Raw genomic sequence first — 288,358 nt, forward strand, 5'->3', positions numbered from 1 at the left:
TCTTGCTGATTATTTATGGTAATTACACAGGAGGTGAACAAACAGTGCAAGCTGGAAAAATAAAGAGAGACTGTCAGAGTTGAGGGGAGGGGAGGAAAGGAGCAGGGAGAGAAAGGAGTCGTGAATAAAAAGGGTGTGGTGTATGTTCTGGTTCTGAAATCTTAAATGTCTGTCAACCATGCAGACGATATAAAGATCTTCGCAGTATTAAAACTGCTAAGAATCCCTTCTAAGCTTTGCTTCCTAACTTTTGCTTTTGAAATTCAGCCCCCTTCGATACACATTAGAATTGTAAAGGGGCTGTTTTTCAACTTAAAGCAAAAGAAATGAATTTACCATTTCTCTTATCCGACTCTTTATGTGCTAATCAGAATGTCATAAAAATCATTGTAGTAGCTGACATTTCTGACATTATTTATCCTTCTGCTATCCTGCTGAGTAGTTTTTGCCATAAGCATCTGACATTTTTAAAAACATACATTTCAAAAAAGTTTCTTGTCTTAAAGGTTTCTAAACTGTTCATTTACAATATTCTGATATTATAAAAAAATGAACCTGGGTATGTTTTATATTCTTTTTTCTTAATTATCTGTACTAGTATTATACTTTAGCTTCAGCATGTATCTGAAAAATTTGTTAGGCTGTCTGAGCTTCAGTTTTCCCAGCAGTAAAATGAGATGTGAACACTTTCTGAAGATTGCTCAGAAAATTAAATGAGAAAATGTAGACAAATCATCTAGCACAAACTCTGACAGTGTTAGTTTACTTAATTAATATGTTTATTATTAGCCTGACAAACACGTTTAAGTCTTCAAAATGTTTATGACATGGGTATCAAATAGTCCAAAGGATAACTTACTGATATGAATTCAGAGCTCTTGAGAGTTTAGTTATGTAAAATTCTGCATTTATTCCCATTGCCTATTTGTTGTGATTAAGAAAGTCTTCCCAGTATATATGGGCTATAAGACGAGTAGGATGAACTGGAGAAGCTAAAGCTTGCAGAAGGGGGCAAGAATAAACAAAGTGGGATGGAATTGGGTCAGGGAGACAAACTGATGATACACGAAGATTTTCAGTTTCCCTAATTCAGCTGCACGTTGGAATACCTAGGGAGATTTAATGTTGAAAAACATTATATCTGGCCCCACCTCAGAGGCCTGATTTAATTGGTCTGGGACGACATGGGTGGTAAGATTTTTTGAAAGCTTTCCAGGTGATTGCAATGTGCAGTCAAAGATCAGAGCCATTTCTCTAGAGGCAAGAAATTAGGAAGCTAGGAGGAAATAGAAAGAGTAATAAAGAAGGAGAATAGAAAGGCTAGGATGGAAGGAGTTGACAATTTATGAAAAGGGTTGCAGCCTGTGCAAAGCTATCCTATGCCGAGCTATGCTAAGGACTTTAGGCTTTACACTGAAGAAAATATAGTTGCAAGAAAGTTTTGCTCTCACAGGCTGCAGGGTTGGGAACTAATTTTAGGCACCAAGACTAGAGGTGGGTGAGTTGGATGAGTTAGAGATTGCAGTTGATCAGACTAGAGAAGATGGTAGCCTAAGCTAGGGCAGTGGCAGTGGACTGGATAAAAATGGAGTGATCTGAGAAACCTTAAAGGAAGACCTGACCGGAGTTGGTCACAGATTAGATAGCAAGGGTCAGGAAGGAGTTGGCTGAATATGCTGTTAATTGAGTCAACCCAGAACAAGTAGAGAAGTCTGGGAGAAGAGGATAAACTTAGTGTCAGAAATGCTGATTTGAAGTGCCCATTGGATGTTTAGATGGAGGTATTGGTAAGGAGTCAAACATGTAGGTCTGGAGCTAGAAAAACAAGGAAGAGTGAGTGTATTGGATACAGAAAGCAGTGATCTGTGACTCAGGTCTGATACAGACTTCCTTCCCCTCCCTTATTGCAGCTCCATGGGGTTGGCGTGCTCTGGACCAGCACTTAAGGGCCTATCACACAAATAACTTTAAATTTAGCACATAGTATCAATAAAACACTGAAGTAAAGGGGGAAAACTAGAGGAGAAATTACTACAGAGATGACTTTGTCCCAACTCTGTTTATGGAGATGGTAAGACACTGCGTAAGCACTAGAAAGACAAAATTAAGTAAGATATGGGCTCTGCATCCCACCTCAGGTGTTGGTTCTTAACAGCCATATTTTTATCTATGTGGCTCTGGCTCCTTGGTCAAAGGTAATTGGACCAAGTGTAGCCACTGAGTCCAGTTGGAACAATCTGATACCCTCCAGAGAATGTGAACTGAGAGACGTACTAATCACAGAGCTCTGGAAGGACAAAGGATTTCCACTTTGAAGTTTCTCTTGGTTCCTCCATTCTTGCTGACAGTTGACTTTTCCTTGAATTCTGCATGAGAGACTATACTGATAGTTCCAATATAATACCTAAAAATTCTCATTTAAAACGGAAAATATCCTAAATGCCCATCCATCAACATAATGCAGTCATTACAAAATGAGAAAGCTCTTTAACTCTTGAGTACTGCCTTGGACAGTTTTCCATTAAATACAAAGAAACAATGAGCCCTGACTGGTGCGGCTGGGTTGGCTGGGCGTCATCCTGTCAGGCAAAAGGTAACCGGTATGATTCCTGGTCAGGTCACATGCCTGGGTTGCGGGTTCTTCCCTGGTCAAGGTGCAAATGAGAGACAAGTGATTGATGTTTCTCTCTCACATAGATGTTTCTTTCTCTCTCTCTCCCTCCCTTCCCCTCGCTCGAAAAATAAAGAAATACAATCTGTTTTTATAAAAGAAACATTGAACTGAGCACTGTTGATGGTATAAGCCTATGTGAAGAAAAATTTGTCTCTATGTGTAAAATCTGCAATGATCCACAGCCAGGTTTTCATAATAGTTACTCCTTCTGGATTTGGAATTGTACAATAAGTATTTAGTATATTTTTGAAGAGTTTAAAAATTTCTCTTTCTCTTAACCTCCTTTACATTGATGTTTCTAACTTGTAACCAAGAGCCATCACACCGTAGATGAAGGCATGGAGACACAAAAGGTCATGCAGCTTAATATTCATCAGTTCTGCAGTGGGGCAGAGAGAGGAGCAGGGCACTGAGTTGGAAGGGCATTCGTTAGGGAGGGTAGTCAGTCTCCAGATCATGGTGGGTCTGCCGCCTATCCAGGCTCACCTCCCCATGAATAACAACCTCAGGTTCTAGGAATAATGGAGCACAAATCATTCTTCTTGCTGTACAAGTATCTGATGATAAAACCTCAAAGCATTCCAATTTACAATAGTGCAGAGGACTGTTTTGAATATTTGAAGCATTTTCAACTGAAATGTTTGAGCCTAGTCTGGATTTCGTGGTAGTACAAGACTGTGCTAACTTGTCCTTAGCAAATGCTGCCAACTGATCAGTATCAACTTCTAAATCTACAAACACTTCAATTAATCTTTTATTTTACATGACATCTAGAAGAAAATGATAGCAACTCAGCAAAGATATTTAAAATATCTAGTCACCTATAGAATAAAAATATGCCATTTAGTTTATGTAAGCCCCCAGGGAATAAGAAAGAGATCTTATTTTTGTATAAGTATGTCTACCATAATATACTGCCAACATTTTTTTTTCAAACTGTCAACATTTTCAAATCAAGGATTTCCTCTCATCACTAGAAGGTAAACACTCCAACTTGCACACTGAAATCTGTACAGTCACATCTCGAGTCCATGCAGTGAGGAATAATCCCTCAGTTGTATCAGTTTTAAATGGACTTGGTATTTTCAAAGTAGGCAATTTTAATTAATTGTGACTGATTTTTTTTTAGCCTGTTTTTAATTGCAAATATATAACACATTTGGGAGGGTTTATTTAAAAAATGCAGATGTAACCATTACACAGGTTAAGAAATAGAACATTTATTCTCTCTGCTTATGTATGCCTGCTAGAGTGGGTCCTCCTCCACCCCCCCCCCAGCAAAACCATTATTATAATTTTATAATATTCATGTCCTTGATTTTGTTACAGTTTCTTTTTACTGACCTATATATGTATTACTTTTCCTGAACTTTATATAAATGTGTGTATACTAATAGTTTTCTTTTATATCAAGTATTTTTATGAGGCATATCCATATTTGTGCATATCTGTAAATTGTTCATTTTCATTGCTGAGTAATATTCCAGGGTACAAATATACCATTTTTTTTGTTCTACTTTTGATACACAAAAAACATAAAAACTCTTTAAGACCTAAGGTAAAATATAACTTGGTGTGAACTTAATAATTGTACTCAAAACTTAATTTAAAACTATTTTTATAAAATAGGAACCTTTAGAGCAACATTGTCCAATAGAACTTTCCATGATGATGGAAATGGCTCAAAAATCACTTTCTATCTACCTTTTCCTCTCAGTTTCTCCCTGTAAAGTTTTTTCATTATATATTTCCACCTTTGGAAAACAGCTATTCTTTGTTACTTTCCACAAATTAGAGAGAAACGCCAGGATAGACTCTCTCGCAGAAAAACTCATTAAGAGTATTGTTAGGTCTGCTGTTATCCATGGAAATTCTTGACACAGCAAAGCATTTACACCTCAAGTGAGAGACATAACTGCTGAGGACACTCCCTTCACTCTTTGTCCCTATTAGGCTGACACTGCGGCTGTGCAGCAGGCGCACAGAATTTTTTTCCTTTTTAAAATTATTGTAAATAGCCTCCCTGCCTTCCCCTACTCAGCAGGTGGTCCTGGCCCTTAAAGAATACCAGGCAGCGAAGAAATGGTCCTGTCACTGAATTCTGCTCATCAGAAATGAACAATTTGAAGAATTAATTCAGCAAAAACAATTGCCATTTTCTATCATTACTGAGTTGAAGCACACGATAATGCTTGGCAAAAGTAAATCAACTAATGCTCACAACTTAAAAAAGAATTTGTGGGATGTACTATGGAGAGCATTAATCAAACACTGGAGCAAAGAAACTTTACAAATTTAGTGGCAATAGAATAAAATATGTTGCTACCTAAAAATGTTAAATTACATGTTAATATAATGGGCAGATATATCAACAGTTTACTCTCTTTTTGTTATACAAAGAGGAATTTTTTAAACACTTTATAAAACACTAAATAATAAATGATCACAGACAATTCCCAAATTAGTTAATGTGTCTAATAATCAGATACCTCCCTTCACATGGTCCCTTCCTTGCTTTAATTAATAATATCTTGGGGGATAACTGCTATTAGCCTGGCTTGATCCAACTGCTGGAACTGCACGTGATTGGGTAGTACCATTGGCAGCTCCAGCTCAAAACAGGTAGTCAGAGGGAGAGTTCTAAAAACAAAGAGTATGATATGTTTACTAAAGGAAGAGAGGTTAGAATGTTGAGTATACAAAGCAATTAATATGGTAAAAATTGAGAATCGTATAAAATTTAAGTCAATTAGTTTCCTTTTTAATAGCAGGTTATATAGAAAATGTGATTGGGAAAATGGAGTTGCTGGCTAAAATGTGATTTCCAAAACTGTGTGCCTTTACTACTATGAATTTACAATAATTTCCTGTAACTGTAAAATTACATGTCATCTTTCTAGAGGGATTTCCTAAGATTGATAACATAAATGGAAATTTAAATTCAAATTCCAAGTTCAGTTGGTGTAAAGGTACAAGGTATGAAAAAAGTAATAAAAAAAAACCCCCAAAAACTCAAACCCACAGCATATAGAAATAAACACTTTAAATTTATCTGGTATTCGGTGAGTCTTACAACCTGGGCCTTAATTCCACTGAAATATTTGGAAGTCTTTCTCACTGAGCTGGCCAATTCCACATGTAGAAGATGAATAGAACCATCTCAGCTCTAACTGAGCACAAAGATTTCCAAAACAGGAAACAATCTGCCTGGCACATTCTAACACCTGACACAGCAGTTTCCTTTTCTGAATGCATGTATTTGTATTAAACTGGGAAACATTTCTGAACCTGGTTTACTAGCTAGAAAATCATGCTCTTGGATTATGTTTTCACTATTTGCTAGAATTAAATGAGAACAAACATGTGCTAGAAAGAACTCTATTTTAACTTGATTCATCTTCTTTCACCCTCAACATTTATGAGTAATCAAAAAAAATGTTTATGGTATCTTTAATTTTATCGCAAAGGATAAACAATCACAAGAATTCTGTAGGTTTTTTATTAAATATACACCAATATTATGAACTGACATTGATTGTATATTAGGATAGATAATGCTAAACCTCCAAATCACTAAGCATGAACTATCATTTTTAGATTAAACCCTTTTTATTCCAACACTGAAGATAAGCACCAGTGTGAAGGATTTTGTAAAGCCAATGTGCTCACCAACATAAAGATTTAAGGTAATAAATAATGATGGTTAACCAGTTACAATCTGGGTTTTAGTTTTGTTTATCTGCCCTGTTTTTAGAATACATCCTTAACAACAACTGAGCTTATACTGGGAGGAAAATATTTTTAATTATTAAATAACCCAAATTCAAAATGCCAAGAAAATGGTATGTAAACCCACATAGATGTGGTGTCTTTGTAATCAGTCTATATTACAGGATTAAATTTTGCTTTAGTTCAAAATTATATCAGGGTATTTTACATACATACATACTCCTTAACTAATAATTACATATAGGGTCTATCCAGAAAGTATCCAGCCATGTACTATGAAAAATAGAGCCATTTATTGAAGAAGATACAAGATAAAAGAAATATTGTACATAGGGCAATGATGCCTCAAGTTCCCTTCAAATAGGCATCTTGGGAGTTCACACAGTTCTCCCAGTTGCCATCAGTTGCCCTGCCATATTTTCTTGAATCTCATTGATGGTCTGAATTCTCGCCTCTTTCAAAGGTGTTATTAGTTTTGGGAAAAGACAGAAGTCACAGGGCACAAAATCTGGGCTGTAGGTGTGGCAGAGTCATTCACCTGTGTGATTGATGTTTCACCAAAAAACTCTACATGGGATATGATGCATAAGAAGGCATGTTGTTGTGATGAAGCTGCCAATCACCAGCTGCCCATAGCTGCAGCCTTCTAAATCACCTGAATAGTTTATGCAGAGGAATGTTCAAGCTTAATGCAAAATCTGATGCAGATTCATAGCTCTACTCACTCAGTCATTTTGAATGTGATGGCCACGTAGTACATATGCTAACTCAATGGCATTTACCACCCCCACTGACAAGTACAGAGAAGTCTTCATTGCTCACTCATGGGAATTCCAGTCCACTCTCTTTGGTTGCCAGGTTACATTGATGTCCCACAAACTGTTCTTATTATATTAACAAAGGCTGTATATTTTCTGGACAGATCTCATATAATATGTTATATATATTACACTTGATAGTTTTCAGAATTTTTCTTTATTTAAATTTCTTCTTACTATGATAATAAGATTCAACTGTTATGACATTAAATTCATAATTTCAGAGATTGGTTTATAAAGGATAATTCATTCTGGGCTTTGGCACAAAACTCTTATTAAAGTACAAAATCATTGATCAAAAAAATGTTATATTTTCTTTTTCTTTTAACATGCCTGAGATAACAAAAAAATAAATCATTGTGTACTGAAGAATGTAGAGATATTTTCATTTATGTGCCAAAGAGCAATATATTGAAATTTGAGCCAGATTATGTATAATGCTAATGATCTGGAAAAATAGATGAAATTCAGTAATCTGATAAAACTAAATTAAATTAGATGAAAATTAGCTAGTTTTTTCTCAGGAGGAAACCCACACCATAAGTACTCAATGATTAAGCAATATAGACAAAGAGCTATTGCTGTAGGAAAGCTAGGAACAAGTGCAATTGTTAATTGGGCTGACTTGTCCTTCTTAAGCAGTGAGCTAGCCTTCCCTTCTCTACAGTTGAAGTCAATGGGGAATTGTCTGTGAGTGCGCGGATGCATCATATTCCACTGCAGGAAGGTGCTTCTGTCTCTAGGCAGGTTCTCACTAAGGTATTGTTGAAGTTCCACAGAAGATCAATGGAAGTGTTCTTTCAGTGTCACAAAGAGCTGGTAATCTAGCTTGTTGGCTTCCACATCCAGATTTTCTAGTGGTTTGTTCTGTGATAAAACATTTACCCTTAAGTTCAGTTGTCTAAAATAAAGGCAACTTTGCAGCAGGAATGGTAACAGGTTTAATTATTCTTCCTAAGGAGCTCTGAAATCTCTGGCTATTGGGCTCAGGAAAAAGTACATAATTAAGGGGCTGGTCTTCCAGAAGGAAAACAGTAGGCTGGAAAGTCTTACTATAATGAAGAACTGTGATAACTAAGGGTTATATTCGTTAGTTAAAAAAGGAGATAAATTAGCCTTGAAAATAACGCTGAGAAAATATGACCCCCTAATAATCAGCATTAGTTTGGGTCAGTGGAAATGTGAGGATCTGTAAGTACTCAAAGAATTGGAAGGCAGAAGTAACTTCTTGTTTGAAGGGTAATACCATGGTTAGTGCCATTTATTGAGAACCTACTATGTTTTAGGCTCTGGAGGCAGGTTATAAATATAACTTTTTATAATCATTGTACACCCTTGAAAGGTAGGCATTATTTTCTTAATATATGAGCAAACTGTGGCACTGCAGGATTCCTTAATTTGCCCAAGGTGACACATCTAATAAGTGACAGGATTAGCATTTAAACCCAAGTGTATTTTGACTCCAAATGGTATTGTTGTCACTCAGCATTGCAGGAGGATGAGGTAGTCTGGGTCTTGATGCTATTCCAAGAGGAGGACTTGCTTGATAATGGCTATGTACAAAGAACGCAATTCTCTGGAAGTTTTAGCCAATGAGATTTTGTCTCTTGGGTTAAGTGGCCAAATGCTGTTCATATGTGAAGAACTCTGGAGAATTCCAAGAGAAACAGAGTCATTTCAGAGGCTCTGCTCCCTAAATCAGTGAAGGGCATGTGATCTTCACAAATTCGATGCCATGACAATCACATGCAAAATATTGGACTCTACACAAACAATCTTAAGATGTAATATAGTAACTCATTTAACAGTTAAGACTGCACAAACTGTTTAAGAGGAATGAAATTATAATTTCAAATTATATTTGCATTATCAGTATAGTTATTGGAAGAGAATAAGTTTGGTAGTTTGCTGCACAACAAAACAGTTTTCCATGATGTTTAACACCTGTAGGTATTTGTTAGTGTATGTATGTTGTGTTATTTTGAATTTTTTTAAATTTAATTTTTAGTGAGCGGGAAGGGAGAAAGGGAGGAAGACAAACATGGATGTGTGAGAGAAACAGATTGGTAGAGAAACATAGATTGGTGGAGAAACATAGATTGGTTGCCTCTTGCATGCTCCCACCTGGGGACCTGGCCCACAATGCAGCTATATGCCCTAGCTGGGAACCGAACTGGAGACCCTTTGGTTTGCAGGCTTATACTCAATCCACTGAGTCACACCAGCCATGGGAATGTCCATATGTTTTATGCCCAGGTCTTAACTTTAAAATATGGGTCTAAAGCTACGTTCCCAAAATGAAGTAATTGACATTTCACTGAGTGGCACTAACGTCACTTAGTTTTAGTATTTTTAAAAACTTAAATGTAATAACTTTTACCAAATGACAATTTCTTTGAAAGAGATAAATTTTAAATGTTTTATTAACATATTTATTAAAAAAACTGGATACTGTAATGTCAAAAACATAAACAATTAGTTTTCTGTTATGAGAAAGTTGCCTGGAAAATACATCCTTAATTATACTACAGAAGGAGCAGAAGAGTGATCTTAAATACAATTACTTATTTTTACCTTAAATAATTAGGAATCGGTATCAGGTAGCAAAAAGAATAGAACACCTGGGTTTTAGTTCCAATTGTTCCACCTACTAGATCTTGGATAAGTTTCGAAAACAAGAAGGTTGGATTGGTGATCTCAAATGTTTTGAGCAGCTCAAAGACTCCATATGGCTAAATTTCCTAAGAGCAAGATGAGTAGCTTACAAAATATTTTCTCAAGCAATGGTAGAATCGTTGCCATTTGAGTCATTGAAATGTTCTCTGGACGAGTTGCTCGTGGAGTTCCTATGTGAGATCCCTCCGTTGTTCGGTGTGTACAGGGTGATGTAATGTTTTCATAAGCCCCACCTTAGTCTGGTGCAATCACTTTATCAGTTGAGTTCTAAACTGACAGCCAAGAGGAGTACTAAAAGTGGACCGCATATGAAATTCAAAGTCTTTTTATTATACTGCATGAGGAATTCAGAAAAATCAACATTCCAGTGTACTGAGAACTAAAACTATCACTATCTATGCCCACTTACGGCACATACTATGGCAAGGTCTGTGTTGTGTAAATCATGCGGTTGTGCAGATAAAGGTTACTTAGAAAAGAATTCACAATCAATGAGGGGGAACACCAGTGATCTTACAGCTCTTATCATCATACCATTTACATTGTGAATTTCTTTAAGGAGACCTTCTTGAATCTTTTTTTAAGTAATGTGGAAAGATGGGCATTTAGCCATGGTTGAAGAATTACCGAAGTTGTCTGTGTGGGTGGGGAAAATTGCTTTACTACAAAATCAACTGGAATATTCCCTCAACATAAAAAAATAAGGTGAAATAAAGTAAATAAACTTCATGTTTCTCTGGCATTAACCACTCTCTCTTCCTGTATTGCTTTTAAAACCAATAAACATATGCAAGGAAAAACATATTATACATATGCAAGTATTCATGCTTAGCTATTGCTCATTTCAATTTTATCACTTTTAAGTTGTAATCCAATTTCTCCCACATTTAAAAAGTTCAGCATTTAATTTTTAGTTTAGAAATATAGATCAGGCAATCAGCCTTTGGGATTCATAGGCCACATATGCTATTTCTTCCCTACGCATCTCCAAGAAATTAGGAAAAATATAGAACATTTATCCTTTACATTTCTCTCTGTAGGTGATAAACATAGTTCAGTTCGACAAACATTTACCAAATATTATGGTAGGCACTGAAGGTACAAAGCTTAACAAATAATGATTACTGCCCTCATGGAGCTTAGAGTTAAGTAGGAATGCAATTATAATAGCAGTAATAATGGTAGTTCATCATGTGACTCCTTTGGTGCCAAGCAGCACTAAATGTTCTAGATGAATTGTTTTATTTAATCAACTCTATAGCCTTCTGGAATACGATCATTATTATCCTCATTTTACAGCTGACGAATTTGAACTTTGGGAGAGGTTCATTACAAGATCACACTTGTAATGAATGACAAAGCTGGGTTCAAACTCTGGTTTATCAACTCTAGAATCAGTACCCCAAATCCATCTAGGAGCACATCTTACAAGGAAAGGGGAGGACCCTGCAGTAATCTGTGGCTCTAGAGATGGCCTGTTAATTGTATAGAAGAGGTAGCAAAAGAAGGTAGGTATAGTTTGTGAGTTCTAGGCCTTCATACAGAATCAGGACAAGCTTTGATCAAGAAATAATATTCTCTTTCTCTTCGTTGCATTCTCTAATTCAGGTGTTTACAGAGCTCTGGTTGAGGATGCTGAGAGTTCATGGGATGCAAGGAAGAAAATGCCCTTGTTCTTATAGAGCTTAAATCTAACAATTCATACAGAATTCAGAAACTTCAGATTTTAAGCAAGTGGTAAAAGCAAAAAAAATAAAACACAAAACAAACCAAAAACAAATATAATCCAACAAAATCCTGAAATATCTAGGCAAAATTTTCCTGGCATACCAATTCTTGTTGCTATCTTTATAATACATTTTTAATTGGAGTCTTTGAGGTATTTGGAGAAAAGATACAGAGAATATAACTGCAGAGCAAAATAAAGAGGTGGACTTAAAATTTTTTAAAAAAGGAAAGAAATCCTACTTTAAAAAAGGTAGATTGAGGTACATCTCAATACATTTTATCAGTTTTTACAGCATTAAGAAATACATAATTAAGAAAGACTCATTAGAATTTAGCCAGAGTGTTTTTAAAATTTCCAGAGATTAAAATTAAGAAGATATTCCTGTCTGCTAAAGATTTTTAAAGCATCTCAAGACTACTTAAAAGAATCTATTTTATGGGAAAAGCTTGACAATGAAAATTTTATTTTTTTGAGGGGAGATACTAAGAGGCTTGATAATTTATAGAAGAATATTGAGAATCAAGGACCAAAAACAAAGATAGTAAAGAAGAATTATGGAACCAATTTTTTTTTATTGCTTCCAGGAAAGTAGATACTGGTTTTATTTTTATGATTACTCCAAGTTAATGACTGATTATAAAGAATAAAGGAGAAAATTCAAGTTCATTCAAGTAGTATTTAATATTTGGCCTGAACACAATTTGCTTTTCATTATTTTTTGTTACATTCATAAGCAAGCCTAACAGATGAACTGTTGTTTATTGCACACAGACGACCTCTGGGATATATCGAAAGACTATGTATTCTTTCTAAATCAGTGAGTAATGAGGTATGCTTATCAGGCTGATTTTTCTTAAATCACCCTATCAGAATATAAACATTCAAATACACATTTTTCCCTTTCTCAAAATCACTGATATCATCAAGTTCAATTACGTGATTTATTGAGACCACTGCTGAAGATAATTTTAGAAAAAATCATTTGAGAACAGCTTTCCAATTATAAATTGCATTTTTAAGGAACATGTATAAAGGACATGGACAACATGGTGGGAATTGACTATGGGAGTCGGGGGTGGGGTGAGGGGAGGTCAACAGGGGAAAATTGGGACAACTGTAATTGAACAGCAATAAAATTAAAAAATAAAATAAAATAAAAGTATACTATTTGTCAAACTTTACCCTTTGAAGGTAGGTTTAATTTTTGTAGTTAAAGCTAAAATATTTGAACCAAGTCTTATAAACAAGGATTATTTGTAATCCAAAATGAGCTATATCTCTAAAGCAATAAGACTAATTCTGATATGAGGCTTTTGGAAAGTGAAGAAGTGATGATAGGAGAGACATGTTGCAACAATGATTTGCTTGGTTAACAATGTTAGATGATCGATCAACCAGATTACCAAGTGAGGGAAGAAGAGATTTGAGTAACTTGTTCATGGTAAACTCAGCAGAGTAAATAGTAGAACCCATAGCTGAGCTTTTATTTGAGGACATACTCACCTACTAGAGCATTCACTGCTTGTCTGGGCTGCACTAAACAAAATGGCAAATTGTACAGTAGACAAAAAGCAAAGAACAAGGGATTTGGTAGTTAAAGGGAAGGCTCTGTGTATTTTTAGATTAAATAAGTAATGTAAGTAAAGATTTCTGTTAAAAATCAAAATAGACAATTTACTCACTTCTACTGAATGCTGAAGAGAAATAAAGAATGGCACTGTTTTCCCGCTGCTTTACATCTTTCTTATTAAATTAAGATTCACAGGATAAGTAATTAAAAGAAGTGTATATAATCATCATTCAAATCTTCTGAGTCTTCCCTTTTGAAAACTGGCATTTCTATTCAAACTATTATTTACAGTGTTCTTTGACAAGGAAGATTTTACAGAAATATAATACATTCATTACTCATCAATTTGAGTTACATTTGAGATGATAGATAATACCTTTAATTGGTATAGCACTTTGAGGTTTTCAAATTACTTTCCTATTTCTATGGCATAGAAACAGGGAAGGTCTATCAGTCAGGATTCTCCAGAGAATCAAACTAATAGGAGATAGACCATCGATAGACAGATAGGATAGATAGGTAGATAGATAGATAGATAGATAGATAGATAGATAGATAGATAGATAGATTTTAAGAAATTGCACACTTATGCGAACTGGCACATTTGTAATTTGTAGAGCAGACCAAAAGGCTAGAAATTCAAGCAGGATTTTTCTGTCCTGAGGTAGAATTCTTTCTTTTCAAGGAAACCTTTGTTTTCAATATTAAGGCCTTCGACTGATTGGATGAGGCCTACACACACAACCAAGGCTAATATTCTTAAAGTCAACTGATTGTAATGTTAATTACATCTACAAAATACCTTCTTAGGTTTTTTTCTCACTTCTGAGAAAACCAAGCATCAGCAAAGTTAAGCAACCCAACTAAATCGTCTAGGAATTGACAGAGGCCAGATTATAGTTCTGATTCTGCCTCCTAGTTTAGGTTTTCACCAACTCCACTCTAACACCTCTTGCTTGAATATTTTCAGTGAGGATCATAGCTCTTAGTATTTAACAGGGAAATTTTTTCCTCAATCACAACTTTTATTTTAAATGTTTTATGATTATTTAGCTAGCATAAATGCTTTGTTCCTGATTGAAAAGGTCATCTTCTTGGCTTATATCATTTAATCTTTCATTTATTCACTTTACCTGAGGTATGTGATTTCAAAGACTGCGACAAAGCCTAGTTATATTTGTTGCACGGGGAACTACTTTGATGCAATGATAGCTTCCAAGTATCCTACCAGGGCGACTCCCTCAGGGGTCCGAAAAGACCGTTTCTCATGGAGCAGAAAGATTCATAGACAAAATTAGGATGTTCAAATTAAAGTTAACTAAATCATTTTAAAACTGTGAAACCAGGGAAAAGAGATGAATTAAGTTAGCACACTTAGAAAAGATTACAAGTAGGAATACCACATTACCATACTTTCTATTAATTCCTTCTATTTTTGGAATGCCTTAAAGATTTATTTATTTACTCATTCTTGAAGTTTTGTATGTATAATGAGTTCACATATATCTTACACGTTACTTCTTTATTCATTATATATTCTTAATATATCCTATATCACACTACCTAAATTCTTTATGCAATCCCTTAAGCTCATATCCTGTGAGCTTCAACTATATATTATAAAATAATAGTCTACTTACCATCTATGATTTAGACCTTTAATAACTTTCACCATTTTCCTGTATTTAATGGCATAATTCAATACTCTTAAACAATTTTCACGTTACAATATTAGAAAAAATAATCACAACTTTTGTAAACCTTTCAAAGATCAATCTTTTAAAAAGTCGTTATGAGAGTAGAGCTTTAATGTTCTCACTACAACAACACTATCAAAATGATAATTATGTGAAGTAATACCTGTGTTAACTAACTTTATGTATATGATGAGGTCCCTCAGTTTGAGAAGCTCAAGCAAAGGGAAAGAAAGAGTTATAATAACTAATTCTTACCAGAATAAAAATGTCACAGAATAATGGAAGAGAAAATGCTCTCTAGGAGAATAGCAAAAACCTTGCAAGAGAAGCCATTAAGGTTTTACTTGGTGAATACAAGTTTGCAAGATGGTTAGTTGAGAATAAAGACAAGCCAACCATACAGGAAAGATATGGAGAAATAAAAGAACATAGCATGGGATAAATTTGGAATGGCTGGGGTACAGACTTTCTTTGGATTGGAATATGAGTAGAATAGTAAGGTATCTTGTGTCCATGATATAAAAGGCCTGATCAGCCTTTGTTATGAGTTTTGGACTTTATTTTTAGACAGTGAGGAATTATAAAAGAAGTTTAAACATGAGTGTGACAAAATTGGATTTGTCTTCCCAGCCATCACTCAGTATGGGTCAGACAGTTCAGATTCTGCTCCTGTTTTCAGCCTTGAGTAACCATTGTTTCCCACCAGCCTCGACAGCTCTGCCCAACAAGCATTCTTTATGTACCAATATCTTTTTATAATCCCCAGTCAACACTCCTCTCTTCCAAACACACACAGAAAAGCACACTTTGTATTTGTGGATTGTATTATGCGCTAAAGTTTTCCCTTGTATTTTTCTCTATGTACATATCTCAAGTATCCCTTTACATACCCTGCATCTTATTTTTTTCCATAAAGTCTTTTTTGAATTAAAAAACATTGTAAAGCATCAGCTTAGAAGTCATCCAGTTCAACTTCCTCATTCCATTTTATACTGATTTTCATAACAGTTTTGAAAATTTTTATATTATTTAGTTCTTAATTGTATATTCTTATTCACAGTGTCCCTGTAGTTTCATTTATATTTTATTACCATAAAATTTTTTATAACTGTATGCCTTCAGTATATTTATTTACTTTTAAATGCAAAACTCTGAGAAGTAATCGCTAACTTTCTAGGCACTTCAAAATGTCATTATAAATCATCAAAATTCAAACTGTATATTTGTATGTAACTCTAGGAGTTTGGATTATGATCAAGAATATAGAAAAATGGCTGACTAATTATTCTTGTCACAGTTGTTGCAGATACAGCTTGGAACAGAGAACAAGAAAGAGTTTTAGAGTTCTGGTAACAGGTGAAATTGAACTCAAAATTGCAGGCATGTCTGTTCATTTCTGAAAAGACTATTTCATCTCCTGCCTGAACACAGTAAAAGTCTTCTGTTGTGAATGACATGAATTCAGGTGTCACTCAGAGTTAGGAAACGCCCCTTTTAACTGGTGCCTGGGAACCTTCAGGGCTTCTGGACTGAACAAAAGTGCTCTCTCTAAACACAAAGGCTCCTCTCCAAACACAAAGGCCCCTCTCCAAACACAAAGGCCCCTCTCCAAACACAAAGGCTCAAATGTCTGTTGTTACCTCTGGGCTCCGCGGGAAGCCACTGCTGTCCTACCAATAATTTTTTTTAAACAAAAAATTTCAAACTTGTTAGTAAAATGGCATAAGTTATACAGAATTTGTTATGCTTAAAAATTTATTTTGCAATGACTATATTTACTAATGAGATATGTCAAATCAATTTTGATTTTAAACTTTGAATTAAAAAAAGAATTATTTAGACAACTTGAGATGGAAGAGTATAAAATTTGACTACAAATCTATTCAATGGGCTTAAGGACATGGCATGCTTCTAGGCAATATATGTAAATAAGTTTTTCAAGAATTTTGTGTGGTAGTTTTTATAATTAAATCAAGAAAAAGAACAGCCAATAATGTCAGACCTTTCAAAATTTGAGGTATAGGAAAAAATGTTTAGAGAAAAAATTTTAGAAAAGACCTTACCAAACTTCATAAGAAAAAAGATTGATAAATTCAACTACAAAATCATCTTAAACTTCTGCAGAACAAAAAAAATCATAAGAAAATTAATAAGAAAATGTAAAAAAATATTTCCAACATAAACAACAGAAAAACTAACTCTCTTAACATGCAAAGGACACTTAAAATTCAATAAAAGGACAAATAATCCACTAAAAATGGACAAAGGTTATGAATAAACACTATACAGAAAGAATGGTGTTAAATAGTGTACAATGTTTCCTTTACATCTTATTGTAATAATAGCTATGGGACCTTGGTATAAAGATAAGTCACTAAAACATGTCCTGTAGTTCAACTGTAAAATTCAATTGATAATATAGTACCTACCCACAGGGTTATTATGAGGATTAAGTAAGTTAATACATGTAAAGCACTGAGAAGAGTTCTTGGCACATCACAAGAAATATACAAGAGCACCAAACCTTTGCTGGCACTGAGATACTATCAGAATGTTGTTATTACGATTAACAACCTGAAGGATAAACAATGCTATTGATTTGCTTTAGCTTGCACTTCCTTAATTATTAGTACAATGTAAAATTGAGCATTTTCCTGTTTGTTTTCTTTTCTCTTTTTTTCTTTTTCTTTGTTTTGTTTTGGTATTATCTCTTCTCAATGATAAATATAAATCCTTTGCTCATTTTATAAAATTTGTTTTGGTGTTTTCAAATTGAATGTTAGGAGCTTCACATATAGCCTGACTAACAATCCTTGTAGTAAATATAGAAGGACTTTTCTTCAGTTGTTACTTATCTTTTTATGTTCAATTTTTCTTTTTTTTGCAGTTTTCAATTTTTATGTATTCAAATATATCAAGCATTCCTTAACAGTTTTTGATTTATGTAATATATTTTACATTTTTTCTAATATTTACATAGTTTTTTTCTTATATGTAGGTATTTAACACCCAAGAAATTTTTTGTGTGTGTATGAAGTAATGAAGGGTTTTCCTGTTCTTTTTTTTCCCTAAATGGGTATGCATCTCCACATGAATAATTTAGAATTTGATTATTGTCCAGTTGAGCACTTGTACTCTCATTGCCCCAAATCTGCTTTATTGCCTAGATAATGTCTTTTTAAAAAAAGGGGGAGTGGGGGTGGGAATAGAGTGATAACCTAATCAAGTCTTTCCGGGCCTTAGTTTTCAGCCTGCTGCAGAACTTGACCTTGGGGAGTGAGGGGGAGTGTCTTGGGCCTCCTGCTGAGCACCATTGAGAAGTAGCTTGAGAGGGGAGGGTGGCAGTTCAGCTGGTAAGAAGATCTTGAAGATCACTCTCTTAGCTTGGCTGACAAAACAAAAATGCCATAGACTAGGAGGGTTAAACAACAGAAATTTATTTCTCGTATTTCTGGTAGTTGGTTAAGTCTAAGATCAAGGTACCAGCCAATTCGGGCGCATGGTGAACTCTCTTCCTTGTTCGCAGATGGTTACCTTTCTCATTGCGTGTGCTCACCCGACCTCTTCTTTGTGCACGTTGGGAGAAAGAGAAGCTCCCTGGTGTTTCTCCCTACGAGAGCAGTAATCCCATCATGCAGGGCCCACTACCATGATCTCACCTAAACTTCGTTATATTCCAAAGGCCCTATCTCTGCATATTATCACATTGGGTGTCAGGGTTTCAACATATGAATGTCAGGGAAATGCAAACATTCAGTCTTTAACAGCCACTATTACAGGGCAGTAGGTCACCCGTTGGTCTTGCTTTCCACCCTAGACGGCCTTCAGGGTTGGATTTCAAAGGAGGGAGTGAAAGTCCTCTTGACACTTCATGGGGACCTTGACCTCAGGCAGATTGGGGATGCCGTCGTCACCTGCCACTCTGAGATTAGCCCACAAGAAAGCAGAGGCTGTGAAACTTCAGGGTGCTCACAGCAATTGGCCCAGTGCAGGCAGTAACATCCCATTGGGTTTGGGCAGACCACCTGGCTCTGTTTTCCAGCAGAATGGTGTACAGTGCTCACTACGGCCGGGATAGAAAGGAGCATTGTAGCCATTGTCATTGAGTTACCAACTGGATTCCTCTCTCAAAGTCTATTTCTCTAGCATGTGCTGCATATACCACACTTGGGTGATAGCAATAGGGGCTTCATGCATACGGTCTGGGCACTGCCACCCTGGCCTTGGCCTTTACCTTGGGCTTGGGATCCCACTTGGAAGATGGTGGTGGAGGGGCAGCCTGTAAAGACATGGCATTTTTTTAAAGCACTTCACCCGTCAGTAAATACAAAACAAAACAATTTAGTACTTAGATTAATTAAGAAATTAAAAGAATTAGAAGATATTATTAGTGTATGATGTTGCCAAATAAAACATCAGATATACATAAATGAGGGTTCTAAGAAAGTGTGAGAAGGAACAAAAAATAATAATGTATTATAGTTCCATGTTAGTACTCTTTCCTGTGCAAATGCATAAAATTTTATTTACATTCACCATTTGATTCTAAGCCTGAACCCTTTATCCAGCATATGATAGATATTTGGTGTGATGAAACATCCCGTCTCTCCTTCGCATGTTATCCTGAGTTTTCCCCCAAATTTAAAAACAGCAGTATCACAATAAAACCCATGATCCCATTTATATACCCTGTATGTGCAGTAAGAGGACCTGTGGCTTAATTGATTAATCCATGTTCCATAACGAGCAGCTAGTGTTTCTTTAACTAAAGTTCATGTTAGTTAACATTTGGACTTGAGGAAATTACTATCCATTCATCCTTTCATTCAGTCAATATTTACTGAGCATCTACTTTGTGCCATTGTACCATGGTAGACACTGAGCACAAAGTAGTGAGCAGGACATATGATTCATGCCTTCTTGGAGGTTACAATCAGATGATTGAAGTTTTCTGCCAAATAGGAAAGAAAAAACAATATATTATGACACGGATTTGATAAAGAACAAAGATTATGTATGTGATCTAAGTTGAAATAAGTTTGAACAGGAGGTTGAACAGGAGGCTTAAAATATTATGAGGGTAAAAAAATATTAAAAAGGACATGGAAATCTTCAGGTATGGAGAAGGCAAATAGGGTGTCTCAGAAACATGGATATCAAACTATTATTATTAGAATTTAATTTCACAGCCAAACTATTCTATGGAATCCTTAACAGGTTAAAAAAATATAACAAACTATTTTTGGAAGCTTTTCTCTTAGAAAATGCACATGACACTATTAACATTTTAATTTTATATATTCACTGAATAGCTTTTTTTTAAAACAAATCTCAGATGTTTCCAAAATCTTTTTTTAATTGTATTTTTTCCATTATATTTAGTCCCCTTATACCCCCCTCCACTCGGTAACCCCTACACCCTTAGCTGTCATCTGCTCTCTATGTGTTTGTCTCTCTTTTGTTTGTTAGTTCACTTTGTTCATTAGATTCAACATATGAATGAAATGATATGGTATTTGTCGTTCTCTGACTGGCTTATTTTACTTAACATACTATTCTCCAGGTCCATCCATACTGTGGCAAAGGGTAAAGTTTTTTTTGTTGTTGATGTTTTTTTAACAGCCGAGTAATATTCCATTGTGTAAATGTCCCATAGCTGTTTATCCATTCATCTACTGATGGACACTTGGGCTGTTTCCATATTTTGGCCACTGTAAATACTGCTGCAATAAACATAGCGGTGCTTATGTTCTTTGGAATTAGTGTTATGGGTGTCTTCAGATATATTCCCAGAAGTGGGATCACTGGGTCAAAATGTAGAAATTTTAATTATATAGAAAGACATTACGGGTAACTTGACAGCTGTTCTGGTGCTCAGACACTGATGTGTAAGGTAAATTGAAGAGAGGATATAGGCTGGAGTCAGAGGTGCTATTTGAGGAGAAAATGTAATAGTTTTGACAATTTCTTAAAGTTTGAATTAACAGTTTTGATTTATGTTTTACAAGTATATAATTTCTATCTTAATATTTTAATATTAAATAACCAAAATACATAAGCACTTCAAAAATTTTACAAGTTTTATGTTGTTTTATTAATTCAAATTAATTTTTAATAGAATACTTCTAATAGGTAATTTTTTATAGTTTACAATGCATGAGATATTAGTAACAGTGACTTTCGGTGCCAGTCAGTAATATTCTGAGGAAAAGCCAGCATTGCCTTTCTTCCTTTCCTTCCTCCCTCCATCTTTTAAATCTTTTTTCTAGAGAATAAAATTTAAATCTTTTCTTTTTTAAATTTAAATTTAAATTTATTCACAGGAATAAAATAAATATCCACGAGTCCATTCTGATGTAAACAAATAATGGAAGAAATAAGTAAATCGGGGAGAAAGGACAACTGTTACTTATGAAGAATTCCAATGAATAAATATAGAAGAAATGATGGAAATAGAAAATCAATATGAGGCAAAAACCCCAGTAATAATTATTGTAGGCAAAAAGCCATTGACAGACACTAAAATTAGTGGATAAAAGTATAAGAAGGAACAAGATTATACTGTCAACACATCTTCCAATAAGATAATTTATTAATTACAAAGACAAAATAATACTTTTGGAGAGATCTAGCAGATGTCACCTCAATCACACACCATCAAAGTTAACATCATTGGTGCTACGAATTGAATTTTGTCCCACCCAAATTCATATGTTGAATCCTAACAACAAAGTGACTGTATTTGGAGATAAGGTCTTAAAGTAATTAAGATTAAATGAGGTTATAAGGGCCTTGATCTGATAGAATTAGTGTCCTTATAAAAAGAAACACAGAATTTACTCTCTACCATGTGAGGACACAGAAGGTAGTCAGTCATCTCCAAGGTAGGAAGAGAGCTTGCACCAGAAACCAACCGTGCCAGACCTTCTACCTCCAGACTCATAAAAACATAAATGTCTGCTGGTTAAGATCCCTAGTCTCTGGAATTTTGTTTAACCCAAGCTGACTAACAGATCTGATAATAAGAGACGCTGGCATCCTGTGCCCCCTGACATGATGTGCTGAGATGGGCACATCACTTTGCTGGGATTCTTGCCGTAAATTCATAACCTCAGTCAACTCCTGAGAAAACATCAGACATACCTCGTTGAGGGACATTCTATAAAATAAATGGCCAATAGACTTCAAAGTTATCAAGGTCTTGATAGACAAAGGTGTTCTTGGTCTAATATAAGTGTGAGAGCATAAAGAAAAGAGTCTAAGAACATTTTCAAGGTTGGGTAGTTTGGCCAAAGAAACAAGATGTAGCATGGAGATAAGCTGATGAAAGTAGCTTTGAATATGGTGTCATTTAGGCACTAAAACACTTGTTGAACTGATCTAATGACCCTTTTTGTCTCTTCATTAAGAACTCCTCAAGGAGTAAATGGTCCACTTGCCTTGCTACCATCAAGTGTTCACTGGACATGTAGCTTTCTCCCCACCCCGTCCTATTAAAACTAATCTCTATGGTTAAAATTACCTATGTTGATCTGATAGATCCATTGATTATTCCTCTGTGTTCATTCCCTTTGGTTCTTTCAGTGCCTTGATGGTCATGATCTAACCACCTCTTGACAGTCTCTACTTATATTTTTTCACATTGTTTCAACCCAAGTTCTTGTTCTACTGTTCAATTTTCTTCTACAAAATGAGCTCTCCTTCCTTTCACCCGACTTGCCTGTTTCAACTAGTAACATTAGTCTCTCAGTTACTTGGATTTAAGAATATTTTTAAAAACCACTTTATAAATTTATAATCTCTTATAGGAAAAACTCTCTGCAACTCTTTAGTTCACATCTCCTCCTGGTTCTTCTCCCCAGTTGTTGCTTGCATCTTTTTAATGGTACCTTGTCCAGTGGTTTTCTTGCCTCTGCCTGAACATCTTCAATGAAAGAAATATTAATGCCTTAATGCACTATTATTCTTCTCCCACATTGCCAAATCTTGTTAATTCATTCTTAAGACTGTCTTTCTTTTGTATGTTCCACTTCTCCAGTTTCACCAGTCTATTGAGATGCCTACTTTAGGCCCTTACCATGTTATAACTAAATTAGTATAATATGTCTGCCTAACTGAGTCTCTCCAAATTATTTCAGACTTGATTGGATCAGACTCATAATCCTTGAAAAAATAATTTTACTTTACATACTTTAAATATACTGCCATTGGCTTATTACTCTTTCTTTCACAAAGTTTAAATGATTTCCTTTATTCTACTAGATCAATCTAAACTCCTCTGCTTTCAAGACTCTATGGATGGCCTTAGCTAATATAGCTCACTGAGTTGGGCGTCTTCCCACAAATTGAAATGTCACCAGTGTGATTCCTGGTCAGAGCACATGCATGGGTTGTGGGCCAGGCCCTTGGTTGGGGGCGTGCAAGAGGCAACTGATCAATATTTCTCTCTCTCTCTCCTTCTCCTTCCCTTCACCTGTCTTTAAAAAAAAATAAATAACATCTTTAAAAATTTTTTTTAAAGACTCTATGTACCATATTTCTTATTAGTATCAAAATACACCTTCTCTTTTGTGGTATATGCATAAGAAAGTGTGTTAAGGTGTTGCTATTATTCTCTTGCTTGTAATTCACTACACATGGACATCTTATTGTGTCCATATCTCTGCTTTTACCTTTGCTGTCAAAATTAGAGTGGAAAAAAAGTAATTTAAATAGTCGTTTTGAGCCATGGCTAGTGTGGCTCAGTAGATTGAGTGCTGGCCTGTGAACGAAAGGTTGCTGGTTTGATTCCTTGTCAGGGCATATGCCTCAGTTGTGGGCTAAGAGGCGATAGACAAGGAGCAACTAACTGGTCAATGTTTCCCTTTCTTTCTCTCTCCCTTCCTCTCTCTCTGAAAAATAAAGAAGTAAAATCTTTTTTAAAAAGTCATTTTGAGAGCTACTTGTACTAAAAAAGGAATTTAATGATAATTTTTCTATCAGAAATGGTTTTTCCCTTTGCACGTCTGCAAAAATTGGAGGAAAGACTTGGGATCATCAAATAAAAACAAATATCACTAGTTTCTCCTTTTCAAGAAGCTTTTCTTAATGGAACGTACTGTGAAATAAGTGTTTTCAGATCAGATCAAGTTAATGAGTGATAAATTGTATACTGATTTAGGTAAAGTATCATAGAAGCATAAGCTGTGTGTTTTGCTTAAAAAGCACTGATATCACAACATGGGTGTCTATAAGGAAAATTAGGGATCCAGATGTTAGAGCTTTGTAACTTCTTTTTTACTGTAGCTTTTTTTTTGTGTGGGGGGAGGTAAATCTAAGCACATGTACCTTGCAGAAGTTGGTGAAATATTTATCATATTATTATAAATTATAGTTAACTTCATATTTTTATTATTTATTGAATTTATTGGGATGACACTGGTTAACAAAATTAACTTCATATTTTAAGTGCTATAGATTTTATGAAATAAAAATGAAAAATCCAGAGCTTCATTAATTTTTTGTTTTCAGAGTATCAATAGCCATCAGAATTTGACAAATAAGCATATGGAGGAACAAGAAAAGAAAAAGGTTAGAAACTGAAAATGAAGGCAAGAACTTCAATCAACAGATATGATTAAAGAATGGTGGTACTGATGAATAGTAAATAAAAGAGGAGGGGATAGTAAATGGTGAATTGTTCTCAATTAAAATAATGAATAAAATAATTTTTTGGCAATTCAGTTCTCTAACATTCCAGCTTCAAAAACAAAAAAACAAACAAAAAGACACCACACACACACACACACTGAAGTTCTAATGAATGACTATCCCAAACTGCTTATCAAGTTCAGTCCTGCACAGTTAGGAAAAAAACACACTCCTCTTACAAACTTGGCTGAAGCCTTTGGCACAAGACCGGCTTGACTTAATAGCTGTAATTTGCATTTGAATGCAATTAACTGGGCCAGTACTTTGGGGTAATCAAGCTGTGAGCAATACACATATGCTACAAACTCAACTGGAGAGAAAGTCTTTATTCTTTGAATTTCCCTTAGGTTTGGAACTCAGGTCTAAAACCTTATATGCAATTTTTTATCTCCTACTCATAAGTATGAACAATGAAATTTAACTTTTATTTGTTTATTCTTAATAAAGAGGAGTATAGCTACTTGTCATTTTTCTCTTAGAAGAATTTCATTGTTTTTATAAAGGTGATTTATATTATTTAAAAATTTTCAAGCAATATAAAAAGATACAAAGAAGAAAAAATTCCTCAAATTCTAAATTTCCACCCAGAAATAATCCTCATCTATATTCAAATAATCATGAATGAGAATATGTGAAGAAATTGTATATATAGTTAAGTTTTTTTCTAGTAATTTTCTCAGTCATTAAAAAATCTACAAGAATTAACAAATTGCTTTTAGCAGAAGGTAAACTGCTACTATAAGTATTTAAGATTGTTTACCTTCTGTTATTTTTCAGTATATATTCTTCGAACACAAACACTTGCAGTGTAGGCTGAGATTTTCAAAAATCCAAAGAATAATATGTTTTGTGAAATTAACAGTGAAGGACAGAGTCCAGAATAGGGGGTCAAAATACATAGATTTTAATTTAGCAGTGCCACTAATTGACTGTGGATGTAAATATGTATGTATGTGTGTGCTGAGGGGATAGTAGGTGGTGGTGGTCAATTCTCCTCTTAAGAACTCTGTTTCCTTATCTCCAAAATGAAAAGGATGTACTAGAATTACAAAACACCTTCCATCTCCAGAATTTTAGGAGCCTTACTTACATTTATTGGTTTACAGAATCTCAGGTGCTCTGGTTTACTTCCGGATAGTTAGAAAGCCACCCTTTACAGAACTTTGATCTAGAAACAGTCTCTCTGGGAGCTACAACTAGTGGGAAGCAGATTATCTACAATGAAAATTTGCTTTGTGTTGAAATCTAAGCATAGCATGCCCTTCTGCTGGGAGTCTCTGATTTTTGTCAACAAATAAGTATTGAATGCACTCCTGAATTTTCCACAAGTTCTTCTTTTTAGGAATTTATAATCTCTTTGAGGAATTAAATTGATAATTGCAACAATAACAAAGACAAACTAAGTGCAATAGAGATTTGGCAGAAAAATAATTACACAACTGAAATCAGGAAAAGTTTCAAGAAAGAGGTAATTTTTAAGTTGGGTGTAAAACACAGAAATGATTTTAACAAATAGAGGTTGTTGGAAAGGCTTCTGTTTCTTCATATGTAAAAGGGACAATAGTAATTGTTTCCACCTTCTACAGACATTAAGAGAAAGAGTGGAGTGAAATAATGCATGTTAGCTAGAATATTGCACTGGCATGGGTGGAAGAAACCTAAACATGCTTTCCATTATTATTAATGAGGGAAATGTATAAAACAAAAAGAATTACTGAAGGAAAATTGATATTTCTAGACTGAGGTATTAAAGGTTAGTTTCCTAATGATTTTTTTTTTCAAAAAGATTTCTGAGAAGGTGTTTGTCCAGGCATGCTCTTCCAGAGTCAGTTGTTCACACATGGAGTTATAATCAGAACTTTTTCTTTTAATCTTTCTGCTAGCAGCAAAAAGAAAGAGTTCAATAACTTTTTAATGACTGATTAGAATGTGGAGAGCAGAAAGACACAGGGTAGATGGCCTAGAGGGAAAAACTGGTGACGTAGCTTTTTTTTTTGGCTGCCTGCCAGGGTGTGCTCAAATATATCTTTTATTCCAAATGTACCTTAGACAGGTGCAGCTATGGCATGAATAACTGTTTTTTATTTACAAAGATGTTTATAATAAAATCAGCTCATTTTATTGTGCACTTATTGTGAGTTAGTGCTGTGATTAACATCTGATAAGCAAAGCTCTTTCAACCTCCCAAACAAGTCTGTAACGTAGAAAATACATTACTTACATGTAAGAACTGAGATTTAGTTCTCATATCTTGCCCAAAGTAACATAGTCATTCAGGTAATATTTAATGATCCATAGTATGTGTCAGATACTGTTGTGGAATCTACAGATGCATTAGTGAAAAAAACAAAAAGGATCCCTGCAGTCTTGGAATGCACATTGAGGTGAAGGAAGGCAAACAATAAACAAAATACGAGAGAATATCAGCTAGTGATAGGGCTATGGAGAAATAAAATAGTGATGGGATAGCAAGTAACTGGCATTATAGTGCATTGGTTAGTACAGTCACACAAGGCTCTGTGCATAGAGGGCCTTACTCTTGATTTAATACTCCTACCACTGTCTTGAAATTCTCAATATTTTTACTTTTAGATTTGTGTTTTGTAAGGCAGGTCTGATAAGACACTGGAGCATGTGAGTAAGCAGACGACATATTTGCGACAGGCACGTCCTCTGTTCTTTGTCACACTATTCTCACGTAGCTTTCTTGATGTCCCGTGAGCATAGAATTCAGGTTGACCCACAACGTGTAAGAGTTAAGTGAGCTTCAAAAACAGTACAAGTACTGGGTAAAAGGGTTATGTCTACAACTGACTAAGCAGGGATGCCAACAACTTGGGAAGCCATATTTCCCTCAACCGAGGGCTTGCCTCAAATGCAAAAAGAAGGCAATGGAATTTTAAGAAACACAGGGACCAAAGAGGCCTATCTTATTCTTTCTTACTCATTACTTCTCTGTGGCTGCCAACTACTGACTCTGAAAATGATGATGTAAAAAGAAAAACAAAGACAGGGAAAGGTAGTTCCTCTTCCTTTCAGTTCTTCCTGACGCATCTGTAAGACAAAGGTAGAAAGTGTTAGTAGAATACAGGTGTATCAAGAAGTGAAACAAAAACAATTGAGTTAGTTTTGCACAATGTTACTGTGGTTCAGTTAAAAATGAAATTCCCATGTGTGTATGAATTGCATAATAGGAATTATATAATTTTGATAATTCCACATATGAATTAAATGCTCTTCTATACATCTTAAAACTGACATTGCACAATATAAAGATGAATGGTAAAGTCATGCTAATAATTAAAAATTTTAATTTTCTTTATGGAAAATGACATTAAGTGGCAAATTAAGAAAACACCCGTGCCAAATTGAGATCTCAGAAGAAAAAAAAAAAGCTTTATAGATCAGTATCTTTAACTGCATTTTTATACTGCTTTTCTAACAAGACACTTCATTTTCAGTTTTTCACTGGGCCATGCAAATCATGTGGGGTTGTTCATTTAGATTAGGAGAGGTCTCTCCAAGAAGATAACATTTAAGCTGATTCCCAACAAATCAAAAGGCGCTAACCAGGTAGAGGGAATAGCTAGTTGAAAGCTCGCAAGACAAAAAATAACTTTATATGTTCAAGGAATAGAAAGAAGGAGAGTTTCACCAAAAAGAATGATTAAGACTTAGAGTGGCAGCAGATAAGATTAGAGCTTGGACAGCCCAGAATTTATTCTATTTCTGTTAGGTAGCCTTTAGAAGGTTTCAGACAGGAGAATGACATAAATGACTTATGTTTTAAAAGGTCACCTTTACTGCAGTGTAGAGGCAAGTGTAGACTCAGGGAGACTATCCTGAATGGTCTATACCAGAAGAATTCCTCATCCTTCCAGATGGAATTCATCATACTCTTGTCATAAATTCTGATACTGCAATCATAGATTTTCATATTTGTCTCCCTGAACTAGACTGCAGGCATCTTGTAGACACCAACAATCTTAATCCTCCTATTTAGTGTCCAGCACTGTCTGTATATAGCACTCATTTACTAAATACTTATTGTGTGAATAATTGGAATAGGATTTAAACCACTCTTGTGGTAAAGAGCTCTTCCCTAGGAGTTTCCTTCAACTTAAGATAATTATTCGGTGAGCCCTGGCTGGTGTGTCTCAGTTGAGCATTCTCCTGCAAAGCGAAAGGTTACTAGTTTGATTCCTAGTCAGGGCATGTGCCTGGGTTGTGGTTCAGGGCATAAGAAAGGCAACTGATCCATGTTTCTCTCTCACATCGATGTTTCTCTCCCTCTCTTCCCCTCTCTCTAAAATCCTCTCTCCCTCTATCTCTAAAAACCAATGGAAAAAAAAAAGTCCTTGGGTGCGTATACAAAAGAGAATTATTAGGTGATTCATAAGGAAGGGGACTATAGCAGCTCTAAAGGAATCTTAAATAAATACAAAATAGATCATTAATTTACAAATTTTGAAATTTGGAAGAAAATTACTGACTCAGTCATCAATGAGTTTGAATTTTTACACTACCTGTTCCTGAACCCATGTGCAACATGTACTCAAAGACATAGTTATATTGGTGCTAATGTTTTGATCAGAAGTTTCAGCCTGATGCTTTTGACTGAAGTTAGCCCAAGACAGATTTTAATTGTTTTGCATGATATGTAAGTGTAGTGCTGAATTAGTTGCTGATGTTTAAAAAACTAAGGAGTTTTCACATAAAGGTCAGGTTTTGCTCTATCTCTGGAGAACATACAAGCAAATAAAAAAACTTTGCAGCAGTGGGTCTGCATTCCAGCAGTCCAAAGCTGGGGATGGCCACTGCCTCTGTAAGGGGCCTGCGTTCTCTCTTCTACAACAGTCCTCCACCTGCCTGCTCCACGCACTAAGGTTACCTGCCTGGCTCCTGGTGGCATTTTTGTTTACTCCTACTGAGACATTTATGTACTAATGCTGCTGGAAATGAAACTTTAAAAAAAAAAAAAAAAGGCCTAAGTTACATACATCTCTTTAGTTTTCTTGCTAAATTTGCTTGGCTTTACTTGCCTTTGTTGTAGCTTTTATCATTCCCAGAAGCGAGGTGTCCAGTTCAGAGCCATCCAGATGTGGGGCTGTGAGGGCAGAAGGAACCAGCGCTCAGGTTTGTTGATAAATACTGAGAGGAGGGGGTGCTCTCCAGAAAGACAGCCAGAGAAGAGCTTTGCTGCCAATTCATTCTACGGAAGAATCTTCACCGTCACTGGTCTCTTTACTTCCCAGTGATGAATATGTTAAGACTCCGAGGTATCAAGGTTAAGAGACAGAGTAAGATTAAGCCTATCTATAATTATATATCACATGGGTATTTACTGAGATCATTATACACTTCTTGTTGGTTCCAAAATGTGCTGCCTCTTCTGGTGTTGCTGCTGTACCTCTTCTGGGTATTAGGCGTGGGATTTTCGATTGTAGGTATTTGGGGCAGCGCCTTTATATGGAAGGTGCCATTTAATCTATAACACTGCTTTGTGCATGCCCACATGTTTATTTAGAGAAACTGTATGGCCAGTCAACAAAAGATACTCTGTGGTAAAGCTAATAAAGGCTGTTTCCACAGCGCTATCTCAAGGCATGTGGAAACACAATAGTCACAAGAAGAAACCACAATGGGTCAATGTTGATAGAATCCCAAGATTGAGAAGTGCTTTTTGAAGGTCAGAAGGGAAAGAAAGTCAGTTTGGATTTACTACACAGCAGGTCTTGGTGGATATTCAGTTCTGGGAACACGTAGCAGTACGAGGGTACAGTTCATTTACCAGTGTACAAGTGATTTAACAGAAACGCATTCAGGAGTCTCAAGAGTAAATCATTTCCATATCCCACGCGGGCTGGTAAATGGGCGATGGGCTGCAGAACAGAGACAGCGGCCAAAGCGGGGAACCAGTTTAGCAAGAGTGGCTGATTCTCCGGAGGGCGAGCGTTCAGCGGGGGACTGGGGAAGGGGGTCAAAGTCCAGGCCAGAGAGAGGGCAATGAAGGTAAGAGTGGAAACAAGGCCGAATCCGAGTGGCAGCTGGCCGGTTCCTGGCGCTGCGCTGGTCAACAAGCTTTGATTTAGAAGAGACACAGGCAACAGATCAAGCGTCCGCTGCTGCGTTCTCCCTGGAGAGCCTGGAAGGGCGCGCATGCTGGTGGCCCCTGGGCGTGGGCAGCCTGTGGCCGGCAGCCCTCCCCCGCGCGCCTCTCTGCCCAGCAGCGCCAGGCAGTGCCCCGCCGAGGGCAGGGCGGGCCGCCGGCCGGGGGGAGGGCGAGGTGGGCCGGGCTGAGCGGCTGCCGCTGACGCAGTGCAGGGCCAGTAGCCCCGAGAGCCCAGGAGGACGTGGAGTTTCAGCCCGGCCGCGGGCCGGCGGCGTCCCCACAGGAGGGGGCAGGGCGCACTGACACTGCCGGCTGGAGGCCGCCGGGGGCCTGCTGGCTCCTCCGCCGCCGCCCTCGCCATTCAAGCGCGCCGTGTCCCCGCCCCAGATCCTGGGGGGTGAGAGGGGAAAAAGGGGCGGTGCCGCCAGCCGGGAATCACCTCCTCCTCAGCTCCTGCCTCAGCGCCGCCGCCTCAACCCTGCCGCCACCTTTCCATTCAGTCGCCTAACATGGCTGGAGCGCGGTGGAGGTGAGCCGGCTGCCCCCTGCCGCTCCAGCCTGCTGCGCCCAAGCGTCGCGGCTCCGGCTGCGCCTCAGCTCTGCGGTGCAGAGGCCCAAGAGCTCGGCTGTCCCCCGCCACCAGCATGTGGGGCGCCCCGGATGAGAGTTCGGTGCGGGTGGCTGTCAGGTGAGGACGGACGCGGCGGCGGCGGCGGCGGGCGGGCTGCGGGCTGCGGGCGCGGCCGGGACCTGCTCTGGCCCGGGGCACCGGCCGCCGCGGTGCAGATACCTGAGGGGTGGCCCGGAGGGTGGGTGGTGGGTGTGGAAACTGAGGCAGCGGGTCCCAGCCGGCCTGGCGCGCGCGGCCGAGCTCTCGCGGGGAGACCCCAGCCGTCCGCACGCCATCAGCGTTTGCAGGTGGCCAGCGGCTTCGCGGCGCCAGGTCCCCCAGGCGCCCTGCCTCCTCCGAGTCCCGCACCCGACCACAGCCATCTCAGCTTTGGCTGCCTTGGGCGATTGCCTGTCCGGCTTTGCCTGGAGGAGCACCCTCTCTGCTGGACTGGGGTGCTCTTTTTATTTAGAGAATGTCATACGTGTACAAGCAACCCCGGCCTTCTGAGGCAGGAGACAAAAGCATCAGCCTGACAGCGCTTCCACCCGCAGGTTCTAGATAGATGTCTGTGCAAATACAAGTCTCCTTATTAAGCATCACTGCGGAGCGGACAATAGCACCAGCCTGTGGGTATAGGAGACACATCTGGCCTCTAAGGCTTTGGAATGGGAGTTGTATTTAAGAAGAAATCACTGGTGATGTGTCCATAGAAGGATGGAAATCCTTCAGCAAGTGAAAGGGTTAAAATGCGTGCAGGGTGGATACAATATGAAATAATACCTGCCTGGAGCTGAGTTTGGGAATACTGGATACCTCAGAATTGCATTTTGGTCAATGGCAGATACACAAGTACTCAATGTGGTTTAGACCGTTTTGATACATGTGAAGAAGCAGTGCGCTGACAGTTGCTCATGGAAAATTGCAACATCATCCCTGAAATATTAATGAAGCATTCATGGTGGAATAAGTGCGTTGCTTTCACAGCTCGGATAGACTACGACTGTGAATTCACTTCTCTTTATGTATACTTTAAGAATTATAAAAATAATCTGTTTCTCAAGAAATTATTTTTTAAAATCCTCCACTCTTGTCTTTCTGGGAAGTTATTTTGCAAATCCTTTCATGCCAGCATTTCTGTTATTTTAGTGACAAGTCTTGGTTAGGCATAGAAATGGCAGTTTTATATATACTTCATATTTTTATCAATTTAAAGAATAAAATTAATTTTAAAGATTTTTTACATGCTCCTTACACACCAAAGAAATGACCGCCCATGGAAGTGACAGTTTTATGACTGTTTCGAATCACCTGTTACAAAGCATTTGGAGCTTTAATTTGGCCTTGGTTATTCTGGGGCTACTTATCTAATTGTTGGATTAGTTTGTGTCTCCTATTTACTGCTACTAGGTCTCCTTTGGTCTTTTAATACTTATTAGTGACGGTACCAAGGCAGAAGAATGAAAAGGAAATAGGAAGCCCAGTAAGAAGCAATTTTGTTCGTTAACTAATCTGATCAAGGAACGTAATCAAGGAACATAAAATAGTAATGCAAACAGAAAATTCGGCTGTGAGAAAAACCATTTATAGAGATTTGAGATTTTTATCTGAGAATACTCTTACAGGGTGTCCAACCAACGGCCTGTGGGCCACGTGTGGCGCTGGATGGCTATAAATGCGGCCCAACACAAAATTGTAAATTTACTTAAAACACTTTTTTTTGCTCATCAGTTTTCGTCAGTGTTTGTGTATTTAATGCGTGGCCCAAGACAACTCTTCTTCCAGTGTGGCCCAGAGATGCCAAAAGTTTGGACACCCCTGGAACATCATAGGGCAATCTATTGGCCATACTGTTAAACCTGATGCTTCTTTGAAGTAGAGGAGAGCAGAGCCATGGATCACCCTAAAGTGAGGTTGACAGATAGACAACTTATACTTGGTTTTGGTATGCATATGAGCACTATTTAAATGAATAGTGTGGGTTTGATTGTTGGGTAAAAGCTTTGTAAAAATTTAACGATTTAGTAAGCCACATTATGAAGATCTGTTTTTTTCCTTCATCAAATACATTGTGTGAATAGGTCCACTTTCTAAACTTATTTTACATAGGACAAAAATAGCTTATATAGCACTTTGGTATTTATAAAGTGCTTGGACATATTTTTATTTACAACAAATATTTATTAAGCATGTATCCCCATCTCCATTATCCAGATTTCTGAGTTAAAAATAGCAATAATTGTTGGGTACATACCATGTACCAGGATCAGTGCTGTGTGTTAAGATGTTTTATATCCTGTGAAATCTCATTTATTCCTCATAACAATCTTTGACTTAGATCTTGTCCTATTATTGTTATGGCCATTTTACAGATGAGGCGCAGAAAGATTAAGTAACCTGCTCAAAGCTAAACTGATAGCAAGTGGCAGAACAAGAGCTCCAACCTGGACTGCTTGCCTCTAACCTAAACTGTTAACCATTAAGCCTGCAGAGGTGAGAGGCAAAAACATGCTTTGCAGAGCTTTACTGAGTATTAAGGTCAGTTGCTTCTTCCTGGTTCTGTACCAGAGCAACTACAAATGAAAGGCTTTGACACGTTATTCATACCTAGATTTTGGTGGAAAAGATGGATCTCAAAAAGAGAAGACCTGAACTTAATGCTAAAGTATTTTCTTAGAGTCTTTACCTTTCCAGTGACCTCTGGTCCTACCCTCCAGTTTGTGATAACTTCATCAGCAGGGTAAATAAATCAACAAATAGACACAAATCAGCAGGGCATTTGACCTGCTTTTGTCCTTCAATGTATAATGTAATAATAGGTAATAAATAGAGAGTTGACTTTACTTGTGTAAATGCACAAAAATGTCCTCAAGGTTCTTGTGTTTTATTAGATGTAGAGACTTACTAATTATGTCAAAGCTGATGACTCTATTTTAGGGTTATTTTTGAAATAAGTGGATGGGTCGTATAAAGCTTTATGGAAAAGAAGTTAAACAAAAACTTCCTCATTTAAGGAGAACATTATTTATTCAATTTTTGAAAATGCCTTTTGACAGAGTATATATCTGAGGTGTGGTAGATAAGAATTCAGGTGATAGGCGCATTACTTGACCCCACTTGAATTATGATTAATGCTACTAAATTTTAAAGGATTATAAAAATTGGTCTTTGATTTAGTTTTTGGAACAACTTGGCATGTGGATCTACTTTTTAACTGTTAAGTTTATGAAATCTAAATACCGATAAAGTATTTCTGATGAATAGTGACCTATTTGACATGTCTGTTAAGTGTAATGTATGCATTGTATTTCAAAGACTTATGAAAAAGTATGAAAAAAGACTGTAAATATATCAATAACCTTTGTATTGATTATACATTAAAATGATACTTTAACATATTGAATTAAATACAATATTATTAAAATTAACTTAATCTATTTAATTTTCCTTTTTAAAAATGTGGTTACCAGAAATTAAAAAAAAATTTATTTACTTATTTTCAAAGAGTGGAGAAGGGAGGGAGAAAGAGAGGGCGAAACATCGATGTGAGAGAGGTAGCCTCTTGTTTGCGGCCGTACTGGGGATAGAACCCATAACCGAGGCATGTGCCCTGACTGGGAATGGAACTGGCGGCCTTTTGTTTTGCGGTCAGGGCGCTACTAAAAATTTTAAAATTAAATATAATGTTGCTTGCATTATATTTCTATTGGATAGTGTTGCTCTGTAACTTAAAAAATGTGAAGAAGAAATATAAAATAAAGCTGTTCAAGCCATTTTTATTACAGACTAACCTCACCCTCGGATCAAGACAATACAAAAATACTAGCTGTCTGTATTTAGAGTGGTTACGCACCCCCCCACACACACACACTCACGTGTATATATAAGATTTGATTTAGTAGGAACAATTTTTTTCCTCCCAGTGCATAGGTATAGAAAGTTACAAATTATGGGCTCCATATGGTAGCTGATTCTGAATCTAAGACATTATGAGATTGGTGTCTTTCCTTTCCCTGCTGAAATAATATTTGGGATTTTTTTTTTTCCTTTACAGGAACTTTAGCTTGCAAAACATTTCAAAGAGCTGAATGAAAATGGAGATACAAGAATAACCATTGGTTTTAATGTCATTATCTATGTCAGTGATTTTTCAGCTGGTGTGCCACGGCAGGCACTCTGTTGTGGCCACAAGAATTTTTAAAACATGCAGTACCTGACTATTTAGTCAGGGGCACTGACCTCTTTTACCTTAGATTGTTAAATAAAAAAATGACAACAGCCAATACAATAATAGCCATCCAGGGTGAATGAATCAAAATTATACCTATATTTTTGTCAGATTGGCAAAAAATAAAATGTATTTTTTGGTGTGCCACAGCTTTTTAGTAATTATTTTATGTGTACTGTGAGAAAAAAAGGTTAAAAATCTCTGGTATATGTGGTTGTGACCTAAAATTTTTTTTACTTGGCATCAGCAGAGAATAGTACATGGTTTTTGACAGTGAATTTGGATTAGTGTGTAATGTCTAATTTGCTATGTTTTCAATTTACTGAAGCACTTTTAAGAAGTAGCATTGCTCAGCAGTCTTAAGAGCTGATTGGACAGTCAAAAGCTCTGTTATAGGTCTGTCACTAGCACTGATTTGCAATGTGACCTCCCTGAACTTTTCGCTTTCTTCATGCTGTGGTGGCAATATCATGGTATTAAGGGTTGTAAGAACTTTCCGTATTTAGTCTATTAAAAATGTGATTATTTTGTTGTTGTTAGTCAAGCTGTTGGCACAAATGGTACCTCCATATTGACATGAAGAAATTATTTTGCCATTCCAAACTTGACTTTTCCAACACGTTTACTCTGCTTGCTCTTGTGACTGAAGAGGAAACATTCAGGCTTTTGTGGTCTCTTTGTTCCATTCTGGTTATAATACAAATATATGATACTTTATTCAATCTACATAAAGACCCTAAGAAGTAGGCTGCAAGTAGGCTATCCCTGTTATACTGATGAAAAAATGACTCTCAAAGACACTAGTGACCTGTTCAAGATTTCTCAGCGATTAAACACAAAAATTGGAACTCAAACTCAGGTTTTTCATTCCTGTTTCTGTGTTCTTAAACATATTTCCAAATGTTTTCAAACATTTTAGGTACTAATTTCAATGTAATAATGATCTTTCAAGCTGAAACACGAATACAGGTGTTAAATTATTTGAAACAATGTAACATTTAGAAAATATAGGAGTAGATAAGCAAAGCTCTTAAATATTAAAAAATAAATATTCTATAAATATTTACTTTATAGAAATAGATGGTTATCTAGTGTTTGGTCATTTGTTTATTCCTTCCTTAATGCAACAAATATTTATTTAATGCCTATTATGTGTTGGGTGCTTCCTACAACTGGATATACAACATGTGACAGACATGATGCTTTCATGGATCTTAGATCTAGCAATATGAGGTTCTTCAAATGCATCAACATGCATTTGAACATGCATTTTGCGCTGGAACCAATGCAAAATATAGACAGCAGCACAAATTAGACATGAAAGACAATTGTTTTAGTTTTTATTTCCCCCTATTTTTAATAGCATTTTTAGTTCATACATTTCTCAGGAACAGTGATTTAAAAATGAAAATTGTGCTCTGTTTCCAAACATATATCATACACAAATTGAACTCCAAAGTCTATGCATTAGAAGGATTTAATTTATATCATGCACTACTTGATAGAATGTACATGACCTACTTGTATGTCTTTATATTTGGATCAGAAAGTAAGGGAAAGGAAAGAGAGGAGTAAAAACTAGCAGATGATGGGAATTGAAAGCCAATGAAATTATTTTATTTACAAAATATGATACATTTTCTTCAGGCTTATTAAATTTATAAAGTGTGTTAGACCTGCTTGTTTGAAAAGCCATGGAAGTTCAGATTTCATGTCTAATTATCACTGCGTCTTGAGCTCTTATTATCTTACGTGCTAATTGGTTAATATTTTGATGCATAATTATGGGATAGTAAAGGATGCACTAGAAATTCCAGTTTAGTGAAGCCATGAAAGAAGAAATTATCTTGGCAGTAAATTCCATAATCTGCCCAGTCTCCCAATTCACATCAATTTCTCCTCAAAGAAGTAAACTTGGAATTTTCATTATTATGGATGTTTTCCCCCAAGACAAGTTTCAACTCACCTATGTGACTCTGACTTATAAATGGTCGTTTTCTGTCAACATTAGACATTATCTTTATCTGTGTTTTAGATCAGGAGGAAAACCACATCAATGAAAATGCATGCCAAATAATAGAAAGTATTTGTATACAGTGTATTATTGAATAACTTTATTCAAAATATGACAAATATATTTGCTGTTTTCAATGCTTCTCTCTGGGATGTGGATTTGTGAATTCTGTTTTTCAACATGGTTTCCCAGTGGATTAACTATTTAATCTTCTCAGAGTGTTAAAATAGTTTTCCTGTGGCTCAGGCTTTATTTGAAGCAAATGACAGCCAGGCCAAAAGGGCACTTTTCATGACACCTCACAGTTATTATGAGGCCTTTCTTAATGCTTAGGAATTATGTTCGAGGTTCCCTTGTCTTTCGTTATTTTGAAATCATTAGACATTTTATATATTGAATATAATTTTTAGTACTTCTATAATTGGCTTTAAAACTTGAAAGGGACCTTGAAGGGACTAGCTGGTTGAGATCTCCCCCAACCTCTGCTCCCCTGCCCAATTTTTTAAGACGGTTGTGGCCATTTAGACCCAGCCAAGTTGCGGAAATTGCTTGAGGAGCTACGACTAGCAGCTCAAGTCTTCTTTGTGCTGTGGATTTTCAAGGATTTCACGTTTTGCTGGCAGACATCCCAGAAATAGAATAATTTTAAAAACTGCAGTTTTAATCCCTTAAGCACTCCTTATAAAAGTTTAATTTGACATTTAGATGAGTTCTCTCATTCTCAGTGCCCATTATTTAGGCTTTATGATTGGCTCAATTCTAGAAGCTAGACCAGAGATTCTAGTGAGAGTGGGGCCCTGCAGTGGATATCCAAGCTTATATTCCCGGTATATTCAGATGTGAAGAAATGCCAAAACTGGGCTATAAATGTAATATAGGTAGTTTTCGACACTTACATGTAACGCATTAATACTTGAACAGCAGCTGGAAAAGAACAATGTGTATGTAGTCTGCATGTGAAATAATGTTAAACATGTAAATAACATGATTTGGTAAATGGTAGGCCTGGAACATGGGGACTCTTCCTTCCCTCACCTTGGATCTTACAATTTTTTTCCCCTGCTCCTATACTTAAGGATTATACCACATTTCAGTAATAATGGCAGTCTCTTTACAAAGAAGGTGGCCGGAGTGTGGGATTGGGTTGGAGGTCAAGTGGGGTGAGGTGAGTTGTATTTTGGGGTATGGAATTGGAGATGGATATAGAAATCTGAGTGGTTTAAAACGACCCTTTTTGAGTATTACTTTACTAGACAGGTGATTCTAAACTTTTGAATAATGAAATAAAGAATACAATACAATTTGACCATAGTGGAGACACATCATCCAAAAAGTACCCTAAATCCCACCTCTACACAAAGTCTTTTTGGACTGCTCCCATGCAGAGAAATTTCTGCCTTTTGATGCTTCTTTCTATGATTCTTCTTTCACTCTCCCTAAAATCCCAGTTGGAGAGATATAAACATTGTGATGATTTTCACTGTTTGGCTTGAAATGTTCCCAAACCAAAACTCAGAGAACATTTAATTTTTTTTAAAGTAGGTGCTAACAGTATTAACAGCATTATTACAATAGAATATTTGAAGGACATTGGGGTTATTGAATTGAAACAAGCTGATACAAATCTAGGTTGGAATGAAGGTCATTCAGGATTTAACCCCAGGGTCAATTAATTTGGATAATCCTCTTCCTTCTGTTTCTTCAGTAAGAGCAAGAAACAGAAAATTGTTCAGACTTGGTTGTGGAGAAGTGGGCTGCAGGAGCCCACCCAGGGACTAAAAGCAAGGTCAGCTCAGGTTTATTCCCTACTCTTTGGAACTCTTAGTGTATAGTAAAATTTTATTTTTTGAAATTATTCTCAACTTTGGGAAGTTGTGTCTGTCAGTTATGCATAACAATATCAGTTCTCTAAATATGATCAATTATATTTTTTCAGAGTAGATATTCACATTCTTTGACACAGCTACACAGTTAGTTTGGAGTGCTAAATAAGAGACTTTTCTTGAAGCAAGCAGCTACAAGAAACCTTGGAGAGGGTCAAGCTGTAGTTAATTATTATGATGTGGTATGTTGATCACATGGTATACTAATGAGGCACAGGGCATTCCTACCCTCAATTGTAGTCCTTCTAATTTTATTTATTTTGTTATATCAAAATTCATTTATTACATAATTATTGAATGTCCACTGTGCACTGGAATCATAGAAGTTAGAGGCATTAAAGCAATTAGGGGCAAGTGATGAATGAATATTTGATAATTTGAAAACTATTTTGGCCTGGACTCTTAACAATGATAAACTTGGCTTTGAGTAGGTAGTTATCCACTTACTTCAGTGGACTTGGGAAAGGAGTAAAATAAATAACCATGTGAAAGCATTTGGAAAATGGTTTTTACACAAACACAGGCAGTAATACTATTAGAAATGAGTTAGATATAACCAACAATGGGTGTGTTTGTTATATTCCATAATCTAGCAATTGATTAGTCATTCTGTAATATGTAAACCATAACTTGAATTTGCAGAGTGCTTATAGGTGTCTGTATTTATTTATTTATTTGTTTATTGCTTTTTGAGTGTCTATTACTTGCACCACTATTAGTTAAACAAAAATTTGTATAAATACTTCCAAAAACCTTACCTTACCTAGTTTTTAGTTTTTTTGTTTTTAATATGTAAATCACATACCATCTTGCTCTATGTAACCAAATTCCTTTTATAGTTTAGTAAAATCCACTATTTTTATTCTTTCCTTTCTCTTTATACAAAGATGTTCAGTTAGTATTGTTTTTAGCATTTTGTAAAGGTACTACCATATACTTTGTGGGATTAACAATAGTATTAAATTATAACTTTTGTCAGTTGCTTACCCTCTTGTAAGAGGACGGTTGTTAAGTTGGTTAGTAAAAATGTGAACTTCCCTTCTGAATTGGCTTGCACCAGGTTTTTGAAAATGTTGCTAATGCTTTCCTTGCTTTCTGTTATCAAGCATAGCCACAAGACACTATACCAGGGTATAGATTAAAGAGAACTTTAAGAAGTAAACTAAGTAAAAAACAAACCAGAAGTAATAACAACACAGGTTTTAAAAAATAAATCTATATTTTTTTACAAAAACATTTTTTCTGGCATCTGAAGCTGATTGGGACATATGTCTGTAGTGCTGAATGTTTAGAGCTAAGGGAAGATTTAGCTGAAAGCATTTTAAGAGAAGATTGATACTTAGAATCAGGAAATAGATCTTTCAGGCCTAGTCTATCTCAAAATCAGTTTTTAATATTTTATTTTTATTTATTATCAAAATAACATAATCACATTAGTAAAAGTATCGGAGAAAAGATGAGAAAAATAATCAATCATATAACTTACCATCCTGACATAATTACTATTAGCATTTTAGGATACACACGCACACACACACATACACGCATATCTGTTTTCATATGTATATCTACATTTTAACAAAATTGTTGTAATCTGGATACACTTTTATAGCCTGATATTTACCACTTTAAAGTATAATGTATGAATTTTTCTATTTCTTTATATTAAAGAAGAGTGTTTTGCATATATTAAATATACATCATCTACTCTAATAATCCCATTCAATATATATTCAATTCCATATATCAAATAATAATTTGACAAGCCTTTATGATCTAATAAGGACATTAATTTTTCTAAGAGTTGTGCTGTATCTTACGATTCTTGGTAATATTTTCATTTGCACTTTTGAGCACAGACTCTACCAGTAACCATTTTCTGGTATTGAAGTTTCTAAATACGAGATTTTTTCTTTCAGCAAGCTGGAACAAGGAATCTGGGAGAGGGTCAAACTGTAGTTAATTATTATGATGTAGTATGTTGATCACTAGTTGTTGAAGGGGGAAGATAGTTCCTTTCACCCAGAATATATGATTAAATATTATGATACTGAGGATGCTTTTTAGAAGAAGATATATCAATATATAATTTTATCTTTTAAGCTATATGTAAAGCAAGATATGGTGTATTAAAATAACACAGGTATTGGCTCAACACACTAGTCTAAGCTATGATGGTAAACCAAGCACAGGTTTATCCATGCCATGTTCCTTGGAAATCAGTGCATTTCTAAGGCATTTATTGTGCTTGTATTCACCTCAGTTCAACACAAAACACCTTTGTTTGAGTGGCCTATTGGTCATGTGCTGCATCTGTTCTGACCTAAAATGGAAGTTGTCAACTGCTGATTGATTAAATATGAGATTAGAGATTTCATCCCTCATTATTTGGCCTGCCATTTAAGATTCCTTAAACCAGATGTGACATCTGTGACATTTTCACATCTCCATTTAGGCAATACACTATGATGCTTTTGAATTTTAGTTTGCTAACTTGGCCTTAAATTGGCAACAAATTCTATCTGCCCTTGATTATGTTCTTATCTATTTTGTTATATAAGTGTAACTGGACCTTCTGTTACTTTTGTAGCAGATTTGGTTCTTGTGTTTGTGTATAGGGTTTCTTTAGTTATCTTTGAGTCTAAATTTTGTATTAACTTGGTATAACTGTCCATAACTTTTCATTTATCTTGTTTAGGTGTTCTGTGACTGCAGCTCTCAACATAGAGTAACTCAAAGACTTGATGATTTCACAATTTTAAATTTGAGTATGTTTTGACGTACATTTTGTGATCTCAATTTTATATGTTTCAATATTAGGATTCTACCTCATTCTATTTAAAAATAGGCATAAAAACTTATGTGTCATTGAGTGCTGTGGGTATTGGTGATTTGTAAGTCCAGTGATTTTAGTGTGAATGATAAAGCCAAGATTATGAGTTTAATCCCTGGACGGACTTGGTACTTTGCTGCTTTTTAATGTAACCTTTACAGTCACAGCATATGCTGCTGTTTGAAGCAGCTACTGGATATTAGTGGGGATGAATCAGAACAAATTGTTTAACACTGATGAAAAACATCTCCAACCATATTCCAGAACTCTCATACCCTTTATTAGATATTATGAATGAAGATATTTTTATATTCAAAGTCTACAGGGGGCTCACTTAGAGAAAATATACCTATATATGTTTGTTGTGAGAATTAAATAAGGTAATATATATAAACCCTTGCCATAGTACTGGTATTAGCAAATGTTTTATAAAGAAAGTTGCTACTATCATTTCGTTGTCATTATTCTTCTCTATTTAGTACTTCTGAATTTCTGGGTGCGTCCTCAATGAGCCAGTAGTAAATCAGAACACTGTTGTTGTCCTCACCAGTCCATTGGTCTGAATTTGTCTTGCTGCTTCAAAATTATATGCCTTTGCTTTTAAGGATCATGGCTTTTCCTGTTGCTTCCTATTTATGTGTCCACAGTTGGGTATTGTCTTGGTTTCCTGATAAATATTTTCCCCCTTGATCAGGGTTGTCCAACCCATGGCCTATGGGCCACATGCAGCCCAGGATGGCTATGAATGTTGCCCAACACAAAATCCTAAATTTACTTTAAACCTTTTTTTGCTCCTCAGTTTTTGTTAGTGTTTGTGTATTTAATGTGTGGCCCAAAACAGTTCTTCCAGTGTGGCTTAGAGATGCCAAAAGGGTGGACACCCCTTGATCTTGAATACAAATCTATTGGATTAAGTAAAATTATTGAAAGCCCCCTTTCTGTGGAGGGGGAGATGTGTCCCCTTTTTTCCCCAACTGGGATCTCCTTCAACTCCTGTGGGCCACTCAGAACTGGAAGCTGCCATCAGATTGAATCCACGTGTGCACGTCTGCTGGCACTGATCAAGTCTGGGTCACTTCTGGACCTCACTTCACTTCCCTGTCTCCCAGGCCTCTTGCCAGGCTTGTTGTCCAGCTTTTTCCTTAACCTGTGCCAGCTGGGAGGCCCCAGTATGTTTTGAGAAAGATTTTAGCTGAGATCAAGAAGCTGTGACTTTGGTATTAAATTGACATGAAGTATGCAAACATACGAGTACACACACACACACACACACACACACACACAAAGGAGTTGGTGAATCTGGCCAATATGGTATAAAATATATTAATGTTAATAAACAAAATGAACTGATATGGGTTTCCTTTATTTTCAATTACAGTTTATATACAATATAATTTTGTATTAATTTTGTGTGTGATACTTGTTTCTTAATATCAGTTAATGAAAAAGATTCTCATCTTGTCCCTATGACATTTTGGTTGAATATGATATATTGGGTTTGTCAAGAAACTTGAGGCTTTGAGTCCTCATCTCAGCTCTCTTGTTTGTCATTTTGAAATGGAAGATTTTAGTCACAACTGAATTGTATCTACCATTGCATTAATATGAAAATGGTTCTTTTGGCTTCTGCTTAGGCCATGCAGTATACGCACAGTGATGGATTCACATTTCAGTTTTGAAAAGCATCTCATGACTGTGTGTTGGGCTAGGCCAGGCTGCTGATATACTCTCTGCAATTGCTTGGTAAGGGACTGGCACATGCAGATGAGTTGGCCATTGTATATTCTCAAGACAGCTTCACTGACCTGAGATGTGATAGCGAAGGACACGAATGCATGAAGGGGCCGGGGGTACTGATCCTTAAAATCAAGTAGCCATGTTAGTTCCTGGTAGCTAGATTAAAAGCATACTCTGTGTGGCAGCAGTGTGTTGTCTTATCACAGTATCCATCAAGGTATTGCTAAAAGCTGGTTCATCTCTCTTTCCTAGCTTCACAATCATCAGTTTTCTTTTCCCTTCACCACTATCTCTGCCTTACTTTTCTTTACCTTGGCTACATGACATATTGCAAAAAGCATGGATTTTAGAGTCACATAGATTTGAGTTCAGAATTTAGGAGAGCCTCTTAAACTTTATGTACCTTAGATTTTTCATCTGTAAAATGGAGTTAACACCTGCATTTACATACACACACATTTTATATATAAGCTTAAGAGAACATCTCACTATTTCTATGACTAACATGAAGAGATTTGATTGAGGTGACAGTTTTTTTTTTTGTTTTTGTTTTTGCTAACTCAGAAAAAGAATCTGATTGATTTTGTCCTTCCTTTATGTAGTTCACATTATGTCATTTTGCATATTTTAAAATTTAATTACCATGATTATAATAAATAAAAATAAAAAATAAATCTGTGACTTTTTCCCCATAAAACCTTACTCAATAATCAGGTCTTCCTTTTCTATACAATGTCAACTGCTGACATCTTTGACTAGGTGACTAGTTTTATTTGCATTGAAAAACAAAGTCTGAAACTTAAATAATCCTGGAAAAAAACTACTTTTTAAAACAAACCTGTTAAAAAAAACTTGATTGAATTGGCGAAGTGAATGATCTTCTATGACCTTCACAAATTGGTTTACTGTGAAATGAAACACTGTGAAGACAGATGAACTTAGAAAATATGTGGTAGAAAGTGAAGTAGACTGTCGAAGATGACTAAGACAGCACTGCTTGCTGTCTTTGACAAGCAGGAGAATCCTACCAATATTAGCTTTTAAAATAATAAACAGAGTGGTGGACATAAAGTAATGTAACTGAGTATGAATATCCTTCAAACTCATCTGATTCTCTACCCTCATACCGAAAAAATAGATGCTTATTTATTCAAGTCATTTTTTGTACATTTTAATGAAAACCATGCTATCTATTTACTTGAAGAATGCAATAACAGGAACTTGTGCTTCCAAAAACAGTCATCTTTGTGCCTTTGGCCATCAAATATTTATTTGCACAACACATAATTTTCCTTGTATGATTGAATCTTTTAAAAATGAACTTTGGTGGTAAAAGTAATGCTTTTGGATGATGAGCGCAGATCTCTTCTCTTTCACTGACTCACTTTGAGGTGGCAGTGGTGTAAAAGTAACCCTGTGGAAAAAAACATGACACCTTCTCTATGACTCAAGTCCCTCTACATGTCAAGTGAGTTACACTTCTGCTGAGTACATTATAGCCTCTTTGTAAAGGGCTATAAAAGTGTAAAAAGAATGCTATTGCTCCAAGCTCAGTGTAAGTACAGCAGAAGTTCATTAAGTAACGTTAGGTATTTTATATCTTAAATGGGAGAATAAAAATGAATTTGTGAAGATAATAAGTATCTCTTATCCCTGACCATTCAAATTCATTTTAACTCAGATCAATTCAATATATTTCAATTTAGTTCAATTCCATTCATTAGTTATTGAGGCCCACTAAAATCAAGTGCACTCTGAACACTTTACTTGGCTTTGGGAAATGCAGGGTGAATAGATACGGGTTTTGTCCTTAAGGAACTCAGTCCAGTTGGGAGAGTTTTCCAATGTCCTTATGAGACCAGATCACTCTTCCATGAGACAAGCCATAAATGTAAAATGAACGTGTATGTGCAAATTATTGGAATAGTCCACCTCTATAGACATTGTACTCACATGAGCCCACTTTCTAAGAAAATGACCCCTTATTTTCCAAAATAGTAATGTAAACTGTTTTTTAAATAATTTAAGTCTCGTGACATGTACTCTTTCTAACCTCTTAATCTTTAACATAGCCCTGTTGGTTTATTTGCTTTCTATTCTTTTCCTTTGTACTTATTCTATTTTTCATGCCAATTTCATTAAAAAAATAATCCTTCTCCATAAACTTCATTCATTTTCATCAGATGTTACTTGCAAAGATTTACTGACAATTACTTATCCCCACATTTAAGGACATGAGCATGCACACATACCTGCACATGTGTGTGCAATTAAATGCATATCCTTTTCCCACATTGTTAATAACTCATTCCTTCTGAGTGGTCAGCTTGGATCTGAGTGATGCAGGGAGCTTCCATGGAAAGTTCTCTAAAATACTCCATTTTTAAGAATAGTTTGAATAAAATATAAAATCCCTTTGTTAACTGCCTATTTCTTATGTATCTGCTTCATCAGTCGCAGTGTTCTGTAGGTAAGAGGCTGTGTTTTTTCTCAGGAGACTGACGATCTGTTATGTCTTTCAAGACCCAAAGACCCAAAGACCCACTTTGAACATGTGATATTTGTGGAGTTATGGGCTTCCAGAGATTCTTGACAGCCTTGTTTGTGATTATTCAAACTTTTGTTAGATGTACCTTTCAAAGTAATCAGCTCTGGTTATAAGGAAGTGCTAAAAATAATTTCTTAAGAGGAAAATGAGATTTGACATCATGAAACTAATTTGAACCTGACTCCTGGTTTTTAACGTTGAGTGAATTGTTTAAGTTGACTGAGTCTCAATTTCCTCATCTGTAAAGTATTGATAATATATAAGGTCTATCCGTAAAGTATCCAGCCGCATGCTATGAAAAATAGAGACATTTATTGAAGAAGATACAAAATACAAGAAACATGGTACATCAGAAAATGACACCTCAGTCCGCTTCAAAGTAGGCACCTTGGGACCTCACGCAGTTCTCCCCGTGTCTCTTCCACTGTTTAAAACACTGCAAAATCCTTTGTTGGAATTGCCATCAGCTGCCCTGTTGTATTTTCCTAAATCTTATCGATGATACAAAATCTCTTCCCTTTCAAAGGTGATTTTAGTTTTAGGAAAAGTCAAACCTGGGCTCTAGGGGGCCTGAATCACCTGGGTGATTTGATGTGTTGCCTAAAAATTCTGCATGAGAGGTGATGCGTGAATGGGCATGTTGCTGTGATGAAGCTGCCAATCACCAGTTGCCCACAGCTGCAACTGTTTATGTTGTATATGTCAACTTATGAAGAACATTGAGGTAGTACTCCTTATTAATTGTTTGGCCTGGAGGGGTGTATTAATGATGGACAACACCTTCCCAATCAAAAAACACAGTTAATATGGTCTTAATCTTGCTGGAACTTTGCTGTACCTTCGCTGCACCTTCTTCAGGCATGGAGAACCAGGTGACTTCCATTGAGACGACTGGACCTTCATTTCCAGATTATAACCGTAGACCCAACATTCATCTCCAGTTATGACCTTCTTAAGGAAATCTGATTCATTTGGAAATCTGGTAGCCATTTGAATCAAGTCATTATCAACTGTAGCATGATGTTTTTGCTCTGGTGGCAGAAGCTGTGGAACGAATTTTGTCACAACACATTTCATGCCAAGATCCTGCATCAAAATCCCAGAAACAGCAGTTTTTGGAATCTCCGCATCAGCTTCAGCTTATCTCACTGTCAGTTACTGATCTTTGTTGATTACAGCTTGTACATGTTCAACATTCTCAGGTGTTCTGTTTGTTGCAGGCCTTCCAGAACATGAATCGCTTTCAGCAGATTCTTGACTATCTTTGAAGTATTTGTGCCATACTTTTATTTGCATTGCTCTTATTGCATCATCCCTGAAAGCCTTCTGAATCATCTGAGTAGTTTCCATGGAGGAATGTTCAAGCCTAATGCAAAATTTGATGTAGATTTGTTGCTCTACTCACTCATTTTGAATGTGATGGCCACATGATACACATGCTTAATCAATGGCGTATGGTGGCCCCACTGACTAGTGTAGTGAGGCTGTCATTGTTCACACATGCACATTCCAGTCCACTCTCCTTGGCTGCCAGGTTACATCTACATTGCGCAAACTTTACATTCTTGTTACATTAACCATGGCTGGACTTTTTCTGGACAGACCTTGTATACTTTGTAGAATTATCCTTTCCTAAGGGTGTCTTTCCTGACTAATTCTGTTATATTCACATATGTAAGTATAATTTATAGTATATGATAGATTGCTTTGTAACTAGTTGTCTTTAATGTCTTGGGTTTATGTTGTTTTTTTTCCTCCTCAGTGAATTTTTAATTATTTAAGAGTGTGAGCAGACTTTTATTACTTCTTTGTCCTTCTCTGTGAAGTGTTTAATACATCAATAAGCATGTCAGATCTGGTTTTCAACACCAGGAGAGGAAATATAGTAAACTCCTGATAATTCTTATGAAAACTTCAGTCAGTCTGTCAGAAGTATTTGACTGCTGTTGATGTTGCAGGAAGAGATTGGAGGATATAGATGTGAACAATATAAGAATTTTTACTTTCAAAGTGCTACGATTGGGTAAGGGTGGAGACCATAAACATAAAAAAATAAAATAATGTCAGGTGTCAGTAAGTACTATGGAGAAGATGAAGTGAGCCATGAGAAGATACGAGAGGAGAATTTCAAACAAAAGCACATGCAAAAGCTGTGAAAAATAACCTGGCTTGTTAGTGGAATGTTTTAAAGAGCAATATAGCTGAATATAGCAAATAAAAAAGAGGATGGAGATAATAACAGAGATAGGCCGGAGCCAGATCACTTAGGGCCTTGTAGTCTAGAATGGGAAGTGTGGACTTCATTATTTTTTTGGTAGAAATTATTATTTTATTTCATTTTTTAGATCTAAGGGCCTTTTACTTCTTTTTTTTCCTTTTTATTGAATTTATTGGAGTGACACTGGTAAAATTATATAGGTTTCAGGTGTATAATTCTACAACACATCATCTATACACTGCATTGTGTGTTCGCCGCCCGTAGTCAAGTCTCCATCCATCACCATTTATCCCCCTATATCATTCTCTACCTTTCTTCCCTTCTCCCCTGGCAATAACTTCAGTGGGGAGGCTTTTAGTGAGCTTTAAGTGGAGATGACATGCTCTAATTTATATCTTAGATAACTGGTCACTATATAGAAGATGGACTGTGTATTAAGAATTAAAAATGGAGGTGGGAGACCAGCGAGAAATCTGCTGTTGTGTTCCAGAAGAGAGATGGAGGAGGCTTGGACTAAACAATGGCAGTGCTGATGGTGAACAGTAGATTTGGGGTACATTTTGGGATAGAGTTCTTAGGACTTGCTAATAAAGCATGTGATGACAAGAGAAGAACCAAGTAGATTATCAGATTTGAGGCATTGAGAAGAAATTGATTTTTTGGGAAAGGGGATTAATAGTTCTATTTTGGCTGTGTTGTGATTGCTATGCTTATTGGGCATCCTAATAAAGATATCAAGTTGGCTATTGAATATATGACTTTGGATCACAGGGAGTATGTCTGGGCTGAAGATAATCTTTGGAGAAAAAGCATCATTTATGTGGTTGAAGCATGGGACTATATGAGGTCATCTATGTGTGATGGAAAAACATTTAAAGAAGACTTGTGAGGAGAAAGCCCTGGGACAACCTAAAATTTAGAGGCCAATAAAAGAAAAAGATCTAGCCAATGAGAATGGAGAAGAACATCCAGCAAGGTTAGGAAAAAGTAGGGGTATTATGTTGTCCTAGAAGCTGGTCAGCTGTTTCAAATGTTGCTGGAAAGTCAAGCGAGATATGAGAAAAAATTGGCCATTAGCTTTGGTAAGACTTTATTGGTGACTCAGATATCAGCTCTTTCAGTGCAGTGGTCACTTGGAGTAGATTAAGGAAAGAATGAGAGATGAGAATGCAGAGATAGTGAGATCAATAATGCGTTTTGGAAAATTTTGCTGTGGACAGGTGCAGAGAAATGAGACAAAGGAGAACAAGGTTAAGGGGAATTTGTTTTAATGGATGATAATGAGCAATGCTTATGCCTGACTGGAATGATCCAAGAGAGGGAGAAATTGATGGTGTGATAAACAGGGGAGATATTTGTAGGACGGAACTTTGAGATGAGTCTAGGGATGAGTGAGGAGAGAAAGTGGAGAGAGTGGCTTAAGGAATAAGTGGGGAAACTTCCATTTTGACAAGATAAAAAGAAGTTTTGGAGGTGTAGATGGATGTGGTTTGGAACTGGGAATATAAAAGTGAAGTAGCTCTCTTCTGACTATATCTTTTTTTTTTTTTTTAAAAGAATATTTCTTAAGGAGGTCACTGTGAGATAATGGTGTTGGTGTATCACCTAAGGGATTTGAAGTTCCCAAGAATGATAATAGAAGTATTGGTGAAGGGGCTACTGTAGACTATAAATGAGATCATTGAATGAGACTGTGTGACAAGGACAGCAACAAAGGATGCTGAGGAGTGGTAAGGTATGATGACATGTGCTTCAAAGAAGGTAGAATCTTTGGAAGGAGAATGAGGAGAAGAATGAGGAGTGGTAAGGTATGATGACATGTGCTTCAAAGAAGATAGAATCTTTGGAAGAAGAATGAGGAGAGAATGAGGAGAAGAATAGAATCTTTGGAAACTGCGCAAGGGAGTGAGGAGAAAACCTACCTCCAGGCAATGACTTTTATGTAATGGGAAAGAAAAAAATAGCCTTATTTGAGACCACTTTAGTAAAAGCCATGTCCTCAAGCATGGGCAAGCGACATTATCGGTTGAGGGTATAGATGAGTTCTAATCAGAAGAAATGAGCTATCAAGGGCTCATTCTATGGCAGAAGCAAATGTTCTAAACTCTAAACCACATATTGCATGATCCTCACAGTAACCCTATAGTATAGGTATAGTCATGTGCTACATAATTCTGGTCAATGGACCACATTTATGACCATGGTCCCATATATTAAAATGGAGCTGAAAAATTCCTACCACCTAGCAGTGCCATAATATCATAGCACAATGCATTTACTCACATATTTTTGGTGATGCTAGTGTTGCTGATGTAGGTTGTAAACATCAACCTACATCATATAAGGCAGCACATCATGTGCTGCCTGTTACATAAATGTATAGCATATACAACTATGCGCAGCATATAATACTTGGTAATGATAATAAATGACTGTGTTGCTGGTGAATGTATTTACTATACTATGAATTCTTACTTTAGAGTGTACTCTTCCTACTTATTTAAACAAAATTTGTTATAAAACAGTATGCCATGTTAGGTTGGCAGCAGTCTCATATACCTCGTATTTACTGCATCTTCTCATTGCATAATTTTCTCTTGTGCTTGATTTAATCTCATGTGTTTTGGTGCAGTAACATGCTGTACAGGCTGTAACCTAGAATCTATAGGCTATACCGTATAGACTCAGTGTGTATAGGCTAGACTGCCTATATTTGTGTAAGTACCCCTACTGACACATTACTCAGAATGTAATCCTGTTGTTAGATGATATGACTGTACTGTTATTGGTCCCATTTTTATGAATGAGGAAAATTGAGAAGTTTAGCAATTTGCCTGGGATCACATGCACAGCTGTAAGTGAAAGGGCTGGATTTGAATTCTGGCACGTTTGGCTCCAGCCAGTGTTCCAGGTTTAACCACTTGTCTCTGCTGCTGCTTTTGGACTATGATTTCCAACACAGAGTGGAAAAGTTTAGGAAGGAAGTAAGAAATAGAAGATGGCGTAAAATTAGAGTAGTATTAAATGAATACTTTTATATTAGGTGACCTGGGAAGTTTGGCTTCTGATGGTGAATGTAGTGCACAGGAGTTTGTTGAACTGTTTCCATATTTTAGACCAAAGATCAGCTTGAAGATCTTAGATGGCTGGTTTTGCTGGGTGCTGGAGATGTTTTGCTAACTGGGAGAAAGTGGGTAATGAAAATTTTGAGTTGGCGGTTGACACTACTGAGAGGGGTTGGGAGGGCAAATGATTATCTAAATTCTGCTAGCAGTGGCTTGCCATGTCATCATTTTGTAGAGAACTCACCTGACAGTTTTTGGTGAACATTTTATTGACAAGTTTATTTTTCTGGCTCTGAAACTCAAGCATGTTGTAGTTTTTATCATCTGATGTTATTATGCAAATTGCTTTTGGCTGAAAGATTTGGAACAATATTAATGACTCTAAAAAGTAGATAGAAGTTGATTTGATGTAAGAGTAAACATTTCATAGTTTCTCACAAGACTACTTTTGACAGTTAGCCCAGTTGTCAATGCGAAGGAAAAATTTTAGTAGTATATTTTTTCTGATTATAAAAATGTTATCTATTCATTTTAGAAAATTTATAAGAACTTTACCCCAGCTAAATAACAACATTTTATTTCTTCCTAGTATATTTTAACATAATTTCACTTATGTAAATTAAATCCTATTGCATATACAGTTTTTCACTATATTTTTTTTTATTTTACATTTCTTACTTCATGAGTGTCTCCCTAGGCTATTAACTTGTCTTCACAAATGTGATTCCTAAAGATGGTATAAGTGGTTTGTTCAGTGGGCTGAATTTGGTATCTTTCATCTAGGTAAGCATTATGCTTCAATCAAAATTTGGCTGGTAGTTCCTTCCAAACTCTTGGTTAGGTCTCCTTACTTTCAGGTTATTTTCAGCTGTAAGAATGGTCTCCTTTTCAGGAATTAAAGTACAGTCCAATCTAAACCAAAAACATTCAATTCATTATTCTTCTTTTTCCATCCAGCTCAGTCCTGACCTCGTCCATTTCCCCTTCCATGCTTCCGCTACCTCTTCTGGGTCTTTCAAGGAGGGAGTGGGGAGACATTTAAGGAAGAAGAGCAAAATTTCTTTTACTTAGTGTTCTTTGTAGTTCTTTACTTGGTGCCCTTTTGTAGTTCTCTCTTGGTTCTTACTAGTTGGCTGTTAGGTCTTTGGATTCTTTCAGAGAGCCTCCTGAGGCTTGCTACAGCTATACTGAGAGTGGCACTCTCTGCCTGACCTCTTGAGAATGCTCTAGCTCCTTTTCCCTCCTTACACCCCTCATAACTCCTACAGTCTCTTACAGTGAATGTCCGTTTGCTCTGATGGTAGTCAATTTTCCTTGCCAAAACTCCTATCAAATGACTTATTGTCTGGCCACTCTTGTCTTGATCATTTGGACAATGAAAAATATTATATATATATATATGTATATATATATATATATGACTTGTCTAACAGTAAAATGCAGCTTGCTTGCTTAGTTGCTGCCCTCTAACTTTTTTTTTTTGACCTACTATCTCCAGACTGTTCCAGTCTGAACTCCAGAGGGCACATCATATTTTCCCAGGGAGTCTCACTCCTTCTGAATGGGCACTCTGAGCTGGGCCTGTATCCTGGGAGATGGATATTTTGCGATGGGAACACTGTTTATGGAAGTGAAAGGCCACAATCCCCTTCTTAAGGCCCTTCAATCTTTAAAGTAAAGAAAACCTTGGACTACCCCCTCACTTGGCTTGACAAGAGGAGAGATGTTTTACTTTCCTATGCTTTGGAGAGGAAAAGAGGAAAAGAAAAAGTATGCTCTTTACCTATGAATTGTTTTCAAAGTATCCCCACCATGCATTTTTTAGCCTTATCTTCTAGAGCCTGAAGATGAGTGATAAGGATTGATAGTTGAACAGCCAGTTTGGCCAACTCTTGGTAAATGCTGTGGGGATGTGTCTAGAAACTTTTCCTGAGGCTTGTAGTTGAAATTAAGAGGCAGCAAGAAAAGTCCCATTCAACATCTTGTTATAATTGCTAGTATTTTATTATATGAATCATTAGTTCAAATGATTTCACAGTAAATATTGCTAGTCATTATGGCTCCTTCACAAAGGAGCTCCAGTCAGCCTCCACGGTAGTGGCAAAAAAGAGGAACTTTTAGAATAGAGCCAGTAAGTACCTTCATTCTATGCTGTTTCATTCTTTTCCATGTCACACCATTCCTTTCATTTCTTTTTTTATCAGTATATTTATTTGACAAATACAACTGTATTTAATCTCATGCATCTAGTCATTGCACCAATTTCATATACTAGGTAGATAATGTACCTTTTTCTCTAAAGAGAGGAGGAATAACCACATTTTGAGAAACTGTAGTTGAGAAAATAATAAAATAATAGAGGTAGATTCTAAGTATGGTTGCTGGAACATAGTAGTTGCTTAACAAATATAATGGGCAATTAAGCCAGTTGAACATATTCCTGGAGGCTCCAGTAATTGTGTGATGTTATTGCTAAATTCTTGGTGATTTATGGGTACTCTAAGTACTTTATTAATAAACATAATTATGTTACATCATCAACATGACAGGCATTTAGCAAGTTGCTCTTGTTGCAAAACCAAATCTTCTTTTTGCTGGCATACCTCATTTTGTTGAGCTCTGCTTTATTGTGCTTTGCAGATATTGTATTTTTCACAAATTGAAGGTTTGTGGCAACTCTGCGTGGTACAAGTTATCAGCACCATATTCCAACAGCATTTGCTCACTTTTTATTTCTATGCTATATTTTAGTAATTCTTGCAATATTTCAAACTTTTTATTATTATACTTATTATGATAATCCGCTAGCAGTCTTCTTTGATATTACTATTGTAAATATTTTTGAGGGGGTGCCATGAGCCATATAAGGTGCCCATATACAATGGTGAATTTATTTGATAAATTTTGTGTGTGTTCTGATTGTCTCACTGGCCAGCTGTTTCCCCATCTCTTCTCTTCTTCTAGGACCTCCTAGTCCCTCAGGCCCAATAATATTGAAATTATGGCAGTTAATAACCTTAAAATGGCCTGTAAGTGTTCAAGTGAAAGGAAGAGTTGCATGTTTCTCACTTTAAATAAAAAGCTAGAAATGGTTAAGCTTAGTGAGGAAGGCATGTCGAAAGCCGAGATAGGCTAAATGCTAGGCCTTTTGTGGCAGCCAAGTTGTGGATGCAAAGTAAAAAGTTGAAGGCCATTAAAAATGCTACTCCAGTGAACATACAAATGATAAAAAGTTGAAACAGCCTTATTGCTGAAATGGAAAAAGCTTTAGTGGTCTGAAGAAAAGACGACCTAAGCTTTTCCTTAAGCCAAAGCCTAAGCCATAGCAAGGACCTAACTCTTTTTCATTCTGTGAGGGCTGAGAGAGGTGAGGAAGCTAGAGAAGAAAAGTTTGATGCTAACAGAGGTTTAGGGAAATAATCCATCTCCATAACATAAAAATGCAAGGTGAAGCATCAGGTGCTGATATAGAAACTGCAGAAAGTTACCCAGATGATCTAGCTCAGATAATTAACGAAGGTGACTACACTAAACAACAGATTTTTCAATGTAGACACAACAGCCTTCTACTGAAATAAGATGCCATCTTGGGTTTCTATGGCTAGAGAGGAGAAGGCAGTTCTTGGCTGCAAAGCTTCAAAGGACAGGCTGACTCTTAATAGGAGGTAATTTGTCTGGTAACTTTTAAATTGAAGCCATTGCTCATTTATTTAGTGTGCCAAAAGTCCAGGGGCCCTTAAAAATTATGCTAAATTTATTTTGCCTGTGCTTTATAATTGGAAGAATGAAGCTTGAATGGCAGCACACCTGCTTACAAAATTGTTTACTGAATATTTTAAGCCCACTGTTGATATTTATTGCTCAGGAAAAAAAAATCCTTTAAAAATATTTCTGCGCATTGACAATGCATCTTGTCACCCAAGAGCTCTGCTGGATATGTACATTGAGATTAATGTTATTTGCATGCCTGCTAACACAACATCCATTCTGCAGCCCATGGATTGAGGAGTAATTTTGACTTTCAGGTCTTATTTAAGAAACACGTATCATAAGGCCATAGCTGCCATAGGTAGTGAATTCTCTGATGGATCTACGTAAAGTAAATTGAAACTCTTTTGGAAAGATTTTTGCCATTCTGGATGCCATGAAGAACATTTGTGATTCCTGGGAGGAGGTAAAAATTTTAACATTAACAGGAATTTGGAAGAAGCTGATTCCAACTCTTATGGATGACTTTAAGGGGTTCGTGACTTTGGTAGAGGAAGTAACTGCAGATTTGGTAGAAATAACCAGAGAACAGAATTAAAAGTGGAACCTGAAGATGTGACTGAATTGTTGTGATTTCACAGTAAACGTTAATGGATGAGGAGTTGCTTCTTATAGATGAGCAAAGATGAGCATCGTATAGATGAGATGGAATCTACTCCTAGTAAAGATGCTGTGAGGATTGTTTCAGTGACAAAAAAGGATTTAGAATACTACATAAACTTAGTTGATAAAGCAGCTGCAGGATTTGAGAGAATTCACTCTGATTTTTAAAGAAATTCTACTGTAGGTAAAACGCCATACTATTGCATGCTATGGAGAAATTGTTCATAAAAGGAAAGAGTCAATTGATGCAGCAAACTTCATTGTTGTCTTATAGTAAGAAGTTGCCGCAGCCACCTCAGCCTTCAGCAACCACCAGCCCTGATCAGTCAGCAGCCACCAACATCCAGGCAAAACCCTTCACTGACAAAAGGGTTACTACTCACTCAAGGCTCAGATGATATAGTTTTTTATGAAAAAAGTTTTTTTTTAAAATTAAGGAATGTACATTTTTTTAGACATAATGCTTTTGCATACTTAGTATAGTACAGTGTGAACATAACCTTTATATGCACTGGGAAATAAAAAGAACCGTGTAACAGTTGCTGTACTGAGACATGTGCTTCATTGAGGTGGTCTAGAACAATGTCTTTGAGGTACACCTGTACATATTAATGGGTAATTCTCACTGATGCTAATATAGGTGCTTGAGTATTTACCACTCATTGGAGGACATTCTGAATTAGATGGCTTTAGTTTGTAAATTTTGTTGCTTCTGTAGTTTTACAGTATTCACAAGCAGTGATATTTCTATATTCAGGTGAGATATAATATAAGGTATTATGACCAACAGACAATGAACTCATAAAGAACTTCAGGAAACCCTATATTGAGTTCCTGTATCAGGTGTCCAAGTTAAGAAGCATTTGCATTGTTGGAGGAGACTGATCAACAACATAAACTATGCTTTTCCTCATTCCATACATTACTTTATGTGTGGACCATTCCTACTAAATAACTAACTAGGCAGGCCTCAAGACTGTCACTAATAATCTTTGTCTAGATAGAGACCAGACCATACTGAACCAATGTTTTCTGGATACTATTCTGTCTACAGCTTATCCTTTGTTTATTTAAATGACAGAATTTGACATCTCTAGGAAGAGGGACCAAATTGGATTCCAATCAATATAATTGAGGTGGTGGAGCCCTGATCATTGCATATTCATGTACAGATGTGTTGTTGCTGTCTTTTGTGTCCACATCCTTTTTTTCCATTTCCTTTGTCACTGCCCTAGTTCAGGTTTTAAATTATTCAATGCTTGAACAATTACAACAGTGTTTTAATTAATGATGTGGACCAGTATGATATGACACTTGTAAATCCTTCCTTCCAGGATGATCAAACCTAGAGTCACTAAGAATTGGTTTTGTTGGCTACAGCTTTACAGAACTCCACAGGTGATGTGTTGAAGGAAGCGATACCTTTTCCTTGTCTATTACATTTGAGAAGTAATACAAAGAAGCACTTTTCCTTTATAAGTTAAAATGTATCAGCTGATACATTTTTTATTCTTTGTATCATAATATAAGTAGAGGAAATTTTATTAAAATCTGAAAAGCAATATACAATACAATTGGCAGTATTGTTCATATTAGAAGTTCAATCATGATTGAACAAAGTTGTACCCACTTAAGCATTCTATACTTTCTTTACCTGGATTTAATACTATTAGAAGTTATGCTTAACATTTTTTTCACAATTCAATACTCTATTTTTTTTATATCACTCTATTAACTTTATCTCTGGTACTTATATTTTAAAAATTTCTCTTTTTTTACTTACCCCTAGTTGTTGACAAATACTGCTGCTTTCTCCTCCTTAATGTCTCTTATATTATGCTTTTCCCCTTATTCTAACCTTAATAATTCACACTGCCTTCACTCTAGTTCTGGAGTTTACTATTTAATGACTGCTGTTGTCTATTTTCTAATGATAGTGGTAACTAATATTTGTATGGCTCCTAGCAGGTCAGAGAGCGAATCCTCATGTTTTCATACTTGAGCTTCCTAATCACACTTTTGTTATTCCTCTTGTAAAGATGACATAGACTCTGAAAGTATCAGAAAATGTTAAGTAAAAGGGTAAGGACTTGAACTAAATTTTCTGACTTCCAACCACATGCTTTTTTCTGCCTTACTTTATGCCTCATTTTGTATCCATCTCCAATCTTTCTCTTTCATTGCTATCAGATTATTTTTCCCTAAAGCATTGCTTTGAACTAATCTGTACTGATCTCTTTGTCTTCTTGCCACTGTATATCTCTACTCTTTGAAGTTAGGCTATTTAAGGCTTGCAGATTTATCATTAACCCAGACTCCAGGACAGATCCTGTTCTTAAATACCAGGCTATCCTGAGCTCCAGTGGCTCAGAGGTTGGTTTTGTCTTGCCTTTTTTATTTTTCATTTCTAATACTCAGACATGACTTCTTCTTCTTTTTACTCTTTTTTTTTTTTTTGCTAAATGAATTAAACCTTTATTACTGGGCCTTCAATAGCTTAATTCCAGGAATTGAACTTTTGGCTCTGTCTTGTATCACTATTCCAATAATTTGTACTGTCTTCTTGCTCCATCTGCCTTAGTAACTGCTTTTGTTTACTACTTAGTTCATCATTTAACTTTCCCTAGAACTAACATCAACAAAAACAACACTTGTATTCACAGAATGTTTAGCACAGGCCCTTGTGTATAGTAAGTTAACTTTGTTTTATTCATAACTGGGCTGCTGGAATCTAGAACAGCGATTAATTCAGAAGAGACTGAATAAATATTTGTTGATAGACTATACATTTTTGTTATAAAGCAAATAATTGTTATTGAGTCTCTGATACCTGCCAACATACTCTCCCTGATGCCTACTATATCTGCTTAAACATCTGCCTCCTGCTCGACTCACTCCTGTTGTTGTTTTCTGCCTACCTATTGCCACCTGCCTACATGCATGGATTTCTTCCTATGGCATGATACCCCTGGTTGTCAAGACCCCATGCATCTATTTAGTCTTTGACCTTATGTTTAGCTGGATCCGATGTTTAAAAGCCTGTATAGAATTCTCTAAAAGCTGCTTAAAGCTTTTTAAGTATTTAAAAAAAATGATTTTCTGACTATGTTTGCCTTCATAGTTGTCAGTAAATATCAACAAGATCTTTTGATAATAAAGTACCAGAGACAGTGATGGAACTGCAGTTGCTGTCCTCATTGTGACCATGTATGGTTTGCTTTCTTCACAGCTACCCTTCTGTCATTGAGTGAGCTGTGGGGGAGGAGAGAGAAAAGGACAATTGGGTGAAACAATCTTTCTATTACTGTATAGCAATGGAAGAAAAATTATCTCTAAATTTTTGAGTGAAATGTATTAAGTATATAAAATGATTTAGAATGGTTTTATTAATATGTAAAGAAAAAGAAAATATCAAGTCAGTTTGTTATATATACGTTAGTTTTCTTTTAAGTTTATTATAGGGTAGAGATTTATTTAAATTAGAGTATGTCTTTGTGATATCAAAGCATATTCTACATTCATACCCATTTTGTGGGTGTTAGTGCAGTACTTTTATTAGCTTCAATAAATACATTTGTTAATTAGCTTCAAAAATAGTCTTTTTATTTTAGTTTTATAGTGTATTGTTGATCTTATCTGCCAGAATTGTCCATTATTACTATGGGAAAATAATTTTACTAAATACTTACAGTATAATACAGCTTTCATTCCATAGGTTACATTTAATGGTTTTATTTATCATTATGGCAAAAAAAAAGACATGACCTGAATAAATATATTTTTATATCTTATGTCATGTATATGCTATTTGTAGTTCCTATTTCACAACCAGTTTTAAAGTAATTGAAATTATTGATTTCTGTGGGACTTCAAAATTATCCATCAGAACTGCTTTTATTATCTTAAAACAAAGAAGTGAGGTGTGACAATGGGCATGTCTGTACACATTTTCTTCTTGTCCCTGAGGAACCCCTTTTAAGTATTCTGCCTGGCCAAAGGGACTCAAGGATTAGCTGTTGATGTTTTGTTTAAGTGGAATAACATTAGATAGGTAGGAGCAGGAAAGAAGAATTGACCAATTGTTTTCAAATAGGGGTAAGAAACTGGGCATGCAATATAAGCCACTAATTTATCTGTATAAATTAGAAACAAAGATTTTTAGGTACTACAGTGTCAATGAAAATTGTACTTTCTTTATGGTATCCTTTCAGGTGCCATATTATTATTTTTTTTTTAGAAGTTCAGGTAGATCAAGATTGATGTTTGCCCTGAAAAATACAGGGGACATCTCTTAAAGATTTTCCGTATTAACAAAGGACTACACTATAAGAGTGCTTTCCATTTTAAATTTCAAAATCATTATGTAGATCCTTCAGAAAGATGAATTCCTATTTGTTTGTTTTACATGATATTAATTTTTCTTGTCTTGTAAATGTATTAGCATTTTCAGCATTTTGGTAAACTATATAAAATTGATTAAAATCTAGAAGTAGTTTTAGGGTAGTATTTTAAAACACAATTAAACATCATATCCTTGAAGGCTTGAGATGGGACTGAGGCAGTTCAGACATAGGTATTTGTAAAGTGGGGTTTGAATTATTGCCCTACTTATAGCAGATGCACTAGTCATAGTAGATATATCTCTAGTTGATGATTGACATGACTTTTTTTTTCTTTTCATCTTGGTTTTCTTTTTCATCATGGGCATTCTTAGTGACTAGTTAAAGATTTAAGTTCCTTCTGCAGAATATGTAAACAACAAGCAGGAGAAACACAACCCTTGATTTTTATGGGCATGTTATGTTGCAGTGTGCCTAGATTTTAGATGTGTGTCTACCAGCATACAATCATCATTTCCTCTGAAAATATTTTTTTTCTGACCTTAAATTTATTGTATGCTCTTTGGATGTTAAAAATGTAACAGCATGCATGCTATATTTTCACATCGATTTGAATGATATTTATTGAATTGCCACTATGAAAAGAAACACTGTAAGGTATAATATCATTAAATAGCCAACATTCTAATTGAAGAATTAATGTTTATGCACATGGAATACTTAAATAATACTTTGAGACAGGTGATTGAGACATGGGTGATACATGGTTTAAAAGTTGAGGGGAAGTTGAAATCATTATGGAGTGCTTCATGGCAAAGATGAGGTTTAAGTTGGGCCTTACAGGGAGGCAGGAATTGATGGAAAGGCTTTACAGAGAAAGGGAGCAGTGTCAGAGACAGAGAAGAGCCCGAATGAGGGCCGTGATTTTTCAGGGCTGGGAGACTCATTCCCTCTTTATTCCCCCCCACCCACAAGGCTTCCAAGGTATGAGAATTTGGGGACAGAGGAGGGACAGAGAGGGAGCTCTGTAATTTGCTTAATTTTCCAATATTTAAGAGTTATAAAGTTATTTCTAGTTTAATTCCACTGTGGTCAGAGAATATACTTAGTATGTTTTCAGTTTCTCTAAAATTTGTAGAGACTTACTTTATTGCCTAGCACCTTGTGGAAAATGGTGCAGTGCACTTAAAGAATGTATATTCTACAATGGCTGTGCTTAGTGTTATATAAATATCAGCTAGGTCAAGATAGTTAATAGTATAACTTAAATCTTCCATATCTGCTAATTTAAAAAATCTGCTTGTTTTATTAATTACTGAGGTATCACATTTTTCAACTGTGATAATGAATTTATTAATTTTCCTTGTGTTCTGTCACTTTTTGCTTTTTATATTTGAAGCCATAGTATTGAGTAGAGAGTTTCAAAGTCGTTGTATTTTTTGTTTTATTCATCCTTGTATTAGTTTTCTACTGCTGCTGTAACAAGTTGTGACAATTTAAAAGAACACAAATTTATTTTCTCCCTGTTATATAGGTCAGAAGTCCAAAGGGTTTCACTGAGCTGAAACCAAGGTCCTCCAAGGCCCTGCGGGAAAATCCCTTACCTTGCCTTTTCTAGCTTCTAACACTGTAGTCCTTTATTCCTCATGGTCCTTCCTTCATGTTCAAAGCCATCAGGGTAGCATCTTTAATCTCTCTGTTTTCACCTTCACATTGCCTTTTCTCTCCTAGGGACTCTTGTGATTAGATTGAATCAGACATCTAATATGGTACCTGATAACTGATAAGGCAGGATAACCCTCCAACTCAAGATCCTCAATGTATTCACACCTGCAAAGTCCTTTTTGCCATGTAAGATAACATTTCACACGTTTCAGGAATTAGGACAGGGACATCTTGGGGTAGGTATTACTCTGTCTCTCACAATCCTGTTACCATTATGAAATGTTCCTCTATATCTTTAGTAATGTTTCTGGCCATAAACTCAACTTTATTTGCTTATAGGGTTCGCTGAGTTTCTGGAATCTCCAAGCTTATGTCTTCCAGCATTTTGGAAATTTCTTGCTCATTTCCTTTTCAAATATTGTTTCTACCTTGTTTTCTTGCTCTTCTCCTAGAGCTCCAATTACAGGTACATCGTATGTCGAGTATCCCACATCTCCCTTCTGCTATTTCTCTTCTCATTATTTTTTCTTTTTGTATTTCATATTGAATATTTTTACTGCTCTCTTTTTGAGCCAAACATGTCTTCTTTGTCCAAGCTGTTGTCAAACCTATTCAATTAGTTCTTAATTCAGATACGTATTTTGCAGTTCTAGAATGTCAATCTATTTTTCTAGATTCAAATTGAAATGATCTTTTCATCTATTTGTTCATCTTTTCTTTAATATACTTATAATAATTATTTTAAAATCCTCATTGGCTAACTCCAATATCTTGATCATTTGTGGGTTCATTTCTATTATTTGTTTTTATTTTTTCTCTTGATAACTGGTCACATTTTCCTTCTATTATATATGTCTTGACCTTACTGGTTTTTTGCCAGATATAATGTGTAAAAGACCAATAGAGGGAGATTTTTGTTTGTTTTTGGAATGAAGCATGGGTTAAAAGAGATTGGGAATTGCTGTGTATAGTATAGTAGGGACATAAAGACATCTGCTTTGTTGCTTGTGAAGGAATTGGGGGTCATATTTGTTAAAATGATTGCTAGAGTAGAGCCAAATTATGGGATTTTATCTAGAACTTGCTCTGAGATTGAGAAAGCTCTGTGACTTTTAAAAAATGTTTAAACTTAGAAAATTATTGAGATCATTTTCTCTGATATTTTCTTATTTATTTTTATTTTAAAAATTATTTATTTATTTTTAATGACAATATTTATAGCCCAGACAGAATTTACCTTATTTTTTAATTTTATTTTTCAATCACAACTGATACTCAATATTATTTTATGTTAGTTTCAAGTGTACAACATAGTGGTTAGATAATCATTAAGCTGTGTGATCTTGAGCAAATTATTTAACCTCTTGTTATTTAACTTTCTTCTTTAAAATGTGATAATTATAGTATCTCACAAAGTTATCATTAGGATTAAGTGACTATGTCTGGCAGCATAGTAAGTGTTCAATATGTGTTGGCTATTATTTGAGGACTGAGAATAGGCAATTGGTTTTGGTTACATGGAGCCATTAATGTTGTCAGATGGGTTTTCAGAGTTTGGTGGTGACAAACCTGGGTGGAGGAGGCTTAGGGGAGAATGAGGAATTAGAGATAGGAAAAATAGGCCACTATTTTGAGAGAGCTCTAACGGGGATTAGAAAATGTGTAGCTGGAGGGGACTATGAGGTTAAGTGATGGATTTAAAACATGAAAATAAAAATAATTATAATTATAGTAATCATCACAGCAGCTCCATAAAGTAGGTACTATTTTTACCCCCATTGTAAAAATGAGGAATCTGAGGCATAAAGAGAGGAATGCAATTATAAAATGGTTGTACGCTGAGAATGATCAGTAGGGAGGGAAAAATGCAGGAGCTGAAAGAATAATTCCAGAAGTAAAGTTTTCAAGTAGGTGAGAAATGATGGAATGCAGCCTGCAGTTGGAGACACTGACCTTTGATAGGAGCAGGCAATGTGCATTCACTTTAACAGCATTGAAAGCAAAGTATAAGAGTAGATTCGAAGTGGAGAAAAAAGTTCTACTTTGATAGTTTGCCTTTTGCATTGAAATAAGAAAAAAGGGGATTAGCTGGGAGTGGGATTGGAGATGTTGGAGAAGAAGCAGTGAAATAGTTATTTTGGAGAGTGAGTAAAACAACTTTGGATATGGATGAGCTTTTTGGTAGTCCTAAGGGATCGTTTGAAGATTGTGATCATAAAGGTAAAGTGGGGGTTGAGGAAGCAGGAGAGAAAAGGGATAGAGGGAGTTCATCTTTGAGAAGGAGTAAAAGGTGAGTTAACATCTAGAAGTCAGGAAAGGTATGAAACAGTCTTTGCCCTTGAAAAACTTCTACATGCTAAGTGGGCACACCTAAAGGGACAATTAGTAAGCAAACAATAGGTGCCAAATAGAACACCTGGACTGCAGGCTTTGTTTCTTCAAAGGAAGGAGTGAACACTTCAGGCAACATGGGTGGCTTAAGTAAAGTGTGAGCATTGATTGGGCAATAAAGTGTTTAAAGATATCAACAGGATAATCATTTAGCATTTCAGAATATATGTATTTAATATATTTTACAATATATAATTATATATTTTCTATATAATATTTGCCATTATATAATTATATATTACATATGTACTTTTTTATAAGCTATAGTCTGTAACCTCAAATTTCTGTTAGAATTTACAGTAGGTTTTTTTTTTTTTTTTTTTTAGTATTGTAAGCTTTTTTTGACTTGAACATGAAGGGTGGTCAGGAAAGAAAGAAACGTGTTTTAAATACGAGCTAAAGTAGAGATTATTTTTGTATACAAAGTAAAATGTTAGTCATATAGTTGATATAATGATGTATTTGTAACTGTTTTGTAACTATTTTGCCCACTATTGAGTGAATTTATTATTTTTTCTTATTACATTTTTTTTCTTATGGCCTAGTTAAGTATGACCAACTCTATGTTTTCAGTCATTTCAGTGAACAGGCAGCCTTCTGTTTCAAACAGAGAAACGTCTGTTAGTAAGAAACATGCAACAATAATGTGAGACTTTTCTTCGTAGTTTGTTTTGGAACTTTATAGACACTTTTATAAAGCAGCTGCAAGGAAAAATGTGTGTAGGTTTTTGTTTCTTAAATGTTAATGTAAGGATTATTTAAAGAACTGTATGAAGCTTTTCAACAGTCCTTTATTTGACTATTACTATTTAATTTTTTTTACATTTCAGTTTTATTAGATGGCTTCAATTTTACATAAGATCCTAGATATTTTTATTATATAAACAGATAATTTTTACAAAATATTTTTAAAAATGTTGCAGTTATTTTGGATAGTAATTTCTTTACATTTTTAAATTATTTTTTTTTACTTTTTAAAATAGCATTGAATGTTAAAAACAATTTAAAAAAGAAAATTCTTAGCTATAATTTTATCACATAAATAGCTTTAGATTTTTATTATATATTTTAATGACTCACTATATATTTTTTAATTTGAGGAAAAAAGGTCTTATAAAAATTTAATTTACATTGGCAAAATTTAACACTGTGCATTTGAAATTTGTGTTAGCTCAGTAAGGAATGTATAATATTTGGAATAATATAGATATTGCTGAAATAGTATGTAGGTATCACTAATTTTATACTTAATTTGCTAAGAAGAACTCTTAAAGTTTTATTATTCTCTTTGTGATGTATTTATCTAACATTCAATTAGGAACAAGTAAGAAGCCTCTATAATTGAAACTATAGAAATATAGTTTCAGAACTCTTGACTATGTATTTTCATATTTCTATATTATTAAATGATGGTAGTATTACAATGCAAGGGGTAGGTGACATTTATGCTAAATTGTGTTATCTCAAGGAAAAAGGGAATCAAAAGGAAAAAGGGCTCAAAATGCTTATTGCACATTTCTCAACTCCTTTTGGGTGTGTTGTCTAGTTACCAAAAAGAATAACAACTTTTATTATTTTTAATACTACATAAGGTAGTGAAACTAATACGTTGAACATATTATCCTTTCTTAATTTAAAAATATTTTTAAAGTAGCTGGAAAATACAGTAAATATTTTATAAGATCTTTTGTTTTCTGGTCAAGACATTTTTTTCCCTAATCTTATTTGCTAGTAAGTTCAGAAGAAGCAGGTAATCTTTTGCCATAGGTTAGTGGCTCTTAGATTTTAATATGTGTAAAAATCTCCTGGGTGCTTGACAAATTTGTGGATACCCACTCTCAGCCCTCTCGAAATTCAGATTTATAAGTCAGCATGTTTAACAGGCTCCTAGGTTATTCCAATGTATCTGATCCATTTAGAAACTAACCAGGTAGCTGTTCTTCAACATTAACTTAATTCTCCCTAATATTAACTCAGTGTGAATTTCAACATTAACTCAATTTTTATTAAATTATCAACACTAGTCTTAAAAGGAGTAAGACTTGGCAGTTGAGCTGAGCTTCTTTTAAAAACTTACATGAAAGTATTTTAGCTATGCTAATAGCTTTGGAAGTTAAAATAAGTGCTCATGTTTTGGATTGTAATAACACTGTACATTTGTAGAGTTCTACAAATTAATAAACACCATTACATCTTTTTGTAATTTCATCTCTATAATAAGCCTGTGCAGTAGGTAAAACAGGAATTACTATCTTCCTTGTATGTACTGGGAAGTAGGCTAATGAAAGTGAAGCGACGTGCCCTAGGTCATGCAGCTAACAAGCAGTCACTAGAATGGAAGTCTTCACTCCTAGCTCGGTGCTTTTTCCATGATGTCACATCATATAAGCTATCTGAAATGGAAGGGTTAAAAAAGTATGTGTATGTGTATGTATATTTATGTATATACATATTACGCTTCTATGTATATTTCTAAACATATACATCATCAGACACAATTAAAGTTTACAATGAGAGAAGTTAGCATGCTGATTAGATTTTAGTATTTTTTAGAAAGTTAATATGCTTTATCTTATAAACTCTGGACTGTGAGTTGTGTAAGGGCGTGGCTTGTGTGTTATATATCTGTATTTTAATCACCAGGCCTGCTTTTCTGAACGGAGCACCCAGGTGTTCCACAACTGTTTGATGAATGAACAAATGGATAAATGAATGACCTTGAGGCTTTTGTATCAAGAGGGAGCATTTGAAGTTTTTGGTGTGTATTCTAGTTTTAAAATGGAAAAGGCTCATTACTGGGCTGTTGATATTTAAATGAGGATGATGCAGTCCTGAATCATGAATACAGATGTAGTGCCAGTTCTCACAAGCAGATGCCAAATAATGCTTTGTAAAGAAGTACAACAATGATAAGGAGGTAGTTATTTTTTTTGTAATGCATTGTAGAATATTTTATAGTTTTTAGGTCCTATACACACTTTTTTTTCCTCAGTAATATAGTGTATGGTTACCAGGGTAGAACTTAAATTCTCAGTAGAGAGGAAAGGAGTTCCTTACATTTTAGAAATATATCAGAAAGCCTGGAGAACATCTAAAGAAAACAGTTCCAAACCCAATAAACCTTTAAACTACCATTATAACTTTCTTCTTGACTTTCTAAAAAGAATTTGACCCACCTTCTGTTCTAACCAAATGGTTTTCATAGTTCAGGAAGATTTCCAATATTCTGGTCTTTGTCTTGGAGAGCTCTTTTTGTGTTAAACAAAATAAAATGTCTTTAGTCTTTCTTCCTAAGTGTGTAAAATCTCCTAAAAGGCACAGTCACCTTTCTTTTTCTAGAACAAGATTATTCCTTATGCCAATTATTTAGAATGTCCAAATAGATAGTTTTTGTGGGCCAGTAGTTTTGATTTTGTTTTATCAATGTATGTAAGTTTTTGTTTGAAAGAGTGGTAGGAAGAATTAGTGAATCAAATATACGCAGGGTATTTCTCTGCATAGTTGCATATTTGCAATTCATAACTAACTTGGCAAGGAAGTATACTAAATCAATGGTTCAAAAGACACTTTGGATAAACTATGGTTTATTGTGTTTCCACAGTTCCTCCTTTTAAATGTTATATACAATTGATAAGTGCATTTATTACTAATCCTGAAATCCCATTTCCAAAAGGTAAATGTCCACAAAAATACCTTTTCTTGAAAAAAATATTTGAGAATTTAAGAAGAGAAAACACTTTAAACATTTCTTATGAAGACATGCCTTTGATTGATATATTCTGGGCACTGGTTTTGATTCAGTGTTTGGCGCTTAGCCAAGTGTTCCTCCCATGCACTCTCGAGTTCTTTGAGTTGCCTCACTAAGATTATGTAGAATCATGGGAACTTGGCCTTTACAATTGTTGATAACATTTTACTGTGAACACTCTTTAAAATCCTTGTTATACTGAACTTTATCTAAAATATTTTTTCATTATTGTTTTTCAAAAATTGTCTTTATAAATAGGGCAATTGGGCAAAGGATTTGCTTTGAAAATTTTGCTTTTTAACACTTTGCTTTCCCATCTATTATTGTTTCTTTTGACCTAGAAAGTAGTTTATTATCCAATATAATTCTCTCATCTTTTAGCTCTTCCTAGAAATAGCTTCTTGCTATAGCAACTATTCCTTAAAAGTGTTTTTCCTTCCATACTATACTTTCTGACATTTTCTTCATTTCCTTTTGACAATGATTCCCATTGGGTTCTCAGAGCATTTTTTTGTATTTGCTTTTGCAATACTTATTTTATCTTGTATTTTTTAACATGTCTGAATTCTCTGAAATTCAAGTTCTGTGAGGGTAAGCCCTTATCTTATTCATCTTTGTTACCTGTGCCAAGCGTAGGGATTTTCAAAAAATACATGCTCAGTAAATAGTTATTCTTTTAAATTAAACTAATATTTTAGTCTGGTTTCCATGAATGTAATTCTATTAAAACTGCATGTCTCCAGGAGCCTTTGTAAAACTTAGACAGAAGATGGGTTTCTCTTTTGGTATAATTAGCAGTTTTCCTTTAGATTTGTTAGTTCTAATTTCAGAGGTATCATCAGAACTGTGTATCTTTGGTGATACCTTATTTTCCTTTAGGGATAAATTAGTCTTCAGAGCTTCATTCTAAATCATCCTCTCTCTATTCATGTACCTAGTTAATACTGCTTGATACTGTTGACAAACCGCCACGATTACTAAGAAAGTAGCAGCAGGCAAAGACACTCCCCTTCTAGAATTAAAAAGATCCTGGACTCTGCTGTCCTTGTACACCACCGAAAGTAAGGCTGAGTGCTCAGCCATAGGGGAAGAAAGTTGTGAACAGTGGAAAATAGCTTTTAAAGCCTTGAGCTGGGGCTTTTCACTGTAACGAGTAAAAGCACTTTTTTTTTTTTTTGTATCATGTTAACTCTCTTTGTTTCTATATTGCTGTTTTCACTTATTAGCAAAAGAGCTTTATGTCTCTACTGTACATGGGAAGCACAGATATTACATGCTATATACTTGTATACAGAAGTGATGAGGAATGCTGTTCATTGCTATTCTTTGCTTTGAAATAAGTATGATATGAAATATATTAATGGGGACAGGGTCACATAAGAACATGTTAAAATCCTTTAACTTCCACTAAATAAATGTTTTGTTTTGTTCTTTTTCACTTTTGGTTGTCAGAAATGTGAAATCCATCTTTCCGAAGAGCCAGTTAGTGACTTATAGATGATTGTTAAGAAAAATAGTGTGATTCCCCTTCCCTTTTATATGTCATCTCAGCCTAATTCTGTCCTAATAGAAAATGTGGCTTTCATTGCTGAAGTTATCACAATTTTCATGAAGCGTATTTCCACATCACAGATCAGATACTGGCTGGCCATATAACTTGGAATAAGTTATGTCTCAGAGTTCCTCATTAGTAAGTGGGGGGTATCCGGCTCAGGGTCCTTATAGGACCTGCCTTTTTTTCCTAGCCTAATTTAATTTCCTTCTTGCTTGGCTCCAGTGATGCCTCCAGATTTTCTATTTATTTTGTCCTGTTTCCCTCCTGTCAAGAGCGGGTTGGGATTAAATTGTTTTATGATTGCTAAGCTCCTCTGGAAATCTCTGGTGGAGTCTTTGCCCTTTATTAGACCCAGAATAAGGACTGAGCCTGGCTGCTTTTGCAGTAGAGAGTCTCAATATTCCTTATTTCCCTCTCCTGCTTTATGCATGGCCTTAGGATGCTCCTGATTCAGGACCCTGAATCTAAACCTTCTTAATTGTAAACATGCACAAGTAACTAATCCTCTTCACAAACAAAGAAGGTAAGTACCTTTATCCTTTTATCAGGATAAGAAAACTGAGACATAGGCTGATTCAGTGACTTGCCCAAGTGCATTGAACTATGGAGTAGCAGAGCCAAATTTCAAATTCTGATCCTTTAATCTGATACGAGGGTCCACGTTCTTTACCACCTCACTATATCAATGTTTTCTGTACACAGAGCTCATGTCTTCTTTGGTGCAGGCAAGTCTCTATGTGGATTTTCTGTGACTTTTCCTCATCTCCTGATTACATAACCTAGTGCATATCAATATCTGAATTTTGATTGCGTTTCTAGTATTTCTTGAGGGACTACCTGAAGGACCTAATTCCATTCAGAGAGCACAGTCTCCATAATTGTAGGGTTTCCTCCTGTCCTGACTCTCAGGTCCTTATCTTTGCTGTGTTCATTGAGGCACATCATCTGGAGTTTGAGGCCAAGATGTCCATCAATTTTTTGTTTTAAAGAATATAGAGTATATACAGCAATGTATAATTCTATTAATTTTTTAAAACTTTTGTCACTATATATTTAGAATCTTAAGAAAAATATAAGAAATTAAAAAGGAAGGTAAGAAGTGTCTATATACCAGCCCAGAGACTATTACTTGTTAACGTACTTTCTTCATACCTTAGACAAATACACACACATATATGACATGTATATAATTTTTATTCTATATTTTTACTTTGATGAAGGTAATTGTTATTCTATATTATACAGTTATTTTAAGAAGAAGTTTATTTCCATTTGCATAGACAATATCAAAAATGGATTTCATAGCTTCTTATTTGGTAGTGTTCATGACTGTGACCAAATTTCCTTAATTTAGTCTTTAGAACATATCTTTCCATTTCTTATACTCACCAGGTGCACAGGCCAGTAATTTTGGATTTTCATTTGTCACATTTCACTTGTAATACATCAACAAATCATGTTGGCTCTGCCTTCTAAAATAAGCAATATTTGAATAATTTTTCTTCAAGGGTAGACAGTTTGTTTTATTCAATGTTCATATTCTAGTGCTTGACACATAGTAGTTGTTCAGTAAGTATTTGTTTAATAAATAAATGAATGGGGAGCCAAATTATTCCTTGGGAATTCACTTAGCACAGTGGGATTCCTTTTCTTCATGAAAAAATTAGTGTAAGCATAAGGAAAATTTGGTTGTAAAGGTCATGAAACTACTAACTTGGCTGTTGAGGAACATTTTGCAATGTGAGATAGTTAAGAATATAATAAATATTAACTTTTAAAATAATACATAATAACTTAAAATTTATCTGATTGCATAAGGATGATTAACTTTAGTTACCATTTTTGAACCTTTGGTTCCATGATAAATCAACCAAAAATAATTTTTACAATAATTAGCATGTATTTCAACAAGTATGGAATACACGTTCTTTCCAAACAAGTACAAAGAATGGATTTTGCAATTAAAGATTTTACCTTCTATATGGGAAAACAGATACATTCAAGAAATAGGAAAGGAAAATGTATGGAAAGGTAAGGTTCAGCATAAAATGAGTCAGAGCTAATAAATCACGTAGGAATTCAGAGAATGAAAAGGCCAATATTGGCTAGAATGCTAGAGAGGCCACTGTTTGAACCTTGGACGATGGACTGGATTTATAGAAAGGGGTAGTGGATATCTAATGGAGGTAAGGAAAAAGATGCTGAAGGCTTACATAACAGAATAAAGAGTTAGAATAGAAAATTTTAAAATTAGGAGATAACATAATCAGATAAGTATTTTAGAAATACAGTAAGTGGTGGTGTATGGAGGATGTGCGGGGAGAGATGGCGGCTCCAGCATGAGTACAATAAAGGAAAATAGAAAAGGCTGTTGTAGTAATTTAAGAGAGATGATGGTGTTCTGAACTCAAGTACAGTCAAGTGGGGTTTTTTTTGTTACCCTTTATTAATATTGTTTGTACAATTTATTACTGTCCCCCTTTTACCAGGTTTATGATGACCTTCATAGAGGTTTCTGTTATTGCACGTAGTGCACAGCATTGCAATTTTTTTCATGCTTCTGTCCTCTACTAGTTCATAGTCGTCTTGTGTCCTAGGCATGTAGCTCAGTGCTCAGAAAATGTAGGACGAATTAAGTGAGTTTAATGAACTCCTAAGCTGTTTGGTTAGCATGAGATAACTTCTTAAATTTAGCTTCTATTAAATTTTAATGGAAGTTAAAATAAATTCTTAAACTGGGGGATAGTCAACGTATGTTCACATAAATATGTTAAAGTAGTTCAGGTGATTGGCACAAAATTTAAAAATTCGCATCTTGACAGTGTCTGTAAAAAGCATATTCCCCGCATTTCAACTCACTCAGACATGTCTGTTCCTTTTTTCTCTTAATAGTTTATTTGTGCTTGATTTTATTGCTTTCATCTTGGTTATCAAGTGAAATGAAAACATTCATATAGGGTGTTAAAAAAGAGCAAAACATTAAATTTAATATTTAAATATAATGGAGTAAAGGTAAGCATCCTGCAGAGAAAAAAAACTTTTTAGCATTTTGTCTTGGAATTCTTAGTCTATCAAAAACTTTTTTTTTATGGCTTTTATATGGAGAACACCTAGGCATGGCAGTTTGGTAAACCCTTTCAGAGCAATTTCAGAGCAAAGATTAGAAAGAGTCACTGTCTACAAGAAATGAGAGAGGATGGACAAGAGAAACATGTCTACAGGTACAAAATACGTATATATTACTTCGGGGTCTTTAAGTATTTTTTATGATTTTTTTAGCCCCATTACAACCTGAGTAGACAAGCAGATTGGAAACTGTTTATTTCTGTTTGACAAATGAGAAAATGTGGTGTTACCTCTCATCAGCAGCTTGTTTTTCTTTATTTCCTTATACCTCTGTTCATGAATCATCGTTTAATATTAGACATGGCCACTTTAAACCAAAATTCATGACCTCTCCTTATGATGTTTTTTAAATGTAGAGTGTAAATTTCCCCAAAGAGACTGAAGTGCATATTTTGAATAGTGTGTACAGCATTGTTGGCACCAGAGATAAGATTATGTCAGTTATTTTGAGCTTTCAGCGAAACTTTCAGTTAGAAGAATCCTTTTTGGTTGTCAGTTTGACTGGTGGTTACATAAAAGCCCCTCGGGACACAGTTTGACAGTCTGAGAGTACTGGGTTAGATTTGTGTGGGTGACTGTGGTTGAGGCAGAACTGTTATGGAATACTTAAAATCTGAGGAATTTGATCCTCACTTCATCTAACATTGTGTTAAGTCTGTAAGCTCAGCAAACAGCTATTTATAGCTTTGTGGACAGTGCTTGCCACAAGACTATTTTTGCCACCAGTCAAGTTGCTTTGGCCGTATGTGAAGGGCTGTGGGCCAGTAGATCCCAAATATTAATTTGCCATTATTTGGGTTAACTGGTTAATATGTAGATTCCAGGGCCCCAGTCCAAAGGTCTATTTAGTAGCCCTGTGATGAGGCCCAGGAGAATTTCACTCACACAGTAAATATTTGAGTAATGACAATGTGTGCCAGGAACTGTGCTAGGTTGGGGGGATATCTCAGTACGCTCTCTCTCGGGGGCTTCTTGCTATATTGTGTGTGTGTGTGTGTGTGTGTGTGTGTGTGTGTGTGTGTGTGTGGATCACTGCTGGGAAAAAGGCAGTGACATATTAAGTTAATTATATAGTGTGTTAGAGGGTGATAAAACACTGTGGAAAAAATAGAGTTGTTTAAGGTGGAGTAGCGATGTAGGGAGTGGTGGTTGTGCAAAAAATTAGCAAACTGTGTGGGGGTTGGAGGTTGGAGGTGGAAGTGGGAGTGCAGTTTTATCAGTTCTCAATATTATTTTGATATATGTTTGATATGTTTTTGATATACGTTTGATGATATGTCTGAGAAACACTACTGTGGACATTAAAATTTAAAATGGTAATTTAATATGATTTGCCATCAATGTGGTTCTTAAAATTAAAAAATATCTTAATATTAAGTCCAGCCATTGTGAATTACAAAGAACTGAAGAGTTACAGTTTTACTGGGATAACATTTATAGGCCATAAAATTTACCCCATATGAATGTTTAGTTCAATAAATTTTGATAAATTTATTCAGTTGTGCAGCTGTCACCGCAACAGAGTTTTGAAAGAGTTCCGTTTCCCCAAGATGTTTTTGTACTTGTTTGCTGTCAGTCCCGCTTTCCATTCCCAGCCCCAGGCAATCACTTATTCTGCTTTCTGTCTCTGTAGCTTGCCTTTTCTAGAAATTTTTTAAATAACTGGAATCATATAATATTAAGTCTATTGAATCTGATGTCTTTCACTTAGTATTTTTTTTTGAGGTTCATCCAAGTTGTTGCATGTATTAGTAGTTGATTTCTTTTCATTGCAGAGTAGTATTGCATTGTGTGGCCATACTGCACCTTATTTGGGTTGTTCTTGGTTTTGACTATTTTAAATAATGCTGCTGTGAAGTTTTGCACACATTTCTTTGTGCGCACATTGCTTTTATTTCTGTTGGGCAGATATTTGGAGTGGAATTACTAGGTTTATGGTAAGGGATGTTTAACTTTTTAAGATATTTTCAGTTTTCCAGGGTAGTTGTACTATTTAATATTTTTACCTGGGAGGTTCCAGTTACTCCCCATCCTTGCCAACACTTGGTAATGTTAGTGTTTTTGATTATAGCCCATGCTGTTTGCTATGTAATGGCACCGTGGTTTTAATTTGGGTTCCTCTAATGACCAAGGATGTCGAGCATCTTTTCATGTGCTTATTGACTATCTGTATTTCTTTGGAGAAATATGTATTCAGATTCTTTGCTCATTTTTAAATTGAGTTATTTGTTAATAATTAAGTTGTCATTGTTCTTTATATATTCTGGATATTAGACCTTTATCTGATATATGATTTACAAATATTTTATCACATGCTGTAGGTTTTCTTTTCACCTTCTTTATAATGCCATTTGATGCACAAAGGTTTTAAATTTTGGTCAATTCCAAGTTATCTTTTTTTCCTTTTGTTGCTTGTGCTTTTTGGTGTTCTGTTTAAGGTTCCTTGCTAAATCTGAGGTTACGAAGATTGACCTCTTTGTGTTTATTATCAGGACTGGCTTCCTAAAGGAAATGATGCTGGTCAAGAAAGGAGTGAGCAGGATGGGTGGGCCAAAGATGGACATTGCAGGCAGTGGACGGAACATCTCCAAAGCAGTGGATGGAGAGAGTGCCTGGAGTGTTGGAGGGTAGAAACCAGTCAGCCTAGCTTTGAAGGTGATGCGGGACTATTAAGAGATTTGAAATAGAAAAATTAGCATTTTTGCACTGATGATTTTAAAAGACAGGCACATGGAATAGAGTTTAAATTGGGTTAAGTAGAGGTCAGAAAGGAGAGCAGACTGGAATTGGTGAGAACAGTGAAAAGATTTTTGCTATTGACCAGGAGAGAAATGACATTGACCTGAACTAAGGCAGGAGCAGTTAGAATGAAGAAGATCTTTTTTTGCATTTCAGTTGTGTTTTTACCTTTCTTGAAATAATAAAGCAAAGTATGCTGAAAATGTTGCTTATTTTATTCCATCTTCAGTATTAAAATGGCTACACAAAAATTCACCAATTTGGATAATTTTTTTAATGCACGCTGATATGACAGCTGTCACGATATGACCTAACAAAAATTGTTCCAAATGAAGTTAAAGACAACTAAACACTTTTAGAGCCATGTTACAGAAAAAAGCAAATGAACTTTTTGGCCAACCCTATATATATATATACATATATATATATATAGGCCAACCCTATATCATTGTAAATATCAAAGAAAATGACACCTGAAAGTACCATACTAATCAGTTACCTGATGAATAAGTGGTAGACCAAGCTCTCCTGAACTTGAACATGTGAGCTCTTCTTCCCAATGAAGTATATTCCCATGACAAAATTATGGAGGATATTTAAGTGGTAGTTGGGCTTGAACTTTCATGATCTTTAAAGTCTTTTCTGAGTTTCCTAAGTTCTGAGGTTGAATGAGTTCATAAATGGAAAGCCCATAAACAGTGCCTGGCACATAATGTGTATTGCATAAGTGTTTGTGACTTTTCTGTAAATCTGTAGAATCTTTGTGGTCTCTGTTAATTTGGATACCAGTATTGTTTAGGTATATCAATACTGTTTGATTGTAAAATGTGAACAGAAATAGCAAAATTAACTAAAATGCAATCCGGTGTTTTATTTCTAATTATTTGTAAATAGATTTGCCAAAAGCAGTAAGGGCTATTGCTTGGCTAGAATCACATGTAGTTTCTGGAAGGACCTGGAAAATGAAAGAAAATTAAATTTGAATTAGCTGAAATTTAATAGGTTTTCTGTTTTAAAAAGGCAAATAGGCTCTGGCTGCATGGCTCAGGTTGGTTGGAGTATTGTCTCATACACCAAAAGGTTGCAGGTTTGATCCTGGTCGGGGCACATACCTAGGTCGCGGGTTCGATCTGGTTGGGGCCAGTTCTGGAGGCAAGGAATAGATGTTTCTCTCTCACATCTATGTTCCTTTCTCTCTCTCTCTCTCTCACCCCCCCCCCACCCCCGCCACCTCTCCCTACCTCTCTCCTTTCCTCTCTCTAAAATCAATATCCTCGGGTAAGGATTAAATTTTAAAAAAAGGCAAATAGACAAACACTGTGACATTTGACATGAAGATGGCATCTGTATTGCATACTTTGCCCAATTTACAGAAGCTTTGGCTTAGGAAAAGTGCTTTCTGGCTGCCCCAGGGCTTGATTAGCATCTGAATGGAGCAATGAAAAAGTTGAAACAAAGAATGAGGAGGAAAGGACTATAGGATTCCTGCACTTGGGTGTAGTGTTGTAGGTACTCAAACTCTGGAGTCTGCCTGCGCTGATCTGGTTGACTGCCATACCTAATCCCAGCCATTGTGCTTCTACTGCTGTGCTGAGCTCAGTATTACACAAGTTAAAAGCTTAACCTCTTTTCTAATATTTCCTTGTTTTTTAATGATAAATTTGGATGGTTTAATGTGAGGATTAAATGAGATTAAATGAAATAACATGAAAATCCAGTACAGTGCCAAGCACACTGTAAATGTTAAACCTATGTTAGTTCTCTTTCTCCTTACTCCAATGCAAGCACAGTGATGGTTAAAAATATTCTTTCTTTCTTATTCCTTTGTGGAAATTATCAAGCTGTTGCCTCAGTTAGTTTAATGCTGTCTGTATTAGCCTGGGCTTCCTAGACAGCAGAGACTGAGTCAAAGCCTAGGAGCAATGCTCATCAGGAGTACAATCCTAGGGTCGCAAAGGAGGGGAAAAATGAAGCAAGGCAGAGAAGATGGGATAGCAAACACAAAGTGCACATTACTAAGCCATGAACTCAGCAGTGTCACCCAGGGATGTCTCTGGATAAGCCATATAGAAACTCTCATTTCAGAACAGTCTGTTGGAGGCAGGAAAGGGGAATAATCAATTTTTTCTTTTCATCTCTTGTCTTTCTTTGGTCAGTGTGTGCCCCCTGGCCTACTGGGTTCTGCTACTGAGCCTTCTGGGCAGCTGCTGGGAAGCAAGATCTTGCCATCTATGGAGCAGCCCTTCCTTTGAGTCTGAAAGCACTGGGAGGTGCCAGGGCCTCTGTGGGTCTAGTCACACCAGGTCTGGTGCCAAGATGCTGCAAGCAGTTCCAGTGCAGCACCAGGAGCCCAGCCCTCTGTGCAAGTAAGGCTGAGCCAGCTGACAGTGTCAGGAGGTGATGCAGGTGGGGCTGAGGTATCTGTAAAGGATCAAAAACGGTTCAGTACACAGCAGGTCCTGCATCATGGTATTGTGTTGAAAACATTTCTTTTTATTTATTGTAATTTTAAAAAAGATTATATTATTTATTTTTAAAGAGAGGAGAAGGGAGGGGGAAAGAGAGAGAGAGAGAAACATGAATGTGTGAGAGAAACATTTCTTGGTTGCCTCTTGCACTCACCCCCACTGTGGACCTGGCCCACAACCTGGGCGTGTGCCCTGACTGAGAATCGAACCAATGCCCTTTCATTTTGTGGGACGACGCTCAACCAACTGAGCCACACTGGTCAGGGAGGAATCATTTCTTTTTAAAATGTTAATCCTTTTATATATATCATCTAGTATAGTTCCCTTATAGCATATCTTTTTCCGATGACCTGAATTTTATTTTACACTCTTACTTGTATGAACCAGCACTGCAGAGGAGAATGGTGCTGAATTTTCCTTTGCATGTGAGTGCGCAGTACTGCAAATGCTGTCAGCTAGGGAGAGCACCAACTGCTTCCTTGAGCTGAGAGCATGCTACCAAGCATAATGCACTTCGCGTTGACCTTTCCACTGACATTTATTTTCACTTCCTGGCAAACCTAGGTGATTGACAAAAGGTGCTGGGTTTGCCACAAAGAAACAAAGGACTACCCATTGGGTTGTAAAGCAAGTGATCAGTGAGAGATTCTTCAAGGAAATACTAAGTAAACTGAAGGTCACCTCCTTTCTGCACAACAGAAAACATCATACATATCTGCCACCTGAGAGGACTGGCCAGCAGTTGTGTGAACAGGAGCTGAGAGGATGATGGTAGATGTAGCATGAAAAGCCAGGCATGTATAACTTGTCAGACTGTTCTCATTCTTCCATGAATACACTCTGTTAATTCCCATCTTCTTATTCATGTTTCTTCCTCTTGGCTGAAAATAGCCTTTTTATTTTTTGGCCTAGGTTTTGCGAATTCTGTCTTTCCTCCTACAGTAAGAGCTATTTTATCTTACCCCCTGACTTGTGCTTTTGTGATTATCTTTATCAATCTTTGTATTTAAAAATTATTGCTGTTTATACTGCTTAACTTTTACTTTTGTATATTATGATAGACTTAACATATATTTACATACACACAAGTGTGACAGACTTGTTTTTTCCAAGTAGATGGTAATGCCTTGTGAATCAAAATGCACATTTTAAATCTCTTCTGTTTTCTCCACTGAATTTAGTACAGGACCCATCTTAGCATTACTGGAAAACCTATTCAGGTGGTTTTCCTGTGAACTGACCTCCAGCTCTCTGAACTCAGGAACTGAAAAAAATTCTGAAAATTTGTGTTTGAATCCTTTAGTATTCACCTTGTTGCTGTTTGCCATCCCAAGCTTAAGAACCAAATAGATATATAATTTCTTGCTATCAGAGTTTGCAATCAGAACTCTCTATCCAAGCTTAGGAACCAAAAAGTTTTCGATAGCATAGGGCACCCGTACTTCGAGATTCGTGTTGTGTTTCAGTGATGGGGTCAGCAGTTATACTGAGACTCTAGCTACAGCTCCTTCTTTCCTCACTACAGTACACAAGTATAATAATCATATTGTTATCGTTGTTACCAGGGCTGCCGCCAAGGATATGTTGTCTGCTATTGTCTGATTAAACCAGAATTTTCTCAGCTATTACGAATACTTGTTTGGATCATTCATTCCTATGAAAATGTAGTTGGAATGATCCGAATGCCCATAATGTGTAAAAGTTGTACCATGAGTGGAGTGTATGGCTGAGAGAGAGAGCGCAGGTGATTTTTTTTTTTTTTTTTTTTTTGCCATTTTGAATTGTTTCCATAGTCTTCTGTCTCCCACCATCCTAAGAACCTGCCAGGTGGAAGGCAGTGTTATATGGGAGAACAGATACAAAGAGATGAATCAGAGATGTTTTCACAGTCCCCGCAAACACGATTTGAGTGGAAATGTGCGTGGGGGAGAGACGGATAGCCCACAGGAAGGGGAGGTGTGCAGTGCGAGCAGATGTGGCAGAGAAGAGAAAGGTGGTGAGCCTTTAAAGCCAAATTGCATGACATCCCAGCAGATCTGGGGACAGGTAGGCTGTGTGGTGGAAACTACTTAAAAATCTCTACAGCATATGTAGTTACTAATGGGAATTATGGGTATCGAAATAACTTATTTAAACAGCTGTAAATTGAAAATTTAAAGGATTTTCATCTCCATAACAATAGATACCTCAGGAAAAGTGCCTTGCACTCCGAGAGAGTAATAGGTAAGGACGTGCTGGGAAGGATCTGCTTCTCGGCGAGGGCGGGCATTCTCCCAGCAGCCCTGAATCTTGGTGTGCCCTGAAGACTAATGGAAGACACCTGATGATGGGAACTCTGTCTCCTCTAAGACTCTTTCATGGCTTAAATATTTACAAATGTCATTTGGCTTATGGGGATTCTGCCCTGTGGCAGTGGCAAGCAGACCCCAGTGAAAAGAATTCTGTGGGGAGTTAATATTTTTCATTGCCAGTTAGGGCATCCAGCTCGTGTGCCATGGAATGCATTATTTATCAATTTATGTCACAATAGCTCCTTTGAAAGCTGTGCTGTGGATGATCCAATACTATATCTTATTCATATCTAACTCTTGAGTGAACAAATTTTTATATGTGAAAGATAAATGAAAAGCATTATGTGAACTCTGAAACAGTAAATGTATGTTATTAACTATTTTTTTGTTCTTGGACTTTCAGGAGGCATTAGTATGTATATGTTTTCACTGAATAAATGTTAAGGAACTAAATATTGAGTTAATATTAATCTGTATGATAGATTTTTCATTTGATCTTTTTTTAAAATTGAGGAAAATGAACTGACTTCCTTCATTCTAACCAACTCTATAACATATATGTGCTATTAAAATTTACATTTTAAGAAATGCCACCTACACAAATGAGTTTAAAATTTCCAAATTTTGTAATTCAAGGCATTCTTACTGTGTTTATAAAACCCTTTTACAAGAACGCATTTCATTTCAGTGAGGTTTCAGTGAGTTTAGTGTTCTCCTAATATTTTTAATAAGTGGTAATGTAACACCGTATTTTGACTACTATTATTGTCTTGTAACAAATGGTTTTATCAAACAGAATCATCATAATGAGTCGCAATCTAAAATAGCTAGCAGTTTACCTGGAATCAGGTTTTGAAGCCTTGTGCTGTGTCTTTACACCTATCTATACATTAGATTAAAAAGTTCTTTGGCATATTTTTGTAAGCATGTGTATGTTATGATCTAGGATTGGCTGCTATAACAGAGATCTAAAACATCAGTAGCTTAAATAAGATTATTATGCTAATCCAGGGTTAATAAGGAATCTGCACAGTGTTGAGGACCCAGGCTCTTGTTACCTTTTCGCTTTGCTGTCTGGATATCGATCTCATCTAGGAATGGAGACCACCATGTTTATATCCCAGCAAGAAGCACTCCCTTTCTTTTAAGGGATTGACCTAAAAGTAGCACACATCACTTTTCTTGCATATTTTTATTCAGAACTCAGCCATATCTCTATACATAGTAACAAAGAAGGCTAAGAAAGGTAGGATGCCATGTACTTGACTAAAATTTCTGTTACTATGAAAGAAAGAGAACATGGTTTGGGGGAGACATTTAACAGTGTCTGCCAGGTGCACTCCATCACCCAACCATGAAACATACCTATGCCGGCTCCAGGTCCCACCCATCTCAGTTTATTATACCTGTGTGATGCAAAGTCGATTCTTTTTCTCAAGCCCTGATATTACTTCTTATGTTTGACACATTTGATCTCAATTTATCTGCAATCTGCTTAGCCTTCAACGCCCTAAATGCACATCCTGTATATAATGGTAAGGTTGAGGCAGGGTAACACATCCAAAAGACAGAGGTAGAGGAGAAGCACGATAAGACACTCCCATTTGGAAAAGGGGACGATAGGAAACCCAATAGTCACTCAGCATTGGCCAAATCCTGTGTGTAGGAATCATGAAGATTTTTATCCAGGAAGTAGAAAAAGGTCTTTGTTATCCCTCCTGGCAAGCTTGCCCTCTTGCTCTTGGGAAGGAAATCACTTGTTCTCCTTGGTTCCTGGCTTTGTCCTTTGGGAAGGTTCTTTATTGTCTATTATTCGCTTTGGCCAGATCTAAAGTGGGCTTTGGAAAGTATACCCTTTTCTTGTGGATAGATAACTTTCAAAGCTGGCTTCCTGCTGGTGCAGGGAAAGGAGCCTGAGGGGTTGTCTTTGAGTTGAGCATTTATAGGCTTTTACAGTGTGTGTGTGTAACACAAGAGCTTAGTGGATTTTCTGCGTATTTGTGCTGATTAGTTCCAAGTGCAAGTAAACATAGACAAACATTAATTGAGACATAGTTTTGTGGGTTTCCCCCCAGCTAAAAATAGTGGATTTTAATTGTTGGACTTCGTGTTTGGCAAATCCCTCAGTTTCTAAATCAAGGACAGTTACGTTGATGGGAATGGGCGTTTACATTTGTATAAAGCATTTATGTTCTGTGAAATCAGAGTTGCTGTCTGATTTCATAAGAGTTCTGAGTATTCAAATATTTTGAGAAAGAATATTAAGGATATCTTTGACCTGTGCTGATTTTCCAAATGAATCTTTTGAATCTTAAAGGGAAAAAAAAGGACAGATACCTTGAGGCTTTGGTGAAAAGGTAGACCCCTTAATATCTTGTTGATTGCTCTGCTGGTCCCCACTGTCTGGCTGTGAACTCTTGGAGCCTCTGCTTATATCAGCTTAGGCCGTGTCTTTGAATCTCCCATTTTAACTGTGTTTATTTGGGATACAGAAGAATTTGGCTTTTAAACCATATGAAACCCCATTTTACCACTCAGTCAACCTAGATTTCAAGCTATAGGGTGGGGTGAGATTTCTTTATTAGAGCTGAATTCTCTTCCCCATCTGCTCACACTGCTTTATTTAGGTTGAGTTTTTATCTCTTAAAAGATCTTTTGAAAGCAGCAAGAAGTAGCTGATACATACTAACATTCTTCCTTTCTCCAAACACTTCCCTTCAAGCCAGAGGCTTAGTTGATACCTTTTTAAAGGTGCTAACTTTGAAGGTGATAGTTTGACTTAACATTTTGCCATGGAATAGCATGAGTCAGCAGCTTTTCCTCTTACTGTTTCCTTACCACTTTCTGCTCAACTTTTCCAAGTCAGTATCACAAATAATAGATTCTGTTAGGGCAGCTATCAAATTTTGTATTCCTTTGGACATGTGTTCAGCTGCTCTAACGAAGACCCCAAATTGTAAGGACTTGTTCAAAATAGAGGTTTGCCCCCCGATTTCGAAAAAATGGAAACCCCACCGATTCCATTTAAGACTCTACTGTTCACATCAACAAAAACTTAGCCAGATGCCACATATAGCTGCATGGAGGCTTAAAATATGCCCGATAGCTACATATGATTTTTTGTTAATTGTAAAAAAAAAAAGTATTAAGGAAAAATAGGAGAATAGATTTTGGACTACTCTTAGATATTTATACCACAAAACATAAGATACACATTTGGATCCTAAAGAACAAAACCAAAAACCAACCAACCAACCAACCAAAAAACCTTTATTACCACAGCAAAAATTAATAGTTGTTAGGATAATTGTAAAATACAATACCCTAGGCATCAAAACCTGAGTATACAATATATACATTTAACTTTCTTTATAACAGTTTAGTCTGCAGTTTGCCTTCCAGAGTCCTCAGTGGACATGCCCATGTGCATTATATTACATTAAGGCTATGTGCTTAAAAATTTATTTCTTCCTCTGTGATTTCTTTTCCCCCTCATTGACACTTACTGAAGCATGAATTACAGAGTAGACCCAAAATAGCATTCAGTGTCAAGTGTTTCCACCAAAGTTCCCCGCATGGCCAAGAGAGAAAATGCGTAATGTACACTCAAACTGGAAATTTTTTTGAGGGAGGGACTCAAGTTTTATCTACAAAATTCAGTGCAAATTTTGTGTTGCACTTCATTTCACATGCCCATTCGATAAATATGTTTGTTTTTAATATAAAATGTTTAAATCACTTGTTAATTTTACCAAATATAAAGTCCAGGAAGAAGTGCAGTGTTTTTTCCTTTGTCTTTTCACATTGATGCGTATCTCTTGGGTAGGCAAAAAGTGGTTGAGAAGTTCAGTAGTTGGATTTATAAAACTCACCTTATATACTTTATTTACATTTATTAGCCACCAGTGATGCACTTCAGAGATAACTGATACAGCAACTGGCGGCAGTCATTTTCAGGGCTACCTTCTGCCTCCTTATTTCATCTCCCTCCCCCTCTATTCCCCGTGGTTGCCTCCTCAGCTCACTTCTTTCACACAGCAGATTCCTCATTCTTCAAGTCTAATCAAATGCCACATTTTCTGAGAAAGAAGTTTTTTGACTGTGGCAGAAAGCTCTCAGGTGACACCTGATCCTGTCCTCCTGGTGGTCATGTCTTTCCGTAATCCCCTCTGCTTGTACCTGTGACTTGCTTCTATTGCAGTAGAATTTTGGCAAAAAGGATGACGGCATGTCACTCCCGTGGCTTCTTTGTGTAATATGAGACTTGGATTTAAAGACTAGAGCAAGAAATTCTCTTGGTGGTTTTGGAGTAATCAGCTGCCATGTGCCATGTATGGCTGGGACCTGAGGGTGGAATGTAGGAGCTCAGAGCTGGTCCCCTGCCAGCAAGAACACAAGAACCCAAGTCCTACAACTGTAAGTAACTGAGTTCGGCCAACAACTTGAATGAGCTTGGAAGAGGACCCTGAACTGCAGCGGAGAACGCTGCCCACCTCATGTCTTGTTTTCAACCTGGTGAGACTTTGAGAAGAGGGCTGAACTATGAATGCCGTGCCTGAACTTCAGACGTACAGAAACTGTGAAAAAAATCAATGGGTATTGTCTTAGGCTCCTAAGTTCATAATATTTTGTTACATAGCAATAGTAAATGAAGAGATGCCAAGATTCCTGTGTTACTTGAGGAAAAAAAATTCACATTCTCTATCCTACATCCTTCCACATGGGTGTGGCGGTCAGCATTTGGGACAGCCTCATCTAAGGTGGTGGAGTTGGGGATACAGTCCAGAATCAACTTTACAGGCTGCACCTTTTGTTGAACTTTCTTGTTTGAGCTTATCCCGTGAACTTCCAATTATATTAGTGCAGGGTGAAGCTGCTTGACTTTGAAATGTCTAGAGACCTTAGTTTTTAGGAATGGCATTTTAACAGAATTCTGTTTAGTATATATCGATAGGTAATATAAGAGAGCTTTTTTCAAATATTAGATATAATAATTACTATTAGAATTGAACTTAAGCGAAAATACTCTATTAGTAAAAGAGCACATGTTTCTTTGATTTATTTTTTATTTTATTTCTTTTTCCACAAAATCCCACTTTTTCAAGAGCCCTCTGAAATATCTTCTCCCTTCCTGTCCTGACTATACTTTCTTTCCTTTTCTAATGTAGTGTGAGGTCTTCTACCTGTTTTACCTTAAGGCAGCAGTGCTACATCAGCATCACCTGTAAGCTTATAGAAATGCAGATTCTCAGCTCTCAGTCAGACCCTCAACATTTGAACCTGCATTTTTATAAACTCCCATATAATTCATATAGAAAGTTTGAAAATTCATGCTCTGAACCTTTTTAATGGTACTTACTACTATATCTTGTTGAATTTCAGTTATTTTTGTGTTTGCCTTATGTCTTGCATTAAATGATAAGTTTCCAGGTGTCAGAAAATTAAAATTTGCTCATCTTTATTTCTCTGGCTGTGTCTAGTATTGTTTCTTACATATAGAGGTGTAATTTACACAGTGTTATTTGTTAAAGTGAATTGTCTGTAGGACAGTTTCTATTTTCTTTAATTCTTATAGTTAATCCTAAAATGTCTGTTACTTAGGACATCATTTTGTTGATAAAGCAGGAAGCTTCATAATCTACTTCTAGATATTAGACATTTGCCAGAAAGGGAAAGCAAATGGCCTGGAGAGCTCATTGTGGTTCAAAAATCTCGAATGACATTTTTATTCAATTCCTAACACTCAGCTTATTTTCTCAGAATGTACAAATGTGCTTCCTAACTGTTTTAGTATCCACACTAATGGATGAGACTTATCTATTTCCTCTGACCTTCAATTCAAGAAGAGGATCAAAGTGCATCCTGTGTATTTGTGAAAGATACTTTGTTCTCTAATGTTTCTCTATTACATTTATGGGCTAAAACCTCTGAGAGAAAGCCAGCTTTCCTTGATAACCGCTCATGTCCACTTGTAAGGGATCTTTTCACTTCCTTCCCATCTTGTTCTTTTTCAATCACTCATTTTTTTCCTCTCAATTTTTTCAAACTGGGGAGAATTTTGGGGGGAATGCTATTTTTCATACTCCAATCCTGATTCTTCTTGAAATAATATAAAGCTGCATGGATGATAATTGGCTGACTTTCTAAAATGTAAACAAACTGTAAAAAGTGAAGCAAATGTGGGTGGAATTTTATGAGAAAGATAATTTCAGTGATAGGTCATTTCATCCCACACGCTCTATGGGGTGTTTGTGTGTTAAAAAGATATGGTGTGTTACTTGTTTATTTGGGGAGGCTTCCCCAAATATGTTTGTTGATGTATTTTTATGAGGAGTCCCGCTGAGGCTCTTTCGTGGTCAGTCCTGCCTCATAGCACTTGGCAAGCGTGATTGTAGGACAGCAGAGTTGTTTCACAGTGTACACCCTCGAAACAGTGTTTTAGTCAGCTTGGCTGCTAGAATGAAATACCATAGACCGGGTGGCTTAAACAGTAGGCATTTATATCTCACAGTTCTTGATACTGGAAAGGCAAAGATCCAGTTGCAGGAGACTTGGTTTGTGGTGGGGGCCCACTTCCTGGCTTGCAGATGGATGGCTGCCTTCTCTCTGTGTTAATCACATCACAGGAGAAAGAGAGGGAGCTCTGGTCTCTCCCCCTTTTAGGAGGACACTAATCACATCGTGGAAGCCCCACCCTCATGACCTTATCTAAATCTAATCACTTCCTGAGGGCTTTACCTCAAAATACCATCACAATGAGAGATAGGGCTTCTCCGTGAATTTTGGAAGAATACATAGAGTCCATAGATACAGCAGGAAAGTAATTTTTAAAAAAATCTAGGTCTGCCGAATCTGTTCCATACCCCAGTGGAGTGAAATCTTTTTTATTAAAGGCAAATTGACCTGGGAAATAAAGAGACATAGGCAGCTCTGCCCTCCCAAACATGACTCATGTTTTTATTTCATTGACAATCATGTTACCTGTAATTGTTTTTAGAATCATCACAATGTGAAGTTTTTAGAATTTTATAGCTGATGCTTAAGGGAATTTTAGGATTATTTGGTTCATCTTTTACAATATGCAAGAATCTACTGTACAACAATAGTTTTCAAACTTTTATGACCTCCAAATTATCTCCTTTTAAAAATAAAATCCTACAAGTAAATAAGAGGCTGAATCTGCCATGCTTTAAAGGGAACGGTGACACACCAAAAGATTCTTCCCCCTTCACCTATACCTCACCCTGAAGTATCCTCAGGCAGAAGACTGAAAACAAAAGAAAGGTCATTTATTACAAAGTTGGATGACACGGCCCAACTTATTGTATTAGTTGAGATAAACTCCAAACACATACTTTTTAAAGACAGTTCCTTCTCTGAGTAGTTGCAGTGACCATGGACATTCTGCAGCTGCCTACTTGCAATGATGTGGAGGCTTGGTTTTAGAGGCCTGTTCTCTGAGGAGCCCTGGCTTTCACAGAGGAGCCTCGGGGGCTGTCGCTGGCAGATCTAGTGGCGAGGACCCCCTTGGTTACCTCCAGGAGGAGTGACTTGGTTTTTACATTTTCTGCATATTGGGCTCCAGAACTAAGATTGTGTTTGGGAGAAAAGCAGGTTGTGGAAGTAATGGCGTTATTATGTGGATGTGTGTGAAGACCAAGGGCGGTCAGGTCCACTACCAAAACAAAGGGCAAATATCACTGCTCACCACTGCTTTCAAAGTTTGGTGCTGAGCTGGCACTGTGTTAGAGAATTACTTAGAGAGCTAATTAACAATATATATTCTGCCTTTCCCTCTCTAGAAATTGTGATTCAAATGTGTCTGGAGTAGGCCCCGGGAATGTAAATTAAAAGCATAACAAAGCAGAATAAATAAATACATTGAAACATATTAGGTGATTCTTCTGTGCAGCCAGGTTTGAGGTTCAGTATTATGTTATCTGTTGTCAGTAGCCATTGTAGGTACTCCCTAACTCCTAAAGTAATCCTTCTGTTTTTTTGATGGATTAATTGTTAAAAAAATTTTCCTCACTTTGAACTGAAATATACATGTCTATAATTTGGTTGAATTCTCAGCTATGCATGCACCATGAGTAGGTTGATCTAGTTTTCCTGGGACAGTTGTAATTATGATGTTGGGCCACCTGGATAATGCCGGATAATCTCAAAATCCCTCATTTACTCACATCTGCAGAGTCTCTCTTATCATGTAAGGTTCTGGGAATTTGGGACCATTACTTTTACTATATATAGTCATAAAATCAGTTTTTCTCATGAAATAGTTTAATAATCATATAGTATTATAAAGCATAGAAAGAGACCTCTTTCTTACCTCCAGGAAGACATGTGGTTTTATTTAGAAGGGGCATTATATGAATATTTTTGAAAATTTTTTATATAATTGTGATGGAGTATAGTAAGAAAAATAAAAAGTATTAAAAACTTATGAATCTCAGAATGAGAGCCGAAATATCAGCTAATTATGACAACTCTCATTCTGAGATTACTTTTACTCTCTTTACTTCTTTTCTCTTGAATCTTCTTCCACCTTTCCTTCCAGTTTGAAAAACAAAAATGAAGTGTTATTTTTTTATTGAATTTAGAAAACAAATTCTCTTGACCAAGAAAGAGAATGCTTAACAAACTTTGTGTTATTACATATTTAACAATAAAATCCATTACATGGCTCTTCTCACGAAATAGCATGGGTCAATGACTTGCCTGTGAAGGGCTGGAGAATCGTAGGGACATTGGTGGCTCTGTATTCCGGTCAATATTGGTATTAGGAATGGGAAGGCGGCACAGGCAGTGAAAAAAAAAAAAGAAGGTTGTTGCCATTTTTTTGAGACTAAGCCTGATTTGGTCAGGATCTTGGCAGGCAACACATGATACACTCAGACAGGATGACTGGAGAGCGTGTGGTAGTGGATGGGCAGCCTTAAGGGAAACTCCAAGGGATGAGTTAGTTCTCTGGCGTTAGCAGTAGAAGGGCTAACTAACTACTATTGTAAATGCCCCGAGAGAGCTGTGACCTTTTCAAAAAGTGCACAGCCTCCCAAAAGGACTCGGTGGGGAAGAAACCAGTAAAATCATTCCACGCCTATCTTACAATATCCTACTGAAGCCGGAGGACAAGAGAACCCCACTGGAAGCCCAAGGGCAAGAAAGCCCATCGTCATAGCTCATGAAGATCAGTCTCCTAGGACACAGGATAAGGTGAAGATGGGTGAGGAATTGATCTAGAGGACAAAACAAAAATATATTTGGCAGAGATCTCTAGTATGGCTTTGGTGTGCCTTTTGGCTGCATCTTTCATTTTGTGGAGATCAGGGAGTTTATTTTAGAGAATAATGTCTTAGGTAGGATGCCTACTTAAGTGGTGTCATGGCATCCATAGAATGTTCCTAAATTCTAACATCTCATATTACCTTGGTGCTTTTGCCCCAAAGGACTATGTTGCAATCAGGAACAAATATACTTCAAGTATCTTTGCCTGTCTTTTGCCTGAACCTACCTTTTCTTCCTTCTCAGCCTGGAAAATTCTAATCACCTCTTGAAATCTAGGTTAAATATAATTTCCTGTTGGAGGATTTTCTGTAACTATCCTCATCTCCTCTGGCTAATCATTAATCAGTTTCTTCTTTGCATATAATATTTCTTTGAGTACATGCTTAATATTCTTCTAGGTTTATTTTTTGGTTTTTTTTTTTTTTACCTCTTCCATGGCTACCCCCTTCAAGTTTTTTTGTTTTGGCTCTTCAAGTCCTACACTGACATTTAGTAGATGTGCCACAGGGATTTATTGACTCAAGTTTTCTGATGGCGTTGAGTTATAGATATGCCACCAGAAACAACAGAAATACCATGAGCACTTTGGACAATAGGCGAGTGGGCTATACTGTCCCTTAAAGTACCCTGTTTTCTTCCTAATCTGTCTTTTATTATTATTTTTGGAATGGAAACTCTTGTATTTCTGGGAGAGAGGCTAACGAAGAAAACCCCAGTTTCCAAAAGGATTAATTACAGTGATGCAGAAAATTAGTTTTCTGAACATCTGGTATTCAAAAGAGAGAGTAGCACAACACTGCCCTCTATGAGAGAGATTAGTTTCCCCACCTAAGAGCGAGCTTCTCTCAATGTTCTGTACCTTAGTTGAATCATGGGAGTAAAAAGGTATGAGACATGAGAGTAGACGTCAGACGAAGATGGCACAATGTCTCTTCATCTTATTTCCCCCACTTTGTTTCCCTAATAGGCAGTATTTGTTTTTGAGAGTGGGGTTGTAAACCAGAGACCAAGTAGCTTAGGGTAGGAATCACAGCACCAAATATTAACAGTATATACTGTGAATCAAATACTTTAATTAAAAATAGATATGGCTATAAATATCTTTTGGTGTTACTGAGTAAGAATAAACTTGAGTCAGGTGGACCACACAGAGATGAGGCATTTAGGGACATAACTAGTTATACAGATTATTATAAGATTTTTGGTTAATTTAAAAAAGTGATTCATTATTAATGGATTAAAACATGAAGTTCTCCTTTCCATCTCTGTAATTCATAGACATGTATATTTCCTGGTCTCCAGTACACACTGCTGTGCTTTATTGTTCTTAGGATTTTCACAGACTTAATGCCTTTAATGGAATTACAGAGATGCTTTTTCTTGAGTGTCTTGAAGAAATAACAATACATTTCTTTACGTCAATCATCATTGTAATTAAAGATCCATTTCTGGGAGGGGAGTTTCTTTTTGTAGACCTGTGTTACTTGTGTATGCAGTGCCTGATCTCTTAGGAAAACAATTCAACAAGGTGGAGAGGGTAGAAGTAGGGCAGATCCTTTCTTAATGTGTCTACTAACTAGAATGAACTAGGGGAGGATCAAAAAAAGGACCTGAAACCCTAGTGGCTCAGTTGCGGTGAAAAAATGATAGCTGTCCTATTTTTTTTTTTTAAACTGTAAGGGATGAAATTGGTAAGATATAATTAACGTTAAGATATCAAATTGAACACCAGTAAGTAAAATCCAATATAGTGATCACCCAAAACACTGACAAATGAGATAAAGGCAAAGGATCATTACAGGGGACAGATTTATTGGTGTCCCTGTAGGAAGAACAAAGATGTTAACAGGGTGCCAAGTGGGCTAGTTACAGATAGCTGTAAGTAAAAGAGCTACACAAAGTGGGAATCAGGTCAGATTATTGAGTAAACTGGAGAACTACCACAATCGCGTGGGGATGAGATCAGAATAACTCAAGCAAAAAAAGAAGGGACAGTTTACAAAGACATTGAGGTAATGGAAAAATTTGTCACATTTATGAAACCATAGATTAAGGACAACAATGTTTTCTAAGAGGACAAGAAATTAGCAATGGCCAGTAGCAAAATGGAAGATATTTTGTGTGTTATTTGTCTTCTATTTGTGGGGAAAAATAAAAATAACTTAACCAATCAATTAGCAAAGAGGCTTATCCCTTGTGATGTTTTAATAAAATGGGGAACAGAGATAAGAGAGGCGAGAGTATATGGAAAAGTCTGGAAGGTACTACAAAAGTACATGTTTAAAAATATAGGTTTGGCTATCAGCATCCTTGGACTTAGGTTCATAGTGATTTTAGTGCTACTCTTCTAATTCAGGGTGAAAAAAAAAGGTGTACATGTTCTGGGAGGTTATAAATTATAATGCATGCAATTATTTATTTTCCTTAAGTCAGCATCTTTTAAATGGTCACAAATCATTGATTAGTCACTTGTCAACATTCTAACCACTAACATTTAATCAAATTTAATTCAGTATAAGGACAAATTGTACTAAAACAATTTAATTCCTCATTTTAAAATAACCTGTTACTCAGAAACTTGGTTCTCTTCCATTCTGAATGAAATTTTTTTTCTTTTAAAAGATTTTATTTATTTATTTTTAGAGAGAGGGGAGGGGAGGGAGAGTGAGAGGGAGAGAAACAGCGATATGTGAGATACATGGATCGATTGCCTCTAGCATGCCCCCAACTCGGAACCTGGACCATAACCCAGGCATGTGCCCTGACTAGGAATCGAACCGGTGACCTTTTGGTTCACAGGCCGGCACTCAATCCACTGAGCCACATCAGCCAGAGCTGAATGAAATTTCTTTACTGGCTGTATGGAGGTAGTGAAAATGATAATATTATGAAAGAATAGAAATCCCCATTTTGGCTTTAATAATACTCTATTCTGATATGAACAGCGTGATGAATGAGGGTTTGTTATTTATTACTATGAAAAGTTTAACTTTTGGATTACGATATTCCATTGCAAGTGGAGGTATAATATTCAGCTTGATTATCTTTGCACAGCAATATATCTATGTATATTTGTATGTATATGTACACATATATCCAAGCAACAGTGTTCACTATTATACTTCTATTCCTGACATAGTAGTTTTACATTTAATTGTTCTAAATACTCAGAGCATCCAAAGGGCATTTTGAAAAATATGGCTCTAGTTTGGGGAGGCAAAGAGTAAATTATGTATTCTTTAACATGCTGGAGAACCCCAATGGATTTGAGATGTTAAGGTGTCTGATGAAGGAATAGACTTGGAGAATTTTCAAGTAGTGCTGTAACAACAATACTCTATACCTCCATGGGCTTTTATTGCCATGTATTTTCTCATTTGGTCAAGATTCTGTGATGTGGACATGGCAGTAATGACATTACCATTTTACAGATGGGAAACTGAGGCTGAGAGGCACTTGCCTAAGGTCACAGTTAGTATCTGTTAAGTAAGACCTATGAGGGGCCTGAGATTTTACGCAAGCCAGCTTGTTTCTGTTTTATGTATAGTGGCCAAAGACAGAAGACTTCTTAGTAAGAAGAGGTAAAAGACTTTTATTACTAATAGTACCATAAGCATTATGAACTTGATGTTAATTTGAACTGCTTCTCCATCTTGCCCTTGTCCCTAATCCAATGGACGCAGTGCAGATAGAAACACTGAGCCTGGGAAATTTACTGTTTTTGTAGAAAGCAGAAGCAAGCCAGCTCTTTGTCAGGTGGGAGACATTACCCCTAAAGTTTGCTGCAAATGTACCTTGAGAAATGATCCACGAAGAGAGCAGTCAGGGTCTTGCATTCTTGGGATGCTCAGCAAGAATGTGCAGGAATGCTCATGTCTCTTCCAACAATTAAAACTTAAATGCAGTTTTGCTGACTTTAGTGTCTAAAACTTTACCTACAAAGGCATCAGCTATAAGCTACTTTTCCCCCAACTATGTTTAGCTTCATATTTCTCTGACCTACCCAGGACATAGTGAAACTAGTTCTTTGGCTTATTTGATATTCTTGATTACTAAAACCAGTTGTGGTTATTATGAAGGCAGAGAACAGAAACGAGGGTCCAATTTAAGGAAACTTAGTGGTCTCAGCCTCACTCCTCTAATCTTTATAGATACTGCCACTGCGCGAAGCCATGAGAGTATTTTCATCAGGGAAGTTCCTTGTCTCTATGGCCACAGTAACATTTGCTACAGAAATTGGAGAGCATAATAAGAACTATAAAGAAATAAAGAACAAGTGGTACCACAAATAGTGAATATAGGATGTGATAGGGGAAAAAAAAGTCATTTATTGATGCCTCTTTTAACTCAAGATTTTGCTGTTCTGAAAAGAATAATTACAATATAATTTTAAGGTAGTAGGAAGAACTTTAGGAATATTAAATCCATGCTTCTCATCTTATAGATTAGAAAATTGAGACAAAGAATGGTTAAATGATTCTTCAAGATCAAGTTTCTAGTAACAGAGTGAAGTGATAGAATGAAAGTTACATTATGTGATAAGCAGGTACTTGGAATTGGAATTCACTCCCTCCCCCTTAACTAGAGCAGTTTATAAGATTCAGTCAATAAAAATTTCTTGAATTACTTTGTCTTATGAATGAATAAATATATTCTCTGCCTTCAAGGAATTTATTAACTAGGGAAACAGCAAGAATTCAAATTGATATCTACTATTCTAAAATCATATTCTAAAATTACATGAGATAATTCAAGTTTGGGCAAAAACTTTATAAAAGTATGTATAGATGTTTCAGCTAAGTCTTGAATAATTACAAAGAGGTTTCTAGGCAGAGAAATGGAGGGCCAGCATTCCAAGCAGAGAGAAAACCGTATACACTGGCATGATGAATAAAAACATACAAGTTGATCAAGAAATGGTCAGTGATTTGATGTAGCTGGGTGTAACTAGATTTGAGAATGCAACAACAGGAAGAATACGGCATTTCTGTGGGGAAACACTGACATTTTAAGGCAAGTTGGTATATGAGGTGTAAGGGGAAAAGATAGGCTCATAAATCTGAATCAGAACAAAAAGGGATGTTACAAAAGCCAACTGCAGATAAAACACTGAGAAGTACGATGTTTGAAGGGTAGCAGTGTATGCCATTCCCAAATATGCCACTTTGACATAAGGATTATTTTTAGTGGAAGACAATTAAAAAGCAGTGACAAGAAAATATCTCTGCCCTTGCACTATTTGCCTAAAAGCAGGACGTGAATTTGTAAAGGTGTTAGCCTTCTCCTCTCTACCTGGAAGGACAGAAGTTAATCACTGGATATGGCGCCAGAGGAACCTACCTAACAAACTTTGCTAACTAGCCCTTGTCTTCTATTAGTTTCTCCCTATGTTCATTTATTTTCCCACAATTTGCTGTCCTAGAAACTCAAAGTCCTGTTTTCTTTTGTTAAGGTGTTGTATAAGTCCAGGTTCTAACTAATCTCTTGAGTTACTCATCACTCATTCTAATGTGTACGTGTGTTAAGAAACTTTGTTAATAAACTGCAATTTGTTTTTCTTTTGTTAATCTTTTGTCAGTCTAATTTACAGGGCATCAGCCAGGATTACCTAGGAGGGTAGAGGGGAAAAAATCTTTCCTCCTCTTCAAGTTGTAAATAGGATCAAATGCCTAAGAGGGATCAGGTAGGATGAAGGAGACTAAAAAGGGGCCGCTTTATTTGGAGATGAAAAGGTCGTTGTTGACTTTTTCTGAGAATTTTGAACAGGGTGTGAGGACAGAAGTAAAATGAGTGCTATATGTTAAGGGAAACATTCAGCTGTGGGAAAACGGAGATATTTGTTCAACTCCTTTTGTCTCAGAACTGAGTAACTTGACAGCTTGTGTCATACTCTGTTTCAAACCTTCAACCTTCACAGACTGATAGAACAAACGAGATTTTTTTTTCCTGTATGGCTCTCCATGGCTTTTCCCTTTCCGATCTCACCCCATTGGTCAATGGCCCACAAAAGATAAAGGTCCCATACCTCATGCTGACAAAACAACATCGTTTCTAGCTCAACTGTCACTATTTCCATAAGAGCCTCTCTCTGCCGGCATTCCTTTCCGGTGTAGCATTAAAAACAAACAAACAAACCCATCTCCATTATCAAGTTATTATTATAGACAGAACCCCCACTGTTGTCTTTTCTAATATTATTTAGCTGTATAATTTAAAATATGTTATTCTAAATATCTGTGACATGTTTTACCCATAATTGTTTTTCTTTAAGGAGAAGTTTCCACTATATCTGGTTGTATGCTTGCACATTTTAAAAAGCCTGCAAGGCTTTTCTTCTTCCTTTTATTATTATTTTTTATTGTGGATACTAACTAAAATATGAACACTGAATATTCTTAGTGTTGGGATTAGATGAGTGTGTTTAATGTTCTTATTCTTTATATAGGAATACTAAGAGTAATTTCAAAACACTTATAGGAATAAATGTCATATTCTATTTTTAGTGTTGTGTTTTTGAGAAGGGTTGGTGTATTTTGTGTATAATCTGAAATTATAGTTTTGAAATTGAGGTTTGTAGCTGGGCAAATTTCAAAGTCTTTACATTATTAAAGCAGGTGATTTGGCTTGGATTAGAACTTCATCTGAGAATTCTTGACTTGACTGTAAATTTAGGAATTTGGAGAGTTTAAAATGCTTATTTTTGAAAGGGAATGAAAAAAGTGAATATATCCCTAACCTTTGAAGTATAGTCCAATCACATACATGTAGGAGAGACCATCTCCTTCTCGGTGGGAGTTTCTCAGATCTGCTGGGGCACTGTTATTGCCTGGATGTGGTAGAAAAGGACTCTGCACATCTTGTTGGTTTAAAGCCATTCTCTTGCCCTGTCCATGCGAATGGATGGAAATGCACATCATCCCTGCTTCAAACACAGTCCTCCTCACCGTTGGCAAGGATTGTAATCAGATGAATAGAGGTTAGGAGATTAAGTTCTGAATGACATTGGCATTCAAAAGTTGGCTGTCTTATCTGCAGTTCACATGGTAACTATTTGATTTTAGAGGGAGGGAGGGAGGGTCGGGGGGGGGAGAGAGAGAGGTGTATCAATTTTTGTTCGACTTATTTATGCACTCATTGGTTGCCTCCTGTATGTACCCCACCTGGGGATCGACTCCGCAACCCTGGGACATTGGGATGATGCTCTAGTCCACTGAGCCATCCAGCTAGGGCATGACAACTATTCTTTGTTCTGTTGAAATGATATTGAAACTATCTTAAGAGCCAAATAAGTTAGCCTATAGTTACTTAAAATTAATGTGGAATGGATTTCAAACTTTTCATTTAGACCATGTATTTATTTTTATCAGTCTTATTACATGAGATTTATTAAGCTTCACAGCTCCACAGTATAACTATCTGTCCAGCAGGGAGAAATCAGAATCCTGGGGTAAATGTGGTAGCTTTCTGGAAATAGAACAGCCTGGGCTCAGATATGACTTTATGTTTGAATGCCAACTGTTAGTGGGCCCTTCTCAAATAAGTGAAGTCTAAACAGAGATTGAAAACATGAGATGTTCAGGCTGGAAAAGGAGTTAGAAATTAAGAGGCTGGAGAAGAGTAATCCAGGAGAAGAGAAGAGCATATTTTAAGACAAGGCTAGAGAGGGCATAACTTGTTACTGAAACTGGTTTACAATAAACCGTCACCACCAAAAACTCACTAATGAAAAGATGAAGCATGGCAAGAGGAGAGGCTACAGAGAGGTTTAGGGATATATTGAAGGGTTTCAAGCAAGATAGTGACCTGATCAACTTCATATTTTATAAATATCACTAATTTGCAGGGTGTGGAACAGATTAGGGGACAAGATTAGATATGGGCTGACTAGTGAGGAGACTTCTGCAATCATCCAGGTAGAGATAATGGTAGCGTTGGTAAGAGTGGCATTGGTGAGAAAGGAAAGAAATTTGTGGGTTCAAGAGCTATTTTAGAGATAATTAATAGCTCTTGGAGACAGATTAGATAGATGGAATAGGGAGGAGGGAGTCATTGAGGTCGACTCTCCTGTTTCTGGTTTGGCAACATTTGGAATAGTGATTTCCTCAAGGGTAAGGGATTTTGTTATGGTTTCCTCCCTGTGACTGGATGAAGTGAGATAAGAGAAGAGGAGTTTGGAAAGAAGAGAATATTAATTTTAAGAAAGACCACTCATCAAGGAATTGTGCAACCATACAACCCAAGTTCCTATCTACCATTACATAGATCCTTATAAGCAACCCTTTGTTTTATTTATTTATTTAGTCTGTATAAAAGTATGTAAATATTATTTTTTCTTCCTCACTTCTATAATAAACTATCCTGCAGCCAGATAGTGTTAAATCTAAAAGGAACCTTGGAAATGATAGTTTCCGTTCATAGGTGAAGGAATTGGAGCTCTGAGAAAAGACCACATGGTATCGATAGAGTGACAGAAGTAACAGAACCCAGGTCTCCTAATGACCACTCCATCGCTCTTTCCACTGTACCTAGCCAGCTCCACAATGATTATTGTAGCCCATTAAAACAAAGTTAGAGACTATAAAAGGACACCATTTTCACAAAGGAAAAAAGTTTCATAAGTAAGTGTATTTTTTACTTAACACATTTTTTGATAGTGTACAAGGTCTGTCTGGAAAAATGTCCAGCCATTACTAATATAACAAGAATGGTTTGCATGACATTGATGTAACCTGGCAGCCAAGGAGGGTGGGCTGGAATGTGCACACGTGAACAATTACAACTTCACTGTACTAGTCAGTGGGGGTGGTAAACACCATTGAGTGAGCTTGTGCACTGTGTGGCCGTCACATTCAATATGACTGAATGAGTAGAGCAACAAATCTACATCAAATTTTGTGTTAAGCTTGAACATTACTCCATGGAAACTATTCGCATGATTCAGAAGCCTTTTGGGGATGATGCAATGAGTGCAGGCAAATAAAAATGTAGTACAAATGCTTCAAAGATGGTCGAGAATCTGATGGAAATGATCCGTGTTCTGGAAGGCCTGCAACAAGCAGAACACCTGAGTGTTGAATGTGTATGGGCTGCAATCAACGAAGATCTGCAGCTGACAGTGTGAGAACTAGAAGCTGATCTGGGGATTCCAAAAAGTACTGTGTCTGAGATTTTGACACAGGATCGTGGCATGAAATGTGTTGCAGCAAAGGTTTAGTCCCTTCTTAGTATTATCTTTCCTATTCTTCCATTGAACTTCCATCCTGATGAACTGGAAAGGGCTGAAACTCAGGAGACCCGTACTTAGGCTTGGTTTTCTCTCTAATAAATAGGTGAACCTGGTTCTACTTCCAAAAAGTAAAAATGTGGGGCCAGAATCTTTTAAAAATCCTTTCTTTACTCTGTCTTTATCATTTTACATTTTCCACTACTGGTTTTCATTACTTTCTTCCTTAAACTGCTTCTCCTTCTCCATGGCATATAAGAACTTCTTAAAAAAAAAAAACAACCCACCAACCCAGGTAGAGTACGTCAGTGATGTGTATGTCCAGGATGGTCCTGTTTACAGCGTGAATAGAATAGGGCCAGATTTTTGGTTTGTTCTGTTAGCATATCGTCATATTTACTTTCCTTCTTTGAAAATAAAAATAGGCCTTGAAATCAGGAAGAGAGGCAGGAGAGGAAGAATCTGGGGTAGATTTGGGTGGGTGTAGGGTAAGTCTAATGCTGTGGTCTTCCAGTGAAGAGAGGACACCCCAGGAGCTGTACATGATGATCCACTGGGTTTTGGAAAGAAAATACTGGAACTTCTATTTGTATTTATTTTTAATTTCTTTATAAAATTGTGCTTTTGTGTATATCATAATATATGACAAATCAGTATCATACATGAACATCATTTAGAAATAAATGCATGTACACATATATACTGGGAATATGCTTAAACATGTTCAGCTGACAGAAGGATATGTTTAAGTTTGGAAACCATTGGTGAAGAGTTTGCAAAAAAAGGTGAATACAGGGCATCGAGATACCCTTCTTGGAAATAAAGAGAACAGTATTTCTTCTGTCAAGCAAGGAGAAAGCAGAATCCTGGGGTAAATAACAACAAATAGCACTTTGGTAGCAGAATTATTTAACTGAGTCTTCTTACAGAGTTGAAGAAAAATATTCACCCACAAAAGTATTTAATTACTCTTGTTCATGATTTTTTTTTTGGTATTGTCAAGTATACTGAAATTCAGTCAGTTTAATTTATTTAAACTTCAACTGAAGGAGCAGAAGTGGATTAAATGTCTTTAAAAGATTTGTCTAGGAATTTTTAAGTCCTATTTCTTAAGTTTTTCTACATTTCCTTTATCTTAATTTTTTTTCTTGATTATTTCTCACAGAATAAGACCACAACTTGCCAAAGAAAAGATTGAAGGATGCCATATCTGTACATCTGTCACACCAGGAGAACCTCAGGTCTTCCTAGGGAAAGACAAAGCTTTTACTTTTGATTATGTGTTTGACATTGACTCCCAGCAAGAACAGATCTATACTCAATGTATAGAAAAACTAATTGAAGGTTGTTTTGAAGGATACAATGCAACAGTTTTTGCTTATGGGCAAGTAAGTACCAAATTATTTTTATAGAAGTTGTAACCTTTCCTAAGTGTCAATTCAGTTGCATTTTCATTTTTGTTATCTGAGGTTACATTATTAAGATCAAGGATACACAGTTTTCTCTGTTGCTTTACTCAGACTGGAGCTGGCAAAACATACACAATGGGAACAGGATTTGATGTTAACATCATTGAGGAAGAACAAGGTATTATTTCTCGTGCTGTTAAACACCTTTTCAAGAGTATTGAAGAAAAAAAACACACGGCAATGAAAAATGGGCTTCCTCCTCCGGATTTTAAAGTGAATGCACAATTCTTAGAGGTAAAAGACTAACTGTATCATTAGTTCCTTGTAAATCTCACCCTTAACACCGTAGACTTTATGATTTTATGCTTCTAGCTTCTAGTACAGTATTTTGTACATAATGCTCAGATTACTATTAGGTCATAGATATTAGAATAGATAATATGTAATAAGTATTCTTTACTTGTTGGCATTTAAGATTATAAACATTTGACCAGTGTCCACAGAGTAAAACAATTAATAATGTTTATTTTAGAATCTCTCTGTATCCTATAATTACTATTTAACGTAGGCAGGCTCACAAAGTGCTGGGAACTCAGTGATTAAGACCAAAAGGGCGGGGAGAACTTGAGGATTAATAGGATTGAGGCTGTTGCACTACCCTGGCAGTAGAGACTGGTATTCCTGCAAGGATAGGCAGATGTTTTGATGCAATACCCAAAGGTTGGGGCAGGTTTGGATTCATTTAGGGCAGTCTAGTCTGGTGGGAGGGACCTGAAGAGGACATGTTGGATATGAGCAACATAGCAGGTAGATGAACGGTAACAATGTAGCTGCAGGTGCTTGGTGCAAAGAGTGTTCTAGTCTAGTTCTAGTCTGGATTACCTGAGCTAATCATTTTGGTCATTGATGAAACATTTTCTACTTTATATAACACAAAATAGAAAACAACTCAAATTAACATCAGTTATCTTACCACTGGTTTTAATAGACTTCCCAATTTAGTAAAAACTAAAGCAAGGAAACTAAATGATGGAAAAAGAAAGAATAAAAAAACCAACGACATTTCCCTGGCTTGGTGTGACTCAGTGGATTGAGTGCTGGCCTGTGAACCAGGGGGCTGCTGGTTTCATTCCCAGCCAGGACGCATGCCTGGGTTGTGGGCCAAATCCCCAGTAGAGGGTACACAAGCAGCAACCACACGTTGATGTTTCTTTTCCTCTCGTTCTTCCTCCCTTCCTCTCTCTCTAAAAATTAAAAAAAAACTTTAAAAAGAAAAAAGAAAAAAAGTGTTCTATCTTTCCTTTTACCCTCCCAAGTATTATTACGCATTGTGACTTTATTTATATTGATAGAAAAATGGTTTGTGCGTCCTCTTCTAAGGAGGTAGCTCAATCTTGTCTTCCACTATTGACATAGAAACACTGATATCATTGCCCACCCTGCGAAATATTAATACTAAGTATTAATTTTTAAATATATTAAGAAAGGGTGTAGGACAATAGGAAATACATTTTTAGCTCAAGTAGTACAAATTCTTAAAATCTTCTCTTAGCTTAATTAGGACTTGTCTGCATTTGGTACATATTTCTTAGAGTTTGATTGTATTTATAAATATTCCTTTATTTCTTGCAAAAGTTTAGTAGATCATTTTATCTAGCCCTCAGCTTATTAGTCATGATTACATCATTACTGTTCTTATAAAGAAACCTGGCATTCATTTGAATTTGTAATAACAATTGCCTCACTCATTTTTATGTGTTATTTTGAAGAATTTTATGTTGCTGTATTTTGAAGTACATGTAAGATATGTTTGAAAGATAACATTACGCAATGTGTGTTATTGCAGCCAGAGGCAATTTCTTCTAAATGTAAACTGATCAAATTTCTTTTTGATAGCTGTATAATGAAGAGGTCCTTGACTTATTTGATACCACGCGTGATATTGATGCGAAAAATAAAAAGTCAAATATAAGAATTCATGAAGATTCAACCGGAGGAATTTATACTGTGGGCGTCACAACACGTACTGTGAATACAGAATCAGAGGTGACATCAATATTATAGTTAAAATAGAGCTTTGTTTAATATTCAGCTTTGTTTATAGTTTGCTTAAGATCAAGATATGAAATTTGTATTTTAAGTGTAACGTCTTGTAAAAATTGTCTTTTTCCTTATATTTTTATATCAGGATTTTATTATTAAAAATGTCATAGTTATGATAAAGTCAGTTCATTTATTTTAGCTTCGAAAGAATCCAAGGCAATGTATGTATGGTTGTCTTCACAGCTAGAAAAACAGGGTTAGATCATTGAAGATGAAAGATGGGGCCACAGTCCCTTTGCACCTTTGCCATCATATACGTGGGACTGTATCATGGCTCCTAAAGGGAGACTGTTAAGAAAAGTTACAAAAAATATTTTGATGAAAGATACAGAATAGCCTGAGTAACTCAAGCTATTGCTCAGTTTGTTCCAAAGTGTTCTGTAACAGTTTGGAATGGACGCTGCAAATGTCAGCAAAAGACAAACAATGGAATCTCAGTGTTTTCTCCTATTTAAAAAATAATACGCTATTATACTGAGAAGTTCAGCTCAAAAAGTGCATGTAATTAAAATAAGAGGAAATTCCACATCCTTTCCATCCCTTAATATGGTGGATTTTAGCTGTTAGCTCAGACTTCTGATTATATGGTATCTTGCATAAATACTGTTCATGTAAAACCCTTCTTTCCTCTGCTTTTCCAGATGATGCAGTGCTTGAAGCTGGGTGCCTTATCCCGGACCACTGCTAGTACCCAGATGAATGTTCAGAGCTCTCGTTCACATGCCATTTTTACCATTCACTTGTGTCAAACTAGAATGTGTCCCCAAATAGATGCTGTGAGTTATTAGTTCTAATCTCTTAAACTTTCACTTCCCTCAACACATAAATCCCAGGAAAAGTGTACATTTGAACCAAATTCAGTTTGTTTACTTATTCCTTTTCCTAATGAGAGATCGCTGATCCTGTTTAAGCTGAAGCTGGCTAACTGTAAGATTTTGAAATAAAAAATGCATATGTGCCTGCAGCAACCAGAAAGCAAGCTGTGGCCATATGGTGATGGATGTAGTCACCTGAGATGCTTTCCTCTGAGGACTGCGTGCTACAGGTGTTCCTTTATCAACATAAGCAAAGCCTCAGTTCATAACATTTGGGCTCTGACCATCAGGCTTCTTTCTAACTCTGTCTAAGCTTCTAATTGTCCGCAGGCATTTTTGCATGTATAGTTATTTGACTACACACAAACACACATACACACTCTCTCTCTCTCTCTCTCTCTCTCTCTCACACACACACACACACACACACACACACACGGGGAAGATGGGATTTAAGGATATTTAGTGTCACATTAGTAAAAATATTTTCAATTATTTTCCTCGATTGCAGGAAAATGCTACAGATAACAAAGTGATTTCTGAATCATCACAGATGAATGAATTTGAAACCCTGACTGCGAAGTTCCATTTTGTTGATCTGGCAGGGTCAGAAAGACTGAAGCGTACTGGAGCCACTGGCGAGAGGGCAAAAGAAGGCATTTCCATCAACTGTGGACTTGTAAGACAATAATACTAAGGCTTTGTACTAAGAATATATCAGAGATTTCCTATTGTTCTCCTTCTATTTTGTAATACTGAATACTCAAGTGGAAATCCTTCATGCACTGAGCTGAGAAGGAAGAGTTTTAGTAAACTTGTAAACTTAGGCATAATGCATTGAATTTTGATGTCCTCACATTACGGGACTTTTTTAGTTATTCACATTGCAAATTTTCTTTATGTGTGTCTGTTTATTTGGATTAAATTTTATGATACATCTAGAAAATAGTATATATTGTAGACAAAATTTAAAAATGACACATTTAAAAATATTTTGTCAAAATCAACATTTAATTTTAACTATTGAATGAGGTGACTTGAAACTAACCTTTTTTTGCTACTATATTGAGAATTATAATCAATGTTTTTTAGTAGATTGTTTCAAAATGAAAACTTTTCTAAATTATATTAGAAATTAACTTTAATACCATGCCACCTAGTGGTATTTTTTATTGGATAGCACCTTGTGTTAGCATAAAGCTTCTGCTATACAAAAGGAATTTTTTAGACTGTTTGTTTAACAAATATTTTATTCTCATTGACTTCATTATTAAATTGGACATTTGTTCCTACATAAAACTAATGACATCCCTATACTTCTGTGATGCTCTCAGGATCAAGGCATGTGCTTTCTACTTGCTTCCCTTTGTCCCATCCTCCAGCTGGGGGCTCCAGTCATAGGCTCCTATTTTGCCATTGCCCAGTAGTTGCTCCTGTATGATTATAACCCTTCTGTGGGGGAATTAACAACCAAGGCTGATGAGAAACAAACATCTCAATTTCATGTTGATACCCATCCTGATGCTCCCTCCATATGGGTGAATTTTGTGTGAAAGGAAGTGACCAGGATCCTGGACTTTGTGTGTTGTTCTGAATTTCTTAGGAGATAAAATCATGGTGGTATTTATATTTGTGCTATCAGGAAAAGACAACAGCATTGGTCTGTTTTCCTGTTTGAGCTACTGAAACAAGGTCAGATACATCTGGGGACGTTTCAGTGTAGCCTCTCTGAAAGAGGGGTCAAACGCTCAATGTGATGCTAATGCCACCCTCTGCAGATCCATCGGCCCTAACAAAGCCATGGCTGTAGATGCTTGCATCACTGAATGGAGCTGTGACCAACATTTAGGCTAATGCTTACGCTGTAGGTGCTGGTGACAGTAAGAAAAACAGTAGGGGTGGCGGGAGGAGTGACTAAAAAGTTCTGTAATTTGACTTAGTTTTTTCAATATTGGATGCTTAGCTCATAGATTCATTTTATTTCTAAAGACAGCTATACTTATATTAGGAATACCTTGTTCAGAGGAATCATAGTGATGTTTTTATGTTGATTAAAGGAGATTTTGTTTTCCCTTAAGGTAGCTATATTGCAACGAGAAAGTTTCATGACATTGTTAAACTACTTAAACATTTTATTGAGTAGAGGAGAAGAATTTGCAACATGAATTGACAGTTTTCTGAGGACACACCTGATGGTGTGGTAATTCTAGAGATGGTTAAAAGTCACCATTCTTCTATTTCTAAAGAAAATTTTTGAATAGAAGTTTAAGTATTTGTGAATTATGAACGGAACTAAATGTTGAGTCAGTTGTCAAATTTTGTGTCAGTTTTTAATAGTTAACACAGAAAACTTTGATGTTTATGTCATTAAAATATAAATGTAAAAAACCCCAAACCCAAATGTTTTCAATGCTGTCATCTCCACATTATTCTCTGTAAGCGCTTGTTATTGAAAAGTGTTATAATTAGTACATTTCCTTTTTCTCTCTCTCTTTTAGTTGGCACTTGGCAATGTAATAAGTGCATTGGGAGACAGGAGCAAGAGGGCCACCCATGTCCCCTACAGGGATTCTAAGCTGACGAGACTACTGCAGGACTCCCTGGGGGGTAATAGGTATGCATAAGGGATTACTCATACTCGTGAATTTCAGTTCTTCATTATTTTTAAAGTTTGTAAAGTGACTTATAAGGACTGTTTTTATTATAAAACAATTTAATAGAATGAGGAACTAATAATTATTAAGTACTTAAAATGTGTGAGTCCCTTATATGTGGTTACTTCACATAGTTCTTATAACGTTCCTTGAGGTGTAGGTGTTATTATTCCTAATTTGTAGATAAGGAAAGTGAAATCCAGAGAGGTTAATTAATTTATTCACAGTCACTTAACTTGTAAATGAAGTTCATAGCACTTGCTCTTTCTACTCTATCATTGTTTTTACTTAAGTGCTTGGCGCATAACATATGCCTAATAAAATTTTGTTGGAAAGAAAATGATGTCTAAGTAAATACAAAGTAATTTAAATATATTTTATGCCATTTAAAAAAATCTCTTAAAAATTCAACTTTTTTTTTGCACGCGGAAAACCTTTTAAAAATGTCACTTAAATGAAATATAGGGTATTTGTTATGTCAGTATCACTAATATTCCTCTTTTTCCATACTTTGAATTATTCTGATATGTTTCACAGGCTAAATGCATTCTTTTGTAATGCTTTACTTTTTAATAAACATCCGCCTGTTGGCTTTACAAGTAGAAATATTTTTGGCATTTAAATTCAAACTACAAGTCCGCAAGTTACAGACGACCATTCACATTTTTAGTGATCCTATTACAGTTAACAGAATCTATTTTACAGCATTTTCAATGCCCTAACATCATGTTTACTGAAAAGAGTGTTAAATGCTGTAAAAATGACCAGGTAATTAAACTTCCAAACTTTCTTTTTGAATCAGTATTATTCAAAGAGTTTTGATAATATTAAATCTAGGTTTGAAATTGAAGAATGGTTTAGAAACAAAGTTCTGTTTTATAGAATTCAACAGTATCATTTTTATATTTCTTCCTTTTATTGTAATATTGGCATTGTCTTAATGCATCTCCATTCTAGGGCGTCCGTATGGGCGCAATATTGCTTTCATTGTTGCGTATTTCTTTTGTATTTTCACTCTGGCTTTCAGTATCGATCTGGGTTTAATTACATCAGGACAAATTTTTTTTTTTTTTTTTTTTGCTTTTTAATCCAGATATAAATTTTTTAAAGTTTGCTAAATTGTAGCCCTATCAATATTTCAAACTTGCTAAATTGCAGGCTTTTCCTATAGATGACAAACACCCTCTCCTTGCAAGTTTCAATACTTTTGAATACTTCAGTAGTTTTGAAAGTTTGCATGCCCTGTAAGCTGCCTAAGATGTTTGCATTGCGGGTTCTGAATTCTTTCTGAGTTTTAGGCAGGCCACAGCTAAGGAGTCTCAGGCACTTTTTACCTATTTCTGTACTCAGTGGTAAATTCTCAGACAAGGGAAGACCTCTTCTAATCCCATCCTTAGAGAGTGTCAAACTCTTAGTTCAAAAGCCTTATGCTTTTTTATAAGCTTTGGAAAACAAAATATCTTCATTTTTGTGAAGTTTGTACAAATTACTCTTAAAAGAAAAATCAAAGATATTTTTGGTCTCAAACTGCGTATATTTATGGACGTAATTTAGTAAATTGTCTTTTTTAAAATAAGCTGGATTCATACATTCATAACATTTAATATATTGTAACAAGATTATAGCAAAAATTCTGAAAAATACAGAAAAACAAGAAGCATAAAAAATCAATTATATTTCTGTTACCTACAAGTAACTACTGTTAAAATTGTGATGCATTTCCTCCCTAACATATAATATAAATAATATGGTATATGACATAATATACTAATGCATGATATATAACAATATAAATGGTGTGGTTTCATTTAAGACAGATATGTGGTTTCATATAAACTTAAAAAGTAAACAAATTTAATGTTTTTTGAGTTTTTCATAAACACAACCCTTCTTAACATTTGTGTCTTCTGGGTTTTATCTAATATGTGAACTTTTCTGTACCTTAGCTCCTATCATTCTTGACTTTCCCTATTCTCCTTTAGCACATAATTCCAGTGCTTTTCAAAATATTTGTGAAGGGCAAGTTCTTTTCCTCCTCCAACACCTATTTGTGGTGGGTTGCTTATGCATGATTGTACTCAGCTTGCCCCATTTGTGACTTACGTGAATTCTAAAACACTTGAACTGGTCTATACTCTATTCAGTGAGTTCATTAACTACAGCAAGCTCAACTGTTCCAAACTTTAAAAATGCTTATTTTCAATTCCTGTGCTTACTATAAACTGGTAACAATAGTTTGCAGACTGGCACTGGACTGGGGTCTACATTTTGAGTAGTCCTGTTCTCTAATTAGTATCTGTAATCATCATTCTCACTTGATTACTTTATCTTCTTCATCAAAAGAGAGCTAGAGAGGCATGAGTTATCTTAACTTTCTGACCTTCAATAAATAAATATTATGGGTACATGACATATACCTCAGCAATTATTAATGACATAGTATGTTCCAAATATTGTGTTATACAAAGTATAGTGATAAATAAAAGTTGATAATTCTTGGCCTCTAGGAGTTTAGGGTCTAAGGGTTGGGGTCTCTAAAATTTAATAATAATAATAATAATAATAATAATAATAATAATAAAACCAACAAAAAAGAGATATGCAAAGGATGTGAGGAAGCAGAGAAAAAAATACATCCAGACTGAAGATTGGATTATTGGATTAAACAATACCTGAGTTGAATAGTAAGAGTAAGGGTAAATAAGGATGGGCAGCAGTTGATAAAGAGAGAAAGATGGGTAGAATAGGTTACTATGAGTGCTGTGTTGAGATTAGTGTGGGAAGGCAGGAGTGGAAGCAGGAGACTAGAAGGCTATAGATTAGAGTTGAGAAGCATGAATTCCCTACTAGAGTGGGTAAATTAGCTCTTTAATTGCAGGTCTCTAGATTTTTCAGTGAATGTGTAAACTGATTAGAATGTCTTTGTTTCACTGACAGACAATAGCTGGGGCATACTAAGCATTTTACTGTCCTATTCTTTGGTAGTAAACAAACAAACTATAAAGTAATGTTTCCCATTTTTCCTGTGTAGTCTGGCCCTGGAACTTGGACCACTCAATCACAAATGATGCTTTATATTATAAAACATATTGATATATATTAAGTACTCTTGTTCAGGTGATAGGATTTTGTGCAAAATATTTTGCTCACAACAAAAATCAGGTTACAAGTGATTAAATAAAAGGAAGAAAAATTTAAAATACTCAGATATTAAGTAGATAATGAAAAAGTGACTTTTGAATTTCAATTTAGCACATAGATTGAATTTTAGAATTCTATAGCCATTGCCTCGACTTTTTATTGTGAAGAGATGAGATATAAATATATGCATTTATACTTTCTCAAGGTATTATGCATCAAAGAAAAATAATATAAATTCATCTTCCCAAATTTTACTTAAGTAAACAAAATCATTTAAGATAGTCTTAAAGCATGGGGGCTTTTTAATTTGTTTCTGTATTTAAGTTATTAGTATCAATTTTTTTTTGTATCTTGAGGAGAAGATATTATTCAAAGGGCAGGAATTTAAAAATGATTATCTCAGTGTTTTATTTGCTTTTATCCATAAACCTAATTCTTCTTTGTAACTTGCAGCCAAACAATCATGATAGCATGTGTCAGCCCTTCAGACAGAGATTTTATGGAAACTTTAAATACCCTGAAATATGCCAATCGAGCTAGAAATATCAAGAACAAGGTGATGGTCAATCAAGATAGAGCTAGTCAGCAGATCAATGCACTCCGCAGTGAAATCACAAGACTTCAGATGGAGCTCATGGAGTACAAAACAGTAAGCTAATGGGTTTGACGTTGCATTTTGTGATACATTTTGTGAACATGATGATGCCTTTTATGATATTTTGCACATGTATGCCTCTGGAACCTCTTATTTTTCAAGATAGTGGCCTTCTTTCTTTGAAGGTAGAATTCTCTAGTTTTCCTTAGTTATGCTTAGCCTATCAACCTGACCAACTGTTTGGTTCAAAAGGCTTCCTGTTCAATCAATTTCTTTAGTGACACACCTGAGGAATGCAATAGGAGGACAAGGATCTGTTTTGCCTTGAGGCTGTTAAGATAAAGGGCTCTTGGTTGTAAAACTACATAGTTTTCCTTGTGTGTTTAAGGTTCTTCAATCAACAGGGAAATACCCTTCTTTTCTAGGGTAAAAGAATAATTGATGAAGAGGGTGTGGAAAGCATCAATGACATGTTTCATGAGAATGCTATGCTACAGACTGAAAATAATAATTTGCGTGTAAGAATTAAAGCCATGCAAGAGACGGTGGATGCACTGAGGACCAGAATTACACAGCTTGTTAGTGATCAGGCCAACCAAGTTCTTGCCAGAGCAGGTAAGTGCTTAGGGTGGAATGCGTGAGGGGTTGACTTTTGGAGTGCAGGGGGCATTCTTTGTGTTCATTAATTACCTGGAACATTTAAAGCAGAAATGTCAGTCTTTATGTACAACTTGTGATTTTAAGTTAAATACTTCATTTGTAAATAGTGTATTTTTGCAGAAACAAAATGTGCCCTTTATTTGTTATATTATGTGGGTGAAGGTTGGAAACTTGCTGTATGAATTTTGTTTTAAAGCATTATTATTTTATTTTCATAACTTGTTTTTTTCTCCCATTCTGTTTTGTTGACGTTTTAATTGAAAAAAAAATTTCTTGTTTTCATGTTTTATCTTGCAGGGGAAGGGAATGAGGAAATTAGTAATATGATTCACAGTTATATCAAAGAAATTGAAGATCTCAGGTACAGTTCATGTTCTATAATATATACATTTTAGGTTTTTTAGTGTATTAATATTGCTATTTGTTGGGCTTATTGTTCAGTAACTGATAACAGCAATATCCCAGCCCTTTGGTTAACGTTAGGGAAATCTGTGTTTGCCTTTCCATAATGTCACATTCCAAAAAACTTTCCTTCCATCTCTTCCCATGTTATATTTTCATGTCATCTTCCTACTCTGGTTGTCATAGCCCTTGTGGGAGCTTATCTAACCTGTCCTATAGAACAGGCATAATTGATATTGATGAAGTAACCTTGGGTGCATCCCTCACCATTTGGGAATGATCAGCATCAATAAGTCATCTTTAATTTTTTTAAATCTCCCACTCCATATGTTCCCTTCTACTTCTCCAGCTACTTCTTATGTGTGAGTCATTGCATCCCTACATATTTGCCAGCCTCTCTGGCGCAGAGGCCCATTCGTCACTCACATTTCACACACATGCTACAAATGCTCACCATATACTGAGCACCATGCCGTGATGCTCAGTATAGGTCACTTAGCAAGTGTGACATAAACAAGTTCACGGTCTAGGTGGGGTAACTTAGGTAAATAATCCCATGTCATAAATGGAATGACAGAAATTAGTAAAAGGAATGCCACTGCCTGGCATGGGAATATAGATAAGACCCCCGAGCCCAGACTAGGGAAGCAGGAGTCGGAAAGAAGGCCAGGGACACTAATCATTTTTATATTTTTCTCAGTTTCCATGGTTTGCCCTGATGGCTCCATTACTTTCTCTTGAAGTAAAACAATAGCCTGCTCCATGGGGAGCATCTGTGTAGCTCAGGTCTCATTTTTGTACACATTCACAGAGAATAACCAAGTGGGAGATGGTGGTTCACAGCTATCCCAACATTTCTCCATCTTGTATTTGTGTTCTCTTTCCCTTTGTGTCCTTCTGACTTTTCTAGAGATTCTTAAATGGAGATGGGGAATCTTTTCACTGCTTCTGCCTCTGCAAGGTGCACTGGATCCCTTAAGAGTTCTAAACAGCAAAAACAAGTGAGATGACATCTGAAGTGGAAATAAATAGAGTTACTTCATTAACTGTTACTTTTTTCCCCCGTACATATATCTCCAATCTTTACCTTTTGGCAAAAATCTTTGGGGCATTTGTTCTTGGTTCTGGTCAGCAGGCATCTGCACTTGCATTTTTATCTTGTGCGGGCAATGCTCTTTCCTGTCTACTGCCAAAAGTATGGCTTTCCTCACTCTGTAGAACCTGTCTTTACCATTCCTTGAGACACAACTAATATCTGTCTTTTAGTACCTGAAGATGCTCTTCCTGCTGCTAGCTTGCTTCTCTTCTGTTTCCTCGTCCCTGGTCAATTATGAAGGCTGATTCCACGCCCTCCTTATTATGCTGCTACTTCTCTTCCACCCTGTTATTCTAAGGTCTTATCTAAGCTTTATCTCACAGCTGGACAAATGGCTTCATTATCATTAGTGTTATTTCCTAGAAAACTGACTGAATCATTTCTGCTCCTCCTAGTGACTAAAAGCAGCATTTAATATTTCTTTCTTCTAGTTCTTGAGGTAAGACCATTCTTTAAGCCATTTAGAGAACAGAGATGGGGCAGGGGGCGTGAGTTCAATAAGTGATCAAACCCTTCTTGGTTTAGGTTAATAACTTGTTCTGTTTTCCCAACTTTTCTTTGATTGTTCTTTAATTAGTGTGTCTCACTCCTGAGGAATAGCCTTCTAGAATCCCAGCACTGTAATTTACAGCATAAAAATAATTTGTGTGTAAGCATAAATGAGCTTTGAATTTAAATTGGATCACCTACCTGTTTCAAAATTTATTAATTTATTAGTAAGTGTGTGACCTTGGGAAAAGTGACCTAATTTCTCTGAGCTTTAGTTCATTCATCTGTAAGAATGAGGTAATTAATACCTGCTAGACTCAAAGAGTTATTATGGGCCTCAAATAAAGCAAAGGATATAAAAATTCTTAAACTCAAAAGTCCTGTAAAGTCCTAACACATTATTGTTTATGTGCAAGTTCTCACATTTTGTTTTTCTTTACTAAGTACTGCTCCAGTTCATATTTCTATCAAAACTTGGTTTTAGGAAGGCATTTATTTACAGCTTCCTAAACTTAACACAAATGTATGTTTTATCACTTGGAAATGTTTATATTTTGCTCTGGTGTGGCTTAGTTGGTTGGGTGTAGTCCCCTAAAGCAAAGGGTTGCCGACTTGATTCCAGGTCAGGGCACATACCTGGGTTGCTGGTTTGGTCTCTGGTTGGGTCGTGTGTGAGAAGCAGCCAATTGATGTTTCTCTCTCACATCGAAGTCTCTCCCTTTGTCCCTCCTCTCTCCTCTCTCTAAAAACAAATAAATAAAATCATAGAAAAAATGTAAAAAAAATAAATTTATAAAAATATAAAAATATAAAATATTTTAAGTCTTATCATTCAAATTGTAAAATAATACTAGTTACCTTTTTACCTTTTAATAACTTATATGCCATATTTTTTCTGAAATAATAACAGTTGCTAATTCTTGTTTTGGTGGCATTTAAATTTTTGTAGAAATTTATGAAAATATAAGGCAATATAAACAAAATTAATACCATTCATATTCCCACCATTCCTAAAATGATGATAACATATTGGTATATCTCTTCAATATTTTTTCAGAGCATACTTTAGCAAAATTCATATCAGGGGTTACACATTGCTTTGCTACCCAGTCTTTGAAATACGACAAGATATTATGAGTACTTTGAAAATGTTATTAACTGTTTTTTTTACATGATTTTTGCTTGGCCCCATGTAGTACTGTCTTCTGTTTTTAAATGATTTAACTAATTCCCTATATTAGATAATTATATTGTTAGCAACTTTTCAATAAGAATAGTTTTATTTGTTACATACATTATCAGTCAGGTGAGTTTAAATTCATTATATCATTGATTCACATAATTCTAGGAAAGTATATATTTTTCATCTCCATTTTACAGAGGAAACAGTGGAGGCTCTTAGAGACTAATGGTCCAAGATTGAGTGAGTGACAGAGCTGGGAGGCAAGCCCTCAGTCTGCTCCTTCCCAAGGAAGTCTGTATACTTCCTTTCTGCCTCACTGCCTAGTCTCCTATTTAATGAAATGCAGGCAGCAACAAGTGGGCTGGGTGGGTGTGAAGAGAAAGAGAGGGTAACAGAGAGATGCTCTCTCTACGGTCGATATAAAGAGCAGGTTCTGCTAATGTAGCATGGGATTTGCGGAGGTGAGCCCTAAAGGTTTTAACCATTATCAACACTAGGATTGAAGGAACATTGAATATGCCCCTACCAAACACACACTTTTAAGATCAGATAATAAAAAAACACAAGTTGTCTGATTGTTATATAAATCAGCCAATTAAAAGACAGGTCCTTTAATGCCTATAATATTATTAAGTATTCTGTGTTTGAAAGTTTTGGAATAATAACACACAATGGTATGCACAAGTGAGTAAATAAAACTGTGTTTTAACTTTGAGAAAAGACAGTATTGACAATTAGCTTATTATATTTTCATTTATTATTAATATTCATTATTGTGCACCAGGCTTTATGATAGATATTGAAAATATGGAAAAGTATAAATTTTGACTGAGTTTTTATATTTGATTTTTTGAAGATTTTATTTATTTTTAGAGAGAGAGAAAGGGAGGGAGAAAAAGAGGGAACATGTTTGAAAGAGAAACATTGATTGGTTGCCTCTTTTACACAGCCTGACTGGGCACCAAACCCACAACCCAGGCCTGTGCTCTGACTGGGAATTGAAACGGTAACCTTTCACTTTGGGAGATGAAGTCCAACCAAGTGAGCTACACCGGCCAGGGCTTGACTGAGTTTTTATAGTTAAGCTGAGTTTTTATACTTAGGTTGCTCTCTTGTTTTAAAAAAAATAGCAGCATTATATTTATGATTTTCTTTAAAATAATTTTGAAGTCATTTAACCTAGAATTTTGTGCACAGCTGCTTAACCATTCATTTAACAATATTATAATTGCTTTCTGCTCACATATAACACCAGATATATAAGACAATTTCATTAAAGAATTAGTAGGGCATTAACTTGAAATACATATTCACTGATTTATATATACTCTCTCTCCAGCTGGTTTCAACAGTGTCATGAATAATTTTGGTAAAGAATGAGAAAAACACAGACCTGACTATGCCTTTGAGAGCTTAATCATTACAAATAATCTAACATCTTTCTTTGAAATATTTGCACATGTAGCAAAAGTTCTTAGTAATACAGTTTTGGGGCAGAGGTAGTAGGTAGCATTTTCTCTTTATAGTCCCATCTCAGTCACATTTGCCAATTTACCTTGGAAATCTATTATATTGAAGTTGATAATTGTGTTCTTGATGTTTTAAATCAAATCAAGGTAAAGGGACTGGCCCAGAGGACTCTCTGAATCCTTTTCAGTTTCAGGTCCAGGGTGTTTTAGGATCTTATTATTCTGTGGTTTTGCATATTACTGACAGTACATACATTATTCTCCTGTCATTAGTTGGACCACTTGAGTAAACAAAAGAATGTTTTCAATTATCAGACTCAGGTTTCCTTGGAGATACCATCTTTTCCCATGACATATTCAGGAGCCAGATGTCTCTCAGCCAGTTAGGGGCAAGTTTGACTGACTATTCTTTGCAAGGATTTGGGAATGCTATTATGGCATGATGAATGAGGAACTGCATGGTTGAGAACCATGCTGCTTGTGTATTTTAAGTTTCAATGATGACTTTACAAAGCAAGGATAACCAGTGTGTGGTGGCCAGAATGCAAGTAATCTAATTACTGTTGGCACTTTTGAGCACAAAGAGTGTGATTTCAAAATTGTAATTATTTAACCAGGGAATTAAAAAATATCCTAAACATTAACGTTTGTGAACACATTTATTTTTTTTTTTAAAAACCTACCTTGTAGCCATGTTAAGACATTTTGAAAATCTCTTTTTCTTTTTCTTTTTTTTTTTTTTTAGCACGCAAAAGAACTAATTCAAAATGCCTGTTTATTCCTGGTGTAGTCAACTTTGTAGAGGCAGAAAGTAGAATGGTGGTTGCCAGGGCCTGGGAGGAGAGGGGAATGAGGAGTTAGTGTTTTATTGGTACAGAGCTCAGAGCTTCAGCTGGAGAAGATAAAGAAGTTCTGGAGATAGACGATGACAGGGTTTGCACTAGCCGTGCCAATGAGCTTGGTGTGCTGCAGAGCTGGGCACGTAGGGATGGTTAGGGTGGTGAATTTTATGGTATGTATTTTTTGCCACAGTAAAAAATGTTTCCCATTTCAATATATTTTTATTCACTAGGGCAAAATTATTAGAGAGTGAAGCAGTGAATGAGAACCTTCGAAAAAATTTGACAAGAGCCACAGCAAGATCACCTTACTTCAGTGGACCATCATCTTTCTCTCCTACTATACTGTCCTCAGACAAGGAGACCATTGAAATTATAGATCTAGCTAAGAAAGATTTAGAAAAGCTGAAGAGGAAAGAAAAGAAGAAGAAAAGAAGGTAGTGTTTTAAAAATCACTGGTTTATGAATCCCTATTTTGTTTTTACTTTTCAGGATACTTTAGTTGGTGATTACAATGAGTATACAGTCTCATAAATATATTAACAAATGAAATGCTACTTAAATTAGCTGACAATTACAATGATGCTCTTAATAGTTTATCTTTACTTGTATGTAAAAAAGTTGATAATATTATGGTAATGAATTTTACTTAGACTATGCCAAGGTAAAATTACTATTAGAGACTATTTTATTATTTCTTCAAATAGCTGCTCTTGCATTCCATTCACCTTTCTTTTCTGCAAAGCTTGCTGTACCATTCCAATTCAATGTTTTCATTCCCCCCCCATTTTCTAATGCAATTAAATGGTCTCATGGATACATTCTAATTCCTGTCTAGATTAGTTTAACTAAAGGCTAAACTAATCCATCAGACTATCATGTAATATCATTTGCTCTTTTAAGTATTTTCTGCAGGGCATCTAATTTGATTATGTGAAAGTTATTTATTATCTGAACCAACAAGGAGTTACTCAGCTTTTCACCACTGTTCTAGGCTGTCTTGTCCTTGCATCTTGATAATATCTCCTTCTGAAATCAACAGGGTGCAAAGAAGAGGAGGAAAATAAAAATATGACCACTTGTAATGTGTGAGTGGTTAAATATACATAAATTCTTGACATGTTTACATACTGATTCTAGAGTGCAGTCAAATATATTTTGAACATGCCAGTCAAATTAATTTTAAGCATTTTTGGCTAGATATTCAAAAGTAGGCAAAGCTATGTTATTTGTTAAGTGGTTTGTTACAAGGGGCACACTTTGTAGGATTATTATTGACATTTAGTCTACCTACTGCTTTGTTCTGTTTATTTAGAAATTTATTTTAGGCATCCAGGTGTTTCTTACATAAAAAATAAAAGAGCTGGTCAAAGTTATTGGAGATAAAATTCTTCATATTAATTCTGCTCTGTGTCCTTGAGTTAAAAAGGAATAATTAAAATAATTAAAACAAGGATTTAGACATCTATGGTTAGGAAGCATTGCAATTGAAGTTTCATCCTTAAGATACTAATATCTTAGCAGGAGTTTTCCATGGATGGGTGATTATGGCAGCATTAAGAAATCTACAGTGATTCCCTTTTAGGTAGGGGATTTGAACCTGAAATAATGATTATAGAATTACTGAAACTGTTGTGACTCAACATACTGCTTGGATGAAAATGGGACTTGTGCACAAGACTTACCATTTACATATAAAATCTAATTCTGTAGTTGGTCACAATGTCAAAGGTTATAACTTGTATTTAAAGGTTTAGGTGATTTATGTTCATGAATAATTATAATCAAGGGTACATTTCTTGTGGTTATGAGCTGGTTCTGCTCTTTCCTTTTGAGTTAAATTTAGAGATATTACCTAAATCACTGGTCGATATGAATAATTAAAAAAGCATAAAGATACCAATAAAAACATAGGCTGTTTTTGACATTCTTGTCGTGTCCATAGATACCCCAAATTAATACCTCTGATGCAGGTTATTTTTGTGATGATGCACAGTTGTAAGCATTTTGACTGATAAATGGTGTTAAAGGAAAAACATTTTTTTATTAGGATTTGTCTCTGTTGCTTTTCAACCATTTCAAGATAAAAATATTATCTTTAATATTTTAAAGTCAAATTAATTTTAAGCATTTTTATTCTTACAAGTTAAGTAAGTTATTACAAAGTGACAAATTGTGACTATTTTTAGTGATTCTTTTAGAGGTAATAATTATGAGATAAAAATAATAGCCGATTTAATACTAAGAAGAACTCACCAAATAACTGGATTTAAACATAACAATACAGGTGAAAAAAAGTTATTTTCTAACAAAAAGTTACATGAGATTAAAGAAAAATTTCTGATAAAAAACCAAACAAGCCAGATAAGGTGAATTGAGAGATGTTACTTTAATCTTCTGTGAAAAAAGTGGAAGATAGCTTAGAATTACAAAAAACAAATTAATACACACTATAATAACTCCTTTGCAGTGCTTTAAAAAATGCTTTATAAAACATTTTCATACACATCTGTGGATTAAAAAATGAAAGCCAATACTATTTTACTAAGCCTGATAAAGATTTTGTTTGTCATCAATAACTTTTAGCTATAGATCCAAATAACATTTAGCTGAATGTTTCTGTTTTAAAATTGTATGTAAACTCTCATTTTAGCCAAAGGGTAGAAACAAAGAATAAGCAAACATTTCCTGGAGAATGACTTCAGGTTTACTGAAGTTAGTGATTAGTCTTCCAAAGGAACTCTTGGCAGGCTATAGCTCCTCTTTGGATATACTGATTTTTGTCAAGTTGTGTTATATGCCTCATATTTATTTTATTTATCGGAGAGACATTACAAAAATTTGTGTTCTGCCTCAACCTTACATATACAGTAAGTTCTATCAAAATTGTTCGGATCTTGAACTAACCTTTTCTCTAGGAAGTATGGAGTCTAGGTTTCCCAATTCACTCACATGAAATGATTTTTACTGATTTTATAATGTGCTGAAAGCATGAAGTTCAAGAAGGCAATAGGAAAAGAAAATAAAGAGGAAAGAACCTTTCATTCTCATGGGCGTAGCCAGCCTTTAGGGGCAAATGTGAATTTCTGCCTTGGCTCTTCTTTCTTATTGCCATCTACTGATATTTTGTGCCCATGTGCTGCCTTGATCTGTTTGTGCAATACACAGTCAGTTCTCATGTAAGTGTACCCTATTCCAAAGTACTCCCAATTTCAAAATCATCTACTTTTTTCTCTCATCTCTTTAAATTCAAATCTAGGAGCAAAGCCATCTGATGAGAAATTCATGCCAGTGGAAATGACTTATAACCTATAAACTTTTTTACTAGGGATGTTTGTAATTTTGAATGAGGAAGCATTAATCCAAATGCTAAAATGTAGGGCAGCAACCCCTCAAGAAAAAAGAATCAAGTCATGTAGGAAAAAATTGTTTTTTTTTACCACCTTTTAGCTGAGAGTTTCTGTACTTATCTGGGGCTTGACCTTTGGGTTCCACTTTCCTAGGCTGTCCTGGTTCTCATAGCTGCTTTCTTTCCTCCCCACTGAATCCACAAATTCTTTAGAAACTCCATGTCTTTTTATTTACTTTGTTTTGTGTTGCTACTTTTTGGTTTTAGTGGCTATGGTGGGAAGAGCAGCAACTGGGTCAATTTTATGTGAGTGCAAGTCTGTGTTCAAGGTGGATGTCATAGGTCATGTTTTACATCAAAGTTTCAATCTCTTCATCATCAAAGTCTTTATCAAACCTACAAGCAATAGCTAATATATGATGTTTTAAGGTTTGGTATTCTATCTTTTTGTTGATCTGTAAAATAGGTCTACATAGTAAGAAAATAAGGGAAAATAATTGCCAAGACTATCTTGCCTGTTTTTCTGTTACATAAATGTCTTAGAATGGTTAGGAAGATTTGTACCTGCCTCTCTTCCTGCCCTCCACCCCTGATGTAGAAGTATTGGTAGTGTAACTAAATGAAATAAAAACTGAACTCCTTTAAATTATGGAGAAGTGTCAGATATTAGTTTATTTCTCTGACCCCCCCATTGTCTTTTTTGAACTATTGATTGCGAAGCTTTTTAAAAAAGGCAACTGTGAAGGCATCTAAAGTTTTTCTACGTATTAGCTTATAATCATCCATAGATTTTAATGTAACTCTGTAAATCTTCATGTTGAAAATAGAAAACTTAGTCTCTTTGCCAATGAACCATATCTTTTGAGCCATTGTAGCTCATTGTCATAAATATAGGCCTAGATTAAAAATAAAGTATTTTTGCATTTTTTTGTGTAGTTGGATAAAGAAAATCTATGTTCACACATTTATCCTGTATTTTTGGATATCTAGCTTTAAATGACTTGCATTGTAAATGAAAACATCACTTACTCATCAGACTGCATTGTATTTGTATTTAGTGGTGTCAGGTTGAAACTCTAGAAATACAGATTTCTTAGGCAATGGCTTTACTTTCATTTTTTTTTTAGCCATTTTACTGCACCTTTGATCCCTGGTGAATATCACTCTGTTGACTATTTTTTCTCAGAAAGATTGCTAGTCTCTTCTTGTAATAGCAGTATATAAGTATGTAAGAAAAAAAAATCACAGGCCAAGAAATAAAAATCATATGTGAGTCCATATTGTTACAAAATTAAACTGAGAAATGGCTTGCTAAAATAATTAATATCTAAGACTCAGTCTCTTCATTTTAAAATGATGATTCTGGGAAATATTTTTGAAATTTTGGGCAGAAGTGGACTGTATCAAGATTGCTATGTACTTCTTCAGAGCCTAGCAGATCTATCTTCTTGTCTACATGACAAATGTTGGTATTCAGTACATTCCATTGAGTAAGGATGCCCCATTCTGCATAGTCAGTATTCTTTAAATTTATTTCAAAGCCTTTAAGTACATACTTATAGTTTTTAATACTTTTCTCGTTGAAATATAATCTTACTAATGGAAAGTACTACATTTCCCATTTTATTGCCACCTTTGCCTTACATGTCCTTTGTTAGTTTTTAATATTAGTACAGTGATACTTTGAGATTTTAATTTTCAATTGATGAAATTAGTTTTTCACTGATACCATGTTCATTTGACTGTAATACCATGTCATGTATGATTTTGAAATAGATTTTTTTTGATATAGTGATGTTCACATGTATATTAAGAGAAAAAACATTTTAAAAGTAGTATTCTAGTATGTAGCATTAATGGTAATTTCATATTATGGTATAAAGGCATTACTTTTTGAAGTTCTTTAATGATGCCATAAAACGGTCTTTTGTAAAGGTCTAAAAGGCAGAGGATATTATTGAAAGTAGGTCTTTGTGGGAAACTGAGAAAATCAACCCATTTCAGACTTTAAAAAACAAATGGCATCCAGCACTCCTGCTACTTACATAAATTGATACTTCACGTTTTATTGCTAAGTAATTTCAACTGATAAGTCTATATATCCTTCTTAGATATGATGCTGCTTGTTTTTCTACTTACTTTTTATTCATACAAAATGTATTGCCTTTTTACTGTGTATTGTCCTTTGATGATATCTTTTAAAATTTATTTTAAAGTCTTCAAGCTCATGTTTCATTTTTACCTTCTTATCACTCTCGCTTTTTACTGTCTGGTTTGTCCTTCATTGGCTTGGCCTTCCAATACTGTGCCTCGTGGTTTTGAAGGCTACAGAAACTTGAGGAAAGCAATCGAGAAGAAAGAAGGTTGGAATATTTCCCAGGTTTTTAATTAAAATGTCATTTAAATACTAGTTGCCATTCAAAAGGGAATGTGTTATAGAATTATAGATTGTTTCAGACTACATTAGCTTGGTGCTCCTAAAAGTAATGATGATTTTGTAAAATTAAAAATATCAAATATATTTTTGAAAACACTTTTTAAGTAGAAAACTATGACTAGTTACATGAATTAAAATTCAGGCAATTTCATGTGATTTCAGAATAAACTATCTTAATTATAAAGGCAACTTACCTTTTTAAGACTGAAAATGACCCCAAGCCTCCTTTGACTTTCAAAATGTATCTTTCAGAAACTTGTGAGCAGACTGGCAATTATTAGTTGGGTGGGCATTGACATTTTGTTGCAGTCCGTGCTAAGCTATGGGTGGGCTCTCTCCTCCTCTCCTTGTTTGGTATAATCTTTGTTGAAAAACAACATTAATATGGCAACAAAGCAAAAGGAAACTGTGGCCTTACTACAGATAAGATTTGCAAAGCATTTTTGAGGTCAAATTAGGAAAACAAATGTTTTAAAATGTATTTGAAATGAGCATCAGAAACAAGATCTTGTTTTTACATTTGAAATTTGACAGAAATTTAGAAGTGCATTTCTCTGTATAATAAACCTTTTCATTTTTTCTCATTCAAAATTATGGTTATTTAAACTAGGGTCAAGTGGTATTTTATTTCCTTGAAGAATTTCTCTGCATAGATTTTTCTAAACAAATTTCCAATTATGTAACTGAAATGATTAAGAAAATAAACTAGTTTTAATAGTAGTCATATATTTTGAAGCACCACTTTAGAAATTTCTCTCTTAAAATAAGCCTTTTGAGGACATTTGCTATGCAACAATTAGGTAAACTGATATCTTACTTTAAATATGAAAGCTTAAAATTATGATTTCTTGAAGTTATTTAATAATTACATTTCACAATTATATTCTTTATATTATATAGTATTCTAAAGTTTCGATAACTGTGTTTTATAATTCTACAGCTTATTCAAAGTATCCTATAATTATAATACAGTTCTAATTGTCCATGAGTCATACTCAGAATCACCTGATTTGTATATATCTAGGACATTATGTTTATCATTGGAATTAAAGGCATAAAAATGTGATTTTTTTTTTCTATTTTAAAAAATAAAGTCCAAATTAAAATAGTGTGTGGAAAAATTTTCCCACCATAAAATATTTAAGTCCCTTAAATGCGCTCAATGGATAGTTTGCTTCCAACTTTTGTATCATTCCTAAGGGATAGCAAAAGCAGCACAGTTTGATGTTCTAGGACAGGGCTTCTCGAACGTGAATATGCGCACAGATCACAGTGGGAGTTTGGTAAAGGGAAGAGTCTGATTCAGTAGGTCTGAGGTGGAGCCGGAGGTTCTGCCTACCGCACAGGCTCCTGGATGACGGCGATGCTTCCTTCTCTGTTGGACTCAACCTCTGGGACCAGGTTCTAGAATACTGGCCCGGGGATCTTGATACCTGGTTTTATTCCCCTTGAATGGATTAATTTATCCAGGCCACAGTTTCTTTTTTGGTTGTTAACCAAAATGTTGACACTGGTTGTCAGATGTGAAAGGGGTAAAGCCACATGAGCACTAGTGTTCCTCCCGGCTCCAAGATTCTGATTCTGTGTAAAGTGCAGACTTAGATATCTTTGTTTTCCATATTAATTTGCCCCAGTTTATTGAGGAAAACTTGAATATTTCAAGTACAATAATTATGAAGTATCAATGTGTATTTTAAAAGCTTAAGCTTGAAGTGATTTATAAAGGTAAATTAATAACGTAAAGTTACATCTACTGATTTTTCTGCATTAGAATTGGCACAGACAGCTTATAATATGAGCTAACTTTATGTTAAGTAAAAAGTAACGTTTGTTTAACTGGATAATGGAGGGAGGGAGAGGGTGTGTTGGGTCAAGGATTTGGAATAAAGGGGTTTTATGGGTGTAAACCTGAGGAAAATAGAATTGGGGTTAGAATTTGAAGTAATGAAGGAACCAATAAAAGCAAAAATTATATGCTGCAACAGTTGCAGGTGAGGAAGGGAGACAGCATAGGTGAAGGAATGGGGGTGCTCATGGGAGATACCTTTTCTAACACATTCTCCTTTGTTAGCCCCTAACCTTAGTCCTGTATCTCAAATGTAGCACTGTTTGAGTGTATGGTACTGACCTTTGAATGGAATGATTGGATGCAGAGGGAGTTCCTTTCTAGATTTTCAGCTTGAACTACATGATGGTGGAAAATCAGCAGCCCTACTATATAGTACAAGTGATATAAGACAAGCATTCTGTATATTCAGTATTTTTCTCTAATGAAATGATTTAACAATGTTATGGAACTCTATTATCATTTACTTGACTCCTCTCCAGTTAAGATTGTTTTACTGATATTCCTGCTACTAGTTTCTCCTCACTGTAGAGATATGTTGTTATCTTCCATGCATCTTTATGTATCTTTCAGTCTGCCATTGAACTCTAGCAGAGGTGCAAACAGAGGTGCTTATGTGCAGTCATAGGGATTCATGTATTTGACACTAACTGCACATTTATTATGCATGTCCTCTGAGTGCTGGGAGTGTAATGTTGAGCCAAACAGACATGATCCCGGCCCTCATGAGGCCTACAGTCTAGTGGGGAAGAGACAAATTAAGTAGATAATCTATAAATAAAAATAAATTAAGAACTCTGAAAAACACATGTAAAGGAAAAAGTATTTATAATTTATCTTGTGTGAGCCTGAAAATATCAGTGAGACTGGGACCTAGAAACATTAGAGTTCAATATTAATAATAATAACAGAGCCTAAAGGAGTTTAAAATTCTAGTCTAGATTCTAAAAATAAATCCATTTATAAGGGCAATTACTTAATGTAGCAGAGTACCAGAAAGAAATGGTAGCTAGTATAAAGTTGTTATGATAAAGTTTTTAAACTCATTCTTAGGAGGGATTTTGTTTGGAGACAATTGCCTTATTCAAGTATTCTTTTCATTCTTAATAATTTGAAAATGTTACTATAGCACACGAGTAAATTTTTCACATGTAGATTCACTTAAAGTTCACTTTTCTTAATATTACTTACCTGATTAAATGTACGCGTCTAGTGTACAGATGTGTAACTTCTGTGTCTAATTGAGTGTGATTGCTAAACCCCTAAAAGGGTCAAGTGACGTAAGTGTTCAAAAACTTTGCTCACTGTAGAGTCTTCTGACTTTTTCTCAAGGCCAACAGGGCTGACCTAGTTTAGTTTTAACCATTAATTAGCATTCGTGGGTAGTTAAGAGTTCTTAGTACTCAAAAACTGAAGAGGAGGCTGCTATTTGTATGGAGAATCTTGTGGCAGAACCTGAAATTTCCTGTTCACTCAAAGGTCAGGCTGAACTTCAGACAGTTTTGATGTGCACAGACACATTTCTGTGGGGTTATCAGAAACAGACCTGTGCTGTACTTAGGGCCTAGGAAAAAAGCATCATGTGCTATTATTACTGGAGGACACCTGGACACCTTGATGGGTGCAGCCAGTGTGGACAAATTTAAGCTGTGGCAGATTTATTCTGGATCTTTACATTTATTCTTAAATGTATAAGGATAGCAATAAAAATGCAGTTTCTATAGCTCTATATTTAGATGAGAAAAGTTTTATATATTTAGATGGAAAAATATTTATTTTGATGCCTTTGAATTTAAATTCCTTACATTCTAGTTAATCGACTGTTTCTGTGGCTAGTTCTTAGCAGTCTCAGTGGGTCTCATACTCCAGGGCGTAATCTGTTCCTCAGTATTTCTGGAAATAAGTTGTTCCTTCATTAGTATAAATCACTATACTATTGGTTGAATGGCAATTTCTGTTTTCCTCTGAAGCATCAGACGTGATAATTTTGGTCAGTTAAATGGTCAGCTCTTTTAGTTTGTTTTCCCAAATAATTGATGATTTTTAAAAACCTGAAAGAAAAGAGTGAACCGTTTTTCTCTTTACTTTAATATCACACCCTTTCCCCCTTTTTTTTTAAAAGCGTGGCTGGTAAAGAGGATAATGCAGACACTGACCAAGAGAAGAAAGAAGAAAAGGGTATTTCAGAAAGAGAAAACAATGAATTGGAAGTGGTAAGTATGAAAAATGAACCTGTCAATTTTAGTCCCTAGCTTTGGTTGTCATTTGTTGCTGATAGCTATAATAACTTGGATGTAGAAAAGAGAAATGGTTGTCATGCATCCATTTTAAACTGTTTTCTTGAGAACCTCCTTTTTTGATATGTGAGCTATAAATATTGGCTACATTCATTTTTGTGCATTGTGAAAGCATTGTGTGTGTGGGGGGGGGAATAGGATAATATGAGAGATGAAGCACTCTTTGATTTAAGACAAAATTGTTATGTAAATAACCTTAAAATCATGGAATGATTTTTGAACTGATGAAAAATGAAGTTTTTGGAATTTACTGCATACTCCAGTAGTCTCTCTTAATGGGGTACTCACTTTGTTTTGCCATAACTGTGTATTAATGGCTACAAACTACATTTTAGGAAGAAAATCAAGAAGTGAGTGATCATGAGGATGAGGAAGAGGAGGAGGAGGAAGAAGAGGATGACATTGAAGGGGGTGAAAGCTCTGATGAATCAGATTCTGAATCAGATGAAAAAGGTACTTGCACTTTGGTACAAGGACAAAAATTCATTTGGAAACTTGTTTAAAACATGACAGAAGAGTCTTTACATTCTCTACTTCATCCTTGATGAAAACAGCTTTTATAACTGCTGACCTATGATGATGCCCTTCAAGGCTCGTGTTTCTTCCCTTATTGGATTTAGTCATTGAGTGATTTCCATTCTTATTTAGTACAAACAGTATCTGTTGTCCCTGATCAATATGAACACTCTCTATCTTGTTCACCCGTTTTAGTTTTGTTTTATCTAGAACATTTTAAAAATAACTGCTAAGTGAATATCTGGATGGAGATGATAGTTTTAATGTACTTGCTTGAAAGATAGAATTATAACATTTTGGCCCATCCTAGTATTTTTATTTTCTTCTTTTATAAATAGCCAATTATCAAGCAGACTTAGCAAACATTACTTGTGAAATTGCAATCAAGCAAAAGCTGATTGATGAACTAGAAAACAGCCAGAAAAGACTGCAGACACTGAAAAAGCAATATGAAGAGAAGCTAATGATGCTACAACATAAAATTCGGGACACTCAACTTGAGAGAGACCAGGTGCTTCAAAACTTAGGTAAAAATTATATTTAATTCAAATAAAAGTTCAAACTAAATTATGAAAATTGAATTTTTATAGTTTCTTCCTTTAGAAGAAAAATTATATTAGAAGTCACATAAAATGTGAATGTGTATCAGATATTAAATACTGTTTATTTTGTTTATTTCATTCTTGTACCTGTCTGAGCTATTTAATTATTTTGACTGAAGTTGTGGTTAATTGTTTGAATGTCTCTGATTTATGCTGGAAACATTTTCTAAATTAAGAAGACTTCAGTAATTGTTAAACATGTTAAGAGTAGATAATAAAGAAAGTGATTCAAGAGACACCTTGGTTTGTGTTTGGGAGGTAGTTCTTCTCTAAGGTCGTGAGCTGTAAGTCTGTGAAATAAAAGTCTGTGTCTCACAAAAACAAATACACATATTCTTTGATCATTTAGGATCAGTGGAATCTTATTCCGAAGAAAAGGCCAAAAAAGTTAAGTCTGAATATGAAAAGAAACTCCAAGCCATGAATAAAGAACTGCAAAGACTTCAGGCAGCTCAAAAAGAGCATGCAAGGTTGCTTAAAAATCAGTCTCAATATGAAAAGCAATTGAAGAAATTGCAGCAGGATGTGATGGAAATGAAAAAAACAAAGGTATTGATTATATTTTCCATTTAAGTCTGATGTCAAAGATGCTTGTGTCATTTGGGACAAAAATATTATTGTGGTTCTTTCCATATTTAATAAAAGGTAACCCTGTCTTACAAATGATGCACTTCCTTTGGGCAATTAGATGTTGTTCCTGTAGTCATCCATCACCAAAGCCTTAAAGCTTTTCTTCAGAGTAGCTGAAAAGCATGTGGTCAGCAGGGATTCTTGGACTTTGATAGATATTTCTCCTCTTAAGACTCTTACACAAGGCTAACAAAAATATAGAATATTTCAAACATGCAAAAAAGCATAGGCAATTACATAATGAACATTATATCCACTATCTAGTTTAAGATACTAAACATTACAGATAGAAACAAAGCTTCCTTTATATCCCTTCCGATCATATTTATCTTTCCCTGAGAAATAACTGTCTTGCATTATGGCTTATCATTCCCATGCATAGAAAAGTACAAATTTTCTTCTCTTAACTGAAGAAAGTACATGAATCTTGATCTATTAACTGTTTTTTGTTGTGGGATCAGTTATTAACATCTGGCATAAAAATCAATGTTGTTTCCTTAAAATAGCAAATGTGGAAATGATTAAGGAAGTAGGTTATTATGTTGTGTATTTTCTGATGATGACTGCAATAGCCGAAAGTATTTGGTGCTTACTGTATGCCAGGCAATGTTATAAACATGGCACAAATATTAATTCATTGAATTTTCCTCATAGTACAATGCCATAGAACTATTATCTCCATTTTGTGAGAAAACCAAAACCTAAAGAAGTTAAGTAACTCACAGCTTACTGCTAATAAGAATAAAAAAATCATTCATAGGACCACTGCACACAATATAAAAAACATAGAGTACTAAGCAATTTGATAGAAACATAATGTATTAGAAATAGAAATATATTAATTCCACAGAATTAAGAATCGACCATTTGAAATGCAGCAGAACTCTGCATTTCCATGTTAAATTTCAGAAGTCTCAGAACTGATTTCCATACATGTGGTTTATTGAATGAATTTTGTGGTAGGGCAGTTCCAATAGATGTGTTTACCTAATTTTTTAGGTTCGCCTAATGAAACAAATGAAGGAGGAACAAGAAAAAGCCAGACTGACAGAGTCTAGAAGAAACAGAGAGATTGCTCAGTTGAAAAAAGACCAACGTAAAAGAGATGTGAGTGGACTTTCTCAGTTATATATGAATGTTATACATTGAACAAAACTGTTTAATAAGTGGAGGAAAATTTTCTGATAACTGTAACTAGTAAAGACAGGCTGAGGACAATAAGCATTAATTTTATATAGTGTGTATTATAGTATGTAGATTATAGTAATTTAATATAAAAGTTTATGAAAAACTATAATATTATTATAAATTTTATTGAAGGCTATTTCCTAGATGATGAAATGGAAGAAAATGGCAAAGAACAGCTGATTATCTCTAGGGAGATAAAGTAGCAATTTTAGAATGGTCCCAAAGACAGCTTTGTCACTAGAGACTCTTAAAAATATTCCTGGAATAATAACCAGGCTTCACTGGAAGAGGCTTTATTAAGAGATATAAAAAATGTTCATATTCTTAGACTCAAAAATTCTACTTCCATGAACTCAGACTAAGAAAATATACTAAAATAACAAAAATTATTATGTGCTAAAATCTTTACTTTAGGGTTATTTGTAATAGTGAAAAAGGTAAAAACAACCAGATGCTTGAGAGTAGGGGGAATATATAAATAAATTATAGTCTATCTCATTTAATAGGTTGTTATTCACCCATTAAAAAACTGGGTTTGGAAACTTCATAGTAAAGTGAAAAGTGACTGATTTAATGTTAAGTATAAAGTAGCATTTAAAATATGCATGTTTGATTAAAATGAGGGAAATTTTTGAAGGCTATATCACAATATGCTAACTGTAGTTCTGTTACGGTTATAGGTTATAGTTGATTTGGTTTTTCTTTTTTCCAAATGTTTGGCATCATGGTTATTTCATTTGTGATTTTTTTTTCCTTAAAAGAAGAGGTCATCACCTTCTTTTCCCCATTGTTGGCTAGATTTTAGCCTTTGTTCCTTTTTTTTTTTTTTTTTTTTGCTCAACATAACATTTTCTAAATCCTCCCTGGAGAAAACATGAGCATATAGCATATTTCAGAAAATAGAAATATACTTTGGGAGGTAATGAGGAAATTTAAGGCGGTAAAGAAGATAGAGTAATAAGGTAGAAAAGTAAATATTTTAACCAGATGATTTCCATATTTATGCCTTTATTTATTTCTCTTTTCCAGCATATCAATGTACTTTAATAATCAGTATATTTTGTCACTTTCAATTCCTCGACACTTTAGACCTTGTTTATACTATTTTTATTAGTGAAACCAAGTAGAAGGACATTATAACATATTGCCTATTCTTTTTTCCTATCTGTTTTTTTAAAAATTGAGATAAAATTTACTCTTTTAAACTATACAATTCAAATCTTTAGTATATTCACAAAATTGTGCAACAATCACCACCATCTAATTTCAGAACATTTTCATCGCTCCACAAAGAAACCTTATATCCACTATTAGTCACTTCCTATTCTACCCTCTCCCTGGCCCCTGACAACCACTGATCCACTTCATTATCCCTATGGGTTTGTCTAATTTGGACATTTCATCATCTTTAAATGGTATAGTATGTACCTTTTGTTTCTGGCTTTCAATTAGCATGATATTTTCAAGGTTCACTCCTGTTCTAGCAAGTATTAGTAGTTCATTCTTTTTTATGGCTGTATGGAAAGAGCACATATTGTTTACCCATTCCTCAAGTGACAGACCTTTGCATTACTTACACTTTTTTGCTGTTTATTTAGTTTTTAATGAAAACTTTTGTGTGACAAGAACGACTGCCTTGCAATATGTGGTTTTTATTTCTTTATTGCTAATTCATATGAGGTATAGAGAGATCAGTATTGAACAATTAACTCTTTGGAATCTTATCCACAACATATGATCATATATGATATAATATTCTATTATAAAGATGTGAGGCTCTCTAATCACATACAAAACTAACGTTGATGCTCCTTTTCCCTTTTTTATGTGTTGTTTTGTGTGCATACTGTCCTCCTTTCTAAATTGTTTTTTGTCGTATTTACCTTGTACACCATACAAAAAAACATGAATGAGCTTGAGATTTGACTTTTAAGAGGAAGAAATTTAACAAGTTTCAAACTATATGTTAATTTTAATTTTTTTGTAATTTATTCATTTTTAAAAGATTTATAAACTTTGCTTCTATGTCAGTCATTATTGTAGACAATAAGATAGGGCAATGATAAGATAGAATTCTCATCTCTAAGAATTTTCATCTGATGACATAGTACTGTGACAGATCATAGAGTTAAATAAATGACAGAACCAGAATTAGCATTTTTAATCCAAAACTCTTCCCTGAAGTATAGTCCTGTGAAATGGCATAATTGTCTTTATGATACAGAGTAGCTAGAAAGAAATTGATATCCAATACTAACATGTTTTATTGTCAATTTACTTTACCAGCACTTTCAAAGTCATTATCAAGTGCTAATACAGTTAATTTATGTTCTCCCCATACTGAAAACAGAGTTTGGAATTACTGTATATATTGTAAGGTATGTCTACTGAAAATATTCTAAGCTGTGTTTCTTTCTCTGTGTCCCTCAGCCAGCAAAACAAAATGTCTAAAAAGAATGAAATGAGAGTATTTGTAAAACATTTAGGAAAGTGCTTGTATATAGTAAGCACTGTATTACTGTATGTAAAAAAAAGTATGTGTCACAGAGATAGCTTTTCATTTTTCAGAGACAAATGGCTATATCAATATGTATTTGTGTTTATTAAAATAAAATATCTGTATCTGTAATAATGGCTGCAAGGCTGTAGTTGTTAGCTCAAATTTTGCTAAAACTCATAGTTCCCAGCAGTATGGGGAATATGTTAATGTAGATGTAGGAAGTATTGTATCTTCCAGTTTACTATTTTTAACTTATTCAATATTATTTTATAGCATCAACTTAGACTTCTGGAAGCCCAAAAAAGAAACCAGGAAGTGGTTCTTCGTCGCAAAACCGAAGAGGCAAGTTGGCCATTTGGAGGAAATATTCTGGCTTTGAGATAAATTATGTATTTCTATAGACTAAGAGAATGAGTCAGTCTCTGTTGCTCTTTCAGGTTACAGCTCTTCGTCGGCAAGTAAGACCCATGTCAGATAAAGTGGCAGGGAAAGTCACTCGGAAACTGAGCTCGCCTGACACCCCTGTTCAGGACACAGGTTCCAGTGCAGCTACTGCAGAAACAGATGCCTCAAAGGCAGGATCTCAGCAGAAAATGAGAATTCCTGTGGCAAGAGTGCAGGCCTTACCAACAATGCCCACCACAAATGGAACCAGGTCAGCACAAGCCGTCTCTTCCTCCTAACCTATAATCTTTGTGGCATTATTACTGAGTGCTGGGCTTAAATGAAAAACAGCGTATTTTCTGGTGCACAATCAAATAAGCACATGAGTAATTACGTTTGTCTGTTTTTATATGATTGTAGAAAAAAATATCTGAGGAAGGGACTGACTGGCCGAGTGTTTACTTCCAAGACGGCTCGCATGAAATGGCAACTTCTTGAGCGCAGGGTCACAGACATCATCATGCAGAAAATGACGATTTCCAATATGGAGGCTGATATGAATCGGCTCCTCAAGGTGTGCAAAATAGAAATGAGATATGCTCTCCCTTAGCTGGCTGTTAATTTTTAGTGTCTTGTGTTTGTTCACTGGGTATATTTAATACTTACCAAGGTTTGGGTTTTTTTTTTTCCCCGTGAGTTTTGATCGCATTGTGCATGAATAGATGAACATCATTTTTAAAAAATTGTGCTAAGAACAGGTAACATGAGATCTGTACTCTTAACACTTTTTTAAGTGTACAGCATAGGATTGTTAAATATAAGCACAATGTTGTACAACAGATCTCTCAAACTTATTTGTCTTAAAAACTGAAACTTTATGCCCATTGAACAGCACGTCTCCATTTCCTCCTCTCTCAACCCCTGGCACCAGACTCAGGCTGCTCCTGTGAGTTTGATTCTTACATACCTCATATAAGTGGGATCCTTCAGTGTTTGTTGTTCTGTAACGCACCTGTTTCACCTAGCATAATGCTCTCAAGGTCCTAGACAAATTTGACATCTTAAAATCCAACTTGTTTTCTCAATAGCAACGGGAAGAACTCACAAAAAGAAGAGAGAAACTTTCAAAAAGAAGGGAAAAGATGGTCAAGGAGAATGGAGAGGCAGATAAAAATGTGGTTAACATCAATGAGGAGATGGAGTCATTAATTGCTAATATAGATTACATCAATGACAGTATTTCCGATTGTCAAGCTAACATCATGCAGATGGAAGAAGCAAAGGTTTGTAATTTTAAAAAAATGTTTAATGCCTTACTAAAAAGTATTTTTTCTTATTAAAAGCATTTTGAATTTGTATATTCAGGGGTTTCCTTTTTCTTGATTTAATATGATTCTTAGGTTTTGTATATACACCGCTCCTGTCTGCTTTCCAGATAGCTCTGATCACTTTGTTATATTATTTACTGTTTTTAAAAGACATATATCATTTTTTAACATATCTTGAATTCAGACATGTCTTATCTTTTCAAGTAAGTCATATGTTTCTTGGTATAGGGGTTTTTTATATTATTCTGAGGAGTCTTGGTAGCTAACCTGAAACTATCAAATAAGTACACGAAACAATAGGCTTTTGCCTCCTGTTTAAATACAGTGAACTCAAAGTAATGTGCCATCATATGCTGGTTTGATGTAGGAAGAAGGAGAAACACTGGATGTCACTGCAGTCATTAATGCTTGCACGCTGACCGAAGCCCGGTACCTGCTGGGTCACTTCCTGTCAATGGGCATCAATAAGGTAAGATCAACACGGTTATTGAAAAGCTTAGTTTTGATTAATTCATTGCAGTTTTGTTTGTCCTTCTCCACTGACCCTTTCTTTTGTGATAAGGAAGGAGATTCTTTTTAATGAGGAAGTATTCCTTTTACTTTTCCTTAGAGTTGTTAGCCATAGTGAGGTCAAGTTCATTAACTTGTTATCTATTGTGTTTGTGTATTAGAACAGAAAAACAACTTAGAGAATACTTAACTACTCTTTTGCTCTAACAAAGGAAAAAATTAAAGGAAAAATCTCTTGTGATGCAAACAAATTTGGTATCATAACTTGGGTTGAATACTGATTCTTTTTTTAAAAATTTTAATTGTTCAATTACAGTTGTCCCCATTTTTCCTTCATTTCTCTCCCCTGCCCTACCCACCACCACCTCCCACTTTCAATCCTCCCGCTACCTCCCTGTTGTCTTTGTCCGTGGGTCCTTTATATGTGTTCCTTGACTTGACCCTTCCCCTTCTTTCCCTTGTTATCCACCTCCCCTCTGGTTGCTGTCAGTTTGTTCTTTATTTCCATGTCTCTGATTCTTTACAGCTTAAAAAAAATCAGAAAGGAAAAGCTACAGTTAGGTGCATTCCCATCCTCTCTGAATGTGAATGCATTAATCTGTTACCTGTAAGAAACTTCTGCCTAAATGTTGAAGGGGATAGTAATTCCTGACTCATTTCTTTCTCACGTTGGGGTTGTGCCTAGACCTTTTATATTACATTCTCTTAATTCACAAATGCTAGGGAGTGGGTATTATTCATATCATTTTGCACATAAGAAAACTAAGAGTCAGGAAGATAAGGTAATTTGCTCAAGATAACCAAACTAAGTAAGCAGAGGAGCTGAGATGAATTGAGGTCTCTCTGATGTCAAAAATCCATGTATCACATGCATTGGCTATTTGATACAGATCTTTGTATGGTGGACTCTATTTTGTATGACCTAAGATAATTTTATTTATATTTTTGGGGTTGTTACAGGGTCTTCAGGCTGCCCAGAAAGAGGCTCAAATTAAAGTACTTGAAGGTCGGCTTAAACAAACTGAAATAACCAGCGCTACACAAAACCAACTCTTATTCCATATGTTGAAAGAGAAAGCAGAGTTAAACCCTGAGCTAGATGCTTTACTAGGCCATGCTTTACAAGGTAATTGGGACTAAATTTTAGTTAAATGAATTGCATGGTAGCTTTTCCCTTTGAGTATGCTGTTCTATACCTCTTTCCCCTGTAGCTTGACTGAATAGATGCTATATTTACTTATGCTTTTATTAATTATTCCTTCTTTAATGCATGTATACATTTTGGGGGATGTAATTATTGTCATTCCAAGAAGTGATTACCAACTTAAAAAGGCTTAATTAACATTACTAAGCAATTAGTTTTTATGGATAAAGAAGATCAACCAAGTTTCTGAATTGGTTATTTAAATTATGTATAACATTAGCCAACTGTCAATACTTGACTCTGCATATCTGCCTACCTTAAAAAATTAATAAGTTTTTGTTATGGCATCTATTCTACATATCTTATAAATGGTACTATAATCTTGTTTTATGTGGGAGTTCTTAACATTGGATCTGTTTTGATTGGAATTGCTTTTTGTTTCCTTTTTGCTGTTATTTACACAGATCTAGATAGCGTACCATTAGGTAAGTATGTTTAGCTTTCTGTGTATCCTACAGCTGCATGAATTACTAATTGTTCATGTACACTAATTGTGGTACATCTTATTTTTAAAATGTTTATTGGCAACCACTGTTTTTTTTTTTTTTTTGCATGATCTTTTTTGAAATGTATCCACGACCACAAACATACTAAGTCTTTTGTCTTTCTTATACATTGCTGGTTTAAATTTTTAAAAGATGTTTAAAGATGTATGCTTTGTTTAATTTTTTCTTTTATTATTTGAACTGCAATTGCAGCTCCAGTTTTGTAAGCCCTTCTTTCTCTTTCTTGTAGAAAAAAAATGGAGTATATATTTCTTTTTAATTTTTAAATATATCTGTTAACTTACATCTGTTGTTTTAACCTCATAAATAACTTTCTTTGGTATATACCTTTGGTGTATATTTGTCTTTGGTTTATGTTTGCTAGATTCTCAGCTATTCTTAATTTTTGTAAAATTAAGCATGTATATTAATGTTGTAATTGAATAAAACCGTCCAGGGATTTTCTGTGAAGAGATTGAAACAATATATAAAATCATAACATTTTTAAGTTAGAAGAGGCTTTACTGATCATTGCATATAGATTTTGAATCTTTTTCTCTTGCCACTACAGCATTCAATGAACTATACACCCCCTCATTAGTAATAGCTTTGCTTCTCTTAGTGATCATACACACGGAGGACCAGGAGCATTAGGGCAATTTAATTACTTGTGATTTTTCCGAATGATTATTTTGGAGCAATTTTTATTTAATTAGAATTATTTAATAATCTGGTCTAAACTTTCTTTTTTCCAGTCATACAGCTGTCAGTGTTTTCTAAATTCTTTTACCTAAGGAAGAGGAATATAACTGAAAGGTTAAATGTAATTACCTCTCTGTGTCACTAGAATAAACATAATTTGTGAATCTGAATTTATTTTAAATGATGTTATACAAATAAAATGCATGAGGTATATGATTTGAACACTGTTTATACTTCATGTTGATCTTAAAGTAGTATTTCTTTGAGATCAACTGCATACTATAGATACGGAGAGGCTACTACTTTTAAGCTTCTAAAGCTATAACAAGTACAGGTAGAAAAAGTAGGATTTGTTATATCCTAACCAACCTGCCCAAGTTTTTGGATTATAACCAGAATTTTTACCATTCCATGTGTTATCAGTGCATTTCTTTTACTCCTTTTATTCTTCTCTTTCTCCTCTTTGTTCTTCTCTTTCTTAGTGGCCCAACTTATAGTAATGAGTAAATTTTTATTTAAGTCCATGATTTTTTTTAATTTGGAAGAAAAATGCAATGCCCTCTTTGATGTCCTTTTGTGCAGAAAATATAAAGTGACTAATTTGATGAGCATTGTTACTTTGTCACAACTTTCAAACTGGTTTCAATTACCTGTAGCTTGAAGACGGGTCAGAAGCAGAGAGCTGGAGACCATTTAACTGATGTAACCTATGTCTTGTGGCAGAAATTTGCCCCAGGCACTAGGGCCATATCTAGCCCAGAGGTTCTTGGAGGAAAAGTATGGAAGGAGGAAAAAAATAATGGATGTAAATCCACAGGAGCTAGACAGTCATAAATACCTTGCTTTGAGAAAAAAACAGTTTATTTAGTACCAGCTTTGTCCCAAGCATTGGGTGGAGTGCTGGGATTCAAAGATGAGTAAGACACAAAATTTTGCACTTAAGGCCTTGATTCCTTGCTGAGGCTGACAGACCCTGAACAGATTATGATGCACTATGGTGAGGATACTGATTAGGGTATATACAGGGAGTTAGGAGAGCACAGAATGGGATCACCCAACAAGAATGGAGGAGTCAATGAAGGCTTTCCAGAGGAGGTGACATTTGAACTGAAACATAAAGAAGATAATTAGACAAAAAGACAAGGTGGAAGCGGGGCCAGAGCAGAGTGACTCAGGGCAGTGATTTAGCCCCATTATCGGTGCATGAGGTGTTCAAGCAGTTCCCCAGAGCAACAAGGACATGGCACAGAAGGACATGGCTAGAGGGTGAGCCTGGGCCAGCACCTCATGCTAATGGCCTTTGGAGAACATCTTTATCATTTTCTCTTCTTTTTTCCCTACCTATGTTAGCATCCCTAAGATCATCCCTGTCTTTGGATATTTGCTAGAAGACCCATGGGGCTCACAGTATTGTATTCACAGCAAAGATTCATGAGACTAGGAAGGATACAGCTGTGTCATAAGGGCAAAGGACACAAGAGTCTGGAAGAGCATGTCCAGGCTTCCTTAACAATATTTCTTCCTCCCATGGGAGATTACACAGACTGTACTTTTCCCCCCTGGAATGAAAGTGCAGCAATATGCATGTTATGTTTATGCCCAGAGAAATCAGCACCCAAGGTTTTACAGGGGACTGGCCACACAGATACTGGTATATCTGTCTAGTATAATCCTGGATTCCAGACTCCCAGAGGGAAAGCAGTAGTTTGGCATAAGCTATATGGTATGCACAGATTCTAGGTACAGTGAGCGACTCTGATTATTTAACTGGTGACGAGGGCCTTTCTGCCAGCCAAGTTGCCAGATGCCAGTCAAAGCCAGCCTTGCAAGCAGGCCATTTTAAGGGTAGTGGTCACCATGCTGCCAGGTCAACTCTTTTCTGTATGCTGTCTTTTAATATAATTTTAAAAAATAGCTCAAAGAAGACATAAAAAAAATTGGTTAACTTCCAGTGAAGTGAGATTATGCAATTTTGTACTTACATGAATGAACTTTAAGGTGTCCAGGAGTTATAAGTCTCTTTCATTAGCTTTCGTTCCGTGGTGATGAGAAAAGAAGTGGGTGTTGGGCTGGGCTTAGGTTCTCGCAGCTGAGAGTGTGACAGGGAGGATGGCGTGTCCTGCCGCCCAGATGACTAGAGCTCATGCTAAGCTCGGTCCTGAAGAGGGGTCTGATTTAGTGACTGTCTGGGTGGCGGCTCCAACCTTTGGCCAGGATGGTTATGTCAAACCCTAATTATCTCTAGAGAACGGGACATACACGCATAAGCAGGAGCTAAGTAGTTTTTCCTAAGCCTGTAATGTTTAGCGTACTAACTGGTTTCTCCCTGCAAAAACTATACAAGCCAATCTTAGTCCACTTTTCTACATGGGAAAATAAAGGCTGGCTTTGTCATTTCTTTATAACCCCATTTTCTATAGGTAGTCCTTGAGCCTCCCTCTGATGGTGGGCTTTGAGATACACAGTCCCTTCAAGAACATGGTTTTCTTCACTTCAGAAAGTAAACTCCCTTGTATGGGCCCTAGATGGGCTCCCTTTTAGATAATACTTTCAAGTATCAGGTATTACTGAATTTCTATGGTACGTGTTAAACCTTGAGGAAGAAAGGAAACATCAGAGAAAGGAATCAGTTGACATAGTGCACAATCCACCTGTAGGATATAAAATTAAAAGCTAAAGGAGATGACTAATATATTTTTATTAATATGTTATTTATAATGCTGTCTTTAGTTTTGTGGAATGATTTTATAGTACAGTGTGTGTTTTAAAAGCCTGCACCTATGTTATGGCCTCACTGACATTTTAAATAGTTTACTTTCAATGGCTATTTTATTTACTGACTTCGTACTAGTTTTATTCGTTTGCTTTTTCGTCTCTTTTTCACTAGTCTGCTAAAGTTATTCTGAAATAGCAGTGGTTTAGTGTGTTCATTTATAAAACTGTTGCATGCAAACCTATTGTTTTCATCTTTTGTGTACATGTGAATGAGCTGCATGTGGATATGTAACTGTTGGGTACCTACACACACTCTCTCTGTAAAAAAAAAGTAAATATAAGTGCTGTACACATGAAACTAATATAATATTGAATGTTAACTCTCATCGAGACATGAGAAAATTTTTTAAGTGAAATCACGTATTTATCAGAGTATTTATAATTACCTCCTGTGAATGTTGTTCTGTGTTTTATCAAACTTGTGGTTTTCCTGTTTTGAACATGTTTTTTCTCATCCTAGGTCATAAAGTCAAAGGATTTTTCTTAGAAATATTTTTCTACATTTCTGTTTTGATTCAGTCACTAAAGCCAAAGTGCCCATAGTGAACCCTTGGGCTGATGTTTATTGTAGCCTAGGGGTTGCGGCCATCATTCAAACTGTGACATGTGGGTAATACATTTTGGAATTTTTTTTTAGAAAATGTGGAGGATAGTACTGATGAGGATGCACCTTTAAACAGCCCAGGAGCAGAAGGAAGGTAAGAGAACCTTTGGGAACTTAATGGATTTTACTTGCTTCTTTAGTATTTTTAATTCTTTTACCTTCTTGCTTCAAGCAATTACCCTTATAAAACAAATAATTTTGAATTTCATGGCTAAGTGAATAACACTGGAAACAGTAATATGGAGACCAATTCAATCACACTTCACCACCACAAATTTTAAAATAAAAATACTGGAATATTTAAGTAAGGAAAATGAGTTTTTAAATTACTTCATTTTAATTTTAAATATTGTCTGTCTTTGTTTTCAACAGATGAGCATGTACAATTGCTTCTATCGTTGTAACATAGAAGACATACAGTTTTGTATGATATGTTCCCTTTTAATTTTGTGGTTATTTATTTGCCTATAGCACACTGTCTTCAGACCTTATGAAGCTCTGTGGTGAAGTGAAACCTAAAAACAAGGTATGCAGGATTGAAAATGCCTGGTAAACATTCTTTTTCCCACTGTTCTTTGTTATCACTGTTAAACACGCAGGACTCAGGCTTCACCCTTAATAGGGTAGCAAGTAAGCATGTCTTTTCCAAAGATTCCATGTATAAGATAATGTTTTCTTTGAAAAAAGTTATATTGAAAAATTTCTCTGTGTGGAATTTGTGCTTTCCTGCATCCTTAAGCTTTTCTCACTAGGAATCATTATGGAGGCCTATTTATTTTTTTCGCTTACCCCCCTCACCCAGGTCTCTTCTAAAAGTTTATTACGTATTAAGGAAGTTATGTGTTAATTTATTAAAGTTTCCTAAATTTCCTAGTAATAAAGGAGACAGTCAAAAACTACTAAGCAATAGTAATTTAAAGCAGTTGGCTAATGAAATTGTAGACCTGTAATGGCATGTATAAGAAATCATTTTGATTGGTGGCAGACTTTTGAAAGTTTAACATTCTAGTATGTGTTTAAGTATTTCTTACTTGCTTTGTTTAACTATATCCTGAAGTGGTTTGATAATAAGCCAACTCCTAATTATCATGTTGTATTAAAAGCCAACAGGCTACAATGTATATTTGTAAAGGTTTTAAAAAATATCAATGATACATGCTGTTAAATGTGTAAGATACACATGGTACTTTTCAGATTGAGTGTTAACATTTGATACCAGATGAATAACCTAACCCTCTTTAGATGTTTGAAAACAAAGAGTTCTTAGTAAATACTCGTTGAATGAATGGATAGAATTGGGATCTGAAAGAATAATACTGTGCAAATGGACAGGAGGGATTTAAGGCCTCAGCAGTTAGTTAGATAATGGAAAGGAGTAATTTGGCCAGATGTAAAATCAGGAGTCGCGGTCGTTGTGATTACCTGAAGAGGACGTGCCCCTTCTAAAGCAAGTGGCCACCACTCACCCCTCACTCATTTTTGCCATGATGGCATATGGGCCTAAGGCTTACCAGATCCTTTGATTTTTGAAGAGAAGCCTTAAATACGGATTTTTAAAGACTTTTTAATCTTTAAAACACTGCAAACCTATCAAAAAACATCTTCAGGCTATATGTGTGGTCCTTGAGCCAAGTGTAGTTTGTGTTTTATTATTCTAAGTGACTAAGCAGAAGTAACCCAAGCCGAAGAAAACATTCTAGCATAGCCTGGATCCTGTCTTAAGTGGAGGGGAGACCCTCTCAAGGTAACTTTTCATCCTTTAGGCCTTGTGAAAACCGACTTATTCCTGCTCCCAAGAAAATGATTCCTTTCTGTCCTGGCCCTTGGCAGTGGAGAGAATTAACAGTGTAAAAAACTGGGACTTTCTCTTCTCAAGTTTTCAGAAGTGCTACTTACTGTTTGTTTTGAATTACAAAGATGCCTGGAAAAATCATTTATTTTTTTTCTCTTTGAAGTTGACTGTATGTTTCAAATAGGTGTGTACCGGCACTACGTGAAATGTAGGGGATATAAAGCTGAATTAAATGGGGTGTCTGCCCTTGTGAGGCCTGAAGTCTGGTAAACACCATAATTACCTATTAATTCCTTGGTGATAGCAACTCTGAGCAACAACAGGGTAATCACTTGGTTTTCAAGAGTAAAAAAGGGAAATGCTTACAGTGAGTTTAGGTTCTAGGAAAACAACCTTCACCTGCCTCCCCGTGCTACCCAAACTGGTGCAGGTGGGTGTTGAATTATCCAGCAGGCAGACTGAACACAGATACAGCATCAGGGGAGCGGGGGAGCACAGTTTGAGAAATGGGCGTAAAAATAGATATTAAATAAAGCATCTAAGCGTAGGAAAATTTAGAGTTTGGTTGGCCTTCCCTATAGTTATATTTTGGTTCAATTTCCTCCTCCTCCTCCCCCTCTTTCTCCCCCCACCCTTCTTTCTTCTTTTTAAACTATATACTGAGGAAGCTTGCCGGGAGTGGCAGGATGGCACAGTACCATTGGAGGCAGATCGCCTAGGGTAGAATCTGGCTCTGCCACTTATTAGCTCTGTGACTTTGGGCAAATTACTTCACTTCTCAGTGCCTCATTTGTGAATTAGGATAAAGATATTATGTGCTCCTAAAATAATGTGTTTAGGACAATGCCTGGCATACAATAAGTACAATACAAATGTTGGTTATCACTCTAGCCTGTGAAGATCTTAATCTGGCTGTAGCTCTGGCTTGTCACTATCTTACATGCTATGTTTGACACACTTGCTAGGAAAAGACACACTATATGTTTTTACCTATTTCAAACTAATATTAAATCTCTTATTTTCTAATCATCTTCTGTGCAAAAGTTTGCTCCTGATTGCTTTTCCTCCCATTCTCTGACTAGGCCCGAAGGAGAACCACCACTCAAATGGAATTGCTGTACGCAGATAGCAGTGAACTAGCTTCAGACACTAGCACAGGAGATGCTTCCTTGCCTGGCCCTCTTACACCTGTTGCAGAAGGGCAAGAGATTGGAATGAATGCAGAAACAAGTGGTACTTCTGCTAGGGAAAAAGAACTCCCTCCCCCATCTGGCTTACCTTCTAAGATAGGCAGCATGTAAGTCTGGCCTGGCTACACTAACTTCCTTTCTTTTGGCTTTTCTTTTTTAATATGCATGTTACTAATTTCTTATTTCTATTTTTAAAAATTTATGTTAATGAGAACTCTGGTTTCCAGTGTAATTTCTGTTAGGTATTATCTCACCTAATTTTTTGGACATTCAAAATGATTTGTAATGGAAATGTTCTTTGTTGAATTGCATTATCTTGTTTTGTAGTTTTAGGGTCATTCTTATAGGATTATAATTTTTGTTAAGACTGAGTTATCAATTGCAGATACAATTTATTTAGCAACACCTAAATTAGGTTAATGTTTTATGTATAAAACCATAATATAAAACAGAACCTTTAAAGACTCTTAAGTTTGCTCTAAATTATATATGTCCTAGTTCTAAGAGCCTGGTCAGGGTAATAAATCTTTGCTGACGACTTTAAAGAAAAAACAGAAATATGATTTACGATCAATACATTTTGGGCTTTCCTAATTCTTTGCCTTAAAACACATTACATGTCTGACATGAGTGTTGGCACAAACTATTTTCATTGGTATTATTAATGATTTGCAGGAGGGCACATTCTTTCTACCATCTGTGATGATCTGAACAAAAAATATTCTACTCAAAACAAATCTTATTTAGAGACTTTTCATTATTTTTTTCATGAGGATAAAGATTTTCCTGTACAGGCCCATGTGCATATGTGTACATTATGTGTGAATATGTGTTTTGAAAATTATATTAAAATTATGTCAGTCTGGTAGATTTAAGTGGTATTTTTCAAACTAACCCTCACATATAATCTAGCAAATGATTTATGGGATGAATTCATCACAGCATTGAGAAATACTGCCAAAGAGGCAGCACACACTATATGACTCTGCAAATAATAAAGTATAACAAACTTTCCCCCCTTGAATATCTCTGTTTCCCATAACTTTATGCATTTAATGAAGATATCTCTGTTGTCTTACATCCAGTAAGCCCAGCTGCAGCCTTTAGTTCCAAAATTAATTATAACGATGATAGAACTTTCTTGCATGTGCTTAAAGTGGCCTATGTAATTAACTATTGGATTTGCTATTAGAGATTTCTAACCAGTATAGCGTATGCTTCAGTGCTTTTCTGATAAGATGACAGTAGAAGAAATGCTTTGGGTGAAGGTAGTGAGACAGAACTGAGGACAGGTTTTAGGAACCCACATGTGTTCACTGTAGCCTGTCAGATGAGTAGAGACTTTTGGAACTTCAAGACTAAATTTATGGCCTGGAATCCAGATTAAGGTAATACCTTCTTTTTTGCCTTTTTTTTTTCATTAAAAAAAGTGTATCCTTTATGACAGGTGGTAAAAGATACCTTTTAGACTCTCTCTTTGGATTTATTTTTAAGTTTTCATAAATTCAGATGCTTGTGTAATTTTGCACAAATTTAAAATCTGGTCATGTGCTTGATGCAGTCACTTTTATGAGTCATTGCTGCACAACTTTTATGACATTAACTAAAATAATTCACTCAGGTGGCCTTTATAATTTAAACGATGCAGAAGTTCTAAAACTTGATTTTTTCTGATTAGAAAAATTAGGTCCACAAAGTTTAATTACACTTAGTTTTTGCTTTCAAATAGAAATCATGTAACTCTTACTGGGGACCTTGCTTTCTAATTCCTCAATGGACTTATTTTTCTTATTAATATAATTAGCCAAGAATAGCAGAAATTCATTTTCTCAATTAAAATTTATTACTAGCATATACAAAAATCATAGTCTTAAATTGTTAATTATATAACTACTATACAATTTTTAAAATTTATAAGGTAAGAATATTTTAATTACAAAAAGCTTATTAGTTAAAAATTAAATAATATAATTAAATAATTGTGTGGGTATTTTTTTCTTTAACTTTGGCCAAATATAATTCATTAAATCTTATTGTTTCTTATATTCTGATATTCTAATTTTTTTTCTTGCCAGACTGTAAAGACAATGTAACTGAAGCAATTCTGATCAAACTTAAACACTTACATTTAAAATAAAACATTTTAGCTGTTTGGCAATATTACGTTTGTTTTTCTATTCAAAGGTAATGGGTTTGCATATATTTGAAATGGTTGCCAATTTAAAAATTGAATATATAGTTGTTAAGCTTCTATTAACTAATCAGAATATTTTCCTATACTAGTTTTATTTCTAAGTAATCTTTCTCAAGTTCTAGTTATTAATCTATTACAAATTTTAGGTTGAATATCTGCCAAATAAAGTTATATGTACATATTTAAGATTAGATGATTACAGAATCTTTTTCTATTTCAGTCCCAGACAGCCACCTATGTCAGAAAAAAAACTTCCAGAGCCTTCTCCTGTAACCAGGAGAAAGGCATATGAGAAAGCAGAAAAATCAAAGGCCAAGGAACAAAAACAGTAAGTTACTCATATTTTTTACCTATTAGATTGTATAAAATGTCTGCTACACTTAGATGCTAAAGGACGATAGTGAAATTATTTTCCAGATTTAGGCCGGCCTTGTAGTTATGACTAATTTGACTAACCAAGACAATCAAGTCAGCTATTGGCTTGGCTAAGTGGTCTTCTAAATTTCTTGGTCACACACACCTGTACAAATATTTGAACACTTGTTCTGATTATGTGTACTTTTATATATTTTTCAATTATTTGCATATATTATTTTAAGAGTTAGCAGACCCTTGAGGGAGACGCTTATTAAATCTAACTAAGTGTTCTAGAAAAATTTTAAATTAATCTTGGCTGTCGTTTGATAAAACTACACTGACTTCAGCTCTTTGAAGTAGTTGACAAAAACTAGTGTTGGAGGGTGCGTGAGCTGGACCATTTTCTTCGGGATCTTTTATGTTTAAATTGGTATTATCCCCAATTGATTTTTTGCCAAAATCTTTAAAAAGCTTTTTGTGAGGTTTATTTTACTTAACAATACATAATATAATCTGATGACCCACTGGGCCATTGTAAATTGCAACAGCACAACATGCGGGAAGGTGAATGAATGGGTTAGAGTCGCTGTCACTCATCTATTTGTGGCACACCCACCTCTCCCTCAGGTCACCTAATGCTCTGCATGTGGCAGGTGCATCTGTGACACAGCCTTGAGTGAGAACACCAGTGCCAATCTGCATTTAAATATTGGTACAACTTATTTCTTTAACATGGAAATGAATATAAAAAGAGATTTTAACATATTTTCTGTACCTGAGAGGACAGTGTTGCACCATCCTTCGTCCCTGAACCAGCACGCATACTCTGGACTTTGACCACTGGGCTGACTTGAGTTTCAGGGAAATTACCCTTCTTATCACCCTTGCTTCCTGTATTTAAAGGTGTCTGTTTCTACTGAATCAGATGGCTCAAGAATAATTAGATGTGGGATGGAGCAAAAAGTATTTTTTTTTAAGTAATCAATTGAGTAGACAATCACTCTTAAACCCTCTGCTGCTGTCTCTTTGTCTCTAAAATGAGCAACTTGGTTTTAATTCTAAAATTGTACAATTTTAAACTTGGCTTGCTTTGTGCTGCCTTTACTTTAGCATCTAGAACTCTCTCTTTAGTGCCATCTTGTGGCCAATGTAACAAAATTCAGTGGAAAGAAAATTAAATAGTTCAGAGTGCATTTTATCTTACAAAAAAGGAAAAGAAGAAGAAAGGAAAAGAAGAAGGGTTTCTCTAATGAAAAGCTTCTTTTAAAAAGCATGTTTCATATAACATTCCTAACAAATCATAAACAAAACCACCGATTTAATGTTCTTTTTTCTTGTAGCTCAGATTCTGGAACCTCAGAGGCTAGTCTTTCACCTCCTTCTTCCCCACCAAGCCGGCCTCGTAATGAGCTGAATGTTTTTAATCGTCTTACTGTTTCTCAGGGAAACACATCAGTTCAGCAGGATAAGTAAGTTATTATGGAAAAGAGCCCCAACGATTTATTACGATATTCTGAACCTTACCATACAGCCTGTACATTCAGCCATCTCTTAGTGTGGGAGATGGAGTCTGACTTGTGAACTCTTGCCGAATTTTATGTGTTGTTCCAACAGGAAGTGAATCATAGAGACAATATTACAGAAAATTATTTTCCTGCTGAACATTATTCCCTGTTACAGATTTGCATTGCTGTACTTCAGCACTTGTCTTGCTCTTTCTTTTACAAGTACATTAGATGCAAAATATCTTTGAGACCACTGGAAGGTTAAATTTCTTGGGATTCCTCAGCTTCTGTGAGCATACAGACGCCTCTAATACAGATAGTGTGAGTTGAAAAGAAGCAAATTATTTACCTTCAGTGGATATAACAGTTTATAAAGACCACTATAATATGTGGAACATGTTATTATCATTTGGTTGTTCTATACAAATCCACCATAAAACTTCGATAGTTGTGTTCTTGGAATAAAAGTACCTTTATGGGAAAAGAGGCTAGGACTAAGGGTGAGTTGTGGTGGAAGAGAAGTTGGAGGGATATGGATAATACTATTTTCATTAAATGTGGAGTGAAAAAGTATTCTCACACTGAGCCAGAATCTCCCTTGCAAGAATTCAATACTAACAATGCTGCCTTATGGTATTTATTAACTCTGATTTGTCTGCTTTGATTTTGTATGATAACATTGTGTATGTGTGTACTTGATATCCAGTCTCTCACCCCAATTATTCGTTTTCTGCACTATAATCAATCTGTATATATCAATAATTTCTGAAATTTATAGGATTTTGTTTAAGATATTTGGCATGTTTAGATCATGCTAAACGGCTTCATAGACTTAGAGAAACAATATCATTTTGAAATAATTTTTAATCTACTTAATTTATGGATAAAATTTTTCATTTGATTTTAATATAGTTTAATCAGCCAATGACATATCCTTTAAATTGATCTAGATAGGTAAATATCGTGATATTATGTGTTACTGAAAAAAGACTCTAACATTGTTACATCAAACCTATCATTTAATTAAGAAAAGGGTAGAATAACATTAGGTTTGTCTTTGGGAAGCTCATTTTCACTAGTGATATGAGGAATTATCAAATTTTCTTAACCTTGCATTTAGTCATAAAATTTTCTGTCTTTTAATAATCTTGACAATCTCATCATAGTTCCACACTTTTTACTAAAATGTTTTTTATCGACTACCAATAATTTGACTCTTGTCATTTCTGAAAGTTAAAACTTAGAATAACTACTTTACACCTTCAGACACTTACCTACCATTTGAATTACTTTCTTCTGAATTCCTTTTTGAGACAAGTATGTTTCACCCATTACATGGAGATCCTGTACATTGTTTCTGGTTACACTCCATGCCAGCAGCACTTACCCTACCCTCTCCTCGTTCTTCTCAAACCTATTAGACAAGTTAAATAGATTTTTCTAATAACCAGACATACCTCCAGTCTTGGAGGTTTTAGGATAAGGCTGATGGATGGGTCACCTACTTTTAAATCCTTGTGAAGTTCCCCAGCTATCAGCGAGGGACTCTCTAGTAACAAATACATATTTTTTTAAAGATAAGTTAAAATCAAAGGTTATTAAATTATGACTCATTTGCTTCCCTTTCAAACATGCAATATAATTTTGCAACTGCCCCCTTAGAGTCCAAATCTAAAGTAATTGTTAGAATGAATGAAATGCATGAATAGTTACTGAAATGGAAAATTTATTTCTGGTACAAGTCAATTAAATAGAAAGAATCTTGAAGTGATATATTTTACTTATTTGATACTGTTGCTCTTTAGGACCTAAGTTTTAGAAGTAATGGTACATAGGTACTGTAGATCAGGATAGAGAATTTTTTGCTTTGGAGTCATGGTAAATATTATAAGAATCAAACAGTTTACTAGAGTTGCTGACATCCAGTGCAAGTAGAAAAGCAAGGTACTATAAAGGAAGTGTTGGCTATGTTTCTATTATTCATACTGTTGATTTTCAGTTCAATCTCAGTGCCTTTATCTGTTGACATCTGCATTCCTTCTCCTCATAATTCTAACTCTTTCACTGTAGGTCTGATGAAAGTGATTCCTCTCTGTCGGAGGTACACAGGTACTTTCTTTCTATCTTTTCTCTATTCTGGCATTTCATAATGTTCTAGCCTTTCTAGAAGCTCTAAACAAGTCACATTTTTGTTGCATGCATAACTTGTTGTAAACCATAGTAATGCACTAATATTTTTAAACATATTAATTTTGACATTTTTTGTGATGTACCTTTTTGACAAAGTTGTGGCAAACTTTTTTGTGTAATAACAAAATCTTGTCTTATTTGTTTTCTATTAAGTTCTATGAATACTGATTTCAAGAAAGTTTGTTCCTCAATGATATTTTTATTTCCAATACCTTAGAGTCTGGGAGGGTGAAAACGATTGTTTTTTATTGTTTGCTTAGCAATTTTAAATAAAGAGTTTATGGCAGGTTTTCTGATTTTAAAAAAAAGGTACGCTAGAAAAAAAGGATACAATGATACCAACATATAGAAAGAAATAGAATGTAGAAGAGCTTTTTTTAAAAAAAATATTTTCTACTGATTATGCTATTTTTAAAATAACAGTGTTGCATTTTTTCATGTTACGGATTTTTTTTTGACTCTTAATTTCTCTCTGTTCCTCTCTATCATTTCTTCTTCCCACTTATCATTTGTCTTCTCTCTTTTTGCACTCGTTTCCCCTGTTTTATGGCCATTTTGCTGATCATCAGTAGATCCTCCAGAAGGTAGGCAGAGGGAGGGAGATGCAATTAATCTCATTCACAGTATTACATTTTTTTCCTTTCAATAAGGTTTGTTTTACAAGTTTGCAACATTTATCCTTAACTTAAAGTAACTATTTTAAAGTTGGTTGCTATATTCCAGAATGTGAATAGATTAATTCTAATAGAAAAAAATACAATGGATTTATGTTTCCAATTTCTATATTTCCATACTCCATTTTCTATGTTCTATATTATTAATACTTGAGAGCATTTTTTGGTACTTAATTAATAAAATGCTATGTTTAATGTTGTAATTGTTTATCTTCAGAAATGAGAATAATCAATGATATTAAAAGATATAAGAATGAAAACCAGTTTCTCCAGAAGCTATGCCATACTTAAGTCATTGGTCGAAAATGTTTACTGAATACTATTGTGATATAAGAGCCTTTGACATGAGAAAATTGTATGTGATGTTATATGATAGGGGAACATTGAATAAATTCTTGAATGACAGAATTATGTTGGATATTATTGGGTTGACCAAAAAGTTTTTTTCTCTGTAAGATGGCTCTAGTAGCACTTAGTTGTCTTTAACTTCATTAGAAACAGTTTTGTTAGATTGTATTGTGATAGCTATCATATCAAAATTGGTGACTTATTGTGTAGCCATTTAATATTGACAATGGAAGAAAATATGCAATATTTTCAGCATATGATGCTTTATTATTTCAAGAAAGGTAAAAAAGCAACAATGCAAAAAAAAAATTTTGTGCAGTGTATGTAGAAGGTGCTGTAACTGATTGAACGTGTCAAAAGTGGTTTGCAATGTTTCGGAGCTTTGTGCTAGAGATTTCTTGCTGGACGATGCCCCACAGCTGGGTAGGCCAGTTGAAGTTGATAGTTATCAAATTGAAGTATTGATTAAGAACAATCAATGTATACCACGTGGGAGATAGCTGACATACTCAAAATATCCAAATCAATAAAATTATTGGAGAAAATGAAAAATGTGTCTTTTATTTTACAGAAAAAAATAAATGGACTTTTTGGCCAACCCAATATACCATAGGGGAAGATATAATACATTCTGAGGATGATGCTGATAATTTGAACGAAAGAAATCTTTTGGAGACATAGTGTCATACAATTGAGGCTACTGGTATTTTTTCCTTAGAATGATTGGTATCATTAAATACAAATCAAAAGCAGCTCTTAGACTGTTACCATGAATTTTTTTCTTTATAGTCAGCTTGTTAGAAATATACATGCATATGTTTTCTGTTTGAGATGTAACGGTAGCAATTAACTGTGCATTAATCATCTCTCTAAACATTTGAAGCATTAATTTTATGGCATCAATTCATACTAATAACCTCACATCAGCAGGAGGATTTCAGAATGTTGGATTTCAGAATGTCAGATTCAAAATTTAGAGGAAGTTTGGCTCCTGTTTCAGCTGTAATCTGTTTAAATTCTTACATTACAAACAAGTTACTGAGTATTAATTTCAGGATTTTCAAGTTGACATATGTACACAAAGAAGAGCATTAGACTGTGTACTTATATATCTAGTAGTAACAATTCCTGGTATCATTTCTAGGATGCTGAGCTTCATTTACTTTTTGAAATCGTTATACTTGACCCTAAAAATAAAGTGTTTTTTTCATAATCCTAAGCCTAAATTTACCTCCTTTAAATTTCTATTCATTGGTCTTTCATGAGATGTCTTTAGCTATACCAGAATTAACCTAATACCTCTTTTTCTGTGTATGAGACAGTTCTTTAAATATGCAGCCCTTTAACTGTGCTATTGTGTCCTCTATATCATCTATATCGGTTTAGTTGCATTATCTGTTCCTTATATGATACGGTCTACAGATCCTTCATTCTGCATCCACTATTTTAAGAGGTGTCTAATTTTTCAGTGTTCTTAAAATGTGGCATCTATAACTCAACTCCATACCAGATGTGGCCTCGGCAGAATGTGGTAGCTCTATTACTTTATTTCTCCTGAAATATTTACTTCAGTTGAATAAATCATTGAAAGTGTTTAGGAGAACAACCATTAGTTGTCAGTCCATTGATCTTGTATTCAATAACTAAATCACTTTACTTTTTAAATGCAGCTTACTACTAAGCCACTTTCCTCCTTGAAGCATTCTGTTATGCCTTTTACTTAAATTTTATTCAATTATTATTTTCATCCTAAGTATATACTTAACAGTAAATGAATTTTGTTTCAATCATTTTTCTACACAATACAGCATAGTAGCCAGCTTTATAATGTATCAGTTTAAGAAACATACTATTTCTGTCTTTAGAGCTAGAAAAAAATAGACTGGATTTTGAAGGTCTCCTTTCAGGCGCAGGACCATTGATTCATTAGGTGTTACTCCGAACACCAATGGAACTACCTTACTACAACAGTTTCATACTTACCCACTCTGTCCGCAAGGATATCATTGGAAAGGCTTATTGTCTGAGCATTATTGGAGTCAACATATAACGTGAATGTGACATTCCCCTATTTTGTTGCCTAGTAACCCTATAAAGAACTTCCTTCATGAGATCAATGAACTTTGTTATCTCTTATTGATGAGCCTTTATTTTTGTGTTTATAATGATTTTATTCATATGTAATTTCTGAAATCCACTTTTCTCCTGACTTTTGGAATTGAATCTGCATGGCTTGTCCCCTTTATTGATCTTCTTAGAGTACCAGTGGAGGCATTCCGTTGGTTTTTGCCCCCACAATGTCATACACTTTCAAAAACCCATGATAAAATGATTTAAAAACTGAAATACGTGAATTCATCAAATGTCTCCATTGTTAGCTCTGCTTAGCTTGGGTTCATTCTTCCTCTTAGCCTTTTCTGCCCCTTATGTCTTGAAGATTGTTTTCTTTCATCAATAACATAGAAACCAACTTCTTTTAATCCCTGTATTTGTTTTAATATTATGCCATGTGTCTTATATAATGGACATATTTCAACATAATTTTTCTTCCTGCTCAAAGCAAAGATACATTTGACTGATATATTTATCATGTCTTAATTCAGTCTCAACTTCAGTCTTATACAGTTATTTCAATTCAGATCCTAAATTAAACTTTTTAAGAATAGGAATAATGTTTTGATAGTCTCTAACTTTCCAGAGTGCATAAAGCAGAAACTTGGGAAACATTAAGCTTATGGGAAAGATCCTTAAAGAACCTCGCTGTTCTTTTAAATTCTCATTCTTTTGTCTTCTTTGAGATTGTTAGAGTATTTTCTTTTAAGTTTTTGATATTTTTGAACTCCATTAAAATTCTGTACACGCAGTCTTGTCCTTTTTTTTTTCAGATTTTCTTGAGATAAGCTTTCTTGGTATTTTAGGCAGTATGTGTTATACTTTCTCAGGAATGTCCTTTTTGACATACAGTAACAATCAAGCATGACATGGAGCCACATCTTCCAGTTATTATGATTTATACATTTTTATTTGTCAGAATTCACTGTACTAAAACACTCCCAACATTGCTTCATTAAAGGCAGAAGAGATGAAATTGTTAATTAGAAAATCCAAATGTATCATACCCTTTGCTCTTTGGAGAATGCTGCTGCTATTTGGTGCCTAATTAGTTGACGTACTCCATCACTACTATTGCAATTTCACATGTTGTCTCTATCCTTTTGCTTAAAAAAGAGACGAGGAAGCAGTCTGATTTTTACTGATTACTTAGAGAGATTTCTTAAGGTCAGGGAAAAACTAAAATTAGTTTCCTGATATAACTACTGAAGTTGTCTTCTAATTTTTCCTCCCCACCTTAGGGGTATAATCAACCCATTTCCTGCTTCTAAAGGAGTCAAAGCTTCTGCACTTCAGTGTATTCACATAGCTGAAGGACATACAAAAGCCGTGCTCTGTGTGGATTCCACTGACGATCTCCTCTTCACTGGATCAAAAGGTGCTAGTAGTTGTTTCATAGGGTTATTTAACAGATTCTTTTCAAAAGAATGATTATATTTTAACAAGCTTTGAAAATGAAAGCGAAACTGCTCAAACCCGATAAGAATCTGAGAGAGAATGTGGTTCAACCCCTGAATTGTATAACCTATATAATCATTTCATAGTTGGGAAGAATGTAAAGTCTCTGTTGATGTTATGTAAATAGACTATTGGGAGACTACATCTCCCTAATGCATGGAAGCCCTGAGTTTGGTAGTGCAGTTTACATAAAAATTTACAAGAGTCCATTAGAATGTATAGTGTGGTAAAGAAAATCAGAAGGGTAGCAACCATAGCAACCACCATTTCTTGAACACTTAACTATATGTCAGAGTTTATGCTAGACACTATTCAAATTTTATCTTATTTAATTCTCACTACAACCCTAATGAGATACATGTGGCATCCTCATTTTACAAATGAAGACACTGAGGATTCAAGAAATTAAATTTTCCCAGAAAAACTTAGCTAGTACGTGGAAGAGCCAGGATTGGAAATCTAGGTCTACTCATCTCGAAACCTGTACTCTTAACCCCTTTGGTACAATTGTAGGTAGCTAGAAATCAGCTCTATGTGCTAGGAAGAGTTATGGACAAAGAGTTTGGGGGTTTTTGAAAAGGGAGAAATTTGGCAAGCTTGTGGGAAGTAAGTAAAGCTTTAACAAGGGGGCATTTAGAAAGAACCTTGTAGGATGGTTTGAATATTGATAGGTAAGGACTGGCAACCACGATTACAGAACAATGTGAGCAGAGACATGCAGGTAAAAGTGGGATATGTTTGAAAAGTAAATCCAATTGGGTTGAATAGTAGACTATACGGAAGAGAAGTGGGGAGACAATGTGGCTAGAAAGGTAAGGAGGAAGCACGTACAGAAATTTGGGGAGCTAGTAAAAGTTTAGTATTTAGGGATGTTACAAGACTCAGTTATTGCTCATTGTCTGAGGTTATGTGTAAGAATCTGGCTAGAACTTAGGAACTGTACATAATGGCAAACAGTTCCCCATTTAAAAATAACCTGCTCTGTGAAAGTATCCTTTTCCAATGATTCAAATTAAATGTATCTCTCCAGGATAATTAGATAGTCAACATGTCAGGAAAAAAAAATAGAATAGTTTTATGCTTATGGTTTTGCATCAAAATTAAACCCATCGTGCTGGGACCCCTAGAAAAGGAAAGGGTTGTGTTTAGGCATGTGGTGTGTTATGAGGGGGTAGAGACGTGACCAGAGCAGAATGTGAATCAGCAGGAAGAGGCTGAGGCAGGATGGCCATTTTAAATTCGGAGCAATTTGAAACAACACTCATTTGATAAGAGTATTTCAAAACTTGATATAATAATTTTTAATGTTGCATAATGCATACAACAAGGCATCTCTGGCTTTCAAGGCATCTAATCCTTTACCCCTACTTTGCCCTTGAACCTGGGGTGGAGGGTCCGGGATGGAGCAGGGCGCCTGTGGCGGATGAGTGGAATAATTACTGTTTTCTTACTGCATTCCCTTCTAGTAAGAGAGAACTTGTTTAAATAATTTCTATTGCTAAGATAATCTAATTTAGTTTATATTGACAGTATTTCCCCTTTTTCAATTGTTTGTTTTAGATCGTACTTGTAAAGTATGGAATCTGGTGACAGGGCAGGAGATAATGTCACTGGGAGGCCATCCCAACAATGTCGTGTCTGTAAAATACTGTAATTATACAAGTCTGGTCTTCACTGTGTCAACATCTTATATTAAGGTGTGGGATATCAGAGATTCAGCAAAATGCATTCGAACGCTGACGTAAGTAACTTAAAGATAAGTAGCATAAGAAAAGATAAGAAAAGGCAGCGCTATAAAGGCAATTTTATTTATTTATACCTATCAACTTCTAAAAGGATGTTAAAATGTTTACAATAAGAGCACAGGGTAAAAAAACTATTGAGGAAAATAAAGTATGAGAGCTTACTGCTAAACAGGGAGAGATAAATCATATTTGATCCCTAACACTAAGGTATTACATTTTTGTAGTATTTACTTCCTGATGTAGTTAAATGGTTTATATTTTTTTACTTCAAATGAATACCACTCCTTGGAAAATAGCACAAATCACGATTGTGGATAGTTAAGTATTTGTAATCTTTAATCAGCTGGTATTGAATAATCGATGGGCTTATTGAGAGGGGATGGACTTACACTGCTTTGGTGTTAGCACAAATTTCATAACTACAGGCTATAGTATAGTTTCTGTGTCTGTTATCATATATGTCTTTAAAATGTGGAGCAAATAAGCCCATAATGATTCTTTTTGACATAAGACCGCTGAACTGTTTTATAATTGAAATTGAGGTGAATTTTGCTGGTTTAAATAAGAGAAGGGAACATAGGAAAGATTAATTTTTACTAAAATTAGGGTTTTAGAATAGGTATTAATCATTTATAAGGTAGGGATTATTAACCATTAATTACTAATTTGTATTTGGAGAACTACTAATTATTTATTGTACTGAATACAAGTCTCTTGAGGGAAATTTTATTAAAAAGATGTTGGAAATTTATCAATCCAGTTGACTCCCTAAAGGCAAATATAAGAAGATTGATTATAACTTGATATTTTTGAAGTTAGTTGAGAAAGTGTTTCAAAATTTTAAAATATACTTATATTTAGAATTTATCCAAGGAGATAGAAATAAGTTTGAGTCTTTAGCACATAGTAAATACTGCATGTATGAGTGGGCTAAAGTAAATAAAAACTAAAAATAACTTAAAAAGTCCTCAGAGTCTTTAATGAAAGAGCAAATTTTTAAAAAACTTTATTTTTAGAGAGAGGCGAAGGGAGGGAGACTAGAGGAAGAGAAACATCAATGTGAGAAAAAAACATTGATCGGTTGCCTCTCATATACACCCTGAGGAGACCAAACATGCAACCCAGGCATGTGCCCTGACCGGGAATTGAACCAGCAACCTTTCGCTTTGCAGGACAATGCCCAAAAAAGTGGGCCACACCAGCTCAGGGAGAAAGGGACAGATCTTATAGACGAAAGGAATATTGGTAGGTCTGGTCATCAGGAGGTTTCTGGAAGCTGCAGGAAAGTTAATTACCCTTTTTAAAAAAAATCTTTGTCACCTAATTTTTTTCTGAATGATAGTTTAGTCATTCCTGAGTCAGGGCTTATAATTCCTTAGTTTTATAATAGAATTTCAAATTAAGAGTCTTCAGCTGTGTCATCTTGTTTTATTCATTTAAAATATCTGGAGTGCCAACTGTGTGTGTGGGAGGTGCCATCCTGTGTTCTGTGCACGCAGTGACCAAACAGGCACGGATCTTACTGTTGCTTATGGCAGGTTTCCTAGGAATTCAAGGAGTTTTAAGCTGAATTCCGGTGCAAAAATGTGACTTGTTTGTTTCTTTTATTCTGTCTCTGTTAAGATCTTCAGGTCAAGTTTCTCTCGGAGATGCTTGTTCTGCAAGTACCAGCCGGACAGTAGCTATTCCTTCTGGAGAGAATCAGATCAATCAAATTGCACTGAACCCAACTGGCACTTTTCTTTATGCAGCTTCTGGAAATGCTGTCAGAATGTGGGATCTTAAAAGGTATAATTTTGATGAAAATGTACTTCTTACATGTGGAAAATACAACTTTTTGACAGTACATGTGAAATCTAATTTTTATAACCCCAGAAGTTAATGTAAAGTTCATAGGCTTTTCTATTCAGCTCAATACCCCTAAAAGTCTCTTCTCTCAGTAGCAAACTACTCACAATTTTCCTTTCTTTTAAGTTGCATGGCTGGAGAAAATGTATATGAAGGAAAATAGAATTGAAACCTTAGCCTTTTTGAATATTTGTTTACAAATTGTGTTGTTTGCTTGAAATAGGTCAGGATCCACATCCTAGTTTTACCAGTACCTTTGAAAGAATTACTTTTAGCAACATTATTTAGACTTCTTATTATCTCTAACATTTCAGTTTATAAACTTAATTGAACAAATGTGGGCATAAAACCTTAAAGAGTTTTTGTGAATATAAATATATTAATGTATGTATACATAAAGATGATGAAGTGGTTAAAAAGTGACCGATAAATTGAAATGTAAGGCATTACATCTTTGATTTGATTTTTATATGCCATGAATAGGAACTTTTATCCTTTAGTTGAGTGTTTATTTTAGTTTCTTTTCTAGTTCTTAAAATTTTTGGCAGCAATAGCATATTCATTTACTAGTTAACACAAACTTATTCAACTTCAGTTTTATCAGACATGGCCCGAGTGTTATATTAGTTCCTGAAAATAAAAGCTACACCAGACAAACGTGGTGCCTACCTTCTTAGAGCTCATGCTACAATGGAGGGTAAAGGCCATCAAACAGCGATTATAGGGTACTGAGTCAAGTTTTCAATCAGGGTAATACAGGGAACCCCCTTCTACAAGGGCTTTGTCAGTGGTAAATAAAAGGGATGAAGGGATCTTTACTTGAGAAACTTTGAGACTAACTAGTAATAACATTTCAACAGACGACTGGAAAGTGTAACAAGCATAATTTGTAGACAGAGGGGAGAGAAAGAAAGAGAGGAACTGCCGTCCTGAATACTCTTTTAGAAATAAAATGTAGAAAATTTAAAACAGAGCTTGTTTAAGAAAATTGGAAAAGTGGGTAGTTGCTTTATTTTTGAAGATGTTAAATTTGACACATATTAGGAACACCATTGAAGAAAATAGTCCAACCATGACACATAAGGCAGAAAAGACACCAGCTTTTTGAAAATCTTTCTACTTTTGCATTTTGCTGAAAAGTTAGATCTTTGTGGAACATGGTTAATTTCAGCAACATGGTTAAAAACAGATTCATCTTAACTAAGTAACTGAGAGGATAGTCTTTGAGAAACAAGTATCCTGAAAGCCAAATACATCTCTGTATTCTGGCAGCTTGATTTGAGGCAGGACTGTGAAACAAAGGTTATTGTCACTCCCTGTTGATTGTCATCATACATATTCCTACCAGCCAGATATATGTTCTGGTCATTTTCATATCTTTCTAATAACTGATGAAATGTACCACCTATTTTCTGATGTACATATATACACATATATGTGTGCATAGGTGTATGTATGTATAGGTGTATACATGAGTGCCTCTGTGTATTTGTATATGTAAGAGTATTCGTATCTTTAATAAAATAACCTTATTTTCACTGTATTGTTATTGATCAGCTAAGTTATATTAGTGGTATAATTATTTTAATCAGTTTTCAATTGGACCTAATAACATCAGCCATATGTCTAGCACATGCTTGAACATTTAACAGATTAAGGTTTACCTGCACTTAGATTGGAGTTCAGATTAGTCATTTGCCATTTTTTTGGACTTTTGCTGCATCTTTGTATATTACATAAATAACATTAGTCAGCTCTAGAATACTTCTTTAGGACTCTTCCCTTGTACATCATAGCATAGCTTAGTTTAGCCATTTTTTAAAAACTAATTTGAAGAGAGTTGCATAGAGGTGGAACTAAAATAAAAATAGTAAGTTAGTGAACTATTTTATCAAAGAACATAGATTATTTATATTGAAGCTTGGCCTTAGAATGCTGAGAAATATTTTCAGAAAAAATTATTTTTCTTTCTTTTTAAAGGTTCCAGTCAACAGGAAAGTTAACAGGACACCTAGGCCCTGTCATGTGCCTTACTGTGGATCAGATTTCCAGTGGACAAGATCTAATCGTCACTGGCTCCAAGGATCATTACATCAAAGTGTGTATGACAGAGCTGGTGAAGTATAGTTTGAAGTATTCAAATTCATTCACCCTTTCTCTTAATCAGTTTTTTCACTATTCCTAGCCTTTGCTTTCTCTTCCTTATCTTTTCCTCCTTAAACAGTTCCTGATTTTATCATCTTATTTAATCATGTATTCTCATATTTGATAGAAGATAGGTTGGGAGGGATTTTAAAGATTTTAACTTAGTCATCCAACTGATACTTGAGTCTCATTGTCGCCATCTTTTATACTGGACATATTTTGGTCTTCAGATTTTATAAAATTAGCAGATAAGGTGAGGAAAATGTGTGGTTTGATTCTGGAAATGTTAAATTTGGGATACTAACAGAGGACATCCTCATGTAGGCCCACAGGCTATTAGAAAGGCAATTCCAGAGCTCATGATAACTTACAACTAGAGATGAAGGTTTGGCAGCCATTCACATGGAAGCAGATGTTCAAGGAGTTAGAGTAAATGACACGGGCAAAGGAGAGAGAAGCTGGCAGGACTCGGCCTCAGGAAATACCCTAAGAACCAATAGGAGTAAAAGGGGGACACAGAAAGAGATAGAAGGAGTGTAAGTACTCTTTGCAGAAGCTTTGATTAAGAGAGAAAAATGGGTGACTTGAAAATAGACTGGAGGGGGTAACTGGATGAAAGAAGGTGAAGGGATTAGCCAAATAAATAAATACACACACACACACACACACACACACACACACTTCCTGCCACCCCCCCACAAGTGTGGTGATGGCCAGAGGGATGGGGGAGAAGGGGAGGAAAATGGGGACATCAGCAATAGTGTCAACAATAAAAATGAAGAAAATTTAAAAAAAGAAAATAGAATGATATAAGGGGAGAGGATTTTGTATCCAGTAGACTTGAGCATGTTCACGTGCTTGGGAAATGGGCTCAGGGGAGAAGAAAAGTGCAAGAGGAGCGAAGTGGCAGTTGATGAAGGCGGCGGGAGGAGCCAGAGGCAGGTCAAAGGTATGGACCTTGGGAAGAAGTGAGCACACTGTAACATCTGAACAGAAGGCGCGGCTGAGAGAACATTTGAAGATAAAAGGAAACTTTGGGATGTAGGAAAGGGTCCAGAAATATATTACTGATCATGCTAACCTTCTCAGAAACCAGCAGGTCAACAGTTTTGGAGACATGAGGGCAACTGAGGTGAGTGGAAGGTTTTGAAATAGGGGAAGGTTTTAAAGTAAAGTGTAAGGGGAATTTGAGATGACTACCAGTACTTCAGAGCTTTCTAATAGCATTTAAGTAACAATTATATCCTTTATTCAAATTTCCACTGGGTTGATATTTAGCATTTTTACTATTGAGCATATCATTCGTACACTTGTACATAGAAAAGTTCATTGCATTTCTTAAAAGTCTACATGTGACATGTAAGCGAAAGTACTAGGAAAATAGGACTCAGGTTCATCCTGTGTGGTTCATACCAAGTTAATTTAGTTAACTTGATAAGATACTGTAACAAAACTAATCATATATGGTTAATACACATGTGTATGTGTTTCTACGAATGAACACACATAAGAGCTTATTTTTAAGTTAAATATGATGACTGCTTTCTTTCTGCTTTTTTTAGATGTTTGATGTAACCGAAGGGGCTCTTGGAACTGTGAGTCCCACCCACAATTTTGAGCCCCCTCACTACGATGGCATTGAGGCACTAACCATACAAGGGGATAACTTATTTAGTGGGTCCAGAGATAATGGAATCAAGAAATGGGACCTAGCGCAAAAAGACCTCCTACAGGTAATGTAAAACCTTTTCATGGAATGGAGTGGGTACCTCAAAGCCATTCTGTGTGAGAATTTGAAGAGCCTCCATGTAGATCTTCATTGTTTAAGAAAACATTAATGAGGGCTTCCCCTTAAGGAGTGTTTCATTTTCACCCACCCGAGTTACTAATTATGAGAAGGTCAACATTCATAGATCAGAGGACAATAGACACTGAGAAAAGTTGAAAGACCTGGGATCGTCTCATGCATGTGCTTATTAAATAAAATCATTCTTGGAGTAGAGCAGTTATAACTTCTCACTTTGTTTTATTTTGTTTTATGTACACATTTCACAGAGAACCAAGGTTAGCTAAAGCCAAAGTAGTGTAAATGATTCTTCACCTTACAAGAATATCTTCGTGCATCCAAAAGTGGCGGTTCTCTCATTCCCTATAGAAGAATAATTGGATTGGAGTGTTTTGTCAATACAGTCAAATATTGATGTCTTTTCCTAATTCCCAGGGGAATAAATGAGTTAATAAGTGAGATTGTTCTCAATTTCAACCTTTCCCCAATACATGCACGGGTGTGTATGTCATGCAGTTGCTGCCACTTTCTTGCTTGTGACAAGATAAAAACAAACAAGTAGCATGAATATTAATAGAAAAAATGGCAACAGATGCATATATTGCATTCAAAAGCTTTTATCGACACACATTCATAATGGGATGTTTATATGGTGTATGTAAAAATATTTGCACATAAAATATAGTTATATAGTCTGATCATATAATTATTGTTTGCATATTATAGATGTATGTTAGTTCCAGTCTTCTAGGAAAAGCTTTAGGCCTCCATGTTCTTTACTCAAAGTCCAAAGCACTGCTTTTAGGGGGCAGTCCTCAGAGTCTGCATACCAGGTTGTAGTCTTCAAACTTGTTGTGTTAAATACATTTTGAGAAAGGTGAGATGCTTATTACCTATGAAGAGGATGTGATGTTTGAAAAATGTTGTATACTTTCCAGGTCTCTTAGATTCTATAGATGTTTAGCATTATAGGCCTTTAATGCTGATAACGCTGATGACGATTAGGCACATGTGGGAGCAAATTACAGATTTATTTCTGTAAGTCCCTGAGAGTTATTGCTTAGAAAAATGATTTTTTATAATTTCCAGGTCATTCAACATTCCAAAAATTGAGTTTGTCAATAAAAATGTTTGTAACTTTTCTGGGCGTGAAAATGCCTATTTGGAAGGCTCCCCTTAAGCTTCTGATTTCTCTTTTTTCTCTCAGCAAGTTCCAAATGCACATAAGGACTGGGTCTGTGCCCTGGGAGCGGTGCCAGGCCACCCGGTGCTGCTCAGTGGCTGCAGAGGGGGCATTCTGAAACTCTGGAACATGGATACTTTTGTGCCAGTCGGAGAGATGAAGGGTCACGATAGTCCTATCAATGCCATATGTGTTAACTCCACTCACATTTTTACTGCCTCTGAGTAAGTTTTTCTTACGTGATTTTTCTCTGCATTGGCTGCTTGTGTTCAAATTTCATCAATGAGTTGTAAGTATCTGGAAACATGGAACATGAACACCTTGAAATTCCTCTTTTATTGTAGTGATTCTCATGTCTGCCTTTATGTCCGCCTTGAGATGTGAGGACTGAACTAGCAAGCAAAGTATAGACAGGCTTATAGATGGAGAGCAGGATGACAGCGGAGGGTTGGGGAAGGAGGGATTGAGCAAAAAGGAAAAAGGACTCATGGACATGGACAAGAGTGTGATGTTGGCTGGGGGCAGGGGGTAGAAGGGGACTATATGGTAATGGAAAAAATACAATACCCCCCACCAAAAGATGTGTTATTTGTATTTTCTGATGCACAGTGTGGGTACTGAGTTTAGGCTCCCCAGCCTTCATAATAGTGTTCTTCCTATATTACCACGCTGCTTACACTAAGTCTGCTGCCAGATGAGTAATTTCTAAAAAATTTTTTCTCCAGAAAGACAACAAACCTTGCTTTTCTGCACATTTTCAACAAGTCCTTTCAAATATCTCTTTGTGCCTCTTCCACCTCCCTTTAAAGTATAAGTACATAGTAATAACATCTCCTTCCTCCTTCTTGTGAATGGCTGGGTTGACTGATTCATTTGTTCATTTATTCATTCATGATGAGTCTCCAATGTGCCAGGCATTGTTCCAGGCTCTTGCGAATAGAAAAGTGAACACAACAGATGCAAACCAAGGTTTAGATTCTAACAAGAAGACAAGAAAAGAAATAAGTAAAATACATTAAATCATGGTATGTGCTATGGAGAAAAATAGAACAGGAGAAGGGGATAAGAATATCATGGCGCAGGGTTACATAATAGGTCACTCAGTGAAGGCCTCAGTGAGAAGGTGACTTTGAAAAAGATGCTTGGAAGAAGTGCAGAGATGTTGTGACCATACAAAATGGCATAATGTATATATAAGTACTTTGCAAAGGAAAGCATATGTACTATAATGTAAGTCATTGGTCTCACCCAAATAAAATGTAATTTCTCATGAATATCTATCTTGAAAATCCCCCTAGGTCATTTGTGCATCAGTCATGTTACGTAATTTAATTTGAGCATCTTTTTGATTTGTTTCAACGAGTCTCATTTTACTCTTAGCAGTTCTAAATGCATGGTTACTCTGATTTTATTTTGAAACCCCTGCTATATTTCCGGGGCAACTCTTATAATTTGTGCTGTTTCCATCAAATCCCTTTTTTCCTTTAGAGTTTTTTTTTTTTCATCAAAACCAATTTATTCTGTGTTTTTCTAAAGTACTCACCTTCAATGCTTTGATAATGCTCTTTCCACTATGCATTGCTTTCTTAAGAGTCACTGTCTTTGCTTATTCTCTTGGAAACTTGTTGTGTCTGTGATAATTTACTGAAAATGATTTAATACCCTGCAGAGCTTCAGGACACTCAGTAAAAGACTATAGAAGTATTATGTATCACTGAGGTCTGGTGGGTAAGGTATGATTAATTGTACTAACCTCTCTTCCATTGTACTGTCTTATTTTTGAAGACCTGAACTGTTTCTCAGTTTATCCATAGTGTATTTGATGGAAATGTATTTACTACGTAACTTAAAAATCAGAAAAAAGCCAATAAAATCAAAAGGCCTATTTTTAAATTAGTTCTACTTATTTGTTATTTAAAAAAAACATTGTATAGTGCTTAGTGTCTGCCAGGCATTGTTCTAAGTACTTTCCAGGGATTAATTTGTTAACTCTTCATAAGAACTCTAGAAGGTAAATATTGTAATTCCTGTTTTACAGGTGCTAAAACTGAGGCAATTCATAGCATGTATAGTAATTGTAAAATCCCCGTATAGTAAGTTGTAAAATCTTTATCAAGTAATTCCATCCTATCTGATATTTATGGATCTGTTGTCATTGATTAATTTTTCTTATAATTATGGGTCTCACTTTTCTTGCTTCTTTTATATCAAGTAATGTTTTTTTGGATGTTGAACATTATAATGCTGTGTTTTCAGTATCTGGATTCTGTTGGTTTCTTTGAAAACTGTTGGGTTTTGTCAGGTAGCTAACTCACTTGTGATGCAGCTTCATCTTTTTGAGACTTGATTTTAACTCTTCTTGGATTTCTGCTGAATATTCTGGGTGTTTGATGATAACCCTTTAGTTTGCTGATGAGAACTTAAACATCTCATAGCTCTCTGTGAACTCAGGAAATCATTCAAATTGCAGCTCTCTAATGGTTGTTTTTCATGTGTGGCTTAACATTCCATCAGACACTATGGGCCCTGTATGTAGATCTATCGAGTTCTTTCCCCAGAGCTCCATAGTTCTCTGTGCGTAGCTCTCTTCTCTCTACTTGGTTTCGCAAATCCCAGCTACTTCACAGGTTTTCAATTCTTTTTATCCAACTCAGTGGTTCTGTGGTTTCTCTGCTTGGATTGTCTTTTCCCTTTTGCAGCCTGGAAAGTGCTTCTGGGCCTAACGCCAGTGCAGGCGCAGAGCTTGCCTTCTCTGTTTCCCTTTCCTCAGGGATCATAGCCCTCCGCTACCCATTGCCTCAGGCCTGAAAAGTTTTGTCCCCTGTATTTTGTTAAGTTTTTACTCTGTTTACATCAGGAGAGCTAATCTGGCCCAAGGTGCTCTGTGATGGCTTGCGGTGGAAGTTCAGTCCTCGTGAACTTAATATGTCCAAAACTGAACTCCCAGTCTTCCCAAGAAACTGCTCTTTTTACAGACTTCTCCATCTCAGCTGCTGACTTCACTTTCTTCTGTGGGGCTCAGGCCAGGACCCTTCATTTCTCCCTTTCTCTCATAGTCCACATCCAATCCATCAGCAAATCCTGTTGGTTCTACCTTTAAATTATATCCTGAATCTGACACTTCACATCTTCTCCTACCTGACTGATCCATCATGATCAGCTTCTGGATTATTACAGGGGTCTCCTAAACCGGGCCCCTTGCCTATAGGCTGACTATTCTCAATATGGAAATGCTTGAAGTCTCGCTAGACTCCTCTTATCCTTGAAATGGATCACATAATCTCTGAAGTGCCTTCTGCTATTAAATTCTATGGAAACTCTTTCTTCTGGCTTTGGGCTTATTAGGAAATTGGAGAAGAGCCATGTTGCCTTTAATCCATGAGAGACATGGTAAGAAATGTAATTAATCTAATGACTGGTCCTCAGTACCCACATATTGGCTGAACAAAACACATTTTGTATATTTTATGTTCTGTGATAGGTGGAGCAGTCATCCACTTCCCAGTAGCCTCCTGCTTTTTCTGTGGGCTTATGCTGACTTTATCCAAACATAATTCTTCCTTACTCTTGCCGGATTCACCAAGGCCCTGAATTCCCTGCCCCAGCCCCTTGCTTTCCAGAGGCCTCACTGTGACCTTACTTTGGGTGGTTGTGACTGAAGACCTGTGACCATATGTCATATCACATCTTATTTTCTGTAATAATTAGTGCAGTATAGTGGCTAAGAGATTGGGCCCTGGAACCAGACTGTCTGGATTCAAATCTTGGCTCTCTTACTTACTTTGTGATCTTGGGCAAATTACTTACCTTTCTGGACTTCAATCTGCTCATCAATAAAAAGGGGAATAATAACACTATCTACCTCTTGTGGTAATTGAAGAGAATTAAATGCATTAATGTATGTAAAGGGCACATAGTAACAATGCCTGGCACATACTCTTGATAATAAGCTATTTTTAGTATCAATATTATGGGTACCAGTTTATACTTATGAGACAAGGTACATTTTTACTTATACCTATTGAAGACCTATTGAGAAAATATTTCCATGATAAGTAATTCTAGGAACTATTTATCTTTCTGCCTCTTTTCTCATGTGTATTTTTAATTTATTGTTTTGTAGTGATCGAACTGTGAGAATTTGGAAGGCTCGCAATTTACAAGATGGTCAGATCTCGGACACAGGAGAACTAGGGGAGGATATTGCCAGTAATTAAACATGAATGAAGATAGTCATAAACTGAATACTGTGATAATACTCTGTATATTCTTCATGGAAAATGTTACCCTGTATTTATTAGGCGAAAACTTATGAATGCGATTAACTGGAAAATATATCTGACTCCAACTTCTGCATATAAATGTTTTCTAGTAAAATTGTATCCTATCCTGTGTGCTTAATATTAACATCTCTGAATACATATATGTCCTATACTTGATATATTGCTTGATTCGCACTTTTATTGTGGCTGGATTTTTGTGACTAGCTATCAAAAAACTTTCAAACTATTTAAATTACAAAGTGTCTGCTTTTGTGTCAGTCAGAAAATACAGTTGGAATATAAAGGAACTCACTGTTAACTCATTTACATAGGCTGTTCAGATGATTTACGTATTTAAACATATTGGAAATGTTAGTCAAATTGTGGTCTGTTTGTCTGGTATTTATATCAGCCTATGGAAGATTCCCAAATTTCAAAGCTCTTTTAATGTAATGGAAAAAAATAACATGAGAATAGTGTTGATGATTTTTCGTAAGGTGGAATTGACCTTAATCTACTAACAAAGAATGTTAAACAGTCTATGTTAAATGTTGACGTTTACTTGTATTGACCAAAGTTTTGCAGCTGTGTTATATCCTGTGCTCAGGACTAAAATGCCGTTAAATTGTTTTGTTAGTGCTGTGCATACATTCTGTGATGGGAAACATTTTTGAGGTCCTAACAGAAATATATTTTGATCTATTTTCCTATGGAGTTGTTTCTATGATCACCTTTTAATTTCATTTTTATTTAATAGTAGTACTTCCTTGCCCTTTTATCTAATTTTTTATATGCTGCTAAATATATTTTAAATACACTATGTTTGCAAACTTGGTAGCTATGATGAAAACTGTATCATCTGTGGTGGGAAAAGCTATGTAAATAGGTAGATTGTAAAGAGAAAATGTCTTACATTGTAATTGTATGAATTCTTAAATGCTGTAGATTGGATTTTACAAAAGGATGTATAATTTTTGTCTGCTCAGAATATTAATTTGTAAATTCTGCGAGTTTAATTTTTATTTAGATGGTATAACATTTGAAACCATTGTCTTGTGGTTTTTGTTTTCCTGAAACTATCTGCTTGTAAATGAAAGCTTAGCTAGGGCTTAAATAAACATGTTGCTTTGAATCATTTTTATTCTTTTGATCTTTTTCTAATTACATGAAAATGGGCAACGTTTTCAAAACTTGATTTTACCTTGTGTGATGTAAGGAAAGGCATTTTTGGGGATTATCCAGCACTTCAAATACATTTTGCTCACTAGACATGATATATTCTTGAAAAGTTTAAATCATAACCTAAGCTTGATAAACCACAGAAGCTCACTATTTAAAGGAATTAAATCAAGCTATATAATTCAGGCATTTGAACATAGATGGTAAAGCAAATGTAAGTCATTCCCGTAGCTTTTAAGACAGCAGTGACTTTAGTTACTTGGAGAAGTGGACGGAATGCTGATGGGGCTATTGCAGGAAGTGAGTAGGGGTTCGGGGGGTGTGGAGGTGCTTCCGGGGCCCCAGCGATGTTCTATGGCTTGACCTAGGTCCCACGTGACGTGTTAAATTGTAAATTTCTCTGTCCTATTTTATTTTGTGTGTTATAGTTAAGAGTGAAATATTTTTAAAAAAACATTTTAAAGAAAATATTTCCCTGTAAAAGAGAAACTTGATTACTTTGTAGCTTTGCCTTCTTCCCTGAAGGAAGGCACTATGCCTACACCTGAGAGACATTGTCAGGACTATTTTGAAATTCACTACTCAGGGTGTTTCTTTTCACAGGAGCATTGCTCAACAATTTGATGATTAACTTATTAAATAAATGTTTATTGAGCATATACTGGGCCAGGTACTGGGGATGAAGAAATGACAAGACTGAGGTGAGGCTTGCCCGCTTGAGAGGAGAGAGAATAAACCCAGCACTTAGGTAACAGCGAGGGAAGTTCTCTGATAGAGAAAACCTGGATGTCTTAGAGCCTATTAGAGGCATCTGAGCCTGACCGTGAGTTCAGTCAGAGGTCGGTTATGTGATCCTGTGTTTGCTTGTGCAGAATACAAAGCCCTGTGTCTAACTAATCTCTTTTAAAATGCTGGAGGCTCAGAGTTTATCAGATTCACATAATGAAAATGAGTATGTAAAAGAGTCATTCTCCCTAAGATTTAAATTTTGAAAGATGCTGGGAGAAGTCATCAAGAAGCTATGATCGCCAGCTGACCTGAGAGCTAGACCCGGGCAGGCAGCAGCCCCTCACCACCCCACAGTCCTTGCAAGGTAAGCTTCCCCACCTGAACGTTCCGCCCACTGTTCTGCCTGGAGCTATTAAAGGAGGTAGCCGTGGGAGAGTAAGGTGTTGAGAGCAGGGGGACAAGATTGATGACCAAACCCAGTTGAGGCCTCAGCATAAGCTTTTAGGATTCTGGCCGGCCAGGGCAGAGATCTGCTCATCTTGTGGCCACCAGAGACAAGGCTCATGTAAGTTTCCTTGCTCACTAAGCCTGCCAGCTACCGATCTGCAGGGGTCTCCGTTTTCTTGCCCTATAATCAGGGGGGTCCAACCATTTGGTGTCTCTGCACCCCACTGGAAGAAGAAGAGTTCTCATGGGCCACAGATTAAATACATTGTGACACATAATCCCCCCCAAATCTCCTGTTTTAAATAAATTTATGATTTTTGTGTTGGGCTGCATTCACAGCCACTATGGACTGCATGTGGCCCGTGGACCGCAGATTGGGCACCTCTGCTACGTGTAAGGAGGGAGGGGACTATTTTAGGAACCAACAAAAGATGGCCTTAACCCCTAAAGATGTCATCCAGGATGATTAGCAATAACTGAAAACAGTCAAAATAGTGTCTCTAAAACTTAAAAATGGGTTATTCCAGACTATGTATTAAATATATGTCTTGTCTTCCCAAAATAGCATCTTTTTTTTTGAAGACACATTTCTTAAAAATTCAAATCTTTACGTTTTAGCTAAAGAGTAATGACAAAGTTTTGCACGTTATATCCACATTTATTTATTCCCAGCTGACGTGGAACCTTTTAAAACATTTTAAATGGATATTAATATATAACGAAGTTGTTTCTTGTGGCTGTTTGTTTCTTAAGCATTGTTTATATCTTACCCCAAAATCATTTTAAATTCTGTTTCCAGTCTCAGAATAAATAGTTGTATTCCTGCTATGTTGTTGGGGATTTGATCTGCCAACTACTGTGCAGGTGCTGATAGTTGGAATTTAGTGTTTGCAAATTAAATTACAGGCATGATAAAACGTATAGATTTCTATATTGAGCATTATGGTACAAAAATTAAGAGTTATCTATCTTTCTAGTTTCTAAACATAATGAGAAGCTCAACCAATTTTAAAATGTCACAGCTGCCATTAATCTCCCCTCTTTTTGATGAGGTTAATAATCGTAAGAGCCAACATTTGCTGAGCATTTCCTCTCCCCGTTTGTTTTTCGCTGGGCCTCCCCTGAAATACGGGAAATCTAAGATGCCATTAATGATCGGAAGCACCCAATTTCACTGATGTTTAATTGTAAAAAAAACCCCAAAAAACGTGCATCCTCGAACTGGTAAAGTAGAGCCTTGTGAGGGATTCTGCCAGACAGACATCAGTAACAAATGTCCCCTACGTCATATATGGCAGATGATATCCCAAGCCTGTCTAATATGTTTTAGTGTGAGTTAGATTCAGGGAAAGCATGGGCCGCCTTTTTCATTCTTTCTTTCAGCTTGGGCCCCCCCCTTAGCTTGGCTCCCACCGAGCCTATGAACCCACAGGCTGTGATTTGCCACCCCCTTCTCCAGAGTGCTACATGGAAGAGAGAAAACTTCTCTCCTTTTGAGCCACTAAATTTTAAGATCCTTTGTTAGAGCAGTCAAACTAATATGGCATATATCTATGTAGTTAATGACTTAACGAAATATGACCTAGACGATGTATTCTGCAGAGCGGGAGTGGTTGTGAGGACTTCCATGCAGTTCGCAGCCCAAGAAGACAGACGTATATTTACTCAAACAAGTTTAAGGCACATGGCAGTAAATCATCTTGTTCTTAAAAATGCAAGAATACAATGATAATTTTCAGTATATGGAATCGTAAAGTATATTCAGGGAGGCATATGTTGTTGTTTTTTTTTAATAGTTTGAACAAAGATGACTGTAAGGTAGCGAAAGCCAGCCCTGCAGCTTAGCTCTTTGATCTCCACGGGCTAAGAGTGACCCATTCCTTATTAAAGGTCAGTTCAAAAACCATACATTTCTCCCCTTAAAAATATTGGTTGTTCAGAAAACTCGGGCTACATGGAATTTTTCATTAAAAATTTGAAATTTGAAGCGCTGCAATGTTTTCTATCACATATGCCGCAAATAAAAGTGATAATGTCAGCGATTTAAATAGAACAATTTGGGCAAGATGGCATATTAATAGTTTCTCTGGGACTTATTGTTCTATGAACAATTGAACTTTCTGATAAGAATTTAGCTTCGTAGAGGATTCCTTACGTCACCTCTGGGGTCCAGGTGGGTGGCACGCAGCTACCAGGCAAGGTGCTGGTGGTCCCTGCCTTCTGCGTCCCCACTGAGCAGTCCACAGCGAGCACTTGGGCAGCTGCTGTACCTTGCTGTGCTTGTCGCCTCCACACACACCTGGTGGCAAGTAAGTAAAATGAAATCTGAGTGTAAACTTTCAGAGGATCCTAACTCTGGGTCTAGTAGATATTTGCCACTCTTCCGGATTTCTTAGCATCTTTGAACAATTTTCTATGTTAAGGGTATTTTCATCTTTTGAGTTATACTTCTCACTGTAGATGTCAATTTCTCCATTTCCACACCTTGTCTTGCAGCCTGGGTGGCAGGTGACTTAGATTTGGCCCATTAGAGCCGCTGGCAACATACTTTGAAGCTAGTGATACAGAAATGCAGGCACTTCCCTGAATCCCTGTGATGGAGGTAGTAGGAGCTAATGCCATTTTCCATGGATGCAATAGAAGAAGTTTGAGTGTCATTATTGGTGTACAAGCCGTGGAGTCTGTGCCTCGTTCAGGAAGAAGCTACCAGCTGTGAAAAATGATTCTGATCATGTTCCTGGCTGTACAGCTGCCAAATCTCATGCTCTGGCCCCTCTGGAAATATCCCCTGATAACCTGTAGTACACGTCTTTTCTGTTTGAACGTGAAGAGTCGGCTGTTGTTATTTGCGGCTAAGAACCACTGCTTATAAACTGGATCAAAGCCCAAGACAAATGAAGGTGATCTCTTGGACACTGAGTTTCAGCAGCAGAAAATGAATGACCGGAGACCATTTCTTTTGCTGACGGGTTCATGTTAAACACCTCCCTGGATTAAAGTAGCCTTATCTATTTCACATTCCTAAGAGAGACTTGCAGAAAAAATTCCAGAAGGGGGTTGAAATTCCAGTTCCGTCCATAATAAACATGTTTCTGTTTCATAGACTATTAACATGTTTTGACTGTTTTCCTTAAACAAGGCATGTCAAGATCACTGTGTCCTTACTAGGTGACTTAACTGCTTGAATTGAGGATAAAGGCATCTGCGATACTGTGCTTAAAATGCCTTTATTTAGTCTTGTTGCTTCCTTGATATATTTGATGTGCGGCTTTCTGTAAACAGGTCAGAAAAATCTTTCCCTTTTGTATCCCAAATAAGCCAAAGGTTGTGACTGGATTTCTCCTTGAGCCCTCTGTAATCGGCTGAGAACACTGCCTTTGTTTACTGAGCCGAGGTCTGGTAGTTCCCCCCCGGGGTTAGCTGTGGGGTGGGGGTGGCAAATGGTCAACCCACCCATCATAGTGTGAGCGATAACATCTTGGCAACTTATTTGAATAATTAAAGGTTTCCACCTTTGGGTAGAAAAAAAGTAATAGCTAGAAATTATTGTACATTGCATTGAAATAGGGAATAAGTGGCCCATGAGAAATATCTGGCTGAGCTCTCAGTGTTCTGAAAACTTTGTTTTGTTAAAATTAAAAATGATTAAAGTACAATCTAACTTAGAGAGAATTAGTCTCAAGTTGTGAAGACTCTAAGGCACAGTGTATCTTTCTCAGACTTTAATTCAGGAGTTTGTTCTACCCTTTCATAATCCATGCCCTTCAGGGAAACCCCATGAAGAGTTCAGGGAAGTCTAAGCCAGGGCTCCTCCGTCAGCATGGAACAGTCAGGATTACCTGGAGGGCTTGGCAAGGCACAGCGTGCCTGGTCACACCCCTAGACTTTCTGATTCACCATCATTTGCATTTCTGACAAGTTCACAGATGACGCTGACGCTGCCGGTGAAGGGCCTGTGGTTTGAGAAGCACAGGTCTAAGTTGTTTCCATTACCCTGTGCAGTGTGGTTCAGGAACCTGGTTTACAATAAATTAAAACCAAGCATTCCCCTGGCAGTGCTTACTGGCCTACGTAAGGGCGTCTGGCCTTGTTCCTGGGTCTGTTGAGGGGAAGGGTTACTCTTAAACCAAGACTGGAGAAGCTCACTTCACTCTCCTCCAGAACAACTCAGGAAGCATGTAGCTGCAGGCGCTGCTGGAAGCCATCTCTGACCACAAAGGAATCCAGTTTGGGGATGATTCTAGTGACATGACTGTCAGGGCAGGCTGACCTCAGGTCTACCAAAATCCGGGAACCCCCAGTTCTGTGAGATAATACTATTATTGATAAACATGTCTGAGCGGGGGTTTCTTTTCCAGCCCTGGAAAATACCCCAATTGAAGCAATGGTGCCCAGGTCGGAGGTGTCTATACATGGAGTTAAATAAGAGGCCGTTTGAAGGAGTTTGAGGTGTGGGTCAAGCTAAAACCTGTCTTGAAAGTACAGTTGACCTTTGAATAATGTGGTTTTGTAAAGTACCAGTCCACATACACTGGAATTTTTTTCCCAGTGAATACAGTTGACCCTTCCTATCCATGGATTTCACACTCCCAGTATTCAACCAAACACAGAATGAATACTACTTTTGCACACCTAAATTTGGGTTCCCACCTGCTAATCCAAAATGCTCTTTTCAGTCCATGTTGGATCTGCCCATGCGAAAGGCTGACTGCAGAGGTAATGTATGCTCAGGTTGTCCAGGGAGCGTCAGCGGGCGCTTTGCGTCAGCTGTACCAGTCGAAAGTCTTTCGACTGCCTTTGATCTCCCTTTATCTAGCAAACAGAAAACTGAAGGTTGTTCTCTCTCTCTCTGAGAGGTGACGCTTGAGTGTCAGTTCAGAGAGGTAGCAGCGGGGAATAAAAGTAATGGGATGGGCGGGGAGAAGGAGATTGCATAGAATAATGAGTGATAGATCAGGGGCCAAATCAGAACAGTTAAGGACCTTAAACTCTGGTCCACTGTGGTGATACCAACAAAAGCTTCTATATATGGTAATGACAATGATTCTAGTAATGCTGTGCCAATGGATTGAAGGAGGCATGTAGTACATAGAAAAACTCCTAGGGGCTGTGGGAATAACCCAGGTGAGAGGTTTCAAGGGCATGAAGCAGGGCAGCAGCCTTGAAAATAAAAAAGCATCTCGAGGATGTGTGAGAGAGAAAGGCCTCTTTAAAGGACCCTTGGCACGCTGGGGTAAGGGAGATGAACGACCCCATGGATCCATGTGCGTTAGGTGGATGGATGGAGTGCCAGGGGAGGAAGGAGATAGAAGTCAAAGCCTGGAAGTGATCTTTGGCCCCTCCCCCTCCCTTGCTGCCGTGCCAGCTCTTGCACCCAAACCCTCACGTCTATAACCTCTCTCCATCTCCCTGGCTGCTCCCCACCATCATTTCTCTGACCTGGACTTCTGCTCTATCCTACTCTTTGGTTTCTTCTCCTCTGCTCTGATCACCCCTCCAAACTGTTCTCCAGAGTGATGTTTTCCAAATAAAATTTTATTTCAGTCACCTTCTGCTTAGAACAATTCAGAGGAGTTTGCTGGTTCTTTGGACAACGACCAGAGGTTTGGAGCCCTCTATCACCAGGCCTCTGTACACTGGCCTTCGCTTACCAAGTCAACAAATCTTTGCACATGGTGGGTTTGCTCAATTAATTCCAGTCCATCCAACAAATTTTATTTCAAGCTTGAATTCTTTAGGAAGTCAGGAATACTGAATGCAGTACACATTCCTCCCCCTTTCTTCATATAACTTATGTGAGTTTTAATTACTTCTTTGTGCTTATATACATTGTGTGCCTTCTGGTTTGACTGCCAAATTCTTGAGAGAAAGATCTGTCCGATTTTTTCATCCTGTATCCCCCATATTTAACATAGTGCCTGCCACATAGTAGGAGTTCAGTAAATATTTGTTGGGTCAAAGAATGGACTCATTTGGGAGCAAGATCTTGTTTTCTTTTGGGTATCAGAGACTGATATGCTTGTAGGAAACCCAAAGGAGTACCAGCAGATAGTGTTACCGGAGGACAGGTTTAAAATGTGGAAAATGAAGAAAAAGGTTAATAATATTCAATTGAGTATCTGAAGTTGGGTTTCATAGCTTTGCTATCAGATGAGCAGTGACCAGTGTTAGTCTAATCTGCCAAGGAGATTGTTTTCTTACTTAGTCAATGGAAACATCAACATTAATTGAATATTTTACAAAGGAACATATTGATAAAGTTGGCAGATATTTTATACTTCAGAAATTTAAAGGGAAAGTTTAAACAATGTACTGTCACTGAATCTTTCAAGAAAAAGCCCTGGCTGGTGTGGCTCAGTGGATTGAGTGCCGGCCTGCAAACTAAAGCGTCGCTGGTTTGATTCCCAGTCAGGGCACATGCCTAGGTTGTGGGCCAGGTCTCCAGTAGGGGGTGTGTGAGAGGCAACCACACATTGATGTTTCCTCTCTCTCCCTCTCCCTCAGTCTAAAAATAAATAAATAAAATTAAAAAAAATAAAAATATAAGGAAAAAGTCATGTTTCCAAATAATTACACAAATGATTTCAAAATGTGATAAACTGAACATTAAAGAAGAAAAAAATTACCTTATCTGGGGTACTAGACATTATTAGTACAGTGATCAGAATAACTCCAAATGAATTAATGTCTTCTATTCCATTAAGTTATAATACGGTTTTGAGAAGAGTCAGTGAAATGAGGACGTCAAAAATCAAGAAAATGACTATCACAGGAGGATAAAAGTTTCATGAAAAGGATGTTTTCCTCTTCACTCATGTAATATTCATAAGAATTGAAAAAGCCAGGCAAGAAATGTTATTTCAGTATTAGTGACATTGGATACAAAAGGGTTGTCAACATTTGAAATCTTTAGAAGTTATTTTATGGAAAAATGTTTTCTTTGCAAAACCCATTACTTGCACATCACAGAGAACACTGAGTACAGTTAGCATTGGGGTGAGGGCACATTAGAGTAAATTCACAAAAATAGTGCTGGGTGCATTATCCATTGTCAACACTTAATCTTTAGGGAGTTTAGTGAAATTTCTTCAAATCAATAAAAGTCATTTTAACAATGCTAGTAATATATTTCAGAGTAACCCCTTCAATAACAGTTTATTTGTAAGCTTTAAATGATAATTCAAAAGAAATGCTATCCTTACAGATAAACTCTGTATTATTTATTAGTATCAAAGTAATTTCCTACGTTATGAAATGGAATGGGGTAATGATGAAATAGTATAGAAAATAGAACTATTATATGGAAGTCCAATCACATAGTATATATTCAGTTTGAACTTCTTAAAAGTTTCAAGATTGTATCTTTTGCTAAACATTGGGGAATACAAGACAGGTTAGAAAAAGATATAAGGCAATGTAGGAAGTTAAGTGGTAGATCTCTAAGGGCTGAAAGATTAAAAATAACAAATAACTAAAATTTTTTTAATCAATATGTAACTTTCACCACATAGATGCATATAGTTCTGCTTAAATATACATGCATACAAGGTATATGTACATTTCTATAAAATATTTTGAAAGTGACATTTTTCGATCAGATTCAATATGATTACTGTGTTTCAAGTGTCTCAGTTAATTCGATAATATAAGAGTTCCTGTTATAATACCATATATGCATTTAAAAACCAGTGGTAACTTCCTAAAACACATTTCTTTCAATTTTTCCAAAGTGGGGTCTCACCAAACAACTAATCCCAGGGGACGGGATTGGGGAAGGTATGTGATCTGAAATCAGTTTTAGAAATGCTGCATATAATAGTGTACATGTTAGCATATTAAATGGATATACATCTGAGATACACTGCATTTAAAAATTTTTTAAAATTTGTTTTATCTAGTATTCCTGTATACTCTCTATAATAATTAACATTCTATAATTGTAATATACTATGTATCTGCTGTGTTCATTCAACCAAATGATAGATTAAAAGTTCTTAAGTTTATGTATGTATATGTCAAGTGATCATTTTAGAATTTCCTGCCTTATATTAATTTTTCTACTACTTAATCAGATGCTTTAATATCTATATCAATGTTCACATTATTAAACAGTGCTATCTATTCACAGTTAAGTTTTCATGTAGGAAATGCTTATAAGTAATATCCCAAAAATTTTTACACTGGAATAAAAGCATAATAGAAAAAATAAATAAATAAGAACCAGTGGTAAGAAATAGTAACAAAAACTTTACCATCCTCATCATTTTAAAATATACAGTTCAATAGTATTACGTATACTCACATTGTTGTGCAACAGGCCTCTAGAATTTTTTGTCTTGCAAAACTGTAACTATACCTACTGAAAAATAACTCCTTCTTTCTCTCTCATCCCACCCACCCCCTGGCAACCCCCAATTCTACTTACTGTTTGTACGAGTTTGAGTATGTTAGATACCTCATATAAGTGAGGTTATACAGTACAATATTTGTCTTTTTATAATTAACTTATTTCACTTAGCATATGTTTATCAATGGAGAAATGAGAAACAATGGTCAAAGCAGAAATCGTTCGCAGACGAGGCATTTTCATTCATTCATTCATTCACTCACTCACTCACTCAACAATAATTTGTCCTAGAGATATAAAAATGAACCAAACACAACTCTCATATTCTTACAGAAGTTATAGTTTACCAGAGGGAAATAAAAAAAAATTATACTGTAACGTTATTGGCACTGTGGCCAATTCTACCTGGAATGAGAAAGAAGTTCAAAAATATACTTTATAAAAGCGGGGACTTGAGAGTTTTGAAGCCGAGAGGGGTAGGGATGGGGAAAAGGCAGTTCAAGCAGGGCCTTCAGCGAAAGCCAAGAGGTGTGAAACGGTGGGTGTGGTCAGAGGACACAATTAAAGTATAGCTTTTGCGTATCATGCCAGGAAACAGGAACTTTATCATATACCCAATGGAAAGTGAACAAAAGGTTTTATGCAGGGGAATAATAGCATCTAACTGGTGTCAGGAAGTATAACTCTGAAAGTAGTGTAGAGGATGGATGGGAAGTATATCTGTTGTCATAATATACTGTACCCACAGCAATAGCCTGGGGATAAGATAATGACGATGCATGAATGAAAGTGGTGGCAATTAGGAAAGAGAAGAGGGAATTAATTTGTAAGACATCAGTTTTACAAAAGAAATATTGCTCTCAAAGTTTTGAGTTTACCTAGAGAGTTCATTCATTCATGAAAAATTTGGTTCTGCACTCTGAAATCCCAATTCAGTATGGGTGGTGTCTGGGAATCTGCATTAAACACAACAATAATAACAAAACAACAGATTCTCCAGATGATTTTGATGAGCAGCCAGGATTAGTCTGCACAGGTTTGAAAATAAGAATTCTTGGAGTTCAAAGAAGGAATCAAGTTGGAGCCACTGGGGAAGGCTCCTTCTGTGAAAGTAGCTCTTATACTCTTTTCACTATGTCTCCTCAGGAGGGAGAAGGCCGAATGTTCTTCATTCTTTATCTTTTTCAACAGGAAAATAGCATGAAAAATCAGGAAGGAATTAAGATGTAATTTGCAAATTTGCTGTTTGTGCAGAAGCCAGATTTTTGTAGATTCATGAGTCGGAGCTCTCCATAAATCCACTAGTGTACTAGTTTTAGTTTATGAATACAAGTGTTTGCCTTATTCTAAAGTGATCTTTAGTTCTGTCTCAGATCATTAACCTGGGAGATTTTAGTTTCTTAGAGTCACTATCCTTGAGACCATCTGGTGATGCATTGTAGGTATGTGAAGCTAGTTGAGTGAGGGTCAAGAGACTAGGGAGGAGGAAGAGGAAGTGGGATAACACAGACATTGGGACCCCACGATCATCTCTCTCTCTCTCTTTAACTGTTGCCACTATTACAGATGTCCCCTCATTTTACCTCCCTTTGCCCCCCTGCACCCAGCTGCTCACCCCACCTCCACCATGTTGTTGACTGTGTCCATGGGCTATGCATATATATTCTTTGACTAATTTCTTCCAGTCCCCCCGCCTCCTCTCTGAAACATTCTGACCCCATTCATGATTTTTAACTTACAGATTTCTCGAGTTAGTTTTTTTGTGATAATCTTCCAAAATCTTCTTAACCTGCAAATATTTTAATCTTTATGGGAACATTCTCAGGAACATTTTTTAGTGTTTCCACCAGGGGAGAGTAATGTCCTTTGTAATGTTGGTACTGTGGATAAAAAAATGTATCATTCTTTTTTTGGACTTGAAGTGGGTGTGAGTGGGAAGAACTGCTTAATTCTGCCTGCCCGTGGACATTAGGGTGAATTTGAAGCTGCATTCCAGCAGATGACAGAGTAGGGAAGGTTAAATTTCATCTATAGAGATACAGTATTTTAAACCAGAGTGACCACTTGATTAAATCAGTTGCTGAAGTTTATTAAACGGAGCAGCTATCTTGAGACTGAAAATTCATAATTCTTCATTCTCCTGTCTAGCAGGCTTAGGAAGTTTGAGGTCTTAGATGTAGCAAGAATTAAATGTCCCATGAAACCACAAGGAACAAATATTGCAGCACAGAGAGCAAGAGAGAATTGGTTCTGAACTCAAACTCTTAATGAATTCAGGCCCTCTTGTCACTAATTCCACTTTAGCTTGTCTGAAGAGATCTGGCTGCTGGAAGAATAAAACTGTTTCTACTGGGGTAGGGTTAATGGGCTTGGCCTTTAGCAAGACAGAGGGGCCCCTGGGGTGCTGTGGTAGACCGAGGACGAGACTCGTACTCAGGGGAAGACATTTGAATTCTGGTGCTGCCCTTCGAATGACTGTAATGGGTGTGGATGAGGATCCTACAAACTGGGTTTTTTTTCTGGCTCTGTCACTAATTCTGTGTCATCTTACCTAAGTCACTTGGCCTCTGGCCCTTCATCATCCACGTCTGTGAAATGAGTCGGTTGGTCCAGGTGAGCTTTAGTATTCATCACAACTATAAAATTCTCTATTCTATGAAAATATAAATCCGTTCCCACTGTAGGGTTTATCTACCAGCTGGACAGCTCAGGATGGTTCTGTGGAAGAAGAGGTTTTCAGCATGAGACGGACGGGACACCTCTTATCAACTTTATCCAGCACCACAGAATTTGGTCTTAGTTATATAAAAGAAGGAGGTTCATGACTGTATTCAGTGGGCTGAGAACTGGGAGAAATAGATCACATAAAGTTTCATCTAAAAGGCATTAGTACTTTTCTTTCTACTCCATTACTTGATAAATGAGGAAGAGGAGACATACCAAGATTCTGCAAGATTCATTCATGCAGTTTCTGTTCTGGGTGGAGATACAGAAGCAAACGAAGCAAAGTCTCTGTTCTCTTGAGCTTAAGTTTCAGAACCAACTAGAGAGTATTGTAGATGGTGATAAATGGGAGAACAAAAGGGTTTCAAGGATGTGCCAGGGTTCCATTTCATTTATGTTCTCTGGGAAGGCCTCTCAGTGAGAAGACATAAGATTAGAGCCCTAGGGAAGGAAGATATTGTTTCAGGTAGAACAGTGAGTGCAAAGGCTTGGAGGCAACCCAGGAACAAGGATTTGCCTATTCATTCCTTCAACAAATTGTGCCTACTCTGGGCTGTGTATGCACTGTTGTTACCAACCACTTTAAATGTGGCCTCTTTGGTATAGTGCCCTGTCGCTGAGCGCTTTATAGGCATCTAATTGAAATTAGTCTTCAACAAACTAAACTGTGAGGTTGTTTCATAAAGAATAAACATAAATGAGGCTAAGATATGAAGAAAAATGAAATAATATTATTTATTCCAGTTTCTATTAAATTAGATGGCAAAGACTCACATCTTTGTCTTGTGAATAACTGCTGTAAGTTATCAGAGTGACTCCATGGTTATTATTCATTGAATTCATGTGAATATTTACTGAACGTCTGCTTTGTGCCTGGTGTGGTGTTAGAAAGATGAATACAGTATGGACTCACACAGAGAATTACAATAGTCGTGATACATTTTCTGAGCGTTAGGGTGAACTCAGAGAATGAGCAAAGCGCCATTCTTCCTGGGGAAGTCAGGGAAAGTTTTACAAATCAAGAAAGACTTGGGTTGGACATTCTAAGTATTGTGCGCTGCATGGAAAAGGTATTTTAAAGGGTTTATTGGGTGGGGGGGGGGGAACTTACAAACAGAGAATTAGCAAAGCACATGCAACAGCCTGCTCTTTTACTGACCCACAGTTTAGGTCGATACTAGGGTGCATATGTGAGAGCCAGCATTCCAGTTGAAAGGGGTTCCAACCCCGGAACTCTACATATTTATAGGGTCAGAGGCACAGTGGGCATGCCTGTGACTGTGTTACAGGTGAGAAAATGACATTGTTATTAAGAGGGAGTCTGTGAAGCTTAGCAGCTGGTATCGTCCAAAATTGTGTGCTAGCTCGGACCTGCTGGGCCAGCTCTCTGCTCATCTACCTGGAAGGGAGGAAGTGAGTCCACAGACCCATCAAGATCTGTCTCTTCTGTCTGTTTGAGGGCAGTCCTTAAGAAAAGGGAGACGTGTGTGAAACCAGAGATCACAGCATGTTTGGAGAACTGCAGATATCTTGTAATGACTGAAATATATAGTGTCAGGCCAGTCAGGGACGGGCATCAGGAGACGAAGGGGCACTAGGGAGGGAAGGACCGCAGAAAGGTCTCCCAGCAGAAGCACACCCAGACAGCTTTATCTGCCATGTTAAGGCACTTGAAGTTACCTTTTAGGCCAGTGGATCCAGTCATGTAGCCCATGCAAAGGACGGCAGCCAGATGGACTGTGGTAAAATGGAGCTCGGGACACTCCTGCCCGCAGGGTGCAGGTGGTATTCAGCTCCGCGTTGTTGCTTTGCAGAAATTGGAGCCCAGTGTTAACCAGAGCTTTGGATTTTTCAAGCAGAGCCATAAATCTGGATTCGTACACAAAATATTTCGATTTAAATGTTGAAAACAAATTCAAATTTATGTAACAAATATATAGGCCAAACAAAACATATAGACTGGGCTGGTCTTTGGTTTCTGATCCCTGCGGGAAGTGACAGGGGCCATGTGAGATCTTAACAAGGTGGCTGATGGGACCAGTTTTGCTTTTTAGAAGGATTATTCTGGAAACAATGAGCAGAATAAGTTGAAGGAAGCTAGGATAGAATCAAGAAGAGTAATTATGAGGCTCTTGAAATGAAAATTGAGGAACTGTACTTAATGCAAAGGTAGCAGGAATACATGATGGACATTTAGAAGAATGGTAAGATTTGGCAACCAATGAGATATAGATACTGTAGAAAAAGGAGTGTAGGGTGACTTACAGATTTCTAATATGGATGGCTAAGCAAACGATTTACCAGTCACTGAAATAGGAAATGAAGGGCAAACACTGGTTTACAAAGAAATATCTAGAGTTCTTTTTGCGTATATTGTTTAAGGTAGTCTGTGGGACATTGAAATGAAAATATCATAGCCTGTTTGATTAATTCTGAAGCTCCGAGAAGAAACCAGACTGACATTACTCACTGGGGAGTCATCAGTGAATGGCTCCTAGGCATTCTTTCAACAAATGTAAATATTTTCCTTTGAGGGGAAGCAGTTTGTCACACCAAAATATGCCTTTTTTGGATATTGAAAGAAATAAATTTATTTTTTAAGAAATAAAAGGCTCAAGAAGAGTCTCTTACCTCCCCCTTACCTGCCTAAAAGAATTCAGAAAAAAAGAAAAAACGGCTCCAGGAAGGGAGATCAAATGAGCATAATATGAAACTAAGTACAGCAAACAGTAATCTAGCAAAGTCTGTTGTTAGACTTCCCTCTGCGCCCCCATTGTTTCTGGGAGGCTAGGCAAAAATTTGTTTACCAAATGTTTGCTTTTTCCTCATCTACCTGTGAACTGTCTGCTTTGTCTTTGATATCCCAGATCCCTGCCTCCCTCTTCTTACTCCAGAATGGCACATAACTGCCCCATTTATCTTTGAGTCTTATATTCTTATAGAACTCCTGGATGTTTTTATGAAATAATTAGGTTATTTCCTCCTGCTAACCTGTCCCATGTCAATTTGATTGTTAGTCCAGCTAGGAGAACTTTGAAGGGTGGTAGGAAAATGACTTTTCCTTCCCTACACAGTTAACATGGCAGGCCTTGTGCCAGGTGCTGTGGATACCAATGGTGAACACAGCGTTGGACTGTGCACTCATGAAAATTTCAGTATAGTAAGCAAGCAGATAGTAAAGAAGAAGGCAGATTAATACAATAAATGCACACCGTGATAAGTGCGATGGAAGAAATATGGGTCATATGAAGACCAGAGATGGGATGGGAAAGATGTAGAAGCACATTGGTCACCCCCAGCCTGTAGCTAGGAGGAAGGTGAGGAAGAAGGAACAACTTTTTTTTGTCCAGAGCAACTGCAACTTTGGTGCTGACTGAGAGGAGAATGGAAGCAGGAGCTTGGTTGTGCCGGATTTTACAACAGCCCGTATTTTTCAATCTTTACCTGTGAAAAGGGGAGGTGGGTGGAATTCTGGAGTGCGCTTTTGGGGCTCATTTCACTGCTGCTATCTCTTGCCCAATATTTCAGAAATATGTTCATACATCCCAGGCATTTTATGGCTCGATTATATTCAATGCAGTATCTTAATCTTTGTCCTCTGCTTTCATCAGCATATAAATATCATCTTCTCAATAACATTGTTAGCCCCTAAATTCTTTCTTATGCTCCTTCAATATTTTTCCTGGTCGGGACTCAGTCAATTGCCTCTTTTTTGTTGAACTGAAGAACTTGACTTGGGTTGACTAAGAACCTACATTTTTAAAAAATAAAATCCATTACTTACAGACAATTCAATCCCTGATGCCAAAGCCTGTTTTCCCTTCCCAGACTGCTCATTAAAAGTCATTTACTAACTTCAATGTACCAGAATGTATACTAAAATAAGACCAGACTCCTTTTGTGTTCTACAATGCTTTCATTGCAGAGTTTATTATTGACATATCTCTTTTGGTTTATTCTTTTAATTTCTTATGTTTAATAACCCATCTGTATGTATTGTGCTGTCCTAGTTGATAATATAGCTCTAGATAATAGAAATCCTTAACGTCACTTAAATATCCTCAAAGGAAATTAAAAAAAAAAATTTGCTCTCCAAGGAATAGAATGAAACCCAAGAAGGAATTCAGTCTCTGATTAAGAATCAGCATGTATTTTTTTTCCAAAGGAAGAAAGAAGATAATAAATCAGAATTGTAGTTTCATGCTGCTGTATAAAATGAAACCCATATGGGAGAAGAAAGGCTGTCAGTAATCTTATGGAGCAGATGGATGTTGTTCTTTCGAGTGAAAAAAGAACCTGAGTCTTTATTCCTAAACTATCTTGAAGTGGAAGTAAGCAAAGCTTATTTCCACCTTCACCACTTTCTATTTCAGACTTATATTTCTAACAAATCAGCAGGAAACTCTTAAAGAAATTAGTATTAAAATGCAAAAGCTCGGTGTCATCCATTCCATAGGAAACAATTTCTTTAAGTGCATTTAAGTCTTGGTTTGCTGTTATATTTTCTCCATTCATTTCCATTTTCTTTTCTCCTTTTGACTGATTTAAATTTTTTAAAAAATTTAATTTCTTATAGTATAATGAATAGCAATAAGCTCTTATTTGATGCTGCCTATTCTCCAAACATACACCTGAGAAGGAAACTCTTTTGATAATTTCTTTTTTATCGTTTGGTGATTATATCAATGAACCCCCAAATATGGTTATATCCCTTTTTTTGCTTTATCAATAGATAATTATCAATGTAGATAAAAATAGAAAACAGACAATGTTGACTGGGTTTCCACTGTGAAAGATGGGGCTTTGGCTTCACTGGCCTCCCGTTCCCTCCACCTCCAACCCCTGCCTGAGTCCATTGGTTCTATTTCTCTTCATTCCTCTCTTTGATGCTGTAACTTGAAATCGGAACTTGGATCCCCTTTTTCTTGTTCCATTAGCTTCCATAGTGAGTCTTGACGCCCCAATTATATATTCGTAAGATGAAAACGTCAGCATCCTTCTCCTTTTGTCTGCTCTTCTTCCCTCCTCTTTGATTTACTTGGTGTCAGTTAGGGTTTTGCTTTTATGTTATCAAGGTTATTAAAATTTGGTTTGTTTGGAAACTACATCTACGTCTTTTGTGTTTTGTCCGCATGTTAAATCTAATGTTGGGCAATGATACATAAAATGATGTCATTATGACAATATAAATGAAATTCAGTTTATGTCTAGAGAATGCTAAGATTACATTTCTTCTCCCCTTGCAAAGATATGGTCCCAATTGTTTAAAATAACGCTGCATTTCAATCGCGTTTTATATTCAGATCTTGATATTTCTGTAGCGCCTCCCCCAACCCGTGCTTGTTTTTCCCAGTGTTTCTAAATGTTCTTTTCCCCTTGCATTAGTTTTAGTTGTAGGCTTAATTTTTTTTTTTTTTTTGTGTCAGCCATCTTTCCCCTTAGACTCCTTCCCCTTGGAACCTTCGTATTTCCTCTCCAAGACAGACTGGCAGCCCTCTAGGCCTCTTGTTACCTTGGGACTTTCCTTCTCTAGTTTTCTCATTTAGTTTCTGTGTACTTATATTCTGTCTATTTTCATTCCCTGCTTTGTTATATTTTTTGGCTGGAGTTAATCCTTAATTAACTTTTTAAGAAAAAATGGATTGAAAGGAAACTTTCTGAGTCTAGCCTAACTATGGCTAACAACCATTACAATACTTGATTAATGAATTGACTTAGTATAGAATTTGGAGTTGAAAATATTTTTGCTCAAAATTTTTAAGTATTATCTTAATTTTTTTCTATCATATTTTATTGGTGATAAGAAATATATAATGCCATCCACTTCTTGTTACTGGAGGTAACTTGTATTTTCCTTAAAATGTTCACTTTATCCTTGAGTATCTGAAATGTATTTAGTATGCATATATATTCTTCTATTTCCATTCAAAGGTAAGTTTAATGTGAAGATGCCTATCTTGGTTATCTCTGGAATATCTCGATCTGAAATTTCTTTGCAAGAGTTTATCCCCTTCATATAGCTCTTCTCTCCCTCTGGGACTTCCCTTAGTGTTGGGAACTTCTTGCCAAGTCCTTTATTTGTTTTGTTCATATTGCTACTGGCCATTTTGTCTTTTTGCTCTATGCCTTGGAAAAATTTTTGAACCCTATCTTCTAGTCTTTGTTTTGATTTTTTTTTTGGAATTTTATGCAAATTATGCTATCCTGGCCTCATAATCAGATGGGTGTTAAAAGAGAATACTGACACTAGTGACCGCCTACTCACCCTTCCTCCTTCCCAAACTGGGTTGTGTGAATCTCTCTCAAAACTTGATGCCATTTGGGGATGCCATTAGGGATAAGAAGAATATACTTGGAGAGAAAAGAAAAAAAAGTCTTTGAGGAATTTTTATATTTTAAGTATTTTTTTTAGAAGAGAAAGCATCCCCAACCACAGAGATTATTTTAAACCAGAAGAAACAGAAATAACTTTGTCACTATTTTTTTTTATTGAAAATGAAGCTCAAGAACAAAATGATCTCAGATTTAGAAATAAATATAACTACTTGGTTTTGCACATCTGAGACTCAGTGAATAAATTTTGACTCCATTATAATGACTTTGAGGATTTGAATATGTTTTAAATGTACATACTTTCAAGGTGAGAGTAAATCACAGTCTGTGTCAATGAGACCCAGATATCAGTAATTTTTAAAGCTCCCAGATGATTCCACCAGACAGCCAAGTTTGGGAAGTAGTGAGCTAGAATTATGACAGATGGACAATCAGCAAAGTGATTTTGCTGGTAGCGTAGTGCTCACTAGGTATAGCTTTTCATCTAAAGCTATTAAAACTTTGGAGGCCAGAAAATATACCTTGATTTTAAATTCTTTTGCCCAAATCCTTCTTTGCCTGAAATTTAACTGTAGGCTAGATGAGAGACATGTTTGATGATAAACATCTGCAACAAGGTGATTGGACAGCGATCCCAAATCTTAAATTTGGAATTGAAGAGCAATCATATTAGTAAAGGGGATAAATGGAATAATCGTTTGCTAATTTTTTCCTGGAGGTCCAGTAAAGCTGTAATTTATATCTTTGCTTTGGAGAATGACATTTAATCACAGTGGCATGAGGCAGTAGCAAGTAGTATTGAAACACTACTGAAAATGACTTTAGTGAATTGGGCAAAGAGGGAACATAAAGGGTTTATAGGACAGTGATTTTTAGGGAAGCTGGCTCCTGGTGGCAGTCTTCTGTACTGAGAATTTTTCTGTCTTCCTCTCACCTTTCCAGTAAGCATCTTATTTTATATTGGTTGGTAAGCTAAGTAACTCTACTTTGGATTTTTTAAGAATGCATGTATATTTTAGGGCCATGCTTAATTCCCTGTCTTGCTGCTGATCTCAGAAGCTGTAGTTGGCCGGGGAAGGCTTCTTTCAGGATTTGCTGTGGTCTCTATTAATAAGCCACAGGCTAGAAGAGGTTTTTAGCAACTTAACACTAGCTCAGTGTGGAGAGCAGGAACAATAAAATGGCATTGGTCTTGTCAAGATAGCATAAAACACGCAAAGGACCTGTTTTAATGTATCAACATACATCAATATCCTACTCACACTAACAATCTAAAGAGAATTATAACACACACAAACACAGCAGTCAATGGGGGATAATGAACTTGAGTCCCAGAGTCTCAGGTCCTTGGTATCAGGCTGCTCAATAGGCAACTGGCTGAGAAGTTGCCTGGCTGACTTATAGGAAAGACTGTATCATGAACATATGCTCTTGACACTCAGCTTCTAGTGTACCTGCTGTGCCAGTTTAACTCTCTAATTCCTGTAGCTTTCTCTTTATTTATGTGCTGTTACTTAAGACTTGTGAAAGATTCTCCAAGGTCATCTTTTGAGTCCATTCCCTGATTCTAGGTGGGATAATCTATTATACACAAGTTACCATATCCTTGTGTGCAACAGGCAATTCCCATAGCAGTTTGTTAGAGTGTTGAACAATTTAGAAACAATCTTAATATTGTATTTTTGGTCATATTAACATAGGAAAAAAATCCTCAATTTTAGATATTGTGGGTCATTTGAAAAATAACTGAGAGTGCTCTTTCAATTAATTAATTTTTTTTATATTTTTTGTTGCGTAAGTTTTTGATTATTAAAATTATTGGCAAAATCTCTGTTTACAAGAGACCAAAAGGGAAACCCTAAGGAAAAATGTGGACATTTCTGATTACACAAAACAGTATTTTGGAGGCAAAAGATTCCACAAATGAACTCAAAAGGTTAAACCTAGAATGGGAAGAATAAAATTTTTATTATCCCTAATATACAAAGAACATAACGAAATGTGAGGAAGGAGACACACCAAGCTGATAATATTAGCTACTCCATGGGGATGGAAATTGGGGTGGGATGGGGCTGGAGACTAAAGATGAGGGAAAATTACCTTATACATCTTTGACCTTTTATTATAGTGAATGCATAGTACCTTTGTAATAAAAACTTAAAACTGTAACATGTTAAAATAGAAGGTTCAAATGTAGTACTATGATATATATATCAGAGTCCAAAGCAATTTAGAAGACAGACTATGATGTAAACAGTTCAAGTAGATGTCTAGAAACTTAGACTCTTTTAAAGTGAATAAAATGGTTGGGGTGATGGAGTTCAGGAGAGATTTGAAGATTTCTTCGGAGAGAGCTGCACTAGGGGGTTGATAATATTCATCCTGCAAACTGCGTAGACAGGGGGACTTCAGTGTGTGTGACCTGCCCTCCTTTCCCCCTTTCTATGAGAGCTCCTTAAATGTCCTGTGCCTGGGGATTCTCATGGGCAAGAGAGACCTCTTTGGGGACTAAGCAAAGAGGAGTGGCTGCTCTTTCAGGCTGTGTGAGTAAAGAGGGACAGTGGAGCTCTAGTAGAGAGAGTTCCATGGGGCAAACTGCTGGAAAGCTGAGGACAACAATAAAATCCACCAATAGCTTTACAGGATTTCCAGTCAGATACTTTGTCCAGAGAGTAAGGGTTAGCATTAAACAGATTGTGCATATTTTTTGAAAACCAAGCCTTCCTGCATTTTGGAAGATGTAAGAACTTTCTTGCTACTCTTTTCTTCCTTCCTGAGCATCAGCTATGGGTCAAAAACAATGGCCAATAAGGTGGGGAAAGAGGAGCTGAGAAAGGGATTAGTTTTTAATTGAGTTGGGTGTTTTGATCATCACCTACATTTAGAAAGTTTTGTAAATGCATTAAGACCATGTTGTTAATTTGAACTTTCTATTATTTACAAGTGACTGGAAAACACAGGAAACCTAGTGTAGAAAAGATTCACTAAAGAGGCGTGACTTTAAAGTGTATAGAAATCAGTCATTTGAGTGAGTCTCCTATCCAAAAGTAATTAAGATGAGGCTGAAATATAAATTCCTTTCATCTACTTAGATTATCATTTGAAATCTTGCTGACAGAAAAGAATACATATTAATTAATGGACTTATGTGGTCTTCAGTTGAAGTCTATTCCTGAGAAATAATTTTTTTCTAGCCAATAAGATAATGACTATGAGTTCTAACAACCAACTCTCTTAGCAAGTCATACCTCGCCTGAGCTCTCCCCTCTCTCTCCTTTCAGGATGTCCCCTCCAATTTTGGGAGAGCTAGCTTCACAAAGGTCCCGAAGCCATGCCTCCTGCTGACTACTACATACCTGTTTTTAAGATTGGTACCTCTGAGTCATCCGTATCCAGCTTAGGGAGATAGAATTCCTCTCCTCTTGTGTCCTGATAGAATTTATTTCAAAAGGCATTAATATTAGCATAGTGCCAATAACAATAATAAATGATTACAGTACTTAAATTTGTTACATTTGTGATGGATAACTTTGTTTGCACAAACCTTCTTTTCATGCTAGTACTACTCCTGCTGTTTGCTGTGTTTTAAATTGCTGGGTCTCCGTGGTTAGTCACGCAGACCTCATCTAGACCTTCTTCCACAGGGTAACAGTTAGGAGCTTGCTTTGTGCTAAGTACTGTTTAGGGACATTCCTTCTTATACCCAGACTATGAGATAGAGTACCTGGGAGACCATTTGTAGGAGGTGAGAGGAGACATTCACATTTCTCCATTAATAAGTGTAACATCTCTCAAGAGGCATTCACACCATATACCGTGTCTTCTACACATTTAAAAATAACTTCCCCAAAGTGTAACTGGGTAGGTCAGAACACGGGGCCCTGGAAAGCAGGGGCACCCTATTACTCCCCTAATCCTGCAAAAAAGACGGGGGAGTGGGAAGGAGAATCCATGGGAGAGCAGAAAGCACAGCCTTTGAGGCACATTGCATAACAAAGGCAGATTAACAGTCTGTGCCTTCCTGAAGGGAGGAGTTGCAGGGGAGGGCTGTTGCCCAGGGCAAATTGTGTAGGTGACTGTCAGACCGAGTGGCCTGGCAGGGTGACTCGTGTCATAGCCTGGGGGAAGCTCATACAGTACCCGCAGGAGCTGCAGGGGTCGGATGCCCCACCCAGGATGGACAGATGCAGGTACACCTGTGTGTGGCTGGGAAACTCTTGTCCTGACTAAAGATGGCAGCCAGAAGACGGTCAAAGACCGGGCAGCTGACAAAAATCGTGGACACTAACACACCACAGAAGAGCCAGATGTTCAGCGGCGCCAGAAGTTCTGAGCTGAGCATTTAAATTTCAGTGCACTGAGAAACATGAGGTCTGGAGGTCTGCCTGTAGGTCAGGCTGTGGATCTGTTGGAAACATCCTCAGTGCCCCTCCCACACAGAAGATGACAGAGGTGGCGACGCTGTGGGAGACCTGCCTGGTCAGCGCACAGCCACACGGGTGAGCTGATGGCTGGATAAAGGCAGCTCGGAAGAGAGAAATGGACACTTTGAGAAGGAATCAGGCTGGTGCACACCAACTCGTGAGAGATGCTTGGAGTTGAACTGGGACTGGGAATGCTGGGCTGCAGATTTCTGCATTTCTGAAGGACAGTACTTTTGAGTGACGTGTTCTGAAACTGGTCTTGCTTGGCAGAGGGAGGCAGGGCTATTGGTTTTTGGGGTTTGTTTTAGAGGGAGGGGGGCTTAATGGCAGAAAGGATCTCTCTCTCTCTCTCACACACACACACACACACACACACACACACACACACACCCCTACCTGGTATGGAGAAGTCACTCTTTTGGTACAGGGGCTCTTGGTATGGGACTTAGGAGCTTGGTGCAGGCTCTCTCACTCTCTGAGCTTTTGGCATTTGGACAATCTGGGCCTCTGGCCCTGCTCCCCATGTGGAGGGGAGTGCTCGTCAGACCAGGAGATGTGGGGCCCACCGGAGGCTTAGGCCTCCCATCCTGGGACACGCGCCTCACTAGGCTCCAGCATGAGATACCCTGATCCAGCATAGCATGGCACCTGGCTTCCTGGACTGCTCCATGGAGACTGAGAGTGGCGAACCCCAGAACCTGATGGAGAGGGCTGCTGCGAGAAGAGGGGCACCCTGAAACCCATAAGTGCACATCCAGAGAGGAAGATCAGTTTGCATGACTGATATACAGATGGATAAAAAATGGATACCTGGAACTTCCAGGTATGGTTTGGGCTTATAGCCTTTTGTGGAGCAAGGGAAGTTCTGGGTCCCATGAGAGAGAAGAGCGCTGAGCAGGAGTCCTCTCAGCCCCGCAAAAGTTGGAACCATGTTAGTAAAAACCTGCTTCCTTCAACACAAATCCTTGAGTCATATAAAAAGGCACCAAGGGGCCAAAACCCAGTTTGCACTGTTACAAAAGCACAGCAAACAAAATGGGCATCATTTAATTCATTCCTTCATAAACCAGGTAGACCATGGTTTTCTGATTGTTACTTGCATTTGCTGAGTACAAAGCTATCTTTTAAAGTTATTAAAATACAACCAAGTCTTTTATATTTATCTTCATATGAGGGGTAAAACCCCCAAAACTGGAATTTATTTATAAAAAAACTGTGTATTTATTCCTACATGTTTAAACATCACCTTCAAAGCGCTCTCCATTTGATTCAATCCACCTATCGAGACTTTTTCCACTGCTCAAAACAGTTTTTGAACTTGTCAATTTTGATGTCTTTTAGTGCTCCTGCCATTTTTTGTTTCACCTCTTCCACTTCGGCAAAATGTTTTCCTTTGAGGACTTTTTTTAACCTGGGGAGACAAAAAGAAGTTGCTCAGGGCAAGAGCAGGTGAGCAGGGAAGGTGGGGCATGGGGGTCATGCCATGTTTGGTCAAAAACTGCTAAACACTCAGCATAGCACAGGCAGATGCACTCATAAATCACCCATCGTGAAATGGGCAAACACATTGAAAGAGTCTTCAAAAAAAGTTCACTGAAGCTGAATGGAGCTTCTCACAACGCCAGCTGGGACACTGATACAGATGGGTTCCTAGAACCCTCATCTAGCAGGGGAAGCCTGTGCTACAAGGGACCCGCCCTACAGAAGACAATTCCATTTTTTGCGCCTCCCCTTATAGTCTGACTAGACATGTACTATCATTTTTATTTTTATTCCTCTCGTGCCTTTTTTTATTCTGTAGTAGTTAGTGAGGTTTTTTTTCTTTAACACTACTTTTCAACAAATGATGTGGCTTGATGTGGTTTTCTTTGACATATTTTGTTTGGGTGTCCTTGAGGCTTTTGTACCTGCAGGCTTCTAACTTTCATCAACTTTGGAAATATCCCAGCATTCTTCATCAAATATTTGTCTGTTTCTCCACTCTTCCTGGGACTTCAATTACATTTATATTTCACCACTGATATTGTCTGATAGTTCATTGAGCCTCCTTTTTTCCTCCAGTCTTTTTCTCTCTGTGCTTTACTTTGGACACTTACTACTGATATGACTTCAAGTTCACTAATATCTTCCCTTGCACTGCCTAATATGGTGTTCATCCCTTCCAGAGTATTTTTCATTTCAGACATGTTCCCAATATCTAGAAATGAGCTTTGGGTGTATTTTATGGCTTTCATTTCTTTTCTTATTATACTTATGTTTTCCTTTACCTTTTTGAAAACATAGATCATATTCATAATAGTTCTTTTAATGTCCTCTAATAATTTCATAATTACTATGATTTGGGGTCTATTTCTATTAATTGATTCCCCCATTTATGGGCCATATTTTCCTATCTGTAATCATTTTAAATCATATTTGAATGTGCTGAGTTTCAAAGTATCGACTGCTGTATTTTGTAGTGTTTTGCTAGATATAGCATTGGATTGTTTTTCTGTCACCGGTTTAAGTTAATTAGAATCAGATTCTTTTAAGCTTTGTTAGGGTAAATCCAGGGAAGTCTTTGGTCTAGGTGCAATTTAGTCCCATTACTAAAGCTATGTTATTTTTAGGATTATGCCCAGTATCTGATCCTGTGTGGGCTCCAAGAAAAGTTCTGCTACTCCTTTTCAGTGATTCTTTTTCTGGCTCCAGGTAGGTTCTTCTCCTGCATACACAGGTCAGACAAAGACATGGGGGCATCTTCTGCAGGTCTCCGGGGCTCTTTCTCTGCAGTTCCCGCCTCTCTGTCTCATTGGCCACAGATCCTAGATGTCCTGAGCTCCCTGGTCTCTGTCTCTTCAGCTCAACAAGATTACTGGGCCCTGTTTGAGTTCCTTCTTTTCGTTCTGTGGCATGTAAACTGACTCTAGGCCATGAATTGACACAATTGTAGGGCTTACCCTGTTCGTGTCCCTTTTGTCCAGGGATCACTGTTCCTTGCTGCCTGTTTCACATGCTGAAACTCTTTCTCATACACTCTGTTCATTTCCTGCTAGTTCTAGGTGGGAGCATGTATTTGATCCCTGTTCTTTCTCAGTGCCCAGAGTAGGCCTTTATTCACTCCTCTTAGAATTACTATGGACAACAGAGGTTCTGATATGTTTACTTTACTGACTCAGTTTTCGTCCCAACTTTGATTTCAAGCCATACCTATCCACTACCCAGTCAGAAATTGCTGCTGTTCTCTATCTAAATTTCCAGAAATTCCTTGATGCTTTGATACAACTAATGGATATAGCAGTTGTCTCCAAGTGAACTAAGAGTTACCCTAAACCAGAAACACCGAAAGCTGCCTATGACTCGTGTGTGACAATCACAGCTTTTCATTATTTTCTTTTCTGTTTATCTATGGAAGGGGCTGTGGATACCAATAGATTTCCCTTCCAGAAACATAGTGATGAGCACCCTCATCCCGGAGCCTCTCAGGAGACACGCCCAGGCCCAGGCAGGGCAGTGCGGTGCTGCCCACCGGGTCTCAGGGTTTCTTCCCCACTGAGGCCAAAGTGACGCCCTGGGAGGGGCGCCCACGGGTGCCGGAGGAGAAAAATGAACTGGCTTTAGAATTTTATAAACAGTATTTTTCTTGTAACATTTTTGGCTCAGCCTTGGTGTTCTTTTCATGTTATTCTGTTTTAATTTCTGTATCTTATTTCTGCAGCACTTTGCACTGTGGTGGTGACTCAAAGCTGAAAGCACTCTTTCATTTTTGTATCTTAATCACTTAAAACTCACCAGCTGAAGAGGAAGTTACAACTTATTTTATGTTTTATCAGTTGTAAGGTCCCCTGACTGACATCCAGACGTGCTTTTTGTTTTTTACATTGAGGTGTTTCATTGCAAATTAGAAATACATATAAATCCTATTAAAATAAATATTTTCACAATTACTATTACAATTCAACTGGTTCAAGGAAATTTTTTGATTTTTCTACAATAGTACAATTCTATTAAAAAATAATACTTGCCATGTATTATACCCTTTTGCAATAATAATGTCATGATTTTATTAACAACATAATTTATTTTATATAATTATTTGTTATAGTTTTATTTACATATAAAATATTTTGGGGGAATATTACAAAAAATTAAAAACTGTGAGTGTATCTGTTTTCTCAGTGCTAAACAAGAAAAAACCTTTGAAATGAGTAAGTGGTTTTAATTATTAAGTAACAAAGATGTATTAAATATCAGTAGTCTATCCATTACATAGGAAAATATTTATTCTTCCATAAGTTTTCTCAAATAATACTAGTTATAAATCAGATATCACATATTGTTTGTATTAATTTTATATCTACCTATTTTCGGAGGCTATATATTTTTCATGTTTTTATTAAGGGGTAATTTATATACAATGATACTCAAGCCTGTTAGCGTACTGTTCTGTGAGTTTTGACAAATGCATACAATTGTGTACCTGCAACAGCTATCAAGATATAGAATAGCTTCCCCAAATTCCTCCACGCATCTTCATAATCAGTTCCTTCCACCCCTTCCAGCTCATGGCAACCACCAGGCTGTTTTTGTCCCTACAGAGTTATGTTTCTAGAATGTCATGTAAATGGAAGTATGTGGTCTTTTGAGTCTTTTTCCTTTCATTCAGCATAATGCATCTGAAATTCATCCATGCTGTTACATATTGTTCTTTCCTTATCAATGCTGAGTAATACTCCACTGATAGAGGTACTATTGTTTATATATTCCCAAATTTGTGTTATATTAATATTGGCAGTCTAGGTATATTTTTTAATTTATTTTTATTAAAAATGTTTATTTTTTTAGAGAGCGGGAGGGAGGGAGAGTGGGGAGAGAGAAACATCAGTTTGTTGTTCCATTCACTTATGCACTCATTGGTTGTCTCTTGTATGTGCCCTGACTGGGGATCAAACCAGTAACCTTGGTGTGTTGGGATGACACTTTAACCAACTGAGCTACTCAGCTGAGGTTATTTTAAAAATTTTTCTTTATTTAAAAAATTTAATTACAGTTAACATTCAATATTAAATTAGTTTAGGATGTACAGCATACTGATTACACATTTATATAATTTATGAAGTGATCTCCCTGGTGAGTCTAGTACGCACCTGGCACCGTATATGGTTATTACATTATTATTGACTATATTCCCTGTACTATACTTTATATCTCTGTGACTGTTTTGTAACTGCCAATTTGTACTTCTTAATCCCTTCATCATTTCACCCAGCTTCCCAACCCCTCACCCATTTGAAAACCATTAGTTTGTTTTCTGTATCTATAAATTTATTTTGTTTGTTCATTTATGTGTTTTTTAAGACTCTACATACAAGTGAAATTGCATGGTATTTGTCTTTCCTGCCTGACTTACTTTACTGCAGTCTAGCTTCCTTTTGATTAGTGCTTTTGTAAGTATGTCTTTTTCCATCCATCTACTTTTCTACTGTCTAGGTGGTTTATCCAAAACAGGTTTCTTGTAGATAGCATATCATTGGGTTTTGCTTTATTTTGTCTGACAATCTGTGATTTAATTAGCATGTTTAGATTTTTTTTGCATTTCATGTAGCTACTGATAGGACTGGATTGAAATTTACCATCATTCCAATAGCTATTTCTCAAAAGAGGAGTAGTTATCTGCAAAGGATGGCAAAACACTGCTTCAACATTGTAAGGGCCAGGACTATGTGTGATTCACCTATAGAGGCCTCCCAAATGCTCCAAATAGCATCCCTGTTTGCCACTGCCACTTCAGCGCCATTGGATCTGCTGGATCATGTGGCCCGAGTAAAGCATCTTGCATGATAGCTTGGACCTGTTGCAGAGCCTTCTCTTGTTCTGCACTGTAGTCAAAACTCACGGCTTTTCAGGTCACTTGGTAAATGGGCTGGGGTAGCAGCCAACTGAGGAATATGCTGTCTCAAAAATCCAAAGAAGCCCACCTAAGTAGGGATTCTGTTTAACGCAAAAATCCACTGATTTAAATATTAATCTCATACAAAAAGAAAACACCTCAAAACACCCATACAGAAACATTCAGAGTAATAGTAGGCTAAATATCTGGGTATAATGGCCCAGCCAAGTGGGCACATAAAATGAACCATAGTCTGAGAAAATCTGATTGAGAAATAGTAGCTTTAGGGAGTTCCTGAAGAGCAGGCAGAAGCTGTATTAGACCTAGAAACGTTAAGTGTCATCACAGATTGGGATGCAACTAGCAAACTGATATTGGGTGTAAAGCTATGTGCTATTTATGTACCTGAGAGATTTAAGTTTAGCTCTTTCATTTATGTTCTCTCTACTTGATTTGCAAACAGTACAAAATGGTGCAGTACAGCTTGGGTTTGCTTCAAAGATTGATAGTGTCTGTGTTATAACCATCACTTACTACCATGATCAGATTTCAGTGGTGACCTGTACCAAATCTGGATGTGGAAGTAACCTGTAGCATGGAAGCTTGTACCATTATCAACCAGGGCAAATGACTGAATGGTTTTCCCATAGAGACTTCTTGAAATGGAGATTACACGAGCTCCTCCTACATCAGCATGAACCTCTACATGACATTGCATAACTATTGTATGGCTAGCAATATATTTTTAACTGTATTTTCATTCTCTTTTATTGGTCTTATCTCAATGAAATGACAACTTCCCTTAATATACAATCCTCTCTATATCAATACCTTATCAAAAGAATATATAAATTAAATAAATATTTCATAGCTAATAAAATACACGACTGCTTATATCCTACATTATTAAAAATATGGTAGCTAGTATATGGTCTTTACTTAAAATGGGTATGTTAATATTTTGGCGTATATATGAGGCATTTATGTGGATATTTTATCCCATATAACTAAATATGACATCCAAAAGTTACCATGATAATGACATCACTAAAATTAACAGAAAGGGTAGTATTTTAAAATGGGACACCATATCTTTGTTTGGACACAACAAATCTCTGATTGGAGTACACTCTATGGGGAAGAATATATGTTTATTTAATCTTTTTATCTGCAAAGAAGTGGTCAGAGTGCCTCATATATTGTAGATATTCAATAGATGCTTATTGATAAGCATCTGTCTATTGTCAGATACTCATTTAAGGAGTGCTAAGTAATAACATACAAGTAATTGAGATACATTTTGAGGTTGAAAGCCAATGATTAGAGGAAAATGTGATCATGGACAGTATCCCTTGTGAGGAGACACATGAGTTTACACCTCCTCTTTCCTCTCTCTCTCTCTCTCTCTCCCTTCGGCTGAGATAGGAAAGCTGGTGACACCTTCAACTGAGACCATTTGTTCTACTGAGATATTTGGAGGGGAGAGAAAACGCAGAACTTCTTTCCCCTCTGGGCTGAAGAGAGGCTAAGAAATTAATGCCGTTGTGGGGGGAGGGTGCTGGAGAAGACCTGGACTGCATGGCGCCTAGAACACAGTGTGCATTGTACATTGTTTTTAGAATTGAATTTCCACCTCTTTCATTCTTTTAAATTCCGCAGGACCAATTATTTCTGCAGCGAGGTCAGGGTGGTATCAGAGGACGCCCACCGCTTTCCTCAGCGACGCGGCTTCCTTCGCCACCTTCCGTGTTGCTTGGCTCTTGCAGGTAACTGGAAAGACAGCCTTAACCCTCCGCTCTCACACTCCGTGACTCCCAGGGGGCCCCATTGGCATCACTTTTATGAACCTTGCCTTCCTCTTCCCACTGCTGAACCTATAAGATCATTTTTTATAGAGAAAAGAAAAATATTCTTCCCAACAGGGATTACCAGTTGTTGATTTAGAGTTTATGTGATATTTTTGTCCTTTGGTCTCCATGGCAGCCAGCACTGACGCAGAGCCTATAGTTACAAAAAAAAAAAAAAAAAAAAAATCCTTTGTGTATAGCAGAAACTTTTTTATTGAAAAACTAAAATCTTTTTTAGAACAATTTAATATTTCAATAGAAGTATGAGTTTAAAATAATGATATAAAACATGTCTACCACAATGTAGCTATAAATTATAAGTAATATATTATTTTTGATTAATTTTTTCTACCTAGTTTTAAAGTTCAAGATGATTCCTTTTATAGAACAATAAAAAGAATGAGAAAAGCACTCTCGCCTACCATTTGAAAACGTAACGTCTGAATTGAGTACCTAGTACATACTGGAGACAGGGCCTCTGCACTGCTCGGTTGCAGGTGCTAGAGGCTGAGAGTCAGAGAGGCGGGATTAGAGAGTTCCCTTTAGAGACCTTCTCCTCCAACCATCTAGGTTTACAGATACCAAAATCAAGCCCCGGAAACAGTAAGAGACCTTGTCCAGTGAACTGTTGAAGCAAGTCTAGGATTCAAGCCTCCTGACTTTCAGCATTAAAACAATTGCCACCACGGCCTCAGTGGATGCCTGACCTTGTGGAGAATGTCCTAGATGAGGATGTGTGTTATTTTAGCCACCAGGTGCTGCCCAACTCCTTTTAGTTAAATGGAGCTTGAGACAAGTTTGCATTGGCGTTCAGCGTTCATGTGCTGTTATGTTGTTCAGGAGCAAATGACAGTGACATTTTATTTGATACAATTCCCTTCTAAATTATAAACATTTGGTGGCTTTTCTCCATGTGTTTGTGATTACCCACTCACCAAAATGATCCAGGGAGGAACTGGGCTTCAAATGCATTGCCAATAGCTTTGTCTTCGCAGAAGTTACCCCATTAATATTAGTTGCATCTTGTGTTTTCATCAAATGTGTAGAGAAAGGTTGTATTCAATAATGTGTTGAGGGCTTACTGTGAAGAGTAAGGTTTAATGGCTACAAAAGGCCTAATTGTTTCCATACAAATTTTAGGGTTTGTTTTCTATTTCTATGAAAAATGCCATTGGGCGTAATAGGGATTGCATTGAACCTATACATGGCTTTGGGTAATACGGACATTTTAACAATGTTAATTCTTCTGATCCATGACTACAGGATACATTTTGATGTATCTGTGACTTTTTCAATTTCTTTCATCAATGTTTTATAGTTTTTAGCATACAGATCTTTCACCTCCTTGGCGAAGTTTTTGGTATAGTAAGTCCTGTATGTCTGTGTGTGTTGTAGTAAGTCATTTACCCCTTTTAACCACAGAAGTTGTGTCTACGTTAATGTGAGGTAGGGAGGAGAAGGAAGGGGATAGGATGATTTTCAGGAGTTTGGAATGACTAAGTTAATAGCACCATTAGGACCTTGGATGAACAATAGAACAGGAATGATGGTTGGTTAAGAAGAACTTGGGAAAAGAAAATGAGTTTAATTTTGAGTATGTTTTGTTAGGAGAGTGATCCTTAAAGTATGGACCCTGGACCAGCAGTATCAGCGTCCCCTAGGATTTTTTTAGAAACAGATTCTCAGGTCCTATGGTAGACCCAAGCGCATCCCGAGCTTATTTTAATAAATAAGTTTTTGATAAATATGTGCCCAGAAATGGGAGTTTTAACAAGCTCTCCAGATGGTCCTGAGGCACCCTAAAGCTGAGAACCACTGTGTTTGCCTCATCCACATACAGATTTTTGGTAGTTCATTGGGAATAAAGGTTTAAAGCTCTAGAGAGCTTAGGTGGGAGATTTTGGGGTGACCAGCCTGAAAACACACACGTAGGTGAGATTGTCTAGAGAGTATCTAGGATGAAAAGAGCAGAGTACCAACAGCAGGTACCCAGTGCCAACCTAGGACAATGACAGTTAAGGGAAGATGACAGTGAGGGTATTTCTGCACCAGGGCTGGACAGCAATGCCTGTGATTCCTATTTAGTTTCCTTTGGCTTCCAGCCTCTTTAGTCTAATGGCAGCCTCACCCCTAGACCCTAGAATTGCGAAAGCTGCAAATAAAGCAATTGCCAAGTGAACATATTTGTATGAAAATGTTTTTTCCCATCCTGAAAAATTAGTTATGAGAAGTACACTATGATTGGGATGGGGAGAAGGAAAACTGCTCTAGGTTTTCATGTCTTTGGTTTTACCCACAGGATGAACTGTTTTGTTTTCTTATTTTTGAGATGCTCTTCAAGTCTAGTTTTGTTGGTTAGTTTTGTTTCTATGGTAATATTTCAAAGCTTCATGCAGCTGAACTATTCTTCATTACTTTTCTAAAGTTGTCAAGACAACAAAGAGACTCAGTAGAAGACAACTGTGGAGACACTTTAGTAATTATCTCTTAAACATTCTCTACTCACTTTTATTGTGTTCAATCTGTAGCCATGCAAGAAGCTTATTACACTTGAGTTTCTTATATAGCAAGACTGTATTTAGTCATATTACATAGAAGAACATTTACTTTAACAGTAAATTTATAAGTTTTTAATAAGTATGCATATTGGATAAATATTCTGAATTACTTCAGGAGAGGTCACTGGGCAGGTCCCACTTTTATTTACATCAGTCTTCAAACTTCACTTTGCATGGGAATCACCTGGAGATCTAATAAAATGCAGATTCTGCATTTCTAACCAGCTCCCTGGTGATCCTAATGTTGCTTGTCATGGACCATACTTTGAGTAGCAAGACTTCAGATAAAATAGATTCAATTGAGATATATCAATTCAGTTGCATATTTGGAAATCATTATAAAGATGAGGTCACAGATGGAGAAATCTGCAAGATGTGCTAATTAAATTAAAAAAGCAAAATGAAGAACTGTATATCTTATGATTCCATTTGCATGCTTTCATGGGAATATATATATTATATATATAAATTTCTGAAAGAATATATAGGAAACTTAATTAGAGATTACATTTGAGGAGGGACAGCAAGGTCTGGGTGGGAGGGACACCTTCTTTCATGGTTTATAACTTAACTTGTTTTTTTTAGATCAAGAACTATTTAAAATATACAAAGGTGTATTGAGCATGTGATAAAGAAAATGAACTCTCCAAATATAAAAAGAGTTTTGGGGCCATGTTTGCTTCCATTCTTCTTTTTTCCCTTAACATATATCATATTGATGAAGCAACTGAAGATCCCCTTTTGATTCCAGTTTCCAAAGCTACCAGCATCCTGAGGTTGATGAATTTTCTGCATCCATATGTGTATGTGGATGTGCATGCACAGATGCACACATGCATATGACACATATGTGCATGCACATGTATATACATGTGTGTACACATATACATATGTTTTTATTTTTAAATTTTATATCAATGGAGTCATTATTTATTTTTGAATTATTTTCCATGTGATGCTACTGTTCTTTTAATAAAAGAAGCAACCCAAAATCAATAAAGTAGGTCTGTAGAAACTGTGACATAGCTATGATGTAGGAAGTGCACTGGATCAGGGATCAGAGAGTTATGCCCTTAAGGTAGATCCTCACTAAGCAGCTTGTGACACTGGGTGAGTCATTAGGCCTCTCTGTGTCACAGTTTTCTAATATGTAATCTAGATGCCCCTAGGATGCTGTATCATCTAACAGCCCAGTTATGAAATACATTAATACATATTTTTCCTGTTCTCAATTTACAATTGACTAAGGCCTCGAACTCTCATTCAGATTCCAGAAAGCTACCACTGTGCATTGCAGTTTTTGCCACTTGAGTGCTGATTTGATTTCAAGATTTTGACTGAAGATCTAACCATTCAGTTGATCCCAGTCAGGGGAGAGTCAGGCAACGAGGAGGAGAACCGACAAACGTGAGTGACAAATGCACCTGACATCCTGCCTCACACCCTCTTTGTTCAACAGTCATGGATGCATTGTTTTTACAGATTGAACTGCAACAGATTCCTGAAGTAGTGGCAGTGAGCGCTCTGGTTACCACCCGTTTCATTGTTATCACTGTCACCATTGTGTTTTCCTGGCTTAAATACACCTAGGGTGTGAGTCACACGGGTGCAGTCACTGACGTAGGGGGCCCAATGCGGGCCATGCTGGGGAGGGGAGAAGAGGGAGCAGAGGGTCAGCAGTGGCTTTCTGCATCACCTTGTGTTTGTTGGAAAGGTGGCAAACAGAGAGATGTTCCAAACTAAGATTTTGAAATTAATAAAGGAGCTAAGTGAATGTCCCAAAGGACATTTTGAAATTTTGAAAAGGATTGATGGCATTTATTACTTTATGAAAAGCAGATCTTATAGTAAATGTTGTCTGAAATATCAGCTATGCAAGAGAGATTATTTTATAATGTCTTTGCCAAAAAGAACCAGGAAGATTGAGGCTTCCATTCAAAATGGAACAGTAAGGTTCACAAGATGTATAGTATATTTTCTTGAGTAAAAGTCTTAGTGGTAACACTTATTTTCATGGATATATCTATAAAATGCAGTCGACCTGTCTGAACATAAATGCCAATTTAATGATGCCAGATACTTTTCTTTCTCCTGTTATGCTATAAAGGGGGAATAAAAACAACAATTGTATTAGTTATTTATTGCGGCAAAAGACATTATCCCCAAACCTAGCTGCTTACAAATACCAAACATTTATTACATCATGCGGTTTCTGAGATCTGGAAATCTGGAAGAAGCTTCTCTGGGTGTCTGACTCAGCGTCTCTCAGGAGGTGACAGTCAAGACATGGCCAGGACCGCAGACATCGGAACTTGACTGGGATTGGTGGATTTATTTCCAGAGTGGCTCACTCACATGACTATTGGCCGAAAGCATCAGTTTCTTGATGGCTGTTGGCAGGAAGCCCTGGTTCCTCACCACATGGGCTTATCTATAAGGCTGCTGGCATGTTCCCATGACACGGTAGCAGGCTTCCAAGAGCAAGTGATCCAAAAGAGAGGGAGAGCAAGACATACCACAAGGCCTTTGCAATTCAGCTTGCAAGTCACAAACTTTCTCTTCTGCCATATTCCATTCATAAAAGCCAATCCCTACATAAGCCAACGTTTGAAGGGAAAAGTATCAAAGAATTTATGGACAGATTTTTCAAAGAACCACAACAGTGAAATTAATTAAAGAGGTCTCAGTAATATAAAATCAATGACAAGATTGCAAGGGAGCATAACATTGTTAAGCAGTCCTTCAATTCATATAATTTCCACAGAAAAATCACTAATAATAACTAATATTTGTTTAACACTCAATGTATCAGGTACTGCACTTGGCCATTCACATCACCCATCTTAGTTGGCCTTAGCACCATCCTGGGAGACAGATGCCCCTTTTACCACGTGTCATCAGAATTAAAATGCCATGAATGGAAACATGCATCCTCATGTACCATAAAGAAAGAAACAAAAATGCCAATTAAACTGTATCACAATACCTTGTTTATTAAATTGTGTACTTTGTATTTATTGAAAGTAAATGTTCAGGGCTTATTTAGACCTTTGTTGGGGGAGTCATGTATCACTCTGTGTACACATAAAAAACATAGTGAAATAAACTGTTGTTCCTAAAAATTTTTTTACTTTGAGAATCCAGTTCTTCGCAATCATTGACATTGTTGCTTCCTACCAGAGAACCCAGCCTTGCATTCCAGGGCCCATGCACGCAGGGGATGGGTATAACTTAGGAGAAGTGGCTCTATCTCCAGCCTTGAAGTTATAGCCATTATCTGGTAGTGAGATTTTGGGGATCATACCAGAAATGAAAATATAATCTAAATATCACTGTATTTCTAAGTGTAGGACCTTAAATTTTATTTCCCATGTCTGATTCAGATACATACACTTGTATTCAGTTTTCTCAGGCCCTCAACCACAACTTCTTAGATTTCAGTCTTCGATCTTATGTAATTAGCCCATATCTTGTTCCATATTGGGGGAAAAAATAAATTTTCACTTAATCTATTCTGATTTATTCAGTGAGTTATCATCAAATGGTTCCCTAAAATTGCACAAACAATTGAATAGGAAAATTTCATCTTCACAGTATATGCTTCCTTTTCAAATCAATGACTTTTTCCTCCTAATCAACTACATTTTCTTTGCTCCAAATACCCATATAAGATAGCTTTATTTTCACTTTTGCTTAAGTGTGCTTTAAGAAAGAAAAGTTCCTCATTTGTATTCAGTTTGGTTTCTTCACGGTAGGCATGCACACTTTAATACATCCCTCTTGGATAAGGAATTATTCTGTTTTTAGTGAAGAGGCTACAGGAGGGAATTAACACTCCTCAATAATCTATTACAGATATAATACTGCAGTACAGCTCTCAGATGCTAAAGTTTGTGTGATCAACCATTAGGCCTGTCAAGCTTCTTATGCCTCCAAATTTTGCTCTTTTCACAACTAATCAAATTCAATGATAGTTACTACAAGATTTAAAAAGTTATGGAGAAATGAGTATTTTTACGCAAATAAATGGCTCCTCCTTGTGAAACTGTTTTTAACCATTTAGTCTGAGTGTTTACAGCTCTTTATTTACATTTTCTAGGCCATCACAGCCAGTTGCATGTGCAGTGATTCAGTTCCCACTGTACCGTGATGACAAGGAAAGCAAAACTGAAAAGAACAAAACCAAAAATCTCAAAATGGTGAGCCACCATGTTTCTCTCAGGCTTTTGGAGGAGCTATCAGGATGCTCACTGGTCGTCAGCAGATGATCCTGGGCAACAGGAAATGGGATATGAAAGCTACCCTGTGCTTTCCCAAGGGAAATCATGGCGGAGAGTCTGAGCACAGGAAGCGAGGGCGAGCAGAGATGGAAATTCCACTGAACTGTCTAAGGAATGTGCTGAAGGCTCCTGGGAGCTGAGGGGAACTTACCAGGTCCTTTTTTTTTCTCTTCCAAGAAGCAGCTTCTAGTAGGAGGCTGGAGAACAAGAATGGTGGCGCCATTGAGAAGGTATTTAGAGGGGGTGGTGTGGCATAAGGGGAAAAGCACAGGCTTTGGAGACACACACACCTGGATTAGGCTTTTGGCTCAGTCACTTCCAAGGTGTCAGAAGCAAAGAGGCTTCTTGAAATTTAAGCTGTACATGGATCACCTGGGAACCTTGTTAAAATGCAGATTCTGACTCAGGAGGTCTGTGGTGGGGCTGCAAATCTCACATTTCTAACAAACTCCTAAAAATGCCAATGCTGCTGATCTGGGAACCACTCCTTGAGAAACGAGAGACTTGAGGAATCTGCATTAATTCCAAGTTTTGGTCACCTCCTCTGAAATTTTGAAAAATAGTATCCAATTCCACGATTATGGCTTTGATAATAAAAAAAATATGTAAAAGTTATTGGACAGTGCTCAGGACATCATAGATATTCAATAAATGGCACGGATGTTGAACAAAATTTTCTTCATTTAATCAGCTTCAAATGTTTTGCCAGCCTAAGCCGAGGAGCAGTTACTCCAGGGACATCTCTATTAGTTGTGACAAGATTTGGCTAAGGAAGCTTGAATTTTCATATACATTGTTGGGTTCATTTTTAAGTGGATGATTGTTTTAGCTCCCTAAAGATTTCTGGTTTTCTTTTTTCTCTTTTTTTCCTTGACTAATGGAGCGTAATATATAGTCAGAGAAAAAAAAATGAAACAAACAAAAAGATAGAATTTCAACAATTAATATCACCTTGGTCACATTTTAAAAGAAAGAAATAAGCCAGCTAGGATTTTAGATGTGTCCTTCAACAACATGATGTAAATGCATGAAAGAAGCGTGCTTGCGGGCGTGCAGGGTCTGACACACTAAGAGCACTCAGTGAAACAACAGAAGCGTTCCAGAGTCTCAATGCTATTTTTCCGTTACAAAAATTCTTTGTAGCTCTTTTACATTTCTACAGTCTAAGGTTTTACCACTTGGTGTAATTTCTTTGGTAACTGCTTCTGATTTTATAAGGTTAGGCTTTTGAGAAAATTAGTGGTTCTATTCTGGTCAAAGTACAGGAGTCCTGTAATTACCGAGTGCACTCCACAGTAATTATTGACGCTGTGCCTTTTCTCCCTGTGGCCAAGGAGGCCTGCCTTATTATGATATGGTAAGTGCTTAAAATGTTTTCTCAGGAGGAAATGGCTAAGAAGGGGCTAGCTCCCTTTCTCTGCAGGAGATAGAAGATTAATACATAATGGCCAGATCCCTCTGCCATTGTTTCCCCCTTCTGTGCTCATCCTGCAAGTGGCTTTAACTTGAGGTGAAGATTTTGTGAGCAGGTGAAAATTATAGTCAAAAAAGATGCACGTAGTAAAGTGATAAGGAGATGTTTTACACATAAAACAATTTAGGGGTTATATTTGTTTCCTTGACTGGGTAGTTTTAAAAACCAGTGAAAATGGGTTACACTTTAACTTTTGAGAAATAACTCTTCTTAAAAATCTAACTTGTTAGAGTAACTCACTTTCTTTACAGATAATGTTAAAGAAGAATCAAAGTTTTTAATCAATATGACACAGCATTCCTTTTCTAAATAGTTCAAAGCGATTTTGTATAAATGGGATGATTTGCCTTCAAAACATATTTGGAATACAACTAGAGCAATGCCATTATGATCTCAGTTTTGAATATGTAGAAGAGAGAGAAGATTTATCCTGGCAGCAAGTTCCAGATTAGATGTAGATACCTTTGCGCCATAGGTCCTTCAGGTTGTCTCACCCTCTTGTCATGAAAGGATGTTATAGCTAAAAGTGGGCTCCCACCCCCTCCTGCCCCCAGAAGACATTAACTCCCTTGATCCTACAAGATGGTCAAACTGTTAAATTAATTAACTAGAAAATATTAAATAAGCATTTTCTATGTGCCAGGCATTGTGATTGGTGTTGGGATAAAGCAGGCAAGCAGGAAAGCTACACAGTTCTCATCCTCGTGGACCTGTGGTCTAGCAGGGCCAGAGATGCCAAATGTAGATTTGGAGCTTAGAGGCAAGGTTGGCCTGAAGACCTTAGTTTTGGAGTTAATACAAATAGTTATTGAAGCTGTGGGGGTTGATGAGATTGGCTGGAGCTATAGTCCTTAATTCTTAGTTGCATATTAGAATAATTTAGGAGGCTTTTTAAAAGACTTTTTTATTGATTGATTTTTTAGAGAGAGAGAAAGGAAAGTGGGGTGGGGGGGAGAGAGAGAGAGAGAAGCATTGCTTTGTTGTTCCATTTATTTACACATTCATTGGTTGATTCTTTTATTTGCTCTGACTGGGGATTGAGTCTGCAGCCTTGGGATATGGGAATACTGCTCTAAGCAGTTGGGCTACGCAACCAGAGCCAGGAAGCTTTTAAAAAATCTGAAGCTTAGGCCGTATCATAGACCAATTAATTAACTCAGACCATCTCCTGGGGGTGGGGCCTGATGTTGTTTTTTAATAGCCCCCAGGTGGTGTTAATATGCAGCCAGAACTGAGAACCGCTTGTCTAGAAAGAGGGAAAGCAGGCAGATACAAAGAAGTTATGGGAAGGCATAAATCCCAGTTATTAATGGGATTTTCAAAAAGCTATTTTAAAGAGGAGTCGATATATCATGTTCTTATGAATTGAGGAAAATGATCTGACCTGTAGCGTAAAGAAAGGGTTCTATTTTGTCTTGTTTTCCACCTTTCATATATGTGTAACTTGGAATTTTGACACTCTTCCTCAAGTATCAGAATAACAAACCAGCATTATATGTTCCCAGATGGATGGCTGTGGATCTGGCACTGGGTACTGTTGAACTTTAATTAGTGTAAGGGTCAAAATAGCCCTGGAAACACTATAAGAAAAAAAAAAGCTGTATGGTGGCAGATGATGACCATGGTAATCATTTCACAGTATATACAAATATCAAATCCTTACATTGTACACCTGAAATTAATATATGTAGATTATATGTAAAAAAATAGCCCTGGAAAGACATTTCTGTGCTTGACTCTTCCTGCTCTTCTGCTAGAAGAGATTTGGACTTGTACCTGTCTAATTGTAACACATTCTTTTCCCTGGAGGGTTCCTTTCTACTTCGTATTTCAGATTTTATACCCATCCTAGCTTTGCAAGCTTTTTAAATCTCAGGATTAATAGGTATTATTACCTATGTACAAAATCCACAGCGGGACATAATTCAGGTCTGAATGTAAAGAACTCCATGTTCAAGTGGATAAGTACCTTTTATTCTGAGTGTTTACCCCTGTACTAAGTTCAGGAAGTGGAGAGGGAAAGGCGAAGGGAGGGAACAGCTGACTCCCACTCTCAAGCAGCTTACAGTACTGATTAACTCGGAAATAAGTGCTGCAGGTTATAGCAAATAGTGTGAGAAGAGTTGCAATGAATGCGGAGAGGGCGTTTTCCCCTGTGCTCTGGGAGCAACCCAGTTAGAAGGGCAGAGAGGACATGCCTACCTTGTACTTCGGGCATAGTGGACTCCCTAAAGCCTCCTCCATCTCCTAAAATAGTCTTCTCTTCCTCCTCTGTGAGCCCATTTTGCTTTATCCTGTGATGAGAGAACTCTCTCTTTTGCCCTCTAGGATGCCATCATTTTGATTAAGTGTCTCTTCACACTCTTTCTTCCAAGGCAGGCGATTCTTTTACTTGGGAGTCTACCTCATAGGATCCGAGATATTGTGTAAACCCATTCTGATATTTATTTCTTCTTCCAAGTTGCTTTTCTCCACAACAGGTCTTGACTTCTTTCTGACTAAGTGTGATCAGGAGCTTTGCTTTGAGATGTGGACAGTCAGGCTGCAGGGCGGCAGGCAAACTGTCGGACAGAGCCAGAGCCCTCACGGATGGCCAGGCCTGGCCTTCATGGTGTGAACTGGGCAGGAGCGCCAGGGAGAAGGTGTTCACCTCCATCTCCTTGTCATTTTACCAAGCATCATGCACAGTGCTTTACATGCATTGTAACTTTACATACATTGTAACTTTACATCCTCTTATCATCCCTAGAGAAAGTCCTCCTATAAACTCCACCTTAAACATGAGCAAGATAAAAATCATGAAGCCAGAGTGATATTATCCTTTCACTCGAATATCGGAGAAAAAAGCAGGACAGACACATACATCTCAATCATGGAGGATGTGATAAACATGGTGTGTTTGGTGTAGTACAAGTATAGCTTGATGCATAGAAAGAAGAAAGTTTTCAAAATGTAATGACACCTGTCTTGAAATTTAAATAAAAAGTTATAAAAAGGGTTTCCCAAATACAGTTTTTGGGATAGCTCTGCAGAGCTAATTTTCAGAGAGATTGTCTCTGTGATAGTATTTTACTACTCTTCAAATATTAAGCATTCCTGTGACTATTGTAGCTTATTAAGTTTGCTTTAAACAATAAATCAAATACGGCTGTCTTCTCTGGTGGTGACTTGAGGACATTAATAATCAGAAAATACTGTCTAGTAACGTTGCAAAATGCTGGGACCTGTTTGGTAGTAGGTCTGATGCAGACAGAATGATTTGGGTCATTTCAGTTCTCATGGTCATGTCCTACGTGGGGATGCACTGAATTCCATGAGAATCATGAAAATATCCTTGAGAATATCCTTTAGAACAGTGGCCCCCATGCCTTTTGGCACCAGGGACTGGGTGGCAGGGGGAAGTGACCGGAGGCAGCGGGCTTTGCTCTCAGCAGCCAGGTTCCTAACAGGCTGTGGCCTGGGGGTCGAGGACCCCTGCTGCAGAATATACTGCCTCCTCACATGACAACCTCTGCTGTAAAGGTTTATTGGAGGGCAATGAATTAAATGAAAGCCATAGATTGTTGGTCTCTGGCTATGATCCAGTTACACATTCCCATAATAACTCAGCAATTCTTCTAGACCACTGCAAGCAATGTTCTCTAACATTCATGGATTTTCCAGAGGTTGGTTGGTTTGTTTTTTTTCCTTTCTGCCAAACCATGGAGGTGTGGGGCCTCAGAAATATAACTTTCCTCCCCCCACCTTCTCAATTCTTCTAGTGGAGCTAATAATTAGATTTAACAGAGACAGATTAACAGGAGAAGATGTCTAAAGCTTATTATACAAATGTACATTTTGGGGTGCTACAACTAAACCCCAAGAAGCTTTGGGCAGTTGAGATTTATATGCCATTCTGAACAAAAGAAGAGGGCAGGAGTCCAGGGTTTTGAAGGGGAAACAGGCACTTCAAACAGATTCCTGCAAACCCAGAAACAAGGGGACAGGGGTGTGGGTGGGGGTGGGGTCGGGATCCAGAACAGGCACCCACGCTTAATTTGAAATACTCAGGTGGACGTGCTAAGATTCCCTTTCTAAAGTGGGCCTTTATATTTGAATTCCCTTAGGCAGGAAAGAGGAGGGTCAAAGATTCTTTCTTAGTCTTTTTGTTTCTTAAAAACTAGCTTAAAATCAATATCCCAAAAGTTATATTTCAGGGTGGCAAAGCTTAGATTCCCTCCAGAGGAAATGCAGGCAATATTGCTCTTATCTCTTCTGTAAATTGGAATTCCAGAGTAAGATTTTATTTGAGAAAAAAAGAAATCTACAGTAAGAAAACTCTGAAACCCACTGATACAGACCATATCGCCCCAGATCATGATAGCATTTCATATGGAACCCATTGAAGAATATATTTGCCATTGACAGATGACAGTAGTCATTTTCCATGTACCTAGATGTTTCATTATGTTGTCCTATAAAAGAGGATATTGTTGTCCCAATAATTAAATACTCTGGATTATATGAAGGAAGCAAAAGAAGTGTTTCTGTTCTTTAGGAGTACATCTGCCAAAAGGGACAAATAATAATTTTTGCTCTAATAGAGGCTTCTAGTATAAGGAACAGCAAAAAAATTTTTTTTGGTAAAGAACCACATAGAAATATTTTGGGCTTTGTGGGCCATATGGTCTTTGTCATGAGTCAACTCTACTGTGATAGTATGAAGAGAAAGCAGTCATTGGGCAGTAGGCATGGCTGGAATTGATCTGCAGGCAGCCTCGTCTTGAAAAATTATGTATTTTATTGATGTTGCAAGACCCAAGTCTCCAACTTTGTATATCATCTTATTAAAGAGAAACCAATCAGCCATGTTTAGTGATAACTCTTTTCTTAAAAATGTGAGAAGACAGATTTCAATGAATTCACTTAGAATTTTAGAGAGTAGTTTACTGTTAATGTTTGGTTATCTTGTGATATTAGGTTATATTCATTCAAAGATATTTTTTAATGTCTCTATAATACTTTGCATAGTAATTATACATTTGAGGACTTTAAAATTATTTTTGGAATGGGTATTCACTTTCACCTCTTCCTTAGCTATCACTCATAAATGTTTGTCTGCACTAAGGTTATGCCCAGGGTTTGCTTGGGAGATTAAGAAAGTTTTTATATTTTACAGACAAAACTATTTTCTAGAGTGGTCCTTACAATTCAGCTTAAATATATTTTGATTTTATTTATTTTAAAATTATAGTTGACATGCAATATTACCCATTTTGATTATTTTAATATCTTTAATAGAGGACAGAAGTTGTAATTTGTTGCTTTTAAATAATGCCCAATTTTCTCACTTTTTACATGTTAAATTTACAAGGTCAAAGGAAAATCATTTCCTCTTCAGTGTTACTTTATTTACCATCTGTTATACATAATGCCTGTGACTTTAAGTATTTTCAACACCTAGCTACAACATTTCAAAAACATTAAAATGACCTTAGGAGAGAATTTAAAAGATTATCTATGATTACAGACGCTGAACTGTTGCTTTTTAATAAATGTCAGAATTATAGGGAAAAATTATACCAAGAAGCATGATTATCAGTGAAATCTTCAGTATTAAAAAGCATTAAGCATTGCTTAGAATATTAAATAATACTTGTACTTACAACTTCTAAAATTACTCTGTGTCCCTTTCTGTAACATTGTCAGCTTCAAATAGAGCTATTTTCATGTACCAATAAATAACAGTTCATGCTATGTTCCTTCTCATAGACAGTAATAAGGATGTTTTTTTTACCAGGTGTGATGTTTTACTAAGTGCAGTACAGAGCACGGTTGTGGATGTAATTTCTGCTTGAGATTATATATCCTCAGAAATGGCTAAATAGGAAGCGGTGGGCAGCACACAACTGAAGCTGGGTCTTGTTTGGCTTGCATAATGTTTTGTAAATTTGTTAGGACTTAAATTAGATGATTAAAAAATCAGGTGATCTAAAAGATAGGTGAATCTGTTATAGAAGGCTTAAATTTCTGCATAGCCAAATATAATGGAGCTGACAAGTTTTTGTCCTTTTCAGGTGGCACACAGTGCCTGCGTCCATTCAAATGTCTATCCCTCCTAAACCATTAAGTCTTCCACCTGACCCTGTAGGCATATAGCTTTCAGCCTCTCAGCTACCTACAAAGCAGAGATAACCTAGATTTATTTGTTGGGCTGCTTTCATTGAATGCTTACTATATGTCTGTACTGTATAAGAACCTTCATACCAACCCTATAAGTTAAATGCTGTCATTTCCTTCATTTTATAGCGGCAAATTAAGGTTCCTAGAGGTACAGCACCTTGCATAAGGTCCCCGAAGAGGACGTGGGGTTACCATCCCAGGCCTGAGGCCACAATAGTAGTAGTCTTAGCCACAATGGAAAGTAGTTTCTACTTCTTGGTCACTTTCTCCCCGAGAACTTCCATATCGAGTTCTAACCATCCCAAACTATGCAATTGTAGTTTCTGTTAACACTGATTCCATATGAAATGATGTTTATAGAATTAATTTTTATTTTATTCAAAGTAATGTATACACATAGTTTAAAAACAAAATTTCCAGTCCATACTACTTTATGGAAGTCACCTCTGATATTTACCTGTATGTTTATGAATCATTGACTTCCCGTTCCAATGGCTGAGGATTTAACCTCTTACTTGATCTCACCCTCACTTTCTTCTTCCCAGTTTCCCAATAAAATTCTATTTTCATGTCTACATTGTCATGATAGCCAGTATTGCTCATTAATATCTTAGTACTGCACTGTGATCACCTTTTAACCATATTCTTTTCCCACCCCTGGAGGTAATTGTAACTCTTATTCATTTGCTTTTTTCCCCAATATATTTGTTTTTTTTTTTTTAAATGCTTCTTTACACATTTCTGAGCCTTCTTTTCAAATGCTCAACCCCTCCAAACAACCCATCATTCCCACTTTTCCCACCCCACAACCTCCAGGCTTCTCCTCTGTAGCCCCGTGCCTTCTGCGCTAACCTAGATGGCTGCCCTGTCATCTAGCGCGGAGTTCGCAAACTCGGCACTCCTCTTCCCATCCCTCTGTTTTGTATCTGTGACCCGGATCCTGTGTCCTCCACTTTCTTGGGTCCATTCTTTCATTTTGCTGAAGGACAACTCTTTGTAGCTTCCTGGAAAATTGTGCAGGAGAATATATTTTTGAGTCTTTGAATATTTGAATCCTTTTATTGTATTCTCATTCTTACATCTTAATCTAGATAAAAGTGCATGTTGGAAAATGTTCTCTAAGAATTTTGAAATTACTGTTTGCACTGTCTGTTGTTCACTGTTGCTGTTAGACTTCAATACCATTATATCTCTTTCTTTGTGTATGATTTTACTGCCCCTGCCTGGTTTGGGGATCTGTTCTGAAATTTCACAGTGAGTATTTCTATGGGTCTTTTATTAGCTAAAGAGGTAGGCACTCAATTTCCTGGTCTCCTGCACACAATTACAGTTGTTCAGAAGGCACATCCTAGATGGCACATCCGGGAAAGAAGGCTGAGGTTCTCACTGTTCATTATGGAAACATTCTCTCGATTCATTTGTTTTGAGCTTGCTACCTCATTCCAGTCCAAAAATGGGCAAAGAGAGAAACTTCTGATCTCCTGTGAGGGATGTGGAGACCTGATGGGGAAGGAGGAAGCTCTCTAGCCAAGTGCATTAGGACGGCTGAATATGTGGCTGACAAATTCAGATGTTTTCATTGTTATAGCAAGGAACTACAAATATTGGTTGTGGTACCATATCAGTGAGTTATGGTAATTAAGCTGGAACTGACTTTTGGGCATACAAATTAGAATTCATTGTTCCATAATTAAGATGTGCGTGGAATCATTTCTTTAGAACTGTATATTTGGAGAACTTCTTAAATTCTTTTATGGTAATCAACATGAAAGAGAACTAGAGCCTGCAACATGATCATGGAGACTACCTGCCATACTCACCCCTAAATTTTTGCATAGTTTTACATTTCACTTTGTTTCATTTATTTGGCTCTGATTTGTCTTGAGATAGTGACTATAAATTTTTATTAAACAATATTCTGACTAGTGAATACAAAAAATGGTGCACATAGAAATAGACCTAGCAGCTGTACTTCTGGGGGTGAAAATAATTTTATATATTTGAGAGATTCACTGCATGGAAATAAAGTAATACTTTAAGCTACTCACATAAAACACAAAAAAAGTCATGTCTCCCATAATTACTTCAAGAACTTTCCATTAACATGCTGTCTCCAGTTTCACAATAAAATGGAAGCATTCTATTCCTAGTTCCAGCTTGACACTGAAAAGCCTCCACTTAGACCCCACCACCCACATGTATGCGCTCCGAGAACATGTTAATTGCATCTGAATTATGTTGCCAGTTGGAGTCCTTAAATAATAAAAAGTTTCTTTAGATATGTGGTTTTTCAATATAAAGAGGTATAATTCTAAATCTTTTTATAACTTAGGAGTAAGAAAAATACTACTGTCACAATCTGAACTTAATGAATTAAAACTATGAAAACCGCTTAATGGAACTGCTTATTGGATCCACCCTTATAAGGCAAAAAAGTATTTACCAAGTGTATTTGTTTGCTAGGGCTGCCGAAGTACCACAGATGGAGGGGCTAAAGGAACAGAAATTTATTTTCTCACTGTTTCAGGATCAAGGTGTCCGCCGAGTTGGTTTCTTCTCGGCCTCTCTTCTTCACTCACAGATGACCACCTCCTCACTGGGACTTCATGTTTTCCCTGTGTCCAAATTTTGTTTCTGTGTCCTAATTTCCTCTTCTAAGGATACCAGTTGTGTTGACTCCATTTCGACCTAACTAGCTCTTTGACCTCTCTCCAAATAAGGTTACATTCTGAAGTAAGGAAGTTTAGGACTTCAAAGTAGGAATTTGAAGGGGGGCAGGGCAGGAATCAGGCTGTAACACCCAGACTATAGATGGAGCAACTTTCAGCCTATTGTATCCCTCAGTGTTTTTTCTCAAAAAGTAAAAATGTGTTTGGATTGAATCTGCCAGTCAAACAGTAAGTCGTGTGTATATATGCAGTCTGATTCACATACAAGTTATGGAACCAGCTGTTTAACCAGATGGGGAACCACAGCATTGGCTCAACACACTTCATGGTGCACAGAAAGGCAATGGTCACAGCATTCTCCCCGTGTGCTAAGTACATTTGATATATATTCTATTACCTAATGTTCACAGCAGTTCTTCGGTGAATATTTCACAGATGAGTGAACTAGAAGTCAGAGATCTAAATAATTTTCCCAAATTAGCATCATTGATAAAAGAAGCTTGTATTTGGATCTCTATTAGATTCCAGATATCATGTTATTTCCATTACTTTATACTGCTAGATTTGACCATTCTCCATATTGGCAAACTTTTTAAATCCTACGAATCAACTTTGCACCGACTCTGGCTTTTACAAAAACAAAGGTAAAGGAGAAAGTTTAACATTTCTGTGAAAATATCCCATGTTTGTATTCATTGACAAGTGTACACTACAGGGCAGTATTCAGTGACTGAAGAATCCTTAATGATATTGTGAATACTATGACACTAAATTATAACTCATAAGAAGGAATAGTAAGAAATATTATTAAAATGCTTAAACTTGGCTTTAAAAACTTTGGGCAATAATTTATATTTTCTTGTCCTTACGGCATAGTAAATAGTTATTTTTGTACTACTCACTTTCATGACTTCATTTTTATGCATTAGTGACAAGTGTCTAATTTGTTATATATTTGAAACACATGATCAAAGGGACCCATGTAAGAATTGTTTATCCTGAGAATATTAAATTTTCCACCAAAATTTTATGAAAAAATGTGGCATCTTTAATATTTTAAGACAAAAACACTGAAGGATTCCTTTTCCCATGCCCTGGTGCTTCTGTGAATGTTCTATAAGAGGCCTAGCATTTGTTCTGAGTAGTTTTACATCTATTAGGAGAAAGAAATCCTTGCTTCTTGCTTCAATGTGGAGGAAATGTCAGAAAGTCAAACACTTGACTTCCATATGTATGGTTTCTCACACATTTCATAGCAATCTATATATATTTTAGGTTTCGAATATTTTTTATTTCTAGTAAGATAAATTGTACTATTATATTTTGTAAGCACACTAGAAAATTTACTGACATTCTCCATTATATTTGTGGAAATAAATTTTTTCATGACATTCTAGGAAACAGAAATTTTCTTATAATTTCTTTGGAAATGCCCTGAACCTATGGAGGTCACCATAGTCTTGAAATACATTGAATTTTTAAAAGTGAAGTGAAACAGTTGGTCATGATAAAATAAGATGTGACTTGGAGAATAAATGGAACAGATTATTTCCTCTGTGAACAAGCAATCACAATTTTAGACTTCTCAGAATTTAGGGTGGTGTAAAGAAAGGAATTTTGGACAGAGAGGGTAAAATTCACGATAGAGATTTAGTTACTTCCTGTTTTAAAGTATGGGGGTGAAATTTAAATGACCAAAGTATAAAGACTATTCTTTTTTAGGTGAAGCCTTATAATTAAAGACAAACAACAAATCAATAAAAACCCATACAATTTATCTATAAAAGATATAGTGGTAGGTCAATAATTTAAGAAGTGTTGCTGATATATTAGATTTTGGTATTTTATTAAGATGTAAAAAAGATAAAACTAATTTTTGCTAGAAACTATAAATGTGACATGGTAATAGGTTAGGGTTAAATGCATGTAAGAATTATAAAAATAAATATGAATATGATTTTCACATGAGCTTATAGCATATTTGTAGCAATTAGGTTGTTTTAGTGATCATATAGTTTTTATTACATACTACATTATAGGAAGGTATTTGTATTTATTAGTGAAATTGTTATGTGATACATCTTGATATTGACATGAACAAATATGAAGTTTTAAGCTGATATTTAGGAGTTAAATGTGAAGTGTACTTAGGAATATTGCATTGGATTCCTTCCATAGCATTTTAGACCCTTTTCAGGAATCAAAATGTAAATTGGTTGTCAATAAAGTAAAAAAATTCCTTTGAATATATAAAAGATAATCACCATTTTTTCAATGTGAGAATAATTATATACACATATATAATTATGTGTATATATACTTATATAACATGTCAAGAGTTGAAATCTAATATGATTTTAAATTAAACTAGAAAAATATATGTTTAGTTTTCTGTTATTTATTAAGAGGTTGCAGAAAAAAGTAAAAATAATAAAAATTACAGAAGGATATTTCTGAAGTTCATGCGTGGATATAAATATCATGTAGCTCCTAAAAAGGGAGTTAACTTATAAACCAATTTTATTAAAATATACAGCAGCAACAGACCAACCATATCATATTTAATAATTCTAAATTAGCTTTTTAGTAATCAGTTAGTTGAATTTGTATACTGCAAGGGAGCAGTTTACAGAATGGTCCAGTAGGAAGTTATCTCCCTTCTTGGCTGGGGGCAAAGTTAGTGGTAATATCAGTGACAAGCTCCTCAGACTTTGTACTCTAACCTTCTTTGGGAAGGGAAAACATTATGGAAATGACCTGCCTTCTTGAAATAATCTAAATATTTATAGGATTCTTTGACATATGGATTGTTCACTATGATTCAAAACTTTTACAGACCTTATTTAAATGACAGTAATTTCCAGTCTTATAGCGATGTAAAAGAATTGTTAGTAATACCATTATTGCATCGAGTGTATTTTTGCAAAGATCAAATATTATGTCTAGAATTAAAATATATGAAGAAAAGTATTCAACCGTCATCTGCTCCAGAAAAAATAATTGGGGAAAGAGTGACACTTGATAAATTTGCATTTTAGCCAACAAAGTCTTCCGGGTATGTGTTTCAGAAGCTCCTTACTTTTAATAGAAACAAGAGAGAAAGTATTGTGATTTCTAATTCAATATTAAATATGCCATATTCTTTGATATCTTATTCTGCCATTTTTATCACAGCAATGGAGATACAAGAACTTATTTATGTCTGAATAATATTCTATTGATTTCATTCTAGCCTCATTTGGTTTTCTGTAAAGTGGATCTGGGTGGCCTCAATTAATCTGTATAATCATTTGTATACAAGCCAATCAAAGATGTTTACTTCTTTTTTCTTTTTTTATTGTATTTTTTTATTATTGTTTATCCCCCTTACACATTTTCTACTTCTACCTCCCTCCCTCCCCCTTTCTGAAAGTGACTAGATATGGGTCATAATCAATGAGCACTTATTGAGTAATTCTGCTATGAAAAACATTATGGTAAGTGGTTTATAGCATAAAAAAGGAGTATAAGATAAGATATCAATCAAGAAAATGGAGGAAATAAACTTAGCTAACATAAAAGAGCTAGAAAGCAATATAGGACAGCATAAATTATAAATTATTAATATGAACAGAACATTGTATAGGAATTCTCAGAAGGGAAAGATCACTATGGTCTGAAATTGGGAATATTTATGAAGCAAAGCAAGATTGGACCTGGATATGAAGGCTGTTTAGAATTTAGTTTGGTAGTGGAACAAAAAAAAAATGGTCAATTTATTCAACTGCTGCTTTGACCAGATATAAAAATACAAATTTACATGTTGTCAGGAAACCTATATTTATAACAATTTTTATCATATAATAAATTATTTATATGTCCAAATCTAAGTTTTTTGGCAACATCGATCAGAAAATGTTTGTATTATATTCACATCTTTGTAAAATTTCTTACTATAGGAACTATTTCAATTATTTTATTTGAAAAAACTAAAGTATTGTTGGAGAATAAAACAGTATCATGAAATATCCTCAGTTAACCCTTACTCTAGAAGGTCATCTGGTAAAATCGGTAAAAGTAAGAGCAGAAATATTGGTGTTGAAACAGCAGTTATTCCTGGGTGTTTGTGGCACATGTATACTCTTGGGTGGATGTTCCATGTCACAGGACACAGTAACATTGTAGAAATTATGAATAAAAACCTATGGAACTAATTTCTTTATAAAATACTAGTGTTATGCAAAACTCACTGTGGCCTGAGATAGAATTTCTAGTGACAGCATTCCCAGTTCCAAAGGCTTCATTTCTAACAACTTAGCTGGAAATGAAAATATATATGCTGGGCAACTCTGTTGGATGTCTCAAAAACTTTAATTGGTAATGATAAAGGCTCCGATGTCAAATGTGCATGTTTAAATAAATCACTTGGTGCAATGTCAAAGTGGGAAAAAGTGTGTTAATATTGCGTTAAATATTCTGTTTAATAAATGTTATAAGTGGATTTTTATTTATTTTACTTAATTCAAATGGGATACATAATTTTTTTAAGGGGCTCTCCTAGTTGGGAAAATGTGGACTATGTTATACTCAATATTGTTCTCCATTAGGATTTACGTGGCATTCTGTAGGCGCTCCTACAGGAAATGTCACTAGATAACTTCCAGGATGAGACCAAAGTCTATTGGATAATGATACCTCATTTTTAATGCCAGTTTATTTAGTTAATGATTAGATCATCGATACCAAACATTTATTGTACCTAGTATAATTCTACCTTTTTCCCACTTGCCCTCAATTCTTAAGCAGCTTGAATAGTCTGCTTCAGAAGAGCTGGTTAAGGTTATGTCTACAAATATTTTATCTAAATTAATGATTTCTCACATTCAAAACTAGACTTATTTCAGGTCTTTAGAGTTATAGAATAGACAAATATTCCTTTAGGGAAGAACAAAAAGCATCAAGGTAAGAAGAGGCAAGTTCTGTAAGTTTATGCTGCTATGATATGGTGTTATTGTTTTTAGAACTAAAAACTTGTTTATGTACTTAAAACTAATCCAGGAATGTCACAGGTGAATTTTTAAAATAATATTTATATTAACTTTTGAAGGGATCATATTTCTTTAATTTTAACAACATAACTCTACTCTTGTTCAGCATATCTGAACAGACCTGAAAAAAATCTTTAGATTCTAAACAATATAGAAAATTTAAAGGAATAATATTAAGGAATAAATACCTTGAAATTATTTGGATTATTTTATATCCTAAAGCAACAAGAAATCCACCTCTGCAAATATTTCAACAGCTTTATCTGGTCTTTTCGGAACAACCACTCAACCCCATGGCTCAAATCCACTTGCTTCTGCTTGGCTCAGCTCCACATAACCATCCCACATGCCTGCAAAAAGAATTCTGGAATAGGGTGTAAATGCAGTTGGGAGAGGGTTAGTAGTACGAAAGATGCATACAAATGAATACATACCCTTTCTATCATTAATTTCTTTCCCAAAATAAAGGGAAAGGAAGCCTTTATAAGTCTTGAGCTGCTGACCAACCTGTAAATATTTTCAGTTAGGATTCTCAGAAGCTCTGAAAAGCATTTTCATGGCTGAACTGCTACAGAATCCATTTGCAATACATTTAGTTTTGAAGAAGTTTAACACTCCCATTATCCTAGAACTGCGATCAGGCCATTGGGGGATTCTCAATCTGCTTCACATATCTAAGGTTAATGCTGACTCTTGTCCTCGTGGGCTAAGGAGATTTAAACTGTCAGTTGTTTACCATTGTCATGCTGTGAAACATAGGACCTAGGCCCCAAAGAGTGTAAACTCTTTCTGAAAAAACCTATTGGCAAATGCTTAACTATGGGTAATTTTGACCTGATACACTCATCAAAGCTTTTAGTAAAAATAATCAAACATATTTTCATGGTGCTGCTGCATTTATAAAGCTCTATGACATATGTTGTCAAGTCTCTATTTTCCCTGAAGAAAATTTTGTTACTTTCAGGGATATATTAAAAATATTTAGTCAGTGGTGCAACAAGAGTAGAAGAAGGGCAGGCCAGGCAGCTGAAACAGTGGGGGACACGTGTCCACATGTGCAGGTGATGGGAGGTAAAGGGCCAGAGGGCAGAGGGGCTGCCTTGTCATGCTGAGGGGTTTGGACCTTAACCTGGCAGAAGTGAAGTCTTTTGAGGAGACAAGTATGTGTTTAGGCTTAAGTCATAGAAAGACCATTTAGGCAACATATTAAAAATGTTTTTAAAAGTCAAATAATGGAAGTGACTGCAGTTATCCAGGCCAGAAACGAAGAAGGACTGAGTTCAGGCGATGACGATGGAGTCCGATAGAGTTATACAGGACTTATCTGAGAGGTACGAAGGAGGTAGAGTGAACACGTTTTGATAATCGCTATTGGTTAAGTGGAGTCAGAGTTAGCTCCCAGGGTTCTGTCTTGGGCAACTAGATGAAAGACAATGTGACTCACGAGGCTATGGAATGGGGATGAGACACTAGGTTTGGTGGGGAAAATGGGTTAAATTGTGAATATATTGAATTTATAGGCATATGAATATGGAATAAAATAGTATTATCTACCAGAGAATTTTTGCTGTGGTTCTGTTTCATAGGAGGGAGAGAGACTGGAGATTTGAATTCTGTGGCTTCAGAGGAAAGCAGGTAGTTGAAACCATTGAGTGAATTGAAAAATATAACAAAAGAACACACAGAATGAGAAAAAAAAAGATGGATGGAGAAGGCCTCATGAAGTACTAGTTTAAAGTAAATAGTCTCTTCATATATTTATGAATATGTGACTTATTACTGGCTAGGAAAGGTATGTCTGTTTTAATTTTTTAATCAATGTTAATTATTTTTCTCACAAGCTCTTTGACATTCTAAGAGTAATTTCTTGATTTGCCCTTTATGAAAAAGCTTGATGAACTTAAAATGATTCATTAATTATTTAACTTCATAATGATGTATTGCTATTAAAAGTATAATTGAAATATAAATGTAAGTTTTCATTTAATTACTCAAGCCAAGCAGTTTAGAAAACCTGCTCTGTGTTTTTTTTTTCAACACACTCTCACCTGATGTCTCCTTGTCTTGAAACTTGTCAAAGTCACCAGCAACTTCCATGTTTCCAAAGCCAATGAGCGTTTTTCTGACATGTTCTTCTTCAGTCTCTCAACAGGACTGTCACTTTTCACTATTTTCTTCTTGAAACCCTTTCATAAACATGTTTGTAAATTCAAGGATTAGCTGTGGAGAAAGGTGTTTAAGAAACTGGTCATCCTTTTGCAGTTCATAAGCGGGATAACTGGGTGTCCACACTCGTGTGAGATGTGCCCCATCATACCTTGTTACAACATCGGCACATTGCCTTTCTCACACTAAAAGGAAGAAGAAGAAAAAAATAAACTGGTAGCAATAATAACTATTAAAAATATCCACAAAATATAAACCCGATAACATTATGGTGAATCTGGAGAATGCCAAAATTAAGAGATATATTTAAGATCAACTAGAGAGAATAAAACAAATTATCTTCAAGTTACTCTATCTACAATTAGACTCATAGCTGGCTCTTCATTGGAAACAAAAAGAACTAGAAGACAGTCAAGTGACCACTACAGTGAGCTAAGAGGAAGTAATTATCACCTAGAATTTTATTCTCAGTGAAAATATATTTCAAATATAAGGTAAGCAAAACAAAAATACCAAAGAGTTTGCCTCAACAAGAAAAAAACTCTTTAGGTTGACTTCAGGTAGAAGGAAGGTGATCCCAGATGGGAGATCTGAATAGCAAGAAGGAATGATGATCCAAGAAAACATAAATAATTCTAAGCCTTCATTGACTGTGTAAGGTAATAGCAATCATTAAAAAAAAAATGAAACAATCAAATTAAAACCAAAATGCATGACAAAATAGCATATATGGTGGGAAGGAGCCATCAGAGTTAAAGATCTTTGTTCAGAGGTCAGTAAAACCACTGAATAAGTTTAAATGTTGGTAAGTTATATTTGCATGTTTAAATTTTTAGAGTAAGCACTAAAAATAAAAAAAAAGGTATCTTCATTGGATTCTAAGTATATTTCCCATTTCACTAGCCTAAGCTACAGCGTTCTGCTTTTAAGACTTGTGATGGTAAGATTTACATATCCTATCACAGAATCTAACATTGTCCAAGACACAATTTCTACAGCCAGATTTTGACTGCCATTGATCAGAGAAAGTTGGAGTGAGTGAATATCATGTTCATCTCTACCTCTCAGACAGCCTGATTTTCCAGCACTTAGTTACTGCAGCACTTGGCAGGAGATGATAGAAATATACAGTGGTTTTCTCTTTTCTCCTTGTATGATAAAAAGTTGATGTTCTTTAATATCCTAATGAAAATAACCTAGGATTTACAAGTGCTGAACTTCTTGTGTTGGATTTCTCAAGTGCCTGTTTTAATCAATGCTAGACAAAGACCTTATTTCTTTATATTTTAATTTCTCTTTCAAATTATCTGTCTCTCATTTGATAGATATAACTCTTACTATATACTAAATAAGCTCTTTGCTATAATAACATTTTTATTACAGTTTACATGTCATTTTGTTATTTTCAAAGCACTTCAGCAAATATTGTTTCTTTTTTTCATGCAAAGACTTTCAGGAGGTAGAACAGATATTAAACTTATTTTCAGGAGCTGGTACTGCAGCTTAGAAAGGTTAAGTGAGCACCTAAGTTGCTAGGACTGGTGACTGGCAGGAGAAAAGACCCCTCCTGATTTCTGACTGTGAAAGCCTGCTGTCTTTCTAACTCCTCAAAGCTCTCTTCTAAACAGTGTTTGGTCACATTAAGGACACAGGAGCTCTTTGGTAAATCTGCACCAAAAAGCTTGCATTTGCATACATGTGCACCAGATCATGAATAAGGTGAAAAAGAGAGAGAATTTGATATACCACAACAGGAAGCAAAAATCTCTTTTTAGTTAAAAAAATTTTAAGAAATACATTTAATGGCCAAGTTTTCAAATTTTCCAAACCTTAACATACTTACAGTGTCAGATTGTGTGTGCATCATGTAACACACACACACACATAAGAATTTTTTGTTTAATAATATTTGATGGCAACACTCTAGGTTATATATAATAGTTTTATTTAAGATCAAACTTTATACACAACATGTTCCTACATATGGATTTTCTTTCACTTTTTTCTTTTCTGTCACATGAATATTTTAAGACTTATGATTATGAGAACTGTTTCTCATAAGAGGAACATTTTCCTTGAAAAAAGTTATTAAAAAAACTGTAAGGAAGCAACTTCAGTTGTGGATTAGACTTTGTATATACCTAAGCATTCATCTCAATTTTGTATTATGTAGTGTTTGAATTCTCTGGCATTGTCACTTTTTAAGGTTTATTGGGAGTAGATTGGCCAAAAGCCACATACTTTGAAGGGGCTGGTGCCCCAGAAAGGATGGTGATGATGAATCGTTTTGTGCTTTTTTGCTTCAAACGCCAGCCAAGGAAGTCTACTCTATGGATACTGCGGCTCTTCAGAGTAAATTAAGTTCCGGCCAATGAGAAGTCTTTTGAAACCAATCAATGTGTAGTCTATCTCTGATACAAATATAACTTAAAAACTTACCTTTACATCAGAATAGTTTTTTTTTTTAAATCCTCAGCTGAGAATCTATTTATTTATTTTAGAAAGACAGGAAGGGAGAGAGAGAGAAACGTCCACCAGATGCCTCCCATGCACACTCTGACCAGGAATCAAACCTGCGACCTAGGCATGCGCCCTGATGAAGGATCAAACCCTCAACCTTCAGGTGTGCAGGACAACTCCAACCAACTGAGCCACCAGCCAAGGCATCAGAATAGGTTTTTTAAAGTTAGTAATACATTTGTGATTTGAATTCAATGAGTATAGTCTCTGAATTAAAAAAAATAAAGATATACACACTATGAAAATCAAATAATTCAGAAACCTATGGTTATAAATTACAATCTCTTGACCAATCTTCATATCCATTCCCATCACTACAGTCAATATTTCAAAAAGACCTCTTTTTTTTAAGTTTTAGTGATTAATTTCTTAACTATATATACCTCCATCTTTTGAACTTTAGACAATGTCTGATTCCTCCACTGTAAAAAAGAAATAAAGCTATAGGTCACTTTTATTACATCTTCACTCTCCCTCTCTTCTGCTTGGTGTTTGAGGGTTAGCTTCTTTTTAGTCCTTCCATTGGTTAGCTTTCTTAACTTTACATCACGTAGTCTCTGCGCTGTTCCATCTTTGTAGTCTGTGTCTTAACTCTCTGCCCTATGAGAGGATATAATGCAGGGTACCTGCCATTTCCTCCCTGTCCTCTCCCCTTCCAACTGCCTCTTTCTAACAGCTATAACTTCAGCATTTCGTCTGAGAAATTGTTACTGCTTAACTTGTGTTCGCTACCCCACCTGAAACTTTCGTGCTTTGTCGAGTGGTTGTCTTGAATAATTGACAACTTGTAAGTGGCATTTTTATTATTAATGACTAAGGAAATGTTGTTCACTAGCTTAAATGGGGCAGCACTGTGATGCTCCCTTCTCTACTGGCCTCATTCCTAACAAGGTCAAATAGATTAACTAGATTCTCTGTTTTTATACGTTGCCGCATGCTTAAAAGTCATTTTTCATTTGTTTGTTTACCTTATGGTGGAACCACAACTTTCTCAGGACAGTTTGGAATGCTTCTGATGAAGAAATTTCTAATTGCCCACTGTCTAACTGAAAGATGTTTTCATGTTTTCAATTATTTCTATGCTGTAAATTATACAGTCTGTTGCACTTAATTTTTACCTGGAAAGCACCCTTCTTGAGGAATTTATTGTTCTAAACTAATCAGTGGCCCAGCTGTGCCTGCAGCCCAGCTGTCTTCGTAGGATTTAGGATTATGTTCTTGAACTGGATCCCAGCTTCCTTTAAAAAGATCTGTGTTGAAGACAGTTCTTTTTCTTTTGCAAGAACCGAATTTTGTGTGTGTGTGTGTGTGTTAACTGTCTATTTATCTTGATTTGAGGTTAGGATAAGACACTTTAGAAAAAGGAGACATGGTACTAAACATTGGCTGAGGTGTGATTCTTCACCTGCAGGTTTTGGAGAAGTGTCTGTGGGAGCCTTTCCCGGGTGGTGTTCTCTGAGACGGAGGCATGTCCCTTTGCTTTTCCTTCATTAGAAAATTTGTCACTTATTTTACTTAATTAGAGAATTAACACATGGCACATAAATAAATAATTATGACTTTTTAATAACTATTTACAACAGTATCTTAGATACAATTTCCAAATGAAAGTCATGTCTTGATTTTCAAGCTTAGAATGATGTTCACATTCTTGTCTCCACATTAAGAAGTCAGGAAAAAACTTAAAGGGTGTTCATTTTCTAAAGTAATAAGGAGACAGACTGAGAGAAAAGTTGCTCTGTGTGTATTGTCCATGTGCTACATGTAAGATAATTGTTTCAGTGGAGGCTTTGGCTGTAAATGAAAGATACGTTTTTTTTCTAGACCAGTGGCTATAAACATGAAAAGTAAAGATATGTACTGGCTTTACATTTGGAAGAAAATGAAAAAACCCACTGCTGAAAGCATAGAAATATAGCTTATGTTACCCACATACCAGCCTCAACTCTTTAAAATAAAGTTGTAAGTACAATGGAGTGAATGAAAGGAATATATGTCCAGATATATTCTGTTTGAGCTTGATAAAATTAAGCCCCAATGAAGCCTACCATCTGGGAAATTAGCCAAGTCCCCTAATTTTTGACATTGTCCTCCTGGCAGGCATCACTGCAGTCATTATTAAATTATCTCTTTAAGTCACCACCAACTTAGATTGCCATTCGTCATGACCTTTTCCAAAGTTGCTATGACAACGGCATGGTACTTGTAACAAGTGGATAGTTAAGGCTAAGCCTATAAACAGTATGAAGCACTTGTAGAAATAGCGTTATTTACTGAATTTTGAGAGCTTCCAGCTGTTTACATAATTTTAACAATTTTTTTTGAAATCTAGATTAGTTCTAAGGTTGAATTGTTTAATCCAAGGATATGCACGAAAAGGGACCCAAACCCACCTCACCCCGGAATATATCTATAAAAAAATGAGTATTTATTCTTACATGTTTAAATGTCAGTCACCTTCAAAGTACTCTCCATTTGATGCAATCCATCTATCGAGACTTTTTTCCACTGCTCAAGACAGTTTTTGAACTCATCAATTTTGATGCCTTTAAGTGCTTCTGCCATGTTTTGTTTCACCTCTTCCATATCAACAAAATATTTTCCTTTGAGAATGTTTTTCATTTGGGGAAACAACAACAAAAATGTTGCTCTGGATGAGATCAGGTAAATAGGGAGGGCAGCACATGGGGATCATGCAGTCTTTGGTCAATAACTGCTGAACACCAAGTGCAGTGTGGACAGGTGTGCTCGTAAATCACCCATCATGAAACAGGCAAACACAATGAGTCTTCAAAAAAATTCACTGAAGCTGAACACAGCCTCTTACGACAACACCAGCTGGTACACTGATACAGATGGGTTCCTAGAACACTCACCTAGTGGGGGAAGCCTGTACAACAAGGGGCCCTCCAGAGATAATTCCAGTTTTTTGGGTCCCTCCTTGTACATCCTATAAATATGGCACAGAAAAATGTTAGTGTTCAATTTACTTGTTGTAACTTAACCCTGTAATTCTGTGGCACAGATTATGGTACATTTTCATTGTGAAAAAAGGAGAAAAGGGAAAAACTAGTGTTCATACTTGAAACTTTTTAAAGATAATCAGGTTTTTCAAAGAGAAATCAATACTACCCAAAGCTTTCTGCTCATAACTCATTCTATTCTGAACCCCTCTCTTTCCATTTCTCTGTGTCCATCTCTTAGTTTGAGTAGCATGTAAGGTAACTCCTGGAGTTACTATTCCTGAATTACCAATACATTTACTCAGGTAATATTTAAAGTATCCCTAAAAAAAGAAGCTACAATGGTAATCAAGTTGTCATTCTATCCTCTGGGAGTTCTTGGTTTGGTTTTTTTATTTTCCCCAGTTTGTGAAATAAAAGAGAAAAATAGGGTTGACATAGAAGAATTTGTGGCAAAGACAAAGAACCTTTTTGTAACTTCTCAGACCATGAACCTGATTCTAAGTGAAATTTTCAAGTTCTCGAATGGTAAAACCATTTATCTGTAGACATGGCCATACAATTATTCCTTGATACTTTAAAAACCACTTTGTGCGTGAGAAGGTGTAGAACTGATGCTAAGCATACTTGGGAGATCATGTGCTGAGTTCCACGGGAAACAGGAGGAAAAAAAAGACACTTTCATAATGGTGACCTTGTTTGCTTATAAATGGCACAAACTAGTTCTACCAACATGTGTAATTAAATGTATTTTACTGTAACAGTCATTTAAATTGGTGTTCATAAGAAGTGTAGCATTTGACAAGGTCTCCAGGATAAAGTCCTCTATAGATTATTCCTCACTTAAGGATTATAGTTGGTGCCTTCAACATGTTTGTTTTATCAAATTCAAAGAACCTAAGGGCAGTCACTTTATTTTCCTGTCTTCAGAAATTAACAATGCTTAATACAAACAGTTCCAAAATTTGCAGATTAAGTTGGGAGTGCCATTAGTGTCTTATGATCAGACCCTATGCAGTAATTATTATATTATTAAGAGCAATGATTATTTTCAACAGAAAATAGATGTGACCAAGTCCTTATGGGGCAACTTTGAGCTTTTCATAATATGGCCTATGGCCATATTAAATCAAAAAAGGATACTTTGCCACAGCCTGTAAAAGCAAATCCAACTGCACAAAGCATTAGCAAGGAATGTGTATTTTATTGATGATATTGTGAATATATAAATGAGAAAAAGGTACACTATTATACCACACTTAACAATACATAATGAAAATCCCCATCAAACATTTCCAAACTCCTTTAGCAATTCTTCTTCAGCTAAAATCCACACCACGTGTTCACCAATTGCCTCCTAGCCATTCCTTTGCTGCTTACAACCAGTTTTTAGTTCCAGATATGCGCATGTGCCAGCTCTCTTGAGGTTGTCCTCTCTTGCATTCCCCCACTTATCACCCAGTTCAGCAAGCAAGGCATTCTGTCCAGGGTCAACTCACCTGAGAAGAAAACAGGCGCATGTGTATTCAAACAAAAATGCACAAGCATTTTGTTGTAAGAGATGACAACTATTCTCTTTTCTTGACACATTATCCAGAGAAATGTGAGCAGAAATGAAAATTACATAACGATGATACCAGTTGGAGTTACTTCTCGTTCTACTTCCTGTAATGCATGCTAAACTTCAAACGGTGTTCTCTACGGGAAAACATATTTCGAACCAATTTTCTTCATTTCACTGGCAACACAAACCGTGATCTACTTCACTTCTGTGTACTGATACAGAAGGCCACTGCATTTTAGTTCTCATCTCAATAAATGCAAAATGACTCATTAACTTGAGGATAACTTGAATCAAGAGCCAGGGCACAGCCGTGGCAGTCCTGTAGATAGGCTTTCATTAGTAAGCACTGAAATCCAGCTCCAATTAGTTTTAGCAAAAATGGGGGATTTATTAGAGTGCTATTGGAATAGTTCACATGATGGATAGAGGAGATCCCGGAACCTGTCAACACTGGGAGGACTCAGGAATCGAACATTGGAGTTGGCCGCCAGGACTCTCCACATTTTGTCTTTCATTTGTCCTATTTCATGGATGGGACTATGATACCTGTGTCCCAAGAAGGAGAACAGGCCCAATTTTGTTAATTTCACTTAGAAAAAGCCCAGAGACAGCCTCTGTCTACCTTGTTAGCAACCTCACCTGAGCCAGCCACTGCAGCGAACAATAAAGATGCAAGGCTGAGTCCAGGCACACGTTCTCTGATGATGAAGGAAGCAGAACCCTGTTGCAGTCTCAGCAGTAGAGGCAATTGCACCGGCTAGACAAAATCATAATTGGTGGGAGAGTCACACTTATATTTAGGATAATTATTCTTACATTTATCAATGGCTTGAACAACATGGTTTTTTTTTATTTTAAAATATGATGTTAGTCTAATATTTTTGTGGAAGATATGGAGGTTTACCTATTTTTAAAAATCTTCAGCAAAGGATATGTTTATTGGTTTGAGAGAGAGAGAGAGAGAGAGAGAGAGAGAGAGAGAGAGAGAGAGACATCAATATGAGAAAGAGATATCAATTGGTTGCCTCCTGTACACTCCCTGACCGGGGATCAAACCCTCAACTTTTCGGTGTATGGGATGATGCTCCAACCAACTGAACCACTTGGCTAGGGTAAGGTTTAACTTTTTAATGTGGGAACTATTTGTATAAATTTTTTTAATGCACGTTGAAATGATTATTGTCAAGTCACAATATTCTTATTTGCTTTCTTGGCTCCATCTGTCTTTTCTTGGAAAAAGAGTCTTGTTCATATGAAAAAAGGGATCATTTCTCAAGGCTCTAATTATGCACAAGAGGAAGCACAGCTGTGAAATCATCATTGTCTTTGAATCTTCCATGTATTATTTTATACTTACACTGTGTTAGCTGCCATAGAGACATAATAATCGCCAGTAATGTTAAATTCTGTTATGGTTGCCACTGGCAAAGATAAATTTGTAGGTGATTTATAGATATGCATATGTAGATAAATTTAGATTCATCTGAGAATCATGATGATAACTCAGGAATCCTGTACTTATGCCATTTGCCAGAAAAAAGCCTTTGGCATCTTGGATTTAGTCTAAGACTGATTTGCCCATACAAAAGGATTTTACAAGGATTTCAAATGACAAGAAAAATAATGCTAAAGAAACTTTTATCTGGAAATAGTATATTTGATTTTTCCTTAACAATAAGTAAATAAATATATTAAGATTTCCCACAACCAAAATTCATTTAAGTGGGACAGAATTGGGAGAATTTGTGACTGCTCTAAGCAAATTATCAACAAAAAAGATGCTCTCTATAATATCATGGTAATATTGCTTTAAGTAATACAATAATTAAAACAGTAAATTAAGTGGGAAAAGGCAAACAAATCAATTTTATTGAGCAGCTCCTATATGCCATGTAGTCTGGTAGGTACTCTATTTCTTATCTAAACCTCACATGTATCTGAGAGGTTTATTACTATTCCCCTTTCAAGGCTATGGGGATAAATGCTTCAGAGATTCAGCAATTAGCCTTAGGAACACATCTATTAAGAGCCAATATTCAAACTTCATTTGCAAGTTATCTATACATTTATTGAACCAATGTTTATTGAGTATCAATAAGGGACCAGGTAGTATTATAAGAACCAAGAATACAACAGAAAAACAACAAAAGACTGGAACCCCTTCCACTGTTGAGCTTAAATGAGAATGTCATGAAGAGGCTCAAGTTGTGACATTTCTCTAGTGTGGGCACACATCAACCAGTATGTCTGGCCCTCCATCAAATCAGCTACTTGAATTCCACTGAATTAGTCCCAGACCAGGAAAGCCTGGGCCACATCTTGTCCTGCACCATTGATTACTGGAGCTCTTCCATTTCCCTTTAGTGTCTGATTTGAACTCTGCCCTGAACCCCAGTTTCAAATGAGAGTGAAAACCATCAACCACCTACTTGGTCAACCTAAATTATGTTTCTGCTTAATGTCTGTTTCTTGATTCTGGGTTGTTTCTTTTTGTTGTTGTTTTTTTGTCTATTTATAATGTCAGTATGGTGAATTCTGTGATCCTAATTTTTATCTGTGACTTGAATACATAATTCCTTTTTGATTCCATGGGCTAAACTAACAGACATTTAGCCTATTTTGAGAAGAGGTGACCTTTCCTAAGGCAAACTGTGAGAAGAGGCCCTTTTAATTCTAGTTTATTTTTTTCTCTCAAGTTTAATTAAATCATGCAGATGTGATCTAAAACTTCTGAAGGATTTATGGATGTGGACACAATCAGGCTGCTGACTGCCTTGGTGGGGAAGTTTTCCCAGACCTAATGCCTACCTTAGCGCCTGGGTCGGATTAAGACCATGGAGTGGGCGTAACAGCACCCCCCGCCAAGGAGCCAGCTGAGCAGAGCCAGAGACTCTAAATATTGAGGCTGGGGGAATGTGGTGGATTTAAGGAACTAGATTTAGAGAGATTAAATTACTTGACAAGAGCTGCTTGCAAAAACTCAGGTTTTGATTCAATGTTCAGTGTTTTTTTCCCAGATAAATCTTTGCTTTTATGAGTTTTAAGGTTTCAGTTAATGGGTATATAGTGCTTTTTCTTGGCAACAATTATGAGTTGGTTTTGAAACAATTCAATATTACGCCAGCTTTGATGATTACTGATCTCTCAGTTCCTTTGGGTGACTCTGCCAACAGGGGACTCTGTACCCACTGAACAGCAACTTTCCATCCTACCCGCAGCCCTTGCAAACACCTTTTTATTTTCTGCTTTTGTAAATTCTACTATTTTCAATAGGTCATGTAGGATGAATCATGCAGTATTTGTACTTCTGTGACTGGCTTATTACAATTAGTATAATGTCCTCAAAGTTCATCTATGTTGAGCTTATAAAGCAATTTCTTTATTTGTTTTATAGCCCCCCAAATATTCTATTATATGTATATACCACTTTTTTATTTTTACTTATTCATTCATTGGCAGATGTTTAGGTTGTTTCCACCCCTTGGCTATTGTGGATAATGCTGCAATAAACATTGGTGCAGGGGGTGAGGAGGATGGCAAATTTATTTTTGAGATCCTAATTTTTGTGTAAATGCCCAGAAGCGGTATTGCTATATCATATGGTATTTCTATTTTAATAGGAAATACTGTTTTTCATAGCAGCTCTGCTATTTTTCATTCCCACCAACAGTGAACACAGGTCCCAATTTCTTCACATCCTTGCCAACACTCCTCCCTTTCCTTTCTTCTTTTCTTTTCCTTTCCTTTCCTTTCCTCTCCTCCCCTCCCCTTCCCTCCCCTCCCCTCCCCTCCCCTCTCCTCTCCTTTCCTTCCTTCTGTCTTTCTTTCTGTCTTGTTTTTCTTTTTCTTTCTTTCTTTCTTTCTAATGACCAGCTTAACAAGTTTGAGGCGATACCTTACTGTGGTTTTAGTTTGCATTTCCATGATGATTAGTGATTTCAAGCATCTTTTCATATATACTTGTTGGCCATTTGTATGTCTTCTTTGGAGAAATGTCTGTTCAAATCCTTTGCCTATTTTTATTCAGAATATTATTACTATTAATTATTATTATTTTCTGTTGAGTTGTACGGTTTCCTTATCTACTTTGGATATTAGACGCTTATTAGATAGATGGTTTGCAATTACTTTCTCCATTCTATAGATTGTTTTTTCACTCTTTTGATTATTTCCTTTATTGTGAAAAAGGTTTAGTTTGATATGGTCCCACTTGTCTATTTTTGCTTTTGTTACCTGTGCTTTTTGTCATATCCAAGCAATTATTGCCATGACCACTCATATACAGCTGTTCCCCTATATTTTCTTCTAGGAATCTTATAGTTTCGGGTCTTGTGTTTAAGCTTTTAGTTCATTTTGGGTATCCTTTTGTGTACAGTGTAAGATAAGGGTCCAAGCTCATTCCTCAGCCTGAGCATATTCAGCTTTCCCAGCACCGTTCATTGGAGAGACTGTCTTTTCCCTGTTGTGTGGCAGTGCTCTCTGTAGCAGGCTCTTCTCCACTGTTAGTGTGTTTTCAGTGGCTCCAGGTATCCAAACCATGCTGGTTTCACCAGTGGTGTAAATGAGCCAAGACAGAAGTCAATCCCTCAGGCAGCACTTTGAAAAGCCAGAATGTTGGATACAGGTTTCACTCTGTATACTTCCCACCCAGAGAACAGAGGTTATGAAGGGGAGCGTTCTTTCCTGGTGCTGAACTGTGAGCTGTGCTGGCTAGGGAAGAGGTTGAAACTGCTCTTCTTACCCATTTCAGTGTGGACATTTTAGCTTTGTGCTAGTGCTGGGTACTGCAACTTCTTAACTGAATTCTAGAAATCTCATAAAGGTATTTTGGCCAGTACATGTTTGTTAAGTCATTGTTTCCCTAGGGGAGCAAGGGTTGAGACTTCCTATTCCGCCATCTCGCTGGTTTCTGTTTTTAATGCTTAAATTACCTGGGGATGTTTATTACAAGAGATTAAAAAAGCAATTTCCTTTTGTCCAATAGAGTTTCTCCAACTTAATCACAAAACTATTCATTAAAGGGAGTCTAAGAAAATGCATTAAATGGGGATTTACAGCATATGGTCATTAAGTTACTATTTGATACCAACAAATCACTTTTAAGATATTTTCTAGCAGACTATGTAAAACTTATTTAAATAAAGCTTTTCAAATGGAAGAAGGTTTTTAATGTGCATATAAAACCTCAGTATGTATGTTAAGAAGTCTTTTTTTTTTATCAATTGCATTGGTTAAATATAGGACTCTGGAAGCAGCCTACCTGAATTTAAATATGAGCTCCTACCCTTGTTAACTTTTTGACTTTGGATAAGTTACTTAACCTGTTTCTTAGTTTGTTTTACTTGTAAGATGAGGATAGTAAAACTATTCACTTTACAGGGTTTTGGGGAATGTTAAATGAATTGATATATATAAAAACTTCAAATAATGCATAGCATATAGTAAATACTATAAGTGAGTTATAATTATTATCAGAATTGTATTAGATTTTAATTCTTTAAAAAATACCATTAGCTTTTGTTTTGAGACAAGTATGTTTGGAGTCACATATGCTTTTTTTTTAATATAAAAACCTTTTTATAATTTATGGAAATATTTACCTAAATTTATGTGAAGTGAAGCACAATAAATGATACTCAAGATAATAATAAGGCAATTTGAAAAGATGAAAACCTTAATCATTTGAAGGTAAACATAATAATTAAAATTGACATCTGACAAAACTTAGTTTAGTAAATCAGTAATAAAGACTACTTACATGAGTGGCTCTGTTAGAGCTAAAAAATGCAGCAGACACCATTGACGTCCTGTGCAGCTACCACCTCTGTACTCAACCATCGCCCTTCTTAATGGAACCCTGCTCTTTCTCAGGTATCAGGCAGCCATGCACTTCATAAGGAATTGCGCCCCTTTTCAAGTGTTTGATGCTCTAGTCAATGAATAATTTCATTAAAGATTTACAACTGATTGAATATTCAACCAAAATTGAGGGGTTTACCATAATAGGACAGTTACATTGATTTTCTTCAAACACTTTAAAAATCTGATTGATGACAGATAATAAAGATAAAGTGAGTATTGCTCTTCTGAGGTGTTTCTGGTATTCTTCATTAACTTTGTCTAATAAATATTATAGTTCAGTTACTGTGTAAATAGAAATATTTTGTAAGTTTTGACAATTACAGCTTCTACTTCAATTGTTAGAATATTACAGCCTGTTTTCATGCCACATTAATTATGTACTAATTACCCTAAGTGTTTGACTGCTGAATGGGACTTAAACAGTTTGTACTCACACAACATTTTATTACTGGCTAAGGATATAATGCATAAAGAGCAGGAGAGAATATGCCTTGAAAGGGTTCTGAAGCAATCTCAGGTTCAGGTTTCTTTGTCCTCACACTCCTGGATCACACAAGATGCTCTTTGTCTCCAGTTGTTGAACTATAACCAACAATTTTATGAAACTTTGAAAATCTGGAGGCCCAAAGTCTACTTGTGTTGTGGGTCTTTTGCAGTGAGTTGGCTGTGTTGGCACATTTCTGCTGTGTGATCAGTGGTTACTGTGAAAACCTCTGGGCCTCAACAAAACCAGAGACAAATCATAATCAAATAAATTGCAAAATCTGTAATATACAAATGATTCCATATTTTTGCAATAACTTAGGTGTGGGTATCTATTTAAAAATGCAGTTAAACCACCCTATAATTCCTGCATGTTTCCTCATGTTTTTGTATCAGTTAACATTTTTCTTACTACCTTTGTCTACCGTGATTTGGACTCTGTGATAAGTTTGAACAGATAAATTTAATACCATAATTAACTGATTACTAATTAAAACTAATTCTATTTAATATCATAATTAACTGGTTACTAATTAAAATTAACTCTTCTTCATGATAATTATCTTCCACTGGGATTAAGTATTAAAGAGATTTAAATTCAATTTCCAAGAGTATTTGAACATCAGTTTCTGTATATTGTAGGCCTTATTGACAACTATCAAATTAACCTCACTAATAACTTTCAGTGTGATTACAGATAAGAGATAGCATTATAAAACAACTCATAAATTAAGACTGCAGTAATCATTGACCCCTCACTGCGGGTATGTCTCTTTCCCATACAAAATCTTATTGTATACCGAGGTATCAACCAAAGCCCATGTCTGGTTGAGTTTGGGATTCTAAAGCTTCTATGAACATAACCAGATACATTCCTTTATCTCATAGGACTAAATTGAAATGGGTTTCCACTGGGATGGTCTTTTAAGATGGCCCATCAGCTTCCTGTTAAAAGTGCACAGGTAAAATCTGAATATATCTTCTATCCCTACAAATTGTACAATTGACTGTGTTTTATTTGGCTCTATTCATGGTAGAAAAGCAGTTAAGTGGGCATCAATATAAATTACATTCTCCACTTAGAAACTCCTACTAATTAGAGGACCTGAATGTTTTTCAGAAATAGACCTACTGTGTATGTCAGAGGGTCTTCCATAGGCAATTTCTTTAGATTTCAGAGGTTCTAGAATCCAGTATATGAGCCCACCATGTGATTCCTCATGGATCGATTCGATTGATCTTAGTAACACACATGGTTTTTGTTATGTTATTGTTGTTGTTGTTTTTTGCCTACCATCCACAAATACAGTGGAAGAAACTATCATTGTGACATGTTGGACTAGGATGGATGGCTTTTTACTTTTATAACTTGGTGATTTTTTTAACACTTCAACATCAAATTCATAGCTACATGGATTTTTTAGCTCCATTTCAGAACAGAATATTTAAGGATTGACCTGGGGAAAGAAATTTCTGTGGGTAACTCCCCAATATAGGTCCCCGGTAGGTAATGTGCAAAGTAAGAGCCAACAGAGCTATGTTGGTACTGTTCCATTTGACCACCATGAGGGTTTCCATTGTTTCACCAAAGAATAAGAGGTAAGACACCTTTGTTCTCCCACCTGCTGCCTCCCAGGTCATGGTGTTTTGTATCAGTAATAGCAGAGGCTTTGACAGACAAAGTGATTCACATTTATAGACATCTGAGTGAACGCTTCAAGAGAAAATTATCCTTTTGCTCTAAACCTTTCTCGAAGCACCGAAGTTGTGCTTGACTTTCCATTTTTAAGTATCCTTTTTTTTAGCTCCCTCTGTCTGGGCCATTATTCACCTTCTTTCCATTTATTGCTTATATCAACCCAAACTTTCCCTAAGCAGGCATATCAGGTTCAGCCACTAAACTGACCCATGTTTCTGGAATACAAAATGCCTCAACAATTGTATTTTTCTGAATTTAGTGTCCGGTCTCGGGAAGGCAACAATATTATGAAAACAGATTGCCATTTGATTAAGCCTAGTAGGCACCTAAAAACAACAAATGACTGTATCTTGGCTACCTGTTAATCAGAGTACCGATACAATTATTTAAAATAATTGTAACAGTAATATGAATCTCCTCTCCCCTTCTCCTCCCACCTTCTCCCTCATTTCCTTTCTTTTCAAAAAGAACCTAACCAAGTTTGTGATAGATTTAACAAAATCCTGGAAGGTTTTCCCAGTAAATTTTCTGATAAGATACAGGTCACTTTAACATATAACACATGTAAGTAAAGATGAACAAAACAATGAATTCCTGCAAGTAGACAGAACCCTAAAAATGGATGATTACCTTATTATTTTTTTAATAGAGGCATATCTCATCCTTCAGACATGTAGACAGCTGCACCCAGGGTCCCCTATTTACTCAGACTTTAACACATCTAATATATAGAATTCCCTAAATTAAAGAAACACAGACATCTGCTTTGCTGTGCATTACTTTCCAAATTTCTGCAGACCTTCAAATCTTGCTCAGAGGTATCAGTACCACAGCCAAGACATTACACAAAATGTCCAGTCTCTATATTGAAGACAACTTCTAGCAACAGCCCAAAGAGAGCATTCAGACTCTCGCTGTGGGAGATAATAACCTGAACAACCACACTTTAACTTAAGGTTTTAAGTAATATTCTAACATGACTTATACAATTATATTGTTCAGCTTTTAAATTTTGAAAGGTAAAAACACCTTTGGTAAATGGCTACATGAGAATCTAAAAAATGGGTCCAGTCTACAGTGTTCCAAACAAACAAACAAACAAATAAAACCCAAACCCCACAAATGCCTTATAGCAGCTAAGGAGCCCAGAAAGTCAGGGAGACACAAAGGCAGTTCTCAAAGCCATTCCAAGCAATCCAAGTAATGCATGCTTATCGTGACATCCTTTGGTCCAGATTTCAGTGAACTTGCCAGAACTGCCATGGTGCAATTTTCAAAATGTTATAAAACATACTTCTCATACATTATGAGAATATATCACAGTTTCATTTAACTCATAATGAAGGGACCAACCAGTTCAAAAGGGTACAAGATGAACCTATGTATGTATGGTCATTAAAAGAAAAGAGAAAAAGAGGGGAGGGAGTGAGGGGTGAAGAAGGGAGAAGAAGAGAGAAAAAAAGAATGAGAATTGGTTAAAGATCTGAAGGGCATTACAAGTTTAAACTTTGGGATTTTCTTCTCTATCAGACAGAATAATTTGTATTCCTATCCAATAAAATTCCTTTTTATCTTACCAGTTCTCTACAAATTGACATCTGACATTACGGAGTTATAATGTGTGGGTCCTAATCAGCAGGAAGTAAAACAAAATTTATTTCTTTACAGTAAGATGGCACGGCACTCAGGCAGGCAAGAGAAAACCCTTAGATTAACACTGAAGGCAGTACAGTCATCTTTTTGAGTTACGAGTTTTGAATAATTTTTCTCAAGAACTCACAATTCTCCAAGCAAGTCTGGAAGAGGTGGACTTTTCTCTGCCACGGAGGGGGTGATGTGTACCAATGGTAAAAGAAATAGCGTACACTTAGGTGGGCACCCAGTATTTTCAGTTTTATGTAAACTTGACATTTTGATTTTATTATTGAAGTTTCAATATCTAGCAAGCAAATACTATTTCATCAAAATTATAGGCTAATCTTTGTTTACTGTAAGTGGTACATATTTCTTTAATGGTAAGAACTTTCTTTAATTTTGCTGTTGATGAATCTTCCATAATGAAACTGATTACAAATTTTTTCATTTCCATTGTTGGGTTTTCCTAGTCTTCCACAAAATGACAGATTATAGCATGGTCTCTGGAATTTTAAGTTAAAATTCTCCAAAATGTTTTAATTTTAAATGGAGAAAATAGTAAAATATGATTACTAGCTCTACATCCTCTGGTAAATTATACTTTCAGATATCACTATATTAATGAAATCTATAACAATGCAAATCTTTTAAGATTATCTCCTCATATCTTTTTAAAAATTTTTTTATTGTTGTTCAGTTGCAGTTGTCCCCATTTTTCCTCCATTGCTCTCCCCTGCCCCACCCACTCCCCGGCCTTGTCTTTATCCCTGGATCCTTTATACGTGTTCCTTGATGACCCTTCTGCTTCTTTCCCCCATTATCCTCCTTCTCCCTCCCCTCTGGTCACTGTCAGTTTGTTCTTTATTTCCATGTCTCTGGTTTTATTTTGCTAACTTGTTTGTTTTGTTGATTAGGTTCCACTTATAGGTGAGATCATATGGTATTTGTCTTTCACTACCTGGCTTACTTCTCTTAACATTATACTCTCCAGTTCTATCCTTGTTGTCACAAAGGGTAGGAGTTCCATCTTTCTTTCTGCTGCATAATATTCCATTGGGTAAGTGTACCAGTTTTTTGATCCACTCACTTACTGATGGGCACTTAAGCTGTTTCCAGCACTTGGCTATTGTAAATAGTACAACTAAGAATATAGGGGTGCATAGGTTCTTTTGAATTGGTGTTTCAGGATTCTTAGTGCATAATCCCAGCAGTAGAATCACCAGATCATTCATATTCTTAAATGTTAATAAGTTGTGAGAAAAACAAAAGATTACATCTTTTTACATTCAGAATTAAGACTGAGCAGGGGTGGGTGGGGCAGGGGAAAATGGTCATGGGAAAATGAAGACAAATGTGTTGGAACAGTAAAAAAAAATTACAGAAAAAGAATTATGACTGAGCATTTTGGCTCTGCTGACAGTGGTCTCCAAAGTGTGACTTACCAAGTCACTGTGTTACACTATCGAAGATGGGATGTTATCTTTTATTTGTAGCTACTTAGAAGAGTATTTCACGAACTCCCATCTGTTACCATGGAAGCTCATCTTTCTGTTGGGAAAATAAAATTTTCAAAAATTTAAACATTCAGCTTAGTTGAATATGCCTGTCTTTTTTGAATTCTCACTGAGTCAAGAACGTAAGGTCCTCAGAGTTTCTGTAGCATGTCATGGAACGCAGTTGTAAGATGCTGTGTTTCCAATTCCTTTTCTCTGTGGAAGTCTTTCCTGGACAAATGTGCAAGCTTTTCAAAATAGAAGTACTTTTATTAGAAATAATTGTATTAATCATTACTTGGCAGCAATTAAGTACGGCACAATGAACAATGACATCCTCTGTCATCATTTTGTACTAAGGAGAAGTACTGGAACAAATCAGACTTATTTATTTATTTATTTATTTATTTATTTATTTATTTAATTTTACAACTGGTAAGAGTCTCAGTACAATGTTTCAGCACAAGTCAAAGAAGCTTAAAAGAGATAGGATCCTTTGTTATAATCAAACCACTCATGCAAGTTCTACCTGGAATTTAAAACTCATTAAACAGTTAGGTAGGTATTTAGACTTTCACAGTACAGAGCACTGTTTTAGGATCCTGGTACTAGCTCTCTTTCTTCCTATTCTCTAGTCGTCTGTTGGTATTTACTTGTCTAATTCTCTTACTTTCGAGAAGAGAGTGACTTGGGAATGGAGGAAGAGTCTATTTAAAGGTATAGATTTGCCTAATTATAATCAACCTTATTTTTTTCTAAGACAGGGTTTTTTGCTAATATGTTCATTCATTCATTCAACAAAGAATTAATGGGCATTTATTCTGTGCCAGATATGGTGGTAGATGCTTAGGGTGGGAAAGAAACACATGAACAGAACAAGGTCCATGGTCTCTAGAAGCTCACAGTCCTTGGGAGTTGTATTTTGCCAAGTATAATATGCTCCCATGTATACCGTGCACCCACATTTTTGGCCCAAACTGTCAGAAAAAAAATATTTTGTTTTAATTTTTTAATTCAATTTTTACTTACCTGTATTTAGATACTTAGGGTTTTTTGTATTATAAAGGAATTTTAGCATTTATTTTTTAATGTATTATGGTACAAGAGATTTTATGTAACAAATAATTACAAAACACAGGAACAGATATAAGGTATTTCAGGTACTACCCATGTGTAATGCACATCCTTATTTTTCCCTCATAATTTTGGGCAAAAAAACTGTGCATTATACAGTAATGCACCATACAGTAATATAGAGCCCCTTGATTTGTGAAAGGCATTCTTACTCAAAAGAAGTCTTCTGTTCATTGCTTACTTGTTGTTCTAATCTTGTAAACAGGGTTAAAGAAAGTCTAATCTTCCTTTAGTGATTAGGGAAGGAATCGCAATGAAAATATGTTTATTAAATTCAAGAGATTTCAAATGACAGATCAAGAATGGCTTCCTCACACTTTCCACACACACAGCATCACAGGCCACAGGACCAAGAGCTTGAACTGATTTTCCATCCTAATGTAAGGGACTAATCAAGACTACACCCCTCATGCCTCACCTTTGACCCAGCTTGATCGCCAAGAGAAGCCCATGGCTCCCAGATCATCCATCCTCCTCAGGATTCTTATTTCCATAAATTTTTGTGTATTTGCTATTCTAACTAAATCCCCAATCCCTCCTCTTCCTTCTTAAACCCTTTCTCTATTGCCTCTTAAACTGTAGGGTAGGTGAACAACAGCCTACTACATTTGTCCTTTTCTGAAATCCCTCTGACCCCCTTCCTTATGAGAGCTTCCTCTGATAACTTTCAAATGAAGGAAGTTTTCTCTCTCAGAAACTTATGTAACTCAAGGCCAGGAGGCAGGATAAATGTTCAACTCGTTTGCCATTGTCCTTCCTAATTCTTCCCTAAACAAGATAACTATTTTGAAATTCATGTTATGTCATGTGATCAGCTATAACTGTTACTTACTCGTGCTATTGACAAACCACCACATTCTTTACATTCTTATACTGAATTTTGCCTTCCTCTCTATCCCACCCCAATAATATTCTGAGTGATTTTATTATCTTGTGAATAACTGATCTTGGACCCTCAATACGTTGGCCAGGGGGGAGAATCTCCTGTAGATAATTTAAGTAGGAAAAATGTATTCCAGGATAACAAATAATTTGAAGAATCATTGGCGAACTGGAAGGAAAAAGAAAACAATTTATTAAACCTTCAACATTGACTACCAAACCTAGTAGTCACCCTCTCTCCCATGTCTACCTCCTTCAATTACTATCACACCACACTGCCTATTCTCTTTATAATTCTTATCAAATTCTAAATTGACTAATGTATGCATTGACTTCTTGGCTTGTTTACTTTACTACAATGTAAGCTTATAGGGCAGGTATATTTTCAGTTTTGTTCACTTCTATATTCATAGCACACAGCTTGGCACAGAGGAGAGGTTTAATAAATATGGGTTCAATGAATGAATTGCTGTTATGAACTAGGAGGAAGAAAATGGTGAGGAGCATCAGGAGGTGGGAGAAAAAATTCTGCCCTTGCACATTTCCTTCTCTGGGCAAGGTTTTGAAGCCTCACAAAGATGTGAACCTCCACCCCCCTTTCCTGGGCTGTAAGTAGAGCAAGTAGAAATGGTTCCAGATGTAACAGTATCCAACATCTTCCTTTGAGCTCCTGTAGCATTTCTATCATTTATCATTTCAGAGAAGCTCTCTTTTTCAATGGTATCTTTGATTTATGAAGAGTCATTGTAATGTCATCTGATTTATGACAATTTTTCAGGTGTTTATTTTTCAGCTGTGCATTCTCCCTTTTAAAAATTCAAGCTTGTTTTTCCTTTCTTTTTCTTGTAATAGTTATGATAAAACCCACATTGTTTACTTCTGTTCAAACTATGATTTCTTATCTTTCAATAGGTGTTTTTTTTTGGACCAATTATTTGCTTACTCCCTATTGCACATTTTTTTCTGTCTGAACTGCCTATTCTCTTCTTAATGGAGAGCAAGAACTTAATATCCTGTGTTGCTTTGTCTCACTAAGTTCTGAGTCATTGACTCATTTTCGGGTTCCATTTAAAATAATTAAGTGCTCCCAAAGGAAGGGAAAAATTGCTTTGGTTATAAGGCCATTTTGGTTAATAGAATCATGTCTGATTTCCAAATCATACAATTTCAGAGTTAAATAAGGCCTTAGATATCATTTACCACAGAAGTTCACCCATCATCCGCATCGCCCCTGGCATCCCACAGCACCATTCGCACCATGGGGGCGGGGTCCTGCCCGTTATGTTTGCTGCTCTGTCCCCTCGATGCCAGCATGAAGATGCCTGGCACACAGTGGGCACGCCTCGTTTTTTGAACGAATAAATGAAATTCTTCATTTGGGCAACATAATTTTCAAGTTCAGAAAATATAAACAGAAATTCTTCGAGAAAATTTTGGCCCAAGGAGACAAGCCCAGAGATGTTCATAGTCTTTTTATTGAAAAGCAAAAATACTGTGGAAGTATCTACTAGTAGGAGAATGGATACATGTTATATATTCTTTGGACAGAAACTTATATACAGTAGTCAAAGAAGATGAGCTAGTGATACATGCAACATGGATGAGCCTCAAAAATATAAGTTTAAGGAAGGAAAGCTACGTCATAGAAAAGTAACAAGGAGTTATTCTGTCACATGAAGTTTAAAAGTATGCCACACTTATAAAATATATGCTTTGGAAGACATACATATGCAAAAGTATAAACAAATGCTTGATTATAGTAAACAAGAAAGTCAAGGTAATGTTCCCCTGCTGCTGGTGGGTGCGAGTAGGAAGGAGCCACCTAGGAAGGCTTCACAGGGTCTTCATGGCCACACTTTATTCCTTAAACTAGGTGTTGGGTACACATGGTTTCGGTTTTAGTTTTCACATTCCTTTATATGCCTGAAATATTTCATAATAAACACAAAACCTCAGTGGACTGTAATAAAATTGAACAAAAAAAGATATTCTTTCTTAAAGAAAGTGACTGTGAGGCACAGGGAGACAGTCATTGCATATTGAATAGTTTCTCCAAAGACATAAAGTATAAATTTTGTAAGGAATATATGAAGAAATAATTGACATTGTTAATAATATCTTAGAATTCAACTAGAATAATTTGGTATTCAGTATTTTCCCCCCAAATTATTCATTCCAATTATTGAAAACATCAGTGACCATCATGCTTAAGTCTTTGAAACTGCTTTCTGAGAGAAAACAACATGAAAGTGTCTGCAGTAAAATGTAAGTGTAGCTAGATGTGCTTGTAAGAAGGCTGAGTTTCTGATAAATTTGCATAGAATTTGAGTTATAAATGTTACCTGGTTAAAAGGTAAACTACATTGTATAAATGCCTATACATTTGATAGTAAATATTACAAATTAATTGCAAATATTACCTCATTTAGTCCTCACTAACAACCATTATTATCTCATTTTACAGAATAAATAATTGAGGTATAGAGAGTGAAGTGAAGTGACTTGTCTAAGGTCACATATCCCAAAAAGGATGTAGGCACAGTTGCAAACCAGATTGGCCAGTGTCAAAGTCTATCCACTGACATTAATTTCCTACCCTCTCTAATAGACAATTGGCAATGTATCAGAGAATCATATTCTTCAAGTTCTTTTCATTGTGATCCATTATAGTTTTGTCAGGAGGAGAGCTCTGAGTGCATGCTATGTGCCAGGCAACTTGTCTGTGCTCTACCACTAAATCTTCCTAACATCCTGCCGAGGTAAGTGCTGCTACTCCCCATGTTGCATAGGTGAGAGAAATGAGGCACAGGGACTAGAAAGTTTCCAGTCCCTCATAACCAATCTTAAGTGGTATGCATAAGAACTATTATCACTTGCAGGTACAAAACAATTTGTAAAGGAAACCTAAATGGGGGAAAGTAGAAGTAGAAGAGGGTCTTACATGTGGAGTAGCAAATGAGACAGAAGCAGGTGTCTCTGAGTGGTTTAAAAATATTACCACAGAACATGCCCATTTAAAACCCTAGCCTTCAAATTGTGATAGTACATTTTCAGTTCGAGTTACAGAGCATTGGGTCAAGATGGTTGAATATATCTATGAGGGGCTACTCTCCATCGTCCCCTGGTTTAAAAGCCCAGGTGCCGGAGGCAACCATAAGCACGCCGAGGGCTGGGGGCTGTTCTGAACGTGTGTCCTCCGTGCCTGCAGCAGGCCTATCTGCGGACCAGGATATGACCTCCCGCTGTGTGCCGTGTTTCCTCTGATCTCCCTGGTGCTGGGTCATGTGCCCAGCCCTGGGACCTGGAAGTCACAGCAGGTGAGGCTTGAATGGGGAGTGCGGCAGGAGCGGGGCTGCAGGGCGAGCAGGACAGAGCCGTGGCATTCCCTGTGTCTGTGTCTGGCGCTTGGACGAGTACGGGTGTGCGCTCACCCCGAACAGGCGGGCCCTGCGGGTCCCCAGGCCCCCAGGTGCCGGCTGCCAGGTCATCAGAGCGTGGCTGACTCCAGTGGGCTCTGGAGTGTCGGGTGGGGGATGGAAGTGAGTGGGTACTAGCGCCCTTTGCTGAAACCCCTTAGAGTGAGAACATGAAGTTGGCTGGTGCCTTTCCCTTCCATTCCAGTTTGAATCGAGTCCGGCCTGGTCCTGGAGGTGGGAGCAGGCAGAGAAAACAAGGAGCAAACCAGCGACCCCTTCTCAGGACCTTGGTGGTGGGGGCCCCGAAGCTGGTCCGGGAACAGTTTTCCAGGTGTTCCCTAGGGTTAGGGAACTAGCTTGGTTGCCCAGGCCTCCCTGTTCCCCAAGTATCTGTGGCCGGGACCTCTGGCAGCAGATGCGGTGACATCTGACAGCCAGGGCACCGTGTGGAGGTGCGGGGATCGTGCGTGCAGGACGCTGCCTCTCTGTGGAGGGGCAGGGCGAGAGAGGGCCGCCCCCACCCCAATAGCTCTATGGTGAGCGGGGACCCTGCAGCTGTGGGCCCTCAGCTACCCTGAGACAAAGACCAGAACGATCACAAGTAGGTGGTCAGTTTCTGGAACCTGCCAAATTTCCCAGAAGCCTCACATAATCCCTGGAACCCGCTGCTCAACCTCCCTTTCCTTGTTCTTTAGATCTTCTTTTAACTATCCCACATCCGATGCTTAATACTGTATTGTACACTTACAACATTTGTTAAAAAGAAACATCTCAATGTTAAATGTTTTTATCAAAATGCAATGATAAATTTTTAAAGAGTTACTTGGCTTTCTCATCTCCAATATCATGGTTCTTTTATACTTGAAATCTTCCAACTAAAACATTCTTCCTGGTGCATAGTCAAAGTTAGGTACTACAGGAGCATTGCGATGACTTTCCTACATTCCAGTCTGCGGAAGACACAATTAAGGATTCCTTTGCACAAAACCAAATCTGGCTGAACGGTACCATGGAAACCAATGCAGAGTACATGCTATTGTGTAATTACAAAGTGTAATGACTTGGGGGGAAGAAAAAGATTAGAATGGATGATGCCTTCCGGGAATGTGCCAAAGAAGACAGGGACTTGCATATGGAGCGGGGAGGAGGGAGGAGGGCAGGGAGGATGTGTGCTGAAATTGAATTGATCCTAGAGCTGGCGAGCAGGCCCTGCGAGGATGACCTGCGTGGAAGGGTGACCTCACGCTCTATGTATTTGGGTAACTGCAAGGAGGAGTTTGATCACAGTGTTTTTTCGGAGACGTAGTACAGACCCAGGTTCCTACTCATTCTTCCTACTCCTTCACAGCCTTTTTTTTTTCCTATTACAGTTGATATGCAATATTATTTTGTATTAGTTTCCGGTGGGCAGTATAATGGTTAGATACTCGTATGCTTCCCAGAGTGGTCCTCCCCCATGTATCAAGTACCCACTTGGCACCACACATAGTTATTACAATATTATTGACTATATTCCTTATGCTGCACTCTACAACCCCATGACTGTTTTGTGACTACTAATTTGTATTGTTTAATCCCTTCACCTTTTTTAACCAGCCAACCAAACCCCCTCCCCTCTGGCAACCATCATTTTAATCTCTCTATCTATGAGCCTATTTCTATTTTATCTGACCATTTATTTTGCTCTTTAGATTACACATAATACATGAAATCATATGACATTTGTCTTTCTGTGTTTGACATTTCATTTAGCATAATACCCACTAGGTCCATCCATGCTGTTGGAAACAGTAATATTTCATTCTTTTTTTATGGCCATTGTATACATACACATAAAAATATATGTATATTTTTTATGTGTGTGTGTGTATATATATATATATATATATACACACATATATATATTCACACATAAAAAATGTGTGTGTATATATATATATAAACCATAGCTTTTTTAAAAAATTTATTTACTTTTTAAATACATTTGTCTCTGCCTCCCCCCAACCTCTTTCCCTTAGCTTTTTTATTCACTCATCTATTGATGGGCACTTGGGTTGCTTCTGTATCTTGACAGCCTTTCTTTTTTTCTTGGTAAATATTTTTGCTCTGTTCATTTCTCTTAATAGCTGTAATCTCTGCCCACAATCAATAGGAACTTTATATGAAATAATAATTACCTGTACTTTATAGATTTTAAAAGGACAAATGACTTATCTTTATACTCTGCATTAATTCTTGGTAAAGAAAATAAATGTAGCAAGTTGTTTATCCTAAGCAGGGGCACTTTTCAGTATTCCCCTGAGAACCTGGCTTTGGTAATTCTTCCTCAATATTTCCCTTCCACATTCCTTATAGTAAAGCTGTGAAGAGATACAGGATAGAGTAGATTACTGCTTTGGAATAGCTTTTGATCAATTTGTGGAAATGTATACACAAATAAAAGATTAATTGTAAAGCAACATATATACATATATATGCACATGATACAGTATAGATTGAAATGTATAATGGCAAGGGACAATAAAATAACTGAGTAAACAGAGAAAAATGTATTTCTGGATGCCAAACTAAGTTTAATGTATGGCTTTCTTTTCTATAACATCCATATGGTGTTTGACAATTTGGCAAATTAGTGGTATCAATAAAGTTTTTAGAATGGAGTAGTTTCCACCCTTCATCAGAGCAGTAAAATCAATAGCCTGACTTAGAGCTTCGCTGTTTTGTTTTCTGTCACAGTGCTAGAGGCAGAAAACAAACCAGCTGAAGCAGGGTTTCAAGGATACCAATCAATAATGTTCTAACAGGTGTGTTATCCCAGTAACCAGAATTGCCTGCTACACATTGAACCACCCTCACAGGATGCCTGTCTCCAATTCTCCCCAGCCAACCAAGATCAGCAAGTCCACAGGCTGTAATGTTGACCATACTTTTATGAGATATTTTCAATCATAAGACATATTATCCATTTTATTATTTATTTGACAAAGAATTCTTTTGAGGAAAATATAAAAAATACCATAAAGTAATATGCTATTCCCATCACTATTTGAGAAACTTTTCTGTTGAACAGATTAGTAGTTCTCAAAGTGTGGTTTCTAGATGAGTTGTATCTTCTCAGCTGAAAATGATGTTCAAGTTTGTCACTTACAAAATACACGTTTCATTCAGCAGAACACATTTTAACCAAGTCTTCTGCCAATTTATAACAAGGATTGCATTTCAGTTCCCAAACTTCCTTCCAGTTCCCAAAAACATGTTCATCTTTTCCTTCTGAAACCTCACCAGAAACATCTTTAACATGCGTACTTCTAGTCCTATTCTGTTCATGGCAACATGTATGTTCTCCAGTATGATAGAGACTTTCTCTACAGCTCTCTATCATTCCTTCTGGGCTCTCTTCGGAATCTCCTGAAATGTCTGTGTTTTTACCAACAATCTCTTCAAGGCTGTGTAGGCTTTTCCCCTAATGTACCTCAAAAACTCTTCCATCCTCTATTCATTGTCCATTTCTAAAGCCACTTCCACATTATTAGGCATTTGTCACAGGAGCATGCTACTTCCTGGTGCTAAAAATCTGTATTAGTTACCTAGTGCTGCTGTAACAAAATGCTACAAACTGGGTAGTTTAAAGTTCTTATTGTCTCACTATTCTGGAGGCAAGAAGTCTGGAATCCAGGTGTCAGCAGGTGGTTCCTTCTGAGAGTTGTGAAGGAAATATGTTCTTGTCTCACTCCCAGCTTCTGGTAGTTTGCTGGCAATCTTGGGTGTTCCTAGGCTTATAAGTGTATCATTTCTGTCCTCCACTTTCACATGGCATTCTCCCTGTGTCTCTTCTTATAGTCTCTCCACTGTGCATATCTGTGTCTCTGTCCAAATTTAACCTTTATATAAGGACACAGTTATATTGGATTAGGGCCCACTGTAATTGGATTAAGGTTTATCTTAATTTGGCTGCATTTCAAAGACACTATTTCCAAGCAAGGTTATATTCCGAAGGGCTGGGAGTTAGGACTTCAATATATATTTTGGGGGAGATGCAATTCAACCCATAACAATATCTATATATGAGTAGAGCAATGAATTTGCATCAAATTTTTGCACTAAACTCTCTTCTGAGGAAACTATTCAGATGATTCAGAAGGCTGCAGCTATGGGCAACTGTTGATTGGCAGCTTCATCCCAACAGTGCACCCACTCATGCATCATGTTTCATGCAGAGATTTTTGGCAAAACATCAAATCACCCAGGTGACTCAGCCCCACCACAGACCAGATTTGGTGCCCTGTACTTCTGGCTTTTCCCAAAACTAAAATCACCTTTGAAAGAGAAGAGATTTCAGACTATCAAAGAGATTCAGGAAAATGCTGCGGGGCAGCTGATGGACACTGGAAGAACTATGTGAGGTCCCAAGGTACCTACTTTGAAGGACACTGAGGCATCATTGTCCTATGTACAATGTTTCTTGTATCTTATCTTTTTCAGTAAATGTCCCTGTTTTTCATATTATATGGTTGGGTACCTTCTGGGCAGATCTCTTACGTTACAAGTCAAAAAAATACTTATTAGCGTCCGTTATAATTTCATGTTTTTTAAAGGAGCTGAGAGAAGAAAAGATAACTAGGTGTATATTTATAGAGTTTGCTATATTAGTATACACTAGTTGTCTTTTCAACATTTTCTTGTTCTCTTCATTTGTTCCTGTAGATTCAAGTTAAAATCTAGAGTCCTTTCCTTAGCCCAGTACAGCTTTGTTCCAACCCATCCCCTCTGTGCTATTATCATGAAATACATTGCATTCCTATATGTTATAGGCAAAACAATACAATTATATACACATTTATCTATGCAATTGCTTTTTGAAATGATGAACTATTTTTAGAGCAGTTTTAGGTTCACAGCAATATTGACTGCAAGGTACAGAGATTTCCTATGTGTCTCCTGACTTCACACATGCATAGCCTCTCCTACCATCAGTATCTCACACCAGAGTGGTACATTTTTTTACAATAAATAAAACCTACATTAATGCCTCATTATCAACCAAAGACTATAGTTTGTCTTAGTTCTTCCTTGGTGTGATACACTCTACGGCTTTCGACAAATATATAATAACATGTATCCACCATTAGAGTAGAGTAATCCTCTGTGCTCCACCTATTCATGCCTTTTCCTTCTAATTTCTGACAACCACTGTTTCTATTGTTTTCACTTTTTCAGACTGTCATGTAGTTAGAATCATACAGTAGGCTTTCCGATTGGCTTCTCACACTTAGTAATAAGCATTTAGGATTCCTCCATGTCTTTTCATGGCGTGATAGCTCATTTCTTTTTAAAACTGAATGATTTTCCATTGTTTGGATGTACACAATTTATCCATTCACCTACTAAAGGACACCGTGGTTGTACCCAAGTTTTGGCAATTATGAATAAAGCTGCTATAAACATATTTATATGCTCTGTCTATAAATATCTATGTGCAGGTTTTTGTGTGACTGTAAGTTTTCAACTCATTGGGTAAATATTCAGGAAGACCAGTGCAGGACTGTAGGGTAAGAACATGTTTAGTTTTGTAGGAGACTGCCAAACTGTCTCCCACAGTGGCTCTACCATTTTCATTCTCATCAACAATGAAGGAGAGTTCTTGTGTCTCCACATCCTCACTAGCATTTGGTGTTGTCAGTGACTTGATTTTTGTTTATACTAATAGATATGTAGTAGCTATAATTGTTTTTTAATCAGTTAAGAAGAAACATTTATATTGTCTTTTATAATTGCAGTTACTTTAACCAGCCGTCTCTGTTTGCCTGTGTGGATTCAAGTTACTGCCTGAAGTTATTTGCTTTCAGTCTTGAAATCGTCCTTTAGTATTTCTAGTAAAATATTGTGTTATCAACTAATTCACTCAGTTTTGGTTTATCTGAGAGTGCCTTTATTTTGTCATTATTTTTGAAAGATAGTTTGCTGTACAGATTCTTGGTGAACAGTTTTTTTTTAGTTTCAACTCTTTGAATATGTCATTTCATAACTTTCTGGTCTCTATTGTTTATGGTGAAAAGCCAGTTATTAATCTTAATGGTGTTCTTATATGATGTGTGACAAGCCATCTTTTTCGTGCTGCTTTCAAGATTTCCTCTTTGTTTTTGGTGCTCATCATTTTTGTTATGATGTCTGATCATGGATCTCTTTGAAAGTATCCTATTTAATTCAACTTATTCATTGAACTTCATGGATGTATAAATTAATGTTTCAATGTCTTTTAAGACCTTTTGAAGATATTATGTCCTCAGATGTTTTTTATATTTTTATAAAAATATATTTTTATATATTTTTTGTTTTATATTTTTATATAAAACATTGTTTTATATTTTACTCCTGCTAACTATGCACTGACAAACCACACATATAACTATGAAAAACTGTACATCAACTAATGACATAAACCATATAGGAAAATGCTGCTGATTAAGACTTCAAGCAACACATCTTTCTAGATAGCCAAGATTTTCAAATAGCTTAGATCATTACCATTTTAAAACTTTAATCATTGTGCATGTGAAACAGTCTCAAGTGTATTATAGGATTCCAAGCGTTATGAAATAGATCATACTAAACTTGACTTACTTTAGGATTAAGGGTTATTGTTTTTAATAAAAAGTATTGTGGAATACTGTGACACACACATATTCTTATGGCAAGGAGTAGGCTTCTTTGTCTTTATATGAGATAACTCTAGACAGTTTGGGAGTTTGTGGGCCTACACATACAGCCTTCAAATATGTCACAGAGATGTCTGTTTGGTTCACCAAGGGCTGAAACAATTTGAGTATGTTATGTGTATTAAAATGGGGGAAATTTCTGTAAAATCTAAATTTCTAATGTCTTTTTTAAAAAATCAGAAGATCCAGCTACCACTTAGCTTTAACTTTCACGTGACTACAACTGGCTGATGCTGAACAGCGGCTGTCACTTGTAGAGGGTACATGCATTCTCTACTTTGTCACAGTTGTCACTCCTCCTTACTGACTTATACAGGTTTCCTTCACTCATTTACCTATCTTGCTTACCCTTTTCTGTGAGTATCAGTTTTTGGATTACGGCATCCTATTTCAATTGGACATGGAATCCAGACAGCTACAGCTCTTTTAAAAAGCTACAAAAATAGTTAATAATTTCTAAGTGAGGCCTGAAAACTTCCTTTGATTATATACATTTTAATAAATGGACTTTGTGTCATTTCATTTGGCCACTCAGAGGTCTTTAAAAAATTACTTGTAACATTTTTTTATTGCAGACTAGTTTCAGATCAATGAGGTTTCTAGATAGCTGAGTCCTTTAAAAGCAATGTGCCAATGGAAGGTTTTAACTGATATCTTTGAAACTGTAAGTTCTATAGATAAATTGGATATAGTTCACTATTTTCTGAAATTTAAAAAGGACATCTTGCTATGTAAGAATAATGCATTTATAATAATAAGATAGCTCACAGTAGTTATTTCATTTAGCCAATGAAATTAGGGCGCTTTCTGCATCTCTACTTCTTTCGCTATGATTTAGGCCTCAGATCTCCTTGCTAAACAAAGTCAATAGCTTCCTAATTATTCTCACTATCTCCAGCTTTCCTTTGTCAAGCTATTTTTAATGCTTTGGTAGAGTGATGCTGCCAAACCAAAAATCTGGTCAAGATAACTCATGCTATATTCAGTGCTCCACATCCTCAGTAGCTGTAATTACAACTCCTTAATATGCCTACAAGACATTACGTGATTCCCTTTCGAGCTCATCTACTAGTGAGGGAAAAAGAGATCTTCAGGTAAGTTTTCTACTATTTTCTTACATTGTTTTATTCACTAACTTTCTGTTAGTGCTCTCGGAAGGTCAATATGAATTTTGAAGGCAGATGTTCTGAGTCATTTTTATGACATTATTCCCAGCTAAAAATTTTTTCTGTGTTAATCAACAGGAACACTTCAGACAGAGAATATTTTTAAATGTTTATTTAACTAAGGATCTACTGTTACATTTTAAAATTACCTAACTATATGTTATTTGTGAACAATTCATTGCATTCATCACCCATCTTTTATAAAAAAGTAAGATAGAATGAAGATGGTTCTGGCTATTTACAAGCTCATTTGCCTGGAGGCCATTATGGGATTTTATACAAAGTTGTTAAATGACTTGGAAAATAAGATTAAAATTTAAATGACTTAAAATTGAGGAAAGGAACTTAGAATTATCTGTGAGAAAGGAAATGTTCAATCGGAATCAGTGTAATCGAGATGCCTTGTGATAAAACCAAACCATGCGATAATATGTGCTAAATATCAAGTAACTGAGGAAGGACAGGCTATAGATCTTGATTCCTGAACTGGTTGTAAGGTCCTAGCTGGAATTAATGTCTCTCTTACTCTATTACTCCTTCTAACGTTCCCCTTGACTTTAGCTACGAGGTCGGTTGGCCAGGGTTACTTGCTTGTAATTTTCTCATCCAGAGTAGCTATAGTCTCCCATTAGCCTTTATCATCAGGCATAGTTGTGTAAGAGCCTTTGGCTTTTGCCTATACTGTGCCTAGCTCTGATATGTGTTTATCAGGGTTCACAATTGAAATCTGTCCATAGAGAAAGTAACATAAACAAAGCAGATTGAGCAGAGAATATTAACTTGGAAAGACACACTTTGAAGCCCTGTCAGAGCTTGTCCCACAGTGGCTATGAGGATCAGATAGTGCCAAGTTATGAAGAAGTTATTCTGAGTTACATTGTGTGTGTGTGTATGTACTGTGCGTATAAAAGTATACTACTGTCTCTGGCAGGTAAAAGCCAGCCTTTATCAAAACATTTATTCAAAGGGGAGATATGCATTGTATGTGTTTGTAACTACATAACATTTGCTAGGCAATGTGTTAAATGTGATAGTGTCTTACTCTGTTCAGGCTATTACAACAAAAATACCATAGACTGGGTCGCTTATAAGCAACATGAATTTATGAGAGCAACATCTGCAACACAGCTGAATATAAGATGTCCCTTTGTGATAAAAACTCTCAACAAATTATTAACGGGAGGAATGTACCTCAACATAAAAAGTCCAAATATGACAAGCCCACAGCTAACATCTTACTCAATGGTGAAAAGTTGAAAGTTTTTCCTTTAATATCTGGAATAAGACAAGGCTGCCCACTGTCACAACTTTAATTCAACATAGTATTGGAAGTCCTATAGCCAGAGCAATTACACAAGAAAAAGAAATTTTAAAAAATTAGAAGAAATAAATGCATCCAAATTGGAAAGAAAGAAGTAAAACTGTCACTTTTTTCAAATGAGATAATAATATGAGAGAAGAGAATCCTAAGAACTCTACCAAAAAGCTGTTAAAACTAATAAATGATTTCAGTAAAGCTGTAGAATACAAAATTAGTGTACAAAAATCTGTTATGTTTCTATACATGAATAATGAATTATCAGAATGAGAAATTAAGAAAACAACCCCACTTAACAATTGCATCAAAAAGAATAAAATACCTAGCAGTAAATTTAACTAAGGAGGTGAAAGACCTATACACTGAAAACTACAAGTCATTAATGAAAGAAACAAAGAAATGGAAAGATGTTCCATGTTTATTGATTGGAAGAATTAATATTATTAAAACACCCATATAACTCAAAGCCATCTATAGATATGACAGTCCCATTAAAATTCCAATGACATTTTTTTCACAGAAATAGAGGGGAAAAGTCCTAAAATTCATATGGAACCACGAAAGTCCTCAAATGGCCAGAGCAATTCTGAGAAAGAATGGCAAAAATGGAGGAATCACACTTCACAGATTCAAGCTATACTACACAGTTATAGTAATGAAAATAGTATGGTACTAGCATTAAAAATAGACACATATACCAATGAGGCAGAATTGAGAGTCCACAAATAAATCCTCATATAATCAATCAACTAATATTTGGCAAGGGAGCCAAGAACATATAATAGGAAAATTATCCTGTCTTCAGTAAACAGTGTTAAGAAAATGGGTAATTGCATGCAGTAGTGTAAATTTGGACTCCCAGTTTCCAACATTTACAAAAGTTAATTTGAAATGAGTTAATTAATTAATCATAAAACTCAAAACTACTCGAAGAATACATAGAGAAAAAGCTCTTTGACGTTGGTCTTGGCAATGATGTTTAGCATATAGCATCAAGAGCACAAGGGACAAACACAAAAATAAACCAGTTGGACTACATCAGATTAAAGAGTTTCTGCGCAGCAAAAAAACCAGTCAACCAAATGAAAAGGCAACCTATGGAATAGGAAAAAATACTTGAAAATCATATTTTTGTTAAGGGGTTAATGTCCAAAATATATAAGGAACTCATTCAACTCAATACCACCCCTCAAAAAAATTAGAAAATGGGCAGAGGAAGAACTGAAAAGATATTTTTCCAAAAAAAGACATGCATATGACTAACAGGGGCATGGAATGGTGCTCAACATCATCAATCATCAGGGAAATGAAAATCAAAACCACAACTGAAATATCACTTCACGCCTGTTTGAATGGCCATAATCAAATGACAAGAAATAACAAGTGCGCAAGTGTTGGTGAGGATGTGGAAGAAAGGGAACCATTGTGCAATGTGGTGGGAATATAAATTAGTTGGTTGGAGCCACTATGGAAAACACTATTGAGGTTCTTATAAAAATTAAAACAGAGCTACCATATGATCCAATGATCCAACTTCTGAGTATATACCCTCCAAAATTAAATCAGGATCTCTGAGAGATATTTGTTTTTTCATTTTTATTGCAGTATTATTCACAGTAGCCATGGTATGAAAACAGTTTAAGTGTTTATAAATGAATGAATGAGCAAAGAAGGTGTGATTATCATATATAGAATATATATAAATAGAATATTATTCCGCCATGAGAAGGAAGGAAACCCTGCCCCTTGTGGCAACATGAATGAAACTTGATGGCATTATGTTAAGTGAAATAAATCAGCCAGAGAAAAACATATACTGTATGATATCACTTATATGTACAATCTAAAGAAAACCAAAACTCATAAAGTAGAGAGTGGAATGGTGGTTGCCAGAGGCTAGGGAGTGGCAGAAATGGAGACATGTCAGTTGAAGGATACAATCTTCAGTTATAAGATAATTACATTTGGAGAGCTAAGGTACACCATGGTGACTATTATTAACAAAACTGTATTTTATACTTGAAAGTTCTTAATAGAGTAATTTTTAAATGATCTCATCATGAAAAAATAAATGATAATTATATGAAGTAATGTATCTGTTGACTAATCCTACTGTGGTGTTTCTCAATATGTAAGGGCATCAGATCATCATCCTGTACATCTTAAACATACAGAAAGTTATATGTCACTTATAGCTCAATAAAGCTGGAAAAACAAAACAGAAACAAACAAACAAAAACAACAGAAATTTATTCATCAGAGTTCCAGAGCTTGGGAAATCCAAGATTAAGGTGCTGACAGATTTGGTGTTCTGGTTCATATATAGCTGTCTTCTCGTTGTAACCTCCATGAGGGAAGAGCCAAAGGCACTCCTGGAGACTCTTTTATAAGGACATTAATTCCATTCATGCATGTTCTATCCTCTTCACTTAATTGCCTCCCAAAGGCTCTACCTACTAATACCACCATATAGGAGGTTCGATTTCAACCTGTGAATTTTGGGGAGACACATTCACTCTATTGCTGGCAGTCAGGCGACGAAATGAGCAATTGGAGTCACAGCCTAATTTCACTTGTGATAGTTTGCTGCCATTTTCCCATGCCCATAATATTCTGCGTGTGCTAAAATGGGTAATTAATGGAGCATATGACATATCTTACAACACTTGGCATCTTTTAAGTTTTTATAATTGCACAATTCTCTCTAGTTCTCTAATTAATGTGGTTGTGGGTTTCTGTTCACTCCTACAATAGGAAAGAGAATTGACAGTGGCTTTCATGTGGCTCTTCCTTTCATAATAGGTTTTACTACAGGCCAGGAAACCAATGTTGAAGTGCCATTAATGGCTGAACCTGCCATTCAAACTTCACAATTAGTCAATGCCATTAGGGTATCCCTGGGTCTACCGTGAGGCAGACTCAGGTTAGAATACTGTATACCATCTGGACCCCACAAGCCTCCTATCTGACATGTGGCATACAGGGACGTTGCAGATTCCCCCCAAATTAGTGTTATTTTAGAGCTTGTATTCAATAATTCTTAAAAGAGTGTGAAATGTTTCCCTTGTTCTAAGATGCAGTTACCCAGATAAACTGACCACACATCCTTTTGGAGAAGGTTAGGAGGAAGATTCAAGTGCACAAAATGGAGCTAGTTTCTGGTCTTCTCTCAGTGGTGCCCAGCGGCCCTTTGTTGAGGCGCCTCTGCGACTGTGAGTTGACCCAGGGCTTAGAATTGTTTGAGAGGCAATGACATAAGCAGGGGAACTCAATCCGGTGGCTGTTCACTAGGTCTGTTTTTTTTTAAACAAATTAAATATGACCTTGGTGATTGCTTATTGATTTCATTCCTGGAGCTTCCCATTTGAGTCAGAGTCGGAGATCTCCTGTCTAAATGTTTGCTGTCACCTATTACTGTATGGTCCCACTGCCCATTATGTTGATGAAGCCACATGAGCCACATGGTTTTAATCATTTTGGGCACCTGTGCAACTGGCTGATATTAGAAAATCCTTTTCATTTGCTGCACTTCCTGAATAGATTACTGGTCTAAATACCACAGCTGATCATTAACATTTAAAAGACTGGTGTTTTCTCCCCAATGGCTTTCTACAGCAAAAATGAATGGAGATTGATTAGGTTCTAATGGGCAAGGAATAAAGGGCAAATGGGTGAATTGCTCAATAAATCTAGCATTTCCATCTTTGAAATAATTGAATTCCTTCTATGCTGCAACAAAACATTTCTGGTCTCTTTGTCACTTGACATGACCCAGTTATCAGGCAAGATGATAAAATCAGACTCAATGCCTTAGCTGGCCCATTGAATGTAGCTTTGGGTGCCTATGTCAATATTAACGAAATCAGCTCTACCTACTCAAAATTATATTTGGATTAAAATCAATACACAATAGTGAAGATTCTTTAAAAACCATTATCACAAATGTTCTCTCTCTAGATTGAAAATACAAACAAAATCAACACCATATCAGTTAGTGGAGTCCTTCAGTTCCTCCTAGGCATGAGGCTTCTCTTCCTTTCTCTGTCCTCGTGTTTGTCATCATCCTATGTTGAGATGTTGTGCTGTGTGTTGAAACAGTAGTGAAAGGAGGGACATGAATGGGATTTATACATGTATTTCCCTTGAAAGAGTGTCAAGATAACTTTAGGCAAAGAAAGCGCTGTGGTATTTCTGAGAAATGTGTTTTTGAAATTCTCCATTTCTTCCATCTTTAGATGTGGTGCTAAAATTATTAGTATCTTTCTTCTTCTGATTAGTGCTCAAATGTTTACATATGTGATCTGTTGAGATTGTGTTAGTTTACCAGGGAGCAATTTGGGAACTGACAGCATCAGTTTTTGTGTTTGGTTTTCTATACTCTCAGAGTTGGTGAGACTTGCACGTTGTGAGTTCTATTCTGTGCCTTGAGGGGAGGGTTTTAAGATCAGAACTTTTCATTTTCTTTAAGTTTCTTTAAATCGTTCGCAGCCACCATTTTCCCCAGCAGTCTAAAATCTCCGTATGCTCTTCATTTTGGTTAATGGTAGCAGCTCTTCTGCTACAGCTTCATACTCACAGAGTTCATTGTCCCAGGTGGGTAAACTTGATATCTTATTTAGTTGTTTTGCTACTTTGTAGCAACGGCTACTAGGTCTTCTTCATAAAATGCAAAGTGGATATTTACTTCCATCCACCTTAGCCCAGTAAGTAATTCAAGTCCTACATGCATCCCAGAGGGTCTTCTGCCTAAGTTGTACACTGATACCCATTTCTCTGACTCTGGTACCCTTTAGCTGTAAAGAATAGAAATCAATTCTGGCTAAGTTAGGCAAAAAATAATTTATTCAAAGCATACTTATTTAGTCAGAGAATAAGAAAGAAATCTGAAGTATAGGGCAGGTCAGGAGGTCAAATGGCAGAGATTTTTAAATTATGTCTAGAGCATTTCCTTGAGTTCACTTGATTCCAGCTGCTTTCTGTCTTAATGAATATTTGCTCAGGGCGCAGATTGGCCTTACCCGAGTCACACCCTCACCTGGTGATGGCAGGGGGGGGAGTGGGAGGAGATTGGTCCTGGGAGGAGTGGTCCCTGCAGCCACACGTGGTGTGGGGACAGCTCGTGTCTCCAAATAAGGGTTTTGAGGCAGACCAAATAAATAACCACCCAGACCATCCATTCACAAATAAATAATTTGGTCACTCCAATAGCTCTCCTCCTCCTCCATTTCCTTCACCTTCTTTAAAGCGGGCTGCAATGGTTTTAGAAGACAATTTTCTCATTATCAACTGTGTTTATTTCCTAAAACGGGCAGACTATCTAGAAAAATAGCATCCATGTCTATGTAAAAATTATATAATAATTATAACTAATATTGTTATTAAGTAAAATTATATAATTACATAAAGGAATGTTCAACTCGTGGTTCAACTTGTTTCTTCAATCTTAAGGGATGATAGAATAAGATAAGTGAAAAAAGAAACAAAAGCAAATGTTCTTGGATTACAGGGGAAAGATAATTGTTAGACATATTTAAAGAAATTCCTAAGGTTATTAATGGGGAAGAAAAAAGCTGCTCAGCAGGCATGGATTGAAAATAATAATCATCTCAACATGAATCTCAAAGGCATATAATTAGTTTATGGGAAGAAATGATTTTGACCAGTAGCTTTCAACTCTGGCTGTGTAGAAGAATCATCTTTTTAAAAGCACTAAAGCCACATCACCATTTCCAGAAATTTGTTGCAGGGCCCAGTAGGACCTCTATGATGCACAACTCGATGGGATTCTATTCACATCAAAATTATATGCACAGTGTGCCTTGAAGTTGTGCAGTGCACACACAGCCTGTGCAGCTAGAAGCAGTGGCCAGGACCGTCAGCATTTTAAAAGCTCTCCAGGGAGGGGAGGGGGGTGGTGTGTGTGTGTGTGTGTGTGTGTGTGTGTGTGTGTGTGTGTGTGTGTGTGTGTTCTAGCATTTTAAAAGCTCTCCAGGGAGGGGAGGGGGTGTGTGTGTGTGTGTGTGTGTGTGTGTGTGTGTGTGTGTGTGTTCTAAATGCTTAGCCAGGTTTGCAATCTCTGATTCAGGTAGTCCCTTGTCTCTTTTCCATACACCCAGCTTTACTGTGCCTTTTTGTGGTTACTCCTCTAAGGTTCTCTTTGTGTTGACTGTGATCTCACCTGTCTACGATTTGATGGCTGGAACTGGCAGTACTGAGCACAGAATTATTTCCTTCAGGCTGGACCTCACATGGATGGCTTTGAGCACTGCATCTGATTCCAGGGCAAGTGTAGGACGATCTTTATTTAGGGCATGCCGGGTAACATTGAAATACTCAAATCTGTGAATGGTAAATGACTAAATTTGATTTATCTGCAATAATAGTATGTGGTAGAAGAAGTTATTAGGACGTAGTAAATCTCTGTGTCTAGAACTGTGATTTTCAACTGGTGTGCCTCAAGAATTTTTAAAACATCAGTACCTGACTATATACTTAGGGACACTGATCTCTTTTCCCTTTGATGATCAAATTAAAAAAAAAAAAGACACCAGACAACACAATAGCCATTCAGTGTGAATGAATCAAAATTACACCTAATTTTTTTTGTCACATCGACAAAAAATATATTTTTGGGTGTGCTGCAGAATTTTAGTAATTAGTTTATGTGTGCCATGAGATGAAAAAGCTTGAAAATAGCTGGTCTAGAACAATGCTTGTTATCCAATCTTCTTCTGATTTGCTTTCTTTCTTTTATTGTGGGGGAGCTGGTAGTAAGAATAGGACATGTACATTAACTTAAAAAAGCAAGAAAGAATGAAAAAATTCAGGTTTTGCATAACAAAAAATTTTAAAAGTGTTTATGGGATTATTTTCCAATTTATCTTTTGAAGTGTGTCTTCTATGTAATGTATTAGAAATAAATAATAAAAAGAGGTGAAAAAATTGGAAAAAATTCTCAGTCTAGGAATAAATTGTGTAAGTCATGACTTGGGTATGTCATCTTACTCCAAAAGTAATACTTTTATTTTTAATTTATAAAATTTCTTTTTGTCGATTGAGATGTTTGTGTAACACTTGAATGTTCTGTAAAATGTTCCAGTTGCTGAGACTTGGATTTTTCTCAAATAGGATTTGTTTACATTTATTGGTGCTGCCTTTGGCTTTACTGCGTACTTATATTGAATCCCTTTAAAAATGTATGGAAACTTTATTTTAAAATGGTCAGAACGCTGGCAGATGTAATCACCATTTTCAAATATTGAATCTTTAGTGTCTTGCTTTATTGATGACCAACTGTAAAAATTTGGAAAGCTCACCATTTGTGAGATGTTCAAGTTTCTCTCAGAAGAAGTACAAATGAAGATGCTGATATTAGTTAAACACAAAAGAACGTAGTCTTGACCACAGTGCTAACAGTCTATGTGTGTCGAGTAGGACTGGCTGAGTTTATAGCAGGACAAAGGCAGCTCCATGCTTACCTCTGGGAATGGCTAGAAATCTGGTACTGATAAGGTGAGATGAGAATAATATATACTAGTTAGTGACATATAATGTGGTATTTGATGTTCAAAAACAACTGTGGAGGTATGGGGGCTGGCTTGTCAACTCTGTTGAGGGATATATGAATTGGTGGTTTATGCTTAGTGTGATCACTGCATAACCTGGCTTAGCTATGTGACCAGCAGGGTAAAATAGGTCCCATTGTAAACGTGGGCCTAAGCTCCCCTGAAATCAGGTTATGTCTTGTGTTAATGTGGAAATGCCCCCGCGGGCTGTGCCTGCAGGTCTCTGAACTCTCGGTGGCTGCGTGGGCACTGTGGCTCCTGCTATACCATACCCTTTGCCTTTACCGAAGCCTTACATGAATACACACTATGGAGTGTGGGGGAGGAAGAAACTTTCATCTTCCCTTTTTGGTTCTTTCAGCTGGTCTAATAATCAAATAGACATGAGACAACAAGAGACAATAACCAAATTTAACTACATTTGTATGTATGGGAATCCTATTTACACAAGAGAGTCAGAGATCTGACATGACAGACTTGGAGACGGAAACGGAAATTTAGGTATTTATGACATTCTGAGCTAAAGATGAAGATGAGATGGGCTTCAGACAGGAGGAAAGTCATTGGTAGGACAATGAGAAGAACAAATGTTCAGTAATCAGAAGTATGTTCTTTATTATAGATAGGTCATAAAAAGTTATTTCTGATAACTCTTATTTAAGGTAAGGCTCCCTAATTTAAATTCATTAAGGGAGAGGTAAAAGTTTCTCATGAGATTTCAGGCTCTGGGGTGCCTTCGGTCCAAAATAATTCATGTTGCCTTAGTAGCATATGTTGGGGAGGCCTGTTCTGAAACCCTTCAGGAGTCTTGGGAATCCTTTCAATATGTGACACAGTCTAATTGATGTAGAGAGTATCTGTACTTTGTTCCATTTATTAGTGTGTCATGAATGAATAAACAAAAATGTGCCTAAGTATATATTATAATCTAGTATACTTGTGCAAACATTAATCTTAATTTGAATGTCTGGTTTTAAATCTACATTTAACTCTTTGTATACTCCTTGCTTCTCACGTTTTTTCTTTCTAGATTACATCTCTGCCTGTCAAAAGCACCTTAAAATATTTCAACTACACAATGTTCTGTGCGAAAAAAGACAAATAGAATGCAATATAAAGCATTGGTAACTTTCAGAAAGTTTGTTTAGATGATTTTACTACTGTAATAATTTGAGACTATTGATCAAATTGTAAGCCACTTGTCTAGCATTTAAATCAACCTTAAATATGTTCCTGATTCAGTAAGTTCCTTTTCATATTATAATGAAATAAGACAATTTGCGGCGGGGTTGGGGGGGGGAGGTGGGAGGGGACAATGCTCTTAAAATGAAGATAGCTTTAATCTGCTAACAAAGGGAGCAGTTTATGTCACTGTTCCCTTTTAACTTGTATTTTCAAACTTGTGCACCTGCCTATATTCTGTGCTAAAATTTTAGTAATTATATAATTATTTTTTAGTGCTTTGCATGCCTTTGTGCTAAGAAATATTTTTAACATTCTCACAGAAATATACTTTAATCTTTCTAATGGAGTTATTTCTGTTTTATCTTTAAATTTTATTTTTATTTAATGTGAGGATGTACTTTCCTTTCTATTTAACTTTGTTACATGCTGCTGGATATAATTTAACAGCACTATACTCATAAATCTTGGTTGAACTTTGTCACTAGTAATGGGAAAACTATATAATAAAAAGATTATAAAAAGAGCACATTTTTAAATATGATATTAAAATTTCCCACCTATTTAGAAATTTTTAAATGAATTCTTCAAGATTAAATTTTATTAAACACGTGGAAATACTGTGATTTTTTTGCCTGTGATATTTTTCCCTTGAATTGTATTATAGCTTAAATAAATATGCCAGTATCTCTGTTTTCACTTTACTTCTGGCTATATGGTCATGACCAAAGAGAGTTTAGAATCTGTGAAACATTGTTTTAGCTGTGAATAGTATAAGGAAAGGCAAAAGTTCTTCTTTTTATCTAGCAACACATGGGTGCCCTTCCTTGCTTATTTAATATATTCAAATATTTCTAAAGTTTGAATTAGCCAAAGACTTTAAATATTTGACCAGAAACTACTATTCAAAGGAATTGATTATAATTAGTAATAATAATTTTGTAAGATTAAAGTATCATTTGTCACTTAAATCTTCATTCCCAACATTTTTTGCTAATGTATGAAGAGCTTTCACTTAATGGGAGTATATATTGTTACTTTTGAAGTCCCTGTACATATTTTGACGTTGGTCTATATTTCTCAACTATAAAATGTGAATCAGAGAAGGAATTAGGTATATTAGAGACTATTTCCACAGAGTTGAAATGGAGAGGAGTAGACTGAAGAAGATAAATCTGAGAAAATAACTCCACTGTTGCTGTCACAGGAAGGCCCTTCAGGGAAATATTTAATTGCCTATGACAGAAATCCAACATGTACCAACCTAAGGAAAACATGGATTTTTTTTTTTTTTTAAAAGAAGCACAGCAGCTGGCTCAGAGAAAGGAAGGAAAACTTGCAGGAATCTAGATCTCTGCAGTGTGAAGTGAGAACTGAAATGTTGCTTTCATCATTGCTCTCATTTTCTTTCTGCCCCTCAACTTCTCCACATGGCCAGGGTCATGATCCAGTTCCTGGGGAAGGCTGGTGACAGATCCAGTTGAGTCATATGATTGGGTCTTATGATTGCTCTGTGTGGTGATGTGGACTAACCATGTGACAAGGAGGCTGTCTCCACAAGAATGGTATGCTTGGGGTGGGGAAGAGATGTTACTACAAAAGAAAAAAGGGCTACTTCCGCAAGTTGGTAGAAAGTGGTTCTAGACAGAGGAAGCCATCATGTGGCAACTCTTACATGGACTCAACGTGGGTGCAATGTGGAAAATAATTCCAAATTCATTTCATTCCCTTACTGATAGGGTTAACCAGGTAACAAAGTAAGGAGTGGCTCAGGTAAATCTGTATTTCATCAAATTACTTGGCAAAGTCCCACAATATCCTTGTGAATAAACTTGTACTGCAGATTGAATGACAACATTTTTTGATGAGTTATTAATTTAAATAATCTGATGTCAGCCTGGAGTGAGGTCTCTGGTAGTGTTTTCTAAAAACTAGTCTTTGAACTGTGAAACATTGCTTTTTAAAGCATTTTTTTTTTCAGTTTTCTCATCTGTATAATGGGGATAGCCTTTAGCATAGGTAATTGCTGTGAGGGTTAAATGGTTGAATGCATTATTAAGTTGCTCAGCCCTTAAGCTGGCAGATGGGAAGACTCGTTAAAATGTTAGTTGATGATATTGTTTGATAAAGTGTAAGCAAAATGAGAATCATGTACATACAACCACATTTCAGGGATGTTGATGCCCCTTTCTCAAATTATTCTGAATTTCTTAGCACCAAAGAACCCTTTCCTTGAGATTTGTTCTTCTTCCTGACATACTTATCTTTTTTAAAGCATTTTTAATGAAGACAATAAACATACTTTTACTAAGAGCACCTTGTGGCCCGGCACTATTCCAGGCTCTGTTGATTTAAAACATGCTAGACAAATCCTTTCCCTCAAGGAGCTCACTGTCTTGTTAAGGAAGACACATATTTAAACTAATGATTACTTTAAAATGTAATTTTTAAGATATGATAGCCTAAATTGGGGTAATCTAATGAAGGAATTCGCAGAAATGGTGATGCTTGAGCTGTGTCCTGAAGTGGTCATTTTGGAAGGAGGGGAAAAAGATATTTAAGCAGAACATTACTTAGGCAGTGAAGTGGGAATAGCATCACACATTCAGGCATCAGCAAATATCTATGAAAAATGGAAGTGGAATATGAATTAAAATAAATTCTGTATGTTTTGGAGCAAGAATCTGTTTGGAGGCATAAAGGGAGAGGTGGCTAAAGGGTCTTGATCAGATCTTGAAATGTCCCTGTGAGAGCGAGAGGAAGTTCCTTACCTGTTAACCAGGGTAGCCACGCATGTTAGAGACATCCTTGTAATGACGTCCAGTTAAAAATAATAGAGTAATGGCATCTTTATGCTACTGTAATAATTGAACTCAAGTGTAACCTGTGAAGGAGGACGTCCTCACACAGCTACACTGAGGCAGGTAACAGAGAAGGGAAGTTATACTTTGGCAGATGTCCCAAAATAGTTTGCTAACTTCAGGGGATGTATCAACAATACTTCCTTTGAAACAGCCAAGTCCTGGAATGTGGGAGGGCTAAGAGAATGTCTTTGAACTCTGCCTGACTCTCCCAGAGCTGACAAGGCAGATGAATGAGGAAGTGAGTAACTCTTTCTATCCTCCCTCCCACAGTTAAACTACTTATACGACACACTGGAGCACACCCAGGTGGGTGGTACAATCAGTGATGCTCACCAGCTGCTAAACAATAACACATATTCGTGCACCCACACAGATGCATGCATGCCTCCTAAAAAGAAGGCTTCACTTAGAGTCAGGGAGGCGCTCTGTTATGTGCTGAGTAATAGCCTGGGGAGACAGTATTCAAGGAAACATCTGGAAACAAACAAAAATCCAAGTCACTCTCTGACCCATCTCCTCCCATCACCCTTCCCTTAAATAACCTTCAACCAGAAGCTAGAAAATGTCAGTCCCCATTATAAGACTCGCTTCAAACCAATATAATGTAGTGATTATGATACTCGGTTATATGATGCTCCTTCTTGCTAGCAGGTTCCATCTAGAGGCTCTTTCTCCTTTGCCGGCGTGAATCCTACCTCCACAGGGAAGAGTCCTGTCAACAGCCTGGAGCAGCTTAGGAGCCGTCAGGCCGTCTCTTACCTTGATTACGGTGTTGTGAGCTGCTCAGCAGAGGATCTAGTTAAGTCAAGCTTGGATTCCTGACCCACAGAAACTGTGAGATTAAAAAATGTGTGTTTTTAAGCTGCTAAATAGGTTATACTTGGCTACACAACAATAGAAAACAAATACAAATGTATACCCAATTATTGATTTCTGAAGTTTATATTCTCGTGGGCGACCTAGACAAATAAACCAGTACTCTAAATAAAGTATGGTAAAAGTCATACTGGTGAAAGTTTAGAAGTTTGTTCCCAGAGAAATAAACACAATTCATTGTTCCTGATATCAGGAGAGAAAATGCTTTTGGGGCTGGAAGCAGGGGCCGCGAGGAGCAGAGGTAAAAGAGCAAATCAGGGAAAGCTTTGTGATCCTTGCTCAGGTTGGAGCAAAAGAAAAAAATAAAGAAGTGTTTAAAGCATCAGAATAGTAGAATTTAATTTGCATATTAAATTGATCACTCCAGTGGCTGTGAAAAACTTGGATTCTTTAAAAAAAATTTAGATATTTAACAGAAAGATTGGACTTTGGGGATATGAGCACAGTTAAATTGAAAAGATGAGGGCTAGAATTAACAATATGGCAGTGAAAATGGATAATGGAGAGGAGAGGCCACAAACATACCTGAAAATATTATAAATACAGCTCTGTTTGGCCTTGGTGACTCACAGAATTTGGGAGATGGAAGAGAAGGGAAACTGACACTGAGTTGCTAACTCATGTGACAGAAAGTAAGAGATAATGCAAAAATGTAATTTTTAAGTGGTAAAATAATTCTCATCCAATATAAAATACATGCATGTCAAAGATTTTATTCAACTTACTAGCTCATTTAACTTACTAACTTTTTAGATAAACAGTGAGATGGTATTATTAGTTCAAAGGATAAACTGAAGACACAGATAATCAAAATGCTGAAACAAATTTGCTAAGAGATTCAAAATTTATAATAACCTGCAGGATAATAAAATATAATGTTTGGTATAATTGAAATAGAAATCAAACTGGTCAAAATTAATCTTTATTTCTATGAACAAGAGTAATTAATCCCAGTTTTCTTCAATTTTTAAAGTTGCAAAGTACTAAAGACAAGGGTACAGGCAAAGGTTCAGTCTAGGCAATCATTTGGAAGGATACCCAGTGACCTTTTGCCCAATTCAGTTTTTCAAAATTTTCCCAGACGTTGGTTCCAAAAATGAATCCAGGCAAAAAGTGAGTTCAGAAAGGAACACAGGACAGAGAAAACTCAGCATGTCATTATGAAAGAGAAAAGCTTCGTTTTGCCAGGAAGCTGAGAGAACAAGGGGGCAGATTCTATGTCAGCACCTTTCCCTCTTGTGGGTCCAACTTCAAACGAATCTGAGGGGGCAGAGACTTCAGAAGACGCTGGGAGTCGGAACGCTAGGGAGGATGGTAGGTTTTCCCAGGCAAGGCCTGCGCGGGGGCTGCCTTTGGCTCAGCACTAAGTCCAACCTGGAAGGAGCGAGAGTGCAGATTTGCAGAGGAGACTAAGGCTGCACTCCCTGAGGCTCTCCTCCCACTCCCCAAGGCCTGCCAAGGGCAAGGGCATGCAAGGGATTGGGAAGTGCCTTTTACTCTAGTGCAGTGATTTTCAACTTTCTCCATCTCATGGCACATAGAAGCTAATTACTAAAATTCTGTGGCAAATCAAAAATATATTTTTTGCCTATTTGACAAAAAATAGGTACAATTTTTATTCACTCATACTGAAAGACTTTTATTGACTTTTGTTTGTTATTTTTTTAAAAAATTTGACAATCTAAGGGGAAAGAAGCTGGTGTCCCTGACTAAATAGTCAGGTATTGTATGTTTTAAAAATTCTTGTGGCACACTGGTTGAAAATCACTGCTCCAGTCCTGGCCATTGTGGCTCAGTCGGTTGGAATGTCCTCCCATAGGCCAAAGGGTCACAGGTTCGATTCCCAGTTGGGGCACATGCCTAGGTTGCAGGTTGGGTTCCTGGTCATGGCATGTAAGAGAGACAACTGATTGATGATTCTCTCTCTCTCTCTTTCCTACCCTTCCCCTTTCCCTAAAATCAATAAGCATGCCCTTGGGTGAGCGTTAGAAAAAAAGAAAGAAAATTGTTGCTGTAGTAGGAAGCATGCAGAAGTGCTGAGGGGATGAGGGGAGCCACGAAGTGAGAACTTTAAGGCCAAAGGCCCCTGCCACACCACCTCCTCATATTCTTTGCACACTTCAGTGTGCTGTGAATAAAATTTGCAGCTTTCTTTCAAAGAAGTTTAAAGGACAGAAAAAAAAGAGACAGAATATAGAGGCAGGTGCATCTTATTCTTCCGTTAAGTATTTAGTGAACACTTCCTCCAGTTAGACCGTGGACTAGTGTCCTCTGTACTGCATACTCATGTAAGAAGAAAAACTACAGGGAGGACACATTTTAGGGAAAAATATGATGTGTATACTCCCCTAATTTCTCCCTTTCTTAGGAGAACATTTCTATATTATTTCAGTTCACAGAAATTTCATTAAAAAATTCAGCCAATATTTATGGACTCTTATGGGCCAAGTGTAATGTTAGGTCCTGGGGAAGAATAATCATGAGACACAGTGTTGGCTTTCCTTGCAGTCTAGTTAGAAAGTAGCAATTACAGAATTGTGGTACAGCCTTGTAAGCATTTTGCTAGGCTATGTGCAATGTGCTAGAGAAGGATCTAGGGCAGACACTGAATTCAGACTACACTGGGGTCTTCAGGCTTGGTTACATTTCTGTCAGGGCATCTGCAGTCTTCTTAGAAATTCTTTACTTTATGCAATGTGTATCATGTGTGGAATAGTTAGGCTAAGTAAGCTACAATTCATTCAAAATTTGAGGGCTCATTCCAAGATTAATCAGCTAAAATAATAATAGAAAAGCCACACTTTGGAGGTGCCTGATCGAGCAAGTTGATTGACATTTGAGGGTTTGCTAATTGGCATACAATGTCAGAAATGAGTTTTTAATTGGTGACATTGATGGCTCGATAATTAGAAAGGTAAATCTTACAATGGGTTCTAATTGGTGAAGTTAAGTATACGTGAGGATTGGCTAAAATATTTTAGATATACTCATGTATAAACAGAGGGTAATAATCCAGCAAACCTGATAACCTAGACCTTTAGGAGGTTGGGGCTCCGTGTGGTCCTGCCTCCAGCCACTGCAGTGGAGGATCTCTGGTTATCTGATGCTGCCCCCAAGAGAAAAAGAATCCTGCCCTGGTATGTCGTTGTGATTGTGTCGAGCAACACTTTCCTGAATAGTGAGGGTTGGAATATGTAAAGGGACAAAGATCTGGGACTTTCTTGAGGTTGCAAAACAGGTATATTAATTGTTTTTGTTCCTGCTTTCTAAGGAATGTTGGTTTAATAAATGTGGCTGAATTTGGCCTGAGACTTGCTTTGCTTATAGCTTGATAGCAAGCAGTAGTTCCTTCTCAGGCAACTACCATTACTTTCTATTTAAAAAGAACTCATATGAGTTAAAGGTAACACTAACTGACTTAACATATTAAATTAGAAATGCCAGTGGATAACACAGAAGTTTTTTTATTTCTCACTCGTGTAAAATAGAAATGGTAGTTGGAGGTGGGAAAAGCTCTTGCTCTACCCAGTCATTCAGGCACCATTGTGTGGCACGTGGCTTCCAAGGTGGCCCTGGTGTCAGGATTCAGTGAGTAGGAAGAGGAATCACGAGGGAGGTTTTCAAGGCCAAATGTTACCTCTGTTTGTACTTCATTGGCCAGATATAAGTTAAATGGCCTCCCCCAGATGTAAGGGGACTAAAATGGTGTAGTTTTTGGCTAAAATAATGCCTTTAATAGCCTTCTCCAATAACCAATAACCATGTAGAAGGGGAACACGAATCTTTGGTAGACAGCTCTCTCTGCCACAAAAGCTGAGAACTGTGCACGACCAGCTACTTTAAATCAGTTCTCAATATTGCTCTTAGAGCTTCCCATTCTTGTGGTTTACCAAGACACAGAATTTAGAAGCAAGAGCCCATTTCATTTCTTTACATGAGCATAAAATATTAGTGTCAGAAGTTGTGGTATCATGCAGCACAAAAGGAGGTCTGTATTTTGAAAACACATGTTTATTAACCCCAAGAAGCTCATTCTAAGATAGTAAAATAATTTTGTTAACATACTTGTGCTTTAGATTCTGAAAAGTAGGTTTATCTCATTTTATATAAAAATGCGTTCTCATCTTGTTCAAAAAGAAAGGTTTGGTTTGAGCTCTGTAATTTATCTTCTTTCAAATTCAAACAAGTAATAACTGATTAAATTATTATTATGATAGTAAGAAATTTTGTCTGTTGTAATTGTCAGGAACTAGAAGGAAAATGGTAGCACCATCAAGGTGAGGAGTTCAATAAAGGGACCCTTCTATGAAGCTGTGATGCAGAATTAGGGACATCTGCTGGCACAGTGAAGTGCCTTGAGGCTAGCGCCAGTAAGAAGTTGTTACTTATAGGCCTGAAGGAGCAAAGGGCAGAGTCAATCGGAAAAACCCAGAGAAGGCTTGCATATGGAGACCTCCACCTGGCGTGGCAAATAGATGATACCAGCACAGTTATTAATTCAGATATAATTAAGTTTTATCTAAAAATTTCTTACCAACCTCAGAAAAGGAGTGATACACAGCACTATAATTCAGTGCATGCATCTAGAACCAGCCCCTCTAGATTCACATCCTTGTTTTGCCACTTTACTTAATCCTTTTGTACCTTAATTTTTTCATCTGAAACATGGAATTTACCTCTTGTTGGAAGGCTTACATGAGTTATGATAAGTAAACTCTTAGAGCCGTGTCTGACATATGACAAGTGCCACATAGCCTTTACCAATTTTATTGGGTGTCTTGCATTTTTATTTTATTCAAAATAATAAACCCATACATCAAGTTGTCTCATGATGCCTCAGTCATTTTTCTGTGTTTTAAAGTATATCACCATTGGGTAGACTCTATGACGTGGGTAGGCTTCTGTCTGTCTGGGGTGCCTTGGGGACCCACCTCTCCTCAATTTTCAGCCATTAACATGGTTTAGGTTAGGTTGTCCCTTTGCCTAACAAACATGTGTGTACTTCCTTTCATGAGACTGACCCATGAATTAAATTCAGCTAACTAGGTGCCTCTTTGTGAGTAGTCCTGGACCCATCATTACATTGAATCCTCTTTTTACTATAATGGTTAGCTATAAGGATAATCTCCCTAGAATTGTCAATAGCCATTTTCCAGGGTTTTTTGTTTTGTTTTGTTTTATGTGTGTTTTTTGTTTTTAGAATGATGACAACATAGAGAAAAGCAAGACAGAAAATGGAGAACTTACCAGTTACAAAACCAGAATGTTCTCATCTTCGTGTCTTCTAGTTTAAATTGGGTATCTCTTATTTTCAAGTGAAAAAGCTTAATTTCAAAATCCTGTCATGTTTCATATTTAATACCTTTGTCAAAGCTCTCTATTTTGTGACTGTAATATTCAAATCATGAGATTTGAAATTCTTTGTGCTGATAGCTGGGGGTTTCCATCTGCAAAAATTAAAATGCAACATGAAAACCAACCTGAAGGGTTATTGTGATGCCATTAATTCCTTTAAAAAATGCAGACTAACAATTTTTTAGTGAAAACTGTGTGAGGCATCATGGTAGAAACTTTTTATGAATTAGCTCATTTGATTTTCACAAAAATCCCAAGATATTGTTATACTACTGCTTTGTTTCATAGTGAGAACACTTAGTCTCAGAGGGATTAAAACCACCCCCCAGGCCCTTAACTGTTTGCAAGTAAGTCTGTCAGGGGCTGTGCTGTGGACTGAATGTTTATTCCTCCCCTCAAATTCACATGTTGAAACCCGAACCCCTAATGTGATTGTATTAGGAGGTTGAGCCTTGAGAGGTGGTAAATTTATTAGGGTGGAGTCCTCATAAAGGAGATTAATGTCTTTATAAAAGATACCTCAAAGAGCTCTCTTGCTTCTTCTACCATGTGAAGCCACAGTGAGAAGCTGGTAACAAAACAAAAGACTGTCACCAGAACTGGACCATGCCGGATTTCTAGCTTCCACAACGGTGAAAAATAAATTTCTGTTGTTCATAGGCCACCACAGGGTGCTTCGTTACAACAGCCTGAGAGACTGAGACAGGCAGAGAGGAGCCCTGGAAGAGCATGCTGCCCACGTCCTGTTTACTGACGTGCAAATAACCACAGTACACAGTGTTGAGGAGAAAATACGTAACAAATAGGTAAAGAAGCACATTGATATAAAATAGCTTTTTTTAATCTTTTTTTAAATTGATTTATTTTTTTCAAATACATTTGTGTCTGCCTCCCGCCAACCACTTTCCCTTGCTCCCTCCCCCTTCTCCCTCCCTTGATCCTTCCCCTTTGGTTTTGTCCATGAGGCCTTGCTATATATTCCTTGACTTTCCCCTTCTCTTCCTTTATATTTATACCTTTCCATAAAGAGATATCTAGACAAAATTATCTGTATTTATGCAATTCATATTTTGTATATACATATTTTCTATAAAAATATCTAGGTAAGCTAGCACTAATGTATTACATTATATATATGTGTACAGATATGACTATAAATGTATATAAAATATCACATATTTATATATTTTCATAAAGCAATATCTGGAAAACTGTTCAACAATAGACCTGGTTTGATAGATTTCAAGTTATTTTAAACTCTTCTCTGTGTTTTTTGTCCTGTTTGAATTTTTTTTTTATCCTCACTCAAGGACATTTTTTCATTGCTTTTATAGAAAGGAGGAGGGGGGAGAGAGAGAGAGGCAGAGGAACATCAATGTGAGAGAGAAACTGATTGGTTGCTTTCTCGTATGTACCCCAAAGGGACCAAACACAAAACCTGGGTATGTGCCCTGACCAGGAATCGAAACTGTGACTCTTTGGCCTATGAGCCAACACTTCAACCAACTGAGCCACACCAGCCAGGGTCTGTTTGAATTTTTTTAATGGATGGGTATTGCTTTTATAAAAATAAGGCAGCTTCAAAATATCAATAACTGCCCCAAGCCAATAAATCCTTCATGAATATCACAGCAGAAAAAAGGACAAATAAAATACTAAGTATTAGAATTCTGATATAGCAACCAATGTATTCCCTTATTCATTTATTCAATAAATCCTCTTTGGATAGTAGGTATTGTGGGAGGTACCTGGGGTAAAACCATGAACAAAGTGGACACTGTCTCTAATAATAATGTGTAAGATGCCTTTGAGAGCAAGTTTCAGACCCTTTAAGGAATCTGATACATATGAATATGCAGTTGTATGTTATAGATGTTATTGTGTACTTCTAAGTTTTGGGGGGAGAGCGGGAGGTAGAAGCAAGCAGAGCCCTAAGGAAGCCCATCCCTTGGAGCATTCTCTGTTCTATGTGACATCTGTGAGCAGGCCCCTTCTGTAACACCCTCCTGGATAAGGCTCAATGAGGCTAGCCGCTAGTAAGAGTTTTACATAGGTTCCCATCTCCTTTCTCAGAGACCCAGTTATAGAAACCTCCGAATGCATGGCAGTTTGTAACGTACACTCAGAAGTAGTGGTGTATGTATATGCCGGCCTATAGGTGTGTAGAGACACACACACTACTGTTTCTTCATACATTCCATGAAAAGAATTTATCAAACACATTGCATAACTCAAAATAAAAAATGGGGAAACTTCCTTTCGAAAAGGGAGAAATAAAACATTGTTAAGAAAGTTCGAGATAATTTTCAGCTACTTTGACCGTAGCCTGAAAAGCCTCAAAGTAAATTTATCTCTTGTCTGAGTGGTTGGTCTGATTATTTTTCTTTCTCTCCCTTCCTTTTCCATCAGGCTGTCCTCATACAATAATTTGGAAATAAACTGCTGTTTGGATCTGACAGGCAAATCTGTTAGAGCCATAATATGGCCTGGAAGTATGTTCCTGATACTTGAATAGAAAGGATATTGGATAACTTGGAATATTTGGAAGAGCTTAGCAACACCCTAGGAATTGTGAGGCCCTCTGTAGTGATTACATATTATCCACAAATATGGATTCACAGGTAGTCCAAAAGTCCAAGGCCTGAGAATCAAAATCCCATTATTTGGGGTCACTTGGATATTGTATATATAGAACACAAGCCGCAAAAAAAGTCCTTCCAAGCATAGGAGACAACCCCATGCATGAAAGCAAAGACGTGTGCATCAGTGTGGTTTTTAGGTACCTGTAGTTGTTCTACATGACTGAACCAAAGGCAAGATGGCGATGGGAGGAAGCATTACACTGAGCATACACAAGGCTAGCAAGATAATTGGATGGAAAGGAAAGCCCTTCTACCTGCTTCTGGTACCCGATTGGGGGTGGGACTGGGGAAAAGCAGGCACATGCGCCATAGAGGTCAAGATGGCACCCTGGGAGGTGCTGTATCAAAGAAACCTGTTAGTCTAGCCTGGAGAAAACAAAGGACTGCTTGGGGGCCAGACCCTCCCAGAGAGTGGAAGTTTGGGCTAAGAAAAGCACCCATTCTGGCCCACACAGGAAACTAATATAAACCCAGGGGAAAGAAGGGATGCCTGTGCTTGCCCACCTCGTGTGTATACTGGCTGGTGCATTTGTGGGAACTTCTGGCCCTGGAAGCCACCTGGCCCATGGTAGTGCTGGCCCCACACATGGGTTCCAAGGAGAGAGGCTGAGGCCTGCCTGGACAACCACTCAATGGCTGCCTGTAGCTCTGAAGGGGCAGTATGTGAAATGGGAGAAAGACATCTGGATGCTGCCTTTGGTTTTGGTCTGTCTGAGGGTGGCTGGGCTTTCCTCTGAGTTTCTGGACAGTATGGGCTTTTGAGACAAGAGTCTGCCATTCTCTCACATTGTGCAGCATTTGAATAAAGACATCTTTATTTTCTCACCAACCTCTGCTTCTGGAATTTGCCTATTGGTGACAGCAGGCAGCTGAACCTCCACTTTGGTTCAGCAACATTATGATGGGGGAGGAGGCAAGATGGAATAGAGGCCAGGTTTAGAGTGGTAGGTAGGGCCCAGGTTGTGAAAGGCCTTAAGTGCTGAATTAAGGAGTTACATGTTTATTCTGAAGACTATGCAAATCCTTGAGAAATTACCAAAAGACTCTAGGTTATGAATGACATGTCCAGGGGTTAACTGAAGAATTAAATGCAGAAGAATTAAATGCAGCAGTTTCAGTAGGTAAGTGATTGTCTTTGGGTTGGAAAAGAGGGTGGCAGGAGCCAATAAAATGGTTGGGTTATGATACACTTTTCACCTCCCCCAACTCCCACAGGGCAAAACTGAAAGCAGAATGGAACTAGAGATGTTCAGCACTGCCTTTTATTCTTTGTTAACATGACAAAAGTACTCCTGCCTTCCTTTCTCACTGAGTGGGACTAAGGTGAGCTGGGGAAACCCACTACTCCTTTCCAAAGCTGCTTTGGCATTTTTTTTATGCTTTACCAAATTTTATCCATTTAAGAACAGAACTGAAGAGAGCAGACAGACCTGCAATTCACGTCTTTCACTGAACCCTCTAAAGGGGACCTGCAGGAAGGGGGCGTACTCTAAAGGATGAAATGATATTTGGAGGATGAATACTGGAAAATGCAGAATTTTCCTGTAGTCACCTTGATCTTTATTTCTAAGCAAGGTTTTATGGCTCATGTTGGGAAACTGAAAGCTTTTATTTTTTTTCTCCATTCTCTTCCTTTTTGTATTTTTTAAAATAAAGAAATATAAAGTATGGAAGAATGTTAACAGAAAGAGTTTATAAACTCTAACTAAACAGGAAAGAAGAAGACAAAACCTGATAGAACATTGAACAAAGATTATGGAAAGGACACGTGATGATTCCTTTCATGTCAGCCTTTTACACACTCTCACTCTGTTGTTTCACTGTGTAAGTATTGACTTAGGGCAAGTGGAATCCTTACTGACTTTAAATCTTCATGGGGTTTTTCCTCCCTGTTTTTAATTTTTTAATTTTTTTTTTTAAATTTTTGAAGCTATTGGGAAAGTCCAGCAGCAGTTAGGGGATATTTTGGTTACAGTCCAAGGACAGATAATCAGACCTTCTGGGAAAAGAAGGAAGCTGGTAGTTTGGATTAGAATCTCTTTGTATCTGTGAAACTCTAGTCCACACGTCTTATCTCAGTACATGTCTGTTGCTATGACTTGACCTAAGTGATTTGGTCAAGTACAACTATGAGATCTTTGGTAAACAATGGTACTTAACAATATTGAGAGGTCGTAGGGTTAACTGCACACTTCCTCTCAGGTCTCTCTATCAACTTATAAAGGAAGCAAAACTCAGACCAAATGCTGTAATGCATAAAGTTATCCATTGAGCAAACATTTATTAACAAGCAGACATAAAACAGTTCATACAATCCATTTTGTAGGCTTAGTGAATTTCTAGCTCTCAGTTCTTTTGTGTGTTCTGATGAGATCCAGCATGAAATATTTATTCAAGGCAAATGTGACAATATATTAAAGGCAGAAGTCAGTTATATTTATGAGCAGCATCAAGGAATAAGCCTCTTCTAATAAAGTGGCTGGAAAGACTGTACTTTCAGGGATCATTTCTATAGTTTGTAATAAAGTGGCTAGATCCAGTTTGTTTATAGAATTAACCTTTGGAAGACTTTCACATTTATTTGAGTGTTCAAACAGATGTAAATTATTTTAGTCAATTTGTGTATTTTGATTTCATTACTAAGAACTCTATTTTAAACATCTGTTATATGATTAAAAGGCCACAAATTTTTACCAAACTTTTTTTCTAGCATTCATTATGTTAATTTCCTAAGGCTTTGATATTGATTGGAGATAATGATATCAGAAAGGCTTGGAGTAGCAGCTTCTGGAGTGTAGATATTTCTGATTAAATGCTAGTTAATCAGGCCCGGAGAGTACCTTTCTCATTAGGGCAATAAACTACACCTAGAGTGTCACTTAAACTAATACATGAAGAATATCACATTGTCTGTGCTGAATGAAGAATTTTAAATTATAGAGCTCATAACACCTGCCATCATTGACTACATGTTTTTTGTGTTTCCCTTCTCCTCTACCTCATCCCTCACAAATTCTTATGTTGAAATCATAATCGTCAATTTGGAAATGGAGCTTTTGGGATGTAATTAATTCATGAGAGTAGAGACCCCATGAAGGGGGTAGAGCTCTCCTGAGAAGAGGCCAGAGAGCTAGCTAGCTCTCTTTCTCTGACACATGAGCACACAGCAAGATGATGATCTGTAAACCAGGAAGAGGAACTTCACCAAGAATGTGACCATTCTGGAACCCCGATCACAGACGCCAGCCTCCAGAACTGTGAGAAATAAATGTTTGTTGTTTAAGCCACCCAGCCTATGGTATTTAGTTGTAGCAGCCCAACGTTACTAGGACACCTGCTATGGTTAACTGCTTAGCCTACTAGCTGATGGAAGCCTCACTGAAGTTGTTCCCTATTCCTGGTCAACTGAAAAGCACAGACCCGTATATAAGTATTAAAATGATATTTTACTGGTACCCCTTTAAAACAATGAGAACACTTACATTGAGGTGCATCGAAATGGTCTTGTTACTTTGTATTTACACATATGAACTCATTCATATTCTTTAGGAGAAAAGCTGCGGTTTATAAAATGGTCCAAAATCTGATATGTCAAAGTGCAGCATATATTTAATTACATAATTTGATTAATGGTGCTTTAGAGAACATACTTGACATTTACTTAGGAAATTTGATTCCTTTGGGAATTATCACTAAAAGAGTAATCTAAATTTATATTGAAGTTATCTTCTAAAACCAAAATTGCCTCTCCTTCAATAAAAAAATCATGTCAATTTTAGTCATTTTTTAAAAAAATTGGGATTTGATGAATATTTGTTTGTTGATATTTAACAAAGCCAGATAAATTAAGGATGGACATTTCAATACTGCAAGATAAAAGAGCGCCTTTCAATGTTGGGCAACATTGCAACTACATTTTTTAGAAACTTCTATTGAGATCTATGTTTAAGAGGCTATTTTTTAAAATATGAGTACCTTAGACAACTTACCATGCCTTTAAAAAAATTTCTGATTAGACTAGCATTGGCTTTATTTTACAACCTTTTAGTGAAGTGTGATAATAAAACACATAAGTTCAACCTGAGTATTATAAAAAATAGTTTTCCCCCAGCTGGTATGGCTCAGTGGATTGAGTGCCAGCCTGTGAATAAAAGCGTCACTGGTTCAATTCCCAGTGAGGGCACATGCCTGGGTTGTGGGCTAGGTCCCCAGCCGGGGGTATGCAAGAGGCAACCACACATTGATGTTTCTCTTCCTCTCTTTCTCTGTCCCTTCCCCTCTCTCTAAAAATAAATAAATAAAATATTTTAAAAAATAGTTTCTTCTTACCAGAGTTTACTAATTAAGTACAGGGATTCCCATCCTCTCTGTTCATTAGTTTTGCTGTGCAAATCAACTAATAGACCACGATCATATTAGTAATCTTCAGACTATCCCCTTTTTCACTGATGGGAAAAGGAAAAATCATTAGGTAAGACGCATTATTAAATGAGACCCTAACGACACGTGGAGAGCTATGCTGAGCAATTTGATGTGAGGTTGGGGGCAGAATAGAAATAGGATGCCCAATAACATACTGGGTTCCCAAATAAATTTAAGTTTCAGATAAATGAATGATTTTTTTAGTATAAATATGTATGTGTATAAATATGTGGTAGACATACTCACACTAAAATATTATTAAGTCTTCTGTGCTTCTGCTTGTGAAATCTGGTAACTCTAAGGAGGAGGTGGGGGAGAGGAGAAGTCTATAGTTAAATTCCTATTTTTATCTGCATATTGTAAATTGTTTTGTTTTTTAATGGTGATCATAAATGGAAGCTCCTTCAGGAATCATTTTGAACTGAGATTTAGAGGGCTGCTTATATTTCTACCTAACGCTGTGAATGTTTCTTTCTGAAACCTGTAAATCAAAGCAATGCGAAATGCACCCTGGCTGGTGTGGCCCAGTGGATTGAGCGCCGGCCTGGGAACCATAAAGTTGCCAGGTGGATTCCCTGTCAGGGCACAGGCCTGGGCTTCAGGCCAGGTCCCCAGTGGGGGGTGCGCAAGAGGCAACAGATCTGATGGATCTCTCGCATATTGATGTTTCTCTCCCTATCTTTCTCCCTCCCTTTCTCTTTCTCTAAAAATAAATAAATAAAATATATATATTTTAGAAGTAATGAGATACTCATTGTTGTTTAGAAATGAGAAACTCAGAGTCATTAAAAGAGGGATGTGAGACGGACATCAGCGCTGGGCCATGGGATGTTGGTAGAGTCGATCGATTGCCATGCAGCTTGAACTCTGGGAAGCTCTACATTAAGTGTTTAAAATCAGATACACTTGAGTCCAGCCACAGAATTTTTGATGTCTTTTGGTGTTAACATCTTTCTTAAGATAGCAAAATGAATATAGCAATAGTATCACAATATTATTTGATTTAATCCTGTTTTGGGGATTGAAGCAAATAATACTTGTAAAATTCTTAGCATACTTGACTTATACAAAATACTCAAGAAATGATCGCTTTATTCTCTTAAAGTTTTTCAAAATCAAGTATGTTTTGCACAAGGTTGGATATTTTTTCCTTAAAAACAAATAATCAAGAAAAATTTTTAGGTTTACTATGGTAATTTCAGGAAAAAACATTTTATTTGCTGTGTAAATTAGGCTAAGGAATAGGCATGAATAACATTATTTGTTTAGGAGCAGAAGTCTATAGTTAAATTCCTATAAAAATAAATAAATCAAATAAAAAATTATTTGTTTAGGAAAATTCATGAACAATTTTCCCTGTTATTTTTTCTTCCCTTTTAAATTTTCTACCTTCTTTTGTTGACAGAGCTCTCATAATTATCACCTAACTCCCCTTTTAATATTTCATATCTGTCACGCACAAATATCCATTGTTTATTTGAGTGAAAAGCTGAATTTATATCATCAAAAATAATGATAATCTAAAGGTCTGTGGTATTTTAATGCAGAAAAATTACATTTCAAGTATTTGGAAAATTTTAAGGCTTTTTACTATTATTGTAATCAGATACTTTAAATATTTAGTTGTTTTAACTTAATTTCTAGTAACTATTTAAAGCCTTGATTTTCAAACTGATAATATTGTAGAAATATGATATGCTGATTGTAGACAGGCATGAGATAGGTAAACATGTGATAACATTGGTAGGATATTTTTTTCCTTTAGTTAAATCAAACTATAATAACCTAGTGAGTGAAAGTCTCAGAATCTCTAGTGATGGAATTGCCTTTCCCAAGAGCTTAAGCATGGTGAATTCTGATTGGATCATACCTGGCCAAATTGACTAAACCATTATCTGATTATTTGAGATGACATTACTTTATTTGCCCTTTGGGGGATGAGGAGGTTCAGTGATTCAGAAGTCAAGTTCTCTTCAATTCCATATTTGAATCCATTGGGAATTTTTGCCACCTAATTGACAAGGGAGAGGTTTAGGAAAATGTCACTTAATAGGAAACTAACTGCCTTCCTACCCTCCTTCTTTCCTTCCTTCCTTCCTGACTAGATGGACACAATATTCACTCTTACATAATGTACTCTTAAAGGGAGAGGGACCTCCAGTGTGTACGGTTTGGTTCGAAATAAGTGCACATTCGGAAGCGGAGGGAGATCAAAGAGATAGCCAAGGAAATCGGAGAGGTCAAGCTTGCGGTGTGGGTTGGCAGTGAGAAGAGGCATGGGCTCCAAGCACTTGACAACTTATTTCAGAAGAAAAAGAACCATAACTGGTTGAGGGATTTCCTGGGAAAACTACCTATTTTGGAGATCTTAATAGGACACAAAATATGGTGAATTTTGCCTAGACCCAACAGAGTTAGAACTTTTGATATTTAAAATAAATGCCTTGTTGTAGTTGACTAGAATAATAACAAATGCCTCAACAATTAATATGTAGTAGGTTAAGCTCTACATAAATAATCTCATTTAATCCTCACCACAAGTCCTTAAAGTATAATTATTTCCAGTTTGCAAATGAGGAAATTAAAGTTTGCAAAATGAGGCTCAGAGAAATTAAAGAACCAGAGTCAAAGTTGAAACCCAAGTATGTCTGCTTCCTTCACCTGTATTCTGATTTGACCATTTTTTATGCTATTTCTCTTTAATTTAAGGGATGATGGCTTGATAGTCTTCTCTTTACATTAGGAAGGCAGAGTAGACAGAAGAAATAAAAAAAAGTGCTTTAAAATTGAATTACTAGCATGGCCTTTTACACTGTTTCACCTACACATGGAGAAAATATATGCACTCAGACATTTACACAAAGTAAGTACGTAAGTGACTTATCCTTATTCCCTGTTTTAATAGAATTATCCAGTAGAGAGGAGAAAAAGCAACAGCAATTCAAATATTTGTCTATTGGCATATCCCAGAAAACAGAATTCATATGAATAACTAAAGTAGAAATAGTTCTCTACATAACTTATTTTTTAATGCTTGTGTTTCTAGCATTAATTTTTTTTTTCATTTTTTTCCTATTGAAAAAGGAGATTGGAAGCTTTGTTGTTAAATGCATTGGGTGATGAGGTTGGCTGAATGTATGATACAGATGAGAAAGCAGGGGATAAAATGGAAATTAGGCAAATACAGCCAGCTGAATGTCAAGACCCAGAAAGGAGGATAGTTTTCTGGATTCATTTTCTTTTACTTAAGGTGCATTGTGAGCCCACTAGTGAAAATTCCACTTTGGAAGATAGTCTTAGACTAGCCTTCAGTATTTCCACTAGAGGGCAGTGATATCCTCTACTTAATATATCTTGGGTGATGGTAAAAGTTTAGTCTGACAGAACAGTGAGAGGGATTAATCCAGTTAAAATTGGATTGCAGGGTGGATTTGGTGCCAAAGCCTAATGCAAGAGCAGCAATATTACAGTAGCAATTGTAGAGGTACAAAGGATTTTTAAATCAAAGTTATAAACACAATAAATTGCCATTGTTTGTTGAAATGGGATGGTTAATCCTGAAAGATACTATCAAAAGCCTTCAGTGAGATGTATAAATGGGCATAATTTTTGGAACCATGAGAACAGAGGGGCCAGAAAAAGAAGTAGGGATATGGCATTCCTTCTGACGAACTCAAATGTATAAATCACTTTGTCTTGTGCAAGGGGAGGTCTTGTTTCTAACTGCACTTGTCATTCAAATTGCAGATTGGCTTAGTGGAATTAGACACTAAAATGAATTCTGAGGTGCAAAATGCTTATTTGGGAGAATACTTGTGGAAGGCAGGGGGAGAAAGCACGACTCAGCAGAGCATAAGGTCTAATTCCTCTTATGCTCTTAATTCCAAAGCCTTTTGGAGCAAGAATTTCCCATTAGTGTCCTATGTTAGACTGAACTGAATAGCTCTTATATGCCCCTCTTTTCACTCAGTCATAGATGTGAGCTCTACAGAAAGGGCTCAGGAAGACCCTGGAGGAGCTGTGAGGTGGAGACTGTGTAAGTACCTCAAAGATACCTTGCCATACACTGAATGTTTGTGTCCTCCACAAACATTTATGGTTTCTAAAATCCACATGTAGAAACCTCAGTCCCCAAATGTGATGGTATTTGGAGTGGGGCCTTTGGGAAGTAATTAGGTTTAGATGGTGTCCTGAGGGTGGGGATCCCTTGATGGGGATTAGTGTCCTTATAAGAAGAGAAAGAGACCAGAGCGCGCATGCGCTCTCTCTCTCTCTCTCTCTCTCTCTCTCTCTCTCTCGCTCTCTCTCTCGCTCTCTTTCTCTCCTTCCCTTCAGCCCCTACACCTCTCTCTCAGCCATGCAAGGATGCACGAAGGTGGCCCTCTGCAAATGGCTCTTACCAGACACAGAATCTATCAGCACCCTGATCTTGGGCTGCCCAGCCTCCAGAACTGTGAGGAATAAATGTTTATTGTTTAAGCCACCCAGTCTAGGTAATTTATTATAGCAGCCCAAGCAGATTAAGATAGGCCTTTTCCTACTATGACAGATAAATTCAGTTTTGGGATGTCAGATTAAGTTGCTAAAGGGGCTTCCCCCATGTCATTCCAAAAGACTCCTTGTTCAATGAGGTTTCCTAAACAGTAGTTCTGCCCTCTGATCATGATATTTTCCTCTTTCATAGAACTATATAGCTGAAAGAATAGCAACAGCTTACTCGGGTCAACCTACTTTTACATATGTGGAATGTGAAGACTAGGTGAGTTAAGTAATTCACTGAAAATTACAGAGAGCAGTTAGTAGAAGAGCTAGTATATGGATCTCATTCCAGTACTTAATCGCGTACTCACTTTCATTTGCCAAGGTGTGTCGATATGGCTGTACACTATTGCCAGGTATCTCCTGTTATCAGCAATGTAGTAGATTGACGACATACGGAAATCCACCCTGCTCCCTCTTTTTTGCTGTTGACATCTTTCTTTCATGCCCAAGTCAAATTCTGCCTCCATTCTGTTTGGTTGAATTTTCCTTCACCTGGAGGAGGGCAGTATCAGGTGATGCAAGTTTCTTCCTGATTGGAAGCCCACTTAGAGTAGATTTAATGGAACTCTGCATGAGAGCCACTAGTGTGGGAGGCAAATGAGAGGAACATAGGAGTAAGAGAGAAGGGAAGAAGTCGAATAGCTAAGGAAAATTTGAGTTGTGCCTCAAGGCTGTCCTAATAACATGAATCAATTCTTACATACAGTAGTAGGTTGTTATGTTATACACTGTCCCTGTATTATTACACTTTAATCACTATAGCCACTGGCTGACATTGGGCACTATTGTCCCATCTAACAGATGGGAAAACTAAGGCTGGGATAGGTTAAATAGTTTGAGCAAAATCAAACAGAACTCCCTTCCTTCTTTCTTCATTCCTTCTATTTATTCATTCTATCTTTTAACACTCATTCATTGCTATAGGGTAAATGGAAGCAGTCTGGCTTCCTCACCCAGATGTCTTGGTAACTGAGGGAAGTGGTTTCTCACAACCTTGAAGGGGTCTGATCAAGTAGTGTTCTCATAGCCTTGAGCCTGGGTCTCATAGCCTTGAGTCTGGGTCTGATAAACTGTTCCCATAGCCTTGAGTGGGCTCATATGCATGGTATGAAGCTCTGTTGCATAAGGTCTGTTGGCACCGTGCCTGCTTTGTTTGTTTTAGTGCTTAAGAAGGTAGGGACTTCTCAGTGGGGGCACAGACATAGATGGGGGTTGGGGAGGGAATGCAAGGGCCACACTGGATGTCATGCAGAGGGGACAGGTGACATGCAATATCACATGCAGCTTGCAGTGTGCGTGGATTGTCCACCCTTAAATAAAGGCATGTCAGACATCCCAACAGCTCTGTGAGTATTCTTCCATATGCATGAATCCCATGAACCTGTCCAACCCTGAATGGTTGCAATACAATTGCCTATTATGTGTCAAACACTGGGATGTATGTGTGACCTACATTGGACTGTGATGTGTGAAAAGGAAATAAGCTTTTATTTATTAAGCCATAGAGATTTGGGAGTGGTTATATTGTTTTTGCTTTGTTTATGTAATTCCATTCTGACTAGTGCGAAAGTATTAGTCAAAGTCTGTCCTTGTGACTTAATACATTCTAAAAATTAATATATAAGATTGGTTTTCTTATATATTAATATTAAAAACATGTTTGAAATGGTCTGATTATGGTGATGGGAATGTGTATAGTTCATTGCAGCACTCGCAGCTCTAACACATTTGTTGTGCTATGCATTGACATATATTATGGAATTTGTTTATTTATTTATTTTAATCTGATACTTTTATTCTATTTGTGTTACATACAGTGTTTTGGTGTTCTCATTTTTCTCTTTCTATCTATTTGTACTCTCAATTGTTGGAGTATTTCTTTTAGTTTGGTAGTATATTTGATCTATCCTGATTCTTGAATCTTTATAATATTTTAGAGTTCTTACTTATAGTTTAGTCATTTTTACCCTTCTTACAACTTTAAAAATTTTATTCAGTAAATGTTCAATGATACACACAATTTTTGATTAAATATATAAATGCTCTGAAACTCACATTTTTAATAAGCTTCAATATAGTGTATTAAGTTCAAAATCACTGGTGCATGTTTATGCTCAGGACATTGCCAAATCAATTTAAAAATATTAAGTCAATGCATGTTCAGAAATGCATTCGATTTTTTAAAACCTGAGAGTGTTGACATTTGTAACTTTTCCAGACTGTCTTACATGTTTTCACTTGTCTTTTTATTGACAGATGTGATCATTTGAAAACTGACAGAGCTGAATCTTGGGAAAATATAGAGTTTGGATTATTTCTTTTTAGGTGTTTTGTCAATAGTCCTATGATATTATCATATAAAGAAGTAAAAAACAGAAAGACTATATTGAATGTTACTTTATATTCTTAATAAAGCAGGGGAATAAAAGACAGATTTGCTGGAAAAATAATTGTCAGAAGAGAAAATTTCCAGAGTGAACTCCACTGGCTTAATTCATTATTTAATTCATTGAATAAGCTTGCATGGAGACCTGCAGCTCTATGCTAGGAACGGGCAACACAGATATCAATGACATATAAGTCCGGACTTCAGGGCATTCAGGGATGGAGTCAGTGGGAGGTAGATATGCAAACAGACCATTACAGTATAATAGCTTCTGTGTCTAACAAAGTAAGTGAAAGTTGCCTTGCACAAAGAACCAACACTTGACCCTTCTTGGGAGAAAAAGAGACTCCTCATACAGATGGGATAAAAATAAGAGGACTAATAGGATTTTACAGAAGGACAAGGGCATCTAATCCTACGCTGATAAGATAGTATGAACAGCTCTGGGTGAAGACAGAGAAATCACTGAGTGTTTGGGAAACTGCAAGAAATCTGGTTGCTTGAAGTACAAAGGGAGAAGAGAGTGGGGTGTGCTGGGAGGGAAGAGTAAAGGTGGAGAAGATGACAAAAAAGACTGTGTAGGTGATACTACTGAGTTGAAATTTTATCCTTAGGAAGTGGGATGTCATTGTGTGATTTAACTCAGGTAGTCCTAGGATCAGAGTTGTGTTTTAGGAAGATCTGTCTGTCAGTAGTGTATGGGATGAAGGAAGCCACCAGGGATGAAGGGTAGATTAGGAGTCCTTGAGAAACATAATCTCCCTAAGGCAGGCCCAAAGGGCAGAAGATGAAGGGATAGAAAGATGAGTAATTTAGGAGGTATAATTAACTAAATTTGTTAAGTCATTAGATATAAATTAATGAATAAGAAAATAGAATCTAGGATAAGTATCAGATTTCTCTTTTTGTTGACAATAGGGAATGCAGAGTGATATGGACTGAATTGTATCTTTCTCCACTCACACCCCCCAAATTCATGTGTTGCAGCCCTAACCCCTAACATGACTGTATTTGCAATTGGACCTTTACAGAGGTAATTAAGGTTAAATGAGGTTATAAAGGTGGGGCCGCTAATCCAATAGGACTGGTGTCCTTATGATAAGAGAAGGAGACTCATATTCTCATTCTCTCTCTCTCTCTCTATAGTGGAAAACCACATGAGGACATAAAGAAAAGGTGACAGTCGACGATACAAGCTAGGAAGTGAGGTCTTGCAGGCAGCCAATTATGTTGGCACCTTGATGTTGGACTTCCAGCCTCCAGGACTGTTAGAAAATGTCTGTTGTTTAAGCCACCCAATGTGTGGTATCTTATTATGGCAGCCCAAGCTATCTAACACATAGGGCATGTGACGGGTTTAAGGGTGAGGTTCCTTTCTAAAACATTTGAATGAATCTGACG

General features: G+C 36.4%; 1 protein-coding gene and 1 non-coding gene across 8 annotated transcripts; both read left to right on the forward strand.

The window, feature by feature from the left end:
* The first annotated feature begins 31,056 nt into the window (after positions 1-31,056).
* KIF21A (kinesin family member 21A) lies at positions 31,057-167,141 on the forward strand. Of its 7 annotated transcripts, XM_054591249.1 has the most exons (38): positions 31,057-31,383; positions 100,202-100,424; positions 100,557-100,739; positions 102,342-102,491; positions 103,190-103,324; positions 103,875-104,042; positions 105,862-105,977; positions 109,612-109,807; positions 110,179-110,368; positions 110,711-110,774; positions 116,125-116,328; positions 121,565-121,603; positions 125,646-125,736; positions 126,156-126,273; positions 126,675-126,863; positions 127,288-127,487; positions 128,568-128,675; positions 131,530-131,598; positions 131,694-131,911; positions 132,061-132,214; positions 132,729-132,923; positions 133,336-133,437; positions 134,439-134,604; positions 135,087-135,107; positions 139,282-139,342; positions 139,720-139,774; positions 142,123-142,337; positions 144,645-144,752; positions 146,122-146,250; positions 148,357-148,395; positions 149,046-149,060; positions 152,852-152,988; positions 154,629-154,809; positions 156,437-156,601; positions 158,642-158,759; positions 160,369-160,539; positions 161,800-161,999; positions 165,899-167,141. In XM_054591249.1, exons 1-38 carry the CDS (start codon positions 31,340-31,342, stop codon positions 165,990-165,992), a joined length of 5,031 nt encoding a protein of 1,676 aa, XP_054447224.1. In that variant the 5' UTR covers positions 31,057-31,339; the 3' UTR covers positions 165,993-167,141. The 7 variants fall into 7 exon arrangements, with proteins under 7 accessions (XP_054447224.1, XP_054447225.1, XP_054447226.1 ...); XM_054591250.1 differs by lacking the exon at positions 135,087-135,107; XM_054591251.1 differs by lacking the exon at positions 121,565-121,603.
* Positions 167,142-222,356: 55,215 nt separating this feature from the next.
* LOC129085139 (small nucleolar RNA U13) lies at positions 222,357-222,457 on the forward strand. Its single transcript, XR_008530646.1, has one exon. It is a non-coding gene; the product is annotated as a small nucleolar RNA U13 (small nucleolar RNA).
* The last annotated feature ends 65,901 nt before the right edge of the window (positions 222,458-288,358 follow it).

This window comes from Pteronotus mesoamericanus, unplaced genomic scaffold (genome assembly GCF_021234165.1).
Source record: "Pteronotus mesoamericanus isolate MK-2021 breed Mesoamerican mustached bat unplaced genomic scaffold, CSHL_Meso_final scaffold_21, whole genome shotgun sequence".
NCBI lineage: Eukaryota > Metazoa > Chordata > Mammalia > Chiroptera > Mormoopidae > Pteronotus > Pteronotus mesoamericanus.

What these genes read in the sequence shown, in the direction of transcription:
- KIF21A (XM_054591249.1), top strand. Translation starts at nt 31,340, where the DNA reads ATGTGGGGCGCCCCGGATGAGAGTTCGGTGCGGGTGGCTGTCAG. An exon ending in TGAATGCACAATTCTTAGAG is followed by an intron (nt 100,740 to 102,341) that starts GTAAAAGACTAA and finishes TCTTTTTGATAG; the next exon opens with CTGTATAATGAAGAGGTCCT. An exon ending in TTTCCATCAACTGTGGACTT is followed by an intron (nt 104,043 to 105,861) that starts GTAAGACAATAA and finishes TCTCTCTTTTAG; the next exon opens with TTGGCACTTGGCAATGTAAT.